General features: G+C 42.5%; 9 protein-coding genes, 1 long non-coding RNA gene and 1 pseudogene across 28 annotated transcripts; 6 read left to right on the top strand and 5 right to left on the bottom strand.

Annotated features, from left to right (window-relative positions):
* The first annotated feature begins 14045 nt into the window (after window positions 1-14045).
* On the top strand, window positions 14046-44780 carry Ptgr2 (prostaglandin reductase 2). 4 transcript variants are annotated; one of them, XM_076921690.1, is made up of 11 exons: window positions 14046-14208; window positions 16799-16983; window positions 22766-22850; window positions 25341-25459; window positions 29217-29408; window positions 33107-33277; window positions 36749-36958; window positions 38541-38662; window positions 39273-39360; window positions 41765-41804; window positions 44603-44780. In XM_076921690.1, the coding sequence occupies exons 3-11, from the start codon at window positions 22814-22816 to the stop codon at window positions 44677-44679; spliced, it is 1056 nt and encodes a 351-aa protein (XP_076777805.1). In that variant the 5' UTR covers window positions 14046-14208; window positions 16799-16983; window positions 22766-22813; the 3' UTR covers window positions 44680-44780. The 4 variants fall into 4 exon arrangements, 1 of the variants encoding a protein (XP_076777805.1); XR_013106705.1 differs by lacking the exon at window positions 44603-44780 and adding an exon at window positions 15275-15317 and having other exon boundaries at window positions 14072-14208; window positions 38541-38766; XR_013106703.1 differs by lacking the exon at window positions 44603-44780 and having other exon boundaries at window positions 38541-38766.
* A 2668-nt stretch (window positions 44781-47448) lies between these two features.
* Znf410 (zinc finger protein 410) lies at window positions 47449-76069 on the top strand. 2 transcript variants are annotated; one of them, XR_013106702.1, is made up of 13 exons: window positions 47642-47779; window positions 53139-53319; window positions 54214-54349; window positions 56907-57125; window positions 58671-58862; window positions 61544-61694; window positions 62996-63177; window positions 64291-64380; window positions 68477-68602; window positions 69771-69911; window positions 70186-70388; window positions 71281-71408; window positions 75303-76069. XR_013106702.1 is itself a non-coding variant. In XM_076921678.1 (12 exons), the coding sequence occupies exons 2-12, from the start codon at window positions 53287-53289 to the stop codon at window positions 75339-75341; spliced, it is 1437 nt and encodes a 478-aa protein (XP_076777793.1). In that variant the 5' UTR covers window positions 47449-47779; window positions 53139-53286; the 3' UTR covers window positions 75342-76069. The 2 variants fall into 2 exon arrangements, 1 of the variants encoding a protein (XP_076777793.1); XM_076921678.1 differs by lacking the exon at window positions 70186-70388 and having other exon boundaries at window positions 47449-47779.
* A 1812-nt stretch (window positions 76070-77881) lies between these two features.
* On the bottom strand, window positions 77882-94213 carry Fam161b (FAM161 centrosomal protein B). 3 transcript variants are annotated; one of them, XM_076921672.1, is made up of 9 exons: window positions 94062-94213; window positions 90528-90850; window positions 88770-89323; window positions 87633-87982; window positions 86717-86844; window positions 81375-81539; window positions 81055-81154; window positions 79542-79672; window positions 77882-79183 (listed from the first exon to the last, which is right to left on the bottom strand). In XM_076921672.1, the coding sequence occupies exons 1-9, from the start codon at window positions 94113-94115 to the stop codon at window positions 79147-79149; spliced, it is 1842 nt and encodes a 613-aa protein (XP_076777787.1). In that variant the 5' UTR covers window positions 94116-94213; the 3' UTR covers window positions 77882-79146. The 3 variants fall into 3 exon arrangements, 2 of the variants coding, with proteins under 2 accessions (XP_076777787.1, XP_076777789.1); XR_013106701.1 differs by lacking the exon at window positions 81055-81154 and having other exon boundaries at window positions 79039-79183; XM_076921674.1 differs by lacking the exons at window positions 77882-79183; window positions 81055-81154 and having other exon boundaries at window positions 79487-79672.
* A 149-nt stretch (window positions 94214-94362) lies between these two features.
* On the top strand, window positions 94363-106288 carry Coq6 (coenzyme Q6, monooxygenase). 3 transcript variants are annotated; one of them, XM_076921679.1, is made up of 12 exons: window positions 94363-94611; window positions 98003-98137; window positions 99040-99098; window positions 99441-99564; window positions 101970-102100; window positions 102642-102749; window positions 102827-102889; window positions 103174-103281; window positions 103939-104141; window positions 104217-104332; window positions 104448-104614; window positions 106163-106288. In XM_076921679.1, exons 1-12 carry the CDS (start codon window positions 94425-94427, stop codon window positions 106190-106192), a joined length of 1431 nt encoding a protein of 476 aa, XP_076777794.1. In that variant the 5' UTR covers window positions 94363-94424; the 3' UTR covers window positions 106193-106288. The 3 variants fall into 3 exon arrangements, with proteins under 3 accessions (XP_076777794.1, XP_076777796.1, XP_076777795.1); XM_076921681.1 differs by lacking the exon at window positions 99040-99098 and having other exon boundaries at window positions 94376-94611; XM_076921680.1 differs by lacking the exons at window positions 94363-94611; window positions 98003-98137; window positions 101970-102100 and having other exon boundaries at window positions 99037-99098.
* Window positions 105354-106102, bottom strand: LOC143436982 (PAT complex subunit Asterix pseudogene; annotated as a pseudogene).
* A 643-nt stretch (window positions 106289-106931) lies between the features above and the next one.
* Window positions 106932-140492, bottom strand: Entpd5 (ectonucleoside triphosphate diphosphohydrolase 5 (inactive)). 6 transcript variants are annotated; one of them, XM_076921687.1, is made up of 17 exons: window positions 139687-140419; window positions 136726-136795; window positions 127756-127970; window positions 127581-127653; window positions 125277-125553; window positions 123428-123507; window positions 120876-121019; window positions 119346-119421; window positions 119103-119138; window positions 118516-118604; window positions 118233-118312; window positions 117597-117658; window positions 116664-116765; window positions 115092-115232; window positions 112185-112241; window positions 111079-111194; window positions 108926-109391 (listed from the first exon to the last, which is right to left on the bottom strand). In XM_076921687.1, the coding sequence occupies exons 5-17, from the start codon at window positions 125488-125490 to the stop codon at window positions 109305-109307; spliced, it is 1284 nt and encodes a 427-aa protein (XP_076777802.1). In that variant the 5' UTR covers window positions 125491-125553; window positions 127581-127653; window positions 127756-127970; window positions 136726-136795; window positions 139687-140419; the 3' UTR covers window positions 108926-109304. The 6 variants fall into 6 exon arrangements, with proteins under 6 accessions (XP_076777798.1, XP_076777802.1, XP_076777799.1 ...); XM_076921683.1 differs by lacking the exon at window positions 127756-127970 and having other exon boundaries at window positions 106932-109391; window positions 140417-140492; XM_076921684.1 differs by lacking the exon at window positions 127756-127970 and having other exon boundaries at window positions 139687-140425.
* Window positions 140493-140538: 46 nt separating this feature from the next.
* Window positions 140539-164081, top strand: Bbof1 (basal body orientation factor 1). Of its 2 annotated transcripts, XM_076921676.1 has the most exons (12): window positions 140539-140680; window positions 143254-143482; window positions 144907-144972; window positions 146237-146380; window positions 150415-150495; window positions 153653-153723; window positions 155090-155234; window positions 156516-157009; window positions 158000-158101; window positions 159848-159916; window positions 160076-160193; window positions 163350-164081. In XM_076921676.1, the coding sequence occupies exons 1-12, from the start codon at window positions 140631-140633 to the stop codon at window positions 163362-163364; spliced, it is 1584 nt and encodes a 527-aa protein (XP_076777791.1). In that variant the 5' UTR covers window positions 140539-140630; the 3' UTR covers window positions 163365-164081. The 2 variants fall into 2 exon arrangements, with proteins under 2 accessions (XP_076777791.1, XP_076777790.1); XM_076921675.1 differs by lacking the exon at window positions 163350-164081 and having other exon boundaries at window positions 160076-160369.
* On the top strand, window positions 146238-148027 carry LOC143436980 (E3 ubiquitin-protein ligase RNF113A). The gene is made up of 2 exons (XM_076921688.1): window positions 146238-146380; window positions 146617-148027. The coding sequence occupies exon 2, from the start codon at window positions 146639-146641 to the stop codon at window positions 147779-147781; it is 1143 nt and encodes a 380-aa protein (XP_076777803.1). The 5' UTR covers window positions 146238-146380; window positions 146617-146638; the 3' UTR covers window positions 147782-148027.
* LOC143436984 (uncharacterized) lies at window positions 152825-158041 on the bottom strand. The gene is made up of 2 exons (XR_013106706.1): window positions 157975-158041; window positions 152825-153005 (listed from the first exon to the last, which is right to left on the bottom strand). It is a non-coding gene; the product is annotated as an uncharacterized LOC143436984 (long non-coding RNA).
* On the bottom strand, window positions 160602-180379 carry Aldh6a1 (aldehyde dehydrogenase 6 family member A1). Its single transcript, XM_076921677.1, has 12 exons — window positions 180226-180379; window positions 172984-173043; window positions 171295-171369; window positions 170975-171136; window positions 170158-170236; window positions 169206-169508; window positions 167729-167850; window positions 166326-166515; window positions 165960-166141; window positions 163942-164121; window positions 163482-163580; window positions 160602-162419 (listed from the first exon to the last, which is right to left on the bottom strand). The coding sequence occupies exons 1-12, from the start codon at window positions 180274-180276 to the stop codon at window positions 162315-162317; spliced, it is 1608 nt and encodes a 535-aa protein (XP_076777792.1). The 5' UTR covers window positions 180277-180379; the 3' UTR covers window positions 160602-162314.
* A 259-nt stretch (window positions 180380-180638) lies between these two features.
* Window positions 180639-282753, top strand: Lin52 (lin-52 DREAM MuvB core complex component). 5 transcript variants are annotated; one of them, XM_076921692.1, is made up of 7 exons: window positions 180713-180888; window positions 185662-185736; window positions 187540-187577; window positions 189602-189668; window positions 192568-192651; window positions 281082-281192; window positions 282621-282753. In XM_076921692.1, exons 1-6 carry the CDS (start codon window positions 180858-180860, stop codon window positions 281189-281191), a joined length of 405 nt encoding a protein of 134 aa, XP_076777807.1. In that variant the 5' UTR covers window positions 180713-180857; the 3' UTR covers window position 281192; window positions 282621-282753. The 5 variants fall into 5 exon arrangements, with proteins under 5 accessions (XP_076777809.1, XP_076777807.1, XP_076777806.1 ...); XM_076921691.1 differs by having other exon boundaries at window positions 281082-281211; window positions 282621-282703; XM_076921693.1 differs by lacking the exons at window positions 281082-281192; window positions 282621-282753 and adding exons at window positions 192746-192766; window positions 265165-267037.
* Window positions 282754-286234: the final 3481 nt, after the last annotated feature.

Here is a 286234-nt window from a genome sequence, read left to right as displayed (position 1 = left end):
TTCCAGAGGATGACCTTGTTGCACGAAGTATTTTTTAAAAAGTACTAATTCAGTAGGCTTCCCCGTGCTACTGCCGCCAACTCTCTGCCAGGCATGGTCCTGCCACCTTTGTCTCTAGCTAGCCCCGACAGCAGCTGGTCATGACATTCCCAGCTCCCCGTTCCCTTGTCTCCGGATCTGCTACCCTAACCCCCCCCTGTGGTCAGCGGTCCCACATTCCAGTAACCCTCTAGCAGGTTGTTCTCATCTCAGCAGACCCTCTGTCCCTGCCCCTGAGACGTCTCCACCTGATTCACTAATTTCCCGTGGTGTGGTTGCTGTCACGCCAGCCCCATTTAATGACTGCCCACCTCATGGTTTGATATCACAATATCCAGTAACCCGGTAAAATCAAAACTCTTGAAGCTTATAGTTAGTCAGATTTATATATCAACAATTTTTTTTTTTTTTTTTTTTTTTTTTTTGGTTTTTCGAAACAGAGTTTCTCTGTGTAGCCCTGGCTGTCCTGGAACTCACTCTGTAGACCAGGCTGGCCTCGAACTCAGAAATCTGCCTGCCTCTGCTTCCCAAGTGCTGGGATTAAAGGCGTGCGCCACCACTGCCCGGCAATATCAACAATTCTCAATTCACTAGATGCCCACACAATAATTTCTGAGCCAACTGATAATGATTCAAGCTGCCCAACTAGAATAGACAAGTTATCCCAATTATTCTATCCCTATATGATACTCATAACTACCTGAGGCTATTTAAAGCCACATGGAATCTGGACCATCTTCCTCCTGCTCCATCTTGGTTCCTTCTCCTCCCTCACCTCTCGGAGTCGCTCCCTCTCTCTCCAACTCTTAGCTCCGCCTCCCTTTTCCCTGTCCAATCACAGGCCTCCTGCTGCACTTATATTTTAATGTGATTGGACAGGGAAAATCCTGCTACATAATCTAGAGCCTGTGGCTTGTGACCCCTTTGGGGGTCAAATATCAGATATCTTGCATATCAGATATTTGTATTATAATTCATAACAGTAGTAAAGTTACAGTTAAGAAGTAGCAACTAAATTAATTTTATGGTTGGGGCTCACCACAGCATGAGGAACTGTAAAGGGTCGCTGCAGCATTAGGAAGGTTGAGAACCCCTAATCTAGAGGATGATTTACACCAGACATGGTCAAGGGATTATCTACACTAGACAAACTCAGTTTTAAATGAGTGTTTATAAAGCGTATAGCAAGCACACGTTAAAGAGCAAGGGGCTGGGGAGATGGCTCAGTGGGTAAAGGCGCTTGCTGTCCAAGCCTAGTGATTTGCATTCCAGTCCTTGGAACCCACATAAAAGTGGAAGGAGAGACCAGACTCCATAAAGTTGTCCTCTGATCTCTACGAGTGCACCACAGAATACAGACCTGCACACAGTAAATAATAAATGTTTTTGAGTTAAAAATATAACAGAACAAATAACAAGAAGCTGATTAGAAAAGAAGCATCAGATCGATCGCAAAATGTACTCAAACCAGGCACTGACAACCTCCAACAAGCAGAGACAAGTGGAGCAGTCTGAGAGAGCAAACCAAGGTGACGTCATCAAACATGCAGCAGGTATGGACTGGGAAGAAATATCCCCGGGAGCTCCTAACTAAAGCTGCTCTATCTGTAGGGTTTTGTTTCCTCACCCTCTCCACGCAGTTTATATCATGGGATAAGCAATAGTAATCTCTGTCCACAAACATTTCTCCCTTGAGCTGTCCTCAAGGGCACATCATGTTTCACTCTTAGGCTATTCTACTGTTCTCTGTCCTTGTCACAGGGCCGGGGGGGGGTGTCATCCCATCCCTGAACAAGGACTCTGGGAGGACACTCTGAGACAAACATGCTTGGCTCTGAAAAGAAGGGAGGGAGTCTTTCTCACTTCCGAGGTCACTTTGGGATAAGCTGAAACAGCCTGTGACACTTTACCAAAGTAAGGTTTTTGGCAGTCGCCAATAAATTCCTCGTGAGTAACTATGCAGAAGCTGAATTTACAGCTCCTCTTGCCTCTTGGCGGCCTTGGGAATTGTTAACTTTGTTCTCATTTTTTTGTTTGTGGAGCTGTGGTAGACTTCACAGCCTTAGGCAGGCTAAGGGAGCATTCCACTGAACTGTATTCGCAGCCTATGCTCTCCCTGTGAATATGTGTGTGTGAGTGGGATTAAAGGCGTGCACCACCATTGCCTAGTGTCCCCTAAGTTTTGTTGTTACTCAGAACTTCTGTGTGTGGGGTTGAGGAGTGTCTCGTCTTTGACTGTCTCTCCTGAGTGATCTCATTTGTCCACAGATCCCGACTTGCACGTTTGTGTCTCTAGTCCAGTTCTATATACCCATTGTGTAGTCTATCCCAGTGGGCTAGATCCACTTGAAGCTGGATAGTCTGGAGTGCTGGTGGCCTGGACTCCTAAATACTTGTGCTTTTCTTTCCAATCTTTCTACTGGTGGTTTCACTTAGGTCATTGTTAGCTTTTGCTCAGATTTCCTGTTTTCAGTCCAGTGCATTAAAAATCCACTTTATTTATTTCGGCCAAATGACACAATATCTTCCCAGAACCCACAAGGTGATAGGTGATAGGTGAAGGTAGACCCCCTCCCATAAAACAAGTTGTATCTAAGTGGCATGTGTAACGCCCTCTCCCTTCCCTGCCACAGAAGTAAATAAATAAATAAAATGTGACTTTTAAATTAAAAAGAAAAAAAGTCTCTGTTCTGGCTAGTTTTATATCAGCTTAATGCAAGCTATAGTCATCTGAGAGGGACCTCATTTTGAGAAAATGCCGCCAGAAAATATGACTATAGACAAGCCCGTAAGATATTTTCTTAATTAGTGATTAATGTAGGAGGGCCCAGCCCTTTGTGGGTGGTACAGTCCCTGGGCTGCTGGTCCTGAGTTCTATAAGAAAGCAGACTGAGCAAGCTGTGAAGAGCAAGTCGGTGAGCAGCACTGTGGCCTCTGCATCAGCTCCTGCTTCTATGTTCCTGCTGTGTTTGAGTTCCTGTCCTGACTCCCTTCAGTGATGCTGTGATGTGGAGGAGTCAGTCAGACAAATCCTTTCCTTCCCAAGTTGCTTTTGGAGACTGCGTTTTGTTGCAGGTATTTGATCACACTGTGAACTGTTGTGGTGTGGCTCGGCCCCAGCACACACCTTTAATCCAAGAGCTAAATGAAGTCAATTCTAGATCAAGCAAACAGCTGACAGGGCGTGGACATGAGTAAACAGAAAGGAGGGGCATCGAGTTGGAGGGTATTTAAGGTATTGTGAAGATGGAGAAAGGTTTATTCCTACTGGGACGTTGGTGGAGGAGGAAGGTCAGCTGGGTGTTTTCTCTGCCTCTCTGAGCTAGCAGGTTTTCACCCCAGCATTGAGCCTTCATTGGTAAAATAGAAAGACTAAGATTTTTGTTTAAAACAACAACAACAACAACAACAAAAGAACTAGTGCTGGGAATTGGAGAGATGAATCAGTGGTTAAGAGCACTGACTGCTCTTCCAGGGGTCTTGAGTTCAATTCCCAGCAACCACACAGTGGCTCATAACCATTTATAATGCGATCTGATGCCCTCTTCTGGCATGCAGGTGTACATACAGCAGCGCACTCATAAATAAATAAAACAAGCAAGCAAACAAACAAAAAATACATGAATTATAAAAAAAACCTGAGTTTTATCATAGTAGTAGTAACCCTAACTAAGACAGTCTCCAACATAAAGAAAAAAAAAAAAGAGAGAGAAGAGAGAATAAATGAGACTAAATAACTCCTGAGCCCAGTGTCTGTGGTCAGAAGTTAATTCCTTTTGAGCATTTTGTGTGAAACATTACCCTCGTCCTAACACCTCTACAAGCAGAGATGTTTACAAGGAAAAGGCATAACACACTTATCTATCCACAACTTTATACAGCATAGGAGACGTCAAATGACAAGGAGAATGAGGAGGGAAGTAGCTCAACTTGTTGAGTACTTTCCTAACATGCAAAAGCCTACATTCTATCCGCAGCACCACATAAACAGGGCATGGTGTGTAGTAGCATGCACTCGTAATTCCAGGACTTAGGAGGTGGAGGCAGGGGACTCAGATCAAGGTTGTCTTCGGTAACAAGGAAAGTTTGAGGCCAATCTGGAGTACCTGAGACCATATCTCAAAAAACAAAATCAACGATGAACAAACAAAACCCACCAAAGACAAAGACAGAGGGGAAATGCCTGTTTTATGGCTAGGGTAATGAAACAGGCACAGATACACACAAATATGACTGGAAATGAAAAAAGAAGGGCTTAAGATATAGGTCACTGACAAATTTGAGGCCAGCCTGGGCTACAGGATACAGGACAACCTGTCTCAAAAAAAAAAAAAAAAAAAAAAAAAAAAAGCAAAGCCAAACAAAACACGCAAACAAATAAACAACCTCAAAAATACTCAGCATGCCAAGCGTGACCCTGTGGGGTATGATTTTCTGAGCCATCAAAGATAAGATGAAAGAGGACCCATTCCTCTTGTTACTGAATAATTATTTTTAGCACTTGTTTAGCATGTAGTAGGTCACTGGTTTGATTCCCAGGACCTTAGGGAGAAAAAAATAACATGTGCCAAAGATTAACTGGTGTGGGGACCAGTAAAATAATAAAACTGACTGTAAGGTAATTCTCAAAGCAGACCTGAAATTAACCTGTTTAATGGCTGCCACAGTGCCGTCTGGGAGACAGGGAGAGAAGGTAGTATTCTAGGCCTGACCTTCACTTGCATTTCTATAGAGAAGACCGTTTGCACTGTTTTGCAACTGGACCATGGGAAAAACAGGCAAAGATAACGAAAGAGGGAGGGACCCCAATAGTATGTCGTCTGTCTACTGTTGGCTCGCTTCAAATATTTTGCTAATAGCAATCTTTTGTTTACTGAAGGTGATCTTAAATAAAAAATTTAAAGTTTTTTTTTTTTTTTTCCTCTCACAACTTTGCCTGGCACTGATAGACCCTTAACTTGCCACCTAACACAGAACTTCAACATGTGACTGAGACCTTACTGCCTCTTTGAAAAGGCTTAAGAAAATGAAGAACTTTGGAAGAGTACATTAACCACACAGATGGGAGTGAGGCCTGTGGGTGCCTCAGATAACACCACTAAGCAGAATTAAATCTCTCTGCAGACAGCCGCCTACGTGCTCCAAAAGCCAATCTGTTTGTCCTCTTTTAAAATTTTTAGATTTACTTACTTACGTGTATCTGTGTCTTGGTTACGTATATGCATGTACCTACCCCAAGTACATACCTGGTGCTGGTGGAAGCCAGAAGAAAATGCCAGATACCTTGGAACTAGAGTTACAGTAGTTGTGAGCTGCCACGTAGGTACTGGGAATCAAACCTGGGTCTTCTGTAAGAGCAGCCAGTGCTCTTAACCACTGAGCCATTTCTCCAACACCATTAATATGCCTTTTTTTTATTCAACATTATGGGTTCTTTTAGACCTGGTATTATGTTTGTTACAAAACAATGGTGGATGAATAGGAGGTATATCTCAGTGGCAGAGAGCTTGCCTAGCATGTGCAAGGCCCTGGGTTCATCTCTAGCAGGTAGAAACAAAGAAAAAGAAAAGATGACTCAGAAATAAGGGGTAAGCTCTTAGATTCACCTTTCTGTGTCGCTGTAATGGTGCGCAAGACTGTCCTATCTGATGATGTCATGCTTTCAAGAGCATGGACAATGCCAGCTGGAAAGGCAAATGTCAGATGTGTTGGGCTGCACTCCAAAGTCACATTAGATGCTGTGCCGGTGAGGCACAGTCACAGGGTGCATCTGAGATCATCAGTGCACAGAGTTGCTGTGAACCTTACAACAGTGCTAAACAAGAGTGGAGTGATTCACCCCTGCTTTAATGTACAGCTCAGATTCCCGGAAAAATGGCAGAAGAGCCCATGCCCAACCATAAGTTTGGCTGCATTGAATTGACAACCTCGCCGGGCGGTGGTGGCTCACGCCTTTAATCCCAGCACTTGGGAGGCAGAGGCAGGTGGATTTCTGAGTTTGAGGCCAGCCTGGTCTACAGAGTGAGTTCCAGGACAGCCAGGGCTACACAGAGAAACCCTGTCTCAAAAAACCAAAAAAAAAAAAAAAAAAAAAAAAAAAAAAAAAAAAAAAAAAAAAAAAAAAAATTGACAACCTCAGTTGGCATCGTGGACCACGAAAAAGGAAGGAAGAAAAGACTCAGAGGGGATTTGTTGTTTAGGAGTGTAAAACATACATTCAGATAAAACTCATCAATGTACAAGAAGGGAAGAAGGAAGGGGAGGAGATGGAGGGAAGCTGGGGAAGACAGGACAGGAGGGAATAGTGGTCGGTGGGTAACAGGAGTAGGGATGGGTTGTACGAGTGTGATCCTTTACTGATAATTATAAAAGTCCCAGCTATACATCCAGAGAATCCACATGCAAAGCCAAGGTCACAGGAGACCAACACGTGACAGCAAGTTTAATAATTTAGAAAAAGACTCATAGGAAAGGTAATTTTATTTAAATAAACAGAAGGGTCATTTGTGACAATTTAAAAAAAAAATGGGGCTATCATCAGGTACATTGGGAGTTTGAGGACAGCCTGAATACATTGAGAGTTCTGGGCCGGCCAGGGCGACATAGTGAGACCCTGTCCAAATATATATATATATATATATATATATATATATATATATATATATATATATCGCAAACCAAACAACACAGGATCTTATTATGTCATTATATAAGGCTACCCTAAAAGTCATAATCCTCTTGCCTTAGTCCCCACAGGTGCTTAAAATTATAGGTGAGGGAGGAAGGCATAAGTTTAGCAATCTGATACTGCATTTGGATTGTGTTATGTACAACTTCCTCTTTTAATAATGTACTTGGTAACCTAGTTCCTTTACTTTACCCACATATACTACACACACCACACACACTACACACATACACACACACTTCACACAGACACACACACAGACACAGACACACACACACACACACACACACACACACACGCTCACACTCCTCTTTGAACACCAAACCTAGAATCTCACATAGGTGCCCACATCAGACTACACCTTCCTGAACAATAGTATGGTTTTTTTTGCCCCTAATGACAATCAAATATAGGCTATTTCTATTCAAATATATTCCCAGTACATCCTGGTACATGGTATGTGGCAGGGGAGCGATCCAGCCTGATCTGGTTTGGGATGCTGTGCAGTAAGACAAAAACTATGTCTTCGTGTAAATTTTTAGGGAGAATCTACTATTCATTAACTTGTGTCTATGCATAAAATCTGAAGCATTATGGGTAAGGCTATGCATATTAGGAAAATGATTATAAGAACTAACCTATCAAAAGAGAGGACCATCCTCATCACACTCATTAGCAACTAAACTCCTCCTTCTGTTCACTTTTTTAAAAAAAATATTCATTTGTTTTTATTTTCTGTGTATTTATGTTCTGACTGCATGTGTAAGTGTCAGATGCCCTGGGATTGGAGCTACAGGTGTGGGTGAGCTGCCATGTGTGTGCTGGGAACCGAATCCTGGTCCTCTCAATCACTGAGCCATCTCTCCAGCTCTTCTCTTGACTTTTAATAAAAGAATGCCTTTACATATCTTCCACTGCTCCCTGGTAGTATTTCTGATCTTTTTATTGTGTTGTTTTAAATAAAATTTCCATGCAGCTTGGCATTTGGAGTGGGTTTTATTTCAGTTCCCTGAATAAGAGTTCAGAAGCCTGGAAAGCCCTCCTGCCCAGCCCGGTGCCATCACATCCAGCCACTCTCTTTTCTTTTCTGAATTTTTGGGGTTGAATTCAGAGACACTTTCTCAAAAATTTTTTTTTTGTTTTTTAAATTTTCATTTGCAGACAGTATCTCGTGGGATATAAATTTTTGGCTGAAACAGATTCTCATTATGTAGCTTTTGCTGAACTGGAACTCACTATATAGGCCAGGCTGGCTTCAAACTAATAGAGATCCCCCTGCCTTTGCCTAACAAAGAGAGGTGTGCACCACCATATCCCACTTGGGTACACCTCAAAAATCTCAAATATGAACTTAATCTCATGATTATGGCCAACTGAGGAGATTGGCAAATTCAACTCCTTAAAAAAAGGAAAATCGGGCTAAAGAGATGGCTCAGCAGGTAAGAGCACTCACTGCTCTTCCAGAGGACCTGAGTTCAAATCCCAGCAACCACATGGTGGCTCATAACCATCTGTAATGGGATCTGATGCCCTCTTTTGGTGTGTCAGAAGACAGCTACAGTGTACTCATATAAAACAAATAAATAAAGAAACAAATATTTTTTAAAAAAGGAAAAGAAAAGAAAATCAAAACTATACAGATGGACAAGTTTTTCCTGAACAATCGTCTTGTGTTAGACCACAAGGTGTTAACAGTCTGAGAAGACTTCATGTCTGCAAACTGCTGGGCTCCTGCCATGAATCGGAGGAATGTGAGGTGTTCTGCTTGTGCCTACTTCCATCCTACCTGACCCCAAGGCAGTGTGTGAAAGTTCTGCCAGAGTAGGGTGAGCCATTCTGCAGGTGAAGAAAGTATGACATAGAAGTAAGAACAATGTCCGTGCTTGGATACTGTCAACCAAAGTTGCTTCTCAAAGGCAGGCCCTCAAAAAGGAGTCAAAGGGCTGGGTCTAGTCAGAGATTACAGTTGGGGGCGGAGCCTGCAAACTGTGGAGGGTGACACGTGCAGAGAAGGCTCATGCCCTGTCACCCTGAGGCTGCACTTATATGATGATTGAGCCTAAACTGTTTGTTTTGTTTTATTGGTTTGTTTGTTTGTTTTGGTGTCTCTCTGTGTAGCTCTGGCTGTTCTGGAAGCTGTAGATCCTACGGGCCTTGAACTCTGAGAGATCCACCTGCCTCTGCGTCCAGATAGTTGGGATTAAAGGTGTGTGCCACCACTGCTCGGCTCATGACAACTCTACGTAATAAATGTTCATGTTTTAAGACACCAAGTTTGAGGGTGATTTGTATGCAGCAATAGAAATAACACAATGCCCCCACTACTCCTTTAATCCCAGAGGCAGAGGCAGGAAGATCTCTGTGAGTTTGGGGCCAGCCTGGTCTACAGAGTAAACTCTAGGTCAACTAGCTACATAGTGAGAATCTGTCTAGTCTCTTTGGTTGTTTTTTTGGTTTTGACTTTTTTTTTTTGAAACAGTGTTTCTCTGTGTATCCTTTGCTGTCCTGGAACTCTGTAGACCGGACTGACTTTAAACTCACAGAAATCTGACTGCCTGTCTCCAGAGTGAGGATTAAAGTTGTATGCTACCATATCTGGCCTAAACTTTTTTTTTTTTTTTTTTTTTTCTGAGACAGGGTTTCTCTGAGTACCCCTGGCTATTCTATAACTCACTTTGTACACTAGGCTGTCCTGGAACCTAGACATCTGCCTGACTCTGTTTCTGCAGTGCAGGGATTAAAGGTGTGAGCCATCACTGACTTACATTGACTTTGGATTTTTAAGGTCAAGTTTTGTATTCCCTTAGTGTACATTGTAAGCAAAACATGGACTAGTGAAACTAAATTTTACAGGCAAAAGTAGGAGAAGTGAATGAATCTATACATAATAACATGTGAAGAGGGAACTTATTAGAGTCTTGCATTACGAGGTATAGGAGAGAAAACTACAGTATAAAATGATTGGATTATGTATAATGACTGTGACTAGGGCTGGAGAGGTGGCTCAGAGGTTAAGAGCACTGACTGCTTTTCCAGAGGTCCTGAGTTCAATTCCCAGCAACCACATGGTGGCTCACAACCATCTGTAATGGAATCTGATGCTCTCTTCTGGTATGTCTGAAGACAGTAATAGTGTGCTCATATACATTAAATACACAAATAAATATTTTTAAAAATGACTGTGACTGAAAGCAGCCCGGGAGTCTTCAGGCCCAACTCTGCGCACTTCAGTTCTAAGGGACCATGGTGTTGGCTTCCTGTGAATTTCAACTGCTACTTTAACCCAGTCCTTCTTCCTGTCCCTTCCTTTTGTGGGTGTATCTTGAAGGCATCTATGATCCCTAGTAAACAGCCAGTACATTAAACTTCTGCTCAGAATATGCTTTCCCTAGAAGGCACCTTGTGACAGCAGTTATTTTTCCTAATTTCCACACGCCGACTGATTTCTGTGATTTGAGGCCAGCCTAGTCTACATAGTGAGTTCCAGGATAGCCAGAGCTACATAGTGAGACCCTGCCTCCCAAAACAAAATAAAACAAAACACAACAAACAAGCAAATAAAAACACTTATGTTTCTGGGGCTCCAGAGATGGCCGCAGTTAACCCTTGCTGCTGTTTTGGAGGATGGCAGTGTGGTTCCTAACACCCACAGGGTTCATGGCCATCTGTAACCTGAGCTCACGAGGCTCCAAAACATGAAATAAAAAATAAAAAAAAAATATTTAAAATAAAGAATTATTTTTCCTAAATGCTCAATTTGATTACGAATGTACACTTACACAAGAATTTAGAATTATATTACATCATGTTTTCAACTACAGCATTAAGTTCATGCCATAATAAAAGCGACTCTAGGATAATGTATGATCTGATTTGTATAAAATGTTCAGTGAAAGCAAATCCATGAAGACAGAGAGTAGATTAACGGGTGCCAGGAACTGGATAAGAGGCTTGCTAATAGATAGTGATAAAAAAAATTATATTATACGATTAGAAATTGTGCAGAGTAACAAGACCTTTTGAACATTCTAAACATTGCTAGATTGTATAGCATGCTGAATTTGTGCTGGAGAAATGGCTCAGCAGTAAGAGCACTTGTTGCTCTTGCAGAGGACTTGAGTTTGTTTCCCAGCATGCACATGGAGGTTCATAACATCCATAACCCTGGCTCCAGATGCTCTAATACCCTCTTCTAGCCTCTGAGGGCCCCAGGTATGCATGCAGTGCACAGACACTCATGTGGGCAAGACACTCAAACATATAAAATAAATAAATGTTGAATTTTGATATGCATTATATCTTCATTAAAAAAAAAACTAAACATGTTATCTGTAGTATTTTCTATTCTTAGAGACAGAGTCTCACTTATGGCTCACAACTGCCTCAAAGATGCAATCCTCCTCCTTCAATTTCCAGACTGCTGGGATTATAGGTGTGGGCCATCATGTGTTCTCTAGCACACACATGTATTTTGTCCTATTTTTATTTATTTATTTTAGCATGTGTCAGCATATATGTGTGTTGGTGGCCCAAAGTCGTTGTTTGGAATTGTTCTTAACTCAAAGCTCACCAGTACTGTTAGTCTCCACAGCCAGCTTGCTCTGTCTTTGCCTGCTGGACCTACCTAGTATTATGCACATTCTGGGGATCTGAACTCTGGTCTTCACAATTACATAGCAAGTGCTGTAACCACTGAGCCATCTCCTCCCAGCTAGCAGCATATATATATATTTTTTACATAGTTCCTATGAATATTATACAGCTGACACTTATCAGGCACCTTCTAGGACAGATCTAACCAGCGGGCACTGGGAGGAAGAGAAAAGCAAACCCAGTAATACTGCATGGGCCTCCATTGTGTTTCCGACTAATGGAGAGACAGGTGTGGTTTTTACCTCCTATCCGTGTTATTTCTTTAGAACATGTGTTTGGGTTTGCCATTATGAAAAATTATCACTTCCATGAAAGTGTATTTGGTTAGCATCAAATTATCTCTGTGCGTGGAGCGGCTACGTAGTAAGAAGGCGGGACACACTTTACTTCTTCCTCATGGGTAATTTGCAATCTGAAAGAGATGATTACACAGGAATTCAAATGAAGTCATTTTAGTTTAAAAGGTCATTTAGCAAAAGATTATACAAACCTACCGGATTAAATGTTTGTATTTATAGGGACGCTGGAGCGACACGATGTATACCACAGTTAGTTTGCATTAGGCTGAGATGAGAAAGGTTGACACCTCCCTCTAGTTAAGTCCGGAAACATTTCTCTCTGGCACTGGTTAAAGGACGAGGGGCAGCGCAAAACTCGACAGAGAAGAATGAAAAAGGGATTCCAAACTTACAGCAATGGCTGAAATAGAAGGAGGTACTTGGTCTCATTTGGGGACTTGTTCCTTTACTTAGTTCCTTCATCTTGGGGCTTAAGTGATTAACCTCCATTTCTCCACATTAGTAAAATGGGAGGGACAGTAATACAGTAACCTCGAAGATAAAATCACCTTTCATTCCAGCGCTCAGAAGGAAGAGGCAGGTGGATCTCTGTGAGTCTAGGCAGCCCAGCCTACAGAGTGAGTTCCAGGATAGCCAGGTCTATGTAGCAGCACCCTGATACAAACCAAACCAAACCAAACCAAACCAAACCAAACCAAACCAAACCAAACCAAACCAAACCAAACCAAAAAGCATGAAAATAAAAACATGTCAGACCCCCCCCCCCCCATATAATATATGGTACAACTCAAGTTAAGCATCGTACAAATGTTAGTAACCCTTACTGTGAAAAGAAAATTTAGAAGGGAGAACAAATACACCTGAACTCCCCCATTCAGTTTTTGAACATCTGAGATCTGGAACTCATTCTAGGGAGAAAAGAGGACTTCACATCAAAAAACAAACAAACAAACAAACAAAAAACAAACAAAAAAAACCCCAAAAAAACAAAAACAAAAACAAAAAAAAAAACCAAAACTCAAATTAAGTTTCGTATCTTTGAGTTTTAGATGTAATCTATAATCCCCCTTTGTTTTTTTCTATCACTATTATTGTATTGGGGCATTTCCTTTTTTTCTGGTTCACTCAGCTGACCACCAAGAGATCAGATCCTGCTGGAAAGAAAGTATTTGGAAAGTGGTACATTCTCCTACCCCCTTCCTCAAGTTCTCCAAACCAAGTGAAAATGTTCAGATGTTCTGTTATCCGGGGCTCCAGTTCATCCGATGGCGCCCGTTTGCCGGTGGGATTGGTATTTGTCAGCTACTCTTTATACCACCAGTATTACAGCTGAGCGATTAGCTCTTGCTGGAATACAGTGCTAAGGGCGATTCCTACAGCCGCCTGACTCAGTCCGTTAGGATTTGCAGCTCCTGGAGATCGCAAGTTATTCTAGAAACAAACCTTACTCAATCCAGTCCTGTTCGTGAAAAGGAGCTCAGTGATTAAACTGAAAAATTAATACACATTCTGTATAACATTTTTAAGGGATATGGAGCGGGGGTGGTGGAATGGGCCAGCAGTCCAGGGAGAGCTTGTAACTCCAGCACTATCCTTAACTCACTTGAAGGTACATGGTACAACCACACCCTATAGTGACTAGTCCAGTGGTTCTCAACCTGTGGGTTTCTAGCCTCTTGGGGGTCCCCTAAGACCATCGGAATGATGGTCTTTCATTATGATACTTTCATTATGGTTCATAACAATAGCAAAATAAATTACGAAGTAGCAATGAAGATAATTTTATGGTTGGGGGTCACCTCAACATGAGGAACTGTATCAAAGGGTCGCAGCATGCGGAAGGTTGAGAGCCACTGCTCTAATGTAGACCTCAGCTTCCTCACCTACAAAACAAGCGTTAGACTTGATGCTATTTCTCACACTGTCATTTCCCAACCTAAGGCTCAGTGAATCTACGAATGAAGTTTCTTCTAGAGGCTGGGACTGTAGGTTAGTGTCAGAGCGCCTGCCTAGACCGCGCCAGGACGCGGGTTCAACCTCTGGGGCCAGAAGAGGACACAGGGGACTTGACCTGAAGTCACTAAAAAAGTTGCTCTCTGGGTCCTGGTGGCGGGGATGGCCACGGAGCCCCAATGAGGCTAACTTATGGATACTCCTGGCCTTGTGGCATCATATCCTTTGTTTCTTCACTCTCACCAACCTTGGGGACCAAGGATCGCGTCTAAACTACAAAATCCTAGCCCTGGGAGATGATAGGGCGCCGGGCTTAGTCCTGCGCTTGCGCAGTGTGGTCCTAGGGCTAAGGTCCTGCAGCCCGTCGACCCTTCGCTGTTTATCAAATCCCGCGAGATCTCAAGCTGACAGACAGGCAGGGGGTGGGCCCACTATATCCGGGCACCGGAAGCTGGATGAAGCCCTTAGAAAAGGAGGAAGTTCCGAGCTGGGGTGACCTGTGGGCGTCCTCCTCGAGCTCCCGGCGACACCGGCGGTATAGCTTGGGACACTAGACTAGGGACTGCCCAATAACAGGTGCTCTCCGTTTTTAAAGAATTCTTAGGGTAAACAGCACGAAGTTTGGGCGCGATTGTGTTGACGGTGCTTCAGATTTGAACTTCTGTTGAGTACCTGCTGTGTACCACGCATAGGGGTATACTTAAGTCATGCTAAAAAGCCGACACGCATTTTTACCCTCTTGGTGCTGAGCGTCTAGGAAGTCGGTTTGAAATTCTGGGCAGATTACTAGTAACTTCTGTCACAGTGGTTAGTAATAGGAGCCATAGAGGAAGGTTGGGTTTCTGAGGCAGGGAAGAGCCATGTGGAAATTCTCACCCGAGGGCATAGATGTCAGAGGGAAGGTCAGCAGAGTCCTTTGTGGCAGAATGGTTGAACAAAATACGAATAAACACGAGGAGCGTTTTATTAAAAGGTATCGGGGGACAAGTTGTGCGACCTTGGACAAGTCATTCAACCTGTTTATAGCGTCTGTGAAAAGGGGAGGATGTTTGCAACTCCAGAGCCGAGGTGTCTGAGGAGGGAGTTGTATTTAAGCAAGTTAATCAATAACGTCTTTATTTTCTTCTGTCCTGGGAATTGACCCAAGATCATCTTTTCCCTTCCCCCATGCATGCTGGGCAAGTGGTTTTGACTACCGGGCTATATTGCCAGTCTGTTTTTCCTTTTTATTTTGGGACAGCTTCGCACTAATTTGCCCAGGCTGGCTTTGAATTCCCCGTCTGTAATCCATCTGCCCAATAACTGGGATTATAAATGTATGCTACCATGGCAGAGCATGTAAACTCACCCAGCTTTAGGGGCACCTGGAAACAGGAACTAAGCCATGATGACCTCTCCAAGGTCCCTCTTGGGTAGAAACGGAACACGTTCTCTGCCCTTGTGAGTTCTGTGAGCTTCCTTACAGTAGGCTGCCACACAGCTTAAGGTATATGTTTATGACTATCATTGAACCAGATCTTTTGGTAGTATTATTTTGGAATGGTAGCATCAATTAAAAACCCACTTTAACAGCAAACGGGATTTGCCGAGGTTTCCTCAGCTCTGCCTCGATTGTAATGCCTCCTATCCCATGGCCCTTCAGGTCTTGAATGTGACCTGTCTTATTTTAGATGAAAAACCTGTGGGTAAGTCAAGGATTTTGTTTCTGTGGTCCTGGGTTCCAATCTGGGGAGATGCTGAATGATTTGAGTGTTGATTGGTTTGTTGTCGAGAGCTAATGCAGTTGTCATTAATTAATCAGTTGTGTTTGGTACGTGGAGATTTCTGATTTCGAGCAGAAGTGGAGGGCTAGAATAGCATCCTTTTCAGGGTGAGAAGCAATGGTTAAGCAGACCTGGTGTATCCTATTCATTTCTTTCTGTGGTGCAGGGTTAGTAGAGTGCTTTGCCTGTGTTCAGAGATACTTCGCCACTGAGCCACATCCCAAGCCTTAGGTTTTTCTTTGTCCTTTTTGTACACACAGTCTCCCATGTAGTCTAGACTGGCCTTCAGCTGAGATCCTCATGCCTCAATACAGGCATATATCACCATGCTGGCTATATTATACTGTGTTACTTTTTTTGTTTTGTTTTGTTTTTTTTTGTTTTTTGAGACAAGGCCTCTCGTATCCCAGGCTGGCCTTGATTTTTGTTATGTAGCTGAGGCTGGCTTTGAACTCAGTCCTCTTGCCTCTACCTCCCAAGTGCTGGATACAGGTGGGAGGCATCACACACACTTGGCTCTGTTATGCATATTAAGAGAAATAAGGCATAAGGTTGAAAGTAGAGAATAAGAAACTTCACTGTATGTTGCCTAACACTGACTGTCAGCTTGACAGGATCGAAAATCACTCAGTAGACAAGCTTCAAGGCACACCTGTGAGGAATGGGCTTATTTTGAGTTAACTGAGGTGGAAGACTCCCCCAAGGTTGGGAGGTATGATTTCTTAGGTTTGGGTCCTGGACTGAATAAAAGGAAAAAGCCAGTTGAACGCCAGCATTCGTTCTGTTTCTTGACTGTGGGTGTGGTGTGACTGGCTGTCTCAAGCACCTGGTGTGACATCTCCATGACATCTGTACCCTTAAACTATGAACCAACATAACCCTGTGTCCCTTAAGTTGCTCTTGTTGGGGTATTTTATCACAGCAACAGGAAAAGAAACTCAGACGGTTTGGCAACAGTCTTGAAAACAGTATGGTTAATAACCACTCAAGGACAGTCTGACAACTGTAGCTGAATAGCTTTTTAATTTGTATGTGATTTCTATACATGGTGATTCCACAGAAAGTGTCTCTGGCTGGGTGTACTGAGATGTACTGGAGTCTGCACCCTGTAGGAGGGTGTGGCAAGGGGTGTGCTGGAACTCAGGAATTTGAGCACCCAACAGCCACATCTCAAAAAAAAAAAAAAAAAAAAAAAGTTCCCCACTGCACTAAAGGATGTGGGGACATAAGACATAACAGCACTGCCTTTAAAGATTCCCGCCCCCACACTGCCCCCATCCTGCCCCCTCTCCCCAGTTGGAAGCACTTGCCAGGGACTAGGTGCAATCTCTAATAGTTGGGGAAAGAGAAGCTGAATCTCTTTGATCCTATTAAATCTACCTATCATTTCCAAATACGAGAAGAAAATAGAAGAACAAGGCAGGTTACTCTGAGGAACCAGTCAGGACATTCTCCAGACAAGAGTGAAGAAACAAAACAAGGAGAGTCTCCAAATATGGTGTGTGAGCGTTGAGTTCCGGTCCTGGTCACGCGCTGTAAAAGCATCCGAAGGCATTCGGGCAGGTGACTTAGCACTGGATGTTGGAGGGTAAGGACTTACCTGTGCTGTTGATTCTGTTAATATCATTTATTACATAATTACTGTTAACTAGTATTTATGTTGCCAGAGAAACATAACTGAAGGGTTTTGAGGAAAATGGGATGGAAATGGGATTTGCTTTAAAGGAAGGCTGGTAAGTATTTTGCCCTGATGAGTTGTATCCTAAAGGGAAGAGTGAATTTGAGAGCAACTAGCCATTCCTGCCACAGTCCATGAGATTATCAGTATGTGTCCTAGAGAAACTAAAGGAGCAGGTGCTTCTGTATTCTTCATCCTGTCTTTCTAAACGTCTTACTGACCGTTACCTGCATTGGACATTTGGTTCATTTACCTCGTTGGGTTCCAGGTTTCAAGCCTAGGACCTCATACATACCAGACAAGTGCCCTACCTCTAGGCTGGAGCTCCAGTCTGAAACACATCTTATTTTAGACAATTTATTATATGCCTGCATGTTTGCTGGCATGTTTGTGACTCAAATGCATGTGGCCTTTGAAACTGGAGTTTTGAAACTGGTCCTTTGGAACTGGAGTTATAAATAGTGGAACAGCCATGTGGGTGGTAGGAACTGACCCATGTCCTATGCAAGAGCAGAAAGTGCTCTTAATAGCTGAGCCTTCTCTCCAGTCCATTCTTAATAATTGACTAAGAACAGAATTGGGAGCCAGGCAGTGGTGGCGCACGCCGTTAATCTCAGCGCTTGGGAGGCAGAGGCAGACGGATTTCTGAGTTCGAGGCCAGCCTGGTCTACAGAGTGAGTTCCAGGACAGCCAAGGCTATACAGAGAAATCCTGTCTCAAAAAACCAAAACCAAAAAAAAAAAAAAAAAAAAAAGAAAAAAAAAGAACAGAATTGGGGCTGGGTGTGGTGGTACAAGTCTTTAAACCCAGTACTCTTGAGGCAGAGGCAGGCAGGTCTCTGTGAGTTCAAGGCCAGCTTGGTCTACATAGTGAGTTCCAGGCCAGCCAGGCCTACATAATGAGACCCTGACTGAAAACAATAAGTAGTAAAGAGGAAAAGTGGAATCATTCTTCTGTAGCATTGAGTACCTGCCAGAGGGTGGGGTAGCAGGCTGCTTGTGACCTCAAAGCCCTTCTGTCTGAGGGGGTAGTGGTGAATTGGGAAGTGTGGGAGCCGTGCGGTCTGGTGAGAGCTGTGCCTCTCAATCCCACTCCCGTTGTCACCTGTGCTGTGGCCTTGGGCACACATCATACTCAATCCCTATGTAAAATGAAGTTACTTTAATAATGGATATGATTTTTCCACTTCTACTGGCGATTGGTTTCACAATCCTATGAATATCAATGGATATCAAAATCTGCAGATGTCCAAATTCCTTAAAATAAGATGGTCTATTAGTGTATCATCTGTACATCTTCGTGTAAATTTAAAGTCCTCTCTAGATTACTTACAGTATTCAACACAATATAAACAATGTAAATAGTTGTTACACTAAGTTGTTCAAAGAATAATGAAGTCTGTAGGTGTTGAGTACAGAGAATATCTCTTTTAATACTTCTGAAAATATTGACTGACTGAGATAGAGCCTTGCTTTGTAGTCCAGGCTGGCTTGATCACACTGGCCTCGTGGTTCAGACTCCTGAGTGCTGAGATCAGACATTACACTGACTTTTTTTTTTTTTTAAATACTTTCAATCCACTGTTGACTGTTTGGGTGCAGAGCTCAGGGGTATGGTACACTGACTGTGTTCAGGGGTATGGTACACTGATTGTGTTCATGTCTATAACTTTGTTGCAAGCAGTAGTAATGGAATCTTTGCAAAAGTTACTGTACATTAACCATATCTATAAAGACTAACTAAGCAAGTCACAAGTGAGCAGGAAAAATCAGCAAAGAAAAATCAGGAAAGCCTATTTGCCCATTAAAAATTAATTATCAGCTTACACATGCAGTATGGAAAATTTCTGTTTTTTCTTTCTTTTTTTTTTTTTTTTTTTTTTTTTTGGTTTCAGGGACTAGCAAGATGGCTCAGAGGTTAAGAGCACTGACTGCTCTTCCAAAGGTCCTGAGTTCAATTCCCAGCAACTACATGGTGGTTCACAATCACTTATAATAAGATCTGGTGTTCTCTTCTGGCCTGTAGTCATACATGTAGGCAGAATGCTGTATACATAATAAATAAATCAGACAGAGAGAGGGAGACTGTTTCTTTGTGTCACTCTGGCTGTCCTGCTAACCAGGCTGTCCTTGAACTCACAGATATCTGCCTGACTCTGCCTCCCCAGTGCTGGGATTAAAGGTGGCTTTTGGCTGTGCAGAGCCAGACAGCTTGGGTTTGAATTGGCTCCACCACTCGTTTAGTGCTTAAGCCCTCTCAGGTGCAGTTGCTTCATCCTTAAGATGGAGGCTGGTGAGATGGTTCTGCAGGTAGAGGTGGTACTGAAAGATCTGATGGCCTGTGTTCAGTCCCGCATCCCACAAGGTGATAGAAGAGAACCAGTTCCCTAGAGTTGACCTTTGACCTGCCCTGAGCATTGTGATGTATGCACACCAGTGAACATGAATGTGTATGCATGAGCACATAGATAGGGGCTAGGGGCTAGGGGCTAATACTGTTAGGTGATTAACTGAGAGTCCACACTAATGTGGGCACATTAAGGGCTTGATTTTATTTGAACTGACGAAGCAAAAGGATCTTCAGTCAGATAGGGCCAGAACCCCAAATTCAGTTTGCTTCATTTGCTAGCTCAAATTATAGATTCTGAAAAACTAGTCTTTTACTTAACTTTTGGCTATTTATATGAATTTCCTGTAAGTTGGAGATTTAAAAATGCTTTGATGTACATGGATGTGATGGTGTGTGCCTATATGCCTGTCTGCTTTGGATGCTGTGGCAGGAGGACCGCAAGGTGGAGGCCATCCTGGGCAACATAGGCAGACTGTCTCAACATAAACATTGAGTTGTAAGCTGAACCTCGTCAAACTATTGACTGACTTTCCAGCTCTAGATAAGTATTTTTTTTAAAAGGGAGTGTTATGAACAAGGCATTGAGTTTAACTACAGTGCTACAGAAAAGTGGTCACGCTTTGATATATTTTTAAAAAGTATTGTTCTTATTTTATATGTATGGGTGTTCTGTGTTCCTGCACCAGGCTCATGTTTGGTTCACTTGGAAGTCAGAGAAGGGCACTGGATCACTTGACACTGGAGTTGGCTGTGAGCCATCATATGGATATTGGTACTTAAACCCAGGCCCTCTGGGAGAGCAGCACTGAGCCACCTCTCTAGCCCCTTGATGTATTTAGACTCAGCAAAAGCTGTCTCAGTTTCAGTCACTATTGCTGTGATGAAACACGATGACCAAAAGCTAGCCGGGGAGGAAAGGGTTAATTCACTCACCGTTCCATAACAGCTCATCATCAAAAGCAGTGAGGACAGGAGCTCCTGTGGGGCAGGAACTGATGCAGAGGCCATGGAGGGTGCTACTTACTACCTTGCTCACCATGGCTTGCCCAGTCTGCTTTCTTATGGAGCCCAGAGATGGGCCCACCCATCAGTCACTAATTAAAACAGTGTTCCACAGGCTTGCCTATGGTCCAGTCTTACGGAGACGTTTTCTCAGTTGTGGCTCCCTGCTCTCAGATGACTAGCCTTTGTTGAACTGACATAAAATTAGCCAGCACAATATTCATTTTAATAAATGAATAAAATATACCTTTGAAGAGCTAGCTAGGTATGATGGCTTGGCCTGTAATCTCAACACTTGGAGGCTGAGCTGGGAGGATTGCCTGTGAGTTCAGACCACCCTGGGCTACTATTGAATGGAACATTTGTCTCAGACCAGAGACAGAGGCAGAACTTAACTGGAAAAAGCACTTTCCTTGCAATCCTAAGTACCTGAGTTAGGTCCCCAGAACCCACCATGGGCCAGTAAGATGGCTTAGCGGATAAAGATGCTTGCTGCTGAGCCTGTGGACTTGAGTTCAAATCCCCAGAACCTGAGTGTGGAAGAAGAAAACTGTGAATTGTCCTCTGACCTCTATGTATACCATGGTATGTATGCTCCCCCCATAAGAATGTAAAACAAGACCAACCCCATGAGAAAAAGAAAGCTGTTTTGTAGTTCTAGCACCTGAGAAACTTTTGGTTTTTTGAGACAGGGTTTCTCTGTGTAGCCCTGGCTGTCCTGGAACTCACTCTGTAGACCAGGCTGGCCTCAAACTCAGAAATCCGCCTGCCTCTGCCTCCCAAGTGCTGGGACTAAAGGTGTGCGCCCCCACTGCCCGGTGCACCTGAGAAACTTGATCTCTGGGGCTCCCTGGCCAACCAGCAGCCTGATAGGTGAGCTGCATACCAGTGAACAATTAAACAATGAGCCGAACCAGTGAACAGTTAAACAAAGGGATGACACCTATGGAGCAACACCCGAGGTTAACCTCTGTCCTCCACATATGTACACATGTGCACCTGCACACACTCTCAGAACACCCGAGGTTAACCTCTGGCCTCCACATATGTACACATGTGCACCTACACACACTCTCAGAACACACACTTATACAAAAGAACCTTTGAAAAATTGCTGTATTAGAGTTGAAGAGGGTTTTTGTTTTGTTTTTTGGTGGTTTGTTTTGTTTAGACACAGCCTCACTGTGGAGCTCTGATTGGCCTGGAACTCACTTTGTAGATCAGAGTAGCCTTGAATTCACAGATCTCTACTTGGCTCTGCACCCAGGGCTGGTATTAAAGATGTGTACCATCCTGTCTAAGTAAACCGTTGTTTAAAAAGACTTTTAAGTTGTTTGGTGTGTCAGGACTATGTGGATACACTCGGAAATCGGAAATCAATGGACAACTCCTGGAAGTCAGTTCTTTCCTCTGTGTGGACCCTGGAGCTCAAACTCAGGGCAGTAGCTTGCATCAGGAGCCTTTACCCCCTGAGCCATCTTGCTGACCAAGCAGTTAAGGTCTCTGTTTTGTGGAACCTGGGGTCCCTTCCTGGCTGTACATATGTTAGGCAGGTGCTTCACTGTTGAGTTGTGTGTCCGGTTCCTAGGCTAGTGCTTTTTATATTTATAGCTTAACTATGCCCAATGCTGATAGAACATGAACTAGAGTGTTTTGGGTTTTTGTTCGGATTTATTTATTCATTTATTTATTTATTTATTTATTTATTTTCTAGACAAGGTTTCTCTGTGTAGCCTTGGCTGTCCTGGAACTCACTCTGTAGACCAGGCTGGCCTCGAACTCAGAAATCTGCCTGTCTCTGCCTCACAAGTGCTGGGATTTCGTTTTTTAAATCCTGCCTTAGTAAGATACTTAATCCTTATGGTGAAGACGAATGTCCCCAGACTATCCAAGACTAAGTCATTTTGTCTCTTTCAGTCTTCAGTGAACTTGTTCTATTAGCTAAGAATTCTAATTGGGTTTAGTTGCTTTCTCCATATGTTTACTTTAGGAGGCAAACTGACAGAGGAGTAACATAATTTTTTAGATTCTGCTCTTTTTAGTTCATGTGTATGGGTGTTTTGCCTAGTCTGTGTCTGTGTACCACATGCATACAGTGCCTGAGGGGAACAGAAGAGGGGTCAGATGCCCAGTACTGGACTTGTGACCTGTCATGTGCATGCTGGGAACCACCTTGGTTCCTAGGGAAGAGCAGCCAGTGCTTTTGACCACTGAACAATCTCTCTAACCCCCTTTTAGATTCCAAAATCTGATTTTTTTCCACTCCATTCAGAAGCACAAATGGAGTTTTAATTTTTTAATTGAATACTTTATTTCTTTTAATGATTTTTTCTAATTACAGGAATTATTTTATATAGACGTCTTGTGAAACCATTGCACAGATCAAGTGATGATCATACAGAGAGTGGTGTTGAATTCCCGACCTGGTACGTATGATTTTGTGGTAAAAGAACAGTTGTGGTCTCTGGTAATTATAACACACATGGAAGAATAAAAACTGACATGATGTCAGGGTGGCAAACTATGGTAGGAAAGTAAATTAGGACTAGTAAATTTTGGATCTTTGAGTTTGAAGCCAGCCTGGTCTACAAAGCGAGTTCCAGGACATCCAGGGATACACAGAGAAACCCTGTCTCTAAAAACCAAAAGAAAAAAAAAAAAAAAGAAAAAGAAAATAAAGACTAGTAAATATATTAGATGAAATGTCTTAAACAAGATCATATTCAGTTTTCAGATGATAACCTTTCAATACCATTGAAACATATTTGAAAAGTTATATTGAAAGTGTATAATTTTAGAATTTTTCCTTGTGGTAGGTATAACTGATTTTTTTGTTTGTTTGTTTGTTTTTTGTTTTTTTTTTTTTTTTTTTTTTTTTTTTTTTTTTTTTTTTTGAGACAGGGTTTCTCTGTGTAGCCCTGGCTGTCCTGGAACTCACTTTGTAGACCAGGCTGGCCTCAAACTCAGAAATCCGCCTGCCTCTGCCTCCCAAGTGCTGGGACTAAAGGCGTGCGCCACCACCGCCCGGCGGTATAACTGATTCTTAAAATCTGTTTTTCTACTTCATACCACCTTATGTCAATACTGATATACCTTACGGTATACTGATATCCACCTGAATCATAGAAGCATAGGTGGAAGTAATCCAAGAAGCATTAGCCCGTTGTCTTGTGGGCCTGTTTTGTTGCTCAGGTACCATGGTTTCTGCCTGCAGTGTTAGTGTGGTGAACAGTTTGTTTGGATCCCCTTCTTGGAAACCAGATGGTTCTTGAAAGGAAGTTTGCTTATGTTAAACATAACTCAAGACAGACACACTGTGGTGGTGATAACATCTGCTTCCGTGTCTTTCTCAAACCTTGAAGTTTCCAGTTACCTTATTTTCAAGACTTTAGAAACAAAACAATAAATGTTCACCTGAATCTTTGCTTGTTTCTTAAAATGAAGATGGAAAGCTTACCTAACTTTAACTTGCCTTTTCTGTTACTTTGTAAATTTTAATTCCATAATTAAAGGAAAAACTTGAATTCAAATATTTAAGGGTTTATTTTATTTTTTGTGTATGGGCATTTGCCTGCATGAATATATATGCATACTATGTGCATATCTAGTGCCATGGATCCCCTGGAACTGGGGTTACAGACTATCCTAGTTTGGGTTTCCATTGCTGTGAACAGACACCATGACCAAAGCAACTCTTATAAAGGACAACATTTAATTGGGCCTGGCTTACAGGTTCAGAGGTTCAGTCCATTATCATCATGGCAGGAAGCATGGCAGCATCCAGGCAGACATGGTGCTGGAGAAAAAGCAGAGAGTTATGCATCTCATTCCAAAGGCAAAAAGAAGACTGGTAGGCTGGAGAGATGGCTCAGTGGTTAAGAGCACTGGCTGTTTTTCCAGAGGTCCTAAGTTCAATTCCCAGTAACTGCATGGTAGCTCACAACCATCTGTAATGGGATCTCTGATGTCCTCTTCTAGTGTGTGTCTGAAGACTGCTACAGTATACTCGTATAAATAATAATAAATAAATAATATTAAAAAAAAAAAGAAGACAGGCTTCCAGGCAGCTAAGAGAAGGGTCTCAAATCCTACCCCACAGTGACACACTTACTCCAACAAAGCCACACCTCCTAATAGTGCCATTCCTTTGGCCAACCATTCAAACCACCATGCAGACAGTTGTGAGCTGCCATGTGGGCACTGGGAATTGAACCCTAGCCCTCTAGAGGAGCAGCTAGTACTCTTAACCACTGAGCCATTTCTCTAGGCGGAATTTCAATTTCTTTTCTTTCTTTCTTTCTTTTTTTTTTTTTTTTTTGAGAATATATTTAATTTTTTTTTTAGGTGTTTTGCCTACATGTATGTCTGTGCACCATGTGCTTGCAGTGCTCATGGAGGCCAGGAGAGGGTGCTGGATCCCTGGGACTGGAGTTAGAGATGGTTGTTAGTGGCTATGTAGGGGCTGCGAATCAAACCCCATGCCTCTGGAAGATCTACAGATCTCTCCACCACTGAGCCGTCTCTCCAGTCATCCTGTGTCCCACCCCTGACCCCAGAATCCTATCTTCCTTCCCTCCCACTTTTTTTTTTTTTTTTTTTTTTTTTTTTTTTTTTTTTAAAGAGAAGGTCTCTGTATGTAGCCTTGGATGGCCGGAAACTTACCATGTAGACCAGGATGACTTCAAATCCAGAGTCCACTGCCTGTCCCTTGGGAGTACTTTAAATCTGAACAAATGTCTAGGCATGCTGGTGCACACCTTTAATCCCAGCATGGGAGGCAGAGGCAAGTGGATCACCAAGCTGGAGGCCAGCCTGGTCTACATTTGGAGAACTGTGTGGCTAAGGCTAGAGAGAGAGACTGTGTGGGGCAAAAAAAGAGCAACTTTTTAATTTCATGTTTTTGCCTGAAAATTTAGGGAAAAATGGAAACCCAGTGGCAGAGAATTTCAGGGTGGAAGAATTCAGTTTGCCGGATACTATCAACGAAGGACAAGTTCAAGTGAGAACTCTTTATCTCTCCGTGGACCCTTACATGGTAAGAAGCAGGGAGTTGGAAGTTGTTGAAAATAATTCTGTTTTTGTATTTTAATGTTGTTGCACCAGAATTTTATTGTATGACTAATACATTTGTGAATTATAAATTACCTTTATTTTTATTCACCGGTGCTATTAAAGAATACTGTACGTACGCCTTTGGTCCCAGCATTCAGGCCAACCTGGTGTAAATAGTTCCAGGACAGCCAAGGCTATGTAGAGAGACCCTTTTTCAGAAAACAAACAAACAAACAAACAAACAAACAGCAAAGACAACAACAACAAAAAACCTGTAGAAAAATGTGGTTAATTAAATTCTTCCAAATGACCAGGTTACTTCTCAGTAGTAAGTAAAGCTTTAAATTAAGGTAATAAAATAATATGAAAAATTCTCTCATGGGGCAGTGAGATAGCTCAGTGAGTAAAGGCATTTAGGGCAGTGAGATAGCTCAGTGAGTAAAGGCACTTAGGGCAGTGAGATAGCTCAGTGAGTAAAGGCACTTAGGGCAGTGAGATAGCTCAGTGAGTAAAGGCATTTAGGGCAGTGAGATAGCTCAGTGAGTAAAGGCACTTAGGGCAGTGAGATAGCTCAGTGAGTAAAGGCACTTAGGGCAGTGAGATAGCTCAGTGAGTAAAGGCACTTAGGGCAGTGAGATAGCTCAGTGAGTAAAGGCATTTAGGGCAGTGAGATAGCTCAGTGAGTAAAGGCATTTAGGGCAGTGAGATAGCTCAGTGAGTAAAGGCACTTAGGGCAGTGAGATAGCTCAGTGAGTAAAGTCATTTAGGGCAGTGAGATAGCTCAGTGAGTAAAGGCACTTAGGGCAGTGAGATAGCTCAGTGAGTAAAGGCACTTAGGGCAGTGAGATAGCTCAGTGAGTAAAGGCACTTAGGGCAGTGAGATAGCTCAGTGAGTAAAGGCACTTAGGGCAGTGAGATAGCTCGGTGAGTAAAGTCATTTAGGGCAGTGAGATAGCTCGGTGAGTAAAGTCACTTAGGGCAGTGAGATAGCTCGGTGAGTAAAGGCACTTAGGGCAGTGAGATAGCTCGGTGAGTAAAGGCACTTAGGGCAGTGAGATAGCTCGGTGAGTAAAGTCACTTAGGGCAGTGAGATAGCTCAGTGAGTAAAGGCACTTAGGGCAGTGAGATAGCTCAGTGAGTAAAGGCACTTAGGGCAGTGAGATAGCTCAGTGAGTAAAGGCACTTAGGGCAGTGAGATAGCTCAGTGAGTAAAGGCACTTAGGGCAGTGAGATAGCTCAGTGAGTAAAGGCACTTAGGGCAGTGAGATAGCTCTGTGAGTAAAGGCACTTAGGGCAGTGAGATAGCTCAGTGAGTAAAGGCACTTAGGGCAGTGAGATAGCTCAGTGAGTAAAGGCACTTAGGGCAGTGAGATAGCTCAGTGAGTAAAGGCATTTAGGGCAGTGAGATAGCTCAGTGAGTAAAGGCACTTAGGGCAGTGAGATAGCTCAGTGAGTAAAGGCACTTAGGGCAGTGAGATAGCTCAGTGAGTAAAGGCACTTAGGGCAGTGAGATAGCTCAGTGAGTAAAGGCATTTAGGGCAGTGAGATAGCTCAGTGAGTAAAGGCACTTGTGCCAGCCTAGATCCCCAGAACCCACATGTGGAAGGGGAGACTCAGCTCCTGTGAGTTAACCTCTGACCTCCATGCTCATACTGTGACACTATCATAAGCCTTGGTTGGTTCCATAATTTGGCAATCATGGTAAGCTATGAACATTTGTGTACACATTTTTATATCGTCTGCTTTCATTTCTCTTGTTAACGTACTTAGAGATAAGAATGTTTCCTTATGTTGTAAGTAGTCTTGAGAGCCCGTGAGGCTGCTGCACTCGTCCTTCAGAAATGCAAGTCCCCGAGACCAAAGGCCCTGCAGCTGAGGTCTAAGGATAGAAGAAAGGTGTCCACTCGAGAGGAGGGCAGAGCCACCCATATCCTAAGTGATTTTTATTCTTTTTTTTTTTTTCATCTGGCCCCGACCACTTGACTTATGGGCAGATCTAACCCGCAGAGCCCACCTTTTTATATGCAGATTCCCCAGGAAATGCCCTCTTCACAGACATACTCAGAAACAACACTTTATTCATCAAGTAAGCACCTCTCTAATCTAGTCAGATAGACATATAAAATTAAGTCTTTCTCTCCCCGCACCCCGCATCGTCCTGGGGCATCTGATGTTGGGCAAACGCTTTACCATTGAACTATAACCCCACTGACTCCCCAGGTGAATCACACAGGGTTCACCTGCAGTCTTTTGCAGGTGGATATACAATGGTGTCAGTACCACTTGTTGAAATGACTGTACTTTGCTCATAGCACCATTGTTGAAAATCAGCTGCCCATGAGTGGGCATGTGGCTCACACCTGCATTCCAGGCATCCCAGCACTGGGAAAGCTGAGTGAGGCAGGAAGGCCACTCACTGCAAGTCTGAGGCTAGCCTGAGTCTGAGTTACAGTGAGCCCTGACCTCAACAGTAAAAATGTTTTATTATATTATGTATGTGTGTACATGTGCCACAGCACACGTATGGAGGCCAGAGGAAGCCTTGCAGGAAGGAGCCTATTCTCCTCTCTACCATTTGGGTCCTGGTTATCAATCTTTGACTGTCACGGTTGGCAGCAAGCACCTTTACCTGCCAGGCCATCTCACTGGACTTATAAGATAAATTGGAGGGTTTTTTCCTTCTGTCTTTGAATTTGAAAACAATTTGTATCTGTTATAACCACTGAGCCGTCTCTCTAGCCCCACTTTATTTTTTAAATCAGTGTGTGTGTGTGTGTGTGTGTGTGTGTGTGTGGTGTGTGTGGTGTGTGTGCATGTGCTATGACATACATGTGGAGGTCAGAGCTCGATGGAGTCGGTTCTCTCCGTCCACCTTCATGTGGGCTCAGGGATCAAACTCAGGTTGGCAGGCTTTATTGTCTGAGTCACCTCTGCACCCCACCTGATTTTTGAGAAAGGGTCCCTCACTAAGCCTGGAGACTCCGATCCAACCGGAATGGCTGGTGAGTAGCCCCCAGCCCCGCCACTGCTGATGTTACAATCACACATTTTTAAAACTTTCAGAAGGAAAAGCTGGCCTTTAGATGCTTTCCTTAATAAATTTCACTCATTTTTCAATCTTTTAAAATTACAGATGTGAGTATGTGTTTGTGTGGGTACTTGTGTGTGTTCATGCATGACTGCTTTGGCTCACCTGTGGAGGCCAGAGGACAACTTTTGAGAGTTGGTTCTTTTTTCCTTCCATCATGTGAGTTCTGGGGATTGAACTCAGGCTTGATGACAAGTGCTTTTACCTGCTGGACCATTTCAATGACCTTATTATGTGTCTTTTTTATACCAGAAGCATATTGTTTTGATTACCACAATCTAATTTAGATAGATCTAAATTTCTTTTCAGTTGTATTTCTTTACAGGTAAAGGCCAGGTACATGGTTTCCCCAATTTTTGCAGGGGGAAAAAAAAAAAAAAAAAAGGCTGAGAGATGGCTCAGCTGTTAAGAGCCCTTGCTGTTCTTCCAGAAGACCAGGATTCAGTTCCCAGCACCCACATGGTAGTTTACAACTGTCTGTAACTCCAGTTCCAGGGGACCTGACACCCTCACACAGATGCAAGCAAAACAGCAATACATGTGAAATAAAGATAATTATTAATAAAAGGAAAGGGTAGAGCAAGAGAGACAAACTTGTGTGGCTTAGGTTGGTAAATTAACCTTGCCTTAGTGAGAGCTGTCTTCCCTCCAGCGCTGTAAGATGAACGAAGACACTGGCACTGACTATTTGGCACCGTGGCAGCTGGCGCAGGTGGTTGATGGAGGAGGAGTTGGAGTTATAGAGGAGAGCAAGCACCAGAAGTTGGCTAAAGGCGATTTTGTGACTTCCTTTTACTGGCCCTGGCAAACGAAGGCAATTCTAGATGGGAACAGCCTTGAAAAGGTGATGTATGATATAAAGCTGTATGATGTTTTTCTTTATTATTTCTGCAGTTTTATTATTTTGTTAGAAAAGGAATGACATTTTCTTTTAGATGATGTGGAATAATAATACCAAATATAAAAATATAATGTGAATAATAAATATAATAATGCCAAAATGTGGATTTTGTCTTTTTTTACAGTTGGTTGTCAGAAATCATCAAAGAACATTATCATCTCACACTGAATGTATAATATAAAGCTGAGCTATAAGCATAAAAATATTTAATACTGGGGGCTGGAGAGATGGCTCAGCCATCAAGAGCACTGACTGTTCTTCCAGAGGTCCTGAGTTCAGTTCCCAGCAACCACATGGTGGCTCACAACCATCTGTAATGGGATCTGATGCCCTCTTCTGGTGCATTTGAAAATAGTTACAGTGCACTCACATATATACATTAAATAATATTAAAAATATTTAATACTAAGAACTAGAAATCCCCCATATAATTATATATTCTAAAATTTCCTGAGAAATAGCTGAATATATGAGGAATGTGTTTACTTGATGATTGAAATTCATCTCATGTTACAAAGCCAGATTTCAGTCATTGAGCCATGTAAAATGACCAATACTTGTTTTGTCCTATAAAAACTGGCAACTTCATGTAATTTGACCTAAACGATCTATCAATAGAAACGATGCTTTATTTCTTTATACTCAAGGTTTTCTTCTTGTTTTTTTTTTTTTTTTTTTGGGGGGGGGGGTTGTTGTTGTTTTTAATTAGATCCCTCTACATAGCCCTGGCTGTCCTGGAACTCACTAGATAGACCAGGCTGCCCTTGAACTCACAGAGATCTGCCTGTCTCTTCCTTTCCAGTGCTAGGATCAAAGATGCAGGCCACCTCCACTTGTACCTTTGAAATACATTGTATTTATTATTGTATTTTTAATAATTACAATTTTAACTAGTTTGTGAGAGCTGCTAATGCATAAGTATTATCAGTTTTGTTTTTCAAACTTAACAAGAATGGATTGTGTAGCCATGAAGGAAGTGCTCCTGGGAGACTCTGTGATAAGAGCTACTGCAGAGCTGGGTGTGGTAGCACACAACTCTAATCCTAGTACTTGAGAGGTGGAAGCAGATGGATCTTCATAAATCCAGGCCAGTCCAGTCTGCACTAGTGAGTTCTAGGCCAGCCAAGGCTGCATAGTAATGACCTGTCTTAAAGACAAAAAGGAACTATTGTAATGGTTCTAACAACCAAAATCTTACAGGAAGGGCACCTGCAGGAATGTCTACTCATCACCTGTGGAGCTCATAGCATCCTAGGTATTGGTTCCTGCAGTCAAAAGTCATTGTCTTAAAAGGACTTTCCTCATTTGCCTTCAACACTTGCCTCAAGGCTAGAGTTGTAGTTCAGAGGCACGGCATTTTCCTAGTTCAGGGTGAGAGCCTGTGGTTTAGTCACCAGCACTGTAAAAAGCAAAATGAAGTGATAAAACCCTTGCCTTTTGTTAACCTTTGAATGTCATCATGGTCCTCATCTTTATTATATTTGCTTGGTTTTGATTATTTGAGACAGTTTCTCTGTGTAACTGGGATATTCTAAAACTCACTCTGTAGACCAGGCTGGCCTTGATCCACTTGCTTCTGCCTCCCTAGTGCTGAGATTAAAGGTATGTGCCACCATGCCTAGCCTAAAATATTTATTTTTAAAAAACTTTTTGTATATGGATGTTTGGTTGCATGTATGTCTATACCACTTGTATGCTTAATACTGGAGGAGGCCACAAGAGGGTGTCAGATCCCCTGGAACTGGAGTTACAGATGGTTGTGAGTGGATACTGAGAATCAAATCCTAGTCCTCTAGAAAAGCAGACAGCACTTTGAATTGATGAGCCATCTCTCCAGTTCCCCATAGTCCATTACCAATTTGAGACAAGGCTTCATGTAGTCTAGGCTGGCTTTGAACTCACTGTGTAGCAGAGGATGACCCTGAACTTCTGATCTTCCTGTCTTGGCCTCCTGTGTGGGATTATGTATGTATATAACTGTTTCTTTTTTATGTGGTATTAGGGGTTGAGTTTATATACAAGCTTGGCAGGCATTCTACCAACCCAGCCTCATCACCAGCCCTCAGTATCTAAAAATACATGTGACTGACTCTAAATCCCCATGGAGTGGTTCCTGTGAGCCCTGCCTCCCATGAGATGGTGGTGTGAGCTCAATCTCATGTAGGCTTTAAGTAGATAATCATAGCTGCTCTGAGGTGGACTATCATGGCCATGGCATCCATGCCTTGCAGACAGTATGCTATCCTTTTGTATGGCTCTTACATTGCTTCTGCCCCCTCTCCTTTCCTGTTCTCACCTTTAGAGTGGGTGATGCTGATGTCTCAGTTGTGGCTCGACTCTCAACAATCACTTATTCTCAGCACTTTGACCAGCTATGAGGCTATGCAGTTACTGCTGCCTACTGCAAAGACTGACCAAAACTGACAGCAGCATAGTTTATGGGCAGAGACATTATTTAGAAGGCAGTTTGACAGGCACATCTTGTCTACTTAGTAAAGCAAATGCTGTAGCCTTCCCATTAGGACTATGACCTCTCTGGCCACAGGCTTCTGACCAGGGTTATAGTGCAGATGTAAATTCCTTCTTTCAGAACTGGACCTCACATCCAGTCAGAAAGTGGTTGGTTATCTGTGACATACTTGCTACTATTGCACCACCGGGCACATCTTGCCTAGATTGGTATTGTTGCAAACAGTACTGATGACTTTTTTCCCCCAGCATTTCGCTTAGCACTGGGTCCTTATAGGGAGAGAGAGCTTCTAGCTCAGTTAGAGATTGGTATCTCTGTGGCTGCCACTTGAGCAGGCGTTAGGATCTTACGGTCTAGTTCTGGTGAGCAGCCAACACCCATGGCAGTTGCCTTTATTGTTTTGGAGAGCCTCTGTTTCCAACAACTTGAAGGGACGTAGCCCATCCCAGGCTGGGGTTTTGGTTTCATAATGTATGGGTTCTGGGAGCAGCTTAGTTACCTACATAGTATCTCTGCTCACATGGGTTGGAATTTTAGATAGATGTTTATTTTGGAATCGGAGAGATTTCAAAACCTTACGACTTTGCCTTGTATTTCCCTAGTATGCACTTTTTTCTCTGTTGTATATACATGGGAATTCACAAAAAATAGCTTATGTAAGAATTGTTAAAGTTGGTTTTGTTAATGTGAAGAGAATATTTATTGCTTTTTCTTTTTTTCTTTTTATGTGTGTGTATATGTGTATGTATGTATAACACACACACACACACACACACACACACACAAAAACCACCACACAGACTGGGTACCTTAACCAACAGGGACTCACATCCTACTCTAAAGGTTAAAAATGCAAGATTGAGGTTCTGGAACATTCAGTTTCTAGCAAGGCCTCTTTCAGCTTGCAGGGAAATGCCCTCTTGTGTTATCAAGTACCCGTTTCAGGCACTGAGGGATGCTGCATCTGTTCCTTCTTTTAATGGCATGCATATATTAGGTTCCCAACTTTCTGACCTTATTTAACCTCAAATACCACCTAAAGGTCTTGATCCAGTGTACTTAGAGGATATAGAAATTTAACATGAGGTAGTTGGGAAACACTATTCAGTCCATAACTTTCTGACTTCATGGCATAAAACGATAATTTCAGTATCTATGTCTTTTATTTTAGGTAGACCCACAACTTGTGGATGGACACCTTTCATATTTTCTTGGAGCTATAGGTATGCCTGGCCTGACTTCCTTGATCGGGGTACAGGAAAAAGGTCATATAGCTGCTGGATCTAATCAGACGATGGTTGTCAGTGGAGCAGCAGGTGCCTGTGGATCTTTGGCTGGGCAGGTAAAGTTTCAGAAAACTACTTGGCTTTCCTAAAACAGAAGGCATAATGCATGTATATAATTGAAACTATAAAAGTAAGGGCTGGTGAGGTAGCTCAGTTGGGAAAGTGCTTGCCTAGCATGCAGGAAGCTCTGGGTGTGATCCTCAGCACCACACAGAGCGGTGGTGATGCACACCTATAATCTCAGCACGCAGGCAATGGAGGCAGGAAGATCAGAAGTTCAGTGTTATCTGCTGCTACTTACCGAGTTCAAGCCCAGCTTGGACTACAGAAAACTTTTTCATAAAAGGTATTTAATAGATTCTAGGGTTAGCCATTTGTAAGTTGCTCACACTCCAACAAATAACCTCACACCCATACATATGCAACCAACACTAATTCAACTTAATGGGTTATTTAGAAAACAAACAAACAAAACAAAACAAAGGAGCGGGATGTGTTAAGATGAAGAAGGAATTCTAGAGGGAATGGGAGGGCATAAGAAGGGGAATGTGGCTGACTGTAATGTATATACACATTATCTAAGATACTCATATGTAAGACAAAAATGACTTCAGTTATAAAGATTTGTTATTTTTGTGATGAGTGAGTGCCTGCAAATATGTTTGTGTGTCAGATCCCTTGGAACTAGAGTTACAAGTGGTTGTCAGCCTCCTGATATTGGGGTTTGGAACAGAACCCAGTAAGAGCAGTAAGTGCTTTTTACCACTGAGCCATCTCTCCAGCCCTTTTATTTTAAAATTTTAAGATTGTATGTCATTATCTTATACATTGTTGGCAGAAATGGTGTTATTACCTATTTATATTCTGTTGATAACAATATGAAAAATACAGGTTTTTGTGTCTCTTTGTTAAATAAAATGGCTGTGGCAAATGTTAGAGTAGTTCTGTTATCCATATAGGGAGGAAAATCAGCAATCTGTTGTCTGTAATTCCTTGAACTAAAAGACAAACAAGCAGAGTTGGAGAGGTGGCTCAGTGGTTAAGAGCAATTGTTGTTCATTCAGAGAAGCTGGGTTTAGTTCTCAGCACCACAGAGTGGCTTAGAACTCTCTATAACTCCAGGTCAGGGGACCCAGTGCTGCCTTCTGGCTTCTTAGGCACTAGACATGTACATAATACACATACATACATGCAGCCAAAACACACAAATATGTCTTTACAAAAAATGACAAAGAGATGCTCTTAGTTGGACTGTAAAGAGACACCATGACCATGGCAATGCTTATCCAGGCAAACATTTAATTGGGGCTGACTTAGACAGTTTAGAGGTTCAGTTCATTATCATCAAGGCAGGAAACATGGCAGCTGCAGGCAGACATGGTGCTGGAGAAGGAGCTGAGACAGAGTTCTACATCTTGATCCACAGGCAGCAGTGGGAGACTGAGCCAGGAGAGGTGTAGCTTAAGCATATAAAACCTCAAAGCCCACCTCCATGGTGACACACTTCCTCCAACACCTAATAGTACCACTCCCTATAAGCCTAAGGGGGCCAATTACAATCAAACTACCACGGGGGTCTTGGGTTGTAGTTCAGTGGTTAGAGCCCTTGCTAAGCATGTATGAGGCTCTACGTTGCCAGCACCAAACAACATAAAATCAAACTCATATTTTTTAAAAAAAATCTCAATTCTTCCACAAGAAGGCTGTTTGTTTGTTTATATTTTGAAGCACAGTCACTTGTCTGCCTGGCTGGCCCTGAATTCCTGTTCCTTCTCCCTCACCCATTCATCATGTGCTGAGATTATAATACTGTAAGAAGCATGTATTGAATTGTAGGTATGCAGTAAATGTTTGAAAAGAACTGTACAAAGTACAGTGTTTTATAAATAGTAGCTATATTAGTTGTCTTTGCTGTGATAAAGTGCCTGACAGAGGCAACCCAAGTAAGGAGGGTTGTAGTTGGTACACAGGTCCAGGGTATGGTCTCTGATCATAGGTGCCCAAGGCAGCTTGTCCAACTGCATCAGCACTCAAACAACAGAAAGCAAGGGATGCTTGTCTCAGCTTGCTTTCTCTTGTTCAGTGTGGGACTCCAGGCCATGGAATGGTACCACTCACATCTGCGGTGGGTCTTCCCTTTTCAGTTAACCTAATGTAGACAAGTCATCACAGATATGCCCAGAGGTTTGTCAAGTGGACAGTCAAGATGAGCCATCATAGCAGCTGCAGAGGTTTGAATGAGAATGTCCCATAGCCTTGGTTACTGAACACTTGTTGCCCAGTTGGTGGTGCTGCATGGGGAGATGGTGCAGCCTTGCTGGGGGAAGCATGCCACTGGGACAGGCTCTGAGAGTTCATAGCCTCATCCTACAGTTTGCTTTCTTCTTCCTGCTTGTGACTGAAGGTGTGATTTCTATTTCCTGCTCCTGCCACCAGCACACCCCTTCCCCCACCATGATGGACTCTTGTTCATTTGGAACCATAATCTAGCTTCCTTAGGCTGATTTTGGTTTGGTGTTTTATCATAGCAATAGAAAGTAACAGACATGGTAACTTTTATAGTATGGGAAACAGAATACTATATTTTAGCTGTAATTTGTATTCTTCACAGTCCTGAATATTATTGAATTTTAAGAGTGATACTATGAGTCTCACTACTTATGTTAGAATTTTATTTTTATTACATTTTATTGTTTGTTTTGTTTTTTTTAAGGATCACATTATCTGTACTTAGTCCTTATGTTTTTGTTTTATTTTTTGGGACAGGCTCTCTTGGCTGTCCTGGAACTCACTATGTAGAAGAGGCTGGCCTTGAACTCATAGAGATACTCTTGCCTTGAGTACTAGGATCAAAGGTATATACAGTAATGCTTTAAAATTTTGTTAAACCAGGCAGTGGGGGTGCACACCTTTAATCTCAGCACTTGGGAGGCAGAGGCAGGCGGGCAGAGGTAGTAGATTTCTGCATTCAAGGCCAGCCTGGGCTATACAGACAAACCCTGTCTCAAAATAATTTTTTAAAAAAGTTAAGAGCACTGTCATCAAATCTAAATTGTGACAAATACTAAGTGTTAATATTGCTGTGATGAAACATTATGACCAAAATAAAGCTCAGAGTCTATTCTGCGTATACTTCCAGCTAACAGTCCATCACTGAGGGAAGTCCAGGCAGGAACTTAGTGGTGCAAACCCAGAGACCAGACTTGATGCAGAGATGGAGGAATACTAATGTACTGGCTTTTTCATAGAATCCAGGACCATCAGCCCTGGGATGGTACCACTTACAATAGACTGGGCCCTCCCACTTCAAACATTAATTAAGAAAATGCCCTTATAGGCCTCCATACGCTTAAATTGCATGGAGGCATCTTCTCGATTGAAGTTCCCTCCTCTCAGATGTTGTATCAAGCTGACGTAAAAATTAGCCAGGACAGATATTCTTTTCTACTTGTAATATCTTGTATACTTGACATTTTTATGTCTGTGTGAATATAAAGTCATTTAATTTTCAAAAACTTTCTCCCTAGATTGGCCACCTGCTTGGCTGTTCCAGAGTGGTGGGAATTTGTGGAACGCATGAGAAATGTCTCTTTTTGACCTCAGAGCTGGGGTTTGATGCTGCAGTTAATTATAAAACAGGGAGTGTGGCAGAGCAGCTGCGAGAAGCATGCCCGGACGGAGTGGATGTTTACTTTGACAATGTTGGAGGCGACATCAGCAATGCGGTGATAAGTCAGGTCAGCTGCTCATCTGTACAAATCTCTACTATGTTATATATTATGTAATATAAAATAATGTTTATCTATTGTGATCTACTTTTGCTTGGTACTGAAGGGGGAGCTATAAAATTACAAGGCTCATTTTGAAAGATGGCATTATCATTATTGTATTTAACTTATACAAAAAATCTTATTAATGCTTTCATTTGATGGTACTTTTGTATTCTGAATTTCAGTTCCTGCCTAGCAATATAATACTTTTACCTTCAATTTACTTTTGTGAAAAATTAAGATCTGCATTTTTGAAATGGGATCGGTGACCTGTAATTCACCATCTGTCAGTCACCTTGTTGCCATAACCCTGAGTTGAGTAGGGAGATTGTTCTTATAGGTGTTACATATTTTTTTATTGACAATGTAGTAAAATATCAACAGTTGATAATAAGAATTTTCTATATGTAAAATTACTTGCAGTTGAGATTAAATTATTTATCTAAAGAAATATATTACTTGGCCAGAGAAATGGCTCAGTGGTTGAGAGTGTTCACTGCTTTTGCAGAGGACCTGAGTTTGATTCCCAGCACCTATGTCAGTCAGCTCAAACACCTGTCACTCAAAGCTCCAGGCAGAACGAACACTTCTGGCCTCCTCAGGCACCTGCCCTTATATGCATGTGTTTGTTGTCAGGTATCCACCAGAGAAGACGACTGGGACACGGGTGTAAGCCAATATAAAGTCTTTATTAGCTGGCTACCAACTACATTACATGTTCAGGATCCTAGTATAGCCCCGAGCCTTTCTCAGGGTGAGCTTTTAAGCACAAATACCATATCCTAAATTGAAATAGTTCAGTTAACAAGAAGAGTTAGTCTGAAGGAGAGCTATAGAAGCCAAAAGCAAGGTTAGTACATTTAGAGACTCTCAGAACTGTGGACTTTGATGGATTGGGTCATTGGTTTCATTTCACAGACAGGTGGTGCTGTCTGTGTGCTGAGTTTTACAGCCCGAATGGTACTTCCATCATGGAGTCAGTTGTGCTGAGGTCTGGAGCCCTCAGACCCATACATATACATGTAATTAAAAATAATAAAGCTTTTAAAAAAGAAATATTTGACTGCTAATAAAAGCAGCAAGGTCAGTGTCAGTGACAACTAATATAATTCTTTTGGTGACTACCAAATTTTGATTAGTTCTACATTCCTTCAGAGTGGATTTATTAAAACTTGTAGGGGCTAGAGAGATAGCTCAGCAGTTAAGAGTACTTACTGCTCTTGCAGAGGACCTGGTTTGGTTCCTGACATGCACATCAAGCAGCTTAAAACCACATATAACTCCAGTTCCAGGGGGGTCTGAGGCCTCCGTCTGACCTCCACAGGCACCTGCATGCATATGGTGAATATAAAATCCATGCAGGGACACATATATATACAAATAAATTAAAAATTTTAAATACTTTTAAATAGGTAAATCTCCAAAATAAAGGCAATTAATTGGCAATAAAGGTTTAAGTGTGGTGGTTAAACAGGCTTTCATTGATTAGTCATACTCTATCGATTGCAAAGGTGTCCAAGGGTGTAATCATCAGTGTTTCTCTATACAGATGAATCAGAACAGCCACATCGTTCTGTGTGGTCAGATCTCTCAGTACAATAAAGATGTGCCTTACCCTCCTCCACTGCCCCCTGCTGTAGAGGCAATCCAGAAGGAAAGAAACATCACAAGGTGTGTCTGTGTGGTCAAATCTCTCAGTACAATAAAGATGTGCCTTACCCTCCTCCACTGCCCCCTGCTGTAGAGGCAATCCAGAAGGAAAGAAACATCACAAGGTGCCCTTTACCTTTGCCCTACTGCCACTTTCATGGGGGCTGGGCTGGGGCGCTAAATTATATAGATGTGAAATGCATTCAGTTACAGTGTTTTCTTATTAAATACAACTGAAAAGTATGTATTTAAGGTAGCTCAATATTTAAATTTTGGTTCATTTATTCTCAGACAACTGATACTTCTGGTTTTGACTGTATGAAATCCTTTGAGGGTGGGGAAAAATATTACCCACAAAGGAAAAATCACAATGCTGTTACCAAATAGGCTGTAGAGATAAGCAGAGGCAAACAGTCACAGTTCAGTGTACTTACCCTAACTACACCTCACAACTCAGGCAAAGTTTAGTGTACTTCCACTTTAACTACGCCTACACCTGTATCTGACCAGACTCCGCATGGTTATATACTAACTTAAAGACTAACAAAGATATTACCATTTAAATATTTGACTTTGGGGTCTCACTCTTGAAATGTTCTCTAATCATTATTCTTTTATTTTCTATTTACAGAGAGAGATTTATGGTATTAAATTATAAAGATAAATTTGAGCCTGGAATTCTTCAGCTGAGTCAGTGGTTTAAAGAAGGAAAGCTAAAGGTAAAACTTTTTGAACCAGGTCTTATGTAGCCCAGTCTGGCCTTGAACCTGACACGTAGCTGAAATGACCTTCAGCCCTTAGCGCCCTGCCTGTCCCTCACTAGTGTGAGGATTGTAGGCATGCTCTACCCAGGGCCTACCAAGCACTCTACCAGCTGAGCCACACCCCTGCCTAAACTTCTAGTAACTATAAAAGTATATATGTTTTGCCATTTGGCAAACTTTTGTTTTATTATGAAGAATTCCTACAAAAGATGGGCTAGAGCAGTGGCTCAGTGGTTTAGAGCATGGATCACTCTCACAGACGACCCAACTTTTCCTTGTTTTCCAGCAAGTATGTCAGGCTGCTCACAGTGACTGTGACTGCAGCTCCAGGGGCTCGGTGACCCTCTCTGCAACCCCTAAGCAGCTGCACTCACCTGCACAGATTTACAGAGACACACACACAGACATGTAGTTCAAAAAGTTAACCTCTGAATAAAATTTCCTCCCAGGTGACTGTAATCTCCTGATTGTGAAGCCCTTTTAGTACCTTTATGCGATTTTTCATTAAGCTCAGGACCGCAGCTGCTCCGAGGTTAACAGCACTTTCTGCCTTTGCAGAGGACCTGGGTTTGGTTTCCGACACCCACGTGGTACCAGCTGTCTCTAACTCCAGTTCCAGGGAGCCCAGTAGCCTCTCTTGGCCTTGCAGGGACAAAGCGGTGCTCAGATGTACATACATAAATATATGCAGGCAGAACACTCATAAAATAAAAACAAAATCTTTTAAACATTTTTTTGTTTTGTTTTGAGAAAGGATTTCTCAGTGTAACCAGCCCTGGCTGTCCTAGTCCCACTTTGTAGACCAAGCTGGCCTCAAATTAGTCCTGCCTCTGCTGGGACTAAAGGCTCGCACCACCACACTCAGTTCTTTTAAACAATTAAGCTTTATTTTCCATGGGTTATTTACAAAATCAATAGGAATTTCTCCTGAAATCTAAATTTGTAGTGTTCATTAATTTAACAAATATTTATGAATTGTACTTAGAAATTCTGATTTTTTAATTTAATTTTATGTGTTTAGGTGTTTCGTCTACAGGAATGTTTGTGTACCACTTGTTTGCCTGGTTCTCACAGAGGTAGAAGTGGGTGTCAGATCCCTAGGAACTGGAGTTAGACAGTTGGAAGATGTCATCTGGGTGCTGGGAATTGAACCTGGGTCCTCTGGAAGAGCAGCCTGTGTTCTTAACCACTGAGCCGTCTGTCCAGGCCCAGAAATTGTACTTTCTTAAAATCAGTAGTCATAGTGTATTTTAAGTCTCCCTCTCCCTCTCCCTTTTCCCCTACCTCCTCTCCCTCTTCCTCTCCCTCTCCCCTCCCCATCCCCACATTTCTTAAGAAATTACAATTTCTTAAAATTACAATTTCTTAAAAGCACGTATCAGAACTCTCTTTGGATATTCTTTTTTTTTTAATTGAAATGTGTAACATTTTATATAACTAGAATGAGTCATTACTGCATTTAGAAAGTACAGAATGGCAGTAAGCTCTCTAACGTGTTGTTACTTTGGTTTCATATAACCTATTTCCTTATGTCTTCTATTGAGTTCAGTAAATATCCTTTTGATATTTTTTTTCTTTGTGGTTATTCTGATGCCTCTTTTAGTTGTTGGGCAAAATTTGAAATTATTAGTCTGGGATCCAGATAAGGTGTTCTTGAAACTTGAAAATGATTGTATATGTGTATATTTAGATAATTTTTTCCAAGAGGGTCTGTATGGACGGGGTCCAGGGAGGAGAGGGGTGGTGGTGGTAGTGGTGGTGTGTAACTTGGTAGGGTACGTGTTTAGCATGCATGAAGCGGAAAGTAAAACTGGTACAGTGCCACAGGCCTGTCATGCCAGCACTTGGGAGGTGAGGGCAGGAGAGGAGTGTAAATTCAGTCATTCTCTGCTACACAACCTGGGTGTACAATTTGTTTAATGTGGACTGGGGTGGGGGTGGGGGTGGGGTTGGAGCTAGGGGTTTAGAGCTGTAAGATTGCTCCGTAAGTATGGACACTCACTGCCAAGTGGAAGAACTGAGTTGGATCCCCAGAATCCATGTAGTAGAAAGAACTAAGCTGAGCATGTAGCTCACACCTTTAAACCCAGCACTTGGGAGGCAGACTCAGCCCTTTGAGTCCAGCCTGCTCTATGAAGAGAAAGAAAAAGAATCTGGAAGTTGCCCTTTGACCTCCATGTGCATACTAGGAATGACATGTGTGCACTCACCCACAAAACAAATAAATGTAAACAAACAAAAATAAGGGTTTTTTTTTAGAAAGTTTAGACAATGGAAATATAGGATTTTACTGTTCTAAACTGTATTGCCTCCTTTTATGGAGACCATTAACCCTAAATCTAGCTATTGTGATTTGCAGATCAAGGAGACTGTAGCAAATGGCTTGGAAAACATGGGAGGTAAGATGAAAACAGACTGATTTCATACATATGTTCAACACACGGAGTGGTTTTTCTCTTAACACTACCTTTCAGGTGTTTCTCTTCTGTTCTAGAGAACAAGCTTATGGCCTCGTTCACATTAAGCAGACATTTCCCCACTGTGCTAACCCCAAGCCACTATTCACCCCCTTTTTAGAAGCATGGAGGGTCAATGTTAACGGAAAGACTGTGCTTTTGCACTATGTGGTAAGGGAGAATTGAACCTGGGGCCTTGTGGATACCAGGCAAGGCCTCTAAGACCAAGCTGCTGTATCCTCCCTCCCTCCCTCCCTCCCTCCCTCCCTCCCTCTCTCTCTCTCTCTCCCCCTCCCTCCTTCCATCCCTCCCTCCCCCTCTGCTGAGGGAAGAGGGAAGGTGGAGCAGAGCCTTTCGGAACTAGGTCTTGTGTAGCCCTGGTTGGCTTTAAACTTGATTGGCAGCTGTGGCTGGCTGACCTTAAATTCCTGATCCTTCTGCTTTCACCTCAAAAGTGCTGGAATTACAGGCATTTGCCACTACATGCATCTTACTTTCTTGTTAGTAGCCTATTGCTGGGGCTGAGGGTGTAGGCTACTTGGTAGAGTGCTTGTCTCCTATGAATAAAGCACAAACGGATCATCTATAGTAGCAACCACTGTAACCCCAGAACTCAGGTGGTGCAGGCCACATAGCCAAGCAAGGTCATTCTCAGCTATGTGAGACTGTCTAAAAATAAATAAAGCAGAATTCTCTCTTCCCTGTGAACAGTTCTAGATATGTAGGCTTTCTAAACGATAGCAATCCAGCACTGTTAGAGCTGACTTTAGTGGTATTTCATATGTGGATGAGTTACTTTTTCATCTCTGTAACAGAAGACCCTGTTGTGGATAGGAAATAAAACGTTAGGGAATTATTTTGCTCATGGTTTTAGAGGGTTCAGTTGATGGTCACGTGGCCCCATGCACGTGAGTAGGGCGGATCATCATGGGAGTATGTGAGGGCACTCTTCACATCACGGTGGGCAGGAAACTGAGAAGACAGACTGGAAGGGCTCAACTCTAGTGACCTATTTTCTCCAGCTAAGTTCCACTTCCTAAAGTTCCCAGAACCTCCTAAAGAATACTGCTGACAGAAGGTCAAGCACTAAAACAAGCAAGCTTGACATTCTATATTCAACTCCTATCAAGAGGCAGTTTTCATACTTCAAATATAATATGTCATATATATGTATTTCTTTGGCTTCTCAGACAGCTTATAAAAATATAAGGATTATGAAAGCTTTGTAGGGGTTAGGTAACTTTTCAGATTAAATTTCTCAGACATAAGATTAATAGATTTCTAAGTTCCACTTTGTTTTCTTTTTTGCCTAACATAGACTTAGACATTCTCTTGTTCATTTCAAATGAAAAGGCTTAAATCAATCAAACTGGGTTTTTTTTTTTCCTTTTTCAAAATAAATTAATATTATTTCCAAACTGGTAGTTTGTATTTCAATGTAAATTTTACTCTTTTGGCTTAACAAGTATATACTGTATTTACTCAATAAAATTTGTTAAGTTTCTAAAATTTTGAATTATTTAAAATTGTTTTGGCTGACATTTTGGCCCCGTATTTATTTGCCTTTACTCCTCAGATTCTGTACCGTTATATGGATACCAGTTAGACATTTCCATTTTAAATAGCAGTGGGGTTTTTTGTTATTTTTCAGTGTTTTTGAGGCCAGGTTTCTTGCAGTCAAGGCTAGGATGACCATCCTGAACTCTTATCTTTCTGCCCCAGGAACTACAGGTAAAAGTCACAATCCGTTTATGTAGGCTGTGTTTACTCAGAGCCGCTTGCATGCTGGGCCAGCTAGGCCAGTGTTCTCAGCCCAGCAGCAGCCTTTCAGGATGTTGACTGGATTCCCTGTGTCTTACTTGTTGTATCTTTGTCTGTGTTTGTTCAAACAAGATCTCCTTTCCCTCTCCTCTTCCTTTCCTCACATTTCAAAATGTATTAACTTTCTTCAGGGCAGTCTGGGGCAGGTCTCCAACATCCAAGCTCGATGTTCAGATGGAACTTACCCTAGGTTTCTAAGATACAGACTATATCTGAAGGAGTCAGTGTGCTCTCTCTCCTGCCCAAATCTTCTTAGGTGTTTTGGAGTTTTGGCCTGAAACTCATGATCCTCTAGTCTTAACTCCAGAGTGCTGGGATTACAGGCATATACCATGAAAGTTTTCTTTTGTATGTAATAGTAAAACAAAACAAAGAAACACAGAGAAGCTGGTGATGGTAGGACACAGCTTTAATTCCAGCAAGGAAGGCAGAAGCAGGTGGATCTATGAGTTCAAGGCCAGCCTGGTCTACACCACATGTATGCATGGTGCTCATTGAGTTCAGAAGAGAGTGTTGGATCCCCTAGGGCTGCTGCCAGGAATAGGAATGGTTGTGAGCTACCATGTGGGTGCTGAGAACTGAACCCATGTCTTCTGCAGGAGTAACACGCACTCTCAAACACTAAGCTATCTCTCCAGCTCCACATAAAAATAACCCCACATCCCCAACATGCTTTCATTGGAACTCACTCTGTAGACCAGGCTGGTGTCAAACTCACAGAGTGCCAGGATTAAAGGCATGCACCACCACCACCCAGCCACAAAACAAAAACAAAAACAAAAAAGAAACAAAAGAAAACTCCCAAAAAACTTAAAAGAATTACAGAATTTATCCAAACTAATTTTATATGCTAGACCTCCTAACAGACATATAGTAACATTTCTCTTTTCAGACAACCATTTTTTTCTTTTTTGTTTCAGTTGCATTCCAGTCCATGATGACAGGAGGCAATGTAGGGAAGCAGATCGTCTGCATTTCAGAAGATTCTTCTCTGTAGTCTTGGTGTATCTTCATCAAGGAAACCCTCCATTTCTCACTTCCCACAAAGATTCTTAAGATACATTTAAAAAATAATCTTTCAATATAGATAGTTCTTGATTCCAGTGCGATATTTTCTTTGTTGTATAACTATCTTCAATATCATATTCATTATATACTTAACATGTGATTACTTGCCATAATACAGGGGTTCTCAACCTGTGGGTCACGACCCCCCCAGGGGTTATAGATCAGATATCCTGCATAACAGATATTTACATTATTATTCATAATACCAAATTATAGTTATAAGGTAGCAACCAAATAATTCTATGATTGGGGATCACCACAACATGAGAAACTGTATTAAAGGGTTGGTGTATTAGGAAGGTTGAGAACTAATACCACAGTAGATTGAAGTTAGTATTATTTCTTTTTCTGTTTTTTTTTTTTTAACTTTATTTTATTTTTGAGGCAAGATCTCTATATGAAGTCCACACTGGCCTCAAAGTTGTGATCTTGTGGCTCCATCTCCTAAGTCCTGGGACTGCAGGCATGTACCACTATGCCTGATTATTTTTCTTCTAATAATAACTAATAATATTGTTTTGGAGATGGGTCTGTTAGTTTAGCTCAGGCTGGACTGACTCCTGCTGCCGAGACTGCTGGGATACCAGGCAGGTGTCACTAATACTTGGCTAATTTTGTTTGTAAAAACTAATATTACATATATTTGTATCAAATATTTAAAAAAAACCCTGGGTGGTTCTTAAACCCCAGGTTTTTAACCCCAACTGTTAATGGATCATATACATCTTTAAATTACTTGTAGAACTGAGTAAACACTCTGCTAATTCTAAAGTGTGAGGCAGTTCACATTTGTTGAACTTTTTACCGTTCTTAAACTGAGAGTATTAGAATTGAGATAGTCTTTCCATATTTTTAATGAGAGACTTTAAAAATCTTTATTTTATGTACCCGCATGTCTGTCTGTACAACACAAGCATGCCTGGTACCTGCAGTGGAGAGTGGCTGCAGAGGGCATTGGGGCACTGGATCCCCTGGAACTGGAGAGTTCTGAGCTACCATGTGGGTGCTGGGTTCTAGAATTCGGGTCCTCTGGTGGAGCAGGAGATGCTCTTCAGTGCTGAGCCATGTCTCCAGCCTGCCTGTACTTAATGGCCTAAGTGCGTAGGGTTTCGGGCAGCACTGGGAGTATTTGGTGTAGGAGGGCAGAAGTTTTGTGTTGGAAGTGGTATGAGAAGACAAATGAGTTGCTGGGAAGCTCCAGAGACCAGGTTTAATCCAGGAGATGATCTATTTGTGTTCTGCCACACAACTGACTGGAGCAAGCCTAACAACTTACTACACACTGATAAAAGCTTGTGATTATTTTAGGATTTTTTTTTTTTTTTAAGACAGAGTCTGTTAGGTGGCTTGCTATGTAATCCAGGCTGCCCTGGGACTCAAAGCTATCCATTTGCCTGTCTGCCTCTGGAGTGCCAATGTTAAAGGCCTGTGCACCATGCTGCGCTTGTACTTTGGAGAGCTAATAGAAACATCACTAAGAATTTCACTGATTAAAGTGAGTTGAGGGAGTGGCCAGGGCAGAACACTGATCAGTACTCTAGGGGCTTTGAGTTAATCCCCAATTGTACTTTTCCCCAACAAGCCCCAGGTAAACAAGCTTCAGAAAATGATAGGACTAAGTGAACCAACCAATGGTTATAGACATGACTATTCCAGATATACTATTGTATCACATTAGTTTTATTAATTGTAACTCAACCTTTAGAAAAATAAAACTGGAGATGTTTTCTGAGTATGACTTATGGCCACTTTTTTACAGCCAATGTATTTTAGAAGCAAAACAAATTGTATTAGTAATCACTTAATCGAGTTTTGCAGCGTTCTAACCTTGTTTTACATGTTTTCTCTGGACTCTATTATTTTTCTTTCCGGACGGCTCTTCATCTCTTCATATATTGGTAACTGCCAAATCTACTTTGTTCTTTTAATTCTTACTTGAATTTTAGGATTTTAGCTCCTAGTAAACATTTCCTTGCCACCCCAAGGTTTTTTCCAGATACTATGTAGCCCAGCAATCCTCAAATGGGATTACAGTCATGCTTCTCAGTGCCCAGCACAAACTGTATCGAGGAAACGTTTTCTCCCGGAACGTTTTGTACAGAAACTACGACTCCCTAGCTCATCCAGACTCCTGGCTTATCTCTAAACTGGAAAATAAGCGCCTTCAGAGAACATTAATTCCCACAGCGCTATCTTTAGTCCTCTACTCACCACCTCATGTTTTGTTGTTGTGTTTTGGACAAGGTCTCACTATGTAGACCGAGCTCACCGGGAACTCCTGGAGTGCTGGGATTACTGGAGTTACAGGCGTGTGCCACCACGCCAGATCTTAAATTTTATGCAGTCAAACTCGAAAGTTTCAACACTGAACTATTATCCAGCTTGGAACTTAGATATCTGAGCCCTCAGTCAGGGCATCCAAGATCTCTGGAGAACTCTTAAATGTTTCGAAAGCTGTACATGTGCCTAAATTCATACCCAGTCCAGGTCCCTCTGTGGGCCATGAACATTTCAGGTGCTCTTCATGGAGTTTTGGTGTTTCCGGGAGCACAGTTTCTCATCAGCTGTCCTAAGTCCTCAGCTCCGGAGAAAGCTACCCTCCACCCTCCCAACCCCGGCCATCCCACCCTTCCCAGCCGCCGCCCCCACACTCCTCCGCCTCGGCGGGAAGGCAATGACGTCACGGCTAGACTGCACTGACCTGGTTTCAGATTTCGTGGACCCGAGAGCCCTGAAGGGCAGAGAGGAGGGGGCGGGGCGCCGCGGCTCCCCCGTCGGGAGCCCTGTGTGTGTCGGGGTGTGCATCTGTAGTGGGGAGCTGAGGATCGGTCTCAGCAGCTGCCCAAGAGTCAGCACCTCGACCTGAGGACCACCGGCGGGGCGGAGAAGACAGCGAGTGTGTAGGCTGGTGGGGGGCGGCCAAACTTCCTGTCCCGCTCTGGAGCTGCTTCCGGCGGGAGCCGGAAGACGCCGTGTGTGGACGGAATTCGGGACTGACTGACGGACGGCCAGCTGCCCTAGACTGGAAGGTGAGCCCCAGGCTAGTGCTAGCCACACCCGCTCGGCTAGGTGGTCCCGCAGGGAAAGGAAGCCACGGTGGGGTCTGGGGATCTGGAGCCGAGGTCGCCCCCGAAGGACACAAGGAAGCCGCCCCCCTAGGCTCCCCCAGGCGTCTAGCGGGCGGGGAGCGACCGGTCCGAAGCCGGGCGGCATCGGCCCTAACCCCTTTCAGGATCTGGGGCGCGCTGTGTCTTCTCCTTTGCTTGTTTTTGCTGGAGGGTGCATGGGAACCAGACTGCCCCCAGAAAGCCGGAGTTAGCGAGTCCCCCGGGCGGAGGCTCCGGACTGCAACCGCAGCTGGGCCTGCCCGCAGACCTCAGGGCCGTCGGCTGAGGCCTTTGTGCTGGCGGAAAGGGTTGGCAGCGGTGCCCTGCCGGCGTTTCACCCAGGGCTGCCGGCTCCGTTCCTGGGTCCACTCTCCTCCTTGGTCTGGAATAGGGACGTCTACGGACCAAGGCTGGACCTCTGGTGTCTCCTCTGCCTGTCACTTCAGGCCCCTGTGTGGGCAGCGAGTGTTTGCAGCCAGGATGATGTGCTTTGCTCATTCAGGTTGTTCCCTGAAGTTTCTCAAGAGAAGACGATCCAATTAGTTTATTAAACTTTGTCTCACTTGCTCACGAGGCTCTGAAATGTACTTAGTAACCATTCGGGAGTTAAATATTATTGATTTGGGATTAAGAGTTCATACATTTGCATTAGACTTTGACACAAAGGCTAGTGTAACATCTGCAAAGACAATAAAACATAGTTTGAAGTAAAGACGGGCAATTCAGGGTGTTTGGCATTGAGAAATTACGCTTTGTGTTATAGTACTTTGTGGCAGAATACAGGGCAGCCAAGCATCAGGAAATTTGGATTCTAATTTAAGCTTTGTATCCCAGTAGGTGTCAAATTTAGGTAAATCCCACAATTTCCAAGGGTTTTTTTTTTTTGGGGGGGGGGGAGGGGGTATGTCAGTGAAGAGGTTTGCCCTTAGGGGCTGGCCATTATTCTGAGATCCTAAACTGCATACGGGGAGTGACAAACATTTTTGTGTTTTGGAAAAAGAATGCGTGTTTGTTTGTGTAAAACGTAGATTGCAAAGGGTGATTTTAATAGGCAAGGTGACCAAGTGGAAGCTCGTGCTAATCGTGTAGCTGACAAAAAAGAAAAGTGTAGTTGAAAGATCCCGAGAAGCCGGGCGGTGGTGGCGCACGCCTTTAATCCCAGCACTTGGGAGGCAGAGGCAGGCGGATTTCTGAGTTCGAGGCCAGCCTGGTCTACAGAGTGAGTTCCAGGACAGCCAGGGCTACACAGAGAAACCCTGTCTCGAAAAACAAAACAAAACAAAACAAAACAAAACAAAAAAAAATCCCAAGAAATCTAAACAGCACCACAGAAGAAGTGGTTATTAATGACTGAGATGATTAAAACATGTAGGGTGAGAGGCACTGACTGCTAGATAGAATTTGCAGCTGAGTGGGAAGATTGGGTAATAAATAAAAGAGATAATTCAAGAAGAACAGGTTTGGTGGGGGAGATGATACTCTGTGTAGACGAGGTTTGGTTTGAAATGCTGATGATGTATATGCAGAATTACTCCTCAAGCAAATAATAATGAACGTTTGGAATTGAAAAGTCGGAGTAAGGGGGTGGGGAATCGGGTGATCATTTGTCATGTTACTTATTCTCTATCTGAATAATTATCCAGTGCTTTCTGTGTGCTCACCGGGGAAACTTGTATGGAAGTCATTTAAACTCACAATAACTACTATGTTAGAAGTGGGCAGTGACTTCAGGCTTTCTTTTGGGAAAATGTAAAATTAGCCAAGGGTGGTGATACATACCTTTAATCTCAGTACTGTAAGTAATACACTGTGAGGAATGAGTAGGAGTTCAAGGCTAGCCTCAGATACATACAGAGTTCCAGGCCAGCTTGAGCTATTCAAGAGCCTGTCTGAACCCTTCCAGCCCTCTCCCCTCCCAGAAGCTAAACAAACTGATCTTGTGTGTGATTACGGAACTATGAATACATTAAAGACAGTTTAACTGTACTTGTCAAAATGTGTGCGAGGAACTGGGTTTAGTTCCCAGCACCCCCCACCCCCACAGTGATTCATAACCTTTTGTAACTCCAGTTCCAGAGGGTCCATTGCTTTCTGCCTCCATGGGTACTGCATACATGTACTGCATACATGTGATGTACAGATAACATGTAGGCAAAATACCCATGCACAAGAAATAAAAATCTTAAAAATAAGTAAATTTTATGTGAACTATCTCCATGAAACTTCATTTTTTGGGGGCGGGGGGGGGGGGAAAGGTCTCAACTGTATAGCCTTGGTTTGCCTGGGAATTTAATATGTAGACCAGGCTGGCCCCAAACTCCTATCAATAAGCTTACCTCTACTTCCAGAGTGCTGGATTTGAAGTGTGTGCCACCATGTCTGGCCCCAAACTTATTTTTTGAAAAAATTTGCATTGCAAGAAGGAAATTTACATTTTAGCTTTTGAACTTGGAAAACTAGGTAATGGAACTGGAAATAGCAAACCTAGCTTATATACCCCCATTATATTGTTGGATGGTGTACTTAGCAGGTTCTGTGTTACAGATGAAGTCCACAGAGACACTTGATGAGCCGCTGTGCCCTGAATGAACATACTACTTTTTTTTTTATTTCAAGATATGATCTTGCAGTGTAGTTCACGCCAGCTGCAACCCCTGTCCTTCTGCTTCAGTCTCCCCATCACTGAGATGTACATGCCAGCCACCACACCTGCCTCTTCAACAGATTTCTTGAGAGTTCAACATATCCTAGTGTGTTCTACTGTTTGTTCAATACCTATGCAAACCACACATTGGGTACCAGGATTGTATGGCTGTATTCCATTACAAAACGGATGTTGCCGTTGCTGCAGAATAGCTTTATTTGTTTTCAAAGATTATTTAAAAAAAAAAAAAAAACACCACTAAGTAGAAAGATTTTGTGGGTAGGACCTAAGCACCAGTGATTTTAATTGTCTCATCTCTTAGTGATTCTACAATCCAGGAATCATAAAGCTGGATGCACTTTATTTTTTTGTTTGTTTGTTTTTTGTTTTTTGAGACAGGGTTTCTCTGTGTAGTCCTGGCTGTCCTGGAACTCACTCTGTAGACCAGGCTGGCCTCAAACTCAGAAATCTGCCTGCTTCTGCCTCCCAGGTGCTGGGATTAAAGGCGTGTGCCACCACTGCCCGGCAGGATGCACTTTAAAGATTACCAGTTAACCCGAACAAACATCTGGTAATTTCTTGGCTTGTTGTATGAGAGGGAGTTGGGAAGAGAAATCGCTAAAGCCCTTGAAATTTAAGATTAAACTTAGATATAATCCTTGCCTGTTTGTGCCAACTCACCATGCCAGCTTGCTTATGCCGTTTAATAACTTGGTGATTTGTTGAGCCTTGGTTTCTTCCCCTCATGAACATGAGTAGATAAACAATATTAAGCTATTTTAGTGCTTGAGGAAGGAAAATGTATATAGAAAGAAAAGTTGAGCATTTATGATTCTTCATTTTATGTAAGAAATAAAGGAGCATTTCATTTATATTTTATGAGTTGGATTTCAGACTGCTGAAAAGAGAGAGGGAGAGACATCATCAACAACAACAAAAACCCATCAGTTGTTCTAGTATTTCTTTTAAAAATTAGATGTATTTATTTGTGTGTGCATATATGTGGGAGGCAGGGGACAGTTGGTGAGAGTTAGTTCTCCCCTTTTATCCTATGGGTCCTGGGCATGGAATTGAGGTTGTCAGGCATGGTGGCAATCACCTTTACAAATTGAGCCATCTTACAGGCCCTAATTCCAGGATTTCTAAATGTCTGTCTTTCTAGTCTATCCTGGTGTTAATAGAAAAATCTCCATCCTAGGTAAACATTTTACTGTCTTCACTTTATGGATAGCAGTACTCCCAATTTTACTAGCAATTCCACCAAATTAAGTGAATTCATGTGCTAGAGTCTGGGGTGGAGGGGAGTTACGCAGGAATTTTGGGTTAGGGAACTAGCAAGGTCTATGTTTAGCATGGATAGACAGACTTAGGTTCAGTATCCATTGGAGACCAAGGAAGGAGGAAGGGTGAGAGGAAGAAAGAAAAATCTGTTGCTTCTCTATCTGAATAGTCCAATCGCTCTTCCTCTGCAACTCCCCCCCTCCTCCCTTGTTGGCTTGTTTGCTTTCAGTGCTGGCACTTGCACTTGAACATTGTGCTATGCTATGCATGTGCTTTACCTTGACTTGATTACTATTTGTTTTGTTTTTCTGAGATCACAGTAGTAGCCCAGACAGACCTTGAATTTGCTGTAGAGCCCAGGCTCCCTGAGTCCCAAGATTGTAGGTGTGCTCCACCAAACCCCTGCTGGGCTTATTTTTTAAATGATCAGAACAGCATAATTACCTTTTAGAAGCAAGAAAAAAGAGTAAGTCACACTGTCCTGTTAAACAATAAAACTCTTGTTATATCTGTGAATTTCTTTTTACTTTTTGGATGTTGTAATTAGTGTTAAAATGGGAAAAAGATTTGTAATCAATTTTTTGTTGTATGGTCCTTATATTGTGTGTATGTTTTGTTATGAATCAAACTCAAGTATTTGCACATGCTTGGCACATGTTCTACCACTAAACTGCATCTCTAGCCATAACTATTTCAAAGTAACACTGCCATATTTAATAGTCACCCCTATATTGTGTGTATGTGTTTAAGTGTTCTAAAAGATAATTGTGAGTTGCTTCCAGTTCTTTGTCTTATATTTTCAATGAACATCTTTGGGAATATAGCTTTTCCATATTTTAAGACGCTTTGAGAGCCAGGTGTATCTGTAACCCCTCACAGTGCTCAGGAAGAGGCAGGCGAATCACTGACAGTGGGAGGCCAGCTAGGTCTGTTTATGAGTTTCAGGCAGTCAGGGCTTCATTATACGTGGAAACTTGCGGGGACTCATAAAGCTCATGGTTAAGAACACTTGCTGTCCTTGCAGAGAACCAGCGTTTGGTCCCTAGCATCCACTCTGTGGAGCTCCAGGAGAATTTGATACCCTCTGTTGGACTCTGGACACTTGCACACACAGGGAGTTAGTTATACATGCATGAAATAAAAATAAAATTTTAAAAAGAAGTAGAGATATTTTATCAAAGCAGAATGCTTTTTATAGGTTTTGATACTTATTGGGCGTGTTCTACTTTAAAACATGTTGTGGCTGAATGTCTGCTTGTGATTTTTTTAGATATAAAGGGATGCCTTTGTTTATTTAGCTGCATTTTCTTACTGCTCTTAATGCTATATCTTTCTCTTTTTTTGCCCTTATTTTAGGTTAAAGTGATTACCAACCTAGTTCAGCATCTTACAGGAAAAGTGTAATGTTTTTTAAAGGAATATGAATGTAACAGGAAGGTGTCATTGACTGGATTAGATTTGAACCAGTCCCCCGAACAGCTACAGGATTTCAGAAGCTGAATCAATGTTATCAGATGAGTTAGAATCCAAACCAGAGGTGAGCCCACTCAGCTGTTTATTCTCAGACTGTTGGTCAGGAAACAACTTCTCTGGTGGCTTCATAGTAAACAGTTTTGACTTCGTGAGCCAAGTGATTTCTACTACAGCTATTAGTTCATGATTTTCCTGTTACTAAAGGCTTCTCAAAGACTACTATTCAGTTTCCATTTTTTGTGAGTTTTTTACGTTTGCTATTTAGGTATTTAATGAAATACTTAAAGTACTTAAATATAATAAGATATTTTTCTATTTCTAAAGTATATTTATATTATATAGTTGTAATATATATGCGTATATATTTATTTACACAAATCTTGTTAATTTTATATATAATTGAAAAATATCTTCTTTCTAAACATTATTAAGAGATTTAAGCATTTTATAATTTCTATCATTTTTCATACTTTAATTTTAGTAAATTTGTGTTCTATACTAGAAAAGTCACTAAATTTGAAATCATTACTTAATTTTGAAGACTGGAACTTTAACTAATTATGTCATCTTAGACAAGTCAGTGTTTTCAGATTGATGCTCATTTGTAAAATACATGTTCAGTTAGGAATTTAATAGAAGGATTAAATGAACTGATACCCAGGAAAGTACTTTCTAAGATGTAATCAGTACAGTGCAGTTGAGTTTTTTTTTTAATAACAGCTCATCATTTAAAAATACACTTTCATAATTTTCTTTGATAGAAAATGACAGATTAATTTTATAAATCAATTCTGTAGAACAAACACCTTGATAAATGTAGTTAATCTAGTTTTTCTATGTATCTCACTGAGACCAGGAACAAGACTTAATTATATTATCACTTGTTTGATAAATTTAAAGTTGAGATTCATTCCTAGCAACCTCTGATTCTCAGTTTTACCTGTTTTCCCCTCCTCAGCTCCTGGTTCAGTTTGTTCAGAACACCTCCATCCCCCTGGGCCAAGGGCTAGTAGAATCAGAAGCTAAAGACATTACTTGCTTATCCCTCCTTCCAGTGACCGAGGCCTCAGAATGCAGTCGGCTAATGTTACCAGGTAAAATGTGTTCACTACAGATAGGACAAAGAAGACTTAAGAGGTTAGCCTACTCTGTGCCAAGAGTAGAGTGCAATTGATTTTACAGCTGGTTGATAGAAACTAAAATTAGGAGTCATCTCAAAAGGTAGCCATCGGAGTCACGAGGGCCTAGGCCTTTTAGGTGTAGGAACATGTAAGTGAAGGTGGGGCAGAAAGGCACTGTAGCACTGTGGCACTCCCGTTTGGAGGCCTGATCTCGGGCAAGGGAGCCCAGAAGGGAAGACGCTGAATTAGATGACTGTCAGCCTAGCTGGGAGTCATGGGACCCAAGGGGAATAAGAGTGTCATAGGCCCCAAGAGGCCAAGGACACAGAGACGGAAAGGAGGGCATTCTTAACACTGGCAGGGAGGCTGGGGAGCCAGGCCGCAGGGGCGGAGGTAAGGGTATAGAGGCTAGAATAGTTGAGGGAGACAGGGTCTGACTATGATCTGTGACTGGCTTGGAACTCACAGTGATCTACCCACCTTTCTGTCTGCTGGAATTAAAGGCTGTGTGCTACCACTGACCCTATATGATATTTTTAAAGGCTTTTTTCCTTTTTCCTTCCTTCCTTCCTTCCTTCCTTCCTTCCTTCCTTCCTTCCTTTTTCCTTCCTTCCTTCCTTCCTTCCTTCCTTCCTTCCTTCCTTCCTTCCTTCTTTCCTTTCTGTTTTTCTTTCTTAACCTTTTTAGATGTGTACTTGAATACCAGTTTATTAGATTATAAACTATTGTATCTGTACCTAATTTAATCGCTTCTCTTCTAAGTATGATATATAGGATTTCATGAATGACATGCATGTTTTTAATTAAAAAAAAAAAAAAAAAAAAAAAAAAAACCACCTACAATATTTGGGGCTAGAGAGATGGCCTGGCAGTTTAAAGCACTTGTTGTTTTTGTGGAGAACCCAGGTTCAATTTCCAGAATTCACATGATGGACCTCAGTCATGCTAACTCCACATTTGATGTCCTCTTCTGACCTCCACAGGCACCAAGCACACATGTGGTGCACATTTACACACACACACACACACACACACGCACTAAAAACATTAATGCACATACAAAAGTTAAGTAAATTGTAAAAAAATTAAAATATTTTTAACTTTTGAGCAATTTTTAATTCATTTTTTACTCTGAGTTATTTATTTATTTATACACCATAATGTGGCGGTTAGAGGACAACTTGTGAGGATTGGCTCTCCTACCATACTGATTCCAGAGAGCGGACTCGGGTCATCAGGCCTGGTGGCAGGTGGCCACCCACAGGGGTAATGCTGGCCCTCGTGTTTTAGTTGTGATATGGCGAGTACAGGACAATACAGAGGCATATCCGTCTAGCTTGAGGAGTGATATAAGGAACCTTCCCAGACAGGAAGGGCGTCATTAGTCTCCAGGCTCTCCATAGGCTCCGCCTCAGAGAGAGACTTCCATTCTTTTGTGTATCATCACTGTTTGTACTTTTGTGGTGATTACTTTTGCTTTCCAAAATTAACCATCCTTGTATACATCTCTAAGCAAAGTATTTTAATTTTGTCAGGTATGGGGACCTTAAATGAATGGAATCCTGAGATCTCTCTACTATGTGTTTGTATACTTTGTTTTACTGTGTTTGTGAGGTTCATCCTTATTGTAGCTGTGTTTTGTTTGGTCTCAGTCATGGCATCCTCCCATATTTACATACCACAACTTTTTTGTTCAAGTCTCTATTCTCTGATATTAGGCTATGATGGCTAGTGCTATTACAAATTTTATGTTTTAAAAATATTTTTTGGTGTGTGTTTGGTAAAATACACATGGTATAGAATTACCATTTTAAATTAGCATTTAGTATCTAGTTGTGTGATACTAAGAATATTTACATTGTCCATTTTTATTCTTATGATCTTGCTTGCCATCTGTTTAAAAGAGGAAAAAGTATTACCTGCCTTTTATAAAGATGAAAGCCTCTGAAAATACTGTGTATGTCATCATGGTAGTGTAATTCATAATTGTATTGAGATGTACTGCCCAGCTCCTCCCTTCTTTAAACGGTAATTATCATTTAAAATTGTTTATATAACATTTTTGAAAGGTTTTTTTTGTTTGTTTGTTTTTCTTTGAGGAAGAGTCTCACTTAGCACAACCCTTAGAACAAACCTCTTTTTTGGATTTTTGAGACTGCGTCTCTAAGTAGTCCAGGCTGTTCTGGAACTTGCTCTGTAAACCAGGCCAGCCTTGAACTCACAGAGAGCCACCTGTGTATGAACTTCTTTAGAGCAAGCCTTTTAAATGATTTATGTATATTCAGTATAACCCCCAAACTGTAATGAAGCACACTGGTTATTCTACAAAACTTGAGTGGTTTCCCAGGCTGTTTGTACCCCTGTGATTATTCTGAGGCAGGTTTTGTATTTGCAAAAAAAGAGAGCACAGTCTACTCTTGTAAGGGTGTTAGAAACGAACTGAAGTTTAGTTCTTAGGTGCTGTGCGTTGAGAAGGTGATCTCCCTGGACGTGAGTGCTGTATAAAGCTATGGTGTTCTTCCTTCGATAGATGAAACTCCAAATCATGCTAATTCCTCCAAGGAGGTCCCTTCTTCAGCTGTTTTGAGGAGCCTTCAGGTGAATGTGGGCCCAGACGGAGAAGAGACAAGGGCTCAGACTGTACAGAAGTCCCCAGAGTTCCTGTCCACACCAGAGTCACCTAGCTTGTTGCAAGATCTACAGCCAAGTGATAGCACTTCGTTCATTCTTCTGAACCTAACAAGAGCAGGTATGTTTGGTCTTTTCTGAACATCACTCATTTTTTTTTAAGTGAAAAAGTTAGGGGTGGGGCAAATATATATAAGGTGCAAAGTGTGTCTTTTATTGATTACTTTAGAGAGTCTGTGTGATCTGGTGGCCAGTTGATTATATATAAAAAAAGGACAGAGACGACGATAACTGCATTTCCTCTTGTTTAAGTTTGTGAGATGGTTGATTATTAGTTTTGTCAAGTTTAAGAAAAGTCTGCTCTTCACATCTTGGCTTTTATCATCCCTCTTCTCTGTGGCACAATTTGTATGCAAGGTGAGGATGCTGCCTGCTGCTGGGAGACATGTCTGGTGTTAGGCACTGTGCAGCCAGTGGTAAACTCCTTCCTTGGACATGGTGGTTTCTCCGTGTAGCCCTGACTGTCTTGAATATGGGGTCTCTCTGCCTCATACTGCTGAGTGCAGGGATAGGTGTCCCTACACCCTGTGACAGAATCATTTCTTGTTTGGGAAATTCATGTGCTGCCCTTGAGCAGGTTAGTGAGAGCAAGAGGAGGCCTGGTGGTGGGGGTGGGGGGATGCTTAGTTCCAGATGTGTCTGTTAGTGTTTTCATTTTGGAGGCACATTAATGAGGGAGGATCCATTAGAGAGTTAAAAATAAGAATGTGGGGTCTGGAGAGGTCTGGTACAAAGTGGTCAGGTGGGCAGCTCATCATACACAGGGAATATAGAACATGTATTGTACATTCTTTGATACAGGTAAGTGTGAAACAAAAGTAGAAAGAAGGTAGGCCTGCGAGCCTGGGAAGGGGCCACAGCAAGTAGAACTGGAGAGAATGGTGCATAGGAACCAAGGGAGGGAAGTGTCTTAAGAAAAAAGGGTGCTAGGTGATTGCAACTGCTGCAGGATGCACTGGTGAGGTTCAGTGTCTCACCAATAGTAGGTATTGGAAGATGGGGCTGGGAGACAGTGGAGTGTGACTGAATGGAAATACAAGTCAGAAGGTGGAGTTATTTGTACGTATCTGTAATCCCAGTGCCCTTGATGCTGAAGCAGAAGAACAAGTTTGAGGCCAGCATTGGCAACATAGTGAGATCCTGTCTCAACAAAATCAATAATAAAAAACCTTGTTGGGCGTGGCTCACTCACCTGTAATCCCAGTTCCTGGAAAGCAGAGGCAAGCAGATCTCTGTGAGTTCAAGCCAGCCTGGCCTAAATAATGACAGCCACTCTTAACTCTTGAGCCATCTTTCCAGGCCCAGCCATCTATCCTGTGCCCAGCGAAGCATTCAAGAGAGAATGACTGGGCACAGGATTGGAATATTTCAAGTGGGAGGTGGCCTGGTTGCCAGGAAGGAACATTTTGCCTCTGAAGTAAGAGGAGGCAGAGTTAACAGTAATCCGTGGGCTGGATGGAAAAACAATATCTTAATTATTTATAAGAACAGAAACTTGAAGTGAGAAGGGAAGACCTAGACCTATTAGTTCAGGGCACAGAGTCTTAGGGCCAGGGCTAATAAAAGGATGCTGCCTGATCTTCCCGAATGTTCTTCCTTCCTCCAGGCCTGGGCTCTTCAGCCGAGCACTTTGTGTTTGTTCAGGATGAGACAGAGGATTCAGGGACTGACTTCCTCTCTGGTGAGAGCACAGACAGTAGTATCCCATGGTTCCTCCGGGTTCAGGAACTGGCCCATGACAGTTTGATTGCGGCTACTCGTGCACAGCTGGCAAAGAATGCAAAAGCCGGCAGCAATGGTGAGACTCCTGTCATTCTTCCCTCAGGTTTCTCCATCAGAGACTTTGGTAATATGATGGCTGTATTTTGAATTGTGTATAATTGCAATTGTGTTTTGTAAAATGGCAGTATAACGTGGCAGGGACAGCACCTCAGTGGGTCCAGCCAAGGTGTTTCTAAGATGTTGCATTATCACCATGCAACAGGCCTAGGACAAAAGGAAGCTTACTGGGGGAAGGGGAGGGGACCTGGAAAGAGGAAGAGGAAGAGGAAGAGGAAGGAGGGGGTCAGAGATGACAGAAAGAAAGAGGTGGGGGGGGGAGGAGAGAGGGGAGAGAGAGAGAGACAGTTCTTATAAGCCAGGTTGCCTCGAAAGCTAGGTAGCTGTTGGGTGGAGCCTAGCAGAATTGCCAACAATCTTGAATGTTTTTATTGTAATTATCCTTAAGTATGTAAAGATCAAAATTTATAAAAAACATTTTATATTTAGAGCTCAAAAAAGTTAAAGTAGCTTTATCAGTTAATAAAAATACAATTGTAAAACTAATGTTGAGTCTGACTCAATGCTAAAACTATGTTGATATTCATTAACTAATTGCTTTATGCTAGTTACTTTTGTTTAAAAAATGTGAGTGTGTACGTACACATGGAGGCTGAAGGTTTGTCGTCCCGCTGCTAGGATTATCCCACACATGGCTGTTGTATGTTTTATATGGGTTGTGGGCTCAGGGCGTCATGCTTGTGTGACAAGCATATCCCCCGCTAAGCTGTTTTCTCAGTCTGGTATTTCTCTTCAGCTTAGCCTGTACAACTGCTTGTGTGCTGACATCATTTTGGAATAATTTTGGAATACTGTCCCCAGATCAGCAGTATCACCTGGCAGCTTGGAGGAGTGGCTGTCTTGGTGCTGAGAGGTGGCTCAGTTGTTAAGGAACCGAATCTGCTTCCTGACGTCCCCCTCAGGTGGATCGTAACCTGTAGTTCCAGCTCCAGAGGATCCCACACACTCCCTACCCCCACATTAACCTTAAAGTGCACCTCTCATGCCTAACCATAGATCTGTTGTATTACAGATTTGGGTACAATGCATATTACCCTTAAGAATCATGCCGGGTAGATTCAGAGCCTCCCCATACTATGACCTCCCTTTGCATAACATGCCATTACTTTGTAGGTCTCTTTTGATCAGTCCTCTTTCTGTATTTCCTCATTAGTCTGTGATGGTTAGGTTATTACTACATGTGTCAATGTTGTCACTAACCAAGCCAAGATTACACAGAATTGTCAAGGTTACAGAATTGTCAGTTGACAATATATTTATAATTATTTTCTAATTACTGTTCATATAAAAACAAAAAACTAAATAATATCTCATAAACTTGGGGACTCTACAGATATTTCAGAATATTTTATTTTTATAAACAATAACTTCTACACAGAAAATTCCATACTTTTGTTGATCTTTAAATGATTAGTTCATAGTGACTTCACAGTGCCCTGTATTCACCTAACCATTTGGGGAAGATTTCTCCTGAGATGATTTTTCTAGTTCAAAAATCTTTTGTCCTGGTTAAAATTTAACTTTGTTGATTAAATCTGTGTTTTAGAAATGGAGAGCAATATTATGGAACGAAATGTTAACGTTAACCAGCAGGAAACATTGGAAGTGATGTCCTGGCCTAAGACAGTTAGTTCTCTAACTGTAGCAAGGCGAGTGAGTGTAACAGTAGGAAAAGAAAGATTTTGAGGTGGGGCGGAAACTGCCTGTGATGAGCTGTTCACGGGGCTGTGGAAGTGCAGTATGGTAGATCCTGCTCTTGCTTTTCAGAGAGAAATTTGTATGTAATACAAAGAGACTCAATATGCTCGTGGCAGAATCAGGGAGTGTTTTACCCCATTGCTGGTGGACAATATTCTGAAGACATTGAAGGGAAAGGAGCATCCCCTGTTGCTATGGAGCATGCATACATTTTTAATGAACTGATTTTATGTAAATTAATTGAGGCATTGTTTATTTATGGAACAGCATGCCTATGGATGTTCTCTTTTATAAAAGTTTGATTCAAGTTTTAAAATTCATCTGAGGTTTTATGTTTTTTAACATTGTATAACCAAACTGGTGTGAGATAGAAAATTAAAAGGTTGTTTTTATCCTTTAAATGATAGGAAATGAACACGTTGATTTTAAAAAAATGGGAAATCTTAAGAATGGCCATCTGCTATAAATTCACTAAGCCAGAATAACAATTTTTCCTTATTACCTAGAACTTGAAGCTACCTCTGTAGCCTCCACTCTGGGTGTTCCTTCTCTACCAACCTCTGGTACAAAACACTTGGGTTCCTTCTGAGACTGCTCAGTCAAGCATGCCCTTGACTCTTCATACTGCTACTTCTCCCCCTCCAAAAAAAAGCTGAGATCACAGGGGTGAGACCACAGGGGTGAGACCACAGGGGTGTACCACCATGCCAGGCTCCTACAGAATAGTTTTCATTCTGCTTTCTGAAATATGAGAAACGGTAGCCTCATTTGATATCTCTACATTTGTCAGAAACCTAGTGTTGTGAAATAACACTTGCCAACTGTGGGTAATTCTCAATGTAGACTGCTCATATGCCTGTACATAGCAAGCACAGGCAGAGATCTCAGTAACGATCACTAGCAATGAAATGTTTGAGAATTATAAAATGTCACTTGTTACAGGAGAAAATGTCCACCTTGGTTCTGGCGATGGGCAACCCAAAGACTCTGGGCCTCTTCCTCAAGCGGAGAAGAAGCTCAAGTGTACAGTTGAAGGCTGTGACCGGACGTTCGTGTGGCCAGCTCACTTCAAGTACCACCTTAAAACCCATCGGTGAGCAATCAGAAAGAGGACTTGTCCCTGCAGGAAAGCAGGAACTCAGCTGTGCTGGCTAAGATGGCTTATACATGCCTGTAATCTCAGCTCTAGAAGGCTTTGACATCGGCTTGGGCTGCATAAGGAAACCTTGCTTCAGAAGACCAAGATTTCTGGTTCTCGTTTGGTTTTGGATGGAATCTTGTGCTTCCAGTTGCTTTAAATTCTTTGAGCTTAAATGGTCTTTCTGCCTCAGCCTCCCGGGTTTACAGCATGCCAGCTAATATGAAACCTCTTGTTTGAGCCTGATTTTTGTTGTTCCAGGATCTAAACCAGGGCTTTTTAATCTGCTAAAAATACACTGTTTTTTGGGCTGTATCCCTAGTTCTTGTTTTCTGTTTTGTTTAGACAAGTTCTCATTGTTTGCTCACACTGGCTCTGAACTCAGGGTCTTCCTTCCTAAGCCTCCTATGCACTAAGGAAACTGCATCTCATACCTGGTTCAGGACTCTTGAATATTAATAGAAAGAATTGTGTTGTCTTACGTATTTTATTTTATTTTGGGCATGTGGCTCCATGTAGGCCTCAAATTTTCTGTACAGGAAAAGATGGCTTTGAATTCCTGATTCTCTTGCCTCTACCTCTCGTTACCTTATGCCTGATAAATATTTAAATAAGACATTTTACACCTAAATATCTTAAAGAGTAAAAATTTCCAAGTCTCATTACAAAGTAATTTGAGGACTTAATCATAAGGAGATGGATTAGCTGTTAAGAGCATTGGATGCTCTTTTAGAGAACACAAGTTTGATCCGCAGCACCCAGAAAGCAGTTCACAGCTGCTATCATTCCAGTTCCGGGGTCTGATGTCCCCTCTGGCCACCTTAGGCACCAGGTTTGTAGGTGGTGCACACAGACAATGCAGGAAAAACACCCATACACATGAAAATAAATAAAAAATAACAATAGCCAGGCACACTTTTAATCCAGCATTAGGGAGGCAGAAGCAGGTGGATCTCAGAGTTTGAAGCCAGCTTGATCTACAAAGCAAGTTCCAGGATAGCCAGGGCTACAGGGAGAAACTCTGTCTCAGAAAACTTAAAAAAGTTTACTAACAATAATGACGCATCTTCCTAGGGCATCACCTCAAATCTGTGTGCTTTGCAGCTGGGACCAGGCTTGTACAGTTTGAACAAACCAGGTTATTTTGACATATCTCAGTTTGGAATGTATTGCCTGTCCCGAGAGTCAGACATGTTGACTTGTCCCCACCAGCACAAAGCGTTCTCAGGTCTTGGTGCTTGTGATTGTTTTTACAGAAATGAGCGCTCCTTCATCTGCCCCGCAGAAGGTTGTGGGAAAAGCTTTTATGTGCTGCAGAGGCTGAAGGTGCACATGAGGACACACAATGGGGAGAAACCCTTTATGTGCCATGAGTCTGGGTGTGGTAAGCAGTTCACTACAGCTGGAAACCTGAAGAACCATCGACGCATCCACACAGGTGTGCAGCTCTGCTTCCCTCCGCAGTTCCCTCCTCTGCTCCCTGCTCCCTGCTCGCCTATGCTTAGGAAAGGCACAGTGAGAGTAGAAGTGAAGGCGTGCAGTGCTGTGTTACTAGACCCCGAGGAAAGGTTTCTTAGTTTCGATGTCTTGTGCATTCTGTTGATTCATTGTCAGTAACATTTATCCGACTTCATCTGGGTGAGGAGCAGACAGTATTGACTTCTGTCTCCAGAAGCCTACCTTGTAGGAAGAAACGTAAGGCTGTCCAAGGTAACCTTAGCGATGCCAGGAGGTAATGGACAAGTCAGCCTGTCTCCAGTCTCTCTGAAGATTGCATAGCTGTATTTATTGAGTCCTGTCAATGTTACAGAGCAATAAGTAGGAGATAAAATACAACCTGAACGCAAGGTGCTGCTTTCTTGTTAGAGCTCACAACACGAGAAACAGAGTAAGAAGTGTCCGAATGAAAGAAGCAAAAGAAAGATTCCTTGCTTCTTAGTCCAAGATCCTACAGGTGCTTCTGGAGCCATTGTTAGAAATGTGTTTCTGTACAATATAATCACTGACCTCAGGTCACCAGTGAGCATGTGCACCTCTTCCCTGCTTCATGAAGCACACTGTGTCGGAAATTAGGAAGGGAAGTCCATGCACGAATCACAAAGGTTCTAGACAGAACTTCCTCCAGTTGGCATAACTTTCAGTATGTTAGGATGGAATAATTTTCCTTTCAGTTTTCTTAAAACAGTAAATGTGCCCAGAGGTGGCACATGCCTTTAATCCAGCACTTAGAAGCCAGAGGCAGGGGATCTCAGTTTGAGAGCAGCCTGGTCTACAGAGCTAGATCTAGAACAGCCAGTTTTAGACAGCTCTAAAACCAAACCAAACAAACAAGAAGGAAATAGTAAATGGTACTTATTCCAAGAAAGAAATTAGAATAAAAATGGCCTGTATTCCACAACATGGAGAGGCAACATTTGCTGGGTACCTAGTTGAAATGAAATAGCATAGGTTGAAGAAACCAGAATGAGTCAGTCATTGAAAGTAGGACACAACGATGAAGAAAGCATTTTCAGAAAGAAGGTTGAGCCTGTGTCTCACTCTCTGTCCCCAGGAGAGAAGCCTTTCCTTTGTGAAGCCCAGGGATGTGGCCGTTCCTTTGCTGAGTATTCAAGCCTCCGAAAACATCTGGTGGTTCACTCAGGTACGAGAACCTGTACCATTTGTAGAGCTCAATAAGAGACAAGGGTGGGACAGCAGTGTGCAGTATTCTAACAAGAAACACTCCATCTCCTGTTGATCAGGTAATAAAGCTCAAGACTGCAGGATGAAGGCCCTTAATAATTGCATTCAAAAGGGCTTCTGATCCATTAGAATCCACTGTTCTCTTTGGATCTGTGAGTGCTAGATCTTTGTATGTTATTTGAGATGTATCCTGTATTGACATTTTCATTCTTCTGGTGGAAGATTTAAAAATCCAGGGCAAAGTGGGAAGGCTGGTATCAGTGGCAGCAAGACCTGTGGTGGTCCAGGTATTCTGAGAAGCCATGGGCAGGCCTCCTTTACTCTCCGCTCTGCAGAAACTGCCTTTGCCCGATAGGATTTCACAGTAGCCAGCACAAAGGAGAGACCGAGAGGCCTGCTCAGTTCCCCGCAGTCCTGTCAATCTGCTCGTTTGATGTGGATGACTTCCAAAAACACTCTACAGCAGCCAGATTTTGTAAGCCTAACAGAAAAATCTAAGTGACATTTATCTCCTTCCCTCCTTTCCCATCTTCCCAAACAGAAATTAGCACTGAGGAGGTAGAGGCAAGATTGCTGGTTTTGATGAACACAGCAGAGCACTTCAGTGAGTTAGTGTGGAGACGTGCAGTCAGTTATGGGTGGGCATTTCACAGTTGAGATCTCAGTGCTGGGCTAGTTTGTTTCTTGTCATGTAGCACACAGGATGATCTTGAATCTAATCATCTTGCCTCCACCTCTCAGATGTTAGGACTGCAAGTGGGGAATTTTTGCATGCTAGGTAAGTATTCTGCCAATTGAACCAGGTCTCTCTGGCTTGTAGGCCGCTTTTATATGATGACAGGTTCCAAGTTGATGTGGCAGACTTGTGGGCCAGGTTTAGACTCCACGTGTATATTGCTTGACTCTAGAGTGCTTTGTTCTACGTGCTATGGAAAACCATCAAACATTTAGTCAGATATATGCAAGAATAGAAAAATAAGACATTTTTATGCCTATTAATTTTAAAAATATGTCTTGTTTTTATCTTGTATTCAGTACATGGTCTGTTCTATCTAGTTGTCTCCAAAATGACTTTAGTTTATTTTTTTTTTAAATGAGTTAATGTATTTTTAAATTTTGTTCATGTATTTTGTGGAATTGAACCCAAAGCTTTGCATGATGGGTAAACATTTAACTGTAGAGCTACAGCCTCAACCCAGATGTTGGTTCCTTTAAATGAGGATCCCACCGGTCTAATGGTGCTTGTTCTTGGTATTAGGTCTTCTTTGAACGTCGTAAGTCTGTTTATACTGTTGTTTGGTTGACTTGTTACAGAATTGAGTTCCAATGGTCCTGTAGAAGTACCATCCTCTGGATTTGTCAGCTTCCTCTTGTCTCCCCCCCCCCCCCGCCCCACCCGAGTTGGAGATTAAAGCCAGGGCCTCACGTGTGTGTGTGTGTGTGTGTGTGCGTGCGTGCGTGCGTGCGTGCGTGCGTGCGTGCGTGCGTGCGTGCGTGCGTGCGTGTGTGTGTGTGTGTGTGTGTGTGTGCGGGGCAAGAGCTCCACCACTGAATTGTTTCCCAACAGCTGCTTTTGTGCTATAGCTTGCTTTCCTGTATTGCGAAAGAGCCAAGCTCTCAAGCTTCCTGTCTTACTGCATACTTCTTCTGCCCATCAAGACCCACACAAGGTTTGGTTGTCAGACCTGATCAGTGGGTTCAGGTGGTGTCAACCAAATCCTTAGGTTTTCTCTTAACCTTTCACCCTTGGTTTTTAACCTGATAGTCATTGGTAGTTTCTCTTAGTTCTCTTCTTTCTCATTAGTTAGAATTCTTTTATATGTTTGACCTTCCTCCATGAAGTAGGGCAATTTATCATTTACAAAAGTAAATGGCAAATTAAATAAAATGCTTTTCATTATGGACTTGCTGGGGTTTTGTTTGGTTGGTTTTTTTTGTTTGTTTGTTTTTATTTTTGTTTTGTTTTGGTTTGGTTTTTTGTTTTGGTTTGGTTTGGTTTTTTCTCAAGAACGCCTGGACTGGAACAAGCCACGTAGACCAGGCTGTCATTGAATTTAGAGTGATCTTCCTGCCTCAGCTTCCCAAGTTCTGGAACTATTGGCATGCACTCTCATGCCCGGTCTTCAGTATGAGCTTTCAGAATAAGGAACTGGTACTTGGTTACTTGTGCAGATTAAATTGGTTTCTTGACTTATTTGGGATTGTTTGTAGCTAGAACATAGACATAGTTAAGAGAGCACTACTGTCCTTGCAGAGGACCCACGTCATGTAACTCCAGGCCTCAGAGACTCATTTCCTCTGGATTGCTGCCACCTGCATGTACACACATTTCCATATAAATAAATCTGAAAAGAAAAAAAAGAAGCTCAAAAGAATTGTTTGTTTCTTGTTGGGGTTGTTTTGTTTGTTTCTTTTCTAAGATGAATTCACTAAAATCTACCTCTCATTCTGGAATTAAAGGCATGTACCTCCACCCCAGCTATGATTGACTTTTTTAAAATAAAGATTTGGCAGGGTCAGAGTTTATTGCCTAGCACTCAAGAGGGTAATATAGGATTGCCATGAAGTTGTATATAGCCTGGGCTATATAGTGAGTTCCAGGATAGCTAGGTCTAAAGAGTGAGGTGTCTGTAAATAAAAGAATAGAAATGGGGGTTTCAGTCTGTAGTTCAGAGTGCCTAGAAGTCACTGTTGTAGCCCAGGCTGGCTACATTTTTTTAAATCTTCTGTCCTTAGTCTTCTAAGGAATATAGGCACATAACTCTCTTCCATCATTCTATGTGACACTTACTTGGGTTTTTCTAGTCATTAGCCATTTAAACTAGTCCTACAATAAATAATCTATATATAGGTTATTTCCTGTTGTAACTGAGGGGCAGACTTTGAGAGGTGGGATTCCCAGATGGACAGAAGTATCTGTATTTCTAGGTAATGTTAGATTCCCCACCACAGATACGGTTTTGGCATTCTTCTCAGTGATGAAAATGAAAATTGTGGGGACTGGAGCGATGGCGCAGAGGTTTAGAGCACTGACTGCTCTTCCAGGGGTCCTGAGTTCAATTCCCAGCAACCACATGGTGGCTCACAACCATCTATAATGTGATCTGATGCCTTCTTCTGGTGTGTCTGAAGACAGCTACAGTGTACTCATATAAATAAATAAACCTTAAAAAAATCAAATATTTAAAAAAGAAAAAAAGAAAAGAAAATGAAAGTTGCTGTGTAATGCTTTTACCACTGGTAAATTGGTTCTCAGTATTTACAAGTTGGGGGATTTTATCTAAAATTCCTGTTCTAGCTCCTCTTTAAGAAAAAAAAAGTTCTTAGCTGGGTAGTGGCCATGGTGGTGAGTGCCTTTAACCCAGCACTTGAGGCAGAAGCAGGCAGATCTCTTGAGTTCCAGGCTAGCCTACTCTACAGGGTGAGTTCCAGGACAGCCAGCACTATGCAGAGAAACCTTGTCTCAAACACTCTGACAGAACAAGGCTTCATCAACACATGGCAGCAGTAGCAGATCTGAGTAACAGCTACCCTTCTCCTGGGGAAGTGCTCCATTACACTTTATGCTGCCTGCCCTGTGGACAGGAGCCTTTGCCTACGGAAAGTCGTTTGGGACCTCTGTTCTGAGTGTGCGTGTCTTGGTAGGTGAATGAAGACTGTCGGGGACTTTTAGACAGACCGTTTAAAAGAATCATTTGTGAGTGTTGAAGACATTGAGTCTTGACAGGAACTAGGATGTGGGATATTATGAACCTAAGTTTGTGATGAATCCTTGAGGTAGATATGAATTCTGTTGGTTGATGGAAGACTGTTGGAAAAGGAAGTAATGTGATACCACATTGAAGAGGCTGTTTTGGAAGGACTGTGGTCTAGAAAAAGGAAGTGCTATGAGACAGTGAATGTGCTAAACCATCCTGGGGTACCTTTCTTTCCTGCCCCATGTATGTAAGTCTGTGTCCAAAGAGGAGCCTTCTTTAAGTCTACTTGATTGCCAGGTTGTCAGAACTGCCAGCTGCCTTTTGGGCTGCCCAGTCTTAATGTCGTTCCCTTTGCAGGAGAGAAACCTCATCAGTGCCAAGTCTGTGGGAAGACCTTCTCTCAGAGTGGGAGCAGAAACGTGCATATGAGAAAGCATCACTTGCAGCTGGGGACAACTGGGAGTCAAGATCAGGATCAAACCGGTGAGGAGGATGGTCAGAGTGGGCATCTGTGTTCTATAGCCAAGTCATTGGCGTGCCTTGGCTTGTTTTAGGTAGAAAGACTTGGTTTCATTTGATGGCTTTTTTTTTTTTTTTTTTTTTTTTTTGTTTTTCGAGACAGGGTTTCTCTGTGTAGTCCTGACTGTCCTGGAACTCACTCTGTAGACCAGGCTGGCCTCGAACTCAGAAATCTGCCTGTCTCTGCCTCCCAAGTGCTGGGATTAAAGGCATGCGCCACCACCGCCCAGCTCATTTGATGGCTTTATAGTTGATAACAGCTGCACAGTACAATCATGTGCAAACTTTCAGAACATAGCTTCTCATTACTCATGTTCCTCCCTTTAAATAAAGGTACTTGATAAATGAGCTGAATTGTAAATCCCAGAACACTTAGTATCAAAAGTTCAACTAAGGCTTTACATGCAGCTCAGTAGTAGAATGCTTGCTTAGCATGCATAAGACCCTGGGTTTAAACACTACAAAAATATGTACATGCACATAAATAAAATAAATAAATGAACAATTTCTCTGATGGTATGTGCCTTTAAATCTACCTGGAAGGCTGAAGTGAGCAACATAGTAAGACCGACATCTTAGGAAAGCCAGGTATATTGGCACATGCCTTCAATCCCAGCACGTAAGAAGTGGGGACCAGAGGTCAAGGCCAGCCTCAGCTACAGAGCAGTGCATGAGACCCTGTCTCAGAAAACAAAACTAGTAAGTGAGTCAATGTTCCCCTAATGAGCTTGAGGTCAACTTATGCTGGTCAGAGATTCAGCTTTAGGGAATATGGACTTAGCAGATTTCTATATAACTAAAGATTTAAAATCTTTTATTTAAGAGTTTTGACAGCCCTTTTCCTACTTTAAAATTGATGAAACTTCTTTTCCTTTGCCATGTTTTAAATGTCATTTCATCTCTATTGTATGCCAGTCTCCAGATGGTGGTCACATGCACAGATAGTTATCCCTGAGGACCAGCTCTGTTCCTCTAGGTTTAGTCTTGTTATCTGAAAGTGAGTGAAATAGGAGGTGGCATCCAAGACAAAACACTTATGGTTCTGAAGGAGGTGGCCAGCTTGCTGGTGAAGGGAGCTGAGGACCAGGCACAGCGGCTGCTGTATGTCTCTCACATCCTGTTCTCTGTGCAGCTGAGCCACTAATGGGCAGTAGTTTGCTTGAAGAAGCTTCAGTTCCCAATAAAAACCTGGTGTCTATGAATTCCCAGTCCAGCCTTGGTGGAGAGTCCTTGAATCTACCAAATACCAATTCTATCCTTGGAGTTGATGATGGTAAGACATTTAATTCTCCTTTATTTGGGGGAAACAAGTTGTAACTAGGGACTAAGGAATAGAGCATCTCCAAAACGGAGGTTTTTAATATTATCTCTTGTCTGATGCTGTGATTGAATAGTATTTATACGTATTCTCTGGGGTGGATAAATGAATCCTTTTTTTTTTTAATGATTAAATATGTTAACACAAAAATAAAGAAAAAAATTAAAAGATAAAATGATCTGTAATCCTTAGCATCCTAGCCCAACTGTGTCTGTCTTTCCTGTTGCAGTTATGGAAGAGCTTAACTTTTAAAACATTTAAACAGAGCATAACCAGGTTTTACAGAGGAGATACAAAGCAATTTCTCCATACCTTCAAAAGCCATATCTTCTGGAGAAAAGAAAGGGCTCTCTAGGAAACAGTTGCTCCTCTGGTATAGAAATTTCACCCAGCTTACACAGGCCAGGCCCTCTTCTCTGAAAAACTTACCAGGTGAGGTCAGCATGCATTTATTCAGTGCCTACTGTGTGCCTGGCACCATGGGAAAGACAAAAGTAGGAGACAGGGACCATAAGCTCTAGTTGAGAAGTGAAAGCGTAGTATAAATGTATGAAACACCATTGAGTAGATAGATGAGCAAACATCCATTGTCCAGTGCAGTCTAGAAGAGCAGACTGAGCTACAAATCTTTTAGGAAAAACCTCTAATTTATTTGAAAGCTAAGTGGTTTATCTGTAAAACTATTTCCAAAAGATTTTCATGGTGAGCTCACTGATGAATGTCTACTAGGCAAAGATCATGTTCTAGTCATTCTTGTCCTTTACAGTTTGAGGTAAAAGTAGCCATGTTTTTGTAACTTCTGTGAAGGCCTAACCTGTGCTACCCACATGCCTGCGTCCTGAGCAGTACTAGTACAAACCACATGAGAAGACAAACTGCATGGAGAGCGTTGCTGGCCTTGAAGAAGCAAATTCCAGGGAGGAAGGGACACTGAGTATGAATTTTGAAGCCAGGATTAGGTCAGGTCCTTGATGCAGACATAGTACTCAGAACAGCAGTGTTGTCAACCTCAAGGGCTGGCTCATATTCTCTGGTCTGTCTGCCTGTGCAGTGTTTGCTGTATTTCATACTGTTTTAATCCAGGTAACAGTCTGAAAATTAGATTATTTTAAATTGTTATATTGAAATTGGTCATTCTTATATTAAAGCTTTTACTTCCCACCCTCCTTTTGAAATATTTTCTAAATCTACTGACAATGAAAAACATACAAGAGTGAGGCTGAGTTTTTCAGGGAACAGACTTTAGCATTTTAATGATGGGCTTGATGAAGCAGTGGGTGTACATGTGGATTCATTGAAGGTAATTTTTCCTATTGTTTCACAGAGGTGCTTACTGAAAGATCCTCACGGCCCCTGTCTTCTGTGCCTGATGTGACACATCACTTGGTGACCATGCACTCTGGGAGGCAGTCCTATGAAGTTTCTGTCTTAACTTCGGTCAATCCGCAGGAGGTAAAGCTGTTTCCTGCCCTTCCTTTGTTTCTTTGCATCAGTCCAGTGTCTGCTGGAGTCTGAAGGTCTTCCTGTGAGCTGGAAGACTGACCTGACTCTGTGAGGACTCTGAGGACTCTTACACATAATTTTTAAAGGGTTATTGTCATTTTTAATTATGTGTACTGTGTGTGAAGGTGTGTGCAGATGAGTGCAGGTATCTGTGAAAGGCCCCTGGAGAGGGTGTCAGATCCCCTGGAGCTGGAGTTACAGGCACTTGTGAGCCACCTAACATGGGTCTGGGAACCATGATGCAACCATGAGGACTTGAGTTCAGATCCCTAGCACCTGTGTGAAAACAGATGTGGTAGATGACATATACCTGCAACCCTAGTGCTGGGGAGGACGAAGCAGGTTGATCCCCAGAGCTCACTGACTCCAGCTTCAAGAAATATAGAGAGGTTCTGGCAAGATAACATAGCCGGTAACTTAACCTGGTGATCTGAGTGGGATTCCTGGGACCCATGGAGTAGAGAGAGCTAACTGCCATGATGTTTTATTTATGTGCTTTCACATATGCCATGCACACAAAGTAATTTAGGAAAAGTGTTTTTTTAGAAGTTTGAAACAAAGCAAAATGTTAGAAAAGTAATAGAAAAGGACACCCAACATTAACCTCTGGTCTCTACACATTCACACACACAGAACAAAATACTCACATACACTACACACACCAATACACAAAAATACATTAAATATTATGGATAAATGGAGTGGTGGCTCAGTGGATCAAGCTCTTGCCAGGCAAACCTGAAGGCCATTATTCAGATCCTACGCACCAATGGAAATACTGGGTAGTTGTGTCAGGCATTTGTCTTTCCCAGCGTTCACTGGTGCAAACTGGCCTCCACACAGATATGTATATACATGTTCCTGTACACACACACACACACACACTCACACACACACACACACACCCCTATTTTCTTAAATGTGATGGATGGTAAAAGATGCTCTAAAAATGGGGAAATTAAGTGGGTGACATGCCTTAAGCCTGCAGTCCCAGTATTCCCCATTGAAGGGCATTACAAGTACAAGGCCAGCCTAGGTTACAGATACACAGATAAATTATAAAATAAAAACAAATATCCATGGACATAGAAGGGGGACAGTATATTAGAAAAGAAGAGGGGGTTGGGTTCATAGGACAAGAAAAGTCAGTCGGGGTTAGAGTATGACTAGACTATATGACTTACATGCTAATAATTTATGCAAATAAAAACAGTTCTTGCCAGGCATTGGCAATGTACTCTTTAATTCCAGCACTTGAGAGGCAGAGGCGGGCAGATCTTTGTGAGTTCAAGGCCAGCTTGGTCTTCAAGAGAGTTCCAGGAAGGCCAAGGATCCACAGAAAAACTGTCACAAACACACAAACAAAAACAGTTCTTTAAAGCGTGTTGACATGGGCCTATAATCTCACCACTGAGACATGAAGAGTTGAGTGCTAGGCCAGCCAAGGATACATAACAAGACTGGGTCTCAAACAACAATAAAAACACCTAAGCAAAAAGAAAAGAAAAGAAAATTTTTTATTTGAAACTTTCCCTGTTCAAAAAAGATGTCATGTCTTCTGTTGTGGCCATGAGTCTGGAGATCACAGGCTGAATCACCTGAGCTAAAGGACCTGTTCAATTGCTTGTTGGCTGAGAGCTACCACTCCAATCAAGGAGGAGATTCTGAGCGCTTCCAACTGTATGGTCTTGGCTCTGACCGTGAAAACAACCAAGCCTTGGTCTTGTGTCAACGGAACACATGACTATCATGAGTTCATTGTACAAAGATAGACTTTCTGCAAAGATCCCTCATGTATTTGGTTTTTTGAGACAGGGTTTCCCTGGGACTCACTCTGTAGACCAAGCTGGTCTTGAACTCAGAGATCTGCCTGCCCCTGTCTCCTGAGTCCTGGGATTAAAGGTGTGCACCACCACTGCCAGCTGGTTTTGTCTGCTTTACAACCTCTCCTTTTCCCCGTTCTTTTCAATATAATCTTTATGTCCCAGTAGGCTATTTATGTCATCCAAATGACTCAACATTCCATGTTAAATATTTGTTTGTCATTGTGCCTTATTTTATATTGAACACCCTACTATTCTACTGTTGGTATCATTGGTTCTCAGTAGGTTGCTGCTTTGGAACCAGTCATTTCTGTTGCACTTAGGCAATTTTCCCCTCTATTTTTGCCTCTTTATTTTCCTTTGAAATGTATCTTACGGAAATAGCTTTTAGAGGGTCTGTTGAGAGAGACGTTTAGTATAAAATGCATGTACCTTTCACCCAACCTGAACAATTATTTGTATTTTACATCTGTTTGACTGCATGTCTGCCTGTGGTCCTCAGCATGCCTGGTTCCCTAGGAGGCCAGAGAGGGCATCAGATCCCTTGGAACAGGAGTTACAGGTAGTTGTGAGGCACCATGTGCTTGCTGGGAACCAAGTTCAGGTTCTCTGCAAGAGCAGCAAGTGATCCTCACTGCTGAGCTGTTTTTCCAGCCCCCCAGTACTTAACGTTTCACTGTTTCTTATTTTTTTTTCACTTACTGTTTGTGCCAGAATACTTTAAAGCATTCTAGACCTATCTGTAATTTTTTAGAGTATACTTCTAAAAAGATAAGAATGTAAGAAATAACCATATTTCCATAACCAGCAAATTTAGTAGTAAATTTTTATACTTCAATATTTAGTTTCTGTCTTTTATCTCCTCAAAAATATCTTTGGTTGTCTAACTTGAACCAGAATTGAAACAAGGCCCATTTATTGCATTCAGTTAACACGTTAATTTGTTTCTCTGCTGCTGTGATTTAAACACCATGACCAAAAGCAACTTGGGGAGGGAAAAGGTTTTTTACAACCTGTAGGTCCACATGGAGGAAGCCAGGGCAAGAACCTAGGATCAGGAACTTTAGCAGAGAGAAACCACAGAGGAATGTGGCTTACTGGTGTGCCCCGCCTGTCTCCTGGTGGGGCTGGAGAGATAGATAGCTCATTCAGTCGAGTGCTTCCCATATAACCATGGGGACCTCAGTTGGCTCACCAGAACCCTTGTGAAATAGCCAGTCCTGGTCTCACACATCTATACTCCCAACACTGGGAGTTTTAAAAGAGTTCTGGGTTTGACAGCATGTGCACTGTGGTCCTGCACAAGGGAAGAAGAGATAAGCAGTATGTGATATACACTGGCCAACTAACTTCAGCAAAATCTGAGTGCAGGCCGCCAAGAGCCCTGGTTTCAAAAACATCTGGACCTCCTCCATGCACATATATACATATACAAGATGGAAACAGATTTCATCAGTTATTTTTCAGACTCTCTGAACAGTAACAGAGTAGAATACCAGTGTTTGCTGGTGCCCCAGGAGCCCTTCAGACTTGACCCTGGAGCACTCACAAATAGGTTCCCGAGTCAGGACTTGTAACAGAAATAGCTCCTTTTCCTGCTGTCTGTACTTTGGATTGTCACTGACTATAAGTTTTAATTTCTACACTACTGGTTGCTTCGTGTTTGTTCTTCTGTCACTGACTGGTGGGTATGATCTCAATCATTGAGCCTATAGATTCAGGTTATTTTATTGCTATATTAATGTTGTGGTGCACACTGTTAATCTCGGCACTCAGAAAGTAGAGGCAGATGGATCACTTGAGTTCGAGACCAGCCTGGTCTTCATAGCAAGTTCCAGGACACAGAGACCCTGTCTCACAAAACAACAACAATAAAAGCAAGCTTTAGGGGGCTGGGAAGATGGCTCAATGGTTAAGAGCACTGGCTGCTCTTCCAGGGGACACAAGTTTAATTCCCAGCACCCACGTTGCTTCTGTAATTCATCCATAACCTAGTCTCTATTTATTTTCAATTTTATAGTTACTAAACCAAGGAGATTTAACTGAAAGACAGACATGAGTGAGCTGACTCCTGGAGATGCTGTTGTCTGATCCCAGAGTGCATGATGGGAACAGATCTAGAAGGCTCATAATGTGCCAGAACTGACATGAGTCTGAGGGACAAAGGCCTCGCCTCGCTTCTGTTCATCTTCCCTGGCAAAGGAGGATGATGTCTGAGGGCTTCTCTTCAACCTCCACCAGATGCAGTCCACGAGTGAAGCAGTGGTCGTGGGCTGGATACCTGTGCTGCCGCTCTCCTCAGTGCAACATTCGGGGGTCGATGTCCCAAGAGCAAGTTTAATTATGTGTTGGCTGAAGGTTTTCATTGTGACTGTCGAGGCTGTCCTTTGAAGAGTTTTCATCCTAGACCCAGCTATCTTTTCATATGGTTGAATTCTGTCCTGCTTCCGACCACAGAACTTCACCAGAATACTGAGTTTTCAAGATGCCTTGTTGCTTTGAAGAAGGGAGGGATGCCAAGTACATTGTGGCATTGCACTCTCCCTTCAGCAGCCTGAGTAAATGACTCAGCCTTTGGGCTGTACCAATTAAATTACTTGAATGTCCACTTGGCCCAGGTTGAGGTACCAACTTATCCTGGACACTCTGACTTCATCAGTTTTTGTTTTCTTTATGGGACTTAAAAATAGCATGTTATCAGGGGGGTTATTTGTTTTTGTTTTTTTAAGTTAAAAACCACATGATCTAGTTTGTTTTCCTTTTAAATAAACAAAACCTAGTCACCTCTTTGGCTCTTGTTTTAGATCAGTGGTTCTCAACCTTCCGAATGATGTGACCCTTTAACACAGTTCCTCGTGTGATGGTGACGACCCCCCCAACCTTAAAATGATTTTCATTGCTACTGTATAAGTGTAATTTTGCGACTGTTATGAATTGTAAATATCTGATATATAGGATATCTGATGTGCAGTCCCAAGGTTAAGAACGGCTGTTTTAGACAGATGTGGGGTATTTTTGTTATTGTTGGGTTGGTTTCGGGTTTTTTCCAAGACAAAGTTTCTCTGTATAGCTCTGGCTATCCTGGAACTCATTCTGTAGACCAGGCTGGCCTTGAACTCTGTCTCCTGAGTGCTGGGACTAAAGGCGTACACCACCACTGCCTAGTAACAGATGTGTTCTTACAAGTCAAGAAAATTACCTAGTCTTTCTCTTTTAAGATAGAGTATCTTAAATACTAGATATCTTAAATACTAGATACTCTATCTTAGTAATAGAGAAAGGGGGCTAAGGATGGGATAGTAGCTCACGCCTCTAGTTCCAGGACTCAGAGGCGGATGCAGGCAGATCTCTTAGGAGTTTGAGACACATTAACAAATTCTAGGGCAGCAAGGGCTACAGGCTTATGCAGGGAGACAGCTGTCTTAAAAGAATAAGAAGGCCTGGCGGTGGTGGCACACCCCTTTAATCCCAGCACTTGGGAGGCAGAGGCAGGTGGATTTCTGAGTTCGAGGCCAGCCTGGTCTACAGAGTGAGTTCCAGGACAGCCAGGGCTACACAGAGAAACCCTGTCTCGAAAAACCAAAAAAAAAAAATAAGAAGGACCCTGATTGGGCTGGAGAGATGGCTCAGTGGTTAACAGCACTGACTGTTCTTCCAAAGGTCCTGAGTTCAGTTCTCAGCAACCACATGGTGGCTCACAACCGTCTGTAATGGGGGGTCCAACGCCCTCTTCTGGTGTGTCTGAAAACAATGGCAGTGTATTCACATACATAAAATAAATAGATAAATCAAAAAAACAAAAGGACCCTGATGAGCCAGGTCCCCCAATAAACAGGGAACAAACAAATTTCTGAAGGAGAAACATACTCTCTGGGCTGAAGAGATGGCTTAGTGAAGAGCACCTGCTGCTGTTTCAGGGTATCCCACTTCAGCCCATATCAGGCAGCACACAAAATACCCTGTAAGCCAGCTCCAAGGACACAATGCCCTCTTCTGGGCTCTGGGTACTTACACTCGTGAGCATGCATGCACTCCAGGATACGCGCGCGCGCGCACACACACACACACACACACACAGCATGTACATAATTTTAAAAATAAGGAAAGCCACTAGAACCATAAATAGGGCGCTGCTTTACCTGAGCATGCTGCATAGGCGGAATTCAATTGAGGAGCCTTAGAAGACGAAACACCAGTGCTTTTTGTTTAGAACTGGCAAACCTACGCTGGTAGTGGTGACACACGCCTTTAATCTTAGCACTTGGGAGGCAGAGGCAGTGGATCTCTTGAGTTTGAGGCCAGCCTGGTGTATGTATAAAGTTGTACAGGACAGTAAGGGCTATACAGAGAGACCCTGTCTCAAAGAGGGAAAAGCAAGCAAAGAAAAGAACTGGCAAGCCCAGGTGGCTGTTAGCAGACTATCAGACCCAGTGCTAAAATAATTTGTAAGTCTTATAGAATAGCAGTCGTAAAAGATAGTTTGGATTTTTCCCAGAAATGGTTAAGCATGAGAAATGCACTTCTTTTAGCCCATTATCATCTGCCTACAACACATTACTGACCAGAAAAATATCCCAAACACCACGTATGAGTACAAAGTCAGTGGCCAAAGAAGTTTTATTTAGAATGAACTCTGCTGACACACATATGCAAATAGTGTTCTCAAAGAACGGTAGAGAAGGACTGCTGCATTTGTTACCAGCGTGTGGAATTATCCTCGAGTGTGGAGACAAGTTCCTAGCAATTGTTTTCCAGATTCCAGCCTGTGCTTTCTACAGGAGTGATTCTCAATCTGGGACACTTTTGCTCTCTAGAGGCCATTTGGCAATATCTGTTAACATTTTTGGTTGTCAACAACCTGAAGAGGAGTGAGGAAAAAATCCTACAGGGGTCTTGAGAGATGGCTCAGAGGTTAAGAGCACTGACTCCTCTTCCAGAGGTCCTGAGTTCAATTCTCAGCAACCACATGGTGGCTCACAACCATCTGTAATGGGATCTGATGATCTCTTCTGGATTTGTCTGGAGACAGTGACAGTGTATTCATAGAAAATAAATAAATCTTTGAGAAAATCCTACAAATAATAAAAAATGACTTGTCCCAGTATGTCAGATGCTAATGATAAGGCCTATATTTAGGATGCAGATATAGACTGAGAAACATGGTTTATTTCACAGACAGTATTCCTACATGTTTAGTTACCAAGATTCCAGGTTACTGGAAGCTGCTGAGAATGTATTTAGTCTGGCTGTCCTAGATTTCTGTTTCCTTATTGCTACCTATTTTTCTACCTCTGTTCCTCTTATACCTACCTGATAGGTGTGGGCTATACCTTATTTTCTTTTGTTTTTGTTTGTTTATTTGTTTTGTTTTTGGGGTTTTTTTGTTGTTTTTTTGTTTTGTTTGTTTTGTTTTGGTTTTGGTTTTGGTTTTTCGAGACAGGGTTTCTCTGTGTAGCCCTGGCTGTCCTGGAACTCACTCTGTAGACCAGGCTGGCCTCGAACTCAGAAATCCACCTGCCTCTGCCTCCCAAATGCTGGGATCAAAGGCGTGCGCCACCACCGCCCAGCTGTACCTTATTTTATACCTACTCCTAAGTGTCTGTCAAATGCAAAGCAAAGAACCTTTAAGGCTGGGCTAGGGTGCCTCCACCCTTGGCTCCACTTTGATCTCTGAATTTCTATTCTGTTCTCCTGTTCCCTGACGGAGGCCATGACTCTAAACTCAAGCTCCTCCCCTAGTTGGTTGCTTGATGCTCTGATGTGATGAGTGAACTATTTCAACAAGCAGATTGGTTAGCTGTTCAAGCCACTGCTGTTCCAGCCTGGGGTCAGCAGGCAGTTGCAGAGTCTTCCAAAACCTGCTGTCAACCTCGGATGCTGAGTTTTGTAGTTTCATGGATGCTGAAAAAACAATATTTTAAATTGAAAGGATCTCCGAGGTTTAAGAATGGTCTCAACATTTTCATTATTTTATATGGTAGAATGGAATTTTAAAGAGAAAACAGGAATTACTTGAGCTTAATAAAACTGGAAATAACTGCAGCCTTTGCCTTATGATACGTCAGTTATGAAAGAGGTGATGCTGGGGCCTTATCTATAAGGTGAAGGAATGGCAGACGAGCAGTCTCATCATCTCACACAGTGTAGCTCAGGGGCGTGTGGATGAGCTGTTACCAAGTGCAGGGCTGGTACTCAAAGGAGTAACTTCTCTAAGATACCTCCTGGTGGCATCATTGAGGATGACACCAGTACCTCTTACCAGTAAGACTCCTTGACTTTGGCTTTCTCTGCCTCTGTGCCTTGACTCTTAGTTCTCACAAACTCTTCCTCCAGGCCAGCCTGCCTCAGGGTATCACGATAACGCTGTTCTGCTTCTTTCCTGGCGAGGGCCTGTGGCGTGGACATGACTCTGAGTTACTTGGGTAATCAGTCTTTATAATACTGCCCTTTCCACCACCCCACACCCCACCTTTAGGGCTAGACAAAAGTTGGCACAGAAATTACTTAAAGAGCCTTATTTTTAGCCACAGTTTGTAAAATGAGTCCATGGGGATCTTGTTCAAATGCAGGTACAAATACAACTCTATATCTCTCACACTTTGAGGAGGTGTCAGCTCTTTGAGAGCCACACCTTTCAAGAGCATCCTTAGAAAAACTAACATTACGAACACTTAACAGGAGGAATATGGTCTGCAAATAACTAGAAGGCTATCTTGTTTTACAAAACCACAGGCTACTTTGTGGTTTTTTGAATGTTAAAAGATCTGTGGGGGAAGGAGTAAGCTTTCTCAACAAAAGTGGATCTGAAAGAGCTCAGCCTAAGTAAATTCTAGACAGTCCAGCATGGGGGAGAGGCATCTGGAGAAGGAGGAGAGCCACTATTACCTAGGAATGTCACATGCTTTACAATGGAGCACATGCCCACAATGAACCACAGAGCCAGATACGGCACTTAACTGCCGGAGACAGGTCTTTCTGGAGGTTCCAGGGCTCTACAGCTTCCTTAGGGAGATCTCAACTGAATTCCCCTTCTTAAAGTCCAGAGAAAAGTTTTCAAATGATTCAGCCTAAAAGCCACTTAATCTGGAAAGAGCCTCGAGGAATGTTTATAAGCACGCTGACCTTTAAGGACCTATGTTTGGATTAAAATGGTATTAAAAAAAGCAGGTTCGCCTTTCATCATTATAAGCAGTGTAAAAGCTGGGTGTGGCAGTGCATGGCTACAGTCCCAGCACCGGGGAGATTGAGGCATGAGGATGGTAGGTTCAAGTCCAGCCTGGACTCAATGGATTAGAGGTCAGCTTGAGCTCTATAAAAAGAAACCTTGGCTCAACTATCAGAAATTTAAGTCCATGGTCCCTTGGCCCTGTCACTTTGGACTTCTGGCCAGGCACCATTATAGAGAAGGAAGGACCATGCTGTCCATGTCATGGTGGCCAGGAAGCCAAGAGAATGTCCATGTGTCTGTGCCTTTTATTATCCTCACCCCCAGCACGCCCAGACCATGAGACCGGGACCACACAGTCCATATCAGCATAGTTCTTCCTTCCTCAGCTAACTCTTTTTTGGAAACACCCTCAGACACACCCAGAAGTGTAGTGTGTTAATTTTCTGGGTCATTCAGCACAATCAAATTGGAAAGATTAACCACCATGGAGTTCAATTTAGAGTATCTGAGTTTTAAGAAAATAATCACAGAGTAAAAATCTTTTTTTACAATTTGTAAGAAAACTGTTGACCCAAGGCAGGAAAGAGTTGAGAGTCTGGATTACCTTGGTAACCTGTTCAAAGAGATAGGGCCTTGTTTGTATTCTTTTCTTCATTTCCTCCAGTTCTTTCTTATATTCCTTTGCTCTTTTACGGTCATTGTTCCTGGAATTAACAAGGTTTCCAGAAGCAACCAATCTCTTTCAAAATCAGAAACCCTTCATGCAAGTTAAGCAGTCACTCCCGTGTACACTGCATTCCTATTGCCTGCCAAAGTCCATGACCGCCTCTGATGCCGTAGTTTACCCTACTGACTGCATGTGCCATTTCAAAGCCAGGAATGTGCTTTAATGCAGGCACCCCTCTGAGTGTGGCAGACACTGACCTGTTCTCTTTCAGCTTCGCTTCCAACACTTCTTCCAGGCTTCTGTGGGGATCCATGGCTTTGGCCCTCAAAGTCACTGATTTAGACATGGCCTGACAGTTCTTTTTGTGCATCTCCAACCACTGAATGCTCATGTCTGATTTGTCCTTCTTTTCAAGTGACATTCTAAAGGAGAGAGCAAAAATAGCAGATGGCCTGGGCACATGCATAAGCAACCTTAGGAACTCCTCTGCAAAGTCAGTTAAGTCTTGTCTTCTCTTTCTTAAGGTGTTTGTTTGTTTGTTTTATGTGTCTATTTGGGGGGTAGGTGTATGTATAGGTGTGAATGCAGGTGCCCCCAGGGTCCAGAAGAGGGCGTCAGGCCTGCTGGAGTTAGAGTTACAATTGTGAGCAGCCCAGTGTGGATACCAGGAACCATATTTAAGTCCTCTGCTCTTAACCACTGAGCCATCTCTCCGGCCGCTAGCTGGTGTTTCTATGAATAAGATTTCCTATACACTTGTCACAACTATGTTTACAGGGAAAAAAAAATGATTCTGGGGATGGCCATGGTGGCACAGACCTGTAATCCCAGTGCAGGAGGAAGAGATGTTCAGGATGTCCCAGCTACACAGTGACTTTCATGTCAGCCTGGCCCACAGGGAACCCCACCTCAACAGCTATTCTGGGTGAGAAGCAATGTCATACGATGCCGCTCCTGCTTTCTAGGCCCTGTGATTTCCCACGTAAGAGAAGTCCACTGATTGACCAGAACACACTGGGTAAAATGGCCGTACCCAGCTAGGATTCAATAGATTTATGAGGTGTTTCCCTCGTCTGGAGCCGTACTCACAGCTACCATTTACAGAGCTGCCAACCGGGAACCAAAAACTGTAATTCTCACCAAGCTCTGAGGAGGTAGACAGGCTAGGCCCTGTTCTTACGTGGGAGACTGAAAGTCAGAAAGACTTGTTCACCACTACTCACCGTGCAAAGGAAAAGCCAGTACAACCAGCATGGTGGATTTCTGAGTCTGCCCCAATCGCTGTGCTTATAAGCAGCGGTCAGGCAATGACTTAGGTTCACAGTTCTTTGAGAATACAAATCTCCATTTCCATAAAGATCTGGAAACAGCCCTCTTTTAATGTAGACAATTTGGGTTCAACTTATAGCACTCAGTTTGTGTAAACTATTCTAGAGCTCTGTGGTGGGTTCCACCAACAGACAAAATAATCAAGATTCTGCACTTAGAAATACATTCAAACAGATCAGGAACAAGGGCACAAAAGCTTAATCTGCTAAAATACTCAACTCCCTGATGTTGGAAAGCAGATGTGATATCTTCTGTAGGTGGCTGCCTCGCATTTGCGGGACCTTTTCCTGGGCCCTGGGATACCGATACACTTGGCCTAGGGTTAGTATCGACAAATCTGAGAAGGAAGCATCTCTGCATCCTAAATTTATTCTTATGAGGTCTTAGTGTAGCCACGCTACTGTTGTGAGTTTTGCTTCTCCATCTGTTTAATGTCTTTTTCAGGGTTTCCAGGTGTCTGATGTGATCTGTTTCTCTGAGCACATCCAGAACTGAGATAAGAACCTAACTGCATTGCCTCTCTTTCCTGTAACTTGGGTACCCATACTTCCTGAACCTTTTATCCTCCTGGACTATCTTATCTTCTAGCACCTTATGTTCTGGAGTTCCTCCCTCACATGTCTTAACTCCACTCTCAGCATTGTGAACCGTTGGCTCGCAGCTTGTACTTTTTGCTGCAAGGCCTGGAGCTAGTTTCCCCATTTGGTTTCCCGATGGCAGGAAATTGCCTTGGCTGTCTTTCTTGAACCTACACTCTTTTTAGCCATATCACCTACACACCCCTGGAAGCCTAGGCCTTCTTTTTGGTTTATATTTAGAAAAAGCACTGCCCTTAGAGATATCTTGTTCACATTTTCTTTCCAATGACCATATTTCCCACAATTAAAGCAGCAAACATTTTGAGATCTGAGACCTCTAGTGGATTTTCACAGTCTTTTTGCAAATGACCATACCGTCCACATTAAAGCACCATGCATTTAGAGATCTAAAACCTTTAGCTATGGCTTTTCATTACTGTGACATTATACATGCTAGAACCAATATCAGTCATCTCCCTGATCCACTTTTCTATAGGTGCTGCCCTTGCCTTTAGTGGCCTGATAATCTTTTTGCATTCTGTTTACATTTTCAAATGTCAGAGTCTTAATTAACATTTGTCTTGCATCAGAATTTGATGTGGCTTTGTTCACAGCCGAAGCTAACCTTTGTAAAAGAAAAAAATCAGTGAAGGCTTCTCCTGGGCCTTCTATAATTTTTGTAAATGATAGACAATTCTTTCCTGGCTCCTCAGCTGTTAAATGACATTGTTCTGTGATTGTGTCTTCAAGTTGACCTGATCTTGTATATTAGCATATTGACCTTTACTTATCAACTGGTCCCTCACTGTATTAAGTTCTCTTACTCTATTGTGCTGTTCCAAATTCCTGGATTCTTGTCTCCACCATGACAACCAATGCAACTGAGGACCAGTCTCCAGTACAGCTGTTACCAATCCCCTCCAGTTTGGGGGAATATGTCTGAATAGCCCAGTTACTTAGAGTTTGTTTCACATAGGCCATCCCATGAGACATCATTGTCTTTGTAACCACCTTAGGTCCACTCTACAGGATGTAATGCTATTCGTCAGAACCTTGTGGGTGACCCCATCAGCAGGCACAGGCTGTATAGCTATCGGGAATGCTGTGGTGATTTTGTGAACCAGAACTGCCTGTCCTCAAAAGGTGTTGTGGGCTTAACCCTGCCTCCCGTCCTGTCCCCTCTGAGCACCCTCCTGCTTTTCACTTCTCTGACTTGGCTGCCCTTTGACATGGGTCCTTCCCCTCTCTGTACCTGGGGAAAACTCCCTCCCTGCTTCAGTCACTGGGAATGATCCTGTTCGTTCTCCCTTTTCTTGTCCTTGACTTTTTCCAAGCCTCTACTCTGTTTCTCTAGCTGCACAGCCGACTCTGTTACTTTTTCAGAAAGGAGAAAGAGGAAACCCTTTGTTTTCCCTTTTCCTCCATTCCTGATTCCCAAGATTCTCCACTCCCACCCATGTTTTCCCAGTTGCTCAGCTAGTCTTTTAACCCTTTTATAAACAAAATAGCCCAAAATGAGAAAAAGGAGAGGGAAAAAAACCCGCTACTGAAAACTACAGGGTGAGGGTGCCCCAACAACAGCCTCAACAAAGTACCCACCCCTCCTTTTCCTGCCTTCTGCTCTGTGGTACTTGAAATCAAACCTTCCATTCTGCCTAGACTCATATTGGGTGCCACTTATAAAATGTGTGGGGGTTTTTTCTTTTATGTTGTTTCCTTTTCTTACAAACAGGAACCAGTTCTCTTAACTCCATGCCAGCCCTCCTCCCAGTCTGCAGCCCAGCCCCTTCAAAGGTTTTGCTCCTAACCATTCCTCCCTCAGTTCCCCCACAGCGAGCATAAACAATTTCCTCTCCAGTTTTCCCAACCAGCCACTTCTAACTATAACAACTGTTCTAGCCTCTCTGTTGAGCTCAGCTTCTGACTCCTCTGTAACTGTCTGCTCACTCTGCTAGCTGAGTCCACTTTCCACTGTCTCCTAACAGTATCCTCTCTGGCTCAGATCAGCTTCTGGCTCACTGGTCTCCTATTCACTCTGCTCAGTCTCTTTTCTGTGCCAACTGTCTCTTTAGCCCTACTCAGCCCTTCTTCTAACCCTAGTCTTCTCTAAGCCTAGTCTCTGACCCTACTCTTCTGCCACCTGGACCCTCCTCCTCCTCTCAGATTCTCCTGTTCACAGAAGTCCAAGAGGTAACTGACAGTGAAGGTCACAGGGTCAAACATTTCTCTTAAAGGGCCAGGCACACAAAATAAATCACACTACAAAGTAGTGTCCTACTATACCCTGGGAGCCTCCCAGGAGGCACTGAGGTATTAGTCCTTTCCCAGGCCCCAGCTCTATGCTGGATCACAGCTCCTTCTGCTCACTTCAGAGCCCTGTCAGAAGTCTTCCTGCTGACTAAATGAGAGCAGTGCCACTGAGCCAGGTCAGCAGAATTGTTAAAAAAAATACACAGACTTGGATGGAGTGTGACTCAGTTGCAGAAGACCCTGAGTTCGATCTCCAGTACTGAAGCAAATGAGAGAAAAGAAAGGAAGGGGAAAGGAAGGAAAGAAAAAGAAAAGCATAGAAAAGGGAAATAGGCTCCCGGTGTCCAGTAGACTCAGAGTATGAACCTCACTCACAGCTTGACAATCTGGGCAATGGGCATTGCATCTTGTCCATGTTGCATTCCGCTCCCACCACTAGGCTTGAGCCTGGCTTTGTCTTCCCTGTGGCTGCCTTTTGCTTTCATACACAGTATAAGAAACAGTACTACCAGTACTACTCATGGGCTCATATACACATTCTTTTTCTAGAATCTTCTTTTCTCTTTAGCCTTTTGTCTGACTCGTTCCTCTTTATCCTTTGGAGGGGCAAGCCAGGCAGAGGTGGCGCACGCCTTTAATCCCAGCACTTGGGAGGCAGAGGCAGGCGGATTTCTGAGTTTGAGGCCAGCCTGGTCTACAGAGTGAGTTCCAGGACAGCCAGGGCTACACAGAGAAACCCTGTCTCAGGAAAAAAAAAAAAATGGAGGGGCAGTTCTCACAGTATGTGTGTAGAAGTCAGGGGTAACTTGCAAGGGTCAGTTCTCACATTCTGCTATATGGGTCCTGGGATTGAACTGAGGCTGCCAGGCTTGCCAGCAAGGACATTTATCCACTCAGCCATCTGGCTGGCCCCAGCTGCACATCCTTATTGTCTAGACTAGCCGTCCAACAAGTTAGAGGCTGCACTTCTCTCTGTCCACTGCTCACCTGGAGGTGCAACACTTGCTGGCACACTGGCACACTTTTACTTGGGTGCTGGGATCTGAACTCAGGTCTCTATGTTTGCCATCAGAGCCGTCTCCCAGTCCCTTCTTCCTTGTTCCTCATGTTCTACCTTAAACCTGTGTTCCAAAAGATGTGAGACCACACCCCTCGGCTTCCCTGTGCTGTCATAGTCCCCTGTGCTTGCACTGTTCATAAGGGATAATCACCCTGAAAAATCCCATGTTTCAGACTGCATGTTACATTGTAAATGTTCCAGGGCATCTCTAACTCTGTGTCTTGCACAGACTGAAAGGATGGTAGCACATATTCCTGCCCCATCAGAGAATGCCTTCACCTCTTAAGGCGTTTCTGATAATGGAGAAGAGGCCCAGCAGCAGGGCCAGTTCTAGTATTTGGAGCTAAAACCTGTCATGAGTCTGCTCAGGCTTCTTACTCACCGGACCGCGGATTCCCGCTTCCTGGTGGCATCTGTGATGTTGACAGGGAGGGTGTTGGCAGAAAAAGAAGCAAGACCACTCAGAGAATGACTCCTTGGTAGGGGTGCAGCTGTTGGCTGAGGGGACTTCTGCAGGAAATGAGGTGACACTGGTGATAACACATGATTAGTTTCTATCCTAATGAGGACTCAGTTTCAGGGAAGGACTAGAACTGAGGTCCTTTAATTCCCCCACCCTGGGAATAAAGTGAAGAAGATCTTGTTTAGTTCCAAAGCCCACGCTTGCATGTCAGGCCTAATGTTTTTAATCAACTGAGAAGAGTTCTTTGGAATTGTATGATTAGTTTTGCCAATTGAATACACTCTAGAATTACTTGGGAAGAGAATCTCAATGTGGATGCCTCTGGATCAGGCAGATCTGGGGGCACGTCAGTGGGGGACTGTCTGGACTATGCTAAGGTGAGAAGACTCGCCTTCTGTGATATGTGGAAACAGAGCATAGCACAAGTGTGTGTTTACGAGCTCTTCGCTCTTGACTGCAAACATCGCGAGCCACTTCACTCTCCTGCCGCTTTGTCTTCCCAGTCATAACATACTGCAACCTGGGAAGACAAGCGAGAGTAAGCCATTGCTCCCTTCAGCTGCTGTGGACAAGGTATTTATCACAGCAACAGGAAACAAAGCTAAGACAGATTGGGCTCTGAGACTTGCTTGGACTCACGTTTGCAAAAATCCTTCTAGGGAGGTGTGAAAAGGAATGTTCCTGTTTACAGAATGTGGATCTGCATGCAACTGAGCAGGTGTTCAAAAAAGTAAAAAATAGGACAGAAAAGCGTCAAGACATATGCCTCTCTTTGAGATCTGGGCCTACTCTGTTATACTTTAGGATGCAGACCCTGACCGTCCCTGCTACCTGCCTGGGTTCTTCTCTTCTCTCCACCAGCAGTAGCGGCATCACAGGATCGTGGAGTGTGACACCGACTGGCAGTCCTCAGGAAGAAGGGCTTATTTCGAGTTGTCTCTTTGGTCTCCCTCCTCTCGGCAGCTCTTCTCTGGAAAGCCTTGTAAAGGCCTTCATAGTCAGGGACCCCAGGGTTCACCCGAGGCTGGAACCCGAACTCGGTCTGTAGGAAGCTCAGCTTCTCCTCCTGGGTGCGGGCAGCCGTCCGGGGAGCCCTGTTGCTACTCGTGCTGACAGGAGAGGAGGCCATCTGGAGCATGTCCATGGCCCTCATCTGGATTCGGATTTTCCTGAGGATCTCCGATTCTATGAAGAGGCAATAGAAGGAGAGGATCTGGAGAACACCTCCCCCACCCCCTTTAGAGACAGGCTCACTCTGTAGCCCAGATTGGTCTCAGGTTTATCTAAACCCTCCATCCTTGACCTCCTGAGTCTGGGGATTACATGCAAAGGCAACCCCAGGTCCATCCTTTTCCTTCCTTCAGTAGTGTACTAAAGCCAGTGGTAAATGCAACAAACAAACAAACAGTTAACAATCATCCCCCAAGGAATTCACTCCTCTCAAAGATGAGGGCTAGGGAGGTGACCTCCCCAGAGGCAGCAGGCTGGCGATGGCACTGGCTGATGGAGGTCCTTTATGTCTTTATGGTGTTTGCTTCCATGCCTAGGCTACTACAGAAGCTGTAGTGCACACTTACTGAGAGAGGTCTCCAGGCTGAGCCTGAGGCCAGGTTTTTTGATTTCCCTACAGACCAGAAGTTCTTGGCCAGTGGGTCTTGACCCCTTTTAGGGGGTCACGTATCAGATATCGTACACATCAGATATTATATTATGATTCATAATAGTAGCAAAATTATAGTTATGAAGTAGCAAGGAAATCATTTTATGGTTGGGGGTCACCATAACATGAAGAACTGTATTAAAGGGTCCCAGCATTATGGAGCTTGAGAACCACTGTGGGACAGACCGAACTCACAGAGCATGGGTTACCTCCCCTGTCCCACTGTAATCCCTGAATCTTGATCCTGAATTCCTGCAGCACCTCTGGGAACACCAGACCACAGGTAGCCAGAGATGCCAAGAGTATCCTTACCCTGGAGTTTGTCACCAAGGGCTGGTTCCAGAATGGACTTGGGGATCTTTTTAGAAGTGGCCTTCTTTGGGGGGACCTTGGTCTGAGCCACAGCAGCCGAGTCACTCTGTGGAGTGACTTTCTTTTGCTGTTCTTTCTTTTCAAGGAAGCTGAAGGGCTTCAAGGAGGAGAGAAGCACCTCCTTCCTCTTCTGAATACCTGCACGCCTCCTTGCCTCTCTGCGCTCCATGATCTCCTGATAGAGAGGCAGATAGACATGTGCTGGCACAGGCTGGGCCCGGAACTGCCGATGGCACTCTGCCTCTTCCTGGCCCTGCTTCTGGGCCTGTAGCCTTTCCTGCTCAAAAGAGGCAGGTGAGGCCAGCCACTGGGCTTTCTTCCGGGCCTCACGCAGTGTCATGCGGAATGGCTGAGGGACAGTGATGGAGGATGCCCAAGAGCAAACACTTCTGTGCTGGGAGGGAGGCCCAGAGTCTGAGGTTGGCAGGATTTGAGCCTTGGGAATGTCAGAGAGAAGGCTGGTCAGGGAGCTGCAACGCCTCATGGAGCCACACCTGGAGGAGAAAGCAGTTCTGTGGATGGACCCAGCAGACAGGAGGTGAGGCTCCTTACCAAGAGACTTCTTAGTCTCGATCCCCAAGTCCCAAAGCCCCAAAGGCCTCTAGGTTCTTAACCTCAGCTAGGCTTTCCTTCTTTCCACAAAACAGACAATCCCAGCAGCCCAATGGGAACTACCTTCTAAGAATTCATGAAGAAATTGCCACTTTGCATTCTGATAACTGCATACAGTGTAGTCGGGTAGCACAGGAACACAGAGTCATAAGGATCCAATTCAAGCCTTAGGTTTTTGGATTTCCCATGTAGAGTGGCAGAAATATTATCCATTTATAAAGTTATTGGGAAGAGAATACATACTACATTTGATAAAGACCAGTGTGGCATGACATGCCCGAAGCCTTTGAGAGGAGTAACTGGGAAGTTCAGGAGTTTTGGGCCAGCCTGGTCTACATGAGACCCTGTCTCAAAAAAAAGGGGATAAAGCATATATGCTTTGAGAAACTTGGACACAGACAATGAACCTTGTCATTCTTGGAGGAAAAGATGTTTGGGGAATGCATCCCTTTGGTCAGTCCCACTGATTCATGAGCTAAGTAAGTGTTGCCCAAAGTTATTAAGGACCACTGGGTAAGAACCAGGACATGAGCTACAGAGATGGCTCAGCAGTTAAGAGCATTTGCTGCTCTTCTAGGGGGCCTGGGCTTGATTCCCAGGACCCACATGGCAGGTCAGAGCTGTCTGTAACTCCAGTTCCAGGGAATCCAATGTTCTTCTGCTCTCCGTGGTCACTAGGCATGAACGTGGTATAGATACAAACAGGCAAAACACCCACAGACATGAATATTTTTTTTAGAGTTATCTATTTTATGTATGTGTGTACACTGTCGCTGTCTTCAGACACACCAGAAGAGGGCATCAGATCCCATTACAGATGGTTGTGAGCCACCATGTGGTTGCTGGGAATTGAACTCAGGACCTCTGGAAGAGAGCAGTCAGTGCTCTTAACCACTGAGCCATCTCTCCAGCCGGACATGAATATTTTTAAAAAGAATCACAACATGCAGCGGATCCAAGAACTAACTGGGCTGCGTCTTAGACAAGTGACAATATGCAGAGGTGGTTTCACGGGGGGGGGGGGGGGAGACAAGGCCCTGAGACCTTGTGTGCTGGAGCATGGCAGCCACTGAGTGCAATGCTTACCTAAGAGATGGAGGGCCCTGGACCTGTGGCTTCCCGATGCTCTTTTGTTGGAAGAAACTCTCCAAGTCTTCCTCATCCTCAGAGCCGTTCAGATCAGTGTCTGGATCAGACTGAAAGAGAGGCTCCAATAGATCCCACCTGTCTTTCTGCTTTGGAACCTGTGGGGTTCTGTAAAAGCTCCCAGTGGAGTCAGAAGTAGAATCTGTGTCCTCCTCTGGGCTGAGGAACTCATGGAGTTTGCCAGCTCTGGGCAAAACCAGCCCTTCTCCAAACAGCTCATCTTCTGGCTCAGTGTCCGAGGAGGATGATTTGGGAGGAAATATCTAAAACAAAAGAGAAATCAGTGAGAGTTAAACTCTGATTTCAAAGGTTCTCAAAACATGGCTTTAGCTCCACTTTGAACACTTCTGTATGTCAGGGACCAGGAAGATGCATTCTTCATTCAAAAGGCATTGCACAACACAGTGTATGAATCTGCTTGGCTGTGCGGAGCAAAGGCTGCAGAGGAGCTAATGGCAGTTCCCTGCTCCATTCAGCACTGAAAGAGCACTCTGGGTACCAGCCTGAACCACACAGTATGTTTCCAGTGCTCCAGGAATCCTGCCCATGACCTGGCTACGCTCTGCTCCCAGTTCCCTTGGGATTTACATAATTCTTGCCCATCTTCCTTCTCTTATTTTCCTATTGATACCCTTACTTTCCTCAGACTCTAACCAGTTTCAATGCTATCACCAGCAATGGATGATTAGTGGTGAGAACTGTATCTAGGAGAAAAAGCAGCATGGAAAGTGGAACTCCCGACCAGAGCGTAAATACTTTAAGGGCTACAAGTGAAGCACAGTGGCTGAGTTCTTGCCTAGCATGCTCAAGGGGATCAAGCGCTGGCCTCATTCGCCAACACTGTAAAGCATCAGCATCGAATTACATCCATCCAATTGTGCATACAAGACAATACAGGTTGGGTGCCTAGTATGTCATTGTCTCAGTTAGGGTTTCTGTTGCTGTGATGAAACACCATGACCAAAAGGCAAGCTGGGGAGAAAAGGTTTATTTGGCTTACACTTCCACATTGCTGTTCATCACAGAAGGAAGTCAGGACTGGAACTCAAGCAGGGCAGGAACCTGGAGGCAGCAGCTGATACAGAGCCCACAGAGGAGTGCTGCTTACTGGTTTTCTCCCCTGGCTTGTTCAGCCTGCCTTCTTATAGAAACCAGGACTACCAGCCCAAGGATGGCCCCACCAACCATGGGCTGGGTCCTCTCCTATTGATCACTAATTGAGAAATGCCTTACAGTCAGCTCTCATGGAGGTATTTCCTTAACTGATGCTCTTTCCTCTCTGATGATCCCAGCCTGTGTCAGGCTGACCCCAAACCAGCCAGCACAGTCATGAAGTTTGTGTTCTAGTGAGAGCAGATGGAGAACATAAGAGGATCGCATAAATAAGGATCGCATAAATAAGCGTTCCCTTGGACGGCTTGTCTGTTGCTACCCACCAGAGGGCGCCAGCAATGCACCAGTGCTCAGGATGAAGTGTATCCGTTTGCTGCACAGCATCACGGAAAAACGACAGCAAATGGGCAGGGATAGGTCAGGCTCAGCATGTTCAGATTATTTTGAGAGGAGGGATAGGGAAGAGGGCTCAACTCTAGACAGGTACAGTGATGAACGACAACGGTCTAGAAAGGTAGATACTTGTGCAATTAGGGCAAAGGTAAACAATTGGTAAGTAAGTGTAATCACTTAGAATAAAGGAGTACTAGTAATTCTTCAATTATGTTACGGACCCAAGAAAAACACTGCTTTTTGGTGACCTCGCTTCTGCCCTTGGTTGTATCTGTTAGGCAGAGTGCAGATGCTCTTTCACACATCATGCGGTTATATCCAGATAAACCCATTCGAAGTTACAGTGGTTTAAGTAAAAATGTAGGAATACATTAACCTAACGAGCAAGGACACTTAGAGAATAGCGACTGTTCACTCTCCTGATCGTGTGACTCACTAGAAACGGCGAGTCCCTGACACCGTGTCACCCAAACCGAGCATCCTACTGCTGTTTAAAGAAAGACTGAAATCGGGAGCTGAGAATTTATCTCCGTGGAGAACACTTGCCTGGAATGCACAAGATCCTGGGCTCAGTCCCTCCAGTACCACAAAAATAGAAAAGTAAAAGTATGGAGTTGTTTCTACTGAATGCAGGCTTGTCCTTCGTTACAGTGTGGAAAGAGAACTGAACCTCTGAGGTTGGGGAGGGCCTGACTTGGAGTTTTAGGCTGATTTTTATTGTCTCAACTGGATCTTGTGATAGAGGGATAGCGGGTGTGGCTGGAGGACAGCGACCTGAAATGTCCTTACAGCGACAGATGCAAGGCTGAAAGATAATTAGTTGCAAGTGGAGCAGTCCACCTGGGCTAAAGAGAAGTCTGTACTGTAACCGTGGCTCTGTTGCTGAAGAACGTGTGATCTGGAGCAAGACTCCTTCCTTCCCCTGCCCCCTCTCTGTCTTGACAGGGTCAGGGGTGACCCTGAACTCTACCCTTCTGCTTTAGTATTTTGAGTTGCTGGGATTACAAGTTTGAGCCGTACTACAATGCTGGCTCTTTCATTTTAAAAAACAACTCTATTGAAACACAACGTCCAGAGTGTACAACCCAGACATTCAAGGTGTATTCTCCTCTGGTTTCTAATATAGACAGAGTCATCTAACTCTCACAGTGTAATTCAGAACGTTTTCCTCATTCCCCTAAAGCAGCGGTCCTCAACCTTCCTAATGCTGGGACCCTTTAATACAGTTCCTCATGTTGTGCTGACCACAACCATAGAGTTACTTTCGTTGTTAATTCATAACTGTAATTTTGCTACTGTTACGAATTGTACGGTAAATATCTGATATGCGGGATGATCTTAGGTGACACAGATTGAGAACCGCTACCCTGAGGTACCACTGCTTTTAATTGTCTTTTATTTCCCTTCACCCTCCCACATCCTGTCACCTTGTCAGCCCTAAGCAACCACCAGCCTACTTTCTGTTTTTTAGAGATTAGGGGGCAAATTGCTTAACCCATCTGTTTTCTAGAAAATGGGTTTGAGAGGATACACACATCCAATTTAATGGATTTTAGATATTTAAAGAGCTGCGAATTCATAATTTCAGTAAGGTTCAGTGCATTTTCCTTACTCTAAAACAACAACAAAAACCTTGGAATCTGTTTCTCTGTTTCTCCTCACCTCCTCAGCCCCAGGCAATGACTCACCACCTAGATTCGCCTTTTTCTGAAGGTAGAGATTGCCTTTAAGATTTCCAAGGTTAATTTGTGGTTTGTTATTAATACGGCCTCTAATATCAGAGCCTGGTGCAAGACACAAACGACCCATGTCCCCAAGACTGATTCTCTAAGTGCCTAAGGGCTGCCAATGGTAATTCCACGCCCTTTGGAGACACGCCCCTGACTCTGTCTCCACGGCAACGCTAAACAGTTTCCACTCTTGAGGATTCCTTGTTGAGGCATCCTGCTTCTTCCTTTCTCCACTCACCTCACGGCTCCACTCGGCGCGCTCGGGGCCTCCCGCAGTCCTCCCCACAGTCATCTTCCTGACTAGAGAGGGAGAAGCAGAGGTGACAGCGGCGGTGACAGCGGCGCGAGCCGGCGAGGTACCGCTAGCCACGCCCCTCACGCTATTAGCCTCGGATTGGCTTCCAGTGTCTAGTCTGTTCCGCCCAATGAGGCAAGAGCGCTTTCTGATTGGCTGATTTTCTTCAACCTTTTTTTTTTTTTTTTAAATTTCCGGTTCTGAAGAAAGGGCTGGAACAGCACGGGGTTGAAGGCTCTGTCCCGGAAGCACTTTCCAGGACCTATCAGCAAGAAGCCCCGGGCGCGGACACAGGCAGGAGTCATTATGGCGGCCTGCATTGGCTCCATGGCAGGCTTGTTCGGTGTTCGCTGGTGGGGTTCCGCGCAACTCGCAGCCAGAGGAGGCCCGCTAGTTGCCTGTCGGCGGTGGGCGGGCTCCTCGGCAGACACTGTGTACGATGTGGTGGTGTCAGGAGGAGGCCTGGTGGGCTCTGCCATGGCTTGTGCCTTGGGTAGGTGCATCTCGACCGCGGCGTGGGGGAATTGGGCTGTGGAGGGCGATGCTCACAGTGGGAGTCGGGATGCTGTCCAAAGACCTAGCGTGCCTGACCTGGTGGGACCTGGTGGTTTGCTCACTATCCTTCCAGGGGAGTCGTCGGGAATGGCTTGAAGCTTCAGTCCTGAGGGATCACGAGTGGGCGGGCCTTTATAAACCAGCCCGACCCTTGAGAACTGCCCAGGATTTGTTTATGAGCACCTTGGGAGGCATCGGGCTTTGTAGTATCCCGACGGTAGAGCTGATAGGCCACAGAGATTATCTTCCTCTGTCTCCTGATTGCTGGGCCTTTCATCCCAGCAATCAGGAGACCCCACACCTGACCCTAAAGCTGCTTTATTAAGATAACGTTCATATAGTTATAAGTCTTTCCACTTAAAGCATACAGTCCAATGAGGTTTTAGTATATTCGCAGAGCTATGCAGTCACTACAATAAGTTTTAGAACATTTTCCTTACTCTAAAAAAAAAAAGAAAACAAAAAGCAAAAAAGCCTTGGAACTCATTAGATGTCACTCTTAATTTCTCTCGCTCAGCCCTATAGACTCTCCTACTTTCTGTCTGTAGATTTTCCTTTTCTATCCAGAAAAGACATACTCGGTGTTTTAAAGGTTAATCCATGTTGTAGCATGAATCAGAACAGCGTTTTCTTTGAGGACTGGAAGCAATCCTCAATTGTGTGTATGTGCCACATTTAGCTGGCTCATTTAGCAACTGTTGAACGAGTGCTTGGTTTTCACCAGGGCTTCTCACTTGATTTCTAGGCAGTTTTTTTTTTTTTTTTTTCAATTTCAAAAAAGTTACGTTATTGGGTTTTTTTTTTTTTTTTTTTTCCAATTTCAAAAAAGTTACATTAAATAGCTAAGAAACAAAATACATCACTTGGGTGTGTTTTATAATGTGCTTGGAAATCTAATTCTTGTCCTTTCAGTTTTCTGGTGTGTCTTATCCAGCAGACAGACAGCACCTGCTTTATGTGTTTGCAGCCGGAAATAACAATGTAAGGGAAGAATGAAGGGCGTGTGGTACCTAGCGAAAGCTCCCTTGTAGAGGAACAAGCAGCTGGCTTGTCTAGGGGACAAAGTATCTGCTGTGGAGAACACACCTAGGAAGCAAGGCTAGGGCCACATAGATCTTAGAGCACTGCAGCCCTCAGAGTGAGGGGCAGGGTGATGGGGGACTAGAAGACCATGGTTTTGAGCCTGTCTGGGTCCCTCCTTCCTGTGGAGCCCCCCAAGAGGGATCAGCCCTGCTGGGTTGACTGCTACTCACTGCCTACTCCACTGCGGCCACTTTGATTTTTACACGCTCCGTGCTTGTCACAATGTGCCTAGTCACCACCAGTGTGCAGGGACAGTGCCTGCAGGCACATGTGGGATTTATGAATGACACCGGTTGCTCTATGATAATCTGGAATGCAAAGGCCCATTCAAGAGGGTGATGTGCTCACCCTCTTGGAATCAGAAAGAGAGGCTGGGAGGTTGCAGTAACCTTGCTTCTGGGTGCTGGATACCCACTGCTTGGCCCACGGGATGACCTGCAACTGTTAACAAAGCATTTGGATTCTTTTGAAGGCATGCACCATATGGCTTAATTTTCTTTGTGTCTGTGTACATTATGTGCATATGAGAGCAGTGTTTAAGGAAGTCAGAAAAGGGCGTTGGGTCCATGGGCTGGCTTAGAGTTGGAGCCTCTGGATGTGGTGCTGGCCTCTCTGGCCTCTGCAGGAAAAGTCTGTCCTCTTTACTAGTGAGCTTCTCGTCCCCCTATTGCAAAGTAACCCCTGTTTCCTGATGACGCCACATTACTTCAACTTTACTGGCCAGCAACAAATTACATTCTAGTTCTTACACAGTCTCTGGAGCTCTCTCAGGCACTGGGAGACTGTGCTGCAGGCAGGCCTTTCCCAGTAATGTTTCCAAGTTCCACATTTTCACTACAGATGCTTTAGGATCAGATTTGTAGTGTATTTTTTTTTTAATTCTTTATTTTATTTTGAGACTGTAGTGATTTTTGCTTTTTTAAAATACTCCAGCCGGGCAGTGGTGGCGCACGCCTTTAATCCCAGCACTTGGGAGGCAGAGGCAGGCGGATTTCTGAGTTCAAGGCCAGCCTGGTCTACAGAGTGAGTTCCAGGACAGCCAGGGATACACAGAGAAATCCTGTCTCGAAAAACAAACAAACAAACAAATACTCCATTGTTATGTTTCTCTCCAGCCCTCCCCCTCTCCTCGATTTCTCCTGTGTGTTCTTGTGACTATGCATTTACAGCCTGGAGATGAAACCCAAGGCTGTGCACGTGTGAGGCTTGTGCTACATCATTGGGATGCAGGTGTGAGGCTTGTGTTACACTGTTGAGCTGTGTGCATCTCAGATAATTAGTTTTAGTGAGTTCACTATAAGGTTTTAGTGAGTTCACTATAAGGCTAAGAATTGGATGGATAGAGTTTTATTTTTTATTCTTCCTTCCTAGTGAATTCTACTTGTCGGTAATACATGTTTTCATTATTAGCATCTTCGTATGTGGCATGTAGTGCGTTCTGTCTGGAGAAGCCTTACAGCTGTGCAGGGCGGCTGTCTCAGGAGAAATGGCAGGATGGCGTTAGTGCTCAGGATAGTGTGTGTCTCCTTCCTAGGGACTTGGAATGATTATTTTTGCAGTACTGAGGATTGAACTAGGAGCTCGCACTTGGCAGGCACACCGCGGCGGAGGTGTGTACCCAGCCTAGAAACTTCACTTCCCAGGCTAAGGGACTAGTTGATTTTCTTTTTCACTTTTTGTGGGTGTCTTGTCTTTTGTTTGCTTTTGATACATGTTCTCATTCTGTAGCCTTGGTTGACTGAAGTCATGGCTGTCCTCCTGCCTTAGGCTGCAGGTGTGAGACCTCAGAGCTGGTTTATATTTGTTTCTGATTGAAGACTTAAGAAATAAAAATGACACATCTTAATGAAGTACCTTATAATATTTTGATTCATGCATACGTTGTATAATTTTAAATCTGCCTAAGCATTTATACTCTTTTTTTTTTTTTTTTTTTTTTTTTGGTTTTTCGAGACAGGGTTTCTCTGTGTAGCCCGGGCTGTCCTGGAACTCACTCTGTAGACCAGGCTGGCCTCGAACTCAGAAATCCGCCTGCCTCTGCCTCCCAAGTGCTGGGATTAAAGGCGTGCGCCTCCACTGCCCGGCCGCATATTTATACTCTTAAATTTATTATTTATAAAGACTTTAAAAATTCTTCTAGCTTTTAAGTGTATAGCATATCATTGTTAGATGTAGTCACCTTACTGTGTAGTTAAGTCCTTGCCTTCTGTAAAATGATTTTAAATGTTACTTGTTTTCTTCACTAGGACATGACATTCACTTTCATGACAAGAAAATCCTGTTGCTGGAAGCGGGTCCAAAGAAAGCCCTGGAGAAATTGTCAGAAACCTACAGCAACAGAGTCAGCTCCATATCCCCTGGTTCCACAACCCTTCTCAGTAGTGAGTAGAAGAGCCTGTCTCCTGGGTCCTTTCCTCAGCTTTCCAGTGCATTCTGTAGGGCAGCAGTCACCAGAGCTCAGAGAGAAAGCCTCAGCAAGGAGGGAGCAGGTAGGCGTGGTCATAGTTGAAGATGCTGAAGTTGATCATGTGTCAAGTCTGGGGAGGACATCCCCGGGACTTGTGCATCCATCATGTGACCTTCATGTAAATAGTAGGCCATTACTGTTTTGTCTCCTGCATCTCTATGACCTAATGGTGAACATTCACCCTGTTCCAAGTCTGTCCTCACCTGGGCTGGTTGGGGGTCAGTAGATGAGTTGTCGTATGTTCGTGCTAGGTGGTACGCCCTCAGGCCATCCTGAGATTAAACTCTTCAGTCACTTTATATAGTTATATATGTCCCACCTGTTGGGATTACACGAGGAGGCATCGTCACTAGCTGCTACCTGACAGTGTGTGCATGCTGTCTGTCTCTCCAGCTAGAATATTAGCTGCAAGTGAGTTTGGTCTGCTCTGGACCTAAAATTATATAGCTGGCCCTTGGTAGATATTTCTTCAAAGTAAGTATTTCTTCAAAGAATGAATTTTACTCGGTGCCATGAAGAGTTGACAAAAACAATCTTTAGAATGTTTGTAACTAATAAGCTAGTAAGAAAAAAGAATGATATCAGTTTAGTTTTCCTTTTTGAAATTCTTGCTGCTGTACTGTGATCTAGCCTGTTAGGATTTTTTTTTGTGCTTTATAATCTGGACCTGAGAGAGGAAGGGCTTTGCCCCTCACAGCATGTAGTTTTTACCTTCTGTTTTTGGAGAGCACTGAAAACAACCTCCTACTTAACAGGATGGAGAGACCAAAGGGGACTGGGGCCAGGTCACGTGAGGTCACTGTGTTTCTTTCGTAGGTTTTGGTGCATGGGACCACATCTGCAGTATGCGTTGCAAAGCCTTTCGGCGGATGCAGGTGCCTCCTTGCCCTTAACTTTGTCGGGGTGTCTTGTCTGTCTCATGTTACCTTGTTAGAGTCCGCTTGCTCTAGAGTTTTGAGTCAAAATGTAAATTTAGTGTGGGGGCATTCTTGAGATTCTTGAGAATCTGCCTACTTTTTAATTAATTAATTTGGTCTTTTTGAGATAAGGGATGTAGCTGAGGCTTGCCGCCCACCTGTGTCCACTTCAGAGTTGGGGTCTCAGGTGTGCCTATGCTCCTGCCGGAGGCTGACAGTTTGTGTTTTTCCGCTCCTCACCCTGGGCTGGACCGTGTCTGCTTTCCTTTGGTGTGGATGCACTTTACTTTGTGTTTGCAGGTGTGGGACTCCTGCTCAGAGGCCTTGATCATGTTCGACAGGGACAACCTGGATGACATGGGCTATATAGTGGAGAATGACGTCATCATGCATGCCCTCACCAGACAGCTGGAGGCCGTGGCGGGTGAGCTGCCATCTCCATTTCCTCTCTGGCAAGTGATTGCCAGAGAAAAAGACCCTTCCTCAGATACTGTAGCCAGGCATGGTGGCACACTTTAATGCCAGCACTCGGGAGGCAGAGGCAGAGAGAGGCAGAGAGGCAGGAGAGGCAGAGAGAGGCAGAGAGAGGCAGAGAGGCAGAGGCAGAGGCAGAGGCAGGTAAGTAAGAAGTGGGAAAATTGCTGAGGCTGGAATGATTGCCTAGCTTTCTAAAGACCCTGCATCAATCCTGAATACCAGAAAAAAAGCAGAACAGTAAACCATCCATCCGTACAAAAGCTGTACACAAAAATTTCACAACTCTATTTACCAACTGCTGAAAAGTGGAAACAACCCAAATTCTGATGAATAAAGAAATACAATTTGATATATCTATATAATGAAATGTTATTTGGCAGTAAAAGGGAGTGTATTACTAGTCCGTATTACAGTGTGACTGAATCTCAGAAATGTGCTGAGGGAGAGGAATCCAACACATTAACACAGTGGTTTCATCCACCCATCTCAGTTGTTGAGAACAGACAATTGCAGAAAGATAAAAGCAGTTGCCAGAGGTGGTAGTGCACACCTTTAGTCCTGTCAGCGGCTGAGGGCTGAGGGCTGGGGGCTGGGGGCTGGGGGGCTGGGGGCTGGGGGCTGGGGGCAGAGGCAGAGGCAGGTGAATCTCTGAGTTTGAGGCCATCCTGGTCTACAGATCAAGTTTCAGGGTAGCTAGTGCTACACAGAGAAACTCTTGTCTTGAAAAAAAATTAGGAGTGGTGTACTAGTGGTAGGTCAGTTGTCTAGTGTATAACCTTGGGCTCCATCAACAGAATCACTCTGTGTGTGTGTGTGTGTGTGTGTGTGTGTGTGTGTGTGTGTGTTACTTGGGATTGAACCTAGGATTTATAGCTTGTTAGATACATACCTTTCCACTGACCTGCCTACATCCTTACTTATCCCTCTTTAAGCTGTTTTGAAATCTGTAATATGTTCTTGTCGTCTGCAGCCATTGTTCCCTAAGATTGCACACCAACATTAATTTCACTCATCTAATTACATCTTAGCACCTAAAAAGATAATATGATGGCTAGGTGGTGGTGCACGCCATTAATCCTCTGCCTCTGGAGGCAGAGGCAGATCTCTGAGTTCAAGGTCAGCCTGGTCTACAGAGTGAATTTCAGGACAGCCAAAGCTACACAGAAAAACATTTTAAAAACAAACAAAAAACCTTTTGAAGGCTAGAATGCATTTCAGCCTGTGGTGTCCCCTCCTGCTTGCTCAGATGCAGAATTGTTGGGACCTAAGATGCCCCACGTTGGGCACCAAAAAAAAGTTGGGGTCCACACTAGCCCCACGTTGGGGCGGCCAAAAAATGTCGTGGCCCAAGCAAAATGTTGAGGCCCGGGCCGACCCACGTTTGGGCGGCCACTGTATCCCGGCCCAAGCCGCTGCTCCGGTCTGGGGGTTGGGGTTCAGCAAGAGTGAGAGTGAGGACACTCGAAGAATGCAGACCAGACAGAGTATAATTCAATCCCGTTTATTCTTCAGTCTAAGTCCTAAGTCTTGAGTTCCTAGTCCCTCCAAGTTCTCTTCCAAGTGCCTGCTACCTGTCTTCTCTCTGCTGTGTCTGGTTCTCTCCTCTGTGTCTCCCTAATGTCTGATGTGTCTGATTCTGATCTGTTCTGTCTCTGCCTTTTATATGTCTTACTTCTAAGCCACACCTCTAAGTTACACCTTTAATCATGCCCTTAGGTCTTGTCTCTAAATCTTATCTCTAAATTACACTCTTAAGTCACACACCTTTAATCTCACGCACCTTTAATTCCAAGGTATCTAAACCAAGATTATCAGAGTGTGCTCAGCTGTTGTAGGCTATTGTAATCCAAGTCTCATGTCAGGGTATATGGCTCAAGATGGCTGCAAAGCTGATAGCCGCTTTCTGCTAAAAGTCGGCCCCCAACACAGAATGAAACTGGAAAAAGAACTAGACTAGAATTCTCTCCCTCACCCCCCATGTGTATATTGAGGGCATTGTTGAGATAGGATTTCTTTGTGCAGCCCTGGCTGGTCTAGAACTCCCTATGCAGACCAGGCTGGCCTCAAACTCATAGAGATGTCCCATCATCTGCTAGGACTAAAGACACGCTCCACTATGCCAGGCTGCGCTTTCTCTTTTAACTTTCTGACATGAAGCTCTTCCCTGGCTTCTGGTCTTTACCAGCAGTTTCTGGGCTAGCGCACTAACCATTTGAGTTACTTTTATATCTTCTTTTCTTGCTCATCAGTAAATGAGAGGACAGGGCTAGCCTTGCTTTTAGATCACTTACGAGTTTGCCCTCTCTCTGACCCACCTTTCTGATGTTTGCTTCGTTCTCTTGTCTCCTGCAGATCGAGTGAAGGTTCTCTATGAGAGCAGAGCTGTTGGCTATTCCTGGCCTGGTCCATTTTCTATGGCAGACTCCAGCCCTTGGGTCCATATTACCCTAGGTGATGGCAGTACCCTCCAGACCAAACTGTTGGTAGTTGAAGATTCTTACTTTGTCAGGGGTCTTGCATGTCTACACCTTACATTCCAGGGTCTGTAGTTTTAGATGGAAATCATAGGTTGACTTAGGTCATTGTTTCTAGAACAACTAGTCCCTATTCAAGGTAGCTGGAGCTAAGACGGTCTTAACCCTTCTGTACTGGAAGCTACCTCATGGGCCAGCTTAGGATAGGATAGCCAGACTCCCAGGACAGGATGGAACAAGAGTGCTGGGGACGCAGGCTGTTCCTTTCCTGTCACAGAGGTCCCAGTGGCGTTCATCTCCTCGCAGCTCTCGTTTCTAACTCCAGTGCCTGCTGTGCGCCTAACTTCTCTCTAGTTCATGCATCCAGAGACTCTGCTTGAATATGGCTGTCGCTGGCACCTTTTGGTTCAGACAGCTACTTTGGTCTTGTTAGCGCAGGCTGGGGTCCCATTTCGTGTGGCTTCCCTATAGGGGCTGTGAGTGGGACAGGCCAAGCAAGTTTGATGAATGAACTGGTCCTAAGACTTAGCAGCATCTTGTCTCCATGCAGATTGGTGCTGATGGGCACAACTCAGGAGTGAGGCAAGCTGCTGGGATCCAGAATGTCAGCTGGAACTATGACCAGTCGGCTGTAGTGGCCACTCTGCACTTATCAGAGGTAATCTCTTGAGCTGTCCATCGGGGACCTGGTCCTGAGCACTCAGTACTCATTACAAGAATTGTCTTTTATTCTAGGCCACAGAAAACAACGTAGCCTGGCAGAGATTTCTTCCCTCTGGGCCTATTGCTCTGCTCCCGGTAAGAGGGCCTCTGGCCAGTTAGCTAAAGGGAGCCGGCCTGAGTCTTAAGAGCTTTACTTTCTTTCAGCCTGGTTTAACGGGCTCTGTTCCAGGAATGCATTGCTTCCCTTGCTTAGTTTCCATTGCTTGAAAACACCCAAGTTCAGAAGAGCAGGTTCTCGTTGCTCTTGTTTGTTTTTAAGAACTGTCCCCCAGGCTGGCCTGACACTCACTTCTACTGCGGTATACTGTGATTGCAGGCATGTGCCACCACACCAGGCTGATGCTCTTCTTTTGATACAGCTCTCAGATACCTTGAGCTCCTTGGTTTGGTCCACGTCACACGAGCATGCAGCAGAGCTGGTCAGCATGGATGAGGAAGAATTCGTGGATGCTATCAACTCTGCCTTTGTAAGTATCCCCTTGGCCAGCTGCCGGTGTGATGAGAAAGAGGAGGTAACCGTGCAGCTTCCTCTGCAAGTGCAGAGTCCTGGGTTTAGACAGTGAGGGCACAGAGGAAAATGCAGAACAGTGGAAGCTATGGGCTGCCGTGCTGATAGAAAGGCCTGCCGAGGGCCGTGGGTCATTTAGGGTGCATTCCTGGGCAGCGTAGCACCGTTGGTGTAGTGCCTTCTGTGTAACAGGCTCTGGAGAGCCTCTGCCTTGGGAAGCCCACAGTCAAGTGAGAGAGAATGACAATATAAGTTTTATAACAGATGTATGTGTAAGATGATGTGGGAACAGAGAGGAGGGTTTATAGGTGTTCTGTGCCTCACTTAAGCTTAGAGGCCAAAGGACAGCACGGCGTGAGCAGCACTCTAGTTCCTTTGTGACTATTACTAAGAACTAGTGAACAGTAAAGTTCAGTGTTAGTCAGGGGCCAACCAGAAATACTTAGGCATGATCCTAGATAAAACCTGCCAGAGGGGTTTGTCACTCGTGGACAAGTCAGTTAGGCATGTTACATAGCATTAACCCATAGCTTTGCTTATAAAAATGGGTTCTTTGGTGAGTGCTTGTTTACTGGTCACTAATCAAATTCCACTGTTGGGGGCTAACGGCATGCAGTGGAGTGATGTTCACCACACAGACTTTGTCGACTCAGCTAGCGCCATGGTGCACCATGCTGTCGCCTTTCTGAAGCCCACTAAGGTCTCAGCCCGTCAGCTACCTCCAAGTATAGCCAAGGTGGATGCTAAGAGCAGAGCCCTCTTTCCTCTGGGTCTGGGACACGCTGCCGAGTACGTCCGGCCTCGGGTGGCCCTCATTGGGTAAGACTGTCATGGAGTAGGCCACTGCTTTGTGCGTTTGCTCGAGGCCACACCTGAATGTTGCTCTATTCTTAGTGATGCAGCCCACAGAGTCCATCCACTGGCAGGACAAGGTGTCAACATGGGTTTCGGGGATATTTCCAGCTTGGTTCGTCATCTCAGTACAGCAGCCTTCAATGGGAAGGACTTAGGTAAGGATTCAGGTACCCTGACATCAGGTAGAGGTGCAGTAGGGTCTGCTGGAAGCTACAGGAAATCTTTACTACTGGAGTAAGGGTTATCTTTGCTCTTGCTTTTGAACCCCAGGCTCCATGAGCCACCTCACAGGTTATGAAACAGAAAGACAGCGTCATAATACTGCTCTGCTGGCTGCCACTGACCTGCTGAAAAGGCTCTACTCTACCCGCGCCACTCCGCTCGTGCTGCTCCGGACATGGGGCTTGCAGGCAACTAATGCAGTGTCTCCTCTCAAAGTAAGTGGCCACTTAAGGCACTCCTAAATTTGTTTGTTTGTTTGTTTTTCTTTTAACAGAGAAAGGACTACAAAAATTCTAAATTTCTTAGGATTAAAAGCATGTGCTACTATCTGCAGTGACCATACCACCTTCCCAGATGGTTATGAAAAAGAAAATCTGCTGGGTTTGTTGGTGTCCACTTCTAGGCAATAATTTGGAATAGTTAGCAAGACTGGAGAGATGACTCAGAGGTTAAGAGCACTGGATGTTCTTTCAGAGGGACCTGGTTCAATCCCCAGAACCACATAGTGGCTCACAACCATCTGTAATTCCAGTTCTAGGAGATCCGATGCCTTCTTCTGGCCTGAGTATACTGGGCATGCATGTGGTATGCTGACATGCGTGTAACATGTAGGCACACCAGATATAAATAAAGGATAAAAACAAAACAGGACCAAAGAGGTGGCTCAGCAAAGAGTGCTGGCTGTTTTCACAGAGCTCAGTCCCCGGCACCCATGCTGGACCCTCACAGCAGGTACCTGAGACCCTCCTCTGGCCTCCTCAGGTTCCTGTATTCATGTGTGCACATGCCACAGCAAACATGTGGAGGTCAGAAGACAATTTCCAAGAGTTAACCTCTCCTTGCACAAGGATTACAGTGATTGACCGCAGGCTCTCAGGCTGTGTGGCAAGTGCTTTTACTTGCTGAACCATCTTGTTAGTTCTGTTCTTTTTTCTTTCTTTTTTTTTTTCAGAGTAGAAATTTTTATATCAACTGGTTTCAATAAGAAAACAAGTGAATACTTAGAAACATGAACAGTGTTTCTCCTAACAGTAGCCAGGGGAGGGATGGGAAAAGGGAAGTCTGCAGGTTTATCTCTTTGTCAAAGCAGGACCCTAGGGAAAGGGCCAACTTCCCTCCATCCAGCTGGGAGCCCAGAGACCACACTCAGGCAAGTTCAGGACAGCGGCTGAGGGAGGGTGGAGGCAGCCAAAAGCTAGGCCGGAGAGAAGGTGGGCCCGAGTCCAGGATCCAAGCCTCCTAGGTGGTATCACCAGAGGTGTCCTAGGCTGAGGAGTCTGCAGATAGGACATCACCACAGCGGAGATTGAGAGCACGAAGCTACTCATCGTCTGCTTGGTGTCCTCTGAGCTCCCGGAGTTGGCAACACTGATAAAGGAGCTTTGGTGGCAACCCAGGCACAGCACCTCAGCTTAAGCGTGCAACCGAATGTGCTGAAGATCATGCCGAGAAGATTCATGTCGTCTGGAGTCGGGCATCCAAAGCCGGGCTGCAGTCTCTCCGTGGAGGCTTGCACCTCAGCACTCTGTTGGGCTTCCGGGGGTGGGACATACTCTTGGTGGACATAGCAACCTTAAGACCACGCTGTCCTTCTTTTGCTGTCAGCCCTGTCCTTACAGCTGAAGTAGGCAGGGATCCTGGGAGCGTCTCTGTGGGACTTCTGCCCTGTCTCCCTCAGTCACCTTAGATGTTTCTTTATGAAGTCACCTGTCCTCTCTCTCGCAGTGACCAAGCAGCACTCACTCCCTTTCCTTCTTCTCTAGGATCAGATTATGGCCTTTGCGAGCAAATGAGAGATCCTCTTCTGGAGACCATGATGATGACAAAGAACACCTAGCCCTGGGACATCACATGCCTTCCCAATATGGCTTAATAAATTTACACTAGAACTCGTGTCTCTTTTCCTCTTCTGATTAATGAGCCGTGGAGCCAAAATAGTGACAGCTAAGGAAAAACCCAAAGGAAAACTACTTAATTGAAAGGAGCTTTTTTTTATTACTACACAAAGGAATCACCGAGATGCCCTCCCGCATTTCACTTGGGAACAATCCTTTCTAAATAAATGCTGGTCATAAATTTATATTATTATCTTGACAGAGTAAGAATTAGAGATACCTGATATATTTTTGTTAGATTGTTGTTTTAAAATTAACACTGGCATGCCAATTAAATATAAACTGCACAAAGTACACTGGGTTTAGGGGTTGAGAAGATAAATGACAGCCAGATCTTACTAATACTGTTGTTTCTCCTTATCATAGCCCCCACAACTCAGTGTTATTTACGGCTCCTCTCTGGGATGCCAACCCTGTCCAATAACAGAACAATACGTAATCTCACTGCACACGCAGCCGCAGAGGCTGCAGGAACCAATCAGAAGGGAGCTGAGCATCTGCACAAGTCCTCCATGTGTGGTTGCGGGTGGCTAACACAGAGTGGTTCATTACCTGGGGTTTTGAAATGTGTACTGCAAAGTACCAGAGGCCTCCAGAAGAGACCTTGAGCTGTGTTAGATAAGAACGATACAGAATGTTATGCCCAGAAGTTTATTTGAAAAGGTGCAGATCCTTTGAAAGTTTGAAACTGTTTTGGATTAGCTTTGAAGGGAGGAGACAACTGTCACTACAGAGCAGCTCTGTGGGAAACTTAGTACAAAGTAATGATGTCAGTAAGCCTAGAAAACGTTCCCAGAATGAAAGATGGCAGCCGCTGGAAAAATGATGGCCAGAGCCTCTCGGGACAAGGGGACTTTTCAAAAAGGGAGCCTTCATAAGAATACTGACTTCAATGTATAAAAAAAAAAGTTAAAAAGGTGAGAATTTTAAGGCATACTTTGCAGGACTTCCGTGGCTCAGATGTTCTTCATATAGTAGTGATAACACACACAGCATTCACCATGTACCAGACCACATCCCAAGTATTTAAAATATATTAATGTTTTCACAGAGATGGAACTTCAGAACACATAGAAGCCCCTTAGTAAAAGAGGCCCATTCACCGGGTGGGTGGTGCACACCTTTCATCCTAATACTAGAGGCAGCAGATCTACAGTGTGAGTTCTAAGACAGCCAGAGCTACACAGAGAGAAACCCTGTCTCCAGAAACCAAAAATAAAAAAAACTCGAAGATCAACAGGATATATGCAGATAACTTTCTGAGGTAAAAGTCCATGTATTTAAGAGCTCTACGTACTTTATAGCGCCCCTGTGTTGGAGGCACAAAGACCAGTTGTGTCCATAGAGAGCTGGAGTTGTCTGCTTTGTCTTTAGTGCTGGGGATTGAATCTAGGGCCTGACATGCCAACTAGCTTTGCCACTGAACTCTGTCTTCTGACTTCTCCTGTAGAACTTGTTGAGTGTTACATTAAGTTGCCCAGAGTAGACTCAGACTGCTTACATAGCAAGCCTATAACTTGTACTCCTCCTAGGTAGCCAGGGTCACAGGCCTGTGCCATAAGGCCTGTTGTAAAGGCATTTTTGATGAGCAGAGCTTACTCTTGGGGAAACAGCTTGTGTCTCTCTCAACTGTGGTTTAGTGGACTATGAAAACGAAAACTTCCCGGAAGGAGAAGAGGAAGGGTCAAGTGCTGCAACAGGAGACCAGGCCAGTGATGTCATACCACAGACAACATGATGACGAAGTTTAAAATCTTTAAGATATTGACTTTAAAGGGCTAAATAATGCAGCAGGGTGAGCACCCGTGCCTAGCATGCAGGACGACCTGTGTTCAATTGCAACACAGAAAACATCCTGGGAGAGAAAACATGGTTCTCTAATGCTACTCTTTGTTCTGACCTGAACCAACATGGATCAAAATAGCCAATCAAATCAAATTTGGGTATCATTGGAAAGGGGATCTGAAATTCTGAGCTAGACAATAAACTCAGAAAATAGCTAAATAAGGGCCTAGGCAGGAAAACACTACTATAAAAGCATAGTGCTAGCACATTGTGCTTAACATTCAAGGAGTCCTGGGTTCAATCCCCAGCACTTTTCACACCTCAGCCCCAAAAAGGACATCTGAAAGCATTGGTAATCTTAAGACACAAATAGCTCACGCACTAACTTCTAACCGCAGAGCAAAAACAAGGGCACAAATGTATGACACAGAAATACAAGGGTACACAGTTCAGAGCCGTGTCTAATTCTATAAACACACTAGCTTGGGAGGCAGTGCTGGAACTGGATAGGCACACATCTCTAGGGCTGAATGTGCAAGCCCAGAATGGGAACAGCTATCCCTTAAGACCAGACGGTCTCCTGGCTTATAGCTCTAATTTAGGCAGTTAAGAACTACTCTCTCCATCTTGATAAGATTAACCAAAATAGCTCACACCTGTAATTCCAAGGTTCAGGAGGCTGAGGCAGGAGAATTGATAATTCAGGGCAACCTGGTTTTTAGGGTAGGGAATACAATAAGGATAGGAAGAAAAAAATTACCAGTATTGATGGGTTATGGGATCTCAGTAAATCAGCTTAATTTAGCTTATAAGCAAAAATGAAACCATTCAAAGCAACGAGGCATCCAAGGGTTGAAATGAGATTGTTCTTTGGTTCCCAGGGACCTGTCTCTGAACTCACAATCTCACATGGAGTTCCAAACCTTTTTTTTTTTTTTTTCTTTGCAGGATTCTGTAACATACAAAGAATCTCAAAAGATTTACACTCTGGTGCCAGCTATGCACCCACCAAGTGGTTAGGAGCCATTCACATTAGATGTGCAAAATTATTTAAGCCCAAATCACTAGGCTCAAGGGCAAGACTCATCTATAAAACCCCTCCTTATAAAGCCAGTTAACAGGTTTCGGTCCAGGCTTTTCCCAGAGAAGGTCAGACAATGTCTGAGTCCACTCCTTCCTGTTAAAATATTGTTCAGAAATGCAGGCTTCAGAGGAGTGCTTGGCCTCAGCTGGTGATGCCCAGAGTCTGGAGCAGGTGAAAGGTGGCCCCCAAGGCCCAACCAGTCTCTATGTTGTTCACTTTCTTTGTGAGCTGTTGAAGAAGAAGAAGAAAAAAAATGTCTTCACATTTTCATGCAGTTTTCAGCATATGCAAGTATGGTCTTTGGACAGCTGCTAACTATAAAGAGCATCACTCGAGCAGGCCTAACTGCCGCCCAGCCAGCAAGCTCAGGCTGTGGTACTCTCCAGACATCTGTAGAGAGCATTCTTCAGATGGGCTTAGGGATGCTCCTGAACCCAACAGAAAGTATAGCACCTTGTGCTTTGTCGTTTGAATCACCAACTTCTGATAAGGCAGATCATAACATAATGTTCATGGATGTGGTAGGGACGGAACTGGCAAGAGCTGGGGGTGTATTTAGGGTAGGGAAGCACGCCCAGCTTTCTGAGTCTATGTCGGCAACTGTCCCTTGAGCAGTAACAACCAACTGGGCATTCTGCACCCGATTGTCTGGATACTTCAGGACCTCTGTTGCTTTGGACCAAACTTTAGAGCTGATCCCTCAATTACAGAAAATGGGGTTAGATTATTGTTTATAAAATCGTTTTCTTTAGATGCCTTCCTGTCCCTCCCCATAGATTTCAGTACATGCAGGCTCTGTTTCCTCTGTGAGAAGCTATTTATTGTAAAATAGATCTTTTAAAAAGATTTTCAGTTTGATTATTTTTTAAAATTATGTGTGGATATAAGTGTTTGCCTGTGAGTATGTATGTGCCCATTGAGTGCAGGTGAGTGCAGGCCAGAGGTGTTGGATCTCTTGGAGCTGGAGTTATAGGTAGTTGTGAGCCACCTGACATAGGTGCTAGGAATTGAACACAGTCCTCTGGAAGAGTGGCAAGTATAGCTATGGAGCCATCTCTCCAGCCCCCTAAAACATATAATTAAAGATAGATATTTATATTTTTTAAGTAAAATATATAAATAAAAAAATTCCATGTGTATGCTGGGAACCAAACAGGGACCCTCTGCAAAAGCAACAACTCTAAAATATCTTATGAATTTTATACCATTTGTTTTCTTACTTTCTATACCACTATTGAATGATTACAAATTATTTTCACAAAGATGGTTAAAATCTGATCCTTGTCCTCAAGCAGCATACAGTCTATTAGAAGAGATTAAACTAACTACCCATCAGACTTAGAATATACAGGGTACACTAAATATGTCTGAGACACTAATGCAGTCAGCACTCAGGGTTAATACTATTGTGCAAAATGGGACAACGGGTATGCCAATGTCACCAGTCAGGTGTACCTGCTTCAGGGGCTCTCTGAATATAAACTTGTTATCTTGTGCTCTCTTGATCAAAGTGAAATTCTTATACCACATGATCAGTGGCAGATGAGGGTGAGAAACCTGGGATTCGGGAAGCATGGCTCTCCCACTCTCCCTCTCTCCCACTCTCCTGCTCTCCTGCTCTCCCACTTGCCTGAACTGTACTCTGGATGTTTATTTCTCCCGTCTCTTTCTCAGTGCTTCCCACTGGGTTCTAAACTGACTTCATGAAGTATGGGACTTGAACATCTTCACTGGGCTCCGAGTCTTTCTGTCCTGTGTCCTGCAGGATAGCATGCCTGGCGCTGTGCTCAGAGACTAAACTGCATGCCAGTGTCTGTTGTGCCCAGCAGAGTGCCTAGGCCACAGCTCAAACAAGAACATCTGCTGCTCTGATCACCGGACAAGTGTTTCCCAACTGCAGTGCTCTGCCTCTTACCTGTAAGAGGGTGCTGTCAGCAAAACCAAAGCCATCTTTCAGTAAGGCCGTGATGTAACTGAGGTCCATGCAGAGGAAAGGACTGCCTGAGGAGAAGCTCTCCAAGTTGTCACACACTAAAAGTGAGAGAGCAGACGGCAGCTAAGAGATGGGGGGCTTCTCTAGAGACAGGACTTGAGTAAGCAAAGCTGTCTGTAGGCGTGGCCAGGTTTCCTGGAGACCAGCCGGTGTGCTACCTTCTTTAGAATCTGCACATTTCCGGTGTGAATCCTCTATTCGTACTCACATCACATGCATCTTAGCTTGTTTGCTACGTAGGGGTCGTAGGGGGCAGGGAAAGGCACTGCTGGAGCCCAGGCCAGGCCTGGCACACACCACCAAGCTGCACTCTCAGTACCCTGCTTTCCAAATGTCTACAACTTACTGTGGCTGCTTAGTACCAAGTCCCCAGGTGAACCCAGAGAACAGAGAAACGTCCGTTGGCCCTCTCTTGTGACTACTGGAAGAGATCCTTTGATTACTCTCTCAAGGATGTCCATGTGGCACTCTCCCATGCATCCCTCTGCTCAGTTCTTTATTACTGCTCATAACCCTATTTCAATTTAAAGGAAACCGTGAGAGATGTGCCAGGCCGAGTGTGCAGCTAGTCCGGGTGTTACAATGACTGCCTAGCATCCACGAGACTGGACTCCATCCCTACCACCACATAAACCAATCACCGTAACTCATGCCTGTAATCCTAGTACTTGAGAGGTGGATCAGAACTCAAGGTTATCCTCAGCTACACTGCAAATATGAGGCTATCCTGGGCTACATAAGACCTTATCTCAAAAAACCAAAATAAGACCCCCTAAAACCCAAGCAACAACAACAAAAATCCCCACAAGCAAATAATAGTAATGAGGTAATAATTGGGAAAATATAGAAATATAGAACACTTGTTTATTTGAACCATTTCCCTGAAGTGTCTTATATCCCCGTATTCTTATCTGACAGCACCAATGCACCTTCCAGCAGACTGGAAGGCTCAGAGGCGAGCCGTCCTGAGAGGCTCTATACTCGCAGCCACACCTCATGCCCAACTTTAAGAATTCCCTGACACTTACCTTCCCTGGCTTTTCTTTCAAAATCTTCAACTTTTAGAACACCCCCCTTTTCATAATCTAAAATGAAACAGAACCATAGATAGTATCAAAAGCTTCAAGGAAACAAAGACCTTTATCCCAGTGATACATAGTAAATACAAACTAGAAATCTGCAGTATTTCTACAGTACAAACCCATGCTGCCTATTTTATTTATGTACAATTAATGCATGTTGCCCATATTGTATTACATATTTAACCGCAGCAAAAACTTAAGTTCCTCCAAAAGTATAGCAAATGTGCTGGAGAGATTGCTCGGTGGTGAAGAGCGCTCACTGTAGGCGGGCAGTCAGAAGGCACGGCAGGGAGCTCTCGGTGAGTTCCAGACCAGTCTGTCTACAAAGTGAGTTCTAGGCAAGCCAGGGCTACACAGAGAAACAAAACAAAACAAAACAAAAAAAAAAACAAAAAAAAAAAAAAAACCAAACAAACAAAAAAAAAAACCAACCAAAAAAAAAAAAAAAAAAAAAGAAAGAAAGAAAGAAAGAAAGAAAGAAAGAAAAGACAAGCACTTTCTGCTCCTGCAGAGGGCTCAGGTTTGGATGCAGAACCTACACTAGGTAGCTTACACCCACCTGTAATGTAACTCTACTGGCCTCTGCAGACACCTACACATACGTGGTACTTATAAACTCATGCAGGCACATACACATACATTTAAAAATACAGTAAACAGGACAGCAAATCATCTCTCAGGTCTTGTGTGCACTCTCACATACAAACAAAAACACAGCTTCTGTCTTAAAAAAAAAAAAAAAAGAGTCCTAAAGAACAGGAAGTTGGGGTAATGGGTATGGTATCTTGAATGTGGTTTCATAGATCCATACATGGCAAGGTTTGGCAAACTGTATGAAAGCAATGCATAAATTTACTGTGTGTCAACTTGCTATAGTTTGGATAGGAAATGTCTCCTACAGGCATGATCTCCAGACAGTGGTGTCCTCAGTCACTGAGAGGTGACTGGACCATGAGAGATCTGCCTCCAGTGAATTAAGCTGCAGATAATGTGATAGTGTAACAGGAGGTATGGGAACCTCTGGACCTGGGGCGTAGAGAAAGCAGGCCAATAGGAATTTATTGTTGACATCAACATGTTGGCAGCCAAGTACATGGCTTGAACCTGAAAATGGACCCCCAGATAGAGTTATTAAATTAACAGGCTGGCAAGCCAAGGACAGGTAAGATTCTGCACAGAGCCTTACCAAGCTAAGACAGAAGTGCATTGCTTTTGATAATGCATACTCCATGACGGGTAATGAAGGCATTCTTGGCAGAACAACCTAGGACAGGCTCAGTTTGTTTATGAATAAAAAAGGGGGAGAGGCAGAGAGCTTTTGGGGCTGCTTGGCAAGAATATGACATTGGCCAAGGACAAGGAAGTAGGCTTCAGGCAGGAGTGTGACATTAGGTTAGAACAAAGAAGTAATCTCAGGCAGGAACCTAAATATTAGGCTAGGACAAAGAAGTAATTTCAGATAGGAATCTAAATTTTAGGCTAGAACAAGGAAGTAGGCTTCAGACATGAAAATGACCTTGGGCCAGGACAGGAAAGTAGGCTCAGATACTTTGGTCATCCTGATAAGCCCTTAGAAACAGTGATCATGAGTTTGTTCACAGAATTGGGTTTAATGCCTTGCTTGTTCTTTGACTATTTGTGTTTATTGTATTGCTTGTTCCTTGACTATTTGCATCTATTGTATTGCTAGTTCCGCAACCTAGAACTGACCTTAATACAAGCATGTAATCAAAATGGTATAAAAGCATAAAGGAAGAGGGGGACTGGGATGGGGATCCTTGGGAGGGGAAATGGGAAAAGGGGATGACATAGATCTGTATTGTAAATAAATAAAATATCCAATAAAAATGATGATAATGAAAAATAAACAAACAAAAAACAAAACAACAAAAAAGGAATGTGTTGTTGAGGGCTCCATCTTGTTCTAGGGGCCATCCTCTGCCTCTCCTTGCATCCTGTTTGCCAGGAGGTCAGCAACTTTGCTTCAAGCCCTTCCACTGTTATTTTTTGTCTTACCATGGTAGAAACAAGGAAGATGCTGACCCTGACTGAACCCTCTGAAAACTGTGATCCAGAAGAAATCTTTACACCTCTAATACTCCTCTCAATACTTAATCAATGGTGGTGGCACACGCCTTTAATCCTAGCACTTGGGAGGCAGAGGCAGGCGGATTTCTGAGTTCGAGGCCAGCCCGGGCTACAGAGTGAGTTCCAGGACAGCCAGGGCTATACAGAGAAACCCTGTCTCGAAAAAACAAAAACAAACAAACAAAAAAATACTTAATCAAATTTACAAAAGAGCTAACACAGTTACAACTCAATGAAGATGGAAAGAAGCCTGCGTCTGGTACTACAGCCTGAGATCCTAGCTACCCCAGAAGCAGGGGGATCACAAGTACAAGGCATACACAGGCTACAAAGTCTCAAAGCCATCTTGGGCAACTTTGAACTGTCTCATGTACAGAGGTTCTGGATTCAACCTAAGTACTAGAAAAATGCAAAAAGACTTCATATACAAAGTCAGGCATAGGGGCACATTTGTGTACCCTTGTAACACAGAAGTCTGGGACAGAAGGATGGCTACAAATTTGGAGCCAACCTGGGCTACATTGTGAGTTCAGTATCAGTGGAGATACATAGTAAAAACCTCCCTCCCACAGACTTTACATAGAGTTAGGTCATTTTCCACCACCCAAAGACCCCAGTATACTTGTTCTCCTTCCCATTCTAGAGGCAGGTAGGATGCTCCTGGAAAAGAACTGGGAGGTCACTGCAACCAGCACGACTTTAGTGCTCTTTCCCAGTTTAGTCCCATTCTCTTCCTTCATGGCCTGACCGTAGGCATGAACTCACCAATCAAGTGTGTATCAGCGGCTCGATCATAATAGTAGGAAAAAGCATAGAAGGAGCTTCCTCGGACCTCTTCCGGCTGGTGGAGCTTTCCTTGAACTACCCTCAGCACCTCTGCATAGCAGGGCTCGAAGCCCATCTCCCCTGTCAGGGCAAAAGTATACATCACTTGAGAATAATGATGTGGCAGCATCACTCTCTGTGGCAAGCTGCTAGAGCCAATAAGAGAAGAGCAAGAAAGCAAGCAGGCGGACTCCTAGCCTGAGCAGCAGTTATGGGAGCAGCTTAGCTATGGCTGAGGGTAGGCTCCATACCCTCATAGAGAGGGGGCGGGGCTCTGAAATAGCAGGACAATCTGAGGTGAAGCTGATGCAATACAAAGTGACAGGGGGAGCGTGGTCCAAGCTGTTCAACATACAAGTTGTTCACAAATGCATGACTGTGTTCTCTCAATCGTTATACTGAGAGAGAAGGTCTCAGGAGGGTCCGCAAGGGTGAGGAGTAAAAGGCCTGGACCTGCACTCCAAAAAGACCAGAGCCAGGTACTACCAGTTTACCACATCTGGGAAACTGAAGACCAGCAGCAGTAGCAGAAACAGCTGTGCCTTCTATGCAAGGATGCAGCTGGGGCGTGGAGTTGCCTCAACAGCAAAGCACAAACCGTGGGGGTTGGAGACACGCCTCAATCAAGGGCACTGGCTACTCGTTTAAAAAGTGTGTTTGCCTACATGCATGTGTGTGCACCACATATGTGTCTGGTGCCTTCTGAGTCCAGCCTCCCTGGAACTGCTGTTTCAGACAGATGTGAGCTGCCATGTGGGTGCTAAACCCTGGGCCTCTGAAGGAGGAGCAAGAGGTCTTAACCCTGAGCAACTTCTTCAGCCCCCACTTCCTGCTCTTGTAGAGGACCTGGGTTCAGTTCCCAGCAACCACGTGAAGGTTCACAACTGTTTGTAACTCCAGTCCCAAGGGATCTGACTCCTTCTGACCTCCATGGGTATTAGACACATACAAATATATAGGTAAAATGTATAAAATATATACATTCACACACACACACACACACACAACAGCTGTGTAACTTTCTTTAACCTCACTGCTTGTCCATGGAAGCTCCTCCCCTTAACCAATGTTCACCCAAACCAGCTCTAGCCACAGCCACAGCCACCGTGCTCCTGTCTGTCATTATGGTTTATGGTCCTTGTGAGCAATTATTCAGAAAACTTACTTGTTTCCTTCTCTGGGATAACAAACTTTCCCCTGACTTTAATATCTAAGATGAATGATTCTTACCTCAATTTAGAGTTTTACTATAAATGAAATTGTTCAACATTCAACATTCACTGGACCTGAAACAGGGATCCTCACTGACACATTAGACAGGTTACAACAGGTTTACTGCACTACCATGGAACTACCATGGTATGTGGAGTAGGTGCTCTGGATATACCAAAACCTCTAGAATAAGTGCTTTCGACAGGGCAAGTCTCCTTTGGGCTCTGGAACCTTCCTATTGGGCTTTCTAAGAACATGCACTAGGAAGGTAATTTTAACCAGTGAAGAAACACCATTCACCTTCTTGGTTACCACCATACTGGTATTTTACACCCCCAAAGATCCACTCTGCTTCCAACCATCTTGGTAAACAGGCACTTCGAAAAGTATGTCCATCAGTCCCTGAAAGAACGCAACATAAGAAGGCAAGTCTGTGAGAGGGAGAAGCAGCAAGAAGCATGTGCAGCTGGAAGGGGTCAAGGGGACTGGGCCTTATAATCTTGTCAGAGTAGCTCCCTGGCTGCATCCTGTTACATGGAGTCTTCACAGGCTTTGTGGTACTGGTGAGCTCTCTAAAGCCAGAGGCAAACTTTCATGTACATGCACATTTGCCAGGGAGTTTATAACTTTTATCACATCCCCCAAAATAAAAATCCTATAGTAAGTTATTTTCTTTAATGGAAGGAAATTCCTCCACTGGTAGTTGAGAGGTTAAAAGAAACAACACTTGAAGATAACTTGGCAAACTGAAGTGCTCTGTGCCTCAGCCCAGTACCTGCTTACTGTGAGAAAGCACTGTCTGGAGTGCATTAGACACAAACTCCTGTGGAAGGTGAAGAACAGGGCACAGAAGGGTCACTGATTTGTCCCCAATCACAAAACTGGGACTGCAGCCAATTCTGCCTGTGCCCAACTGTGAGATACCAAAGGAATTGCTCAGTCATTCCACTTGGCAAACAGAAGCCCTTGCTTCCTGACAGAGGCTTGTGCAAATTCCTCCCAGATACTGTGGAGGTTCCAGCCTCGCAGCTACAGGCCCTGTGTAGCAACCTTCGCTCTGAAGGTGATGAATACACACCACAGCACCGGCGGCTTTTATGTCTGTTATGCAACACACACTTCCCAGGCCAGCACAGCCCTTTGCTCTATAGAAAGAATGCCAAGCAAGGGAAGAGGGCAAGCTGTGTTTTGGCATCTCTCTCAGTCCCCCACCACAGACTGGGACTGACAAACCTTCTGCTTCCAGAGCTCCCAGAGTTGCTAGTCTTGCAGCTTTCAGTCCAAATCCCAAGTAACTGAAAAATACAAGATTGACCAGTCTCAGGCTGGCCTAGATCTTTTCAGCCCACTGCTGCCTTCTTCAAGTGTGACATGGTTTCTCTGACTCCCTGTGGAAGGCAGATGCTTTGCCCCGTCTCTGTGCTGTCTTTGTTCTCACGGGCAGTAAGGGAAGACTTCTGTAGTCTGGGTAAAGGATGAGCAGTAAGAACTGCTCACGGGTGTGATACTGAGGAATGTGATTGCTCCTGGCAGCCCAGCCTGAGAGCCATCCCCAGAAAAGCTCTTCATCAGTTCTAGACTGGTCTCTGAAGCCTTGAAGCCCTGACTGAGTGAGCTGGGACCAAGCTCTGGCTGAGGTCTGGGCCTTCTCCACATGCAATCAACTAAAGAGAAACTGACTCTTAGATCACATACTTTTGAGGCCAAAACTGGAGATGCCTCCCAGGTTTCTCAGGTTTAGTATGGCTTAGGTTTCAGTAGACAGGGCTTAGGGGACTGGCAGAGGCTTTCTGAGGCTGGTAAGATACGGTAAGAAGAAGTAAGGAGAAGTAACACAACATGAGCTATTCCTCCCCGGCCCCTCCTCACCTATGTGTATAGAGTTTAAAGGTGCTGTTAAACATCTCAAAGGAAGCGAGGTAGCCCCTAGGTGTTTGTTCCAGGGTTTTCTGCAAATCAGAAAAAGCAAAAAGACTACTCAGCACCTGCAATCATAGGAAGATTTTAACACTGCCATCCACAACCCTCCCCTAAATCAGACATGGGGAAGATTAAACTTCGTGTCTCAAAGCAGTGTGATACTACTTTCTTAGTACCACGATGCTATCTATCTAAGTGTGTTGCCAGAAAGGCCTTAGGAAAAATGACTTACCTCAAACTGGGGTAGAAACGTGATTTGGGTGGAAGCACCCCCCAGGTCAAGGGTCCCCACGGTCTCCTGGCCATGGCCATGCAGCTGACCTGATGATGAAAGCGAGGGATGAGTACCCAGGCCATCCACCCATGCATTCTCTGCAGGTTCCTTCCTGCTTACTGCACTCCAAAGCTATCTCGCGACAACTCACTGCTCCCTGAGCCCAAAGGCTGCAGGCTAATGCAAACTCAGAGAGCCTCTTGTTCCTGCTGAGGCCTTGTGTGCAGGTTGTAGAATTAGCTTGTCTCCCTACCCTCTTCTTTTTTAAAAAAAAAAGAAATTTTGTTCAGTTTTAGTTCTGGGTATGTATATGGGTGTGTACAGATGAGTGTGGTTGCCCAGAAGCTAGAGGCCTGGAGCCACCCAGTATGGGTGCTGGGAACTGACAATGAGTAGATTTAACTGCTGAGCCATTTTTCTAGCACCACCCCCTTCTTTTAATGAAAGAACGGTACAGGAAAAGAGAAGTGGATTTTTACCCTTCTGGTCTACCTGTAAAAGCCAGTTAAGGTTGTAAGATAAACTCCGAGATCTATTTATTTTACCTGTTAGGAAGTTCACAGTAACCCAAGCTAGTATGCCTACAGGAGAGAAAAAGAAAGTTTACATTCCAGATCATTTCCTTCTGCTCTGCTTCTCTCTGGATCCCATGTCTCCAGCAGCACTGTCCTCCCTGAAGCTTCCTCCCCTCGCTTTCATGCCGCACCTTTATCCCCAGGTCCTTTAACTGGATCTTGCACTGACTCCATCCCTTTCCCCAAAAGTGTGTATGTCATCATCTGCCCCACCTTCATAGGACCCGTCCATGATGCTAACACTGTCATCTGGGACCAGGAAAGGTGAGTTCTTGAAGATCTCCTCTACCTAGAGAAAAAGACACAAACATCTGGATTCTGTGAGGCAGTAGAACAAATGATCATGCTTGCCTGTAAGTTGTTCTAGCCCACTTCCCCTGCGTTCTGTAAGTCGTTCTAGCCCACTTCTCCTACATTCTGTAAGTCGCTCTAGCCCACTTCCCCAGGTAAAACAGTAGCAGCACCCATTCCTTTCCCCTGTGAAATCAGAGAAGGAACTAGACATGGAGTTGCCATTTTCTTGCAAAAACACAAGCACAAGGATTCCCTAAGAAACTCATCTAAACTTCTTATCAACTAGACCAAGGGAAGAACAGGTATTTGTGCCTTCCAACTGAAACCGAGAATCTAATTGTGTTAGCACCCTGATTCATTTTGCCTGAACATGTAACGAACACTGTGAAGACCTGTTGGATAAGTAACCGGCCTGCCACAGTAGAGGAGCTGGGGCCCTCTACCTCTGCTGGATTTCAGTGCATGGCTGGGGCCTACAGAGACTTAGGGAGACCTCAGACCAGCCACGGACTCCTATTTTAGGAGGCGTGAATGACGACCTTACACCAATGCTTCTGATTCTCGACAAATGCAGGCCACTGACACACACGTTATGGCCTTAAGTGTTTTTACATTTATGTCTTCTATATGTGAGTGTGCACATATGTGTGCATTCACGTGGGCCTGTGCATGCCACAGCATGGATGGAGGTTAGAGGACAACTTTCCATTCGATCTTTCTACCATGTGGGTCCTGGGGATAAGACTCAGGTTACCAAGCATGGTGGCATGCACCCCTAAGGCTGAGTCAGCTAACTGACCTATGCTATAGCTTAGTTTTACATTACTATTATAGGTGGGGATTCTCCAAATATAAATAAAAGGACTCTCTTCAGTCTGGTGTTCTCATGTGTGCGCTAGGGATCAAATCCAGGTGCTCAGGCGTTTATGACAAGCACCTTACACCCTGAGTCATCCCCTGAGCCCTGTGAATGGACATCCTTCATTGTACAAACATTTTCTCTGGTAGAGTTTAATTAAAACAATTTCTATATTATACCTTTAGAGAATTCAAATGAAGACTATGCTGGGGCAGTGGGTAAAGGCACTTGCTGCCAAGCCTGATGGTCCGAGTTTGAGCCCTAGGATCCACTTGGTAAGAAGAGTGAATGAACTCTAAGTTGTCCTCAACCTCCATGCTGTGCTGTGGTACATGTGAGTGCACACACACAAACATATACAAATAAATAAACAAACAAATGTAATAAAAACATCATGGAAGGGAGTACTTTGAACTTTTGGGGGAAAAACTCTTTAAATCCAAGGGTGTTAATTTAAAATGGAAATGACTAGTTACTATCCGGGTCACTACAATGACTGAGCAATGAAGGGTCGCTGAAAGCAGTTGTCGCTCCAAAGGACTCCTTAAAAGAAAAGACAACATTATCCAAGATCTAGATTCAAAATTCACCTCAGAGAGCAGAGCCTGGGCTTTCTGTTCTGGCAGCAAACGCAGTCCAGCTGTTGCCTTCAGAACCACTGGGGTCCTGTTCCAGTGACTTCTGGGGATCGAGCCTTTGGCCACCTCTAAGAGTTCCTGAACAGTCTCAGCACCCTTTAAAAAAGAGAGCACAGTCAACCAATGGCATCCCACTTGGCAGCACTGGTCTATTCCTTCAAGAAAGAGGCAGGGAGCAACACAAATTATCTGGTAGAATGAGTGCTCCAACCCTCTGCTCGTCAGAAGCAAAATCTAGAGAAATGGGGCATTTTAAAAGAGGAGACCCCATTTCTTCTACAGAGCTGCCATGCTGAATGATTGTTATTTTATGTTTCTGCAAATTAGATTTAAGCCAGAAAGTTAGACAGACAACTCAAGTCACAGAACTTGCTTGCTAGCCATGACCTAATGTGGGTTGCACCACTTTCCTGGGTCTTGGGTTTCTAAGTAAGGTAGGGGTTGGCAGGTGCGTCTTATATTGCCACTAAACTGCTGTGTATGCTGGGTACAGTGCTCACAAAATGCCAGCCATGGCTGTTATACAATCTCTTGGACATAATGTAACAGGTTCTTTTTTCTTCTTCTTTCTTCCTCCTCCTCCTCTTTCTCTCCTTTTTTCTTCTACTTCCTCTTCTTCCTCTTCTTCCTCACCTTCCTCCTCCTCTCCCTCCTCCTCCTCCTTTTTGTTAAGAATACACTGTAGCTGTCTTCAGACATTCCAGAAGAGGATCCCATTACAGATGGCTGTGAGCCATCATGTGGTTTCTGGGAATTGAACTCAGGACCTCAGGAAGTCTTCTTAACTGCTGAGCCATCTCTCGAGCCTGGTTCTTTCTCTTTTTTCTTTTCTTTTCTCTTCTTTTCCTTTCTTCTTCTTCTTCTTCTTCTTCTTCTTCTTCTTCTTCTTCTTCTTCTTCTTCTTCTTCTTCTTCTTCTTCTTCTTCTTCTATCACTAATACCAACATGCATGGCACATGGCATATCATTAACCTATGGCTATTTAAAACTTTTATTTTAGATTGTTTTTGGAGCAGGAGAGATAGCTCAGTGTTTAAGAGCATTGATTGCTCTTGTAAGGACCCAGGTTTGATTCCAAGCACCCACATGGCAGCTCACAACTGTCTATAACTCCAGTCCTAGAGGTATCTGATCCTCTCTTCTGCCTACCACAGACACTGAATGCATGTGATGCACAGACAGATATACAGAAAAAAATCCATACACATAAAAACATGAAAAATATGTAAACCCAGTGTTTTCTTTTTTTTTTCTTTTTTTTTTTTTCTTTTTTTGGTTTTTTGAGACAGGGTTTCTCTGTATAGCCGGGGCTGTCCTGGAACTCACTCTAGACCAGGCTGGCCTCGAACTCAGAAATCCGCCTGCCTCTGCCTCCCAAGTGCTGGGATTAAAAGCGTGTGCCACCACCGCCCAGCCAGTGTTTTCTTAAGTGAAAACTTATTCTGTTAACAAGCTGCCCCTACCTTTTAAGACAAAGTCATTATGTAGCCAGAGCTAACCTTCAACTCTTGATCCCCCTGCTTCAGCCTCCAACATGCTGAGATGACAGGTGTGAGCCACCACACTCTTCCCCTTAGCAAGCACAATATAATCATCCTTCCTAAGTGTCAGATCATCTTCTGCTAATGTAACTGCTTTTCAACAGCTCAGTCCTTAGCACCTTGACCATTTCACCTGCTAAACTAGAAACTGTCTCAGTTCTTTAAGCTCACACTCTTCTGTTTGTTCATTTGTTTGTTTGAGACAAAGTCTCTCAGATGTCAAACCAAAACAAAGGCAAAACTATTTTACAGATTATCAGTCTGTAGCCAAAGCTGGGCTCTGACTCTTGGTAATAATCTTCTTGCCTCAGCCTCCCAAGTGCTGGGATGACAGGTATGAATCACCATCCCTGCCTATACTGGAAGCTAACAAGGCCCAGCAATTCTCTTGGCTCTGGTTCCCACTGAGCTGTGGTTATAAACATTCACGAAATGCCATGGCCAGGTTTTAACTAGGGTGCTGGGACCAGAGCTCAGGTCCTCAGACTTGCAGAGTAAGTCCTCTTTCTTACTCAGGGAGGCATCTGTGCAGCTCCAAAGATCTACTTTCTAGCCTTCTACCTACTCCTTGTGAGTCTGGGGTCTACAGTTATGGTTATTCAGAAGACTCACTGAGGGAAACATGATCTCATGTCCCATCAATGCTATTACTGAACACCCGGAGGTGTTTAACAACCGGGGTGTTGTAGACTTATCAAGATTCAAAACCCTAAACATCAAATTAAGCCAGGCCTGGTTCTGTTGGCTTAATTACAGCTATTCAAGAGGCCGAGGCAGAAGGTCACAATTATAAGACCTTATGCCACTGAGTGAGTTCAAAGCCAGCCATGCCTACTTAGTGAGATGCTATCTCAAATAAAAATGCAAAGGCTTCTTGGACAGAGCTCAGCCACAGAGCATTCCCCTGGTCTGCTCCCTCAGATGCATAAAATGGAAACAAACCCATCAAATTGTAAAACTCACCTGTTTGGGTTGATCCACAAAAGCAGAAAGTCCTGGCTTCACATAATCAAAAATTTCACCTTCCAGAAAGGGGAGCTGTCCTATTTTGTCCATGGAACAAAGATAGATAGACAGACAGACAAGAAGAGAAGAAGGAATGATGGAAGAAGAAGAGGGAGAAGAAGGAAGAAGAGGAGAAGGAAAAGGAGGAAGAAGAGGAAGATGAGGAGATGATTAGCAGACGGTATGCTGCTTCAGATGCTAATCTCGACATCTGTATATGATTTAATAGACTAAAACAGTCTCCATCCAGAGCTGTTCTATCCCTACGGTGGCCCCGTGCTCTGCGGAGGGCTCTGCAGCAGCATTAGGAAGGAGAACATGGGCTGTCACACAGCTCTAGAGGCCTTGTCACTGTCTCTGTTGGGACTCTAGCTCTTAAGTGTTCCCCCCACACACACACACACACATACACACTGTATTTTTTAAACTTTTAGTAAAAAATTTTGAGAAAGGGTTTCAATATATGGCCCAAACTGGCTTGAACTCCCTATACAACCTGAATTGCAGTCCTCCAGCCTGAGCTTCTTGGGCTCCCTAGATAATCTAGAAAAAGTTAGTCTTCAAAGACCCCTCAGTCCCCTTTCCAAGGATGGCAGTGCAAACTCATAAGGATGCCTCTCCCCAGAATCCCTGCCAGCATCCTCACTACTCTGGACCTTTGGGGTATTAACCTTTGGAGAAGATGAAGGACAAATTACAGCTACACTAGGACCCAAAACTCCCCGTTTCCTTTTCCAGACAATGCCTGCTGTCGTAGGGCAAGTGGGACCTTGTTACCAGACAGGCATAAGAATGGCAAGGCTGAATGAGTTAAAACCCAGGAATCTCAGAATTGAAAATGGCAGGAGTGGAGCCATTCCCTACCTGTCTCTGTCTGCTCGGGAACACGTAACCATAACACCCCACTGAGGACCAGGGGTACTGGGTCACATAGCATAAACACCCAGAGTTCTCCATGAGGTATCCAGATACCATTCGGTCAGTGAGCTTCCCTTCCTGGGCATTCTTTCCCGCAAGAGGTATTTAATCCCTGGTTCACCCCAAAGAAAGTGTATACATTCACATCCACCATCAAATAAGCCAGTATGAACAAGCCAGGATCATCTCTTCATTAAGGAAGCCCTTTGTCTTAAAGATCTGGGTCGGAACCTCCCAAGGAAGACCTTCTCTCTTCCAGCCCCTCCACACTCTGCACTTACTCCAAACCAGACCGGGTTCCACTGTCCCGGGATCTGCCTTTCCCCTCTCTGCTTTGCACACAGCCTTCTGGAGGGAAAGTCAGACCGGTGGACCCCTGGTTCTCAAGTCCCCCTCTCTGCACTATATGACAGCACTCGGGTACCCAGAGAGGAGACCTGAGAATACTGTGGACTCCACACTTCTGACTTTGCCTTCTCACCATGGTGTAGTGGCAGCACTCTTGAGCCACCTCAGGGGAGAAACAGGGCTTGGTATGACATCTTGTATTGTATACTCGTCTCAAATATCCTGTGTAACTGAGGATGACCTTTAACTCTTGATTCTTCTGCTTTCACCTCCCAAGTGCTTCCATGCCCGGTTTATGTGGTGTTATGGATCAAATCCAGGGCTTTGTGAATGTTAAGCAAATGTTCTACCAACTGAGCTAAGCCTCAGTCTGTCCAAAGAAGTCTCTCTTAATTCCACACTAAACTATGTGTTACATCTCTAACTACACCCAACAGCTGGAAGGGTCTCTAACCCACACGACACACGCAGCGTCTGTTTCTGGGAGAAGACACTAAGGTACAGACTCACGCAGACTGCAAAGGCTTCCATATGTACTTACCTGCTGTTTTCTGCACAAAAGTGTAAACATGAATCCGAGTTCCAGTGCTGCCTGCGTCAAACATAATTCCATAAAAGGTGCTGTCACTGACATTAATGGGGCACATGGAAGACAAGAAGATACCCTCAAACCAAGTCTGCTGTTCTCTGTAGAAGACAGTGCTGCCAACGCAGGCTATGATCAGCATGAAGATGGCCCCCCAGGAAGTGGCCATATTCTTCCCAAGATGTGGCCCTGAGGCTCTGTTGCTGAAGCAGTGCTTACACTCCTGTGGAGCCTTCAGGGACAAAGACACGCAGGTGTGTCAGCTGGCTTTTATGGTTAACCTATGTTAAACAAACAACCGCCAACAAAAACACTCCTTATGGAAACCCTACCCATCTCCAAGGTGTTCCTTCTGTATTTCTGATAACCAGTACAACAAGCCAAACCAGGGCTACACAAGCTCGGAGGCCCCTCTACTGAAGAGTATCTGATTCCAAGAGGAAACTGGGACTTAAAGTGCTTTTTCCCACACCTTGTTTTGAATTGTAGGGTCTCAAAGGTGTGTGCTGAGACAGGATCTATGTAGCCATAGCTGTCCTAGAACTCACTTTGTAGACCAAGCTGACCACAAACCTACAGAGACCCACCTTCTTCTGCCTCATAAGGACTGGGATTAATGGTGTGCACCACCACACCTGGCCCAAGCAACTATATTTTGAAATGTGCCCTCAGAAAAGATGAAACCAGTGATGTGTTAGGTAACCATCTGCTTTGAATTTGTGTATGGTGGAGGTTAGATTACACATGCTGCTGGGAACCTAGCATAAAGACATCAGACACAGTGGAGTGAGCACAGCTGTTCAGTCAGTCCTGAATTCCAGATTGGCACTGGTCCTTAGCTCTGAGCCTCCACAGCCTCCTCTGTAAAGTGAGAGCACAAGTATGTGTTCCGTTTTCTTTCCTATATGGTTTTCTGTTCTAAAATTATAGGGTATTGTTTAAAGATTTTATACAATATCTTCTAATCTTTTTCTAGAGTGACATGGGAAATGGGAGGAGACAATGAATTTGTTATTATCATTGTTATATTGTAATCAGTTATTATTATCATCATTTTAAAATGTACAAGAAGCTTTTTTTTTCAACATAATGCATCAAAGCCATTAAAGGAAGTTATGAATGTTCTTGAAATCTCTGATGAAAATCTCATTAGCTGGGCTAGAGAGATGGCTCAGAAGTTAAGAGTATGTCTTGCTTTTACAGAGAACCTGAGTTCAGTTCCCAGTACACACAGAGGGTAGTCTGTCACTGCCTACATTTCCAAACCCAGAGGCTCTGACACCCTTATACAAGTACTTACCCAACACACACAATTAAAATACAATAAATCTCGCTTTGAAAAAACACAAACATAAAGTAGTAGCGTTCAGTAGAATAGTGGAACCAAGTCTACCTGGTCACTTTAAACATGTTTTTTTTTTCCCTCTAGATAGACAGTGAATGGAAAACAAAGGACAGGGGTGTTTTGGTGGTTTGTAGCTGACCTAACCAGTAAAGAGAACTTGAGTTTAGCCTGAGCACTTCTGTCTGTGGCTGGTGGCCCCCAGTCATCAGCTGTCCTGTGTAGAGCAGGTCATTGAGCAGCGTCTGGTCTACACTGACTAGACACCCATAGAAAGCTTCACTCCACCTCTGCCCAGTATACCAACTGTGACACCCAGAAAAGGACTGGACATTTCCAGCTATCTCCAGCTTTAGGTCGTATGTTTTCCTGACAGCTATCCTCCAATGGTTAAGTCTTGCTCAGTCGGCTGTTATATGTTTATTCCAAAGAGTCTTCTGATCCCACTTTCATTTCTGCATTTTTTGTGTTAAGTCACAACTGCTGGTTAATTCACAAGACGAGACCAAAGCTATTTCCTAGGCCCTCTATGTTAGTAGATAACTTTACTAGAATACTTGGTATATTTGGAGTATACAGGTCCATGATTACTCTCCTTTCTTAACCATCTAGAATTTGTTTAATCAAAACACTCCTCTCCCCAGAAATGATACATTACATAAAGTAAAGCAAATGGAAGTTAATTGCACTTGTAACTTAAAAATATTGAAAAGAACTACAGTTCTACTAACATGCGACATTTGAGTATCTATTTGAACACCAAGGTTCAACTTCTATCCTATGGCCAAGAATGAATGCTATTATGTAGGGAAAGAAACAATGATTATTGTTAATCCTTCAGAATCCCAAACAAAGAAAGCTCCATCCCAAGCAACCAGCCACAGAAAGGGCAGCTTCCCGGCCAGATCTGTACTCACTCCTTAAAGCCCTCTCTTTGGCCGATTCTTCTTTTACAGCAAGTGAGCTGGTCACGTAGGTCAATTTAAAAAGCTGAAAACAGAAATGCTGTTTTAGATTTTCTTGCTTATTTTTTGAGATAAGGTTTTTCTTATGTAGTCTTAGTTGGGTTTGAACTCTAAAAGATCAACCTGCCTCTAAGTCCCAGTGCTGTAATGAACAGCAGGCACCAGCACACCAGGCTGTTTCAGAGTTTGTTTAACACTTGGTCCCTCTTCTCTTTGAATGGCCCAGGCGCCAGCTTTCTCAATCCGCTGCTCAACTCCTTCAGGGATTATTCAGATTTTCTATATTACTGTAGGTTCCATAAACCAGTCCAGCAAACATCTCATTATGTAAGCATCTGTTTTCTTCCAGAAGAGATTAAAAGGGGGTAACACATGCAGTATCTGCTTCCATGAAATGAGAAACTGCAGAGTCATATTTGTGCAAGTAGAAGGTCAAGTAAAGGGTTTACAAGAAAGCAAGCGGACACACAAGATTTTGCCCTCAGAACCTGCCTTCTAACAGCATTTGCAATCTCCTGCTGCTTTGGGTCTGGTTATGTTGAAAACAGCATTAGCAGGACTTACGATGTGAGCTTACAGGAGGCACTGCACTTCCTGTGACCTGCTTGCACAGTTTGCTCAGTCACTTTTAACAGTCGTAACTCACATGCCACTTTCTTAGTTAAATGCTCCCTGTCCTTCTCAGAAGATGTAACTCAGCTGGCCACATGCCTGTCCTTCACTGTTCCCCACAGTGCCTTTTCCCTTCCAACACTGGTCTACTTCTTTTTTTTTTTTTTTTTTTTTTTTGGTTTTTCGAGACAGGGTTTCTCTGTATAGCCCTGGCTGTCCTGGAACTCACTCTGTAGACCAGGCTGGCCTCAAACTCAGAAATCTGCCTGCCTCTGCCTCCCAAGTGCTGGGATTAAAGGCGTGCGCCACCACCGACCGGCAGGTCTACTTCTATCTCCATGTTCCTCCTTTCTCTACTTCCATCCCCATGTGAGCTACCCATTCACAGGGATTTTTGAGTTTTGCCCCTGATATATTCATTGCTAGAAGACTGATAATACACAGTAGGTACTGGATAAATACTCTGAAGAGACAAAATCAGACCTAACAGCTCAGGCTCTAGGTCGATTTAACACAGTATAGGAGCTTGACTTTTTTTTCCCCAAGGGATTAATCACCCCACACTGGAGAAAATGACTCCCTCCACGAGCCAAGGACAGACTGTCTTCCCAAATGTGTAGGTTACACAAAGGTTTCATTTTGTCCAAATGCGTCAAGTTTTATATGCTACTCAAAATAATGTAGACAGTTGTTTCCTTTTACAGACTGGAGAGAATAAAATAATATATTTAAATCCATTCTTTTCAAACTTTTCTCTTCAATAATCTCTTGTTCATTCTCTTCTTCCCCGACACAGCCCTTCAATTGCTTTAAATATTTGGTACCCGGGTCTTGCATTCCCACCTCCTGCTCCAGTCTTTTCAAAGTTGGTTTGGGTTTGTTTGTATTCTGCTAAGGTCTCTAACTCAGATCCTTCGGCCTTGACCTCGAGAGTGTGTCACATTTGTTTATAACCAAACACTAGTCGCTGTGCCTAGTCTTCTAGAGCCTCGGGTTTTGCTTATTCCCCAGTGCTCCGTGCCCTCTAGAATACGAGAGACTATAACGCAGGGGGCCCTGGGCTCCCTCAGGTACTCACCAGCGCCCGTCTGCCTGTTTGCTCCGAGTGCTTGCGCTCACTGTGGATTGCCTTTGCTCTTTGCTCCTTGTCGAGCCCTTCTGAATCAAGCCTGGCTTCACGAGTGAGTCACCCTGTGCTACTTTGTAACTGAGTAGATTTTTGCTAACTCATTCTCTTTATCTTTCACTCTTAACTTCACCTTTTTTTCTGCATACATGATTGGTTCATTTACTTTTATAATTGTTAAATTCTACCCAACAGAATTACTGTTCACTGGGCAGAGGTTTCTCTTTTTCCTCCCATAAGACAGGGTTTCTTTGTGTAATTCTGTCTGTCCTGGAACTTTGTAGACCAAGCTGGTCTTGAATTTTGAGATCCTCCTGGTTTTGCATCCCCAGTTCTGAGATTAAAGGTGTGCAGCACCAAAGCCCCACTGGGCAGAAGTCTCCTAAGAATTAAATTCTAGAGGGGCTTGGTAAGGCCTGTGATCTGAGTATATAGAGGCCTTCAATACAAGGACTACAAGTCTCAAATCACCCAGGGGTAACAGTCAGTTCAAGGCCAGCATGAGCAAGTAATGAGATTTTGTCTCAAAAAATTAAACAAACAAAAATATGTAAATAAAAAAAATTCCTTGAATTTTGTCTTTTTGAATATTTTGTTTTTTACTTATGTGTAAGTGCCCACCTTGTTGTGTCTGCCATGTGTTTGTGGGGACCCAAGAAGGCCAAAAGAGGGCACTGTATGTGATGGAACTAAAGTTCCAGATAGTCATGAGCCACCATCTGGGTGCTGGGATCCAAAGCAGGCTCTCTACAGAAGCAAAAAATACTCTTAAGCACTGAGCCGTCTCTCCAGTCCTTGGGGTTGTTTTAATATAACATAAGTGGTGTAAACGTTAACGACAGTTTCCATTCCCTCTAGAAATGGGTGGACTCTAGAAAGATGGGCATTGGTTTTCCGACTGTCTAATATGTCAGGCATCAGGCTAGTGCACAGATCTATAGAGGTCATCAGTTTTAGTGGGGAGACTTACTGGGAAAAATGGGTACACTATTGGCTACCATGTGTTGGGATAAGTTCTCTGGAGAAATGTGTGCAAGGAGCCAGGAGGGGTAAGAGCTGGTGGGTGTTAGAAGGGGAAGGATGGGATAGGAGATCAGGGGAGCTTTTCAAGGGAAGAGGGGCCAAGGTAGATCCTGAAGAGGTGACTCATGGGAAATGTATGCCTAGAAAGTATGGGTGTTTCAGAATAAAGAGGGCAAATGTGAGGACGTCGTTCTGGATACACTACCTCAGACTGTTAAAGGGACAGGCATGCTTTTCCTGTATGGTTCCATGGTGACACCCTAAAGTAATTATTAAAGTCTCTCTATTCTCCCTCTAAGCAAACAGCAATGTTGATTAACTTGGATAAAAGGACAATATTTGCAAACAATTGAAAACAACAGAGTAGGTAGGAGACCAGGCAAGTCCACCTAAAGTTCTGAAAACAGTAACAAGGAAACCAGCCTACGGCCAATTTATCTGAGGCCACAGCAAAGCTGTCTTTCACAAGGTTAAACATTAAGCAAGGGCAAGTTTAAAAATGCAACTAGGATAACAGTTTTGAATAATAGACTTAACAAGGCCACACTAGGCAAAAGGGAGATGGAGTTAAGGTACATGTGGGAGAGCTCAGCAGTAAACAAAGCTGGGGTGGGACATAACGAATGCCAAGGTTAGACCTCGGAATACTTGTCAGCCAAAGCATGTGGGCACTGATAACACGCACAGACACCCTCGACACGGGTGAATGTGTCTCAAATGGGCTAAGGGAGCATGCAATGGAGACAGGGCAAAGCCCCAAGGTCTCACTGAGATTCCATCTCTGTGAGCTCCTGGTCAGCCTGGTCTATTTAGGAAGTTCCAGAGTTACACAAACAGAAACAAAAAGCCAGTAAAAAAAAAATGAAGAAAATTAGTAAAAAATGTAATACTGGCTTTTAAAATCCGTCAAAGTTTTCTGCTTTATGTTAATAGTCTCATCATATTACTTAAGGAAAAAAATCCAATTTTAAAAACTACATGTCATACAAAATTCTGCTCACTTCTATTAGCAAAATTAAATTAAAAATTTCAAACAAAAGTCAGGTACATTTCTGAAAGAATAAAATATATGTTAGTTGTTATTTCTACTAGTAAATAACTGAACAATCTACTGAAACTGGATACTCAGAAGAAAAATATAAACAGAAAAGGAACTTACTTTACAGTACATACACAAACATGTTTCTAACCATACAGTGGCAGATTAATAGTGTATTGAAGACGTATTTGGTAAAAAGGGTTAAGACTGACAACCAACACAGCTTTGAAAAAAAGCACAAAAACACCTAATCACATGTCATTTGAAGTATCAATAAAAAGGCTTAATGAAAATCAATTTTTATCAAAGTATCAGCAAGGAGTTATTTTTAAATCTGTGTAAATGGAAACAGAGCGAGAGCAAACAGTCAGACTTTACCAGTGCGGTGATTCGTCTCACACTGGGGGTCAGGGAATGCCTTCTGCCTCAAGGGCTCAGCCCAAACCGTACCACACTAGTCAGAGCCCGCCACCATCAGAGGGGTAGTGAGCCATAGGTTCTTTATGATCTCTCCTTCTTTATAAATTCCTCCAATCCTCAAATCAAATCCTCTAACTCCCAGTAAAGGCTTAGAATTGATGTGCTGGTAGGTACGACAAACGTAAGGCTCTCTCTTAGGCTCAGATTCCTTCCTTCTGTATTTTATTCCCATCAGAACAGCGTCAGACACAGACTACCAGTGCCCATAAGGCTTATTCTGTACAATGGAACTGTGTGGGCTTTATATCAAAATGAATCTGGCAGTACAAGCCTTCATTCTCCATTGTTTAAGCTTGACTGCGTAAGCTACAATAATCCCTTCCAAAGACAGCTGTTGCTACTGCTCCCCTCCCTCAGAATCACAAGGTCTTAGGCGCGCATGAAGAATCAGTCTTTTAGATAAGAATACGTCATTAATTGGAGAGGGGTTTATACTGCCCCAATAAACAAACAGTGAAATACTAGGTGATAAGCTATCTCTACCTCATAAACTCATATTTACTGTGGGAAGCATTTACAGCAGTCCATTTATCCATGGTTTTGCCTAACAAAATTTTCAATTATTCCCAGATAATTGCCGTTGAAAAATACTTAACTGGAAAATTCTAAAGATGAACAATTCATAAATTTCAAATATCTTCTTATCAAAGCCTAGTTTTCTTTACCCTATTTTATCATTTATTATTGTGAATATCTCACTGTCCCTCACATATAAATTAAACTTTCTCACAAGTAAGAGCACAGAGGAAGACATCATATACAGGGCTCAGTACCTTTCTTTGGAGACAGGGTCCACTATGTAACCCTACACAACCCTAAACAGATCAGTCTCCGAGTCTGACATATACTAAAATTTGGCTGTGGGGACATCTGCCCCTCAGTGCACATGTCCATGTGTATGCACACACCTAAGTGTGCATGCAGGTGGAAGTCAGAGGGGAAGGAAGTCTTTTCACTCTATAGAGACAGGGTCTTTTGCTGACTGCAAAGCTCACTGTTTGAGCTAGAATGACTGGCAGCAAGGCCCTGTGATCTGCCTGTCTCTACTCCACAGCGCCTGAGGTCAGAGGCATGTACTTCCATGTCTGGCTTCTTGTGTGGATGCTGGGAATCCAAACTCAGATTCTCATGCTTGAACAACAAGTACCAAGTCGATACCCTATGTACCAGAGTCATATCTCTCCAGCACCTCAACGGAGGCTTTCTTACACTTTGTTAACTATAAACACTTCTGATATCCCTTAGAACCTAGGATGTAGTAGGATTTCTCATATGTTTTCCTTTAAACACACACACACGGGGGGGGGGGAGAATGAGGGAAAAGGAGAGGGAGAGGGAGAGGGAGAGGGAGAGGGAGAGGGAGAGGGAGAGGGAGAGGGAGAGGGAGAGGGAGAGGGAGAGGGAGAGGGAGAGGGAGAGGGAGAGGGAGAAGCTGGAGATATATAACTCAGCATTTAAAAACCTTTGCAGTTCTTGCAGGGGAACCAAGTTTGAGTTGGCTTCTCAGAGGCTCACAATTGCCTATAACTCCAATTCTAAAGAATCTGACATCCCTAGCCTCCTCAGGCACCTGTACTCATGTGTACACACCCACAGAGAGACAGACAGACAGACACACACACACACAAACATAATCAAAAATTAAATTGCATATACCCCAAGACAGTAATCGAAACCAGAGCTGCTGTGATGTGGCTCTTTGTGAGCACCCCTCAGCTTCCTCCACATCTTTACAAAGACAGTGGACAGATCCTCTGACTAATCTCCCATTTTTCAGTGGTACCACAACTTTCCTCATAAGGAACTCCAACTGTTTAAGTTTTTAACTTTATTCTCTCTTGCTGTCTATATTCAGCAGTCTTACCAAATCTTCATTTATGACATCCTTCCCCTCTTCCTCCTTCCTCCTAGGTCTGAGGATAACTAAATTCTGGTCCTTACTACTTCCGACTTGAGCTGTTGTGGTCCCTAAACTGGTCTGTCAGCCACCACTGAGGCTGTTCTGAAACCCAGGCCTACCATCTTCCTAAGACACTCCTCCCACCACTCTTCTGCTCAGAGAACTTGCACAGCAGGGGCTCACACTTCTCTAACCCTAACACAACACTGACACTGACACTGACGCTAACCTAACACTGACACTAACCTAACACTGACACTGACACTGACACTGACACTAACCTAACACTGACACTGACACTGACACTAACCCTAACACTGATACTGACACTAATACTGACACTGACACTAATACTGACACTAACACTAATACTGACACTGACACTAACCTAACACTGACACTGACACTAACCCTAACACTGACACTAATACTGACACTAACACTGACACTGACACTAACACTAAGACTGACACTGAGCGACCTCACACACACTTAATGAGCTTCTTATTGAAGAAATACCTAAAAATGGTCATCACTTCCTCCCTGTCTACAACAGAAGTCACAAACTCACACACACCTACAGAGAACATAAAGGAGATGGAAGGAGTAAAAGTCTATGTAGAACAAAAGGGCGTGACAGGACTGTGGCAAGCTGGAGAGTACACATGCTCACAAAAGGGCTAGGCTGGGGTTCTGTGTGTTTCTGTTTGTTTGTTTACTATTCCCACTGTTTGGAGCAGTACTGGACCACAAGTCCATGCTTGTAGCCCGTGTGATTCTCAAGACAAGTTCTTCCATGACCTGGCTCACTTTAGAGCAAGGCTGCCAAGTCTGGCCACCAGAGTTCAATCCCCACATATGGTAGAATGAGAACAGACTCCTAAGCAATCCTTTAATTCCACAGCCACATCACGGCACACAGATTCCCACACTCACCCCTACTAAATAAACGCATGTAATCTCTTAAAGGATAAGTTGAAAGCACAGATTTATAAAACTTGCTGGCTTTTTTAATGGTGACAACTTATTCCCATTAAAATCTAAAAATATCGCTATTCCCCTTACAAACCAACTCAATAATAAAAGCTTAAGCAAACACACCTATGGACCAACATTAGCCCTCAAGTCATAAACTGTTAACTCTAATATGCAGGGTAAGAGAGAAACTTCTGACATTCTAAGTCCTTTTTATTTCCTTTTTTGTTAATTTTTAATTTTATTTAATTATTTGAGAAAGGATCCCTTTACATAGACCAGGCTGGGCTTGAACTCATATTTACCCCCCACCTCTACCTCCTAAGCACGTAGATCATAGGTATGTGCCACTGTGGGCATCTCAAGACCTTGTCTCAAACACACATCCTTTAGTTATGACTTTAAAATTAGCTTTATTTATTTATTTGTGGAGTGTGTGTGCATGTGTGTGTGTGCGTGCGTGCGTGTGTGTGTGTGTGTGTGTGTATGTACACCTTTATGGTAGGGACTCTTTTATTCCCAAGTACCCCTTAGTCTAATAGGGAGCTTGGAATGTACTTTGTATTCAGTCAACACTTGAGGGTTTTTTGTGGTTTTTGACACAATGCTCATGGATCCTTCCTGTTCAGCCCCCACAGTGCAAGCATTGCGCGTAGGAGCCATGTGTCAGGCAACAGTTCTCAAACAGATGAGTACTTGAAGGATCTGTGACATCAGAGTACAAAAAAAATTTGGGTTTCTCTCTCCTCCCTCAGCCCCCTCTCTCTGTATGTCTCTCTGTCTCTCCTTCTCTCTCCACCCCTCTCTTTTTTTGAATACATGGTCTCACTATGTGGCTCTGGCTAACCTGAACTCTCTATGTAGACCAGGCTGGACTTGAACTCACAAAGATCCACCTTCCTCTTCCTCTCTAAAGTTGAGATTAAAGATATACACTATCATACCTATCCAGGATCACTTTTCTTAAAGAAATGGCTTTTAGTTTATGCTAATGGCTATGTTGGAATAAATAATTACTAAAAATATGGTATTTTGCAAAGAACTAACAGTCCATTAGTAATAACTATCTATGAGAATAAAATAGTTTTGAGAGAAGTTCTTATATAGCTTAGGCTAACATTTATCCCTATAGCTAAGGATGGCCCCAAACTTCTGATATTCCTGCTTCTACTTTCTAGTCTGGGAATTACAGGCATGCATCAGTCACTACATCCAGTACATGTAGGGCTGGAGATCAAGCCCAGGGATTAAAGCATGATAGGCAAGTAATTACCTACTAAGCTTCATCTCCAGCCCTAATACATTTTATATACAAATAAAACAGTGAATTCCAATGGATCAGTAAGATTAAGTCCCTACCTCTAGAATTCTGGATAGTGCTCCTGCAGAGGTGTGAACTAATCACATCACAAAATAATTTTCATTTAATAGAATTCTGTATGTACACAGACCCAAGCTGCATTCCCAGAGCCCACAATAGAAGGAAAGAACCAATTCCATGTGACTAAAAGGTAGGACAAAGTATCTCATTTCTATAACATTTAGAAACACTGTTCAGCCCCTCAGATATAGTTTGTATTGTAATAATCTAATCGCAGGATTCTAAAGGCTGCATGAAAACAAAACTAACAACTTCTCAGTATAAAACTTTCTAAGTATAACCCAGTAAAATCACAGATAACTAATGATTAAAGAGTTATGAAAACACCTGGAGAAAGGATTACAAATGCTATTAATTTTGATGCAAAATAATCCTGAACTGACACCTGACAGTAATACAATCATTTAAAGAAATAAAATATGTATCTTTTGGCAAAAAGGTGGACAAATTGAGGAATGACATAAAACAAATAATTTGTACCAGAAGCAGAAGCATCTGAAGTACAAATTCAGCTTTAAACTAGCTGAGGTGGTACCTGTGTCTGGATAATACTCTACTTACCAGGGTCATAATGATCACCTCTGCTTAAAGATTCAGCCAAAGTACTCTTCATTTCTGTGTCAACCAAGAACTGTGAGAATTGAACATAGAAAGTTAACAAGTCCCAGTCGACAAAACACTAAATAGCTTATATCTTAAAAGCATTTAACATTCCCGACAATGAGACAAAGCAAATTCATAAAACAAAGTACTTTTCTGAAACTTAATAGTAAAGCTACCCACCAGCAATTCCAGAGGGAAAAGATAACAGATAAGCTCCTGAACAGGAACTTCCTACCGTATACTGTGTACTATCAGTTGCTTGTCCATAGCTGACTGAATAACAACATCCAGTTCTTTGGTAGAGAACGTGGAGGTTCAAAACGTGTAGTTTCTAGAACTACTTCTACCAAAATGAAGTATCTTGGCCTTTCTCCAATGATTACTGTCATGGTGCTGGCAAGATGGCCCCATGAATAAGAGTACTTGCTATGCAAACCTGACAACCTGAGTTTAATTCCCAGAACCCAGAAAGGAGAAAACCGACTTCATACACACAACATATTCATACACACACTTACCTGCCCACACACACATCATATTTATACATACCTACACACATACACACACACTCATGTAGAGAGCAAATTTACAAGATATATATATTCATGGCTGACCATCTGGTACTGAATAAACCAATGGGGAAGACTATTTCTCTCACCCTGAGGATTCCTTAGTTGCCTATAGTTCTTTGTCTAGTGTTGGGTTGGGGCCCTGTGAGATTTCTCTCTGCCATGTTAGCAAGTCTACTGGTGTCATTTTGATCAAGTCTTGTCTAGATAGCCCTGAAATCATATACATATATATATATATATAACATAATATGGACTGAGCAGGTTATATTTATTTATTTGGTACTATATATTTTTTAAGTTATATATAATAAAAAAAATATATGTACCAACATTTAAAGAAAAAGAAGCCATGAATCAGAAAGAGAGGGAGGGACAAAGGAAGAGAGGGAGACAGAGAGAAAAGGCAAGCAAGTGCTATGGAGATACAGAGACTGGTTGCAGCTGAATGGAACAAAGAGAAAAGGGGACTGGATGTTATTATATTTTAATTTTTTAAAAAAGTAGTTTTTGAGTAGGGTTGTGAAATATCAATAAATTTAGGTAGACCTTGAAAAATTGATATATGTTTACATCCTAAGTTTTAATCCTGGTCTACAGAGAGAGTTCCAGGATAGCCAGGGCTACACACAGAGAAACACTACCTCAAAGAAACCCAAACCAACAAACAAACAAAAATAACAACAATAAAAAATAGTTGAAATGATATAATTTTATTGTTTGTTATTTTTATTTTATTTATTTTATTTTTTTATTTTTCGAGACAGGGTTTCTCCGTATAGCCCTGGCTGTCCTGGAACTCACTCTGTAGACCAGGCTGGCCTCGAACTCAGAAATCCACCTACCTCTGCCTCCCAAGTGCTGGGATTAAAGGTGTGCGCAACCACTGCCCGGCTAATTTTATTGTAATATCAAAAACCAGATTATTTATGTTTGATAAAAATACAATAAATTATAAAGTACTTTAAAGCACTGTGCATAGCTAATGTGGTGGTGCACACCTTTAACCCCAGCACTTGGGAGGCAGAGGCAGGCAGATGAGTTCAAGGTTAGCCTGGACTACACCTTCAGTACTAGACACTGACTCAAAAATAAACAATTAAAAAATAAATCAATAAATAACAACAACAGCAATAACAAAACCCTCCACCTGGCTATGGTGGTTCATGCCTTTAATTCCAGCACTTGGGAGGCAGAGGCAGGCTGATTTCCAGGACAGCCTGGTCTACAGAGCAAGTTTCAAGAACAGCCAAGGCTACATGGAGGAACCTCGTTTTGAAATAAAATAAAATAAAATAAAATAAATCTCTATGCATATATTAAGAAGCAACCTTGCCAGGCTCCATGTCTTTAATTTCAGCACTCAGAGCAAAGGAAAGCAGATCTTTGAGAGTTCTAGCCCAGGCAAATACATATAGTGAGGCTCTATCTCAAAGACGGGGTGAGGGTCTGGAGAGATGGATCCCAGGTTAAGAGCACTGGATGCTCATCCAGAGGACCCGGGTTTGATTCTCAGCATCCACATGTTGGCTCACAACCATCTCTAATTCAAGTTCCAATGACCTCTTCTGGTCTCCAGAGGCACTGCATGCACTTAGCACATGAGTTAATGTATGCAGGCAGAAAACACACACACACACACACACACACACACACACGTATATGTGTGTGTGTGAAAAAATAAAATAACAACAAAGAAACTCTTGTTAAAAGTTAAATTTTTATGTTTATCTGTAGGACTATGTTCAAATGGTAAATTTGGGACTGGCTTTTATTTACAACCAATTTTTGTAAAAAAGAAAAAAGTCTAACTATATACCTATGACAGAAAATGCCCTACTCTCTTTCTGCTTGTTAGTAATAGGTGCTTTATAGATTGCTTCTCAGAGGTAATGTACATTTCCTCAGATAATGTACATTATCTGAGAAGGCACATTATATAGAGGTGATTCTACTCATGAGTCCATAGCATGTCACACATAGAGGGGAAAACGCATCAGAAATATAGTCAAAATAAGCCATAGCCGTGCTAGCAGAAAGTTTAGTTTCCAAGGTCTCTTATCAAATCTACTTGCTTACTCTAGCCGCAAAATTTACAAACCACATAAACCACGCCCCCTGGGGGGAATGAGGTGGGGAGAGAATTAGAGGTCAAAGACTTCACCTTATAGTTAAGGGCTTAGTAATTAAGGGCTTCCTAGAGAGCGGGAAGGGGGAGTTCTAACAATGATGTTTCAAATAAATGTTAAATGTAATTTGAAACGGAGGATAAAGCCGAACAGAGCTTCACTCCCAAACCTCCTATTGACATGGCAGCCACAATACCTGTCTTCCGTAATGACTCACTCACTCAGTGAATGAAGGCATAATCACAGGGTTCCTCCTCTGAACAAACTAGAATACTGGAGTACTCCTCGGGAACCTGGGTGCGAGGCAAGCGCTTGCAACTTTATGCAACTTGCAGCAATGGGACTTTAGTCACTAGAGGATGTGGGCGATGGTAACTAACAGGTACCGGGCAGGCGATCGGCTGGAGCCAAGCACCTGCCACCGCAGACACAGGGACAGTATCCCCGCCACACCGCTCCAGGCAGGGGAGTCGGAGTCTGAGCACCCCAGCCCTGACCCGCGGAGGCTGACAGCCTCACCCAAGCCACCGCCCTCGGAAAGTCAACTGCCTCCCTGAAAGCGTTTGGCCTGGGATGTCCCCGGGTGCGCCGTCCTCCAGGGAGCACGCGAGACAGAAGCGAGGATGGAGGGGAGGTAAGCATGAGGCGGGCAGCGCGGGCGCCGCCGAGACAGAAGCGGGGACGCGGGCAGGACCGCCACGGTGGCCGCGCCAGAGGCTTGGAGGATCCGCCGGCCCGACTGGAAGCGCTTCAAGCCCCACAGGCGCCACTCGGATGCGCGCGGGGCTGTCGGAGAGCCGCCGGCAATGGAGCCTCAAGCAGCGCGAGGCAAGTCTCTGGAGGCTTAAGACGCCGCAGCCCCGCGCCCGACAGCCTCCCGCCCCTCCCGAGCTCCCGGCCGCCCGCCCGGCTCCAACCCGGGGAGCGCCGCCGAGGCTCGTGCACACTCACCGCGCGCGCGCCGCCCTGGCGCGGACGCCCGCCGCCTCGGAGCGCTCTCCGCCCCGCCCCTCGCCGCGGTCACGTCACGCGCGTGCGCCCTCCGCGTGCCCTCAACGGCGCGGAGGACGTTAGCCCTTCGGCGTGGTGGTTTCCTTAGAGACGGAGTCGGCCCAGGTGGCGGCCACCAAGAGACCAGCACGGTGAGACTCCTGGAGAAGTCAAAATGCCTGCAAAGGACAAGAGGAAAGGCAAGAACAAAGACAAAGAACCAAAGTAAGAGCGGCGGCGGCGCAGGGGCTCCCATTCCCCCTGCCTACCCTTGGCAGCGCTAACTGGCTGCCTCTGTCGGGCTTTTGTGGACATCTCCTGTTGTTCATTCTTTGTGGCCCTAAGATCTGAGAGATCTCCATTGTAAGACTAGTATGAACTGGTGTAGTTCTATTCTAGATCTTGTCTGAGTGGTTAAAGTTGTTCCCTGGGTCTTTCAGGAATCCTTTTGGGATCAAAGGGAGCACGCGAAATGATTTGACCAGACGGATCAGAACACGCACAAGCACACGCGCGGACACGCGCGCGCACGCACCCTCTGTACAGCTCTAGCGCTAACCCCATGGTGCCTTGGAGTTGCTGCTAGAATGCCAACAGAATTACTGGGCTACAGGATGGTTCCTCAAGACTTTGGAGTCACACAAGGAGTTCAACACCATAGATGAGGAGTGCAAAGGAATCCCTTAAACTTGTGATTGTAAATGTGAATTCTCCGGAGACAAGTTTAGTAGCACACGCCTACAGTCGCATTGCTCTGGAGGCTGAGGCAGGGAGATCACAGCCAGGGCTACATAGGGAGACCTTGTCTTTCAAAAACAAGTCTCTGAGTGTAGTTTAGTGATAAGAGTGCTTGTTATGCAGGGTCCCAGGTAACCTCTCCAGCAAAGTAACTTTGTACAGAAAGATATGGAAAGCACTAGAGAAGAAAGAAAACCATCTGATGTCCGGCCATCCATAGTTAACCACTATCATTTTTTCTATATATTTTTCCTGTGTAAAATGATACATTTGTAGGCCCCTCTCCCACCCCCCAAATTAAATTCAGAGCCTCCTGATACACAAGTGTTCTACCACTGGCCTCCCTTATTAACATATATTCTACAAGATGATTAAGAAAACAAAATACAGGCTGGAGAGATGGCTCAGAGGTTAAGAGCACTGACTGCTTTTCCGGAGGTCCTGAGTTCAATACCCAGCAAGCACAAGGTGCCTCACAACCATCTGTAATGGGATCTGATGCCCTCTTCTGGTGTGTCTGAAGACATCGACAGTGTACTCAAAATAAATAAATAAATAAATCTTTAAAACAACAAAATATAACTTCTTAAGTGCATTCTACAAATTGCCAAGGGCTTTGCACATCCCTGCAACTCACAGCCATGTTTTATATATTTTTTTCTCCATCGTCAGTGCATATGTGAACATTTCTTGAATGTTCCATGGGTCATTGTTTGAGAAACCCTACTGTTTTTCCAGTGGTCTTTTTCTTAGAGACATCTAATTGCATCTGGCATTCTTGATACTTTCAGGTAGCAATTGGAGATTGTAGGAAGGCATTCCATTACTAGTGTCTAATTCACAATGGAAAGGGACAGCAGCTGCTAGGTCAGGCTGGAAAACTGGGAATGGAGCTGGCCTGAATGTGAAGGGAACACAAGGTAGGTGCGCAAAGGGACTAAGACTCGGGAGTTGAGAGATCAGGGAAGATCTGCAAGTGCGGGAGATTGTTTAGAATCCAAAGACAGGTGAAATGACTAATGCTTTATTTATACAGCAGGTACCTACTGTACAACAGTGTTTTGTTAATGCTGGTGCAATCTTTATCTCAAAGGGCCTTACTTTTGAATCCATCCTTTTATTATGTTCTGGGGATCAAACCTAGAGCCTGATGTATGCTTACCATGCATCCTACTTCCACCTGATGTATGCATACTATACAGTCTACTTCTACCTGATATAGGAGTACCATACAGTCATTTTCTACCTGATGTATGCGTACCATATAGTCTACTTCTACCTGATGTATGCATACTGTACATTCTGCTTCCACCTGTTTATACCCCCAAAGTCTTACTTTTTTTCCCCTCACAAAGTTTTTTTTTTTCTATCTCTGCATCAATGATTATGGGGTGTGTGTGTGTGTGTGTGTGTGTGTGTGTGTGTGCGTGTCAGGCATCCTTAAAGCCTGGTATACTGTAGTACCAACAAGTGAAGTACTTACGCCCAAGTAACTTGATCCTTTGTCTAATTAAATAAAACAAAACAATAACAAAAGCTGTGGAGAGGACAGATATTACAACAAATGTGTCTTCGTGTAGAACATGGAAGCCAGGCTCACAACTGAGGGAACAAGGAGAAAGGATTAGATCTGGAACCGTGCTCATTTGCAGAGCACTTGCCTAGCATGCTTGAGACTGGGTCTGATACTCAGGACAGCAAAAGGAAGTAAACAAAAGAATAGGGAGGAGTGGAGTAAATGAGAAGCTATAGAGCTTTAGGACATACATTTGGCCTCTTATTTCCTCTTGGTTTTTCTCATCATTTAAGGTTGTACTTTAAAAATAATAAATAAACAAATAAAGTCATACTCCAAAGTTCTCCTCTTGAGGAAGAAGCACCAATTTAAGTCTCTTATATGAATACACACACACACATATATGTATGCATATATCTACATATATATGTAGATACTATTAATGCATTAGTCCAACAATATAAGCTTTTTTTTTATGTGCCAGGCAAGCAAAACAAAATAGAAATGATATTAATAAATTACATGTTATCAATATCTTTTGCAGGAAAGTAGTCAAAGTAGAAGACCATGTAGTTGACCGAGCCAAAGCCAATGCCTCTCTTTGGGAGGCCAGACTAGAAGTCACAGAACTCTCTAGAATTGAGTATCGTGATACTTCCCGAAGACTGGCAAAAAATAATGAAGACTTAAAGAAGCAGCAGTATAAACTGGAAAAAGACACTATGTCTGTATTAAGCTACCTGAAGAAGCAGGATCAGGAGAAAGATAATATGGTAGGTAGGTAGAAAACTGTGAACCTCACAACTTCCTTCTGTGTTTATGTGACATGGTTGTATTTTCACAAGGTTTTTGTTTTGTTTTGTTTGCTCTGGGAAGAGTTTAACACTTAGCCCTATTTGAAGCATACTGTTATTTCAGAATGACTTTTCTCTCATTGCCTTTTCTTTCTTGTAGTGTTATTCATATTAACTGATATGAAAGCAACACAAAAACGCAGAGTGACGATGGCTTAGCAGTTAAAAAGTGTGCACTGCTCTTCCAGAGGACCTGAGCTTGGTTCCCAGCACCCACACAGGGCAACCTATAACTCCAGCTCCAGGGAGATCTGATGCTTCTTGGCCACCAAAGGCACCCACATACATATATGGCCATACTCACACACAGTACATAACTTTTTTAAAAATCTGAAAAAACAACTGACAACTTAAAAACCTATTTAAAAAGAATTGGATAGAGAACATCAAGTGAGGCTGGGTGTGGCTGCACATATTTTAAGCCCAGCTCTCCCAGGACACATGTGGATCTCTGAGTTTGGGGCGAGCCTGGTCTACATATGCAGTTCCAGGACAGCAGGGCTAAATGGAGAAACTGTGTCTTTACCCTTCCCCCCAATAATCCTCCCCTAAAGAGACAAATATAATCAGGTACACATATTTCTAGACAATTGTACTGCCTTAAGAAAACATGTAACATGCTTCAGTATAACTTCAGTATAACAATAAACTTAAGAAAACATGTAACATGCTTCAGTATAGTAAACTTGTATTATGTTAAATGATATAAGCCAGTCACAGTAGATCAAATGTAGGATTCAAGTCAAACTCACAGAAACAAAGTAGAAAGTGATTGCTAGAAGCAGAGAGGAGGGAAGAGAGAATTGCAGAGCAAATGTTCTAGAGCTCTTTTATGTAACAGCTTGAATGTACTTAGCACCACTAACCTGTAAATGGTTGACAGAGTAAATGTAACATTGTGGGATGAGAGTGTGTGTGTGTGTGTGTGCGTGCACGCACCACATGCATGCAGGAAACTGCAGAGATCAGAAGATGTCCATTCCCTCAGAACTGGAGTTATACGCAATTGTGAGCTACCATGTAGGTGTTAGGGATTGTGCCTGGGTCCTTTGCAAGTGCAGTAAAACACTCTAAACCACTGAGCCATCTCCTCAGCCCCACATTGTACTTTTTACAACAATGACAAAGTGTTATCCACATAAATCTGATGACAGATAGATTTTAGAAACTTTCAATAGCAGATTAAGTGTATAAGAAAATCCCTGTCCCCTCCTTCTCCTCCTAATGCACTGTATTTCCTGCCTTACTGGCTTTAATGTTATATAAAATAATGAAGCATATGAATAGAAACAGGACACAGCAATTTCTGCATCTTCCATACTCTCGCATTTTACCTCCTACAGATAGAAAAACTGAAGCAGCAGTTGGCTGAAACAAAGGAAAAAGCCAAGGAAGAGAAGGAAAAATTGGTGAGCCACTACATCTACCAATTATTTACTTATTAGGGAATCGTATTTCTAGCGTGTCTGGATATTTTAGACCAAACAGGAACAAGTGAAAAGAAGGCCCAGAAGATGACTCAGTGGTAGAATGTTTTTAAGACAGGGTCCCCAAACCAAAAGGGTCCCCGTAACCAAAAGACCCTGGGATTGACCCCCGGATCCTTAACAAAAAACAAAACAAATTAAAAATGCATACACTCATTTGATATCAGTATGGTTACCTCATTACAAGGCTTCCTACAGTAACAATCTCAGAATACTAATACAACCACCAGTAGAGTACTAGAAAGATTTCAAAATTGTTTGAAATTTTTGGAAAAGGGGTATTTTTCCTTCTAAAGATCAACAAAAATCTTTGATCAAAACTGGAAAAAAAAAAAAAAAAATGCCAGGCAGTGGTGGCACATGCCTTTAACCCCAGCACTTGGGATGCAGAGGCAGGCAGATTTCTGAGTTTGAGGCCAGCCTGGTCTACAGAGTGAATTCCAGGACAGCCAGGACTACACAGAGAAACCCTGTCTTGGAAAAAAAAACCAAAACAAACAAACAAAAAAACTGAAAAATTTCCTCCCTGTGGTATTGAGGATTGAACCCAGGACTTCAAGCATACTACTTCCCTAATTGAACAATTCAGTTTAAAAACTAACCATGTGTGGTGGCTCATTCCTGCAGTTCTAGCATTCAGGAGGTTCAGGCAGTAGGACTGCCTGCGGAGAGTTCAAAGCCAACCTAGGCTACACAGTGAGTTCAAGGGCATGGTAGTGGGGAGTGAAGGAAGGTCAAGGGAAGCTAAGTGGGAAGACCCTGTCTTAAAAATACAAAACGCCTTTCTGTAAGATTGTGCTACCAAACACAAAAGCTGTGGGCTTTAGAGGGGTCTTAATTGGTTTGGGTTTTGTTTCCTTAAAGGGGTCTTAATTTGGTTTAGGTTTTATTTGTTTGTTGCTAGGGACTGAACCCAGGATTTTACCTGCTAACCACACATTCAACTCACTGAGCCACACAGACAAAAAAATTTCCGAATTTGTTTCTTATTTAAGGCTGTTGGTATCATTTTACAGAAATTCAAATTTCATGCAAAAATTATAGCCTTATGCAAAATAAAAATGGCAGTTATTTTAAGAAGTTATACAAATAGCTCAGGCCTTAAATAAAGCATGGCTGTATGGAACATTTTTTTTCTAACTCATTAATTTCTTCTTCTTCTTTTTTTTTTTTCCCTTAAATACAGGAACAAAAGTATTCTATGCAAGTTAGTGAGCTGGAGGGACAGTTTCATCAAAAAGCCAAGGAAATTGGCATGATTCAGACAGAGCTAAAGACAATAAAACAATTCCAGAAGAGAAAAATACAAGTGGAAAAAGAATTAGAAGATGTAAGTTTCTGTTTCTTCATTTCTTATCTTAAAAAAAAAAAAAAAGACTTTTATTTTATGTGTGTGCATGTTTTCCCTCCTTGTATCTTTCCATGGGATTTGGTACAGAACAAATCCTGATTTACCTTTTCCCTAATAGATTGTAAATTCTTTGAGGCGGGAGTTTTGTAGCCGTTGCAATTCAAGAATCACTGGTATACTTTAGTAAAGACCTAAGTTCATCTTTTTTTAAAAAGCCGCTACCCGGCTGGCTGGCGCATGCGCTGTGACGTTCCCGGGCCCTCGCAGCTCAGCAGTGACGTGGCCGTGCTTAGCAGTGACGCAGCAGCCCGCGCCATCCTTCAAGCCGCAGCTACCACCAGCCGTTTCGGCGCTTCAGAGTCGAAGATGGCAGAACAAGTTACTCAGGAAAAGTCGGAGGACCAGGTGTGCACCTTCCTCTTCAAAAAGCCTGGGCGGAAAGGAAGTGCTGGCCGCCGGAAGCGGCCGGCTTGCGACCCGGACTCTGGGGAAAGCGGAAGCAGCAGCGACGAAGGCTGCACGGTTGTGCGACCGGAGAAGAAGCGGGCGGCCCACAATCCAATGATCCAGAAGACGAGTGGCAGCGGTAAACAGAAGGGGGCCTACTGTGATCTGAGCAGCGAAGAGGAGGAGAAGGCGGCGAATGAGAGTCTGGGCGTCGTCTACAAGTCCACGCGCTCGGCGAAACCGGTGGGGCCCGAGGATATGGGGGCCACAGCCGTGTATGAGCTGGACACAGAGAAGGAGCGAGACGCACAGGCCATTTTTGAACGCAGTCAGAAAATCCAGGAGGAGCTGAGAGGCAAGGAGGATGACAAAATCTATCGTGGAATTAATAATTACCAGAAATACATGAAGCCCAAGGACACGTCCATGGGCAATGCCTCCTCCGGGATGGTGAGAAAGGGCCCCATCCGAGCCCCTGAACATCTACGTGCCACCGTGCGCTGGGATTACCAGCCTGACATCTGTAAGGACTACAAGGAAACTGGCTTCTGTGGCTTTGGCGACAGCTGCAAATTCCTCCATGACCGTTCAGATTACAAGCACGGATGGCAGATAGAACGTGAGCTCGATGAGGGCCGTTACGGTGTGTATGAAGACGAAAACTATGAAATAGAAAGTGATGATGAGGAAATACCATTCAAATGTTTCATCTGTCGCCAAACCTTCCAGAATCCGGTTGTCACCAAGTGTAAACATTATTTCTGTGAGACCTGTGCATTGCAGCATTTCCGAACCACTCCACGATGCTATGTTTGTGAGCAACAGACCCACGGGGTTTTCAATCCTGCAAAAGAACTTATTGCTAAACTGGAGAAGTATCGAAAAGCAGAGGGTGGTGCTTCTAACACCTCAGAAGACCCCGATGGAATCTAATTGCCGTTACTTAGATTTTCCATAATTGTCAAATCTCAAAGTACTCTTTGTTTTTGTCATCTCAAGCCAAAGAACTATAATTGAAAAAATACTAAGTTTTCTAGGAAGAATAGCCAAGTTTTGTTTTATATGACAGTGCTGGAGATGGAATCAATAACAGTTAACTTACAGAACTCTTAGGCTTCTTGCCCATCCTGTTTATAGTTATACATTCTGAATCTAAATAAAGAACTAGTTCATACTCTAGTACCCTGATACGGTTTTTCTTTGTAAAAGAACAATGTCGACACCTATTAGAGAGGTAGATTTCAGACTGTTTAAAGAGGGCTGTTGAGGAACACTTAAAATTCAAGGGCAAAGTTAGTGCCTTGCTGGAAAAAAAAATAGGGCAGGTCTGTGGAATCTGAAATACAGAAAAACAAACAAACAAACAATGAGTCAGATATGAGGAACCCATGTACTTAAAATTGTGATGTATATATTTAGGTAAGATTATTTGTATAGAATTCACTGCATGTTGAGTCTAATACATTTAGTTTTTGAAAAGGGATCCAAGTTATCTATTTCAAAGGAAAAAAATGGTAGCCAGATTATTGTATTTGTTGTATGTGTATGTGTGAGCACTCAACCTTCGTGCAATTAGGGAGGTCAGAGGACAACTTTGTAGAGTCATCTCCATCCGCATTTACTTAGAACTCAAACGTAAGTTGCCAGGTTGTGTGACAAACACCTTTATCCTTTTACCTTCTGAGCCATCTCTCTTGCCCCTAGTTTGGGTTTTTGAGACAATCTTTCTGTGTCTCAGATTGACCTTCAAGGCATTATATATTCCAGGCAGGTCTTAAATTTGGGATTATTTTTGACTCAGGCTTCTAACTTCTGGGATTACAGTTGTGAGTCACCATACTCAGCACTAATTTTTACCAACTTTTATTTGTGTGTGTGTCAAAATATAACCTGGAGTCAGGTTTTTCCTCCAACTGTGTGGGTCCTGGGTACCTATTGAATTTTGTTGGCCCCACTAATTATCTTTTGAAAGATTTATTGATATACAGATTTTGAGTCTAATAATATATCAAAGATTCATTTCCAAATGCTATGATGGGGTTTATTTGACCCATATATGAACTGGTACATGACATTAATTTTGAAAATGTGACAAAATAAGCCATATGAAAAATTAAATGCAAACAGTAAAAAGAACATCTGAAAGAAAAATAAAACATATTTAGTGTATTAGAACATTATAATACAGAAAATTGTTAATAGATGATTGTGTTATGGCATTAAATGTTTACTATGCTAAGCATTTTACCTGTATTATTTAACTCTTACCTGTATTTTCTCAGTGTTGTGACAAAATGCCTGAGACAAAAGCAACTTAAGAGAAATTTGGCTCACAGTGTGAGTCCAGGCCATCATGGTTTGGGACTATCGTGGCCTCAAGAGTATGAAGCCGCTGATCACACAATTAGCAAAGAGTGATAAATGCTGTCATTCTGTTTGCTTTACCTCATACTCAGTCCTGGACCCCAAACTACTGAATGGTGCTACCCACATTCAAGGTGGCTCTTCCCTCTTCAGCGGAACCTTTCCATTTTTTAATATGTAAAGTATATCTATGTTTGTATGCCCTTGGAGGCCAGAAGAGAATGTGAGATCACTTGAGCTGGAATTATAGGCAGTTGTAAACCACCAAACACGGGTGTTAGAAACCAAACCACTGGAAGAACATTAAATGTTCTTAACCACTCAAGTCATCTTGCCAGTCCCTGAGTCTAAAAACACCTTCATATCTTTAAACCTTTCTAAAAACACACATCCAGAAGAATGTTTCCATGGTGATTTCTAATTAAGTTGACAATGAGGATTAACTGACATCGCACCCTCTGAGATCATTTCATGTGGAAGCCTAAGATTAGTGATGGGAATCTTCCTTAATTATTGTTTCACCTTATTCTTTGAAGCAGAGTCTTCTAGTCAAACCCTGAGTTCCCTAATAAGGCTAGTCTCCCTAACTAGTTTGCTCTGGGGGTTCCTTGCCTTATAGCTTCAAAAGCTGGAATTACAGGTGGGTGCTATATCTACCTGTTATTTACATGAATTCTAGGGATCTGAGCTATTTTCTTGCCAATCCACTATCCTCTTTTTTATATTTGGCAGACTGTGTAGTCTGGTCCCTAAAGTTTCTTCCAATTTAAGAACTTTATTGTTTTGTGATTCCATATTTTATAAATCTTTTTTTTTTTTTTTTTTTTTTTTTTTCCGAGACAGGGTTTCTCTGTGTAGCCCCGGCTGTCCTGGAACTAACTCTGTAGACCAGGCTAGCCTCGAACTCAGAAATCCGCCTGCCTCTGCCTCCCAAGTGCTGGGATTAAAGGCGTGCACCACCACCGGCCGGCCATATTTTATAAATCTTAAGAGAGTATATCTGAATGCCCTAGGAACTATTATGAAAGTCTTTAAGAAACTCAACATCAGTCTAGTAATTGTGGAGACAGTAAAGGAAGATGTGCCAAGAGGTGATGACACTGATTCTGTGTGTTCCAGATTATATGATAGACAGTGTATCTTCAGAATTCTCTATGAATATGTCCCACTCAATCTTTAAACTTTTTTTTTTTTTTTTTTAGCTGAAGGAAAATTTAAGGAACTCAGAGAAGAATTATCAGGAGACTCTTAGAAGACTAGAAAGCAGATTTTTTGAAGAAAAGGTATTAGTATTAAGAAATGCCTTGTGGGCTGGACCTAGGCCTCCTGCACATATGTTACAGATGTGCAGCTTGGTCTTCATGTGGATCCCAAACAGCTGGAGCAGGGGCTATTCCAAAAGCTGTTGCCTGTCTGTGGAATTTGTTCTAGCTGGTCTGTCTTGTCTGGCCTCAGTGGGAGAGGATGAACCTAGCCCCACAGATACTTAGTGAGCCACGGTGGGGGGATACCCAGAGGGAGCCTCTACCTTCTCAGATGGGAAAGGGAGGGGGAGGGGAGTGAAGGATTCTGGGAGGTGGTGACTGGGAGGGTGAGCAGTCAGGGGGATGTAAAGTGAATAAATAAAAATAAAATGAAAAGAAGTCTTGTATAAAAAAAAAAGAAAAAAGGAATTGCTTTGTTTACTAGAACAAAGGTATGTTCATGTGCATTCTGAGCAGTCCAGCATGTCATTTGGTAGCTTGCTAGAAAATGTTATCAAGTAGCAGAAAATAGATGTCGGGGTACACACTGGTGTGCACTGGTGTGCACTGGTGTGCACTGGTGTAGGATTCAAGAGGCTGAGTTATAAAGATCGTAGTGGTTCAAAGCCACCTCTGAGCCTCATGATAAGTTTTGCCAGCCTGGGCTATACTAAGACTTGTCTCCAAAAAAAAAAAAAAAGCCAGGCAGTGGTGGCACACGCCTTTAATCCCAGCACTTGGGAGGCAGAAGCAGGTGGATTTCTGAGTTCGAGGCCAGCCTAGTCTACAGAGTGAATTCCAGGACAGCCAGGACCACACAGAGAAACCCTGTCTCGAAGGGAAATAAAAAAAGTTGGACTACAAATGATGGAAAACAAACCTTTATATTCTATGAATCTCAGTGTCTTTTTTCTTCTTCACTTAAGAGATTTCTTAATTTTTAACTGATAAATAAAAAATAAAAATTTGTACATTCTAATGGTGTACCATCCAGTTTCTCAATATCTTTATACAATGCTTAAGTTAAACATATCTTTTCAGTTTGTTTCTTACCTTTTTGAGATAAGGTCTTGTGTAGCCCAGCTGGCCTTGGGCTTACTATTTAGTGGGACTCTACCTTGAACTCTTGATTCTCCCATAGAAGTGTATATCATGACCTATTATAATTGATATCTCTCTGCTCATAGAAGTACCATTTGTGATGGACCTTTCAAAATATTTTCTTCTGTCTTTTAAAAACATATTGCACAGTGTTATCAATAGTCAAGCTGCTTGTGCAATAGCTTGTATGTAACTATAACTTAGCACACAAGTCCACATTTCTCCATCCTATCCACTCTGTGCTGGGTAGCTTTACATCAACTTGGTACATGCTAGACTCCTCTGAGAGGATGGAGCTTCAACTGAGAAAATGCCTCCACAGGACTGGGCTGTAGTGAAGTCTGAGGGACATTACTTCAATAGTAGTGGATGTGGGAAGGCCTAACCCATTGTGAATAGTGCCATCCCTGGGCTGGTGCTCCTGAGTGCTATTAGAAAGGCAGATTGAGCCAATACCCAGCATTCCTCAGTGACATCTGCACTAGCTCTTGGCTCCAGGTTCCTGCTCTGACTTTCCTCAGATCGTGATGTGGAAATGTAATCAAAACTCTTTCCAATTTGTTTTTGGTCATGTTGCTTCATCACAATAGAAACCCTAAGATACCTTCTTCACTTTCCCTGGCCTTCATAACTACCATTCTGGTCTCAGCTTCCCTGAGATCATCATCCATTTACCCATTCTGTGGTGATATGGATTGAACACAGGATATTACACATAGTAGCCAAGTACCCCGCCACCGAGTCTCACTTCCAGCCATAGGTAAACCTTTCTATATTGTATTTCTGAGGGAAATCATGTAGTTCTTGTCTTTCTGAGCCTTGCTTGCTTCACTAAGCACAATAATCTCTAGTTCTATTCAAGTTGTGACAAATGACAGGATTTTGCTCCTTTTTATAGCAATAGCATTTCATTATGTATATCCACCAAATCCATTCATCAGTTAGTGATAGGCACTTAGGTTGTGCCTATTCAAGAGTGTTGAACTATCCTCAACATCTTGTCTTCAGAGACTTAAGGCCTCAGCTTATTATCTCCCCCTCCTTTTTTTTTTTTTTTTTTTTTAAATTTCAAGTTTTTTGAGATGGAATCTCACTATGCAGGCTTGACTCACCTGGACAGAAAATGTAGATCAGGCTGGCCTTGAACTCACAGAGATTCCTCTTGCCTCCGCCTCCTGAGTGCTGGTTATTACAGGTGTGTGCCAGCTTGCCATATACATTCTTCAATTTTAAAGTTAGTGACTTTTATCGTGTTTTGTTCAGCAAAAACTGTCCTCTAGCTCTGCTTCGAAGATGAACGTCTCTTTTCCTGTTTTATGCACATGCCATTGTTCCAGCTTGCTTTTCTGTTCCTGTGTTAATTACCATCATCCAAAGGACTTGGAGAGGAAAATGTTTATTTCACCTTACAACTTCCAGAAGCGAGGGCAGGACCATGGAGGCAGAAACTGAAACAGAGACCATGGAAGACTACTGCTTACTGGCTTGTTCCTAGGCTACCTTGTTCTGCTATCTTATTCAGCCCAGGCCTATAGGGGGCCTCAGCCTTCCTTTAGGAAGTGGCCATCAAGAAAATACCCCACAGACATGACCATGGGTCAGTCTGATGGGAGCAGTTCGTCAGTTGATCCCCTGAAATTGGAGTTAGAGATAATTGTGACCTGCCATGTTGGGTGCTTGGAATTGAACCACAGTCCTCTGGAAGAGCTGCCAGTATTTTTAACCATCTATCCTTGTGTCTAGCCCCGTACTATCCTTTTTTGCTGACTCTTTCCTCCACCAAAGCTTGAGAGTTCTTTATATCAGAACAGGAATTTTTTTTAAGTCTGTTGATTTAATTTTATGTGTGTGTGTCTGAGTATATTGTGCATGCAGGGGCCTGTGGATGTCAGAAGGTGGCAGATTTCCCTGGAACCGAAGTTCTAGATGGTTGTGAGTCACCATGTGGGTGCTAGAAACCCAATCCAGTCCAAGGAGGCATCTCTCCAGCCCCTAAACCAAGTATCCTGTTTGATGCTAAAGTAAATACCTTGTGATATGAAATGTTTGTTGTTAGAAATGTAGTTTTGTATTTAAACATATATTCTATTTTTAGCACCGTCTGGAACAAGAGGCCGAGAAGAGGATCATAATGCTGGCAGAGAGAGCCCACCATGAAGCTGTGGTGTAAGAGACTGTTGTCTTAGTCAGACAGTCTTTCTTCTTTGCTTATTTTATTCTTAGCTTAGCTTCCTCTGTCTCTTGGCAAGCCTTCTTTAATTCTTGTCTACCCTTATTCCTTTGTGTTCCCTACTCTTTCCCTGTCCACCTTTTCTGTAACAACATGGTAGCAATAACCTTCTCTTTGAAGTTAGACCCTGGCTATATACATGCATGCTGATTTATTTGAAAATTATTATATATTTAGGTAGGTGTGTATATGTGAGGGAACACCGATGCCACATGTGAGTGTGGAGGTCAGATAACTTGTAGGAAGGAAGTCGGTTCTCTCTTTCACCATGTGGGTTCCAGAGATAGAACTCAGGTCATTAGGCTTGGTGGCAAGTGCCTTTACCCACTGAGCCATCTCACTGGTCCCACTGGAAGAATTCTTAATATCCTTGAAATTTTCATTTAAAAAATAGGCCATCCAGGCATGGTAGCAGACACTTATTATAATAATCTCAATGGTTAGGAGGCTGAGGGAGGCAGTTCACCAGTTCTGAGACATCCTAGGCTACATAGTGAGACCCTGTTACAAAGAGATCTACAAGAGATCCATAATAACAACTTTGCAGGACTTTTGAAAGATATTTGTGTAAGTAACATTACAGTGTTTTTATGTTAGTGAACCCCCAGGTCTCATGGTTTGTTTGTTTGTTTATTGTGGTTTTTCGAGACAGAGACAACAGGGTTTCTCTGTGTAGCCCTGGCTGTCCTGGAACTCACTCTGTAGACCAGGCTGGCCTCGAACTCAGAAATCCGCCTGCCTCTGCCTCCCAAGTGCTGGGATTAAAGGCGTGCGCCACCACTGCCCAGCTCATGGTTTATTTCTTACTAATGTAACTATATAAAATGAATCGAAGCTTTTTTTAGATGCTGACTCAGTAACTTGGGCTGCTGCTGTTTTCTACCTCTGTCACCTTAGAGTTCTTTAGGTCTAGTCATATGATAAGGATGGAGAAGACATGAAAAACTGGTACCACATTACTATGTTTTAGGTGCTAGAGACTGAAAACCCAGACATGCACATCCATTCTACCGCTGAGCTGCAGCCCCGGTCCTTTTTTTTTACCTTTTGAAACTGAGTCTCACTAACTTGCCAAGGCCAGCCTTGTACATGCTATGCAGCCCAAGCAGGCCATGGACTTGTGACCCTGCTGCCTCAGTTTCCTGAATAGCTAGAATTGAAGGGGTGCTACTATTCCTAGCCTCCCCACCCTGATGTAGTAAGCTTAGGCCTACATTTGGGGCTCTTAAATATGTGTCTGTGTGTCTGTCTGTGTGTATCTGTGTGTGTGTGTGTGTGTGTGTGTGTATCTCTGTATTTCAGGCAGTTGAACACTGCTGGAAGAAATGTTTTTAAAGAGAACGTTTATCTTCACAAGGCGCTTGCATACCACTTGAAGGAAGCAGAAATTCGACAGAAAACCTCCAAGAAGATGGAAGAAAGTCATTCTTGCCTTTTACAGCAAAAGGTTCCCTCTCATTTAGATTCAGTTTCTTTTCTTTCTTTCTTTTTTTGTTTTTAGGATTGTGTTGGTAAATACCAAACACTGAGCATAATAATGGTGGATACGATACAGAGAGTATTTTCCTTCTATCTTGATAATTGTTTTATCTGAAAAGATTATTTACTAAATGACATTAAAAACACATTAATCATGACTTTACAAATATATCAGAAATATAAATGTGACTCTTACCCTCATATCTTAGAATACTCATTTTGCTTTGTTCAGTGTTGAACCCTAAGTCATTTACGAATTGGTTTGGCTGTAACAGACCTGACGTTAGCATTATCGTCACATAAAGGTTTAGGTTTTTACCTAAATTAGGTGCTTGAAAGAAAGATCAGAGTTGTCTTCATTAACCCTCTGTAACATATAGCTTATATCCTTAACATTTGAAAAAAGGTTTGTTTTGTGTATGTGGGTGTTTTGCCTGCATGCACATATGTGTAGCATGTGCATGCAGTACCTGTGGAGGCCAAAAGAGGATTTCAGATCCTCTGGAACTAGAATTGCAGACAGTTGTGAGCCATCATGTGGGTGCTGGGATTCAGACCTAGTTCCTGTGCAAGAATAGCAAAGGCGCTCCACTGCTGAGCCATCCCTCAATTTCTTTTCTTACTTTAGTGTTTGTGTCAGGCACTTTATGGCAGGGTGGCTGATAGAGAGCTACGGGTTACTCTAAGGATCAGGAAGGAAAGATAAGGAAAAACAAACAAAAAACCCTTAGCTCCTTTACCAATCCTCCCAGGTATCCTATTTCCACTCACATCTCATCGAGGCGTGGTGGTGCACACCTTCAATCTCAACACAGATGGATCTCTGAGTGTGAGGCCAGCCTGGTCTGAGAGCTTGTTCTAGAACTGCCAGTGCTATACTACACAGAGAAACACACAAACAAATCCACTTACACTGCAACCTGCCTGACCTTGTTCAACTTCAAGAGACCCTTATAGATTTGCTAAAGTTGTTTGTATAGATTGATTGATTTCTATAATATAAAATATGTAACCTTGTAAGAATCATAGAGGAAGGTTGAGAGTTTCCTAATTAATAAAATCAGTGGATCGCCTTCACAGGCCTAGTCAAGGACCCAAGGGTATTGGTTACTTTTTCTATTCACAGAGATTTCAAAATAATTGCTTCCACCTGACATGAAGCTCAGATCCCCTTAGGTAACAGAAATTGTTGAGAAACTTTAAATGCTAGGATATTTAAAGAAAAAAATCTCCGTTTCCTGTTTTTAAGGAAATCAATGATTTGTTGGTTAAGGAAAAGATTATGCAACTCACCCAGCAGAAATCACAAATCCAAACTCTTCAGAAGAAGGTGCTAAGCTTGGAGAACGCTCTGACTTACATGACCACAGAGTTTGAGGCTGAAGTGTTGAAACTGCAGCAAAAGGCAGACATAGAGAACCAAGCAGGTTTGGTAGAGATTGACAAGCTGCAGCAACTTCTTCAGATGAAGGACAGGGAGATGAATCGAGTGAAGAGGCTGGCTAAGAACATACTGGATGAGAGGACAGAAGTGGAGCAGTTCTTTCTAGACGCTCTCTACGAAGTGAAGCAGCAGATTCTGAGCAGCAGGAAACATTATAAGCAGATAGCACAAGCTGCTTTTAATTTAAAGATGAGAACGGCATGCGCGGGAAGAACAGAATACCCCAGAATCAGGACCTTTGATGGCAAAGAACATAGTACCAATAGTGTGAATCAGGATCTCATGGAGGCTGAAAAATGGTACTAATAATGTGGAAATGCATTGTCTTTTTGTGCCCTTGTTTTCATAGCCTTTAAAAACATAAGAGCTCAGCAGGTTGTGGTAGCTTACGCCTAGCACAGACCAGACATCAGTCCCTGCACTGAGCTACAGAGAGCCTGTCTTAACATGTCTTCCTTCCTCTAAAACAGAACAAACTCAGGTTGTTGCATAGATGTATTAATAAGCTACTTGAGGACAGGAACTGACTTGACTTTGTAGTCACAATGCTGGGCATAGTGTGGAAGACTTAGTATGTATTCTTGGTAGCTGTGGCAGGAATCCGTTGAGGTAACTATTATTTTGTCCTATAAGATATCATTGTAATGGTTCTTACTTTATTTATCTTAGTTCTTATAAATTGGAAATATATTGAAAAACTTGACTTAAGTCCAGGTTAAACATTTTTAATCATACCTTTTCAGATATTTTATAGTGTTCCTTTACTATTCTGACATAAAATTAATAGGTAACAATAATTTTAAAAACTCAATATAATAATTCTTAATGACTGTCATGCAGAAATCTTCTGTGGATTGGAGGGCATTCTCTAGTGACTTCTATATTACTCAGATCAAAATTCTCAAAATTTCCAAAATATCTAGACATTTACTTGTACTATGGAAGCGTGCAATGTCTGTGGCAGTTCAATCTATGGGGGTGCATTTGGTTTCTCCATGGCACTTTTTTTTTTTTAGTGATCTGCCCATTGGAAACTGCCCATGCAGGTCACAGTACATTTGGTTGCATTTTTCATTTCATTTCAGAACCACAGAACATTTTGGATTGACTAGCATGCTGACAATCTTTTTCAGATTTTATGGTTTTGTAATGTGCAGTTTGCTTTGAAATCATTACATATCTGATTATGGGATAGAAAATTTCTATTATTTACATACTTTACATTTTTAAAAGAAGATAAGTTTACTTTGATCATATTTTTTACCTTTTTTTTCTTTGAAATTCTTCAGGCCAACTACTCAAAAAAATGTGGATATTAGAGATTTGACCTGGGAACAAAAGGAAAAAGTCTTAAGATTGCTCTTTGCAAAAATGAATGGTCTTGCTGCTAGGTAATTTCCCATTTTTGTAATGAAATATCAGGTTGTCAAACCTAGAAGCTACATAGCAACAATGACTGTATCGTTATTGAGAATTAAAGGAAATACATTAAAGTCCTTAGCTACTTGCTCAGCTGTTGCAACTTTTAGAGACTGGGAGATGAACGAATGAACATGGAAGCAAAAGGATCACTGATCAATCAGTTGGCTGAACATGTGGCACCTTCAGGGACACTTAACAACTCTTGAGCTTGTGTTGGTTTGCAAAGATGAACAAATTATTTTAGGCTGATATTTGATTTGTTTATTTTGTAGCAGAGGCTCATGTAGAAGTCAACAGGTTGGCTTCTAGCTCACTGTGTCATTGAGGCTATCCTTGAAGTCCTGGTCTTCCTCCACCTCCCAAGTCAGAATAATACTTAGGAACTTGGTAAACGTTCATAGTTAGCTATGTACAAGTGTAAATTCAACAGCAGAGTATTTTTAACTGACCTAAGTCAATCAGAGGCGTTTAATCAGGAAACAGCTAAAATAAATGACTTATGCCACCGCTTAGGCACTATTAGTGTTTTACTAAGGGTGTTTTCATGTCTAACTATTAGAGTATTTAATGTTTCCATCATTTGACTAGGTTTATGCTGTTTTCATCAGCATTCGCTTGAAGTCAAGTTCAGGATTGACATATGTGACTTCTTGAGAAGTCAACATGTGCCAAGCAGTGGTGGCGCACGCCTTTAATCCCAGCACTTGGGAGGCAGAGGCAGGTGGATTTTTGAGGTCAGCCTGTTCTACAGAGTGAGTTCCAGGACACCCAGGTTTTACACAGAGAAACAGTCTTGGGGAAAAAAAAAAAAGGAGACGTCAACATGTCTAGTCAACATGATAGTCTTTACCTCTATAAATTCATTCAGAATAGTGAAATCAGTTGTCTTCTATTTCCTGGTTATCAACCCTACACTTTATACTGGGCCTGTCTTTGTTGGTTAACTTTCCAATGTCCTGAGAGTCCTGTGTTCTATGTGCACAAGTGTATGTGGGTGTGGGTGCCCGTGAGGATGACAGAGCACCAGGAGTCTTCCTCTATCACTCTCTACCCTCTCTGCTAACCTTAGAAATGAGCTCAAGCTTTTTCTTTGTCAGGAACTTTCTTGACCTTCACAGTGAAGACAGATTCCTCCGATCCAGGCCCTTCATACTTTTATGTAACTCCTCTTATCTGCAGAGGGGGAAGGAGGAGGTTCAGGATCATCCTAGGCTACACATTGAACTGGAGGTGGCTCTCCGTATCTCAGAACAACCAAAAAGCAATTTCACTTGACATAATTCTGTCTTTGTTCTTGCTTTTAGTTCTTGGGATCTGCCTGTGTCCTCCTCCTAGTGCTAGGTTGGAACTTGTGTCTTCTTGCTTGTACGGCAAGCACTCTTCCCCACTGACCCATCCTCCTTGTTCCATGAAGTTCTTTGTGGGGTGGGAACTTCTCTAGGTGTTTTGGTCAGTTCTCTCATTCAGCCCTGCCTTTCACTAGCAATCACAGTTCATGAACACCTTCATTAAGGTTGTCTCCAGGAATACTCGTTTCTTGAATTCAACATGGTTGAACTTTAAACAGTTATATTCGATTCCTTATCACATTTATGTTTATACAATGCATTCTGAAAATAGAAATCCTATCCAACTGAAATGCAACTCAGTTCTTTAGGGTAGGAAGGCACAAGGACTCCTTGCCTCATTTGTTTATTGCTGTTTATCCACCACAGGAAATACAGTCCTAAGCCTCCTGTTCCAGACCATATTATTTATGGCAGTGGAGAAATGAAAGAAACTGGGTAAGATTTCTCCTGACAGAGTTATGAGTAAGAGCCTGGTCACAATGCCCTTTGCGAATATTGTATAGCTTAGTTAAGTGAGAATGATATAGCAAGTCTGTTGTTCTGAACCAAAGTCTACACACGACTGTTGAAACACTATTTTTGCCTTTATTTTAGGGATGAAATTAACCTTCCAGATCAAACCTTCATCACCCAGCAAGCATCAGTATCAGACTCTAATATAGTGGTGTCACCTCGTGTTACAATTCCTCAAGGATTACAGGACTCGCACATAGTAAGGAATCTGCTCTCTAGTCAAACAATACATGACTCTTAGCTTTCACTATGTGATGTCTTACTAATTCATAGTTCTGTACTACCCAAACAGCTCTCAGAGATGATCATAGAAAATTTTATAACTATGTCCATACTAATAAGGCATATTATATATTACTGGAGAACCTGTAGATTACTTTCTGAAATAAGCAGCTCAGTCAAATGTGTATTGTGTTAGTACTGTCTTCAGTGCTGCTGATTGAACCTTTGTGCATACTAGGGCAGAATACCCATTCTCTGGCGTCCCTTCATCCTATCTTTTACATAGGCACAAACATAATGTCCTCATAAGTCTTGGCCCGAGCACAAGCACAAATCACTGTACCTAGAGAACAAAGGAAGGAAAAGACCACTGTTTTCAAAACTGTAGTTTTTTTCCTAAGGCATTTTTATTTGTAGTGTGTTATTCATGATCAGTATAGAAGCTCACAAAATTCAAGGAGGCCATATAAGAACAAAAAGGAAAAGTGCTGGTTTTCTGTTTTAGTGATAGTAACCCAAATATAACCAAATATACATTTCATCTAAGAATCAAGAAACTCTTTTGAGCCCAAGTAGCTGGTCAAATTTGTTTATTATAATTAGAATAATGCAATTCTGATTAGCTGTAATTTTTAAAAAGTAACTTCCTTTATATCTAAGGAAAATATTAGGAGTCCAATTAAATTCTATTTGGAATTTAGATAATAACCACTTTTTAACCCAGCCTAAAATTGTTGGATTAAATTAAGTATGAACTATGTTTTCTAAGAAAACAAAGGGCATTGCAGTCACAAAGTATAAATGTCTTAGCTTTAGTATGGAAAACAAAAGAAAATCAGAGTTGTGTTTTGTTAAAGTGACTGAAACTCTGAATTCCACCAGAGCTGGTTACTCTGATAGTCTTATATTCAAAGAGTAGGAAATGTCAAGGTTTTTCACCACCTTTATTTTACCTCACCAAACCTACAATGGGCTGGAGCAGCACTGTACACACATGGCTGTGCAGAAGAGAGGACAGTAATGGCCAGCGCCACACCTCACTGAGCACTCAAGACGAAGCAGAGCCCATAGCCATCTAGGTCAGAAAGCCAGGCTTCAGAAGGTCAGACAGACACACTGTTCTGTTAGCACATCAGCCTCTTTTGATTTAAGGTTTAGATTATCAGAGAAACAAGCTGAAAGGCAGCTGAATGGTTAAGTTGAATAAGGTGACTGAATATTGTCAAAGCATGAAACTTTGAAGTTCCTAGTAGTGTAATCAATTACTCTATATGAAGAATTCTTTCATTAAAAAGTATCAACTAATGAGCAATGCTGTCAAAAGAAAGAATAACAAAATTTGGCAAATAATAGGTTAAGCTTACTTAAGGCAAGAGTCTATCCACTTTCATGATTGGAGATCCTTTGATTTCTGAGTCAAAAATCATTTGTGAAATATTCTGTCTAAGGATTTATTTGCATCTGAATTAATGGTTGGAGTATTGATTTAATGATTGTTGAGGCAAGCCATGAAGAATGGCACATATAACAAAAAGCTAACTTAACACTTCATCCTGAGGTATCCTTGAGAAGTATTTTAAGAAGCAAGAACATGGACAATGATAGAATTAAATAGTGGCCATGAATCACACAGAAGAAAGTGGTATTGAGCAGAGAGCAGTCGTCACAACGCTGGGATATGTAAAACTAGGTTACATGTTAGATAGTGTGGGGACCAATGGAGGGCTATATTTGAGGCTCAACCAGAAGGTGAATTGTTTCAGTGATTACAAGATCTGTTCCTACATTGACATTCCCTTCCAAGTCATCAGAAAAGAATTGTTAGGAGACAGTTCTAAGCTCACATTCTAGGCAAACACTTCACACAAACAACAGTTACCTCAAAAACTGGGGAGAAGTATGGAGAACAAGTGAAGGCCTGGTATTAGTGTTATCCTGCACTCCCTACAACTTTGAAGGAATGAAGAGTTCTGAGAAAGAATTTAGTTGCAATATATTCCATTCTCATGGATCTGTTTTTGAGCAAAGATGGCACATGAAGGTTGCCAAGAAAGATGAAAAATTACTCAGGCTGGATTGAGTCTTAAAGAACTTGTTTCTAACGCCCCATGGTAGGCATGACTACAGCAGGTGAAGAAAGAGTAGCATCTTCTTCTTTCCACTGAGATGTGATAGTCTTTAACTGTGTGTAAAACTGGATGCCCTTAAAAAAGAAAATCAGAGAGAAAAAGAATCAGTGTACACTTCTTTTCAAATTAGCTGTTGAAGGTGGTGCTGTGAGCAGTACTCATGTTCCTATTTGAGTAACTGGTGCAACAAAATTCACTGGTTGTTCATGAGATAGTATACCCAAAACATTTACGGGGTGTAGAAAGGTGGTTCAGCTATCAAAAGCTCATGTTCCTCTTGCAGAGGACTAAGGTTTTATTCCCAGTAACCACATGGCAGCTCACAACCATGTGTAACTCCAGTTCCAGAGGATCTAGCACATTCTTCTGGCCTTTTAGGACATCAGTCACTACATGGTGTACAGACATACATATAGGCCAAAATGTGTGTGTGTGTGTATAAATAATATTTAATTACATATAATTGAATATATAATGTATATTTTATATATTATATATTTAATTATATATAATTAAGTATAAGTTATAAATATATAAAATTTATATCATTTATATATAATTATACGCACATATATTTACATACACATACATACACAAAGAACTACCCACATTTATGGGGCTTGGATATATTGCAATTGGTAGAATGCTTCTCTAACATGCATGAAACCCTGGATTCAAAGTCCAACATGGCATAAAACAGGCATGTGTCAGGCATGGTAAAACATGCCTGTAATTCCAGCACTGAAGAGGTAGATGCAGGCGCATCGAGAGGTAAAGGTCATTCTTGGCTCACAGTAAGTTGGATAATAATAAATAATCAATAAATCTGCAGAGATGTGTTTGTGGGTGAAGCAGTTACCACATGAACAGTAGGACCTGGTTCAGACTCCCAGTACCCATGTAAAGGTTTGGACTGCCTGGTGCTTTTTCCTCTAAACTGTTGCCTTGAAGTACTCATGAAGAGACACTGGGCAAAATTTTGGTAACTTTTACATTTTTTTTAGGGGCCTGAGAAATAGAGCAGCACAAAGATGACTCCACAGCAGATGCCAGCAGACCCTTCCTTATGTAATCTTGCTCTGAATATGTTCAAGACAGTTTCTCAAAGAAAAAGAGAATTCCTACTCAAAAGTTACCTGTTTGCCATAGAAATTGGTGTCTCCCCTGAAGGAAGATCGAGAGCCGGTGAAGGAGAACATCGGCAAAGGCACTGGGATGGGGACATTCACGCCCACCTAAAGAAAACAAACGTAATCAAAGTCCTAGAGTACTCCCCAAAGGGCTCGAATGCAGTGCCCTGTAGAAGCACAAAGGCAACAGAGACTAATTTTATTTTTGCTTTGTTTTTTAGATTTTGTTTGGTTTGGGGTTTTGGGTTTTTTTTTTTTTTTTTTTTTTTGAGATATCAATTTTATGTAGTCATCTTGCACCCTGTACTCCACCTTAAGAACTTTTATTCCTGAGGAAGAGACGGGCAATTGTGGGCAATTAAAGGGACAGTGTTCAAACAAGCTGTAGTTGACTGACTGCGCATTGTTTATCACTTCCTCTTCGGAAACAGCTGTCCAAGAATCTCCAAAAATCGTGTTCACAAACCTGTCCCACATCCACCATGTGAGTGTACTTCCGCGCTGTGGCTCCATTGGTGGTAAAGATGGCAGTTCCATTTCCATATGGGTTGTCATTGACGATCTTGATGGCTTCATCCAGAGTTTCTGTCTCCAAAACCACAAGAACTGGACCAAAAATCTCCTCTTTGTAACAAGTCATACTTGGCTGTCAGGAGAGATGGATGGATCCAGAAAGGAAGTCAGCTTTTTTAATAGCATATTTTACGCTTTTGGCGTTCTGAGCCACACGATCACAATGGTAATGATCTTTTGTCATCTCTTATTTCTGTCCAAAAGGTAGAAACCTTTTTGAGTTACCAGCATATAGATAACTTGGAATTTTTGCATTCTTTGCTTTTCAGTACTCAATTTCAAGGTCAAGGTCCGGCAACAGCACCTGTACAACTTGTTTCAATACAATATTACTGAAAGTTACATGAAAAGTCATTTTTATGAATCAAACGTATTAAGTATACCAGAACTTTTCTAGAAACTTCTTGATAAATGCTCTGTAACAAAACAACCCATTTTCATTCATTCCTTTGTTTCCAAATCTCCAATTTTGATATTGGTCCTTCTTAAACATTCAAAACATCCTTTACCTCAGCACTAAGCCACCTGTGTTTGTTGACAAGTTTTTTCTCTGCTGTTCTATAGCAAGAACCTTCAACCCATGATCCTTCAGGCTTAGTAAGGACATACGACAAAAGGCCTACCTCAATTAGCCATGACTATTAGCTGAGAGACTGTCACACTTTGATAAATAAAAATTAATACATGATTTTTTGCTTTTGTTTCAGTCTGGTAAAGTGGGCGCAGGGCAAAGTAGCCAGTAAATACTGGGTGGTTACTATATTGATTGGGATACTACAAGTGAACAAGTGGGAAACTTAGAAGACAAGGAGGGGTTTATTTCATTATCATTTTTTAAATGATTTATTTTTATTTTATGTACATTGGTTTATTTGCATGTATGTCTGTATGAGGCTGTCAGATCCTCTGGAACTGGAGCTACACAGTTGTGAGTCTCCATGTGGGTGCTGCGAATTGAACCCTGGTCTTCTAGAACAGCAGCCAGTGCTCTTAACTGCTGAGCCATCTCTCTAGCTCCCCAAAACAAGGGTTTTAATTGTTGTTTATGGGCCAAATATGCCAGCTGCTTGTTCTTACACAGCCCACAAGCTAAGAATAGCCTCTACCTTTTTTTTAATGGTTAAGAAAAAATTTCATGACATAAAATTACAAAATTCAAATGTGTGTCCATAAATAAGATTTTTACTGGAATATAGCCGTGTATTTGTGATTGATTTTATACTATACACCAGAATGGTTATGACAGAGATTGTATTTCTTCAAAGCTGAGAATATTTAGCCTTCCATGGAAAGTCTATTGTACTGTTTAGTTTGTGCCATCTTGATATATCCCAGTTACCTGGGAAGAAGGAACCTTAACTGGCCTCCTTCAGACTGGCATGTAGTCAGATTTACATGGTATTTTAAAAATTCATGATTGGTGAGAGACGGTCCAGCCCACTGTGGGTGGTGCCATCCCTGGGTAAGTGGTCCAGAGTTGTATTAAAAAAAAAAAAAAAAAGCAATGTGAAGCAGCCATAGGGAGAAAGTCAGTAAATAGCCTCCCTCCATGGTCTCGGCTTCAGTTTCTGTCTCCACGTTCCTGCCTTGAGCTCCTGCCCTGCCTTCTTCCCTCAGTGATTAACTGTAATCAAAACAAAACAAAATAAACCATATAGACTCCTTTACTCCTTAAGCTGCTTTGGGTCATTTTTATCGCAGTGATAGAAAGCAAGCCAGGACATGTGGCACATAGTGGAAGGAGATGTGGTTGGAAGCCAGAGAGAGATTTATTTAGTTTCCACAGAGAGTAACTGAACAATCCTGACAAGAGTTATGATCTTAAATATCTTCACTTATAGCAGGCTGAGATTTCACAGCCCTAAGGTGTTTTTAGCTCTTAAATTTGTGAAGTAATTCAGAGTTGTTTACCTTAACATTGGAGATGATGGTTGGTCCAACAAAGTTACCATTTTCATAGCCCTTGACTTTAATTTTTCGCCCATCCAGAAGGATGGAAGCTCCCTCTTTTGTTCCGCTATCGATCAGATTGCAGACTCTCTCTTTGGCCTGGGGGGTGATCAGGGGGCCAAGATCAGCTCCAGGCTGGTCCCCTATAAACCAAGTAGAAATGTCTAAGGATTTTATTATCATAGAATTTTACTGCTGAGTCAAATTTGAATGTTGAGTAGAATTAGGAGAAGTAAGAGTAGGAACATAGCTTCCCCTCCAGCAAGGCCTATGCTAAATCTAAGAATTCAGTGCTGCAAAAGCCAAGTCTGATTACCAACTGATTACCTGCATTGACTCTCAGATTTTTGGCACGCTCTACCAGTTCTGGCAGCCACTTCTTAGCTTCCCCTACCAGGATGGCTGTTGAAAGAGCCATGCAGCGCTGCCCGGCAGCTCCAAATGCTGCCCCGACGAGCTGGTTGAGGGTATTTTCCTTATTGGCATCTGGCATGACTACTCCATGGTTTTTAGCTCCCTAAAGAAATGCAGAAAGTACACATGTCTTCCTTAGCTAAATTCACTTAAACCAAAAAAATTAAGCAAAGAATCTGATATATGAGAATTTATAGAAGGAAAATCCAATTTGTTATTTAAGTTTTAACTTTTGCAGTCTTGGGAATTAAACCTCAGCCTCGTGCATGCCAAGCAAATATCAGCCTTTTATTTTGAGACAAGCTCAGTGAGTTGCCAAAGGTAGTATTGAACTCATTCTATAGCACAGGCCAGAGATTGTTTTTAATACTGCTGAAATTTAAGCAATACTAAATGGCTCCATGTTTCTTTAATCTCCTCGAGAAGCTGATATGTATTTATTTAAACCAAAACTATTAACGTGGTGGTGGGCAGGCGAAGACCCAGTTACTCTCAAATTGACAGGTTAAAAAACTAGTAGAAGCCGGGCGGTGGTGGCGCACGCCTTTAATCCCAGCACTCGGGAGGCAGAGGCAGGTGGATTTCTGAGTTCGAGGCTAGCCTGGTCTACAGAGTGAGTTCCAGGACAGCCAGGGCTACACAGAGAAATCCTGTCTCGAAAAACAAAAAACAAAACAAAAAAAATAGAACACAAAAGTAAACTAGGTATTGTATGAGGACATACATGAACTAGCCCTTTCCAATTCCTTAACAAACAAACTGGTCATTGTAAAGACGAAATAACCTCAGGGATAACCAGTTCTTTATCTTTTTCTCTTTTTTAATTTTTTTTGTTTTTCAAGACAAGGTTTCCCTGTGTAGCTTTTGCTATCCTAGAACTCACTCTTTAAATTAGGCTGGCTTTGAACTCAGGGATCCACCTACCTCTGCCTCACTGGGACTTTAAGTGTGTGCCACCTGGCTCTCTACCATATTTTAAAGCCATATCACTAATAGAGTACACTCTTTAAAGAAGCAATAAATAAGGTCAAGAAAGAAGAAATGTGGCTGTTACTACGTAAAGACTAAAGGATTTAGTGACAGTTTTGAGGAGGAATGTGCCCTTGGTCACCGAGATCAACTGTATATAATGAAAGAGAATTCTAACAGTAAAACTTCACAAGGTTCAGAGACTAAGGGAAAAGACATTCAGGATGAAATGACAACCACTGGCCTTCATGAGACATGGGATGAGTGGCCTGTCTACTGCAGGACAGTTTCTAGGTCTCACATATACATATAGCCAAGTTGGAGGAGCTAAAGGAATGAGAAGTCACCATATTGGCTTGAACCCGCTTGCCATTTCTGGACCCTCTTTCGAAGATGTACTCTCCTGCCTGGTTGGATCCCACAAAGCTGATTGCCTTGATGTCTGGATGGTCACAAATAAAGTTTACAGCTTTGAAAAGAAAAAAAAAAATGATTACCACGAGGAATAAATAGCCTATAGGCTTAGCAGCTCAGCACACCTCCTGTCCCCACACTGAACCTACACACACACACTTCTACATGGAAATCTCACTGTGGTGTGCTCTTTTTCTCTTAAATTATAATTTGTTTTGTTCTTGAAACAGGGTCTCACTATGTAGCCCTGGGTGGCCGTAAGCTCACTAGACCAGGCTGGTCCCAAACTCACAAGAGACCCACCTGTTTCTGTCTCACAAATATTGGGATTATAGTCATGGGCCACCACACCTGTCTTTAAATTTACAAATTGTATCTAACTTGTTTATTCCCATTATTATTCCCGAATTTCCACTTGTAATCTCTGAAGGCCATAATTTCTTTAAACTTTATTTTCATTATTTGTGTGTGTGTGTGTGTGTGTGTGTGTATGTTTGTACACAACAGAGGACAGCTTTGTGGTGGAATTGGTTCTTTTTTCCCACCTTTACGTGAGTCCCAGGGATCAGGCTTGTGTGTCAAGTGCCTTTACATGCTGATCCCTTTAGACAACCCATAAAGGCTACAACTTTTATTTTCCTCAAAGACAATAACATTCTTTCAAAACTTGACCTTTTTATCTTTAAGAATATGTTATATCTAAGATTCTCAGATACTTACGCCCTCATACAAGAGGCAATAGGGAAGACTGTAAGTAAGAACCAGAGCCAGCCTTCCTGAAGAGATGTAGCCTAACTTCCCTACTTTCTGTTACAACGAGGGAAATTATAACATGTCATGTTACTTAGAGCAAATGACTTAATTGCACTTTGCCTTTATCTTCTTATTTGGAAGATGAAAAACAGCACCTCCCTTAAAGGGTTGCTAAGATATTAACAAGAACATAAACTTTCTTTTTAATCTCATTTCTGGTCTTCCACTGTGTAGACTAGAGTAAGAAACATGGATACTCCTAGTAAGTTATGCTAGCTTATCCAGATGGCAAGATGGCTAAGACACATGACCTTCAAACATGAAGGTCACTATTAGTAAATCCTTCCTCAATAATTTCCTTACACTGAAATACCCAATCACAGAGCTGGAGAAATGGCTCAGTGGGTTAAGACTGCTTCCCACTCTCCCAGAGGATACGAATTCAGTTCCCAGCACCCACACCGTGCACCTCACAACCACCTGTAGCTTCAATTTCAGGAGTTCCAATACCCTTTTGGCCTCCGTGGGTACCCACACATACGTGGCAGATACACAGAGTCACACGCACCTTAAATAAACATTAAAAATCCCAATCATTTTTTTTTAACACCTTAGTTTCTTTGAGAGTCAGATTAAGTAGCCATATAAAAGAGTTACCTTCATGTTGTCCATGGATGATGTTCAGTGTTCCGTCAGGGGCACCAGAATCCTGAAACAACTTAGCAAGAAGCATAGTTGCTCCAGGTACTCGCTCTGATGGTTTCATTAGGAAAGTATTTCCACAAACCATAGCCATGGGAAACATCCAAAGGGGGATCATGGCAGGAAAATTAAATGGTGCAATGCCTGCACATACCCCCAGAGGCAGGCGGTAGGAATAAAGGTCCATGTCTTTGGTGATAGATGGCATGGTCTCTCCCAGCATGAGGGATGTCACACTACAGGCATGCTCAACCACCTCTGGAAGAGAGAAGACACCAATGAGGTCACCTTTCCACGCTAAGAACTACTTAGCTTCGTTGAACTCTATTCAATCCTGAGAATAAGGAGTGGGTCAGGCCAATGACAGGGGTTTATCCTTCCATGTTCCTCGGATTATTTGAGTGAGTAAAAAAGACAGTAAGATGCATATATGTTCTGAAACATCATTTGTGCTTAAAAAACAAAACAAATCAGTAAATTAGTCTCAAAAGTATCTTGAAAAATATTGCCTTAAAACTATTTTAAAAGGTATTGCTGGGCATGGTAGTATGTAACTTATAATCCTGGCACATGGGAAGCTGAGGTAGAGGGACTGTGGGTCAGAGCTAGCTTTGGCTGTATAGTTCCAAAGCAGCCAGAGACACACAGTGAGCCTTCACCCCAAAAGACAAAACAAAAAAACAAAACAAAACAAAAAACAACAACAAAAACCCACCAAAAAACCAAAACAAAAACAACAAAAACCAAAGCAAAATAAAGCAAAACAGCAAAAAAGAAAAAAGAGAAAAGAGAAAAATGCCATAGGACAGCAAAAATCTATATAAAGAATCAACCTTCCCAGTGTGGGGTCTGCCTCCCATACTCTTTTGATCTCTCCCACAAGTCTAATGAGGGGTTCCCAGCTTACGAAGGCCTCGGAATACATCTCCTTCAGCATCAGCGAGGGTCTTCCCTTGTTCCAATGTGATTAACCTGGCAATTTCTTTCTAGAGAGAAAACATATAAATAGAAACTAATCCAAGGATGTTCCTTTATTTACTTACTTGCCTGACATTGGGGATATACGTCATGATTTTGTTGTTGTTTTGAGACAAGATCTCATGTATCCCTGACTAGCCTCAAACCCACTTTGTATTTGAGGCTGGCCTTGACTCCTGATATTTCTGCCTCCACCTCCAAAGTGCTGGGATTACAGGCAGGAACCACTATGTCTGCCTGAATATGTCTGCCACTGTGGTGGTTTGAATATGCTTGGCCCCTGGGAAGTGGCACTATTAGGAGATGTGGCCTTGTAGGGGGAAATAAGTGACTGTAGAAGTGGGCTTTGAGGTCCTATTCTTAAGCTCTGCCCATGATGGAAGGGACCTTCCTCCTGGCTGCCTTTGAATCAAGATGTAGAACTCTCAGCTCCTTCACCAGCACCATGCCTGCAGACATGATGATAATGGACTGAAACTCTGAACCTGTAAGCCAGCCCCAATTAAATATTGTCCCTTAAGAGCTGCCTTGGTCATGGTGTCTTTTTACAGCAATGAAACCCTAACATTGACTAAAGCACAAAGTCTACCGCTGAGCTCTATGACAGCTCCTGTTTTACTCCAAGGAAAAACTCGGATGAGGAGAAGGGTCCTGACTAAGAGTTAGTGAGGACAGCTGAACAAGTCTCCGAAGAGGTGACCAACAAACCCTAGGAAACAGGCTAGGAGACTACTCAAATTTCTCACCAGGTTTTCTTTAATGAGTTGCTGATAACGAAGCAGGACCTGCTGCCGGCTTAAAATAGATGTATCTGCCCATGCAGGGAAAGCGCGTTTGCAGGCAGCAACAGCTGCATCCATTTCAGCTTTGGTGGACTGAGGAACCCGACCAACAACCTCATTGGTGGCCTGAAAAGAAGCCAATACACTTTGCCAATGCCTTACTTCCCCAGGTTGACCTACCCACGGCAGCAACATTGTGCTTTGTGGGAGAGCTCCGAGCGCCCACCTTGCTCCCAAAAGTCTAGACTAGTAGGTTTAAGTCCCACCAAGAAAATTTTGCTTACTGGGTTGTGGATGTCAATCCATTTGTCACTTTTGGATTCAACAAATTTCCCATCAATGAAGAGCTTTACAGTTGGCTAGAGAAAAACATACATACATACATACATACATACATACATACATACATACACACAGGCAAAAAAAGAAAAGAAAAGAACTTTAAGTTAATTATTTTGCTTCTCTTTCTCTTGTAAAGAAAGAATTCTGGTGGATACTTGGATCTAATTGCTGAACTTTCTCTCCAGCCCCTTCCCCACCAAAAATGTAAACTTTAATAGCAATGAAGATGCTTATACCTTATGACCTGGCTGGTAAAGTTCAAGACAGAAATAATCCAAAAGAATTTAAAAACTACATAAAAATACTTATTTCACAATACTGAAAAACTGTAGCACACTAAATGTTATGTGAAAAATTCAAATTACCTACATTTGATGCAAAACTATGCAGCCATTAAAATTGTAATTATAAAGAACATTTTACAAGACTGAAACTGTTTAAAGCACAATAGATATAGTTTCTGATAAAAAAAAAAAAAAAAACCAAAAAACCCTAGACAGGATGTTTTTCTGGGCATGGTGGCCCATAAAGGACTAAGAAGAACTTGGGCACATAGACAAGCACTGTTGGAGCCAGGAATGCTAAACACACAGATTACCTCTTCAAAGGAATGAGCTGCTCATTCTCAGAAAGCCGGGAATGATGGAGGTTTACAACCCGATGATCCCTTGTTGTCTGATAAGACAGGCTCTGCCTGTATCTCCCAGAATTCACACTTTTACTTAGCCCAGACCCTTTCCTCCTAATTTTCCTCTTGACCATGGCTTTTAAACCACAAAACCCATTCTTATGAGTAATCTCATTTGTATTTTATAACAGCCAAAGTGACTTCTATGTTATCTTAGATCCAGGCCAATCCTGACACCCACAGGAGTTATGTTTATCTCAGTCAAGCTTGTTATACTGAAAATCTTGGGCACTGTCTCTGAGTCAACAGTACCCATTCTCGTGAGAGAAGCCAGATGTACTTTGTAAAGAACCCCAATGTAAACATATCTTAAATTATTGTACACTTAAGACTGAGTAAATTGTTATTTGAATCCCTTTTTTTTTTTTTGTCAAAAATGTGCTGTGTTTAAATATGACTAAAATAAAATGATCTGGGCCAGACTCTATAAGTCTTGGTATAGCACTGAGGCAATAAAGTCAGGCTGAGGCAAGTTTCATTATTACCTCACTCTGATGGGTTTTTGTTGTTGTTTTGTTTTGTTTTTCCCTGCCTGCTGTAAAGCCTGCAGGGGAACAGCCACAGCAGCACATATCTGTTTATCCCAGCATCTGCACAGGGAGGAGCTGACCTACATAACCAGACGTACTTTTAAAAACACAAAACAAGGGGCTGGAGAGATGGCTCAGTAGTTAAGAGTACTGGGAGCTCTTCCAGAGAACCCAGGGTCCATTCCCAGCACCCACTCACAACCGCCTGCAATCAGATCCAGGGCGTATGGACGCCCTCTCCTGGCCTCTGCAGGACATGCAGGTAAAATACCAATAAACACATAAAAATAAAAATTTAAATAAAAAGTGTAAACCCCACAAAACTAAAAGTTAAAAACATTTTGATCACAATCAGCTTGAAAATTACACCGACTCTTTCTCAGAAGTCCACCTTTAGCTCCTAAGTTACTTACCACTGGTGTTGAAGAGAAGGAGGATGCTGGATACCATGTGGAATTTACTTTAGAAGAAACCTGTAGGATTAAAAAGTATCTGATAAATGTCTGGTGCAATGGCACACACGTTTAATCCCAGCATTCAGGATGCAGACAGACAGTCTCTGTGAGTTGGAGATAAGCTTGGTCTACATTGTGAGTTTCAAGCCAGCTGTGGCTATATACTAAGGCCCTATTTCTTTCTTTTTAAAGATTTATTTATTTATTTATCTATTTAATGTATATGAGTACATTGTAGCTGTCTTCAGATATGCCAGAAGAGGGCACTGGATCCCATTACAGATGGTTATAAGCCACCATGTGGCTGTTGGGAATTGAACTCAGGATCTCTGGAAGAGCAGTCAGTGCTCTTAACTGCTGAGCCATCTCTTTGGCTCCAAGACCATATTTCAACAAAACACAATTTGATAAATAAGCACAGAAAACTATACAAAGCTTGACAAATGGCTGTTATAATGCTCAGCATCATATAGCTACTGGACTTAAGTAAAGTATTTAGTGTTTGGTCTCAAGGACCATATAGTCTTGTTTTGAGATAGTTTCCCTCTGTAACCCAGGATTTCCTGGAACTCATTATGTAGCTGAAGCTGGCCTTGAACCCAGTGATTCCCTACTAGCCTCCTAAGTATAGGAGTGTAAGCATAAGCCACCACATAGTGCTTAGGGCCATATGCCTTCTTATTTGTTTTTTTTTTTTTTTTTTTTTTTTTCCTCAATGAAGTTCTGGATATTCTGGAACTTAATATATAGACCATGCTGATTTTGAACTCACAAAGACCCTCCTGCCTCTGTCTTCCAAGAGCTGGGAATAAAAGAGTGTGCCACCATTCCTGGAACCTTTCTTTCTTTCTCTCTCTCCTTTCTTTCTTTCTTTCTTTCTTTCTTTCTTTCTTTCTTTCTTTCTCTTTCTTTCTTTCTTTCTTTCTTTCTTTCTTTCTTTCTTTCTTTCTTTCTTTCGAAGTATAGTTGTAGGCAGAAATACTGAGACTGAATCTGTTTTTTCCTGTTATCCCCCAGGTATTAAGGGTCAAGCCAAGGGTCATATGGATGCTAGCAGGAATTCACAATTGAGCTACATCCCCAGCTTTGGCTGTCTAGTCTTTATTTAAATAATAATAATAAAAAAAAAGACAAAGCCAGGTGCCATGGCACAAGGCCTTTAATTCTACCCCATTGGTAGGCAGAGGCAGGCAGACCTCTGTGAATTAAAGACCACTCTGATCTAAACAGTGAGTTTCAGGTTAGTCAGGGCTATTTAGTGAGACCCTATGTCATAAAAAGGGGGGAGGAGAATAGGTCACCACAAACTCAAGGCTAGTCTGGTAGTCTACACAGTAAAGGCTAGAAAAAAATTCCAACAACTAAAATGAAAACCCTGGCAAGAAACTAGGAGACACAGAAAGCTATAGAAACAATAAATCATAAAGATCATGCCCTGGATTTCCAGGGAAGTCTTAATTTAAGGAATCTTTTTAGCCATTGTATCGTATTTTGCAAAACACAGTCACCACAAATCTAACAAAAGTACTTAATATGATATCTAAAATAAGTGTTGAAGACAATAGTTATATGGGTATTACCTGAAATAATATAAAGTCAATATAAATATAATAAACCATAAATAATATTGTCTATGATCAATATAACTACAGATTAAATAGTAATAAAATACAAATATATGCTCACACATTCTGAATACAAATGTTCATAATGTCTTTATTTTCATTAGTCCAAAACTTGGTAGTGACTCAACCATCCACTTATTAGACAATACAACCAAAGTGTAGATGTATGAAAATATCACAATGGAACCCATTTTCTATAGAATATATATTAGTGGTAACATTTTAAAGATGCAGTAGCTGAGTATAAGTATGGAGATCCTTCGCTCATTTCTTTCAGGCCAGTCTGGGGTACCAAGTGAGACTCTGTTCCAAGGGGGGAGGACGACAAGCTGAAACACTAGATGGTTTCATCAATATTAAGCCAGGCAACGCAAGCTCACCTATAAAACCATCAGATGTGTCGGCACCCTCAGATGAAAGGGACAGCAGTAAGGAGAGCTAAGAGGGTAATAGGTATTTTTATTATCTTTCACAGGCAGTAAGTCTTACCAAATGGTATATGGACATCTTATTTTGTATCAATTCACTTTAATGAGGCTATTTTTAGAATGGTACAGGTACCTCATGGCAGGGGAACATGTTGGTATTTTATAGGGTAAAAAAGTCAGGGAGTTGAGGGAGGCTCAATTATAATAATGTTAAATCTCGCTGGGCTGTGGTGGAGCGCACCTTTAATCCCAGCACTTGGGAGGCAGAGGCAGGCGGATGTCTGAGTTTGAGGCCAGCCTGGTCTACAGAGTGAGTTCCAGGACAGCCAGGGCAGAGAAAACCTGTCTCGAAAAAAACAAACAAACAAAACCAAAAAAACCTCATATTATATTCCTAAAAAAAAATGTTCAATACGTTACAAAAGTTGACTTGAGAAATATTCCAGTAAAAGGTGTAAAGGAAAGCTGGGGTGATGGTTCCCATGGCCACTGGTCACTCCCACCCCTCAAGAAGGCGACTTATGACTGCTCCCCTTGGCCATTGTCCACTCTCAGCAACAGAGTGCTTCACTTCGATACTATACTATGAGTGTCTCCCTTGAGTTCTTTCGATGTCGATCAGCAGGGACCAGGGAGCTGAGGAGAGCAACACAAAGTCCCAGTGAGCTCTGGGCTCTCACCCTCACCCTGAGAGCTTCGATGCTGCCGACTGAGTTTCTTCTCTTAACTCTGTTTACCTCCTTAACTCCCAGCAGCTCTTTGATCTACTCCAACCTTCATGCGTGTCAGTGACCCCTCCTAAGTCCTCCTTAGACTGGACCTCACAGCAGAGGGACTGGCTAATTACTCTTCCTTCCCGAAGCCCTTCCACTTGTCTCCCATGATGGCCTGCTGTCTTCTCCACCCCTCCCTCCACACTTTTCTCTTTGTATTCCCTCCTTATCTCTTTTGCTGCATCATTCTCCTCTTCTGGCTGTCAACTCCACTCCCCAAGGCTTAGTTCCAGGCTTCTCATTCTGTATATTCTCTTTAAGTGATCCCAGCAACTCCAGTGGACTAATCAGATCCTTCAGTCATCAGCCAGTCTTTCTCTTCAGATAATACCCATATAACTATTTTCACACATCTACTTGGGATCATGCTGAAAAGCTAAACTCCTCCCTCCCCTCCATTCTGTAGGCTTTACTTCCTAGAGCCTACCCACCTGTGCAATGGTCCTTAGTTAACTGACCAAGGAGAATTCTGAATGTCACCTCTTCATCTCCCCTTTGCTTCTCAGTGAACCAAACAAGACCTGGCACAAGACCCATCTATCTTCCTACAAGTCTCTGAACACACTGTCCTCTCCTCTTGTCATCCTGTCCTTTTCCAAGCCTGATTAGTATCTCTGTCTCTTCTTTAGATTCCAATCATGGCTTTCCAACAACACTCATAGTTTCCAACCTAACGTGTTCTGAATCGTTTCTATTCTAGAAATAGAAACAAATAGGCTCTTTCTAAGTAAGAGGAATTAGGTAAAACATTAACAAATCCTCAGTTTATTCGAGGATACAAATTACTCCCATATGGAGGACCCTTCCATGCTGCTGGGAGCGTACCTCAACTTTAAAGTAGACAGTAACTACAAGGTCCTGGATTCCATTTTGAGCAACACAACATAAAACAGTGACAAACCCTCTAATGGCTTTCTAGTGCCCTTGCAGCTAAGATTAACGTCCCTGGTGCTCAGAGGACACCATAGTACTTTCGATTCCCAAACTTCATCGTTTGCTTGCTACTTCCTCCTTGCTCTCTCTTCCAACCATCCTGGCGCTGGACATCATACAGTTTTGTCCCTAGGTTGGCTCAAGACTTCTGGACATGTTCTATCTTCTTTGTTGTACATATGTTGATCCATTCTGTTGCTTTCATTCCACTTACCAGGCTCATTCTTCACTCCCTCAGGAAGTCTCAACCCCAGATATGAGATAAACACCTAACATGGAGTTCATTGAGCACCCAAAGGCCTCCATTTTTCATTCCATATTATGGGATAATAGCTTGTTTAATCATTAAGTGTCTCTTCAGATCACTAGACCGTTGTGTTCTCTGCCCCTAGTGCAACTGCTTGAATAGACTGAAGACTTGCTAATATTTTGCAGAATCAAAGGATGAATAGTCACCAAGCAATCGTTTGTTCTTAATATTGTTTTCATGTGTTCTCCCTTAAGGATAGAAAGTGTACAGATCAGCTAATTTCGCACTCCGAATCAGTTAAGCTTTGTGTTTTCATGTGTACATGGACAGACAGTGTACCCAATATAATGAAATAGTACCATGTAGTTTTTGCAGGGTTAGACCTCAACTGTTTTGCATTCCCGAAGAAATACTCATGAGCACAATTCTTGAATAAACTAGTCTGTAACTTTCACTGTCTAGACCAGGGACTCTCAACCTTCCTAAAGCTGCGACCCTTTAATACAGTTCCTCATGTTGTGTTGACCCCAACCACCATAAAACTATTTTTGTTGCTACTTCATAACTATGGTTTTGCTACTGTTATGAATTGTAATGCAAACATATGATATGCAGGATATCGGATATGAAGCCAATTCACTCCACCACATTTTAAAATTCAAATCTTCACAAATAATCTTAAAACTAGAAAGTAGTAGAGTTAGGGTTAAATTCACAGATTTGCTCTGCATCATTGATGTAGGTCACTGGGTTTCTTTAAAACTGGTTTTCTTATCTCTGAATGGGAAAGACAATATCACACAAAGAAGAGAGAGGTGGGGGTGGGGGGGATGGAAAGCGCTGGGGGTAGGGCTAGGTTAAATTCTTCTAATTCCAAAATAGAAAAGATAAGCCGAATACTTAAAATAACTGAGAACTCACCCATTCTTTTGTATGATGCCCTAAAAAATAAATTTAAAAAACTCTGAAAATATAAATTTGATCTTTCTTAGGTTCTTCTGTTAGTCCTCCACAATTCGTGGCTGTCAGAATATAGAACATGTTCTCTTTTCTGCCTCTCTCTCACTTTCTCTCTCTCCCTGTGTGTGTGTGTGTGTGTGTGTGTGTGTGAGAGAGAGAGAGAGAGAGAGAGAGAGAGAGAGAGAGAGAGAGAGGCTTAGTAAGTTATCCAGGTGTTTTGTTGTTGTTGATTTTGTTAAAGTGTTTGCTGTTGTTTTTTTGGTGTTGTTTTTATGTATGTGTGGTTGTATGCAATATGTGTACAGGTGCCCTTGGGGGACTAGAAGGCATACAATCTCCTAAAACTGGAGTTAGAGACAGTTGTGAGCTACCTGGAGTGGGTGCTGGGAACTGAACACGGTCCCTCTGAAGAGGAGCAGGCACTCCTGGCCTTTGAGCTACCTCTCCAGCTCCACATCTTATTTTAGAAAGCATTTTTGTTGATTTTTTTTTTTTTTCAGTAACCATTTACTAAGTACTAGGTTTCATTGGCAGTGTCTTCAGGCATGTCAGTATACAATGTTGCCTTTCATTCTTTCCTTTAACTGCCCTCCTTATCTCCGCTCCTGCTCTCTGGTGGGTTCCCTTCTCAGGTGGGTTTTAAAGTGGTCTCAAGAGATTTTCCTGCCTCTGTTTCTCCAAGAACTAGGCCTGTATATATGTACCATATGCCCACATGGATTGGCCTTTATCAAAGTGTCAGATTACAGTAACTAATTGTCTAAGAATTATTTCTGACTTTTCCCAAGTCAGTTCAGAGGTTTCTACAATTTGGTTTTTAAAAAGGAAAAAAAAAAAGAGTATTTCTTCCAAAAATAACATACATGGGTTGAGAGATTCTGTTCCTTTATGCAAAGGACAAAATACCTTAGGATTTTCAGTGACTCATGGAGATGGGGTAATGACGAGAGGGGAGCAATTTTTATAAAGGATTTTAAGAGGTTGGCAATGGAAAACGTAGAGAGGAAATGCTGTATCTTTTACTAGAACATGATACCAGAATAGAACTAGAGGAGTGACATCATGCCAACCCTCGAAGACCTCCAGCTCGTTCTCTACACTGTCCCATTAAATAGCATTCAAACCTGAACTTTTGGTGACTCCACCAAGAATCAAAGACAAACACACATTTCAGCAGTAGAACTCCTAAAAACCTGATGAACAGAAATAAAATTTTATATAAGAGTGCAACAGGACACATTCCTAGGCTGGATGAGTAAGAGACAATGTTGCTTAATGCTGGATTATGAATCTTGCCAGGAACAGAGCAAGTCTTGTCTCACATTCTAAGTCCATGCTAAGATGCAAACACACGGGAAAGGCTATAATCAAAGCTGGGGACCACAGGCGTGCAGCTTCTGGAGCTCCACAACTCCCCTTTGGCTGGCTTCTGTGGGGTTCCAATCCAAGCCTAGAAGAGTAGAGGGTGTGTTGGCACTTGAGAACTGACTTTGGGAACGTGTCTTTCTAGGCTTTTATTTTCTAACACCTGTTTGGGGAACGTTTAGTCTTTTGAATGAAGAAGTAGTAGCAGCAAAACAACATGCCTGTATTTACCACCAAAAGTTTTAACTTTGCTGAGAAAGTTTAACTTGGCCCAGAGCTTCGGGAAAACACTAAGAGCCGGAACAGTTTGTGAAAATTAGCAAATGGCTGACTTTGATGTGAAAACCTAGGGCACATGTCTAGAAGATTCAAAGTTCCTTCTCTGACCCTCGTTCCATGTCCCTAATGAGCTCCTACCCCCTCTTACTTCACATAGAGGCTGGATGGGGGAAGGGACGCTCCTGGCAAAGGAAAGTACTCAATGAACAGTGACCAAAAGGTGGAGTTTCTGGGGTACAGAGGTGGCTGGTACAGAGGTGAAAGAGAGAACGTGGGAGGAACCAAAGAGAGAAAGCAAGCCAGCGGGTGACAGCAAGGACTGAACTGGACTGGAGGTGGGTGGGTCAGAGCTAGAAAAGGAAAGGCTCAGGAGTAAAAGTGGGGAGGACCAGGCATGACCGTCAGGGGCTGGATCCCGGGGCCAGGCAGTACGGAGTGACAGCCGGAACGCACAGGGCTGGTGGAACACAAGGGTCTGCAAAGAAGGGGCTGGGCCAAGAAGTCTGTTCGGCAGAAGCATGGTTTAGAGACGGGGCGGAAAGGACCCATTTCTAGCATCATGGTCCTTCGTCGCCTCCCTCACTCGCCTGCAGGATCCGGGACCGCATTGCTGCCGCTGCCGCCACTGCCGCCGCCATGGCTCCCCACCGACTCGGCCCAGCTCCCCTGCGCCTCGGCTGCCAGTGCCTCCCCTGAAGCTGCACCGCTAGGCCACGCCCAGAACACGACCGAGCCTTTCCATTGGAGGGAAGGCGCACTTCTCATAACCAATCACTTGTCAGAACTCTTGACTCCACCCATCAATCACAGCCCTGGGAATAGATGATTGGTCAAAGGCGGAAGCGTTCCCGTCTTCTCTCACTTCAGCCTATTTTTGTTGGCGGAGATAGGGAGACGCCCCCTCGACTTGGTACTGCATATTAAGCACACAGGGAAGACGCCCCCTAACCGGGAACTCCGATTGGCTACGGGTAGCCCCCCTCCAAGGTCCCGCCCCTTTGCTAAGGAAAGTAAATAAGGTCCTTGAAGAATTTTGCCTACGTTCTACCTTAACTTCCACTCTGCGGGCGGGGCTGCTGCCTGGGGTGGGACTAGGCAAATGTGACCCTATGAGGTAGGGAAACGAGACCAGACTGTGAATTAAGGATAGGTTATCCCTGCTAGGGGCGTGGCTTGCGGATCCTCGCTTTCCCGCCGACGGTTGGCCACGTCACGTGACATGGGCTGGAAGATGGCGTCTCCCACAGACGGTAAGAGCCGGCTAGGAGATTGTTGGCCTGTAGTCTCATTATTTGTTTCTCTGGGAACTTCCGCCGTCTTCACGCTTACACTTTTTTTCTTGGGCCCCACTTCTTTCTCTCCCACCCTCTTCTTTGGGGTATGTCGGCTTTTCAGCTAGCAGGTGCCTGGTACCAGGTCTCTTTGCTGTGTACTAGGTAGGTGAAGGAGGCCACCAACCGGAGACCCTATGGGGGGCGGGGGGGGGGGAAGGACAGAGGCCGCTCCGGCCCATCGGTGATGCTGAGGGTCCAAAAGGGGCTGCTGCGGGGAAAGGGAGCTTTCTTTTTTAACAGACCCATTGGAGTGTTGGTTCTGTCCTCATCTCAGTAGAGCTGGAACGAATCTCTCACGCTCTATAGCTGTGAGTGGTGGCTGACATGAGGTCTAGGGTTCATCCTAGTACCGAGCCGAAAGAGAAAGATGCTTGTCTCCTTCTCAGTTCAGGACCAGTGCCTTGGCAGCAGGAGAAGCAGGGACCTGGTTTTCTTGCCCCGAGTCCCGAGGGAATGATAATTAGGCTTGTTAATGTAGTTTCGCACGCTTCTCAACCCTTCCTCAACCCATCACCCCTCTACTTTATGTGTTGTTTCCGTAAGCTGAGGGCAGAAGCAATTCTGCTTATATATCGTCTAAGATGGAAGTCATCTTAGGTGGCAAATAGGTGTTCTTGTTATGCCCGTATGCTTTTGCTCGCCGTTCTGCTTTGGTATTTCGAATTGCTCTTCTGTCATTATTATTCAGTATCTCAGTATACTCTTTGTCAACATAGTTATTCTGTTAACTTTGCCCGGGCCACATCCAATTATAAATTTCAAGTCTGTCTTATTTCATAAATTTAATCCTAGGCTTTAGAATAATGCCTGTTGGCCGGGCGGTGGTGGCGCACGCCTTTAATCCCAGCACTTGGGAGGCAGAGGCAGGTGGATTTCTGAGTTCGAGGCCAGCCTGGTCTACAAAGTGAGTTCCAGGACAGCCAGGGCTACGCAGAGAAACCCTGTCTCGAAAAACAAAAAAAACAAAAACAAAAACAAACAAAAAAAAAGAATAATGCCTGTAAAGCATTTTGCTTTAAGTTAACGTCTATCCAGAAGTGAAACTGGCCTTGGTGTGCGTAATTCTAGCTACTTGGGAGATTGAGGCAGGAAGATTGTTGCTTGAGACTTGCCTAAGCTTCGGAGAGAATTGTAGGCAAAGCGTGTCTCAAATAAAAAGTTGCGGTTTAGTTGGTTGTTAGGTTTTGTTTTGTTTTCCTTTTTCTGAGACAAGTTTCTCTTTGTAGTCCTGGCTGCCCTGGAATTTGCTCTATAGATAAGGCTGGCCTCGAACTCAGAGCTCCTCTCACCTCTGCTTCCCGAGTGCTAGAGTTAAAGGCATGTGCCACCACCACCCAGCTTCAAATAAAAAGTTTTCTTTTAAAAAGTAAGGGAGGAGTGGCTGGCGAGATGGCTCAGAGGTTAAGAACACTGGTGTTCTTCCAGAGGTCTTGGGTTCAATTCCCAGCAACCACATGGTGGCTTCTAACCGTTTATAATGAAATCTGGTGTCCTCTTCTGTTGTGCAGGTGTACATGCAGGCAGAACACTATATACATAATAAATAAATAAATAAATAAATAAATAAATCTTTTTAAAAATGTGGGCAGGATGGGGGGGGGGGGGCTAGAGAGATGGCTCAGTGGTTAAGAGCACCTGGTGCTTTTGCAAAAGATCTGGATTCTATTCCCAGCATCCACATGGCAACCCATGACTCAGTTCCAGTGGATCTGACCCCCATGGGCATCAGGTGCACATGTGCTCCACCTATGTTCCGTGCAGACAAAACAAGCATACACATAAATAAAGAGTGAGAATGTAGTTCAGTGGTAAAGACCTTGCTTATCATGAACAAGACCCTAGGTTCAGTCTTTAGTACTAAAAAGAATGATTAGATGATATTAAAACATAATGTTACCAGATTTCCCTCCTTTCTTTCCTTTTTTGAGATAGGGTCTCACGGTGTAGCCTACGTTGGCTTCAGATGCATTCTCCTCTTGCTTCCCTACTTGTGCCTCCAGTATGCCAGGATTTAAAGTCTGGACCACTGTGCCTGGCCTCTGACTTGATTTTGAAGTTTTAGGTTTGACTGAGTTTTAAGTTTTGAGCACATTCACATATCTTAAGAAATTGTGTTCATAACATAAGAGATTTTCTAGCTTGGGTGATTTTTTTTTGCTAAAACATCTTTTTCTTACTAGGAAAAAAAGTATAGGTAGGATTTTTGTTGCTGTTTTTTAAAAATTGGAGTTCATCTTTGTGTCTGTGGAGGTCTCCTGGGAACAGGACTTCTAAAAGGCAGGATCTGTAAGGCTGTGGTGGAAGGCTAGTTTTTGCTAGATATGTGAGGTCTCTAGAATCAAAAAGAGCATACAGCTCTTCTTCAAATCGAAGGTGTTTGTATCTGAGATGAAACTAATTCTACCCATGCAGGAGATGTGCTTATGTGTATAAAAAGGTAGCACAGCGACTCCTGGAGGCAAACCAAGCAAAAGCAGAGTAACCTGGGGAGAGGTAAGTCGGGCCTGTAGAAATGGTGGCAGCCACCATGCAAAGGCCAGTGGATGCAGAATACATGCAATGCTGGACCCTATACAAATGAAAACTAAGGAAAAGTAAACCATTCAAAGACCTGGGGTCTATAACATTGCAGTTTCTTGAGATGGAGAGGGTTGGGAAAGTAGGATTTTGAACATTGCAGTATTAAGGGGTTTTCTCTATGTGCAAATGAAGAGAGGCTTCAAGTAGCCTCTTGGACAGGAGAATGGTTGAGCCTTGAAATATGAATTGTTATTGGTATATAATAGTGAAAGTTGTAGTAGAGAGTAAAGCCAGCATAGTCTGAGATCTGAGTGGAGCAGACTGGGGAGGACATCTCTGTGGTGGACAGTGGGGAGGGCATCCCTGTGGTAGACAGTGGGGAGAACATCTATGATATAGACAGTTGGCAGGATGTCTCTATTGTGCAAAGGAGGACATCCCTTTGAGTCACTAAGAGTATAGTAGTTTCATAGAAGCAGGGAGGAGGCGTATCATGTGCTGGAGAGGCTGCAGAAGGGAAATCAGGGGGAGGAGTTAGCATAGGTAATCTCGATAATAGTAGTTTCAATGCATGTAGGGACAGAATTCAGATTTGTTTTTGTTTTGTTTTTTGAGACAGGGTTTCTCTGGCTGTCCTGGAACTCTGTAGATCAAGCTGGCCTCGAACTCAGAAATCCGCCTGCCTCTGCCTCCCAAGTGCTGGGATTAAAGGCGTGTGCCACCATTGCCTGGCTCAGAATTCAGATTTTTATAGGTTAGGAGAGAGTGTAGGGCCTGGGGAGATGACACACAGTAGGAAAGCATGCTTGCTTTGCAAATAAGAGGACCTGAGTTTGAAGCCAGGCCTGGTTATACTGTCAGCATTGTGGGGGCGGGGAGGGCATGCACAGAAACAACTGGATCCTGAGAGTTTGCTGACTAGTTAGCTTCTGGTTTAGTGAGCGACTCTGTCTCAAGACAATAAACCTGAGAGCAAAACAAAGACACCCAGCATCCTTTCTGGTCCTTTATAGTCATCCACCTACTTGTGCACTTATTACATACACACACACACACACACACACCCACACCCACACACACACACACACACACACACACACACACACACACCCACAGTGTGCAGTAAGAGAGTAAGGACAACAGGATACCCAGGAGGGAGGTTATACCTTTAAAGGGAGAATTTGCATGTTTCTGTCTGTGTGTGTCTGCACTCAGACATGCATGTGGGTACTGGTGCATGTATGTGCATACATGTGGAGACTTGGTTAACATTAAGTGGTTTCTCTCTCTGTCTCTCTCATTTGTTTACTTATTTTTATGAGACAGGGTTTCACTATGTAGCCCCGGCTCTCCTGGATCTTACTATGTATACAGTCTGGCTTCAGACTCAAAGATCTACCTGCCTCTGCCTCCCGAGTGCTGGGGATTCACCACCACCCCCCAGTGAAGTGTTCTTTTAATAAGTCAAAAAGGAGATAAATTCTAGATCAGGCTTGCTTGTTGACTGTGAGCCTAAGATAGAAACTGATGGTACAAGACTGAGGTGCTTGTCAAAGCTGAAGACAGTGGTCTACAGTAGAGATTATCTTTCCTGAGAGCAGTGACACTTAGCTGACTGTAACTGGAGACAAGTTGAAGAGTATAATGAAGACAGGTGGATTTGTTGACACTCTACTTTACAAGGGGTTTTGCTGTAGAATTTGGGCTAGCCTTTCAGTGCTCCTGCCTTAGTCTCCCAAATGCTGGGATTACAGGTGTCAATCACCATGTCCAGCTGATAAACTCATCTTTAAAAAAATTTTACGTGTATAGGTATTTTGCTTGCCTGTATGTCTCTGTACTACATGTGTGCTAATTGGGATTATAGACAGTTGTTAGCTGCCATGCAGTGTCGCGGGGTGAACATGGGTCCTCTGGAAGAGCAGTCAGTGCTCTTAACCACTGAGCTCTGACTTTCTTAAACACTCTTATTTAATAGAGTGGAAGTCTGAGTTTTGATGAGGGAGAATCAAGTTTACTTGTATTACATCATACCCCAATAGAATTTCAGGGAATCAATAGTTCAGACCTCTAAACTTCTAATTGAGTGTTTCAGCTTATGTTCTTTAAGATTGAAAAATAATAAAAAGTAGATGACTGTGTTTCTCATCTCATCTTGTTTGGTTCTAGGGACAGATTTGGAAGCATCTTTGCTAAGTTTCGAGAAACTTGACCGTGCCTCACCAGATCTTTGGCCAGAACAGTGTAAGTTTTGACTTTTCTCATATATTAGAATTGATGCAGAAGAGTCGGTGCTCCCTTGGGAGAATTTTGCAGTGTTAACATGTATCTGATGACTAAAGGTTTTATTTCGCTTCAAAGAGAAGAGATTGATGTACAGTAAAAATAGGTACTTAGTGGTTTAATTTTTCAGAACATTGCAAGACAAGAAGTGGTAAGGACAGCGGCTAAGGTAGCCGCCTGCAGAGGGCGAGCCTGTGCCCTTTGCTCTCTTTCTCTCTCCCGGTTCGAATCCCGCTTTCCCCGTGTGACTCTGCCCTAGTTTCATGGGGGTGGGGTGGGGGGGGGAAGTGGTAAGGAGCTTTAAAAAAAACTATATATCTAAAATTATAATTTTAGATAATACTAAGATGCACAAAGCATTTCTTCATCTCCTTTAGTGAAATAGTTAGATATTGTTTGTAATTTTATACAGACTGGTTTGGAGTTTTTGTATGCTTGTACAGATAAGCATATACATATATATGTTATATATGTGTCTGTATATTTGTCACACACACAGGAGTTTTTATTTCTCGTAATGATGATGTAATGTGTGTAGAGCTTTCAGCTGGATTCATCTAAACAAGCAATTTGATGGACCTTTCCTTGTTGATCTGTGTAGGTCCGCGTCATTGCTTTACATACATTACAGTGGACAGGCACATTCTAGCTTCTATATTTACATTCTATTTGGAAACCTAAGTTATCCCATTTGTATTTCACAGGCAGTGTGTCAGTGAGTATCCTTGTATATCTGTCCTGTATGTAGAAGAGGATGATTGCCCATTTTCACACTAGCCAGTGTTACTCCTTGTTGTTATGTTTAGCTTGCATTTTAAAAAAATTAAGTTATATTCGTTATTGGGCTGAGGGAAGCACCCATGTGCCATGACGCCCGTATGGAGATCAGAGGACAGCTCATCCGAGTCAGCTCTGTCTTTTTACCACAAACCTGGGAGTCTACAGTTGGTGACAGGTGCCTTTCCCCACTGAGCCCTAGCTTGTATTTCTTAATCAATAGAATTGAACATTATTACACTTTACATATGTAATTTTAGCTTTTTTTTTTTTTTTTTTTTTTTGCTTTTTTAATGTGATACTATCCATGAGGTATTCGTGTAAATAAATGAAACAGAACAACTGAAAAGAATGTTTAGTTTATTTATATTATGTATGTATTTATTTGCAGTCCTGGGGAATCAAACCCAGGGTCATGTGCTTGCTAGAAAAGCACTCTACCCTTGGTCTAAATCTCTAGCCCTGGAAAGGGAATTAAAACTTTCTGGTGAGAGATAGCTTACTGTTCTCCAGGCCAAATCCTGGTCCTTTAAAGCAGGAGGCATTAGTTTGTCAGAGAAGCTTCTCCTGCCCGGCTATTCTCATTGAGCTGAGCGTTTGTCTGTTTGTGTATTTGTTTGTGTCTTCCGGTACTGCCTGGTGGTTTTCTGAGATACTTAAGTAATGTTAATGACCTAGACTCTGCCCTTTTCTAGATTTTAAGTTACTTGAAGGCAAGACTTTGGTTTTTAGGTTTTAGGTTTGTTTTGTTGGTTTTGTTCTTTTCAGATAAAGTTTCTTTGTGTAGCCATGGCTGTCCTGGAACTTGCTCTGTAGCCCAGAGTGGTCTCGAACTCACAGAGATCCCCCTGTGTCAGCCTCCTGAGTGCTGGGATTAAAGACTTGAGCCACCGCCACCATCACCGCCCAGCATTTCTTTATTGTTTAAATCCTCAGTGCCCGAACACAATGCTTCATGGATGAATAACTTGTTTTTTTCTTTTCTAGTACCAGGTGTTGCTGAATTTGCAGCTTCTTTCAAAAGTGTAAGTAAATAGCTTCTGTCTATAGAGGTTTATCCAAAGATTGCTCTTGGGCAAAAAGCTCAAATCTTTATTTTTAAGACTATTGTCATAGTTTTCTAATCATTTTTGACTGTAGACTTTTAAATATGTTTATATTATCATACTGTTAACTACTGATAATCCCTTTCTCTGTTTAAATGCTTTATTTAGACATTCTGCCCCTTGTCCGTTAGCCTCTTTGCTCAGCTCATAGGCTTTAAGGTTAAACATTTGAAATACTTGATATAACATTGGTGTTCTTTTTTTTTTTTTTTTTTTTTTTTACTATTTTTTTTTTCCCGAGACAGGGTTTCTCTGTGTAGCCCAGGCTATCCTGGAACTCACTCTGTATACCAGGCTATTTACCCCAAGTATAACTTTGAAGCCTCCACCCTTCTTTATATAGGAGTTGGTTCTCTCTTTTTAGTATGAAGTTCCTGGGGTTTGAATTCAGGTCATCAGGTTTGGCAGCAAGCTCACTACCTGCTGTACCATCACTCTGGTCTGTGGCGGTGGTGGTTTCTTAATTCATTAGCTCTGTTCTTTCTAGTAGTCCCTCTTAGTGACCTAGGTTTGGTTTTTGCACAGGGATGAGAAAGGAGATGATATCACTGTAGCTGTCTCAGTCATTGTCATATTGCTGTGAAGAGACACCATAACCAAGGCAACTTATTTAAAAAGAAGCATTTTATTGGGGGTTTGGTTACAGTGTCAGAGCTCATCGTGGTAGGGGTGAGGAACATGGCAACAGGCGGGTAGGTGTGGCACTGGAGTAGTAGCTGAGAGCTTTCTTATCCACAGACAGCAGGCAGATGTAGCGCAAGAAACCTCAGCTCATCCTGAGTGACACATCGCCTCCAACAAGGCCACACCCCCTAATTCTTCCCAATCAGTTCCACTAACTAGGGACTAAGTGTTCAAGTATATGTGCTTATAGGGGCTGTTCTCCTCAAACCAACACCAAAACTGAGGCTGACCTTGAACTTGTTACCCTTTTTGTCTCAGTCTTTGCTCAGATTGTTTATCCCACTATGTCCGTTAACATTCATTATTTTTTGTAGTTATCTAGGTGATTCTTATATGCAACTAGATTTGAAAGCTACTTATCTTACAAATGGGTTCTTAAAATTTTAAATTTACTTATAGAAATGAGAAGATATTTAAAATGCTGAAAATTTCTAAAAATTTCTACAATACAGTCATGAACTCTGTGCTGGTGAGGTGGCTCAACAGTTAACATTTATTGTCAAGCCTGATGACCTGAGTTTAATCCCTGGGACCTATGTGAAGGAGAGAACTAACTTCTATAAGTTGACCTCTGACCTCCACATACCTGTGTATGGCACATGCATGCTCCACTCTCCCTCTCCCCCCACATCACAAATAAATAAATGAAGAAAAAGCTAATAATGAAATCTCAAGTGATAACCATTTTATTCTTTTACCACTTGAGTTGAGATTTTTTTATTTTTTATTCTTTCTGTCAGAAACTTTCATAAGAACAGAATTTAAAGTAATTTTATTGCTGAACTAACTGATGCATGAAATAGTAATAATAACCGCACTGAAGTTCATCCACAGCTACCTTCCTGAGCCCAGCCTTATAACTGAGCAGAAGCATGTTGTGCAGTGACCTTTTGAAGTAAAATTTCAACCTAGAAACTTGGTTTTAAAAGTTTGTTTGTTTTTGTTTTGGTGTATGTGGGTATTTGGCATGTATGTATGTGCTTGTACCATATTTGTGTCTGGTGCTCAAGAAGGCCAGAAGAAGGCATTAGATCCCAAGTGACTGAGGTCACAGATGGTTGTGGGTGCTGAGAATCAAACCTAGATCCTCTGGAAGAACAGTCAGTGCTTTTGCCCAATGAGCCATCTCTCTACCCACAAACCCTGGATATTTAAGATTGCAGTTTGCCAGGATTTTTAAACAATCTGAAGGCTATGTAACAAACAACATTCTTATAAGAAAGATGTGTCTGAATGAATATATTCTTATTTTCTGACAGCCCATCACAAGCTCTCCACCGAAATGGATGGCTGAAATAGAACGTGATGATATCGATATGTTGAAAGGTACATGATACTGGTGTCTACTATCTTCTTTCTTTCTTGGCTTGGTTTGGTTTGGTTTGGTTTGGGTTTTCAAGACAAGATTTCTCTAACCCTAGCTGTCGTGGACCAGGCAGCCCTCGAACTTGGAGTTCTGCCTGCCTCTGCCTCCTGTGTACTAGGGTTAAAGACCTGCACCGCACCATCTGGCTTGGTTTTGTTGTTGTTTTAATTGTGTCTCTTTCCAGTGCTCAGTTTCGTCTCTGAGCTCATGAGTGGTCTCTCTCTCTCAGCCCTTGGGTACTTGGGACTGTGGACAGCCACGAAGCCTGGCTTGTCCTCTAACATTTACTCTTGTGTTTATGTCCTTCCACAAATCTGTGGGCAGCTTCTGTCAGTGCTCCCTGCAGTGTTCTTGGCTTCACTCTGCCTCCTTTTCTGTCTTCATAGTTCTTCATATCTGACTGGAATGTTGTTGGTTTTTTTTAAAGATTTATTTCATTTATATGAGTACACTGTCACTGTCTTCAGACACACCAGAAGAGGGCAGCAGATCTCATTTCAGATGGTTGGGAGTCACCATGTGGTTGCTAGGAATTGAACTCAGGACCTCTGGAAGAGCAGTTAGTGCTCTTAACCGCTGAGCCATCCCTCCAGCCCCTGGAATGCTTTTCTCTACTTTTTGCATGTGTAGAAATGCAGCCAGTTCAAGAATCCATCATGGACTTTTTCACTTTTTTTCTTCTTAATATTAACTTAATTTTGTATAATGCTTATATTAGACCAAAACAAAACAAACAAACAAAACAAAACAAAAAAACCCAAAACCCTTACATAAATTTCTCTCAGAATTATGAAGGCCCTGTTAGGTATGATAAAAACCAAGGTTTGGAAATAAAATAACCAGTATTTACAAGCCTATAAAGTTTAAATTCTGATCTTTTAAAGTCTGCTCTTCACTGTAATAGAAGTCCCTTTTATTGCCAATAGTACTATTAAATGACAACCCCTTAGTGCTGTGGTTTCCACCTGGGTGTCGAGACCCCTTTGGGAGTCAAATGACTCTTTCATGGAGTTGCGTATCAGATATATGCATTACAATTCAGTAGCAAAATTACAGCTATGAAGTAGCAATGAAAATAATTCTATGGTTGGGGGTCACCACAACATGAGGAGCTGTATTAAAGGGTCCTAGCATCAGGAAGGTTGCAAACCACTGCTGTAGTGCTTTTCTCTCTCTCTCTCTCTCTCTCTCTCTCTCTCTCTCTCTCTCTCTCTTTCTTTCTCTCTCTCTCTCTTTCTCTCTGTCTTTCTGTCCTTTCAGTTTCTTTTATGAAGAATACTGTTTTTTGATAAATGATTTAGTTCATTTCAGAATGAAATTAAAAGTTAATTATATGACTTTGGGTTGTGTTTTTTTTTTTTTTTTTTTTTTTTTTTTTTTTGGTTTTTCTGAGACAGGGTTTCTCTGTGTAGCCCTGGCTGTCCTGGAACTCACTCTGTAGACCAGGCTGGCCTTGAACTTAGAAATCCGCCTGCCTCTGCCTCCCAAGAGCTGGGATTAAAGGTGTGTGCCACCACTGCCTGGCTGACTTTGTTCTTTTTTTAAAAAAATCATTCTTACAGTGTTGAGATTCATGAGGTAGTAAAGTAATAGGGCTGAAATTAAGGCAAAAATTTGGGATTCTTGAGCTATTTAAGCAGCTGAACCAGTCAAGAAAGTCACATATGCTAGATGCAGGTGAGACTGCAGGATGATACAGGAGTCCCAGAGCTCCTTTCTGCACTTTCAGAAGTGTGGTTATTATCACACCTAACCGGGCCTTCCTTCATAATTTTATGAAGGAAGTTTAGTAAGGGTGTTGTTGTTGTTGTTATTCACTGTCTGCATGTCTAAATGCTGATTCCTTTTAACTCGTGGAAAAATTACGTCCTAAAGGCATGTCAGGCTCAAGTATCTATGTAATAAATGATGCACATGTGTTTCTTAAGAAAACGTTAACTGTTTAGTGAGACATCGCGTATGTAAACTGACTTCTAGTTTAAACAAGGAATTAGGTGCTGTCTAAATGAAAATCTGGGGAGTAATCTTTATTTTAAGTAAGTAAAATCTGGGAGGAGAGTGTAATTAATTGAAAACAAAATAAGGAAAATAGGATTTGAAGGGGAAATTTGGATTTATATTTAGTTTTTGTTTTCTGCAGTTGGGAACGTGATGAACAGTGTTCTGTTGCTCCTACTAGTGATTATGTGTAATCGCATAGGAAACATGGGGTTTAGAAATGGAGACATCTATTTTACGTGACCAAGATGTGTCTGCAAGGTTTTCTCAGTGACATGTCACACTGTAAGGCTTCATGTTTTATTGGTATGTTCATTTTGTATGACAGGCAAAAGTGGATGTTCTGATGGGTCCTTGGGCAGGTGAGATGACTCAGCTATAAAGGAACTTTTTCCCAGCCCTGACGACCCGAGTTTGCTTTCTAGAACCCACATGATAGGAGAGAATCAACTCCTTCAGCTTGCTCTCTGACACACAGGCAGTAGCGTGCACATACACATTACATACATTTAAAACTGTTGGAAAAACCCACTTAAACTGTTAAGTATTAATACCAAGGTGTTTTGCAGAGGTAGAAATCTGTACTCTTTTTGCTGAACAGTTTATGAAATTGGAGGAGAAGAAAGAAGAAAGGTTCTGTCTTGTACTTATTCAGGAAGGGATTTAAGCTTGAAATCCTCCTCTCACTGTGCTAGTGATCAAGTCCAGGGCTTCCTGCATGCCAGGCCACTGTTCTGACCTTCAGTGTATGGACTCCCAGTGCAGCTTGAAGCAGTTTATTACAAGAACTGTCAACCCAAACCAACTGTTACTTGAGAGGAGTAGAGAGAGGTGGTATTGAAATAAAGTCTTTTATTTCAGAACTGGGGAGTCTCACTACAGCTAATCTGATGGAGAAGGTCCGAGGCCTACAGAACCTGGCCTACCAGCTGGGCCTGGATGAGTGTGAGTACATGATTAATGATATAGGGATATATGTGTATATTCCATAATGAATTCTAGTTATAGCTCATGAAGATATAATTTTCCTTTTACTAAGGCAAAGACAAGCCATCTGAAGGTAAGAACTCAGTGTAACTTTGCACCTTTTTTTTTTTTTCATTTTTCGAGACAGGGTTTCTCTGTGTAGCCCTGGCTGTCCTGGAACTCACTCTGTAGACCAGGCTGACCTTGAACTCAGAAATCCACCTGCCTCTTCCTCCCAAGTGCTGGGATTAAAGGCGTGCGCCACCACTGCCCGGCCAAATTTGTACCTTTTGTGTCAGAATATGCTAGAATATTCTGGTAGAAATTCTTTGTGAAGTACACAACTCTTGGTTATAAGTGATATGACACGACTGAAGCGAGCTCAATCTGAAGAGAGACTTTGTCAGTTCACGTTAGTGTGTTAAAAGTCCAGGGGTGCAGATAGCCGGGAGATTGTCTAGATTTGTGGCTCTTAGTGATGTCAGTGGTGTGTGTTCTTATTCTCGATTCTGTGTATCTAGGCTTCATTTTCCTCATGCAGTTAGGCCTTGAGCCTTGCTGCTGCTGCTGCTGCTGCTGCTCCTGCTGCTGCTGCTGCTAGTTTTTTTCTCAGCCCTAAGCAAGGGGAGCAAAAAGAGATCCAATTGTGGCTCTGAGTCTCATGATTCCTAAAGGAAGGAAGTGTTTTCACTAGATGTTCCAGAAGATAGTTGCTGGGAGAGATGTTAGCTGCTCTGCACCAGCTCACATAATTGTGTTTGAGCCAGTTGTTTGACAATAGCATGAGTGCCCGGAGGCACCAGGCCTGCGTCCTGGGTCCAGATAGAGTTTAGAGGGATTGGTCTGACACAGACTGCATGGAATGAGAGGGAAGGGATATATGAAAGACCAAGAACACAGTTGCAGCTATGAATAATGCTTTGTTTCGCAAGATGGCTCAGTGGGTAAAGATGGTAGGTGCCAAGCCTGATGACTCAAGTTCAACAGTGCATGCATACACACACACACACACACACACACACACACACACACACACACACCAACCACACACAATTAAATGTAAAACATTTTTTCAAAAAATTTCTCATTTGTGTCCATATGCCCTTTGTTTTAAAATTATTCCTTTGAATACTGACATCATGGCTCACATCTTTAATCCCAAAACACAGAAAGCAGAGACTGGAGAACCTGTGAATTTAAGGGTAATTAGAGCTATTTTGTGAGGCTTTATCTCAAAAATCAAAACAACAACGGAGTTTATTTCTTCGGGCTAGTAGTAGTCCTCAGTACTAGAGTGCTTGCCTAGTATAGAGGAGGCTCTGGGTTTAGTCCATGCTTTTATTAAAAAAAAGTTTGAAGTGAGTATGGTGGTGCATTCCTAGAAATATGACCGCAGTGCTAGCACTCAGAGTGCTGACATACTAGCATGAGTTTAAGGCCCGCAGAGCAAGAAACCAAAGAAATCTTAAAGATGACTTCTTTATATACTCTCTCTTCTCATATGACATTCATTAGAATAGGTTTTAGAGAAAATTCTTACTTTGTAAGTGAAAGAAGAGATAGTTATTATCAGTACAGTGGTCGGAACCTTGTTCTCAAGCTGTACCTCTTTAGGCTCCTAATCTAATCTGTAATTTCCTTTAAAAATTCCAGTTTTGTAACTGTTTGGAGAATTGCATAGCTTTGTAACTGGTTTTTTAGAGCATGCACCGCCTGTGGTGACTGTTGACGTCTTTGGTTTGTCACTCTCAAGTTCAACATTTAACCTCAACATTGTCATTTCTAAGCTTCCCTTTCCATTATTGTCATCTGCTGTTGGCTTTTCCCATGCTCCTGCTGGAGATCAGACCTAGGGCCTACAGCAAGTGCTCCACCACCACAGAGGCACAACTCCAGTTGAGTTGGGTTTCTTTAACCAAAAACATTTTCAATCCCTTCAGGAATCAAGGAATGTACAATAATAAACTACTTAAGTTAGAACTCTTAAGTGATCCTCTCCTCCCTCTCCGCTGTGCTGTGGTGACTTATTTCTTGCATTAAAGTTTATGCCTTGGCAGAATTAATTATACTAAGTGTGGTATGGCTGGCGAAGGTTTATAAAGAGAAGGCTGATCTGTGGTTCTTACGTTCATGACTGGGTGGCTTGCATGGGCTAGGACTCCTTTCGTTTTTCACATTAGATTATAAGTGCTGTAATCATCTTAATCAATGCCTTATCTATGTGTTTTTTTATCTATGTGATTTTTAATGCAGTAAACATTACGCTTGTCATATCAAGAAGATGCTGTTACCAAACTTATTTTTTAGCTGTGCCATCTCTAGTTAGTTGTAGCTGAAATTTCTGTATTCTGTGTAATCATTGTCTGCTGAGAAAAATATTTTTTCTATTTTTTATTACAGAAAAAACCCTGAACAGACTAAAGTAGAGAACAGAATAGTAAGCTCATGCCTCTGACCCAGTTTTTGTAATCAGCATATGTCCAATTTGGTTTCACTTAGAATAAGTAGCCTCTCATAATGTCACAGCATTCTAAAGCAAGTCCAATGCCCTGTATTACCACTAGTGCCAAGTAGCTTCACTTATGTTTCTAAAAGCTAAGGCTTTAAAAACATTATAACCACATTTCCATTGTTATTCTTTTAAAGGAGTCCTACGGGCCAGGCATAGTGGTACACACCTGTAATACAACACTTCGAAGTCTGAGGCAGAAGGAGTATGAGTTTGAGGCCAGTCCTCTGAGCCATAGAGTGAGTTCCAGACCAGCCTGGGCTATTTTGGCAGGAGTAGGGAGGAGGTAATGTTGCTTAGGATGCTCTCAAATGCATGACTCTTCTGTCTCAACATCCCAAGGAGTTGCACTGCAGACCTGTACCACTATGCCTAAAAAGTTTTAACAAGCTACTTAGTATCTTAAACTGCCCAGTCATGGTTCAGATTTTCCTGGTTAAATTACAAATAACTATACATAATACAGTTTCCTTTACTCATTATCTACATAAATGTTACAAGCTATATTTAATTGATATTCTCTTTTAGTCTGTTACCTAGTTAGACCTTTTTTTTTCCTTGCTATTTGCTAAATTTAGTGAATTGTTTTAGAATCTGCCACATTCTGTATTTTGTTGATTATATCCTAGAAGACATACTTATGAATGTATCCATGACTATCCAATCTTTTTATTTCATGGAGGTTAGATTTGGAAGCTTGCATCGATACAGGTTTCATTTTTTATTTTAATTTTGGCAAGAATATTTTATAGGTGCTGTGTCTATCTAAGGTTATTGTCTGCTTATCTCTTTTCAGTTAACACTAGGATCCATAGTTGATCCAGGTATTGCCAGCCTGTCTATTCTTCATTGACCTTTACCCACAGTAGCAGCCTTTGGTTACTGTCCAGATACATGATTTCAATAAAAGTTGTAAGATTGTGATAATCTTATTCTGTCATCCCTTCTTATTATCTTGAATTTTCTTTTTTTTTAAAGATTTATTTTTTTTTATTTATATGAGTGCACTGCAGCTGTCTTCAGACACACACTAGAAGATTGCATTGAATCACATTACAAATGGCTGTGAGCCACCATGTGGGTGCTGGGAATTGAACTTAGGACCTCTGGCAGAGTAGTCAGTGCTGTTAACCACTGAGCCATCTCTCCAGCTTGAATTTTCTTATAAAGAAGAAGTGATTTGATGGCCTCAAAAGTTGTTCCCATTAGAATGGAAAAGATAAATGTCTTGTTTTTCTTACTAGTTTTCAGAATAATGAATTTGTTCACTAAGAATCAATGAAGTCTATTTTATTGGATTTTCATAGTATAAAAATCCACAATTAAAGCATTATTACTATTAACTGTTCTTAATATAATTTTAACTTTTTATAAATTTTATTATTTAAAAAAAATCTTGCAAATACTGGTGCAAGCATTTAGTCCCAGAATTTGAAAGGCAGAGGCAGGTAGATTGCTGTTGAGTTCAAGACCTGCCTGATCTACATAGAGAATTCCAGGACATCTAGTGCTGCTAGAAAAACCCTGTCTCATAAAACAAAACAACAAAACAAAACAAAAACCTTGCAGGGAAAGAAAAATATTATACACTAAAATTAAGCAGACCCAGTCTGTACACTTGGATGACTTTCTGGACAGTTAGAGTAGGCATTTCGGATGAAAGCTGCGGAGCGTCACATTGAATTGTACCTTTTTAATATTGGTAGTTTATGTAATGTCATCTTTGGTGGTGGATAAATGCAAGTGTTTGTAATTCTCCAATTGATTAATTAATTTCATTATGCACACATTTGTACAGCAGTCAGAGAACAACTTGGGAGAGCTGATTCTTTTTCTGTTAGTTTGGGTTCCAGAGAATTAAACTAAAGTCATTAGGTTTGATAGTGTGTTTGCTTACTCACTGAGTCATCCTTACTGCTAAGTATTTGTGTTTCTAAGAACTGAAGACACTGGGACTGGGGTTATAGTCAACTAAGTCATCTTAATCACTGAACTTTTTTTTTTTTTTTTTTTTTTTTTTTTGAGACAGGGTTTGTCTGTGTAGCCCTGCCTATCCTGGAACTCAATTTGTAGACCAGGCTGGCCTCAAACTTACAGATATCAGCCCACCTCTGCCTCTCAAACGCTGGGATCAAAGGTGTGAGCCACTATACGTGGCTTTAATCACTGAATTTAAACTGAATAGCAAAGACTGTTTTCCTGCCAGTGTGGGTAGGGTAAACACAGCAGAGATTCTTAAAAATTATGTTTTAGTTTATAACTGAGCCTGTTTCAGCTTCTGTAACTGTACTTTGTAACTCATTCCTATTTTCCTTGACCATAGTGAATTTAGTTGAGGTAAGAAAATGCTTTACGTTAGAAATGAAAAAGATTACATTGATACTGTATTGGACTTCTTGGATACAGTCTCTTTAGTTTAATGTATAGAGTGTATTTGCATAAAAACATCTTTTTTTGTCCTCTCCTTCACTTGACATCTTTTTTTTTTTTTTTGGCTTTTTTTTTTTTTTGGCTTTTTTTTTTTTTTCCGAGACAGGGTTTCTCTGTGTAGCTCTGGCTGTCCTGGAACTCACTCTGTAGACCAGGCTGGCCTCGAACTCAGAAATCCACCTGCCTCTGCCTCCCAAGTGCTGGGATTAAAGGCATGCGCCACCACCGGCCGGCTTCACTTGACATCTTAATCTAGCATTTTGATGTCTGAGTGTTCTCTCCTACATTAATTGAAAGGGTGACAAGGGTAAAAAATAAGCAGTAGGAACTGATGGGTCCTGGGGACCAGTGATACTGTTTCCATGCAAATATCTGCCCTGGTGAAGATGATGAGATGAAAAATGCAAAAAAAAAACCATTTAGCCTCAAAACATCATTGTTAGTTCGCAGTATATTTAAGTGTTAGTATAGAAATAACAAGAACCTTGTAGTGCTGACAGTGACTAGATTGTATCTTTTGGAAGGTGAATCTTACTCTATCCTTTGATTTGATACATGGTTATCTGTTTGATAACTCTTTTGGAGTACAGGTTTTAGAATACAATAACTTTTTATAGATTCCTTTCATTTTTAAGGTACTTTTGTAGTTCTTGGGACTTGTTATGTTTGTTTTAGCTCTTGGACTAAATGTAATTTAGTAATGTAATTTTTTTAAAACAGAGTCATTTTTGAGGCTGGCTTTGTAGTGTATGGGTCAACTGACATAAAGCTCAGGGTGTAATGTTTGCTGGTGGAATGATGGAATGGCCAATTATTGGCACCCTTAGAGGAATGACACACTGTATCTAATGAAGCTCATTGCTTCAGACTCAAAAGATGACAGTTTCTGAAATTGCTCTAGTTTTAGGTAATTGGTGTTTTAGTTATGAGAAGTAGTGTTTGAAGATCTTGTGATTTGTGTGTGTGTGTGTATTACATATAACATGAAGTGTGTTAGTTGTTTGACTGTGTCCACTTGAACCCTGCCTCATCACCATTTTGATGTGGGTGTGGTACTGATTCTGCCCTGTAAATTTCAACAGTAGGATGTTGCCTTTATGCCTAAGACCCATTTAATTGCTGAGAATCTTACTGCTGATTCTCTGCAATTTTTACCCTTTCCTGATTTGTTTCTTGTTTCTGAAGGTATTTTTGTTTCTGAGGGTGGCAAGTTTTTCGATATTCATGCAAATGATCTACTTATTGGTTAATTTGGAAATAATTAAAAATAGGTTGTATAAATTTGGAAATTTGAGAGTCTTCTCTTTGCAGCTAAAGCTAAACCTTGGTATTCTGATGCATTTGAGGTTTTGTTGTTGTAGCAGCTTTATTGAGCTGCAGTTCATATTGCCTGTAATTCACCTAGTTAAACTGAACACTTATGTCTGCAGCAGTCAATTCTAGGGTATTTTCATCACTACTCCCAGGCTCTGGACTTCATTTCTTCTCAAGCTCCTAGGGGCTCAGCCACCACTAATCTTTTTATGTCAGTATGGATTTGCCTACTTTGCAATCATGTAGTGTGTCGTGTCTGTGACTTCAGTCTTGTTTTAATCTTTCTTTCTTATCTCTATCATCTCCTATTTGAAGTCCTGGGTATCAGACTCAGAGTCTGTACACTTGTCAGGCAAGTGTTCCACTGCTAGATTACACAGGCCCCTCCAGCCCTGAATTCTTTTACCAAAATAGTATTTCCAGTGTTCATATGTGTCATAGCATGTATCAATCCCTTTTGCATGGCCAAGTAGTATTCCTTTGGGTAGGTCTGTCACATTGTATCACCAGTCAAGGGGCACTTGTTGTGACTACTGTTTGACTAGATAGACAGACAATGGTGCTATGACAAATCATCTGTAAGTTTTTGTGTAGACATGCATTCTCATTTCTTGTGTTTATAACTAGGGTCCTATGATGGCACTGTATCTCACTTTTTGAGGAATTGTTTCCAAGCAGGATGAACCATTTTATACTTCCACCAGCAGTGGAGGGGTTTATGCTAATATTCATTATTGTCCTTTAAAAAATCATTACTTCTATCCTAGGGGTTTGTGTTTCATTTGCCCAGTGATGATGAATGCTTACACGTTTTCATGTGCTTCGTATTCAAGTATACATGCCTAGCCATAAGACTGTCTATGTGCAGATTCCTTATTTGCAAATGGGGATGATTTTGTTTTACTTTCTTACCTTAGTTAGAAATTTCACCACAGTGGTGAACAGGAGTAGTAAGAGTAGATGTCCTTTTTGTCTTTCTGATCTTCGGCAGAAAGCATTTAGGATGGTGTTAAAGACTGTGGTGTGTTCGTAGATAATTTTTAATCATGCTTGTTCCTATAGCAGTTTGAGTAAGATTGTTATTTGGCTACATTCTTAGAGTTTTAAAAAGCAACATTTTATGTAAAAAAAACAATAATTGAGACTTCATTTTGAACTTGCAAAAGATTTATTTCAGTTTTAATTGCATATGTGTATGCATGCATGCTTCTGAGTGCCCAAAGAGTCTAGAATTATTGATCCCCCAGAACTGCTGTCACAGGTCATTGTGAGCCACTTGCTATAGGTACTGGGAACCAAACCAGATCATAATAGTGTATAATCAAGTAATATATTATGAGTTCATTACTACCAAGGTATCTGGACAGCCCCCCATTTGAACTTGTTAATTCACTCAGTTAATTACATTGTTGAAGTTTGTACCAGTGTATGATATAAAGTGGTTGTACCAGAGAAAAAAATGAATGAATGCTTCTGAACTCTTGTATTAGTGTTCTGTAGGTGTGAGTGTTTGCAAAGTAGCTAACTGTATGGAGAGCTTATTGTTTTTTTGTTTGTTTGTTTGTTTTTTTTTTTTTTTTTTTTTTTTTTTTTTTTTTTTTTTGCTTATGGGACAGGATGTTGCTGTATAAGCAGCTTGTCTTTGAACTCAAGACAGTTTTCCTACTTCCACTTGCCAGGTATTAGGCTTTAGAGGCATGGACCTCAATTTCCAGCTCTAAGGATAGCTAGCTCTGTTGAATTCTAATTTTAATCTGTGATTGAAGGAAAGAATAACTGTGACTCTACACTCTAGGAATTCTTTGGTGTCAAGGTTTCTTTTCTGGCTTTTATAATAAGACCTATTCAGTACTACTACTGTGTCCTTGGAGAACAGGAAAAAAAATCGTCTCATATGTAACCTCTAGATGGCAGCATAGGTCTTACAGTACTTCTAATTCTGGCCATACTGCTTGAACTGGGTTTTTAATTTGGGTAAAGCAGTTTTTGTGGGCTTTACCAGACAGTTTGCCTAACATTCCCCCTTTTCTTTTCATTCTTTCTTTTTTTTCCCCCATTGTTCTGTCTTATTTTTTAAAGTTCATTTCCTTTTTGGAGCAATGTATATTTTTGATGCTCAGAGTCTTTTAGTTTATTATCCAAAGTAATATTTTGCACTGCATTATGGAGGTTGGATCTTTAACATTCCAAAGGTGTGATTGTTCAGTTCACACACCCCACCCCACCCCACCCAGACCCCCATGGATAAAGGCTCTGAGAACGGTCTTAGTGCCCTCAGCTGTGTGCCTCCCTTACTGTAGTCTTTCTTGAAGTCTTGGACTCTGCTGTGCTAGCCTGCACTATTAGGCAATGCCATGTTAAATGAGAACAAGAATTTTATCTAAAATTGGTAGAATAAACTTGGGCTGATAGTCCTAAGAAAAATTAAAGTATTTTAAAATAAGATTTTCAAACATTAAGCCATTTTGAACAATCAGATAAGAAGAGAAAGAAAGAAAAAAATGTGTCCCATCCAGCAGCTATTGATGTCACACAGGCTCTAGCTGGGACTTGAGGCTGAGTAAAATACCATTCCTTCACTGTGCACATCCAATGAGGAGGGACAGGGATGCTAAAGAATGACTCGTAATAGCCTTAGAAACATGGGCTCTAAGGCTACAGAGCAGTAATTGTTCTGAGAGATAGGGCAGTTGTGTGAGTTGCTACAGGAAGAACAGATAGGCTTCCTTTTATATGTCAATATGAATTGATCAGTTGGGCCTGTCTAGAACCACTGAACCGAGGATTCTGTTTTCAGAGAAGTCAGGTGCTCAGTACTGATGTTTGCCCTAGACAAGGAAAAGGAACATAGTAGCAGTGTTTGAAGCATTGGGTGGTGATGGCCCATACTTTTATGATTCTCTGAATTTTAGGCCAGCTTGGACTATAGAGGGAATTCCAGGACAGCCAGGGCTAACCAGGGAAGCTCTGGGTTTGGGGGTTGTTTTTGTTGTTGTTGTTGTTGTTGTTGTTTTTGGTGGGGGGCGGCTAAGACTTGAGATGGCTCAGTGGATAAGAGCACTTGTTGACTAAGTATCCCCAGCTCCCACATAAACAGCCAGGCTCAGCCACAGCCACATGTGTTTGTAACCCAGTATTAAATGGGAGAAACCGGAGATACTGAGAATTCTCCGTACCATCAGTGGCCAGCTTCATGTTCATGCACGCTGTGTGAAGAGACTAGTAAGGCAGAGCATTGCAGCTGGTCTTTGCCACTCTGTGGGTTCTTCTCCCCCCTCCTGTCCTTTATGTACCCTCCCCATTTCTTCCCTAGCACTAGATAGAAGAGAAAGGGTAGAGGGAAGAGAGAGAGATCCCTGAATCTAATTTTTTTCTTCTTTTGTTTCTTCTTTGAGTATGATTACTAACAAACTACATCCAACCTCGTACCCATGGCCAACAACCCCTCCTCTAGCATTTTTATGTACCCTCTGAAAAGTTCCCAGAATTCCAAATGTCACACAATTGCAGAAACTGTCTGGAGCTAGCAAAACCATGCCTCTGGTAGAGCGTTGTCAGCTGCAGCAGACGGCCCAAAGCAGCCCTATATCCCTACACCTGGAATTAAAATGAAAGCACATTCTTACATTTCTGTGGTTTTTTTTTTTAAAGAAAGCAAAATTCCAGAATTTTTACTACAGAGAATGACAGAAGAGAACACCTAAAGTTATCTTGACTCTGCATGTGGGCCTGTGGGTGTACACACACACGCACGCACACACACACACACACACACACACACACACACACACCCCACCACCACCAATGGAAATGAATTTTAAAGAACATGTAGAATCTTCGTGGGTAGAAATGGAAGGGAGCACATTCCAGGAGTTTGAAAGTTAGGAAGCGATGGCTGTGTTCAGAAGAATGGTGTGAGTGATAGAAGCGAGTTTCCAAGGACTCCAGATGATAGAACTAAGGCTAGGACAGAATGAAGTGACAACCATAACTTATCACCAAGAGGTGACTGCTATAACCGTTTCATGTCTCTTGGCTCCTTTTATTTCTTTAGTACATGGTTTTATACTTGCCCATATAGATGCACAGAGATACCTGCCTAGGTTTTTGTTTGTATCATTGTTTTTGTTTGTTTGTTTGTTTGTTTGTTTGAGACAGGGCTTCTTTGTGTACCTCTAGTTGTCCTGGAACTCACTCTGTAGAGCAGGCAGGCCTCAAACTCACAGAGATTCACTGCTGGGATTAAAGACAGGAGCCACCACCTCCTGGCCTGAGATGTTTTCCTAACATAACTGGCACTATATTTATATTCCTCTTCCAAAAATTTGTCACTGAAGATCTTTTAATAGGACAGACACACACCACCTGTAGGAGGTACCGGTTAATGTAGGATGGGATGGATTTTGAGAGACCAAAGGCAGGAAGTTAAGGATGAGGCTCTAAGGGACATGAGAACAGAGGACATAGCACAGAGAGTGTGTCTTCAAGCTTTGTATTAGTCCAGAATGGGCAGGTGTCTGGGTTCATGTTAGGAGGTAAGGTGAGATTAGAATACATCACGATAGGGTTTGTTTGCTTTGTTTTGTGTGAAGCAGTTTGTAGCTGAGGCTGACCTCAAACTCTGGGTGTGCCAAGAAGGATCTTGAACTTAATCCTGATGAATACTAGATTACCTGTGAGTGCCACCGTACCCGGTCATTTATGTGACATGGAGACTGAACTCAAGACCTCGTGCATGCTAGACAAACGATGTGCTAGACGAGGCCCATCCAGACTCTCACGCTGTTAGTCTGTTAATATGAGGAAGTCAGAAAGGGAGACAAGATGCTTGATTAACAACAGCAAAAGTCATCTCATTCTTTTCTGTGTCTTTTTGTAGACAAAATACCTTTTGTCTTTACTTTTTAGAAATGAATAAGAGTCATTTTCAGACTGAATTCTACTGATTGATTATGAAAACAGCACTCTTGTTTACGTGTCATAACACATGAGTTATATACATGGTAGATAAGTTTTTACTAGCTAGAAAAGGTTTAGAAATTTAAATTTGAAGTGACAATAACTGGCACCAAAATATTGCTGCATAGCTATCTTTGTATTTTATCTGCACCAGTTTAGTTCATCTTAAGAGTGAAGACTGTATTTTCTGTGTACTTAGAGAAAATACACGGGCATCTCATCTCCCAGAAAGGCACTTTCCACCTCTCCCTTCCTTCTAACATCAAGAATTAGAATTTTTTTTTCATTGTCAGTGATAGACAAAAACAACTGTGAAAGTAAACTTCATTTTCATATGTATTGATCATATCTGTTGTTAAGGCTGGAGAATAAAGAAAGCATAAGTTCTGATCTGGACATGCAGTGTACATGTCTAATGACTCAAGGTGGAAGGAGAGGCATCAGGAATTCAAGAGCAGGCAGGCTTTACTGTCTGTTGGATTTCAGGTCACCTGTGACTATGTCTTGCAGGGGGGAAAAAAGGGATACATTTAAATTAGTATAACCTAAAAAATAAATCCAGGGAACCTGATTCAAAGGAACTATAAAAATGGCTGATAAATTGTTTGTTTGTTTTTTTTCAAATACCATTCAAAACTTAACCTTATTTCTTTTGTTTCATGCATTACCAGAACATCTCACCATATTCATTATCGTGGCATTCCTGTTTAGATAATAATACAGTATAAAGTCTAGAATCCCCACTTTGAAAGGATCAAGGTTATTTCTCATAATTAGAAATTGTCAATTTAGCTTTCAAGTATTTTGTTTAAAAATGTATTATGATAATGGGAAAGAAAACATTCCGGTTTTTTTTTCCCTTGGTTAACAAATTAGGATTCACAAATCCTTAAATTACCTTTAAGGCTTATAAGCATTCATATCTTTTATCCATTAGTCAAGTTATTTTATAAACCCAACATTGCCTCAGAAATGGTTTTACTCACAAAGAGGATTTTGCCATAAAATGCTTCTGGTCTTTTGCTCCCTTCTGATTTGGGGTGGAGGGGCAGGATAGAGAGCAGGCCGGGCATAAATCAATTAGGATAGATTGCTTTCAAAGTATCATTTTGTATAATTCTACAATATATGCTAGCTAAGAAGATGTATATGTAGAAGAACTAGTGTGTGTGATGAATCTCAGTGATAAGAGTTTTAGTCCCTGGGTTCAGTCCCCACTGCTGTAATCACAGAAAGACAAAACAGGTCCATGGAAATTAGAGGAATAACCAAGTAAACTGTTCTGTATCCTTAAAGGTTAATGCAGCCATTAAAAACAATGCTAAAGCATCAAAGAACATCCACTGACAGGAAATCCTTGCACGTAAGGAAAATTCCAAGCATAAAAAGCAGAACGTTGGTCAGTGAGGTGGCTAAGTGAGTGACTGTGCTTGTTGTCTGGCAACCTAGGTTTGGTCCCTGGAACCCTCCACAGTAGAAGAGAGCCAACTCCTGCAGGTATATATTCCTCTGACCTCCGTACATGCAGGATGTCATACATGTACACATATACAAAACATATGTGATATCACACCTTGCCCAATAAATAAATATATTTTTAAAAAAGAAAACATAAAATAAGTTTTATTTTTAGTTTTGAGAGTAGGAACACAGACAAATGTCAGGAAGGAAATACAAATATATTTCATTTCTTTTGTAAGTGATTTTATATTATTTAGGGGAAATACTGTTAAAATGAAGGAAATTGAGATACCATTTTAAAAATAATTGAAGTTATTTAAAAGACTCATTCCCTGTTTTTCTGAGAATTTTTAAATTCTTTGATAGACTTTCTAAATAAGAGTCATTTTGCCGATTAAAAGCCGTTGGTCAGCTTTCACAATGACTGCTGAGGTTAAAAAATGATAGGTTTGTTTTCCAACTTTAGCATGATCTTGCAGAAGTAGAAGTCTGGGAGAGAAAGGAGTGTAAAACTGTTAGGTCAGGGGCAAGAGATGATTTGGTTGGTGTCTTTTGTGGCATACACTCTTGTCATACCAGCACTGTTGAGATTAATGGAGGAAGATTGCAAGACAACTGTCTCAGTAATAACCCAAAACAGGGTAGAGAAATGCCTCAGCTGCTGAGAGCACTTGCTGCTCTTATGGAGGACCTGAGCTCAGTTTCTAGCACCCACATGGCAGCTCACCTGTAACTTGAATTCCAGAGGATCTGATGATCTCTTCTGGTACTAGTTTCAGACATGCACATACATACATGCATTCATGCATGCATGCACGCACGAACGCACGCATGCAAACATTTTAGACTATAAATACATTTTTAAAAACATAAAGAAGCATCTTTGTTTTGGGAGGTTTTTTGTTTGTTTTTCTAGAGGATTTCTCTGTGTAGCCCTGGCTGTCCTGGAGCTCACTCTGTAGAGCAGGCTGGTCTTAACTCAGAGATCTGCCTGCCTCTGCCTCCCAAATGCTGGGATAAAAGCCATGTGCATCTTTGCAAATGTTGGTCAATTTTGTCAAGCTTTATGTTTTGAGCTGTCTTGCTTGTAGTTGGAAAATTAAATGCTTAGTATTAACTATACAGTAAAAGCCACCAGCCACTGAGAATGCCTGTCAGCTTGGAGCAGAACTGCAACCATTTGTTGGAAAGATAAAACAGGAAAGATTTATCAGATTTCTTTTAAACAATAATTCCAATAGGGTTTAGGGAAGTTGATTCCTTCCTAGGCTTTAAATTTAGGATTGTGTTCATGTGGAAATAAATAGGCATATTCTGTTTTTGCTGGTTTCTTATGTTTAGTTATTGATAAGCTAGAGATTTCAACCTGACAATATTTCTTGTTTTAGGTAAAATTTTAATCCCTTTGTTTTATCTGCTGGTTTGTGTTGAAAACATAATCTGGGAAGAAATGACATTGCATGAGATTTTATAAAAGAATACAAGGTATTTTGCTGTGGGTACTAGAAAAATAATGCCATTGACAGGTATAAATGAAAAGTGTCTCCAACCATTACATCTACATTAATAGTTTGTTAAAGGTATGTTTTTATATAGCTAGAGAAATCTCTTGATTAGGAAAATAAAACATGCCGGGCAGTGGTGGTGCGCTCCTTTAATCCCAGCACTTGGGAGGCAGAGGCAGGCGGATTTCTGAGTTCGAGGCCAGCCTGGTCTACAGAGTGAGTTCCAGGACAGCCAGGGCTACACAGAGAAACCCTGTCTCGAAAAACCAAAAAAAAAAAAAAAAAAAAAAAAAAAAAAAAGGGAAAATAAAACATTTGTTGACTGTTTTAAGAGTAAGAGGTTAAATTTAAGACCATATGTTGGGGTAAGATGCCCTTTAAGAGGGCAGTTGACTCTGACAAGTCTGTTTTGGATATGGAATGAGAAAACAGAGGTAAAGTGATTTCTGACCCAAAAATATTCTATTATTCCTAGGATTGGGTTGTTTTGTTGTTGTGGGTTTTTTTTTTTTTTGTTGTTTTTTTTTTTGTTTTTTTTTTTTTTTTTTTTTTTTTTGTTTTTTTGTTTGTTTGTTTGTCAAGTATGGCTTCTGGATTTCTCTCTTGAGCATCTTAGCCAGTGGCGTGCACAAACAAAGGAAAGGCCAACTGGCATATTTGACTAGATTCACCTTCTTATCAGAGAAAGTTTTTAGTGACAAAATATACAGAAAAACCATAATGCTGGGGATAAGGCAACACATGGCACTGTCCCTTTGATTGTTGGAACTTACTGCTTTGAGAGTTTCCAGTCAGTGGTGTCAGGACCAGGCAGACACCAGCTGTCTCCCCGTCTTGAAGAAACAGCTGACTTTGGAGCAGCTGAGGAGCCAGAGTTGCACAGACAGAACAGCAGACAGATGAGAGTTGTAAACTAGAGTCCTTGTGGGGGCAACTGAGGACTGCTGTCTGTTCTGAAGACAGCCGTGTGGCAGGGCTAGAGGGAATAGTACCTGACTCCACAGGACCAGGAACCGTGAATACTTGAGACTGCAACAATGACGGGATTCGGAGGATAATGTAGAGGACTCAAAGGTCCTGCCTTACTTCAGCGGTGATAACACGTTTGTCAAGGCTTAGCAAATGTAATTTGAACATGCATTCAGTTTGTGTCTTAGCAGAGATTTTTCTTCTTGGGTGAAGAGTGTATTTGGGGTTTTCTGAGGCAAAGTTATGTAGTCCACAGCCTCAATTTTTGGTCACCTTGCCTTCTCCCAAATGCTGGGATTATTGGAAGGATCTTCAGGACTGTCTTCAGCAAAGCTTTTTAAGAAAAACAATAGAAAAAGCAAAACAATGGGGTAATGGAGAAGGAACAGATTTGTGAGGAAAAGTTACAAGTTCAGTTTATTTGTGTGCATGTGTTTGTAAATCCGTGTAATACATGGCTAGGCCAGAACTCAGTGACCTCTTCAGTCATTTCACCCCAGTATTTTTTGAGACTGAATCTCTCCCAGGAGCTGGAGTCCCCATTTGGTCTAGACTAGCTGGTCGTCAGGCCAGGGCTCCACAGCGCTGACTTCAGGGCTGTGCCATGGCGCTTGCCTGCATACATAGGTGCTGGGAATTGGAACGCAGGTCTTCAATAGCAGCACCTTACTGACTGAGCCATCCCTGCAGCTTCTTTTTTGATGTGCAGTTTGGCATCGAGTGTAATTGGAGCTATTTCCCAGGCCTTTGAGTGATGGATGAGTGAAGTCCTTTGAGTGGGGCTAGTGGAGGGGAATTGAGATGGAGTGAGGGATGTGTGGAAAATGTCGACAGCTCCTGTCAGGAAGAGAAGGTATAGCCAGGGAAAGAGGTGGAGTCAGAATTTACTGTTTGCTTTAGGACGACTGGCTTAAAATGCTTAAATTCTTTTAAAGATTTTTAAATCTTAATTTTATTTTGTGTTTGTCTCCATGTATGTGGTGCACCAACTGTGTGCCTGGTGCCTAGTGAGGCCAGAGGAAGGCGTTGAATCCTCTTGAACTAGAGTTTCATTTGGATGTGAGCCATCTTGTAGGTGCTAGGAATCAAACCCAGATCCTCTGGAAGAGCAGCCAGTGCTCGTCACTGTTGAGCCATGTCTCCAGCCACCAAAATGTTTCAATTCTTATGACAAAGGTATCCTACATGGGGTGAAGGGAAAGAATACAGGTTTCTTGAGAGGCTTGAAGGGGAGGGTGTGGAGCACAGGCGCATTGGCCTCAGAGTACGACTCCATTACCCTGTCATAAGAAGAGAAATTGGAATCGATGACCATTGAGGTTTGTGAACTGGTGAGAAGATGAGAGAGCAGCTGTCTGAATCACACACTTTCCCTTCCTGTGTCTGATTTTAGCTGCAGGAAATGAGGCTCATTAGCATATACTGAATGTAGAGTGGCAACCAAACTTTCAGTGTCATATAGAAATTACACTTTTAAAAAATATTCTTACATACCCCAGTTTTGCATTTGCCCATCTAGGCTGTCTTACAAGGGTCATCTTACCCATCAGCCACCATCTATATTGCTCTGTGAAATCCCATACTTGTACTTCTCCTGGGTTTTAGTAGTCTTGAATGAATCCCTGCTGTCAGCTTAGAATTCCAAATGCTATGGTGGCCAATCAAGATGTCAAAAATAACTGAGGATAAAATTGACTTGTATACTAAGTGGTTTTTAAAAATTAGTTTTCTGAACTTAAAGTTCTCACTTTTTTGTCAAAGATTGTAAAAAAAAAAAGAGATTACTTATCTAATTGAAAATTATTAATGTCAGAATCTTTTTATAGTACATATTTATTAAAGTTAAGATTTTGTTCTTATCAAAATATATACATCTTTATGTATAATAGAAAATATAAAGAAATCAAAAATTGCATAAAATTAAACCATACTAAAATAGTCGTTGTTAACATTTTGGTAAGCATCTTCCCAGCTCTCTAAACATGCTTTCCAAGTGCTATCATACTGAAAGACATATGGGAGCTGGAGAGGTGGCTGCTCCTCCAGAGGTCCTGAGTTCAGTTCCCAGCAACCACGTGGTGGCTCATAGCCATCTGTAATGGGATCTGATGCCCTCTTCTGGTGTGTCTGAAGACAGTGACAGTGTACTCACATACATACAATAAATAAATAAATCTTAAAAAAAAAAAAAAAAAAAAAAAAAAAAAAGACATAAGCCAGGTGCCAGGTGGTGAGGCAGAGGCAGGTGAATCTCTGAGTTTGAGGCCAACCTGGTCTACAGAGTGACAGCCTAGGACAACCAGTTCTACACAGAGGAAACCCTGACTTGGGGGGGGGGGGGAAGAGAAGAGAAAGAAAGAATGACAGATGTGTGTGCACACATACTCATACATGTTATTATGCACATATGTAATTTTTACATGTCCACTACTATACTATTCCTAGTCTCTCACATTTATCTAATTTTAGCATCTCGATAATGTAAATCATGTTGCAACAATCATCTTTTCTTAAGTCAAATTAAATGTACTTTAAAATTTGTCGGTGTAGAGGCTGGAGATGTAGCTCTGGTAGAATGTTGCCTAGGTTACGCATAGCCCTGGGTTTGACCCCTTGTACCACATAGCAGTGGTGGTGCAGCATGTTTGTAGTCCCAACATTTGGGAGGTAGAAGCAGGAGGATCAGAAGTTCTAGGTCTTCCCGTGCTATACAGTGAATTTGAAGTCAATCTGAGGTATGTGAAACCCTATTTCTAAACAGACAAACAAACAAACAAATAAGAAAGTTTAGCTGGTTTGCCCAGAGTCACATAGTTATTTGTAAATCTAGGATTAGACTCCAGGTCTTTGGATTGTGATTCAGGGTAGCCTTGCCTGTCTGCAAAGGAGCAGAGCTTATGTTTCTTGGCTTCATTCTAATACTCATTTGATAAAATGTGATTTGCTTCTTGGAGCTTGTAAATAAAACTACTTCTATGTAACAGTTGCTGTTGATACTAGAGACTGATGTGATGCTTATGACACTTTCCAGCTTAAGGTGCTTTTCATTAAAAGCAAGAACAGTTCAGAGACCATGCCTTGTACCTACTGGATAAATAGAATTGACATCCATCTACTAGATAGGACCTAAGGTTTTCTGGAAATGAATGTGTGGATTGAAACTAGTAAAGTTTCTTAGAACCATTTTTACTCTAGAGAATAAAATCTTAATATATAAAATGAAAATGACTTTTGGGTTCTCTGAAGTGTAAAATGGACTTGAAATCATCAAGGGGTCATATTGGAGCAAAATCGAAACTATGTCAGTTGCATCCTCCAAACCTTTTTTTTTTAAAGCCTCTATTTCTTGATAAGCCTGATAATTCAAATCATATTAGCACTAATCTGGCTGGCACTTATTCTATATAGATGTATAGTCTTAGCATTGACTTGCATGCTGCTGCCCCATTTTCAGTCTTGGTTTTGTTCGCTATAAAGAAGTCAGTTAGGAAAGCCTGTGTTCTTACTTCATTTTCTGAGGGAGATCCTAATGTTTTTAATGGCCATTAGTTAAATTGAGAGGTGAGGAGAGAGCGCCTGTGATAGAATCCTCCTTTTCCCTTCATTCAGCATTTTACAAAAGGCTTAGAGGATAAAGGGACCCAAAATCAACTCTTCACGTCTTCAGTGGAGGGCCTCTTAAGCCTGTTGTTTAAGGAATAGGCATTACTTCTTTGGGATTTTTTTCTGATTTACTTTATTGAAACCAGACTTGCACATCAATTATCACATCAGACAGCACATGCAGAGACGGTCACATAACTGTGAACCATTAACTGCTGCAAAACAAGTATCACCAGAAGCAATTCTTATTCTGGTATCAAACATAACAGTCTTTTAAATTCCCCTTTGGAATGTTGAAAAGAGATCAAATGAAAACTTCAGAATGGTTATTTATTGGGGAACAAGAAAACTCCAATTTTATTCACTCATTGTAGCTCCACTTTCTCATTTTAATGCTCAGTCCTTGCTCATGGCGGTAAAAGATGTCCTGCCCCTTCAGAGACAGTGCAGAAGCGGGGACATCACCTTTCTCTTTATTGCCTGTTGCAGTTTGAACTGTTTACAGACAGAATTGCACTGTGGATGCTTCTAGTGGAGAGAAGAGGAGATCAAGAGAGCGGCAAGAAATGAGCGTTTGCACATGATGTGCGAATTAGCTGATTGTTAATGTGCAGTTAGTTAAGAGATGATTGCAGCCTAAGGAGTCATGACCTCAACTTTTCATCAGCTCCATTGGCTTGTGCCTCAGTTTGGAAATGAAGAGGTATATAGGAAGTTTTAATTGTACCTGTGTGATTTATCCCTAGTCAGCTCTTTAATTTCTTCTGGCTGTCTGAGGTTTCCGACATGCTGTAAATTTCCCCAACTTTTTCATTATCTGCAATTTCTTTATGACTCGTGAATCGGAGTGGAGAGAGAGTGTGGATTTACAGCGGAGATAAACATGTCCATAAAGTCTGTATCTGTGTCAGTAATTGTACTGCTGTCAGTGACTGTCCTGTTTTACAGGCCTCTCTTGGGAAAGGTACAGGCTTCACTATCAGCCGCACTGAAGTGTTTGCTTTGATTTGCATTAGCTTGCTAGATTAGGTAGGGACGCTTGCTAGGAATTGATGCTAGACCTTGGCCTCTCTTGCCATTTCTTGGTCACTTGCTTGTGTGTGCTCAGATGACTCACTAGGATAAGGCTGTGCTGAATGGAACATGCACAAGTAATGTTCATTCCCTAAATGAAGACACAACTTAGATCAGTATTAATTGCACATTAAATATGAAGAATACTTTCTTTCTACCTTCATTGTATACAACAATGCCTTTGAGATGCCTTCCCTTTCCTATCACTGCTGCTACTAAACTTCCCTGTCATCCCCTATCCCCCACCACCCCCCGCCATCTTCCTTTTCTTAGCATTCTAAGATGCAGGTTCTCTTTCAGAACACTCATTTCTAGCTAAGGTTAATATGAAGACTGTCTCTGCCTTGTCTTCTCAGCTGTTTTCCAGTTGCCTAAGTGGTTTGCTGGCAGCCATTCACATGAGAAAGGAAGGCACTCTTAGAGAAAGTGTCTCAATGTTACCTGCCTTTGAGAAGGCTTTAAGAGGCTGGTATGGTGTGTTGATGCACGCCTTCAATCTCAGCATGCTCTTGGGGGGCAGAGGTCGGCCCATTGCTATGAGTTAGAGCTAGCCTGGCCTAAATACCAAATTCCAGACAGGCTGAGGCTATATAATGAGATACTGTCTCAAAAAAAGGTGTGTGATGGGGGTTGCTTTTTAGAATGTCTTTGCTGGTGTTTGTTTGTTTGTTTGTTTAATAGCAGTTTGGGAAGAAACCTGAAAGGAGAACTTCCTTTTAAATAGGTGGAACTGCAGACCAAATGCTTTCCTTCTAGTAGACCTGATATTTAAGTAGATCTTTCAGGGTCAGAACTTACGTTGAGCCTTCTGTGACGTACTTTAAAAAAACAATGTGTGGAAATACGAACAGAAGGTGTGTGATAAACTCAAGTTCTAGTCAGCCACAGTCCGAGTGGTATGGAGGTCATTTGGCAATTTCCCCATGCTTTCCAGGTCTTTATGCTGATTGTCTTCTTTTTTGGCCACAGCTGATCACAGCCATCTACCATAGCTGAGAGTGAGAGGATTAATGGAGATAACAGAATTGGGTTCTTCTCAGAAACCATGATGAAAATACACTTTTTAAAAAAACGGTTCAAATGAAATTTGAAATTATCTGGGTGCTGCTGGGTGTGGTAGCTCATCATAATCTCAGTACTCAGGAGGATCAGGAGTTCAAGGCCAGCCTAGGCTACAGAGTAGATTCCAGGTTAGCCTGAACTATATATACATAGTAAGACTGTTTCAAAAAAATTATCAAAAAGTTTTAATTTTTACCTTTTCTTTCATCTTAGTGTAGAGTTGCTTCTTTATTTATTTACTTATTGGATGTTTTATTTACATTTCAGATATTATTCCCTTACCCCATTCCCCCCACACACACCCAGGAACCCCCTATCCTAGCCCCCCACTCCTGCTTCTATGAGGATGTGTCTCCCCACACATTCCCAATCCCACCTCCCCACCCTAGAATTCCCCCACACTGGGCGTCTAGCCTTCATGGGACCAAGGATCTCCTCTCCCACCTATGCCCGACAAGGCCATCCTCCCCTACATATACAGCTGGAGCCATGGGTCCCTCCCTATGTGCTCCCAGGCTGGTGGTTTAGACCCTGGGAGCTCTGGTTGGTTGGTATTATTGCTCTCCCATGGGGCCGCAAACCCTTTCAGCTCCTTCTCTCTAACTCCTCCATTGGGAACTCCATGATCAGTTCAATGGTTAGCTGTGAGCATCTGCCTCTGAATATGTCAGACAGACTCTGGCAGACCTCTAAGGAGACAGCTATATCAGGCTTCTGTCAGCATACACTTCCTGACATTCACATCAGTGTCTACCTTTGGTGACTGCACATGGGATGGATAACCAGGTGGAATGGTCTCCAAAGGGCCCCTCCTTCAGTTTCTGTCCCACATTGTCTCCATATTTGTTCCGGTGAGTATTTTGTTACTCCTTCTAAGAAGGACCGAAGCACCCACACTTGGTCTTCCTTCTTCATAAGCTTCATGTGGTCTGTGAGTTGCATCTTGGGTATTGTGAGCTTCTGGGCTAATATCCAAGTGTCAGTGAGTGAATACCATGTGTATTCTTTTGTGATTGGGTTACCTCACTCAGGATATTTTCTAGTTCCACCATTTGCCTAAGAATTTCTCAAATTCATTGTTTTTAATAGCTGAGTAATACTCCATTGTGTAAATGTACCACATTTTCTGTATCCATTCCTCTGTTGAAGGATATCTGGGTTCTTTCCAGCTTCTGGCTATTATAAATAAGGCTGGTATGAATATAGTGGAGCATATGTCCTTGACCACTGGAAAGTTTTAGCTCTTTTGTCAAAGATCAAGTGACCATAGGTGTGTGGGTTCATTTCTGGGTCTTCAACTCTATTCCATTGATCTTCCTGCCTGTCTAGAGTTTCTTCTTAATCAGCAATGGTTAGCTGTTGTGTTTGGGTGTGGTGTCTGACTCCAGTCATTCTGACCTCCTTTAGAGCAGGAGGGTCCCCCTTTAGTTTTAACACCTTTCCTATCACACCAACATTATTCTTCATGGTATAATTTTGTGAAACTACAATGTTGCCTAATTCTTTGGGAAAGTTGTACTGTAGGGCTACTATATCCTCTGTAGCACAGAAATCTAAAAATAACTAACAGAATCTCAAGTTATCACTTGTTACTACCCACATCTTGTTTATGAACTTAAAGCTGTTTTCCTTAGTGAGTACCTGTAGTTGACATCCATTTTGGTACAAACCTTTTTTCTTTGTCAGTTGATGCAATCTAATTATAAGTACAGAAAACTTAACCTCTATGTCTGCTCGAGTCAGAAGAAGGTGCAAGTTCTAGATATATCTGATGGAAATGGGTTTTGTAATTGCTTAGGTTAAGAAGCTTGTTATTACTAAGAAAATTTCCTACCAGAATACTGTTTGAGTTGGGGGTGGGGAGTACATAGCTACACAAGAAAGCAGAGAAAATTGTCTGTTTCTGTTGATGTCTGTGTCAAAAGTCAGTGTTAGACACAGAGGAAAATGTCTTTTAAAAGAGCAGCACATTAAAAATATATATATTTTATTGTTAGTGAGTGCTACTGTTCCTTTTTTTTTTTTTTTTTTTTTTTTCTTCTTCTTTTTCGAGACAGGGTTTCTCTGTGTAGTCCTGGCTGTCCTGGAACTCACTCTGTAGACCAGGCTGGCCTCGAACTCAGAAATCCGCCTGCCTCTGCCTCTGCCTCCCAAGTGCTGGGATTAAAGGTGTGCACCACCACTGCCCGGGCGAGTGCTACTGTTCTTTAGTGGGCTTTCTTCATAGCCTTGGGTTAAGTTTAACAAATACAGAGATTGAGGGAGGTCAGTCACGTCTCTCCAGCTTTAAAGTGGACAGGGAGCCTCCTCCATGACACCTGAGAGTAGCCAGGCTAGACCCTGGAGCTCAGCTGCAGTGTTGATCTGCAGACACTGATAGAAGGGATGGGTTTGAGTTCTTCATATGGTGTTTTCTTTTTATTATTATTGGTATGTGTGTGCGTGTTTGGAAACATACAACCTGCTGGTTATGTTCAGTATTGCGTGTCTGTATGCTTTTAGGAGTGATCACTTGGTATTGAATAACCATTCAGGGTCTCATCCCTTGGGGAGACTGATCTTGCCTCTCTCAGTAGTCATTAATTTTCTGTAGCTCTTCATCCAGGTGTGGTGGTCTCATGGGTCTGTGTAGCATTTTTTTGTTGTTGCTGTTAAATCCAATATTCTTTGTAAATGCCATTGCAGTCTTGGACTAGATTCTGAACTTCAGCTGTCTTGACTGTTGCAATTTTTGCTGTAACAAACAAACTCACCCAAGTAGCTGTCATTTTCCTCCAGAATACTGAGTTTATTAACTTGTTTCTTGACAGCAAGCTTTATCACGGACTCTTTATTTTGGATCTTCTTCTCTTCTAGCTAAACTAGCTGTAGAATTGATTCTTTTCTCCAATATCCACCACACTGTACGAATAGAATAGTTCTGTAACAAATCAACAGGCGACTCCATTCTCTTCTGGAGCCCTCCGTGGCTGTCCCTAGGGTAAAGCAACATCTTTAACTGGCCTTCTGCTCTGCTTCCTCTTGCCCTTCTCACACCCTGCTCACCTCACAGCATGCGTGTTCTCTGAGCATGTGTTCTGCATGTTTCACAACAGGAGGGCTGAGGTAAAGAACTCAGGAACTCTTGGGAGAGATGAAACTCGAAATGGTACTTGGTAGCATTTACATGTCAGTGGAATGAGTATATTTCAGACTGGGAATAAATAAATAAAGTGGGTTGAGACACTTTTTAGTATTTAAAGTGGTGGCACACGCCTGTAGTCCTGTAGTTAAAGGAGGCAGGTGAATTTCTTGAATTCGAGGCCAGCCTGGTCTACAGAGTGAGTTCCAGGATAGCTGGGGCTACAGAGAAACCTTGCCCCCCTCCTCTCTCTCTTACACACACACACACACACACACACACACACACCCCAAAACCAGGGAAGAGGGTGGAATTTGGCAAGAAAGATTCAAATTGTCAAGAACCATGTGGAAAATTGTTTCCTAAAACCTGATGGCAGTCCCTAGAAAACACTGAAGGGGTGGTGATAGGCCTCAGGCCTTTTAAGGGAGTTTTCAGCATTTCTTGTGTTTGGTTTAGCTACTTTTAAAATGAAAATAAATGGGAAAAAAAATCTAAATTTTTTTTTAATTTTTAGGGAATAAGCTGATATTCCAGAAATACTCAACTTTTTAAATTGCTGGGGAAAAGCCTGTGGTAGATATTTCTAGCATGGAAAGGAGAAGTATTTGTTTTCTGATTTCTGTATATTTAACAACGCAGATTCTAAGGTATAAGAGGAGAGGGAATTGGTAATGTTTTGTTTTACACAATAGCAGGGATTAGTGAACCAGGGACTAGATTTTATTGTGTTTGACATAACATAGCCTTGCCTACAAGAGGCTTTTAGTATTATGATTGATTGAATGACTACAGAAGATCTATGTGAAATTTAGAAGTTAGGCAGTTTTCACCATTTAACAAAAGAAAATGTGATTTGTAGATGATACATTTTAAAAAACTATCATTTTAAAACAATATTTATAATATTTACTATAATATTTTATATTATAAAGCTCTTTTTAATAGACTTTTTAATTGGCAATAAAACTAGCAAGAACAGTTTTCAGCAAAACACATGGAAGTAGGTTCACTGAGAAACATTTAAAAGAAACAAAAAAACTTAGCTTTAAATGCAAAATGAGTTTATGTTGCTTACTTATAGGGGTTGGGGGAAGCATCTTCCTCCTGGTTTTTAAAGGCAATTCTTTACCTTCTTTGTAGCGTTCTGCCTGCTGCACACTGTGCATGATTTTTGTCCTGCTTATGGTGAGGATTCTCATCCTCCCAATAGGATCAATATTAAACCAGCAGTCTTTACCTCCTCGATCCATATTAAACCTGTCTAGGAGAGAGTCTGCTTATTGGATAATATAGCTACACCGGGGCTCTATGACAGTATCTTTTGCTGCCTCATTAACTCTTGAGCTTTAGAACAAGATAAAACTGCCTTAAAGCCTCTTATCTGATGTCTGGTGTAACCTGCTGAGAGCTGGAGAGCCATTAGTTTATGTTAGAAATCAAATGCCCCTCTGCAGTGCACGAAGTACTGATTAAACCTGAAGGATCCCTGGAGAATGCTACAGCTGTCAGAGGGGTGGTAGCTGTCCCTCATGAAAAGGGAAATCTGGGCCAGAGGTCCCAGTGGGGCGGTGCTTTGAGAGCATGGCACGTGGCTGCCCCAGCTGTTCTGCTTTGCCTAATGAATTGTTTTACAAGCAGAGGCTCGGTATTATCATCACAAGCTGCCTTCCTGCGGGACTGGAGCAGGCCACATAATAAGTAATGTTAGTGATGGTAATTGAAATGTGATGGCTCTCCTGAGATCTCTCCAGCCTTGGAACTGGCTGGCACTTGTGGATTGTCTTGTCCTACTCAAGTCCTAGTTGAAGTGTGTCCTCCCTCCCCCCAGTGTCATGATACTGTTGTGGGATTTTTTTTTTATCTCTCGTTCCTGCCCGATATGGAAATTCATGAACAAAGGCAGTGTTTGGAATGCTATAATGGCTTCAAGTACAAAAAGAATCACTTTGACTTTTTATTTAAATTATGGACATTGCAACAGCAAAGAAAAGCCACATACCCTTTTTAAAGGAACCAGTTTAGAGCTCTCTGTGGGGTCTGAAGGGAATATTATTACAAACTTGTGAGTAATACAAGCCCTCCATGTGAAGAAATTAGATAGCATGGGAGAATATAACATCAAAAGAAAAGCACATTATGTGCTGAGTTTATCAGAGGCGACCATTACCACCGAAGTTTCTCTATAAACACAGACACATTCTGTACTTGGGTTTATGGAGTTTTTTGTTTTTGTTTGGGGGGGGGTTGTTTTGTTTTTTTTGAGACAGGGTTTCTCTATGTAGTCCTGGCTGTCCTGGAACTCACTCTGAAGACCAGGCTGGCCTCGAACTCAGAAATCCACCTGCCTCTGCCTCCCAAGTGCTGGGACTAAAGGCGTGTGCCACCACTGCCCGGCGGGTTTATGTTTGTTATTACATAGCTATAGGATAATTTACATATATGTTGTGACTTTCGCCCTACAATCTCAGACATATTTTGTATATATTAATATGTATTATAAATATATTTTGTATAGCGGTCCACTTCACTGTTCTTAATTGCTACATAGAATTTCATTGTGTTGATATACCAATATTAGACTCTCATTAGGTAATTTGACTTAATACATTTGGTCGCATTCATGATTTCTGCTCTATGTATGGCTTAAACTTTGATTTCTCATGTGATTTTCCTTTCTTCAGGATTATTTAACCCAGGATTGTTTTAAAATAGGAAATGCTGAAGGCAAAACTTTTAGGGGGTTAGAATGAATCTTGTCATGTGTCATCAGCAAGATATTTATATATTGATATGTTCCCTGCAGTTTATTTTCCATTCTTTCCTTTGGTAAGTAAAAAGTATTTGTTACCAAATAACTAGGAGGAAGGATTTTGAATGTAATCCAAGGCATCTATAGAGACATTCTTTAAAATTGAGTTAATGTTTTTTCCCTTCATTTTTTGCTTCAGAAGTCCCATGAATCAGGCTTTTAGGTGTGTTAAGAATTGTTAGGAATTGTTAATGCATGGGAATGAGGAGCTAGACTTCCTGCGAGCTATAAGGGCCTGGCAGGGAGTGACAGTGTAGTGAAAAGATCAAACTCTGGGAGATTCGGGGCAGTGATAGAAGAAATGAGTTGTCTTCTTGGGGGAGCAAACCTAATTTTAGTGGCATATGACATCAGTGAGAGAATCTGTTTACAAGTTGAAGAGTAGAAAAGTTCATGTCTGTTAAAATTGGGGACAATGAGTGGTCTTTTAAACCTCTCAATACCTCAGAGTCTCCTTTTATCTAAACTGATTGTTTTGTCTATGACTGATTGTTTTTTCTGTCCTTGATGTTAAACATCAGGAGAGTGTATAGCTCTTAATTTAGTAATAATAATTACTGTTTATTTTTGTCTACGCCTTCATGAGCAATAGGTATAGCGTTTTTCTTACGCTTCTCTAGTTGTTGGAGGGCCTCCAAGCCTCTGCTGTTTAAAATAGTCACCACTGGCCACGTATGTCTGTTCAAAGTAACTAATTAAATCAACTTTAGGCTCCCCGGCCACACTCGTAGAAGCTCAGTAGCCACATGCAACTAACTAGTCAACTATTGTATTGGGCAGCACCACTTTGAACTGAAGGTTAGCAAACTACAAGGATTTTTGTTTTCTCTATGAGCTAAGAATGGCTTTTCCATTTTCGTAAGGGGCTGGGGGACATGTGGGACAGAGAAGATTTCAAAACACAAAGTGAATATGACCTCAAAGCTGAATGTATTTAATGTTTTATAGGAAAATTTACTAAACCTTGGGCCTCCCTGACCTTTTCTGTCCCCTGGCCCCAAATTCAGCTTTCTGATTAAGTTAGGTTAAGAGCTTCCTTCCCTGTGCCATTAGAATATTGTGAGTCAATTAAGCAGGTCTGTGGACAGAATCCAGAGCAGAGTTCTTAAGATGAGGGGTGGAGGAGCGCAATAGAATAAGACAACACAGACAAGTGTCTGTTTCTTGGAGCTAGCAACTTGGAGGAGCATTTAAAATAGGTAAGATGTGGGCTGGAGAGGTGGCTCAGGGGTTAAGAGCACTGACTGTTCTTCCAGAGGTCCTGAGTTTAGTTCCCAGCACCTACATGGTGGCTCACAACCATCTGTAATGGGATCTGATACCCTCTTCTGGTGTGTCTGAAGACAGCTATAATTGTATTCATATACATAAAATAAAGAAATCTTTAAAAAAAAAAAAAAGGTAAGATGTAATTACCAGCTGCTTAAGATTTGTGAATATATAGCTCTAGTTTAACAGAGCCCCATTCTGATTCTGTTTCCTACTACTAAATTCCTCTGTCTTACTCTGAAAAGAAACTAATGGCTGTACTTCTGCAGGTATATTTGGCTTACTTTAGGAAATCATTTGCTATGAATATTTATTTTATTTTTAGTGCTGGGGCTCAGTGCTATACTTCTGCTCTTAACTTATTTGGTCTTTTAGGAAGAAAAATAGCAAAAAGTTGTCAGTAGTATTCCCAACATCTGAGAAATATGTATGGCTAATAAATCTTCATTTAATGGAAGACTCACAAATCTCGATTTAAAATGAGCATTTGGAACTTTGGGGACAAATTAGAGAATTAACTTGATGCTTTTCACATAGGACTTTGAGATGCCTTTATGAATTCCAAAGTTTGTAATAACCCTGAACACATAATTTTTCCTCTAAAAAGAAGGCAAAGTTGATGAAAGTTAGGTTACTCATTTGAGCTTTTAAGTAAATCATTCTATAACTAGAGGTAACTAAAGTGGTTTTCCCACAAAAATGTTTTGATAAAACACATTGAATTATTAGTAAAATTTTAACTTGACTTTGCCTAAATCTTTAAACTCAAGAGAGCTAAGTGCCAGATTAGGAAGGGCTGCTGTAGATCGTCAAGAAAACGAAACAGAAAGGGGCACGTTTCCATAGATCCCTGGAGAAAGAGGCCAGTGGGGGAGGAAAGGAGGACTAAGGCTATGAAAGTGTTTCCTGAGACGTCTTTATGAAGTAAAAGCTTCCTTCAAATGAATCGGTGGTTTTATCACCAAAAGCTCTATGGTGCCAAAAGTTTCGGTGTCAGCGGCTCCTGTGTTAGAGCTTAAATCCCAAGGTTCTAGTCCTTCAGTACCATGCCGCTGCCACTCCTTCCAACCTGTCTCTCAGCCCTTTCGTTTGTTCTTCCTTTGCTTTTATGTGTGACCTCTAAACGTTTGCCTCACCCTCTTGCCTTGTCAGGATTGAGTGCTCCTGTTCAGTGTCTGGGAAAACAATTTGATTGAAATTCTCCTTCCATAAGGCATGACAAGTGACTTCATTTAGATCTGCTGATCTCCAGTAAGAGATCTCATTTTCGTGGGAGCACAGATGGACCTTTCCCAGGGCTGTTTACCAAGCTTTGTGCTGAGCGTTTTGTGATGCCGGTGAATCTATGGCAAAGGCACATGATCTCAGTACTTGGGCTCTGGCTGACGGTCTACAAGTATTAAGGAGAAGGGGTGTTGTGTACGATTTGGAGTTAAAAACTATAAAAACAGACAGAAAACCTTACCCTGGCTTGGTGACATATACCAGTAATCCTAGCACTTGCATTTGAGAGACTGAAAGTCAAGAGCTGAGTCTAAGCCAGCCTGCAATATTTAGTGAAGTCAAACCAAGTCTGGGCCCAGCTATGTAACATCCCTTTCAAGATAAGAGAAAACCTAAAGGGTGTGTGTGAGGAGGTGACTTGCCCTGTATCTGGGACTTCTTTTTCCCGAACTGGTTACTACCTTTTGAAAGGCATTTTCTTTAGTGTCCTAAGGCTCTCAGACTAGCAGGGAATACTGTTGTTTTCTCCTTCAGACTTTTCATTGCTACAGGGTAGCATCCCAGAGAACGTACCTAAAGGAAGAAAGTGTTATGGAAAGTCATGGCAAAGGAAAGCAGAGAGACTGAGACAGGCAGGAAGAATCCAGAAACAATGTGAATCCTTCAAAGCCATGCCCTTACAGACGTGCTTCCTAAGAGCGCTTTCAGCTATGATTTATCCGTGTGTTAAATCACTGCTGAACTTACATGCCCTGTACTGTGATCCTCTAGCATTATTAGTGCCAGCTAGCTGGAGGTCAAGCTTCTTGCGTATTGGGGAAACACCTAGTATCTAAGCCATAATGTTACCACGGTGTGGAAGAGGATATCTCAAAGGATATCTGGTTATCTGGGATTTTCACCAGTAAATTGCCAACACAGCGTAATTGGAGCATAATAGTTATCCATTGTCTGGTACATGCTTTTTCTCTTTCATGATTAGTGTAAACAAAGGCATTTTCATTTATTATAAGTCATTTTGGGGCCAAGGAATATGGCTTATTGGTAGAGCACTTGAATAGCAAAGCCCTGGATTTGATCCCCTGCACTATTCCTCCCAACCCTAAAAAAGGAAGAAGAGTCGAAGGAAGGTCAGTTTTATGTTGTTGGGAAAAGAATGATTTTTTTTTTTCCATAAGCGAGATCTACTATTTTTTCTCTACTTCTGGTCTTAGAAATTACATTGTTTCTGCTCTTGTTTCCTGATCGTATGTAACTGAGTGTGTGCACAATGGGCTGTTACCATCTATATGTGCTTTGATTTTTGTTTGATAGGTATAAACGAGGGAGATCTTACTAGAACTGAAAACTATAGACTCTTCTATGAGGAAACTACCCTTGTCCTTTTTGTTTTGTTTTTGCTTTTTTGCATTTACTTATGCGTGTGTGTAAAAGGCATGCTTGTGGAGGTCAGAGACAACTTAGAGCTTGTTCTCTCTGCATCATATGGGTTCCAGGGATTGAACTCAAGTCATCAGGCTTGACACAGCAAGTGCTTTTACCCACTGAGCCACTTAATTAGCCTTTTATTCTTATTTTTTGTCTGGCCTCCCATTTTATCAAGAATGAAGCTGGTTTTGAAGAAATTGGTAAGGTAATCCACAGGGTCACATTGTATCTCAGCACATCCAAATGGTTAAACAGTCTTACAAAAGAACCAAATTGGAGGACTCCTAATTCCTAGTTTCACAACTTACTCAAAGCTGTTGTCAGCAAAGGCAAGGACAGGGAGACACAGTGGCACAGCACTGTGCTGTCACCTGCAGCAGCCTGAAGAATTCCCTTAGTCTTTTAGGGGATCTCAACTCAGGTAAATGGAACCCTTGGCTTGTAGACAGAAAAGGATTTCAGGACAAGTCAGACAACTCAAGCAGAGTTGAAGTTTATAAAACATACAAGGATACTCAAGGAAGAATAAGGCACATTAACGAGCACGTGGGTTTCTCAAAGAAAAGTTGCCATTAAGTGCCTTGGGTATACATGTCTACCATTTTTGATAGCTTTCAAGTTACATCTCAAAGGATTGCGTCTCACATACATGCTTTTAATAAATAAGATTACAGGATATCTCTGGGGTATCTTCAGTAGGGTTACAATTTTGTTTTGTTTTTTGTTTTTCCCAAGACAGGGTTTCTCTGTGTAGACCTAAATGTCCTGGAACTCACTCTGTAAACCAGGCTGGCCTTGAACTCAGAGATCCACCTACCTCTGCCTCCTGAGTGCTGGGATTAAAGGTGTGAGCCACCACCTGGCAGTGAGGTTACAATCTGATATGACCAAGGAGCTTTTAAAGTTACACAAGGGGTCATGGTGTGTCCTTTTAGTAAATGGTTTTTGTGAGACTCCTAGAAAATTATAAGTTTACAGCTTAGTGGGGAGGAAGATTATACACACTTAGGCCATAAGCATGGTTCATTCCTGTTAAAACATTCTTGTAGGAACTCTTTCTATGTAAAAGGAATATTGTCTATAATTTAACACTCTTTATAGCAAATATGTTAGCTGTGTTGTATTTCTCTACCGTTGGCTGACAAGAGGCTCCAGGATAAAGTCTTCATTTCTCTTCCCATGTCTCTATCATCTATCCTGTCTTTCTTCCTGCCTCAGCATAGCAGTTGGCCTGAAGACACCGTACAGATCAATTGAATGGAGATGAAAACCTAGGCATCAGTCTTTACATTTACAATCATTGGGCTTTTGACAAAAGTTCAAAACTACTTGAAAGGGGGAACTATAGTCTCTTTAACAGATGACATAAGGACACCTGAATATCCACTAGCCAAACTTAAGACCATATCTCACTCCTCCCTCACAATATACAAAACTAACTGGAAGTAGACCATTATCTTAAATATAAGAGTTGGAACTTAAAACTCTTAAAAAGAAATAGGCATTAATATTCATGACCTTCAAATTAGCAGTGGCTTCTTAGATGCACTACAAAAAGCATACTGTTTAGAAATGGGGAAACAGTTGAGGTCCAGCAACGTTCAGAACTTTGAACTATAAAAGTGCCATTGAGGAGGTGGTAGGAAAAAACAGGGAAGTAACCTGCGTGTGCATCGACAGACGGATGGCCAACCACCAGTGCAGTGACCACACCTGGACTGTTGTTAATTAGCTTTACAAGAAGGAAGATCTGACCTATAACTTTGAGGATATTACACTAAGTGGAAAAAAAAAAAAAAGGCACAGTAAAACAAATACCACAGGATTCCATTCAGGAGTCAACTAAAGTAATCAAACCCATAGAAACAAAAGCAGACTAGTGGGTGCCAGCTGGGAGGAGAGAGAATGAGATGTTTTTATTTTGTTTTAATGGTTTCGATTGCAGAGGGTGAAAAAGCTTTGTTTGATATTAATTGATCCTAATGATAATAGGTGAATTGTGCATTTTAAAATATACAGTGGTAAGTTTTATGTGTAGTTCACTATAACTTTAAAAAGAGAGGTCCTATTTTTACAATATGTGAATAATGTCTCAATTTTTAAGATATATGAGGAAGAAAGAAAATAACTTTGTCCAAGAATCCTAAAGAGCTGTGACAGAGCCTTTCTTATAAGCCTGCTTCCTGTCATGTATACTGAGTTTATTATTCTTCAAATCATGAAGTCTTTTTCACTTCATTTTTTCCTTATATTTTTCAAGATGGGTTTGAATTATCTTCTGGTCTTCCCTAGTATTTTAGAATCTGGGATCCTACCAAGGGTTAACATCTATTAAGATCTGTAAATTATAGCCGGGCGGTGGTGGCACACGCCTTTAATCCCAGCACTTGGGAGGCAGAGGCAGGCAGATTTCTGAGTCTGAGGCCAGCCTGGTCTACAGAGTGAATTCCAGGATAGCCAGGACTACACAGAGAAACCCTGTCACGGGAAAAAAATCAAACAAACAAACAAAAAAAAACAAAAAAAGATCTGTATATTATAATATGGATAATAAGTAGAATATTTATTATGGGCTGTTTTGAAAAGCAGTGTGCTAGAACTTGGGTGTCAAATTAAAAGCATCTCTCAAAACATTAATGGCCTTGTTAGAGAAACAAGACAATTTATAAGACGGTTGTTCACAGTGAAGACAGTGTACTACATGAGATCCACTTACTAGCATAGTTTACAGACATGTGAGATAGAGCAGGCCATGGGGAAAGTGAAATAAAAGAAACAAATCCTTATGTTATCAGTGGTAATTGGTTCCCTCCTAACTGTCAAGAGTCCCTGTAAAATGTATCATTCCGTATAGCAGTTGCTATTATATTGGCCAACTCAAATTCTTTTCCTCATACCCATTTCCCTTGTTGGCAATCCAGTAAAAACCACTGCTGGTTTGTCTGTTTTTACACATATAGACCAGTAATTAAACAGAGAAGCAGATCGTATGGCATAATTTGGCCACTGAAGCATGTAGTGCCTCTCTCTATTTGTCCTATTAAGCCTGTGAGTGGTAACAGAGAAAAATGGGAAAGTCACCGCTGCCGTGCATCTCTGGCCTAGTGAATTTGACCTGTACGTTGACAAGGATTTTGATTATGTTCGATTTCTATGTTGAATGGATTTACTATCCATTGGAATCTCAAAAACCCTTCTTTTAAAATAAATACTCTTTTTTAAAATGCCTTTTCCAAGTCAAACGTTTACTTCTTTATGATATGCAGTGATGGTTTTAAATATTCATTAGGCAGGGCCTGTTGTTAAAGCTCTGAGGCAGTTAGCGACTGTTGCAGCTAATCTTTAAAAAAAAAAAAAAAAAAAAAAAAAAAAAAACCAAACTATTCAAGAATCCTTTAAAAAGAATTAGCAAGAACAGTGTTAAGAATTCGTAGCAGCCCTGATATATATCAGTTCTGGCTTGGCAGGATTTGACCCAAGACTGTGCAATGTTTTATTACCCTAAGCTATATAAGGACACATACTTATAGCACCACTTTTGTAGCAGATATGTTTATAACTCTACAAAATGATTAGACTGACATAAAGCAATTTTCTAAATTCATGGGTGTTAAAATATTCTGGCAGCTGTCTCCTTTTTGCCCTTAAGTTGAGACATCATGATGAGATAAGACTGTTCGGGTCTGCTCAGCACGTGAACGAGGGTAGGCACAGTATTCTTACTTTATTGACCAGGATCTTTGTCACTAAAAATAGAAGAAATCCTGGGATAGAGGCTCCAATTATAGTAATCCCATTAAATTCCAGTAATATCTTGATTTTAAGAAAGTATTTTAAACATATTCCATATGATCATATAAAAAGGAAGAGTATAAAAATGTCTTTGAATTCTAACTAAAATAACTTACTGAATATTGAAAAACATATCATCTAAACTAGATGAGATATTTCACACATAAACCACACTGAGGTGGAAACAGAAAGATTGTTAGGTTGAGGCCAGCCTGGGCTATATAATGCTTTGGTAGCCAGCCTAAGCTATATACTATATGATTCTGTTTCAAAAAGCCAAAGGTAGGATAGCATGGTGGCTGTTGCCTGTAATCCCAGCATGTGGGAGCCTCCCGTAGGAGACTGGTGCCAGGAACTTAAGGCCAGCCTGGACTACAGGGTGAGACATTGTCTGAATAAAACAAAGAAATGTAGCTTAGTTGGTTTAGCATGTACAAAGTTCTGAATTCCACCCTAGAACCGTAAAACAAAACAATAAAGAAGCATTATCTCTTGAGGAGCCAGAGGTCCTGGTTAGGGTTCAGAGCGCTTGACTGGAACTTCAGGTATATTGACACAGCTTTTCCAGAGTCCAACTGGACTTCTTTCTAGTAATCCCTGGACTCCAGATCCAGGTGGGAACCCAAGAGTCTTCGGAAAACATGGTTATCCCAGCAGCCTTCTGACCTCTCTTCCCTAAGCACTTTTCTGCCTGCATCATAATGCCTCAGATTCCTTTAACTTCAGACAATTTGTACTTTGAAATATTGTCCCTGAATTAGTAAATGCTCACTCCGTTTCTGTCATAGAACACCTGAGGCTCCATGTTTTATAAAGGGTTCTTTAGCTCACAGTTCTGAAGGGTTGAAGTTAGAGTTGGATGTGTGCATTTGATAAGACCCTCATGCTGCATGATAATACAACAGAGAAGCTGAAAAGCAAGTGAGAGTCTGCAGAGGAGATGCAACCATTTTGGAAAACCAGTAGGCAAAATGTGCTATGCTGTTTAGACGTGTGCCCTATGACACAGTGATTCTCGTGCTAGATGTGTGTCCTAAAGACAGAAAAGAATACATTTGTCTATCAAAAGATTTCTGCAGTGTTAGTGAGATGGCTGGAGAGGATCTTAAGTGCATTGACAGTAGCCCGAATAATGTAGTCATTTGTGTTCAAGACCATAATAGAGGATCGAGAGGTGGCTAAGCACTTGTAGGAAACCCAGAATTGTTTCCCAATACCCAGGTGACAGCTCACAACCACTTATAACTGAGTTACCAGGATATGGAGTTCTCTTCTGACCTTTCTGGGCTCCTGAATACACAGCGCACATACATACATATACACACACATATACACATATACATCTCACACATACACACATTAAATAAGAAACATTTAAAAAGAATATAATAGAATATAGTTATAAAATACACAAACCATTAACTGATTCAGTAGCACAAGTCATCACAGGAACATTAAGTGATACAAAAATACAGAAGAGCACAGGTTATACAGTTCACTCATATAAAGTTCAGAAACTGTCCATTGAAAATAAGGGTTGCCTTGGGATTACGATGATGGCTGGGAGGACCCGTAAGGAGAGTGGTCACATCTGGTGACTATAGTCATTCTCTATATTTTGTTGTTTCATGTGCTTTTGTAAGGTTTCTTATATATACTTACACAGTTTGCTATATATACTTTAAAGGTTTAGAGTATACATATATATGTGTATACTCTAGAATTAAAAGTTTTTAAAGACAAGAAGTGCAAATTGAAATAAATTGACTGGAGTCCAATAACTGCTTTCTCTTTACATTGAAATGTAGCTCTTATAGCTGGGTTTGGTTTTTGAAGCTCAGGAGAGGGATATTGAACAACGGTGGTTTTCTAGCCAGAGAGAAAAATGTTTTCTAGGGTTGTTCTTCTCACTGGCAGCTATTAATATGCACAGTGATTTTTTTGCCTTAAAGTTTGTTTTATTTTTGTTTTGTCCTTTGAGATGTGGTCTTACTGTATAGCCTTGGCTGGCCTTGAACTCATAGAGACCTGCCTATCTCTGCTTCCTAAGTGCTGGGATTAAAGGTATGTCAACATGTCTGCCTCATTTTGTTTTTTGTTGTTTTTTCTTTTTAGCACAAACATCCTCAATATTAAAACTTTGCTCTGGGTGCATCATTAAATGAGGTGCCACTGGATTACAGAGAGGTTGATAATGCCATTCAGTAGATGGCAGCATTTCCTTTGAAGTTTTTAGTTAGGTGGGCATATGGGGTGAATCGTAGCAACTTTTCAATGGAATGAAGCATCTCCTAAGAGGGACAGGTAGACAAGAATTTTTTTCATTTGCTATATTATTATCTTGAGTGAACCAACAAGATTTAAGGTTCAGAAACATATAGAATACATAGGTTTCTACATAAAATCACAGAAGAGCCTTAAAAAGTTTTATACTATGTTATTATTTTTAGGGAGTGTTAATTTAGGAATGTCTTTGTGTCCCAAGATTGAGATCATTACTGCCTGTGGTGGGCAAAGATGTGGGTGAAATTTACTGATAAGGAGATTACAGTGTCATTGAATGAAAATTAAGAGAAAAAATAAAGTTGATCTGTTTTGATGTTTATTTAAAAACAATTTTCTATGTATAGGTATTTTGCCTACATGTACATAGGTGCATCAATTGCATGCCTGGTGCCTACAAAGGCATCTCTTCAGTCTTTGCAGTTTATTTTAGTACAAATAAAATGTTATTTGCATAGTCTCCTTTTGATGTTAATTTTTCCTTAAATGGTGGTGCTGGAGGAAAGCATTAGATTAAGAATTCTGGTATTTTCATTGTAAGGACTTTGTCTCAGATTAAAATAAGATGAGATAGGTGTCAAGAATTATCAGCTAGAGGGTTAAAGAAATGGCTCAGTGGTTAAGGGCTCTGGCTGCTCTTGCAGAGGACCCAAGGTCTGTTCCCAGCACCACATGGTGGCTCACAACCATCTGTAGCTACAGTTCAGGAGTTCTAATGGCCTCTTCTAGCAAGATGGCTCAGCCAGTAGTTAATTCCCACCAAGCCTGAAAATCTGCATTTAGTCCTCTGGACCCACATAGTAGAAAAGTAGAAAGAGAACTGAATCCTTTAAGTTGTTCTCTGACCTCTCTGTCTCTGATCATTCTCTCTTCCTCTCTCTCTCCCTCCCCCCACTCCTTACACACACACACACACACACACACACAGACACACACACACACACAGGCAAAACATGTATACACATAAAAATAGAATATATTTGAAACAATTATTTCTTTTATTTTTGTGTATGAGTGTTTGCATGCATGTATATATATGCACCTGGTGACCCTCTTGACACTTTGGCCTTGACTTTCCCATATGCAGTATTTTTGTTTGTTTGTTTGTTTGTTTTGTTTTGTTTTGTTTTTCGAGACAGGGTTTCTCTGTGTAGCCCTGGCTGTCCTGGAACTCACTCTGTAGACCAGGCTGGCCCCGAACTCAGAAATCCGCCTGCCTCTGCCTCCCAAGTGCTGGGATTAAAGGCGTGCGCCACCACTGCCCGGCCCATATGCAGTATTTTAAAATGCAGACATTGAGTCTTAAAGGAAAAATATGTTTCACATGGGGATTATTAATAGAATCCTAATGCACACATTGACTAATTTGACAATTTAGGAAGTTTATGCTTCTGAAGGTTTTAAGGAGTAAAGAGGGATATGCAGTCTAGAGTGTTAAGGTGTTGAGATTAAGCATCTGCAGACACCTTCTAATTATATGTTAATATTAGATTGACTTTGCTTTTCCTTTCTTCCTATACATTGTGCACATGCCTTTTTAAAAGAGGTTTTTCTGCTTACTGTAATTCATATGGTGATAATGTCTTTTGGGGAAATATATTTACACAACTGATAACTAATTATGTTAACAACTTAATGTATTTTTGCTACTTGTATTAGGCAAAAATATGTGTATATATATATATATATATATATTTTTTTTTTTTTTTTTTTTTTTTTTGAGAGAGAGGGTTTCTCTGTGTAGCCCTGGCTGTCCTGGAACTCACTCTGTAGACCAGGCTGGCCTCGAACTCAGAAATCCGCCTGCCTCTGCCTGCCTCCCAAGTGCTGGGATTAAAGGCGTGCGCCACCACCGCCCGGCATAATTTTTTTAATTTATAAAATTCTTGTTAATATTTTGAAGATAATTTAGTGGAAAGTTATTTTCTTTTCAGAAGCATACCTTATTCTGTAAATAGACAAAATTATACATGTTTTGGCTGCTTTTTGATCTAGTTTATAAATTGTTACTATTTTTTAACAAACATAGTTTTATATGTAAAAGGGAGTTCTCATATCAGTTTTTCTTATCATTATTGCTGTGGTACATTTGTTGGTGAAAGGGCTCGGTAACTAAAGCTTTGCTATGTACACATGATGACCTTGGTTCAGTCTCTGGAACTCATATCAAAATGGAAGGTGACAACCATCTCAACATAAGGTGTCCTCTATGGCACATGTGTATCTATGCACACACAGTAATAAATAAGCCATTCTTAATTTAAAAATTAATGTGTCAGCCGGGTGTTAGTCATGCACACATGCATTTAACTCCAGCTCTTAGGAGGCAGATTCAGGAGAATCTCTGAGTTCAAGGCCATCCTGGTCTACAGAGTAAGTTCCAGGATAGCCAGGGCTACACAGAGAAACCTTCAGTAGGGAAGATAGTGAATCAATAAAGTCCATAAAATTTAGGTTTTTGGTTTTCTTCATTTCTTCTTTTAAAAAAAGGAACACACACACACACTGTAGCTTTAGACACACCAGAAGAGGGCATCAGATCCCATTTCAGATGGTTGTGAACCACCATATGGTTGCTGGGAATTGAACTCATGACCTCTGGCAGAGCAGTCAGTGCTCCTAACCACTGAGCCATCTCTCCAGCTCCTTAGTTTATTCTTAATGTCACTTTTCCAAGATATCATAGACTCCCATCCCAGGTCTCTGTCATGTACTACAGATTGCTGCCCTCCCCAGCCCCACACGGATTTTTATTCACTCTCCTGGCTCTCCTCTTACCTGATCTCCTCACCACCTTCCCCTCTCCATCCCCTCTCCCACCCAGTTCCCTTCCTCCATCCACCTCTGATAACTATTTTGTTTCACATTCTGAGTGAGATTCAAGTATCCTCCCTTGGGCCCTTCTTGTTATTTAGCTTTATTGATTTTATTGATTGGGTTTATTGGTTATAGCATGGGTATCCTGTACTTTATAGCTAATATCTACTTAAAAGTAGTACATACATACCATGCATGTCCTTTTGGGTCTGGGTTACCTCACTGTCCTTGTCAGGATTTCTATTCCTGCACAAAACATCATGACCAAGAAGCAAGTTGGAGAGGAAAGGATTTATTCAGTTTACATTTCCACACTGCTGTTCATCACCAAAGGAAGTCAGGACTGGAACTCAAGCAGTTTAGGAAGCAGGAGCTGATGCAGAGGCCATGGTGGGATGTTACTTACTGGCTTGCTTCTCCTGGCTTGCTCAGCTTGCTTTCTTATAGAATCCAAGACTACCAGCCCAAGGATGGTACCACCCATAAGGGTCCCTTCCCCCTTGATTTGAGAAAATGCCTTACAGCTGGATCTCATGGAGGCATTTTCTCAACTGAAGCTCCTTTCTCTGTGATAACTCCAGCTTGTGTCAAGTTGACACAAAACCAGCCAGTACACTCACCAAGGATATTTTCTAGTTCCAAACTCGATGGATTTTTTTAAGAGGTGCTGGTGAGGGATACTGTGGAATGCCCCCCAACTAGGTTTGTCTTTCACTTGTAACACATTTGTCTATTGGAGGAAGGCAGATGAGAATTTGAAAATATTGATGGTGGATAAGTAAAAATAAGCGTCAACTGTGTTCTTTGTTGGCATTGAAATACTGACATTTAATCCTTCCGTTGTTTTTAATATTTGATTCATTTTTCATAAGAAATCAGTTATAATTCTCCTGGGAGCAGGAGTTTTGGTAATAGAGTCTACCCGTTCTCTAGAACACTTTTTCCTAATCTCACCTATTGGGGGACATTTTGGACTCATTTTAATGTTACTCCTAAGAGCTTTATTTAATCTGTATTGGCCTTTAATCAGAAATGGGCAATTTTGGGTGAATTGTTAATTGATTAGAATTGTGGAAATTATATGCAAAGCTATTTTGTCAGTGTATCTTAGAACAGTGTAAGATTGAACAGGCTCTGGTTTAGTTACTATTCTAAGATGAATGCTTGAAAAGTATTGTGTTAGTGGTTTTGGTTTGTTTTCCAGCCTGGTTTAAACTCTGCTAAGAATTATTGTCCTTTAAATCACTGAGGTCCTCAATTCTACTCCATTAAGGGCCACTTTTCTGCCAATCAAAAAGCAGCATCCCAGAGATTGATTTTTTGTTGTTGTTACACTGGATAGTCATGGCTGCCTAGTGACAGCATTTCCAACTCTTTTATGTAAACAAGAAGCAATCAGATAAGCACTAATCCAAGGATTATGGGGACCCAAATCCGGGGCCAGAAGAATCTGTGCAGTGTACGTCCCTGGCTCTTTGCCGTCTAGTGTCAAGCAATGTGTCTTTCCTGGAAAGCCTGCTTACTGCTTGTGCTGCCTGTTAGATGTCTGTGTGCTAAACCAAAACACCTCCACAAGTCCTGAATGGAATTCAAAAAGACACTTACATTTCCATAAATAAATTAGGAATTCAGCGGTTTCTTCGGGCTAATCAGGGCAGGCTGATAAACCTTGCTAGCTGTTTAATAAATGAATTGTGACTGATTACCTATTAATATGGACGCCTCAGGAATTCACCCTGGGGGAAGCAGAGCAGTGAAATAGAGAGGGGCATGGCCCCTTGGGAAATCAGGGCTTCATGTTTGCAGCTTAAATATCTCTGTGAAGTATCAATAAGGAGGTAATTGAATTTTGAACACAAACATGAGTGCTAGATGGATGAAAGGGGGAGGGGGCCAGATCGGATCTCCCTGCCCCTGCATTCTCCCCTCCCCTTTTCCTTAGAGACCACTCTAGTAAAGATAGATGCTAAATCCATTAAATAAAGATTAGACTCTGTCGTCGTAGAAAATGGCAGCTTAGCTGGATCCCTGGGCAAATTGGGGCCTTTTGCAATACAGAAAATTAAAATATACATTTTTAACAAGTATGCTCTCCTGTTAGTGATAATGCCAGGCTAACCTGTGCTCTTCCTTTGGACTGGCTTTTGTTCGGCGGCACCGCTTTCTCTTGTATTAATGCCAGTCTTTTCTGTATTCTGGGAGCAGAAGGGGCTAGGTTTATTTATTTATTTTTAAAGCTGTTGAGGCCTTTCTCTACCACCCTGCTTGTTCCTAATCAGAGAAGTGGGAAGGAGATTACTGTCCCGTGAATTGACGGTAGATGAATGTTCCCTCCCCTAACTGTGGGCCCAGAAGAGCCCAATCACTTGTATTTCAGGGATGATTGGAGACTGTACAGCTGAGCAAGAAAGGGCTAAAGACTGACATAAACATTGATGTTTGGGGTGCAATTTTACTTGGCTTTATTTCCTCTAGATAAGGTTATTGATTTGCTTTGTCCTGCTAGTTTAAGCCAGATAAAGTCATATTAACAAGGAAAGAATTGGCATCATTTGGTTACAAATCATACTCATTCCTTTGCTAGCAATAACAAAACCAAGCTATACATTTGTGTGTGTGTGTGTGTGTAATTAGGCTTTAGATTTATCTATCTATCTATCTATCTATTTATTTAATATGAGGGCTTCGTACCTGAGTTTATGTATGCACCACGTGCTTGCAGAAGCCCATGGATGTCAGAAGAGGGTGTCAGATCCCTTGGAACTGGAGATTCAGACAATTGTAAGCTATGGATGCTGGGAATGGAACCCGAGTCTGCTGCAAAAGCAGTGATTGCCTTGAACCCCATTGCCATCTCTCCACCCCTTGAATATTTTTTCTTTTAAAAAAGTTATTATATCTTTCTGTGTGTGTCTGTGTCTGTGTCTGTGTCTGTGTCTGTGTTGTTAGAAGTCAGAAAAACCATTTGGAAGTTGATCTCTCCTTCCATTTTGAGAGTCCAGGGCTCTGTGGCACCTTTCCTCTCTCTCCATCACTTCAGCCCTAAGTACTTTTCCTTATGTGAGTACACAATATTGGTATTTTGAACTAAGGTTTTAGTTGGCCAGCGTTATTACCAGATATTAATTAGCACAAGCAAGGGTGGAAAATGTCCGACTTCTTCAGTCCCTGGTGTTTCTTGAAAACAAGTCATTTCGTATTATTGCCTATAAATTTTCTTTTTCTCTTTGGATTCTACAAGATGAAATTTAAGTTCCTTAGGACATTGTAAGAGCAAAGAAGTTATAAATTTTATAAATTTTGTCCTTTATTGTAGCTTTTACACTTGAGGGTTTGGGGCCACAGAAGAGGAAATGTACAGCTTCTTAGTTCTGGTAATTGAGGACATCATTGGCCAGATACTATTTGTTGGGGTTTTTTTTTGGGGGGGGGGGGCGGTGTTGTTTGGGTGTTTGTTTATAAGAGAGTCCCTGGAACTCACTAGGTAGACAAAGCTAGACTCAAGTCACAGAAGTCCCCTTGCTTCTGCCTCTGCCTCCAGAAAGCTGGGATTGGTGGTGTGCTCCACCATGCTCTGCCAGGACTTTGCTAATTGTCTTTTTCTTGAGCTTTCTGGGGATTTTAACATAGCTCTCATTCAGTAAGATGTTCCTTGGTTTTGCGTATTCATAACCAGAAAATGATCTGCGCTATAACACTGCTTCTGGTTTTCCTTGTATTGAAAACAGCTTTGTTTCTCACATATTATATCCTGATTACAGCTCAACCTCCCTCAGCTCCTCCCAGTTCCTCCCCACACCCTCCTATCCAAATCTGCCTCCTTCCTGTCTCATTAGAAAACAAACAGGCTTTGAAGAGATAATAAGTAAAGTATAAGATAAAACAAAATCAATACATCAGAATAGAACAAACTAGAATGAAAAAAAAAATTTTTAAAATAGGAATCGCACATTTAATCCACTTACTTTGTTGTTTGTTGTGGTAGCCATGGCTATAATCTCTTAGCTGTTGAGGTGTTTATATCTGTACATTACAGTACCTTGTCTCTTATGGACTGCAGGCTGAAATGTTTCACCTATCAGAGGTACTTCATTTTCATGATTCTTGTCAGCAACTCAGCGTTGGTGTTAGTCTCACCCTCAGAGTGCTCAGTTTCTTCTTAGATTGGCTTCTCTCATATTTTCAAGATGGCCGATACAGGTTTTACATCATATGCTGACAACAGTACCCTAAGAAGAAAGATTTCTCCTCCCTCTGAATTCTTTTTATCAGTGAGAAAACATCAGAACCTTTAAGGCAAGTTTCCCCTCATATGCTGTTGTGGCCTTTACTCTGCCTCAACACTTCTGCCTCAACGCTTTTGGGGCTAAGTGCTCTGGTCAAGAGAGTGAGTGGGGCTCTTGGGGCAGGTGACACGAAGAATGGAGACAAGACAGGGTGTGATTCAGTCTCAAGTCTCTTATCAAGTCTCTCTTCTATTTTCTCAAGTCTCTCTTTTTTGAGTCTCCCTTTATTGAGTCTCTCCTCTTGAAGAGAATTCTGAGGTATTTATATACACAAGCAGAACACAGGTGAAAACACTTTACCACGTGCACCATACAGCTGAGGTCACTAAACAGCAAAACAAGCTATGTGGGATAAACAATATATTTATCAGAGTGTGCTTCAGCTGTTATAGGCTTTTGACAACCAAGTCTTTCATCAGGGTATATGGTTCCAGATGGCTGCAAAGTTGATCTAGCCGCTTTCTACTAAAGTCGGCTCCCAACAATATGCCATTGAACAATGTTGATCACATTCCCATGCCCAGATCTTTCCCTGTTAAAGAAACGAGATAGCCACAGTTGACTTAGATGGACCAGTAAAAGGGTTTGCCTTTGGGGTAGGAAGGACCCCAGGCTCCCCTAAGCATCCCCCATAAGCACTCTGTATTTGAATAAAACCACAGTTTGGGGCTGGGGATGTAGCGCAGATGGTGTAGTGCTTGTCTCGCATAGCAAAGCTTGAGTTCTGTTCCCCAGGCAAAGGATCAGAGAAGTTCAGAGTCACCTTCACTGTAATAACAAGGCCGAGCCAGACTTAGATACAAGAGACCCTGACTCAAAAAAGAAAAGGGGAAGAAATGCTGGCTGGCAGGACGTGTAGTGGCAGGTTTCTGAAATCATAGCACTCAGGAGTCAGAGATGGAAAGATCATGAATTAAAAGACCAACCTGGGCTACAAAGCACAATTTTGTCAGTAAAAACAAAACAAAAAATAGGAAATGTTGGTAGAGAGATGACTCAGCAGTTAAGAGCATTCCTGCTCTTCCCCAGGACCAGGGTCTGATTCCTAGGACCTACATGCAAGCTTACAGCTGTCTGTAACTCCAGTCTCAAGGGATCTGATGCCCTCTTCTGGAGTCCCTGGGCACCAGGCAGGCATGTGATGCACAGACAGACATGTAAACAACACAGCCATGAACATAAAATAAATATGTATTTTTTAAAAGGAAATGTTGGCATTAAATTGCTGTATGATGTAGCTGTACATAGGATTATTATTGGTTTGTGGGATTTTTGTTTGTTTTTGGTTTTTTATGGTTTTCGTAACAGGGTTTCTCTGTATGTCCTGGAACTCACCCTATAAACCAGGCTGGGCTTGAACTCAGATCCACGTGCCTCTGCCTCCTGAGTGCTAGGATGTGTGCCACCCCCACCCAGCTCAATTATTGTTTTTGTTTATTTTGAAGAGCTACTTACTTTATATGTATGAGTGTTTGGTCCAAGTATATATATGTATACCACTTGTGTGCCTCATGCCTGTGGAGGCCAGAAAAGAGTGTTTGAATCCCTGTAATTGGAGTTACAGATGGTTGTGAGCCAAGCGGCGCTGGGAACTAAACCATCTGGCTCCTCTGCAAGAGCAGTAAGCACTCATAATCACTGAGCTATCTCCAGCCCTGCATGGGATTATTTATAAACCCAAACACTCATCTTTCTATGAGTTTATACGTTTTTATCATTTATAATTATAAATTAGGAGTCATTAGGTCTCCTGGGGCGGCTGCTCTGCTTCCCACCAGCTTTACATATGTAGTCCTGTATATACGGGACTTGGTAAAAATTCATTTGTATTCATTATTTGCAACGAAAGAAAACAATTCAGCTTTTGAAAAGTTTTTGCATATCTTTTCCACTTTAAAAATCCTTTATGCTGTAGGTAATGCTGATTTTCACTGGTAGCTTGTACGTAATGTGTGTACTCAACATTAATTAACGTACTCTTTACTTTCCTAAGCACTAATGGAAATACTAGATTATAACCTCTCTAATACTCTGTGGACATTCTACCAGACACTTTGCTTAATGTGATTTAAGGCAGTGTGTAATCACTCCTTGCAGTCTTTGGGCCAGTCTTCAATTCATGAGACTCATATATCCTGTCTAGTTTTAATTAATTTTGCAAGGAAGATGCCAGGAGAGACAGTGTTAAATACTTCCATAGAATCAGGTTATTTCATCCACTGGGTTCTTGTCAGCCACTAATCTTGTAACTTTATCATAACAAGATATAAAAGTGTTTCGGCTGTAGTTGATAGTCTTGCTCGACAGCTTAGGTGCATTAGAGTAGCTTACACTTAAGAATGTGATACTCACACTGGGTATTTGAAAATTTCTTGGAGTAATTTCTAGTTTTGTTTGTTTGTTTGTTTGGGCTTGGGTGTTTGGTTTTACATTAGGACTGGGAGCAGCTGTAATTGGTATCAAGTGCCCCATATTGTACTTGGTAGGACGAGCGTAGTACATAATGTGTGTTGTGCCTGTGCTTGTGTGCATGCCCAGTAATGCAAATAGAGTGGGTGAGCAGCCAGCTTGCCAGCTCCTAAGTGCCAGCTCCTCTGCAGGTCTGAGGGCCTGAGTTCAGTCTCTGAGACCCAGACAAGATAGATGGAAGGAGGGAACCGACTCCTCCATACTTGTGGCATGACACACATGCACCCACACATACATTATACACATGCACACCACCACAATAATAATAACAGCAGCGATTAATATTAAATATATGTAGCAGGTATGATTAAGTATGGAACATAGTACTTAATAACTGCAATAAATGGTTGTATTATGTATATATTTACTAACCTAAATTGTTGATGGTTTAAGAGTATACTCATATATAAGAAATGTCTTAGAAGGTATGTCATGTATGCCAGCAGTGCCTTCATATATCCTGTGTTTACTTTGTCTCTGATTATACTGTACTATGCTGAATTGTATTATTTCATCCACCATAGCACTAGAGCAATAAGATGCACTTTTAGCCCTAGTATATAGTAGACTGGACTGTATTTGTATAACTATACTCTAATATTTACATAAAAATAAAAATCACCAAGTGAAGCATTTCTTTGAGTATGTCACTAGCCCTAAGTGACACAAGGCTGTAGAACTCTGAGAAGGTACAGTGCTTGCATATATAGTCTTAGAATTAGAAGTGGGGAATGTGTGGAAAACAGCAAAATCACCACTGTCTTTACTGGGGCAAGTCAATATTGAAAGGGAAAAAAAACCTCCAAGAAATTATATAGCGTATTATTTAGTTATTAAGAGACATTGAGGTGATATAAAATAATATCTTGAACAGGGTGAAAGTGGTTGCCACTAGGAAGTAGTTAACAAGAACTGTGGTTTTTCTTTTAAAATCATTTAGAATTATTTGACTTTTGAAATATATACACATATAACTTTGGGTTAAAAATGGGTAGAATTGCCAGGTGTGGTGGTCCCAGCACTGAGGAGACAGAAGCAGGCAGACCTCAGTGATTTGAAAGCCCACCTGGACTACATAACAAGTTCCAGGTCAGCCAACGCTACAGAGTAATAAGACCCTGTCTCAAAAACAGATGAATAAATAGGTGGGATTGGTAATAGGGAGTACAGAGGCTGGATGGCAGAACACGTAGATGTATGTAGATAGTATATCACTTAGATATATGGGCTAGGTAACATTTAATAGCAAAATAAGTGGAAACTAAAATAAGCAACGAGCATGTGAGTGAGCCCAAAGTAAAGCAGGCTGCCTCTGTTCATGAAAAAGAAAGCTAATTATTTTGAATTAAAATGTGGCTGTTTATGGAGTTTGGTTTCTGGGTTATAAAATCTATGACCAAAAATCACTATAATCCAAAATAAATAATTCACATTCTTTGGATGAGAAACAACAATTTCCATCCAGTGGTGTGGAAATGAAGCTCAAAATTTAAGCCATGGACAAGGTGTTGGTAACAGATTTGAGTAAGAAATTTTATTCCTTTCAATCTTTCCTGCCTTGATATAAGTATACTGCTCCCATATGTAGTGTTGTAACTCATTTGGAAAAAATTAAATGATATAATTCCCATTAATATAGTATTTTAAATAATTTGACCTCTGGTAGCTGATGGATGTTAATAGCATTTTTTAGCATGACATTGACTTAAGCATTGGGTCTGGGTGATCTCTCAGGGGAAGGAGAAATTGATGGCTCCCTTCTCAGCCCCAGGTGGTTGGTCGTGAGAGCAGGTGTTGCCGGGATGCTGCATGTATTCAGCAGTCATAGTGCAAGTCTGATCAAGGCGTGTACTCCCAAAACCACTCGGCCTCATGTCTCTCCTGGGGAAGAGGCCAGCATTGGCCTCCTATGCTTTTTTTTTGTTTTAAAAAAGAAAGAAAAACTAATTATCAACCTATAGCATATATTATTCACTCAAATCCCTGAAGGATAAAGACATAGGTGACAAATGTTCCTGGAGAGATGGTTGAGCTGTCACTTGTCTTTCTAAGGATCATTCCTGTTTGGATATCGCATCGCTCCCATTTCTCTTTGATCATGTGTTTTATCTAAAGACGTACTTAGTGTCTCTAATCAAAAAAGACTTGGATAATTTCTAGAAACCTTTTTGGATTTAAGCAGCATCCTAGCATTGAGAATGATGAAGGGTTGTTTCCTTGCTCTTAAAGTGGTCAGGGTTTGACGATTGGCTTATTGTTGCTAAGATTTCACCTGTATTCCTTTGCTATATTCCTTACATCCCATATATTTTCCTCCCTTGACTAATTGAGCTTTGATCCTTGCTCTGTCCCAGAGGACAGAATTAGGCACAGTGAGAAGTTAAAGAGCAGTTGGGTATTTTCTTATTTGCCAAACCATTAAAGAACTTTCAAGCCATGAGTAGTGAATATCTTAAATCCCAGTACTTGGGAGGCTGAGGCAAATGGCTTGCTATAAGTTTGAGGCTAGCCTAGATTGCATAACAGGTGGCAGGCCAGCTAGGGTTATGAAGCAAAATGTATCCAAAAAGAAAACAAATTAGCTTAGTAGGTAGATACACAGAAGGGCAAAGCAAGCCATTCTAAATGACCTGGAACTAAATGGGCTTCAGAAAGTGTTCAGTCCCCTCTTCAATAAATTTGCTCAGGCATTTACTGGGACCAGTTGTTCGGATCAGATTGGAGCACAGATGAGCTGATCTCAAACACTCTTTTTATTTATAAGAATCCAAGAGTCCATGTTCTTTGCTTTGGTAGATCTTCACAATAGCCATCTCTAGTGCATTGCTGTGTTTCTACAATGTTTCGGTTTCTGTCTAATCGTGCAGACCTCTGTGACACAACAGTTATTGTAAATAGGGGCAACAATGTTACTAGCTCTTGGCTTGACTTAGCAAAGTGTTCTGATCAAAACAAAAATTAATGAGTTTTTAAAACATCATTTAGAGTAAAAGGAAACATATTTAGTCTGAAGCCTAAGTGGTTTAGACCATATAAAAATTTTCTGAATACAAAGGGTTGTAGTGATTTGAATAGAACTGTGAAATTGCTGTTAAGCCTTTGAAAGCTTTTGGTGGTGGTTTTTGTTTTGTTTTTTTGTTCTTTTGTTTCTGTTGTTGTTGTTGCTTTGATTGGGTTTTGGTGGTGGTGGTAGTGATTTTGATTTTGGCTTTCTGTGTATGTGGGCATTTTGTGTATGTGTGCGTGCGCATACCATGATCATGTGTAGTGCCCTCAGAGGCCAGCTGAGGGTGTCAGATACCTGGAACTGGAGTTATGTAGTAGAGTCATGAGCCACAAAGTTGTTGCTAGGAATTGAACTTAGGTTTTCTAGAAGAGCACCCAGTGCTCTTAATCACTGACCCATCTCTCAAGCCTAGCTTTTTTTTTTTTTTCTTTTTTTTTCTTTTTCTTTTTCGAGACAGGGTTTCTCTGTGTAGTCCTGGCTGTCCTGGAACTCACTCTGTAGACCAGGCTGGCCTCAAACTCAGAAATCCACCTGCCTCTGCCTCCCAAGTGCTAGGATTATAGGCGTGCGCCACCACTGCCCGGCCTAGCTTTTGGTTTTTTTTTTTTTTTTTTTTTTGGTTTTGGTTTTGTTGTTGTTGTTGTTGTTGTTTGTTTGTTTGTTTTGTTTTGTTTTGTTTTGTTTTTTTGGTTTTGGTTTTGGTTTGGTTTTTTTGTTTGTTTGGTTTTTTGGTTTTTTGTTTTTTATTTTTTTGTTTGTTTGTTTTTTTTGGTTTTTCGAGACAGGGTTTCTCTGTATAGCCCTGGCTGTCCTGGAACTCACTTTGTAGACAAGGCTGGCCTCGAACTCAGAAATCCACCTGCCTCTGCCTCCCAAGTGTTGGGATTAAAGGCGTACACCACCACCGCCCGGCTGTAGCTTTTGTTTTTAAGAGAGGAAAATTTGCTATGCTTCCCAGGCCAGCCTTGAACTCTTCGGCTCAGTCAACCCCTCTTGCCACCACAGCACCCAGCTAGAATTTGTGAAATCTTTATTAGCTGTGCATTCTTAAGGTTTTTGTAGATGGTCTCAATAATTGTATAATAACTTGAAATCCCAACATATTTTTCAAATAGCACTTTCAAGAAACTAGAAAGCATCTTGCTGCCCTCTTGTGAAAAGTGAAGTCATACTGCCAATTCACAAGGAACAATTAGATGATTTCATTTAAATTCCATTAGGATTGCTTCTTTTCACACTGTTAGTACTTGCATCTTCTAAAGCTTTTCAACCCTTTTTACAGATGAGCACTTCTTAAAGGATTGTGGAACTAAATATATCAGTTTACTTGATTGCCTCCTAGAACTTGTTCTGCTACTTTACCAAATAACCTTAAAGCAAAACAATATAAAAGTACACTTGGTGAGGAGTGTTTTATAGTCTTACTTTTTAAAGTTGGCTTGGAGTTTAAGTGTTCCATTTTATCTCTTATTAAAAATAAAAGAGATTGAAAATTACATTTTCCTTCTCAATTTGATGCTTGATCGTAAAAACAAATGATGCATGCCATAGACTCCCTTTTCTCCTCCTCCCCCTCCTCTTCCCCTCTCTTCTTCCTCCTCCCCCTACTCACATTGGGACCTGTTATTGTGTTATTCTTCGCACTCTTTCTTTTTCTGAAAATGTACTCTTCCTACTACAAACTATAGGAAAGAGAATTAGCCCCTGACTAGTTGGTCCAACTTGAATCAATGAAATGAATTGCAATGAAAACCATAAAAACTATCCAAAATGAAGCACAAGAGAATAATAGTAAAGATGGAATTAATAGAGCCAAATTAAGCAATTCAGTGCTCTGGAAAAAAGGAGTCCTCCCCACAAGGCCTGTCTTTCCAGAGGGCGTACTTTTACCCAGAGCCAACACCACCCTCAGGTGGAGTAGGTCTCTGCCTGCCACTGCCCCATGTTCCCTGCCAGCCTGTGGAATCCGAGGCCAGCCGTGATGAAACCTCTGCTGTTAGCACTGGCCAGCCACTCTGGCAGGTGCCGCAGTAGCACAATGGCTGTAGTCCCACAAAGGCCTCAAAGTCCAGTGCCAGCTAAAGCAGTGGAGGAGACTTTTTGGAGGAAATGGGCAAACTGCTGGTGAAGAGGGAAGAACCTGCCTCCTAGACAAGCCCTCAGCAGACAGAAGCCTGAGAGCTAGACATGGCTGCTGGTACTTTCCAACCCCAGCTACTAAGGTTCTGAAAGTAAAACACATCTGTGAACCTTTAAGCCCAGGGTGAAGTTCTCTTCCTCACACCCTGTCTTTTCATCGTGTGTGTGTGTGTGTGTGTGTGTGTGTGTGTGTGTGTGTGTGTGTGTGTGTGTGTCTGTGTGTGTCTGTGTGTGTCTGTGTGTGTCTGTGTGTGTGTGTGTGTGCTCGCGCACGTGTGTGTGTGTGTGTGTGTGCTCTGCCTTTTTTATCTTTTGAGGAAGGAGTCTTGCTATGCCCTGCATTGGAGCCTAAAGTTCCCCTACCTGTGCCTGCATATGCCACCGCACTCAGGCTTTCTCTTCCTTTTTAATAGACCCTGGTCACTGCTGCTACTTTCCAACTGGACCCTCTCTCTCTGAGACAAGCCTCTAAACAAAGGGTGCAGAAGCTCCACATAGGTGCAGTGGACCCCATGCTGATGGCCACTGTTATTTGTCAATGCTTTCCAGATTATCTAAGGGAGTACTTAATGAGGAATGTTTCAAAGAACAACAACCCCAAAATTGGAGTCAGGTGACTTGGATGGGTGTTCTGCCACTTGTTAGATGTGAAACCAAGTCCATCCACTGTAGACTCTGAGCCACACCTTTCCTGGCTTTCAATCTCAGGGCACATGAGTGGCAGGAGGTGTGTGAGGATGCTCTGTCCCAGCCAAGTGGCATAGGTGTACTGTCACTTTCATACAAGGAGTTTTTTTTTTTTTTTTAAATAATTTAACAACATGAAAGAAACTATTCTTTGTAATGAATCACAATAGACTCATAACAGCTTTTTTTAGTTTCTGTGAGCCCTGATGTACAGATCTATGTGTGCATTTATATGATCTGTTTTTCAACTCCTCTAAAAATGAAGAAAGCTGAAGACACTCATCCCAAGACCCACAAATTAGCACATTTCTTTCCCTCATATTAGAGAGTCTCCATCACAAGTAGCATGGGTTCTTGACAAATGCCAGACCTAGTCTTAGTGCAGGGCACAGAAATGAGCAAGTGTGGCCCTCCTGGAGCTCCTGTTAGGACAGGAATATAATTACAGACACTTCTCTAGCTAGTGTTTTGTTTGTTTGTTTGTCAAAGGAAGGAAGAAATTGGTGATGGATGTGGGAGGGCCCAGATCACTCTGGGTGGGGTCGTCCTAGGGAGGTGGTCCTAGATGTTGTAAGGTAGTAGGCTGAAGGGGCTGGAGAGAAGCTCAGTGGTTAAAAACATTTGCTGTTCTTTCAGAGGAGACCTGGGTTTAATACCCACATGGTAGCTCACAACCATTTATAACTCCAATCTTAGGAGATCCAATAGCCTCTTCTTGCCTCTGTGGGTACCAGGTACACATGCACATAAAAAGATAAAATAAATGAAAACTTTAAAAAGGAAAAAACAAAGTAGGCTAAACAAACCAGAAAGCACCGTTCCTCCATGTCCCCTACGTTGGTTTCTGCCTTGAGTTCCTGCCCAGACCTCCCTTGGTGACAGAGTATGACCTAAGAGATGTAAGCTGGAGTAAGTCCTTTCCTCCCCAAGTTGCTTTGGTCATGGTGTTTTATCGCTTGTCTTAGTTAGGATTTTATTGCTGTGAAGAGACACCACAACTAAGTCAACTCTTATAAAAGAAAACATTTAATTTGGGGCTGGTTTACAAGTTCAGAGATTTAGTCTATTATGGCAGGAAGCATGGCAGCATCCAGGCAGACATGGTGCTGAGAAGGAGCTGAGAGTTCTCTATCTTGATCCACATGCAGCAGAAAGGGACTCTGTCCCACCCTGGGTGGAGTTTGAGCATAGGAGTTCTCAGAGCCCACCCTGCAGTGACACAAAGGCTTACTGGTTTGCTCCCCAGGACTTGTTCTTACAGAACCCAGGACCACCTGCCAGGGGGCAGCCACCCACAGTAAGCTAAGCCCTCTACATCAGTCAAGAAAATGTGCCACAGGGTTGCCCACAGGCCACCCTGGTAGAGACATTTTCTCAGTTAACTGTCCTTTCAAAATGACTCCAGTTGGAGTCGAGCACACACAGTGTACTGAAATAAGATCATTTCCTGATCTCTCCACCCAACCCCTCAAGTTGTTGGGGGCAAGGCTATTCCATAGTCACTAAGCTTTCTCTAGATTTCATGTTTGCACAGAGCACCAACTCCTGAGTAAGCGTCAGTGCCCAAAGGAGTAAAGGCACTTTCTGAGGAGCTTGTCAGCTAATTACTTTCCAGCTACTTTCTGTTTTGAGGGCAGTGGTCTACCATCTATAAAATTGCTTTCTTTACTCCCACTTGTATACTAGTTTGAATATACATAAAATTAGTAAAGTGGAAGCTTAAATTTAATTAAAAGTTAAAAATTAAAAATTTAATGCTGCTTGTATAATATCTGATTAACATTTCCCATTTATTCTGTTTTGCCATATTGATTACCCACAAGCAGCATTTAATATCCTAAATTATTTTTTAAAAAATCCTAAATGATGATCTGTCCTCTCATCAAAGAGTATTTTTTCTCCTCACTACACAGCACATATTATTAGCTAGGTGCAGACTAAGCCATGGAGTTGAGTGGTGCACACTGTTATACATGCTTTAATTGTTTTTTAGCTAAGACTATTTTTGTGTTCTAATTATTTCAAACTCATAATTTATGAGTATTATAAATAAGGTTATTCAGAAACATCAGAGTAGAATATTATGGGGAAAACACAGGTTTAAGTGGCTGTTATTTTTAATCACAGGGAAAATAACCTCTTATCTGATTGTAATTCACCTTTAAATGAAATTCATAAATACTGAAGATGGAAAGTGTTATGCCTTTATACTGTGACATAATTCTTCTATGCTACTTAATTTTATAAAGAAAAGTTTTAAAATTAAAGCTTGCTAGGTAGCTACTGTATATCTTATATCTTTTCAAGTTCACTTAACTCTAAAAATCTCTTTCATCAGTGAATTATTTTTCTGGTCAATTTGGACAAATGGAGAATATACATGTGAGTAACAAGTAATCTGTTTTAAATTGGATAAACTGGGAGCTAGAGCACTTGTTGCTCTTGCAGAGAACCTGGGTTTGTTCCTCCCCAGCACCTACATGGAGCACCTCCCAACCATCTATAACTCCAGTTCCAGGAAAGCTGATGCCCTCTTTTGGCCTTTGTGGGCAGTGTAACCATGAAGTACACATTTCTGGGTTAGTTTTTTGTGCGTTAGACACAAGCTAAAGTCACTTAAAAAGAGAGAACCACAATTGAGAAAGTGCCTTTTCCAAATTGGCCTGTGGCCAAACCTGTGTTTATTATTGTTGTTGTTGTTATTGTTGTTGTTATTATTATTATGAAAGGGCCCAGCCTACAGGGGCAATGCTACTCCTGGGCAGGTGGTCCTGGGTAGTATTAAAAAAAAAATAGGCTGAGTAAGCCATGAGGAGGAAGCCAGTAAGCAGTACTCCTTCATGGCTTCTGCTTCAGTGCCTGCCTCCAGGTTCTCTGCTTCAGTTCCTACCTTAACTTCCCCTCAGTGATGGGCTGTGTTGTAGAACTACAAGCTGAAATAAACCCTTTCCTCCCCGGTTGCTTTTAGTCATGATATTTTATCACAGCAATAGAAACCCTAAGATAACATGTATACACACTGACACAAATACAGAAATAAAATAAATCTTGTTTTAATTAGACAAATTTATAAAGTAAAAGTATGGTCAAAGTCAAATTAGTGAGGTCATCATTTATATATGTAGTTGTTGGCAATGTGAGGATATGTTGTTGAAATACAGTTTGGCCTGTGAAGTTAGTGGTGGCACACACCTTTAATCTCAGCATGCTAGAGGTAGAGGCAGGTGGATCCCTGTGAGTTGGAGTTTGAGGCCAGCCTGGTCTACACAGTGAGTTCCAGGATAGCCAAGGGTACACAGAAAAAAGGCAACAGCAACAAAAAGTTGGCTAGTGAAAGTTTTAAGTTAAGCTAGTCCTTTCTGTATCTTGTAGTATTGTCTTCTGAGAAGACTTAATAAATAAACATCCAAGGACTCACTCTGTCCACCTCCACCTCTTGTAGACACATGCTGACCCAGTGGTCTTCTCTCGTAGCCGGGAAGGGACAGAGTGAAATATCATGCTCTTTATCTGTGTGATTTCTTAAGTTATTAAGAGAGAGAGAGAGCTGGGCTGGAAAGAAGCAGTTCTTTATTACTAGACCTAACCTGTGTCCACTGTGTATTTAAAAAATAAGTAGTCTGCTTTTGAGCATTGATCATTTGTAATTTGTTCCACATCCAAAGACTTTAATGATGAAAATAAATATTCATGACATGAAACGTTATTCCCATTCTAACCCTTTTCCTATCTAGCCATTTCCATGCCCTCTGGAGAACTAATTACCTCATCTCTTTTTCCTGGTCTTCTCTTCCCTGAGTGTTCATCATGGAGCTTCTAAAATTATCCGGTGACATGTAGTGTTTAAGTGTGAGGCTTTCTTTCTTTCTTTTTTTTTTTCTTCTTTTTCTTTTTCTTTTTTTATTAGATAATTTACACTTCAGATGCCATCCACTTTCCCCATTCCCCCCCCCTTAGAAAACCCCTATCCCATGCCCCCTTTTCCTTTTTGCATTTATACATTTTTTTTAAATAATGTTAATCATAAGCGTTATAAGTTTGGAATTGTTCAATCAGAGGTATAACCCACTGACCGACCTAGATATAACAACTATCTTTGACTGGTGGAGATACATGAATATCTGCCTCCCTGTCTCCCCCCTCTTTCTCTCTTTCATCACCTAGCTTCTCCTATCCTTCTTCTCCTCCTCTTCTTACTCCTTTTCTTCCTCTCAGTACTCCTCCTACCTTAGCTCCTCCTGCACATCACCCTTCCTGTTAAAATGAAACTTTTCTCTCAAAATACAATTAGAGCATAATTATGCCAATTTGTACCAGTGAGGTACAAGATAGTCCTAATACCCAGTCCATCATTTTGTGGACTAACCAGCACCTCTGTCATCTATCCTAACTAAAACATTTACTTCTGAACCTGGCTTTAGGATGAATGTCAGCTGACAACCATCCACTCAAATCTTTTCTCTTACGGTAAATAGCTATAAGTTTTCAACCCCATCAGAAATCCCGAATGACTGAGTTAACTATAATTGTGGGAAGCACAAAGCATAGCTTCTAAAACTTAGCCAATTTATAGAGACCTCTGAACACCTGAAAAGCCCCTATACTACCGAACGTTGGAGCATCAAATCTTCAGCCTTCTGGCCCAGAATCATCTGACAGACCTTGGTGATGCAGGATTATTAAGGACTGATTACTCTGTCTAGGCAGATATAATCAGTCGACTATTCTGCATGTGTGTCCTTTTCTGGACAGTAATTTGTCTGTAGATGGAGAGAGGCAATTCTTGCCTAGTGGCTGTTACCACACAACTGGAGTAACTCCAAGGATGCTCAATTTCTTCTTAGAATCCACGACAGGAAGCTGTCAGGAGCAGACAGGTCTCTAATCAATATGAACATTAATATATAAATATTTGTAGCATCAGTTCTATGGACTTCTGATGTTTTGAAAACCAACTATCCATGTAAGGTAACCTGGACTGTTTTCTGTTAACTCCTCTCAGCTATTTCTAAGTAAAATATGGAAAGCACCCTAACAATAAACTCAAAAATATGAATTTGCTATAGTCCCTTAACTCATAGGTTAACCGTCCCAAATCAGTTAAAAAAGTTAAAAAAGGGCTGGGTCTAGGCATTGTATTCCTAAATGTGTTATACAGGCACAATGCCCATGAGTGTATCAATATTCATCTCATTTTTATATTAATAAGAGGCTCGTACCAATGAAAACCTTAAATTTGAGATCAAAGTAAATTTTGTACCATTTAAGAATTTATAACTTCATCTTGATAATAATTATACAGATTTCTACCAGTAGGTTATGGCTATGCAGTAAGTCCTAGCTAATCCCCCCTGTTCCAACAAAACCACTACTTGTCCCTAGAAAGACAGACCATTATTAACCACATTAGTCCCCAAGCTCAGGGAATAGGGGCGCTGACTCTTCTTTAACTTCTTCAAGCTGATTAAGGGCGTTGAGATTTTAGAAGAGGGGTGGGGGGGGGGGGAGAGTAAGTTGATAAGCCTCTGATGCTGTGTCTTCACTGAATCCAGATGGAATTCCAGGACATCAGAGGTTTGGGCAGGTCTGCTCAGTATGCTTGATGAGTAGATACACCAAGGCTGTGTATTCTGCAATATACAATTCTCAGAACAAGTTTTAGTATCAAGAAAAAAAAAAAATTCCCACCTCCAGGGGGCTGACATTTTTTTTTAAAGATGTTGGTTCTGAAGACTTTTTTTTCCCCCGCTTCTTAAAATTGGTTGTAGTATTTACGTTTCAGATTTTATCCCCTTAGCCTACTTCCTCCCACCACCCAGAAACCTATCCCATCCCCCTCCTCATACTTCTATGAGGCAGTGACCACACCTACCCCCCTCACTATCCCCTCCCCGCCCTCACATCCCCCCCCCCACTGTGTGTTCATTCATTCATTTTTCATTCATTTTTTTTTTTTTATGGGACCAAGAAACTCCTCTCCCACCTATGTCTGACAGGGCCATCCTCCCCTACATATACCTCTGGAGTCTTGGGTCCCTCCCTATGTGTTCCCAGGCTGGTGGTTTAGACCCTGGGGGGCTCTGGTTGTTTGGTATTGTTGCTTTCCACCTGGGGTCAGTAACCCTTTCTGCTCCTTCAGTCCTCTCACTAAGTTCTCCATTGGGAAACCCCTGATCATATCAGTGGTTAATTGTGAACATTGTCCTCTGAGTGTTTTAGTCTTTGGCTGACCTCTAAGGAGACAGCTATACCATGTTCCTCACATTATGCACTTCCAGCCATCCACAACAGTGTTTAGATTAGGTGGCTGTACATGGGGTGAATACCCAGGTGGAAAGGTCTCCTGATGGCCCCTCCTTCAGTTTCTGTTCCATGTTTTGTTTCCCTATTTGCTCCCTTGAGCATTTTTATTTCTCGTTCTAAGTAGAACTGAGGCATCCCCTCTTGGTCTTCCTTCTTCATGAGCTTCATGTGGTCTGTGGGTTGAGTCTTCGCTAATCCAAGCTTTTGGGCTAACATCCGTGGAGATATGTTTGTGTAACTATCTTCTTTTGGGGTTTTTGGAAGATTACTTTCTTGCTTTTTCTAGGTTGTAGTTTCCCTCCTTGTGTTGGAGTTTTCCACCAATTATTCTTTGAAGTGCTGGATTTGTGTTGAGATACTGTGTAAATTTGGATTTGTCATGGAATATCTTGGTTTCTCCATCAATAATGATTGACAGTTTTGCTGGGTATAGTAGTCTGGGCTGGCATTTGTGTTCTCTTAGGGTCTGTATGATATCGGTCCAAGATCTTCTGGCTTTTATGGTCTCTGGTGAGAAGTCTGGTGTAATTCTTATAGGTCTGCCTTTATATGTTACTTTGCCTTTTTCCCTTACTGCTTTTAGTATTTTTTCTTTGTTTTGTACATTTGATGTTTTGACTATTATATAGTGGGAAGTATTTCTTTTCTGGTCTAAACTATTTGGAGTTCTGTAAGCTTCTTGTATATTTATGGACATCTCTTTCTTTAGGTTAGGGAAGTTTTCCTCTATAATTTTGTTGAGGATATTTACTGGTCCTTTTAGTTGGGAGTCTTCCCCCTCATCTATACCTATTATCCTTAGGTTTGGCCTTCTCATTGTGTCTTGGATTTCTTGTATATTTTGGGTTAGTAGCTTTTTGTATTTTGCATTTTCTTTGACAGTTGTGTCAATGTTTTCCATGGTATCTTCTGCACATGAGATTCTCTCTTCCATCTCTTGTATTCTGTTGGTGATACTTGTGTCTATGACTCCTGATCTTTTTTTTAGGTTTTCTATCTCCAGGGTATTGTCCCTTTGTGATTTCTTTATTGTTTCTACTTCCATTTTTAGATCCTGCATGGTTCTGTTTAATTCCTTTTCCCGTTTGGTTGCATTTTCTTGAAATTCCTTAAGGGATTTTTGTGTTTCCTCTTTAAGGGTTTCTATCTGTCTACCAGTACTCTCCTTAAGTTCTTTGAGAGTGTTATTTATGTCTTTTTTAAAGCCCTCTATCATCATCATGAGAAGTGATTTTAATTCTGATTCCTGCTTTTCTGGTGTGATGGGGTGTTCAGGGCTTGCTCTGATGGGGGAGCTGGGTTCTGATGATGCCATGTAACTTTGGTTTCTGTTGCTCAAGTTCTTGCTCTTGCCTTTTGCCATCTGGTTAACTCTAGTGCTGCCTGTACTTGCTGTCTCTGACTGAAGCCTGTCTTTCTAGTTATCTAGCTTGTGTCTGATCTCCTAGGGGTCCAGATGTCTCTGTGATCTTTTCCAGCTGCACTGATTACAGTGGTACCTCTAGGATGCCTCAGGATATGGTGCCTCCAAGGTAGTAGTCCAGCTAGGTGTCTGCTGTTCTGGGTGCAGTGTCTCCTCTAGAATATCTCAGGATATGTTGTCTGAAGCTCTGAGTTCATTTGTTCCTCTGTGGATCTGGATTGAGTGGACCTTCCAGTATGTCTCAGGTGGAATCCGGGGTCCACACAACAGCAGACCTGGCAGAGGTCTGATCTAGGCCTCAGATCTGAGAACTAGTTTCTAAGACACTGTCCAAGTTAGAGCGCCTGGGATCCCTGCTTCCTCTGGGTTCTTGGAGGTTGGGGACAGAGCTGCCACCCAAGATCTGCTCAGTGCTCTGGCCCAGACCGGAAGGAACCAGTGTCAGTGTGAGGCTTTCTTAAAGTGTATGCTAACTATACAACAATGAACCCCACACCTATCCCATGGCCCATAAAGGTCACCCTCCTGCTGCTGTTAGATCTGCACACTAATATCACACTCTGCTTTGTTTATGTTCACTGAAACCTCTAGATATCACACCATTGCCTCCATTTTGCTTTTGTGTGGATTCTAACATTTTAAGTGACTTAAACAGTGTCCTTAACAGTGTCCTCTGTAGTCCATGTCCAATTTAGCTCAAAAGTATGTTGTTGTTTTTTTACAATTGCTTTATTTGAATCATTATCCAGATAGTATGTTTTATTGACACAAGTCTAGTGATCTTAGTCTTCCCTATAACTATGCATGCATACACACACACACACACACGTCTGTCTCTTCAGGTTTTCTCTTGTTTCACATCAAGGAAACATGATGTTTACTGTGAATTTTTTAAAGATTTATTTATTTTATGTGAGTACACTGTCACTGTCTTCAGACACACCAGAAGAGGACATCAGATCCCATTACAGATGGTTGTGAGCCACCATGTGGTTGCTGGGAATTGAACTCGGGACCTCTGGAAGAGCAGTCAGTGCTCTGAACCACTGAGCCACCTCTCCAGCCCCCATATTGTGAATTTGTTCAAGTAAAGATTAATGTGTTTGTGTGCTATCAGCCTTATCGTTTTCAAAATATAGAAATAACTGCTTTTCTTTTTATCCTACTAACTGTGCACTTATTGAACTTCCCTGAAATTCACTTTTTAAAAGACTGCAGAAAAATACTTAGGTTGTTTTTTTTTCTTCTTTCATTTTTTGTCAGTTTTCAGAAAAATGACCAATAGATTATTTTTAATATCATAGATGCTTGTATTCTATTAACTGGCAGAGGTATTTGTTTTTATTTTTTTATTAAAGTGCTGTTTAAATTTGTTACTGATTATAAACTCAAATCCATGTGCTTGGTTTATTTAATACTATAGAGATGGCTCAGAAGTTAGGATCTTGTAGAGGACCAGGGTTCAGTCCTAGCACCCACATGGTGCCTCACAACCATCTGTAACTCCAGTTCTAAGGAATCCAATGTCATCTAACCTCTGAGGGCACCAGGGATAGCCATACACGACGGACATACATACATGCAGGAAAAAGACACCTACATATAAAATATTTTAAAATCTTTGAAAAGAAGAAAAAGAAACATACCTATTGCCCAAGCTAACTAAAGCAATTTTAGTATCCATTTTCATTTTTTGTTTACTGGGAGCTCCACCTTTAAAATTGCCTAGCATAAATATTCTCTAGCTTTTTATTTTTTATTTATTTTTATTTTTTTATTTTATTTTTTTTGTTTTGTTTTGTTTTTGTTTTTTTCGAGACAGGGTTTCTCTGTGTAGCCCTGGCTGTCCTGGCACTCACTCTGTAGATCAGGCTGGCCCCGAACTCAGAAATCTGCCTGCCTCTGCCTCCCAAGTGATTCCCTAGCTTTTTAAAATTATATACCAAATATTTATTTATTTCACAAATATTTATTTATTTATTTATTTATTTATTTTTGGTTTTTCGAGACAGGGTTTCTCTGTGTAGTCCTGGCTGTCCTGGAACTCACTCTATAGACCAGGCTGGCCTCAAACTCAGAAATCCACCTGCCTCTGCCTCCCAAGTGCTGGGATTAAAGGCATGCACCACCACTGCCCGGCACAAATATATTTTTAAATTTTGTATACAAGGCACTTTACTAATGTCTACTTAATTAACTTAAGTAAGTAGAGTGACTAAAACATGGTTCAGGGCTCTGTAGATAACATAATGTTAGCCTTAGGGGAGACACATAGTCTTTATGTGTGTGATTTGTTATTTATCTATTTTCTTGGGCCAGCAATTGCCAAACACATAAGGTGTATGTGGGTGGGTCCATCTGTCTGTCTGTCTCTATTTGAGCTTGTCTTTAACTGTCAAAAGTAATATAGTAAGGAACAGAGCAGCCTGAGTTTACAGATGGAATAGCTGATGCACAGAGAAGCTTTATGACTTTTCTGTAAACGCTTCTATTTAGTAAGTTCTAGATCTAGAACCATGTTTTAAATCCTGTGCAATTAAAGGAGTTCTGTTGTGTTTAAAAAAACAAAAAAACTTATCAGGGGGCTGGAGAGATGGCTCAGAGGTTAAGAGCACTGACTGCTCTTCCAGAAGTCCTGAGTTCAATTCCCAGCAACCACATGGTGGCTCACAACCATCTATAGTGAAAACCTATTCCCTCTTCTGGTGTGTCTGAAGACAGTGACAGTGTACTCACATATATAAATAAATAAATAAATCTTTTTAACTATCAGGCAACAGAAAATGTATAGGAAATAGTGTTATATTCTTTCTTGCTAATGTTTTAAGTAAATGTCATAGTATTGTTCAGTGAATATATCTAAAATTCATAGACATCTATTTTCACTGACACCTTAAACTAGAACTACTTTCAGTTAAAACTTCAGTTATAAATTTATAAACAAGGCCACTTTAACAACATTAAAACAAAATTTTATTTTCTGTGTAAAGAAGAATTCTCGCTGGGCAGTGGTGGCGCATGCCTTTAATCCCAGCATTTGAGAGGCAGAGGCAGGCGGATTTCCAGCCTGGTCTACAGAGTGAGTTCCTGGACAGCAAGGGCTATACAGAGAAACCCTGTCTCGGGGAAGAGAAAAAAAAAAAGAATTTCTTCAGTAGCCATGGCATGAAAGAGGACAGCATCTCATGTCTCTGCAAGTCATGTACATAGTGTTACTGCAGAGGAAAGCAGTGGTGTGAATATCTGCTCACAATCCTGCACACTTGTTGTATCTGTGTTTGCTTGATTTTGCAGTTTCATGAGCAAGATTTTTATTTTTTTAAGTTACATACTTGTGTGCTTTGCACTGGATATCAAATCTGTATTCTTAGGTTGTAGGGTTCCATTTAAATAAATAAATAATTTCAGTACCCCCCCCCATGCTCATTTTGTATAATATGGTAATGATATCACCGTAGCAATAATTACGGGTCATCTTCATTTCTTTCATCTCTGCCTGTTCTGATGGCTTCATTCCTTTGACGGAAAAGATTTGGCTCTGGGTGCTATGATTATTTTGTTAAGCGTTATTCGAATAGACAGGAGTGAGAGAAATTAATCAATCCAAATGCAATTAGCATCATGTTTAACCCAGTGATGGACGTCTCAAGGTGAAACAGCCAGGGGAGTTTCAGACATTATTATTCAATCTAGTGGTTCTTATCTAAATTATAATCAAGAGAGGTTTTATTAGCTTCTCAGTGTGAAGATGTAACTCTTTCCCTGCCCTGGGGGGTCAAGAAGGCTGGTCCTTCTTTCTCCTTAGACTTAAGCTGCACTTAGAAGTGGCATGGACCAAGAAGGAAAGTTGTCTGAATATCCAAGTTGTGTGGGATGATCTGTCCCGTGATCTTGGCCTGTTTTTCCTGAAAACAGAGTGCAGCATATGAGTAACTTATTCTGAATGTTTTGTGTACAGATGAGGCATTTTGACTAGTGTTCTATCTTAACCTTGAACAATCATTGTAACTGTTCTTACTTTATGAGTGAAAATAGTAACTGTTTGAAGCTCCTAGACTTTGGTCGTCATGTTTTACCAGGATATAATAATATATATATAATATAATATAAATATATATAATATTTAATATATATAATAAATTCCTGAAGCATGAGTAGTCTGCACAAATATAAGAGTTTTAACTCCCTAATGAATTACTAGTTCCTTGTGTTGATCTCACTGTTTTTCACACAGTTGAGCTTGAAAGGAACTTTGAGCAGTGTGTGGTGGCTCTCCTGTAATCCCACAGGCACAAGCAGAGTGTGGTGGCATTCCTATAATCCCACGGGCACACAGGAGGCAGAGGCAGGAGAAAGAAGAGTTGGTCATCTTTGGCTCTGGGCTGCTACATGGGAAGTTGGAGATCAGCCCAGCCTACATGAGACTCTATGTGGGGAAAAAGTTAGTGTTGGGAATATAGCTTAGCATGTACTTACAATCCTAGCACTCTGGAGGTGGAGACATGAAGATCAGGAATTCCTACACAACGAATCTGATGCCAGCCTGGGCTACATGAGACTTGGTCTCAAATACATTCTAAGGTAGTTGGCTCTCATTTCTGGAATACAAATGTTTAGGTTTTTTGTTGTCTGGGTAAAGGATGATGAGAATGCATGTTTGAAATCTAGTCTCAATTTGCTCTTAAAAGAGTTCTGAGCAAGGAGACTTGATGGAGAAACACCGGCTCACTTCACCTGAAGACAGCATTTTTCAAGTGCCTGACAATTAAGATTCTTCTGCATCTGCCTTCAATCTCCGGGCATCATGGCTGACACTTCTCATATTTTATGTTCCTGCTTGATGTTTTATATTCTGAAAGTAAATCTGTTGGCTGGATATTTCTGTTCTTTTATCCCTCCTTCTGCTATGAAACACTATTAAAATTATGTTCCATATTGGAACTGTCTAAATTTGTTTACCTGTTCATCAAGTCCTGACTTTGCTTTCTGCTATACTTCTTGGATTAAACTTGGGCTGTTGATCACTTGGTGTTTGTCTCTGTCCAGAGGAGTTCCGACAACACTGGGCTAGCACTTAGTGGAGACTCTCAGGCTGGCAAACTACCTTAGACATGCTCTGCTGAATACCATTACAGCAGGAAAACGTTCCAATTCCCAAAAAGTAAAATCAGCATTATAAGTCACCTTAGCATCTGTTTGTTTTCTTCCTGCACCAGAATATGTTAACACCTGGCTTCACCTCCAAGGCAACAGGCTTTTCAAAGACAGTGGCATCAGAAAGCATATGAAACACAGTAGGCACACTGTGACTGACTTTGCTGATGAGCCACGCCCTTCCTGCTTCCTGTGTAGCGCACACTGACCATCAATGAGTAGACTCACTCAGTCATAGCTGTCAGAGATCATTCAAGGTTTCAAACACAAAACAGTAATTAGTAAGAATAGTACTACATGTCTACAAAATATCTTGGCAAAGCCAGCTAAATAAACAGCCTTTTGGTACATTGAGTTAAGCCAAATTAGCCAGTCTTTTCTGTGTTCCTCTCTGTTCTTAGTAGATCTTAGTATATTTAAAGAAGGTAGCTGCCTCTAATACCCGGCATGGTTCCAGTAGGGACTGTAGAAGTTTGGTTTTGTGTTTGTTTTTTTCTGTTCCTATCATGTTTGCTTATTATGATAGAAGAGATGAAATCAAAATATGACAGCTATGAATATGAAGCTTTTCCAAGGAAGAGTGTTCAGCACCCTGATTTTACAGGAATATTCTAGCCCTTCTTTGATTTTCGGGAAGTTGTGAAGTGAGCCCTAGAGTGTAACTGGACCATTCTCTGGGATTATTGGGGTGGTCCATAAGGCCATCAGAGGTCACCAGCAGCTTCACTTGACAGACTTGCTCCAGCAGGGTTCAGCCTTCCAGACTTGATATGCTGTCTCACACAAGGTGTCCCTGTTACTATTTTACAGTGGAAAATCTTTTAAGGATAACACATAAGAGGCCAGGGAGATGGCTCAGCAATTAAGAAAACTTGTTGCTTTTGCAGAAGACCAGGGTTTGATTCCCAACACCCACTTGGTGATTCATAACCATCCATAAATCCAGTCCCAGGAGATCTGATGCCCTCTTCTGACCTCCACCGGCATCAGGCATGGTGAACAGACAGATATGCAAAAAAACAAAAGCAAAGGAAGATTTATTTTAAAAAGAAGAATAAGTGATGAGCTTTCTTTTTACCAGGCCTCATGCTGTGTGTTTGTTTATCAGTACAGACATGGTCCCCCTTGTTAGTGGACTGCTAAGGAAACTCCAGTATTAGCCAGGGCTGACCAGAAACCTAGGGAAGGAGTTCCACAGTAGCCACATGAGTTTGAAGGTTAGAACAGTAGGGTTCTGTGGTGCAGCTGAAGACTGAAGCACAAGAAAGATATGATGACAGCAGGTATCACTTATGAATGCCAGTGTGACCTTGACAGTATCAGTCCCACCTTGAACAGATGAGGAATCTAAAGCTCCAAGAGATGGGGGGGGGGGGGGGCTTGCCCGAGGGGGCCCAGGTTCAAGGTAGAAATGAGTTTGAAGTCTAGGGCTGCTGAGTACAGAAGAGACCTGCCCTGTCACAGTTTATGATGTCGCCTTTGTTTTCTTGGCTGCTCATAGAAGAACCTCCTAAAAGCTGCCGGCTGTTACTCTTCTGTGAGGAAAAAACCAAGAGGAATAGGAAATAACTCTTCTCTACCTTGCAAATGTTTTTAATTACAGTGCAGCACCAAAATATTTAAAGTAGATTGAAATTGAAACCCCAACATTTTATGAGTTTCTTCTATTTCATTAAAAAGTTACTTAGTCTTTACTACATTGTTCCCTACATAAAAGTCAAGCAGAATTTTATCAGGCAATTGACTCAAAGTTATAATCTGAAAATTTTTTCTGTAATGAAACCCATATGTCATGGACAAAAGGCACAAAGCTCTGGCAGAGAGGGCTGGTCTCGAGAGATTCTGCACCCAATCTTGTTAACCAGGGTCCTCTGGTAATCCCTCATCCCCTCACTGGTAAGAAATCAATCTGTACTACTGAATCCTTTCGCCCAGCCACCAGAAAATTTACTGCAGAAAAGGCAGTTTGGGGCTGGGTGTTGTGGAATGGGAACTAGTGGAAAGGCTAAACGAAAGATGGAGGAATTGAAGGATCTAAGGAAGAGATTATATTAACCCCACACCTCTTTCAGAGTGAGCAGAATAGCAGCTCCCTTCAGCCATGACCTCTCTAAGTATACCCAGGTATTTACAGCTGCTGGGAACCTGAGAGCCTGAGAGAGACTACAAAGGGGATGGAAGCAACATAAAGCTGGCAGTTAGTTGTGGTCTATCCCATGGCTGGCTTTCTGTCTGCATTTCTAAATGGCCTCCGCCACACCCTCTGCAGCAGCGCACGCTGACCCTGCAGTGAGGGTGTCTGTTGTGCTTTCCCACTCTGTGACTCCTGCCCTATCTAGAAGGGCCTGTCAGTCATGGTGTGACATGGTGCCATGCTTCTCATCTGCACATCACATATTCTGGTGGCTGTGGTGCCAAATACCAAACCTGCTAGACAAGAATCTCTCACTTAGCTATATCCCTAACTCTTAGAATTGCTTCTGTTTGTGTGTGGAGTTTATATGTGTGGATGCACATTTGTGCATGTGGAAGCCAGAGGACAACCTTAGGCGTCCTTTCTCAGTGTCCACTTTATTTCTTGAGACAAGTCTCACTGGCCTGAAACTCAGATAAAGCTAGACTGGTTGGCCAGCCAGCCCTAGGCCTCCACCTGTCTTCATGCCTTGCACTGGGATTATAAGTATGCACCACCACACCCAGCTTTTCCAAGTAGGTTCTGAGAACCAAACTCAGGTCCCCATGCTTATGCAGAAAGCACTGTGGACTCTTTCATCTATTGCAACACTAAAGGAGTTGGAAAGAACCAGGAGAAAGGGGAGGAACTAGAAGTGCCAAGATCAAGAGTGTATAATCTTACCTTGGCTGTTCTCTGCAGAGAAAAACAAACTAACTACTGGGAGGGAGGAGGGATGGAGCTAAGCAAGAGACAGACAACAGCTAGCTTCCTTTCCCCTGAGACAAAGCTCTGAAGGCTCTTCCCAAGAGAGAGTTGAAATCGTTTGGTAAGAATACATTAGCAAAATATATTTACATATATAACCCTTCTTAGGGGTGTGTGTGTGTGTGTGTGTAAGGAATATGGAACAGTAGCAGAAGGCTGTCTCCTTACTCCTAATGGAATTTTGTAACAGCATGTGTGAGTTTGTTTCAGAAGTCAAAAATGAACAGATGTTGGTATAAATTACCTCTGTGTCTGATGTCTTGCAAATTAAAAGCGCGGTTGGCATCACTAAACAATTTCACTGGGTTTAGGGGGGTGCAGTGTGCGGGCGGTGATTATTGCGGAAGGTTGGATAAGAATCTTCACACTGCAACAGATCAAGAGAGCAAGGATAAAAAACAAGGGATAAAATAAGGGCTATATGAATTAATCAGAAATGTTAACGTTCCTGACGGCAAGTGAACAGGAGGATACTTGCTCTGGAGCAGGCCCTGACCCAGAGCAATCTCCCTGTGCACAAAAAGGGGTTGGTGCTTAGGATCTGATTTATAGGACATGGCCCTCTTTTAGGGAGCGGCTATGTCATGCATTCGTATATCTCCTATATGGGACTGGCGAGAAGGGAAACTTTCTCCCCTCCCGTGCAGAAGAAGATGATGACTTTTGAATTACTTGTACTTTTATGGCGGTTTTCTGCGTCTCTGTAGTTGGATTAGGTGGAAGGGGAGGAATGATTGAGTGGAGACAGAGCTGTTACAGAGCATTGGCTAAACTCAGGGAAGACTTACCACCGAGAGACTGCAGGGTCTCCGCGCATGTTCCCTTTAAATAACTCTTGAGTCCTCAAGTATTTGAGTCTTTTTAAAAGTCTAAGTCTAAACATACTCAGGTCGTGCTTTCCCCTTAGGGGTAGGGGCCGGTACTAAGAGGCTGAAGAGATGGCTCAGTGTGTAAGAACACTCTCTGTTCTCACACTGGATCAGATTTGGCTCCCAGCACACACATGGCAGCTTATAACCATCTGTAACACCAGCTCCAGGAAATCTGACGGCCTCTTCTGTCCTCTGCAGGCACTTAACCATGTGCGCACACAGGCAATCCACTCATATGCATAGTAAAAATAGACCCCTCTTTAAATAGCACTGAGGAACTGGGAGGTTGGAAGGACAACAGGCAGAAATCACCAATGAAATCAGGACATGTCCAGGGTTCAGCCAAGGGAGTTGTTACCCATGTCTCGGTTCCACACTTGCTCCAGGCCATGCTGCAGGCTGGTTTGATGCTGTTTGGGCTTAAAGTTCCTATACTTTACACTCGAGAACAGGCAGTTGACCCGTGTAGCTACTCTACCTGAAAGTGTAAATAAATTTGTAAAGGATTAGTTAAGGGTAAAGATGCCAATCAATGGAGCTTTTGAGGTTTCTGACCATTCATTCATTCATTCATTCATCTATTCATTCACTCAGAAAATGTGGGAGTGACAACACATTTGTTCACCACTATAGTGATCACCACTATACTGATAACATCCAAGAGAAGGTAGAGCAGATGGGCTCTGCCCGCTGCCTGTCTACAGATGCAGAAGGTGAGGCTTGGAGACCGTCTAGCCTGAGTCTCTTGGCCTTGAAGTTCTGTCCCTCCTGTCTGTGTCCTGAGTGCCGGAGTTTTAGACAGGCACCATCATGTCTGGTTTATGTAGTGCCAGCAAGCAGTCCACCATCCGACCTGCACCCTCAGCCCCGATCCTGACTGTATTCTCTATCTTTAAAGTCCCTGCTGTCTCCCCAAGGATAAGTTAGGTGATTTCCAGTCAACTGGACTAGTTCTTGACCCTGAATCTCCATTAACTTGGCATTACTTCCTTCAAATGGCTCGGCTAGTAAGGGGACTTGCTGCCAAGCCTGTGATCTGAATTCAGTCCCTTAAGCCCATGATGAAAGAGAGAACTGTCCCCACAAGCTGTCATCCAACTTCTACATGGGTACCATAGCTACCTTCTCTCTCTCTCTCTCTCTCTCTCTCTCTCTCTCTCTCTCTCTCTCTCTCCTCTCATACACTCTCTCTCTCTCTCTCTCTCTCTCTCTCTCTCTCTCTCTCACTCAGTCTATTAAATTTATTATTGTTTACTGGGTATGGTAGGTAGTACGCATCTTTAATCTCAGCATTTGGGAGGCAGAGACAAGTGGATCTCTGTTCTGAGTCTGAGGTCAGCCTGGTCTACAGAGTGACTTCTAGGCCAGACAAGTCTAGCATGTACAGTGTATTCATTTCAAGAAAAAAAAGAAAAGAAATTATTTTCTTGGGGAAATAAACAAACAAAACCCCATTTTTTTGAAACCCTACCATATGTAGAGTTTATTAAAAGCCACTGGCCAGTATAATTGACTGTAAAGGAGACACTTGCTGTGTCCCTGCCTATTATCCTGTATAGTATTGTTTATGCAATCAGCATTTATTCAGTAGGCCTACCCTCAATCCTGACATTTTAATGGAGAAATATGTATAAAACTCATGTGCATCTACCAAGGAAAGGTCAGATTTTTGCCCTTGCAGGGTTAGGCCACTGAGGGACCTAACCCTGAACTTACATACCCAGCTGACAGATGCCCTCCTCCTCTTGTTAGAGCTCAGGAGCACTGGGAAGTATAGACTGATGATACAGAAAGCCTCCCTGTTATGACAGATTGCACATATACAGAACAGGCGGGAGGCTAGAGAAGCTGTTTGTGCATCGCTGGTGATTGAACCTATGACTCTGCTACACTCTACCAACTGAACTACATCTCCATGCCTTATTTTATTTTAAGACTGGGTCTTATTAAATCATGTAGCCTCCAACCAGAATTACATGCCTTTACCACCAAGCTTGGCAAAGAAGCACTTGTTAAGTTTAGACTGACGGAGGTGGAGGGTGTGCCCTGAGTCATTTGCTCTGCCCTAGGTAAAGGCACAAGGTCGGAGCAGACATGCTGTTTTTACTGCAGGTTCCTTCCCTAGCCACTTCCTTTCTTTGGCCAAGATGGACATGTTCTCTTTTGAGACCATGGAATGCCACCTGCCCTGTGTCCACTGCATAGTTCTGAAAGACTTCTTGCTTCCCAGTCTAGCCATCAGAAATCTTCAGAACTGAAACTACATTTAAGATCTAAAGTGATGATTTGTAAAATGAAGATGGGGGAGTGAGGGGGCAGGGAATACACTGTACATGCTTATTGATATTTGTTTGGCAGAACTATAGTAGGGGCTTCTAGAGTATCCCTCTTGTAAGTGAGAAAGGTTTTACTTTTACTTTGGAACCTTCCATATAGGAAAGTAGCTGAATAAACCTAGCGTAACTAGTTTTTAAAGATTGATGGTGCTGAAAGCCAGAGAAAAACACATAAACCTTGCCTGGCTATATTAAATACCTACGGACTGACAATGCCAAGAGAGAGAAGACCAAAGCCCTATAAACTCTGCTTTATTACACCATCCCTGGATGAACTGCATGGAGGGAATATAAACCCTGTTATATTACAGCACACAGGACCTCCCACTGCTCCGAGGTGAGGTGTATGATCACTGATTTTGATTTGAGTTTTTAAATGTGCAGAGACCAACAGTCCAGAGAAGATTGTAATCTTGGTTAGATTTGAGCCTTCCAGAACAAACCTCATAAGAGAGTGGGCATGGGTATTAGATTTGAGAGACAGAGAATAGAGGGACTCACACCTGTCTTAGTCAGCAGAAAACATCATGATCAAGAAGCAAGTTGGGGAGAAAGGGGTTTATTCACACCACAGGAAGTCAGGACTGGAGTCAAGCAGGTCAGGAAGCAGGAGCTGATGCAGAGACCATGGAGGGATGTTACTTACTGGCTTGCTTCCCCTGCCTTGTTCAGCTTGCTTTCTTATAGAACCCAGGACCACCAGCCCAGGGATGGCACCACCCATCATGAGCTGGGCCCTTCTACCTTGATCACTAATTGAGAAATGCCATGGATCTCATGGATCTCCTCAAGGGAGGCTCCTTTCTGTGATAACTCCAGCTTGTGTCAAGTTGACACACAAAACCAGCTAGTACACACACCCTTACTGGGAATCCCTGGTGATTTTTTTTTTTCAAGGATAAGCAGATCGCCTTCCACAGTTCACCTGTACCTTATACAGTGGCCAGGTTCATACTCTCTGTCCAGTTTTAATTGACAGTAGAAGATTGAATATGTTGGGGTAGCAGTTTAGTGTACAGTTGATTTAAGTGTATACCAATTGGTCTAATTACTGATATGCTTTTTTATGTTAGCATATATTTATTTATAAGTGTAGGCACACATGACAAAGGTGAGAAAGTCAGGCTATAACTTTGGAGAAGTGGAACACTTGTTCCAATCTGTATTTTTCCCTTAAATCTTCCTGTGGTCCTTTTTTCTATTTTAGATATTCATTGATATTTTGTTTACTTTGTGATTGCAGCCAGAGAGATGACAAGAGGAAAATTCTTGAACATTCTAGAAAAGCCCAAGAAGTAGCAACTGCTCATGGACTGGTATTCGAAGACTGTAACCAAGTTTCCTTCCAAATGCAACTCTGATGCCCACCACGTGCTTCCTTGGGAAAGCCTGAAGACTGAACTTCAGGACTGCCCTTCTCCCCTGCCCCTGGCACCCTGCACCTCTGAGGACATTTGGTAGCAAGAGGAGAGTTTGTTCTACCCAAGGGTCATTGCTGTTTACTAAGTTGGCTTCGCCGCTCTGGATATTGTTAACACAGAGGGCCTGCCATTCTGAAAGGTGGTTTCCAGGAGCCCAAGGATCATATAGTTCCTTTGATTCTGTAATGGCAAAGTCATTAGTGACTTGTTGGTTGAAAGGGTTCTGTTGAGTTGTACTTGATCTCTTAAGCGTTCATGATGAGTATATCAGAGACCAACAATGTTCTGGACCAGACTGTGCATCCTGACATGTGAACTCTCCAAGATGGATTCTTTGGCTCCATTCTGGAGGAAACGGAATCTTGCTGAAATGCACATCTGCTTTTTAAGTCTGCACCTCCAGTGACAATCCTGCCCTCAACACTCTCCGGTTCCCACCTCCCAGTCCCACTCACAGATCTGACTCCAGACAAGAGGAATTCTTGAGTGACTTTCCTGGGATTAGCTGTAGAGTGAACGGCTCATACTGTCTCACTTTGAGTCCTAAACCTCCAGACCAGTAAGAAGGTAACAGAAGGAACTCTGGGTAGTCTGTTATTTATAAGTAAAAAAGTGGGAGGGCGTGGCTCTGAGAGTCCCCACGTGACTGAAAACAGGAAGGCTGACTGACTGACTGGTGTGCTATCAAATGGTAGTGACGTTTTGTCCCTCCTTCCTCCTCTCAGCCACCTATAAGAGGCTTTGCTTATATGATAAGAACACACCCCATGAAAGTGTCCTGGCTTAACTACAACTCTCACAGACATTTTTTGCTAGTTGTATATGTCTGCTAAAATCTGAAAATCTTGCCTGGGGGTAAAATCAATTAGACCTAGTCTCTCACATTTCAAAAAGTACAGCGAGTTCCTTGAACATTGTAGAAAGAAAAGCTCTGTGGCCATCATCCACCAGGAGTGTGGACACAGGAAAAGTTGTGGTCAGGTTTTTGGTCTTGTATCTTTTAGGGCACAGTACATTGGGCTCCACAACGGGGTCCCTTGACTGTTTTTGACATTTGTGTTTAACGCTAGAATTGATGTTGGATTTTCCCCTCATTAATGGTTTTGATCAACACAGTTTTACTTTTTGAAAGGAAAAGGCAATGAAATATATACCACAAATATGAATATGAGAAGAGATGGATTCTGCTAGGGTATTCCCTACAAGGACCAGTTGATTTTAAGCTTAATTCTATAATTGACATTTTTTAATCTCACTGAATGCAATTAAAGTGAGTGTGTATAAGTGGTTGGAAAATAATGCCATAATGTCAATTTTTTTTCTTCTCTCTGTTTTTGAGAGTTGATGACATCAGGCACTCTTCAGAGTTTGGGGAAATTGAAAAGTCTGTGGAGAATACTGGGCTAGCTCCCCCAAACTAATGCAAGTCTGTAATAGGAAGCCAGGAGTTGGTGTTTTGATCTGCTATGGCCTCCTTCTTTATCTGTCCTACTCACCAGCACTTAATTAATGTAAGTAGGTGTTTTAGACTGTGGTATTTATTGTTTTTGTATTGTCATCCTTAGAAATGTTAATGGTGTATTTTTATATTGATAATATAAACTTATGTATAGTATGTATATGTATTTTAGAATGTTAGAGAATACTTTGTGTATAATGTTGTGTCTCCATAATAAATATGTCCCTCGTATAGGAGACCAGGTTTTTCCTTAAAGGGCCAAGCTGCATGGTTAAAACATAGACTTATCAGAAGCACAACTGCAGTGACAAGCCCACTGTCCCACCAGCCATGTTGATCAATGTTCTTCCTAGAAGCCCTGATGACCCTGCTGGAGTCTCCCCATGGTTCCTCAGCATTCAAATGTGCCATTCCTGTGACTCTGATCACATACCACCTCACACCTCAGTTAATCTGTGGGTTCACTCAAATCAGAGCAGCAAAACACAACTGATAAAAACCATCTCACTGTCTCTGCAATCTCAGAACAGCATTTGAGGTACCCATGAGTGCTTTGAGTCCATACCCCCAGCATTGCAGAAAGATGGACTGTGGGCTGGAATGGGGGCAGGTAGGCCAAAGTAAATGGCTCCCAGGAGTCAAATCAGTGGTTTCTTGGCAGCTTAAACTTGGCCTTCCTCTCCAAGCATGAAGTCATGTTCTCCATTTCACATCTTCTCTATCTTTCAAGAGATCCAAGATCGCCATATTCCAGCAGCTCACTGAATGAGCAAACAGAGGCCTCCAAGTTCAGTTCTAACTTCTGACTAGCCTATAACTGGCTCTTCATATCTGTTTAGACCTTTGCCACTTTGGAAGTGTGCCCCTGTGTCTGAAAAGGCCGTTGGCCTTCCCACCCTTTGTCTGGCACTTTTTCTTTTAGACCAGGGACAGTTGGAGGCTTCAGGTGATACCAGGTGCAACTGTGGGGCCCCTGGTTGGCTGCAGTGTTGGCAGAGCCTGTTAATTAGCACAAGAACACCCCAGTGCTCCATTAGCCAGGCCAAGCATTGGGAACTTCCCCCTCCTGGGGACTTGTCCTCCTAATGAGAGCAGGAGAAGGGCTCTTACAAAACATTGCCTCAGAATAATATTCTGCTTTGTCCCCACCAGTAACCAGGGCTGACAGGATCACTCTGTCCATTTCTTCTCTAATTAGCACAATTCCAGCATGGCCTGAGCCAGCAAATGGAGAAGAGCGATCAAAAGCGATCGGACAACCGTACTGAATCACAAACACAGAGAGCCATTCCCTGTAATTAGGTGAGACAATCCCTCAGTCCTTTCTCGGCTGGAGTTTGCTGCTAAGACTCTTGCTGTTTGGGTCCCAGCAGCACAAGTTACATGTCTCCCTGGGACACTAATAAGCCCCAAATTGTCTTCCGCTTCATACAACTCTAACCAGAGGGCAGATGCAGGGAGGAGGAGGGGGAGGAGGAGGAAGAGGAGGCAGCACACTGAGGGATGGGGAACAGAGTTTCCAAACAAAGCAACTTGTGAGAGGTTTCCCAAAGCCCAAGGCAGAGCAGAGCTGCGCTGGGCACAGCCTGGCCTCCGTTCCTGGAGCCAGAGTCTGAAGCACTGGAGCCCTGACCTTCCAGGAAGCCCTCTCTGCTTACCCACCCTGGGCCCTCACTCCTTGACATGGCTTACAGTGTGACTGTGGTACCACACGTGGACCTTCAGAGAGGCTCTTACCACCATGCCAAAGAGAATTTACACAGCGCCTGTGTGGGACGCTACCCTTGAAGAGCACTGGCCTGCCAGAGGCACTCGTCAGCCCACTTACACTTTAACCCTTTTCGCCTTCATGTCTGCCTCTTCTCCTGGGTACTGTCCCCAGTCTCTCTTGGATGATCCCTTTTTAAAAAACAGGAAAGTAGCCTGTTTGCCAACGCAAGCCATCATGACTGGATACATTCTGTGTGAATCAGAAGTTGGTTGGTAGATGAAAGTCTGATTCCCCCAGGATTGCAACCCCTTTCCAACAGAAACACTTGGGGTGATGCGATGATAGACTTAATCACAGCCGGGGACAGAGGATGGAAGGAGACTTTCCTTGGGAATCTGAAACTCAAGTTCTACACAGAATTGGCTAACTTTTTTTTTTTCATATTTATTTTGATCTGTATCTGAGATCTTTGGAAGTGACCTCCGATAACCAGAAAGTGCTCAATTATGTAGAATCAAAGAAGCCAAAAATCTCAGTGACTCTCTCTCCAAACGTGCTAAGTGCCCCACTGTGCCAAATAACACTTCACTGGAATTTCCTGGAGTTGTGAGGTGTGTCATTACAGGATGTGCGAATCAGTGCGGGACATATCTTACCATTGCATGAGCACTTGACGGGGGGGGGGGGGGGGGGGGGGCGTTAAAGACGGACTTGGTGTCTTTTTCTTTCTGCCCACATTTGTTAAAATTATTGACACTAGAAAACTATGGTGACCCTGGAGTAATTAGTGCAGAGTAGCATTCCTTCCCCCACGGCCTTCCACTTTCTGAAGTAACCTCTGGCTAGCAAGCGCACTTGGGAAATCCAGTCGTTGACTCTGCAGAGTGGCACGAAAGTCCATTTGTGTCTGAGAAGCACTTGGAGGGAAGTATTTTTCATGACATTGGCGGGGCTCTGAGCTGACACTAGCTTCCCATGATGTCAAAACACCATGGCACAGCTTTTCCTCCTGATACTTCTGAGCATCTGACGGTATTCGGGTCACTGCCCAGGAATGCATTTCCTGCTTTCCTCTATGCCCCTGGTCCTTGCTCCACACCCCTCCAATTGTTGCAGGTGCTTTTCCAGGTATGGGCTTGGTCAGGTTCTCATTCCCTTCCCAGGGCTGAATAGGCCCCACTCGGGCCTCAGCCTCCTCCACCCCTAGAGAGCAGCCTGGCCTGGCCAGCCTGAGGTCTTGGGTCAAATGAGGCCGAAGGTCACATCCTGGTGCCTTCCTGGATACAGCCAAGCTCCAGGGACAGCGGCCTGAGCCCTTAACTCCACACAAAGGAACCGCAGGGAAGGATCAAGTTAGAAGAGTCTGTGCAGTTGAGGTTGAATGGGAATGAGAAGCACCGGCTGCACAGCCAGGGGAACCTTGGTCAGGGCCACAGGCATCAGAGTCAGCTCAGAGCCAGAAATAGTCTACAGAACATGGGGTGGCTCAGAGGGAAGCAAACTCCAAAACTCTTCATTCAGCATAGCCTTCTGGCCCCATCTGTCACTGCAGCTTTGCCTCTGCCTCTGTGTGTGTGTGTGTGTGTGTGTGTGTGTGTGTGTGTGTACATGATCATACGTGATCATGTATGTCTGTGCATGTCAGAGAGCAATGGTAGGTGTCTTTCTCCATTGTTTCTCTATGTTATTTTTTGAGAGTTGTCATTGGCCCTAGAACTGACCAATTCAACTAGGTTGGCTGGCTTGCAAACCTAAGGAATCCTCCTGTCTCCACCTTCCAGTGCTGAGATTGCAGGCATGCCCTGCTAGGCTTGGATTTTACATGGGTCCTGGGAGTCAAACTCCGGTCCTTGCAAGATAAGGTGTTTAGTGGAGAAGACAGACAAGCACAAGGGCTAGAGACAGGAGAAAGGAACAGGAAGAATAGGCCTTGTCCTGAGACGTAACTCAGCTATCCGATCAATCTGGGGCATCAAGCCCTGACGCCTGACTAGGTAGGCTCTGGAGGACCCTAAGGAGGCCTGACCCATTTATCGGTAGAAACGAATGACATCATGAGACTGGTAAATTCTAAGGTGACCATTATCTGCTCCCCTCCTTTGCCAGGAGTTTACCAAAAAGGTTCAGTTCAAGTCAGAAAGAAGATGACATGGCAGGCTTGTACAACCCTGAGTCCTGCCTAGCCGTTACCATAGCTCTGAGGCTTTCAGCCAGATGAGAGGAGTCACTGGATCTGAGAAGGGAGCAGTCCAGGAGGATAGCTGAGGCAGTTGTGACTATGGGAGGACTGTAGTGCGGGCGACACCCCCCAATATCACCAAAGATTGATGCAAATTGGTTTGGCTCTGACCCTGTCACACCAGGAAGGATAATGATTCCAGCACGGGGGCGGGGGGTGGGGGCACATGACGGGGGCTGTGAGGATTGGTGGCTCGCTTCACATCTTCATTAATGATCTGAAAGACTGGGGTAAACAGCATGCTAATGAAACCTGCGGATGATTGGTGTTACAAACCCCAGAGAGGACAGGAAAATCGCACAGCAAGACCCAGCGAGCTTAGAAATATGGGCTAGCGATTGTCAGATGATTCGTCCTAGGAAAATGAAAGTAGACACGTCAAGGAGAAATGATGGAGGTGCCTCTGGGTGCTGGGAGGGCTGCAAGCCTGTAAAGCGGGGATGGGCAGCGGGTTGGAAGGTTAAGTACGTGGACAGTGCAGGAAGCGTGGAAGAGCTGGCCTTGAGGACCCAGGGACAAACACAGTGGGCACTCCTGGCCGGGGGCTGTGTGAACCCAACTGTGTACCTGAATGCCACATGGGTTCCACTTGTCCACTAGAGACACAAGGTATCAGCTCCTGACCAAGCCATTAGTTGACCTTATTTACAAGTAAACCATCAAGGAGTCTGGGGAACTTAGGAGCCGTTCTGATCCATTTGAAGAAACCATTCCATATATGTATGTGTGTGTGTGTATGTGTGTGTGTGTGTGTGTGTGTGTGTGTGTGTGTGTGTATGCTTCCTGAGCATATATAGTAAACACTTGGGGTGGGCCTTGGTATGACTGTCCTCTAGTTTTATTTCCTGAGCTGTAAAAGTCACTTTTTAAGTAAATTATGTCCCCTTCCCTCTTGAGACAGCACTGTAGACCTGGCTGTCCTAGAATTCACAGAGATTGGGGAGGTTGGCTCAACAGTTAAGAGCACCTGTTGCTCATGCAGAGGACCTGAGTTCCGTTCCCAGCACCCATATCAGGAGGTTCACAGCTGCCTGTATATAACTGCAGCTTCAACTGATCTGGCACCTTCTCCTAGGCTCTGTGAGCACCCACATCCACTGGTGTTCTCTTACATAGACATGCATATATGCATAGACATAAAATAAATCTTGAAAGGTGTATACCACCATACATACCCAGGTGACTTTCAGAGTAACAGAAACAAAATCCTGATGTCAGAGATTTGGAACAGTAAATCAGTCTGCATGGAACTGTGATAACAATGAATTAACTGTGCGTTTGATGAAAACTCAGTCCAAACGAATCCCCAGCCTGAGGTCTAAGAAGCTAACTTTTCATTGCAATCTGTTTGTAGGGAAAAATGGCTTCTTTCCTTCCTTCCTTCCTTCCTTTCTTCCTTTCTTCCTTTCTTCCTTTCTTCCTTTCTTCTTCCTCCTCTTCCCTTCTGTTTTCTCCTCCTTTTTGAAGATCAATCAGGTCTTCTGTACTGTAACAAAGGCTAACTTGGGACTCCTGGTCCCCGGGCGCTCACCTCCTGAGTGCTGCAGTTCAGGTGTACAGCACCCTGCTCAGGCTTCATGTATGTTAGGTGATCACTGTACATTGGATCCTGAATCACAGTAACTAACTGTCCAGTTTGCTATCAACCCAGCAGTTTCCTAAGATGGAGGACGATCCAGAAAAGGAACAATTGAACCCACATCTATTCTACTTTGAACCCACATCTCCATTTTTCCTTCCCCCCTTTGAGACAGGGTCGTACTATGTAGCCCTGGCTGTCCTGGAAAAAAACTATGTATATAGACCAGGCTGGCCTTGAACTCACAGAGATGTGCTGCCTCTGTCTCTTACATGCTTGGATTAAAGGCGTGCACCACCGTGTCAGGCTCACATTCTGCTTTTTGATGAGTTTGGGAGCCAGGCATGGTAATGGCAAGCCTGTTCTAACCCTAAGAAGGCTGAGGCAGGAGGATGGTGAGATTGAGGCCAGCTTGGACTACAGAATGAGAACCTATCTCAAAAGGAAAATTTTAGTGCAACCTTTGTTAATTTGACTTCTAGGTGTATGGCCAATGGAATTAAGTGTCCACCAGCAGACACTACAAGAATATTGGTAGTGCTGGCTTTAGTCCCAGCACTAGGAGGCAGAACAAGGCAGATCTCTGAGTTCAGGGCCAGGCCAGTCTACAGAGAAAGTTCCAGAACAGCCAGGACTACATGAGCCTTGTCTCAAAACAGAACAGAACAAAACAGAAAAAGAAAGAAAGAAAGAGAGAGAGAGAGAGAGAGAGAGAGAGAGAGAGAGAGAGAAAGAAAGAGAGAATATTGGTAGCTACCTCATTCATGCAAATAAAAAAATAACCAAAACATTTCAAGCAAAAGGACAAATTTTAAAATCTGTTATTACATTTTGTGTGTTGTGTGTGCCTGTGGTGTGGAGGAGGGCACACATTAGAACTGTACCTGATTGAAATTCTGTGACAATCTGCAGTGCCGGCAGTCAGGGCAGCTGTGACTTGGGGGTATTGCCTAGAGAGGACGCCGAGTGGGGCTTCAGTCTGAGGCTGTACACCTTCACTGAGCTGGGTGTGAAGCCCTGTGCTCCTCCCCACCAGTGAGCTGTACTTCTAATTCTAACCAAAAGGATCTTTGAGGCTCCAAAGGGAACCATCAGTGAAAACTGATAACTTTTCCTTTTCAAACTACAGCCCCGTGGGAACTCTTTGGGGCAATGCACAGAGGATCTAGAAGCTCTCGGGCCCATCCCGAGCTTTGAAATGCACAAGGGTGATGTCCTTTTGCCGTTGCCTGTCATTCGTCCACAGCAGCTGAGCCAGGGCAGCGAGCCTGTCTTGTGACCGTGACACAACAAAGCTGTTGGATAAACACCAGAAGCACGAGCACAGTTTATGCTTCTTATGAGGGAGAAACAATTGTGCCCAGCCCTTACTGAGAAGCCAGAGCAAAAATTGAATCTGTGGGACTGTTTTCCAGAACCTGACATACTGAGGGTACTTGGAGCACAGTCACTGAGTGAGCAGATGCCTGAAACCAGCCACCTAAAGAAGTACCTAATTCTTCCCAGATAGAGCTAACTACTGTGTCAAAGCCAAAATGCATGTGTGTGCACACACGTGTATTCATGGGCGAGGACATCTCTAGTGTTAGCCTTTGCCTTCCACCTTGTGTGGACAGGGTTCCTTGCTGTTCTCTGCAGTCTATGCTCAGCTAGCTGGCCCAAGAGCATCTTGGGATTCTCCCATCTCCAGCTCCCAGGAGTGCTGGCAATATAGACGCACACTGCTGTGTCCAGCTTTACATGGGTTCTGGTGCTGTAACTCAGATTCTCAGATCCTTGTGACCCAATCATTTTGCCCACTGAGCCATATCGTCTCAGTCTAAATCTGCTTTTTAATTCCTAAGACAGTGGTTCTCAACCTGTGGATCACGACTTCCTAGGGTCACGGATCAGATATTTCTGTTACAATTTATAACAGGAACAAACTTACAGTTACAAAGTAGCAACGGAATGACTTTATGGTTGGAGGTCACCACACAGGAAGAACTGTTCTAAAGGGTCAGAGCGTTAGGAAGGTTGAGAACTGCTGATCTAAGCCATCAAGATGTTCCTTTCTAAGAAAACCAGACATTCCAGCGGAGCCAACAGACTCTCTGATGCGCCTCCATCCAGTACAGTCCTGACTGCTGGACAGGAGCTCCAGGTCTTCTCGGAACCCAGACTTCTGAGACTTGTATCCCGGGTTGGGAATTCCCTCAGATGAAAGTGGCTTGTTTATCACTTAAAGCACATTTCTATGCTATATGCACACTTTTGGCCATTACCCTCCTGTAGCTATTTAATCTAAACTGAAAGTAAGTGAATATTTAAAATTCAGCCCCAGCAGAAATGCATGCGTCTGCCTACCATGATGTGAGGTAGCCAGAAGGCAATGCTGTAAGATCCGACACCATGCTGTTTGGACTTACAGCTTCCAAACTGTGATCTAATAAAATCTCTCTCCTTCTTCTTTTCCGTCTCGTCTCCCTCTCTCTCCTTTCCTTTTTTTTTTTTTTTTTTTTTTTTTAGATCGAAAGATGTCTATTTGTCTGTATCTGGGCGAGGATGCATGTGGGTGTAATAACCAGTAGCAGCCAGCAGAGGGCATTAGATCTGCAGGAACTGGAGTTCTCGGTAGTTGTGAGCTGCTTTATGTGAGTTCTAAGAACCAAATTCCCAAGAGCAGTACCTGCTCTTAACCACCGAACCACGTCTCCATCCTCTTAAAAAAAATTAATTAATTAATTAATTTAAAAAAAGGGCCACATTTCAAGGGTTCAATAGCCACACCTGGCTGTTGGCCACCATGTTTGTCTGTGTAGAAGAAGAAACTAAGTGGACAGGACTGGGCTCCTGGCCCTCATTTCTGGCCACTCTGCCTTTATAGTGGGTGGTGTTAGAGATTATGGAGAGAGGGGAATTTTAATTGTAAACTTATTTTTGAAAAGGCAATAAATACAAAGCATATTTCAAATGAACAAATTATAGAAAATAAACCTCCCATTTCCTTTTTTTTTTTTCCCCACGAGACGTGGGAGGAGGCGGGCGGGAGCGAGCGGGATTCGAACACAGAGAGAAAGAGAGAGCGCGCGAGAGCGAAGAGGGACCCACGCCCTCTGCAGGTGGACGCCTTACGGGCTGCGCCACCGCCAGTTGGCTACACCTCCCATTTCCTATACCTCCAACCACTGGGCTACTTGTGAGAACCACACACGGTTACATACTTGGCTTCTTTTCCCTATTTAATGCATTTTGCTCATATCGGTACATATAGATCAATAGTAATGTACTATACTATGGGAATGTGTCACAGTTTATCTAGTCAGTGATGGGCTTTTCGGCAATTTCCTGACCTTTCCAACTGGGCTACACAGGAGGTTTGAGCAGGCTGTGTTGTGTTGAAGTTCTTGTGTGTACATGTAAATCCTCAGAGCGTGTCAATAGTGGGGAACTCTTGGGGCAAAAGCCACATGTACATCTTAATATATATCAATAAATTGCCCCCTAAAGAGGTTGCAACCAGAGGGCCTTTTTCAAATGCAGATTTCCACAGGGTAACAATGATTCTCCAAGGGAGGGGCTTTCCGTTGCCTCTGACGAACCCAAGGCGCTCGCGCGCATGCGCGTGTGTGTGTGATATATAAGTGAGCACAGGAAGGTGTTTGTCACAGTTCAAGTGTGGAGGTGGGAGGCACCTTCCAGAATCAGTTTTCTCCTCCCACCAGGGTCTCAGGGATCAAACCCAGGTCATGGGGTTTGCACCCACTGAGCCAGCCCGCCAGCCCAATGGGTATCATTTAACTGAGTGCTTACTAGGCCTTGCTTCCATGTCCATGAACTGTTCGCCATAACCGGATGAGGTAAGTTAGACCGTGTTATTCCTGTTTTACAAACGAGGAGCCTGAGGCTTAGAGAGTAGATAGCTCAATTGCAGTAGTTGCAGAGCTGGGATTTAACCACAAGTAGGCCTCTCTTCAAACCCTGTACCCATTACCAACAGGCCCCAGGCTCACCTGCTCCCCCCAGCCCCTTCTCACTGTGTGAACCCCGTGTGCTTTCCCATTCTCCCGCTGGGGTCCATGTCTCCCTTGGGTCCATTTGGCCAGGACAATATGCCCTTCATTCTTGTTCTCGCTCCTTCCTAGAGTCAGAGCAGACGTGTCCGCTATGAACTCTCTATCCCTCACAGCCGGTTTCCTTCACTCTTGACCTTGAAACTGCCCTACCTGAACCCTGGGGTCTGCCCAGCCCTCCCCTAGGTGATGCCTCGGGCTTTGGGGTTGGAAGAGCCGGGGAGGGGAGCAACGGCTAGCATCACCTGACCATACCCAGCCAATTCACAAAGACAAGATGTCAAGTTAATGAGCCTGTAGGCTTCTAATTAGCTGTCAATTACCTCAAATTAATCAACTCCTCGCCTAATTAAGCATTATCGGCAGGTGGGCACAAAGCAGACCATTGTGTGGAAGCCATGAGAAAAGCTGGGCTGGCAAACTTGGTTAGGATCAGCACTGTGCACCGCGACAGCCTTCCTACAGCTCTGAGCTAGCAGCCACCTCAGAGGCACCAGGGTCCTCTCTCCCCATCACTGGGGTCTCCAGAACCTCCTGGGAAGCTGGGTGAATGGACAGGGAGACTGGAGCTCCGAGATGGTTGGGACTTTAGGGACATGGGTTGGTAGGAACGAAGACTCGGGGAATGTTCATGAGTAGCCCCTGACACTTGGGATCCTGGGCAGGAGTGGAGCCAAGAAGAGATTGGGAGTTGAGGGTCCCAGCGATGTGAGCTCTGTGACACTGGAAATGACTTAAATTTCATTGAGCTGCTTTTCCATTCTAAAAATTGAGAATACTTTTTAAGGCCTTCCTGGGTGTCCGAGGCTCTCTGTGGGAAGTGCCTGGTGCACGCTGGTCAGTATGTGTGACAGTGGGGACAAGCGACTCAAAACTCAGAGGCTTCCCCTAAGAACTGCTCAGGGTATAGAGAGTCTGTACCTCCAGGCTCCTGACTGTCCCCAGCCTTCAGTGCATCCCTGAAGAATATGAATTGGTGGTCTAGAACATGCCAGGTGCTGGAGGCTGGGGTGTTCTGGCGACATCTGTGTCTCCATCTCCCTACATCTTTGGGTACCCAGGGCTCAGGTGGCCCTCTCCACTCACAAAGAGCCCTGGACAAAATACATGGCTCGTCATATGAGTTAAACACTGATCTCCAACTAAAGAACTGGAAGAAGGGGGGGGGTGCAGATAAGGGCCCTTTCCAATTTAGGTGCAAGGCCTAAGAAGCCAGGGCCTCAGGACAGACCTTGGGTACTGAGGTCACATTTCTGATATGGTCCTGGCAGCTGAATACTTCCAGCCCTCCTGTAAGGGACAGAGTGAGCTTGGCAGCTGTGACTCCACACCGGAGTATGCTCTTCCCTTGCCTTGGAATTATATTCACCATCTCCACCCTGGAACGGGACATCTTCCCTTGTGGGGCAATGAAGGCCACTTGTCCTTCACTTCTGTAAAAGCTTGGAAACATTCCCTCACCCTGGTAGGGATCAATCACTTAACAAACATTTGTTGTGCCTGATGATCAAAGCTCACAGTGGAAAGGGAGGTGGCTGGGCAAAACACAATTGTTAATGTGTGCCCCGGGGATGCAAGGGACATTAGGGATTTACGAAGTGCCTACTGTGTGCTGGCAGGAATAGCGTATAAAAAAAAATGATGAATATATTATGTGTATATAGTTAGGTTTCATGCATTGTTTATCAAGATAGGTACTATGTTTACGATGTTTGTTTAGACAGAGACTCAGTGTATATAGTCTGGGCTGGCTTCGAACTCACAGTCTTCCTACTTCAGCCTCCCAAGGGCAAGGTTTACATACATGCACCATCAAGTCTGCACATATATACAGTTTTGGTTTCCTTTATGTCTTTGGGTTTGTTTAATTTTTTTTTATTTATTCACTTTACATCCCAATCACTGCCCCCCTCCTGGTCACCTCCTCCCACAATCCTTCCCAGTCCCCCATCCCTTCTCCTCTGAGCAGGTGAGACCCCCTCTGGGTATCCCCCAACCCTGGCACAAGACTCTGCAAGGCTAGGAGCTTCCTCTCCCAGTCCAGACAAGGCAGCCCAGCTAGAAGAACATGTCCTACCTACAGGCAACAGCTTTCGGGACAGCCTCTGCTCCAGTTGTTCAGGACCCACAGGATGGTCAAGCTGCACATCTGCTACATATGTGCAGGAGGCCTGGGTTCAGCCTCTGTATGCTCTTTGGTTGGAGGCTCAGACTCTGACAGCCCCAAGGGTCCAGGTTAGTTGACGATGTTGGTCTTTCTATGGAGTTCCTATCCTCATCGGGGCCCACATCTTTGATTTTTTTTTTTTGGGGGGGGGGGGGAGGGGCCTGTAGCCCAGAGTTGCCTGGAATTCAGTGTATAACCCAGGTTGGCTTCAAATGCTCCACAGACCCTCTGCCTTAGCCTCTGGAATGTTGTCATTTCAGGTGTGAGAAACCAATGCTCAGCTACATGGAGTTGGTTTCTTTTAGATTTATTTATCTTACTCTGTGTACATGGATGCTTTGCCGGCACGGTGTATGTGTACCACATATGTGTTTGTTTGGGCCCCTAGAGCTGGGGTTATGCATAGTTGTGAGTCTCCACCTGGGTACCGGGAATCAAACCCTGGTGGTTTGCAAGAGCAACAAGTGCTGTTAGCTACTGAGCCATCTCTCGGCCCTACAATCAGTTTTTGTCTGTTTGTTTTGCTTTGTTTGAGACAGAGCCTCACTGTGTATCTGTGGCTGGCCTATTACTTCCTTGTAGGTTAGGCTGGCCTAGAACTCATAGATCAGCCTGCCTCTGCCTTCTGAGTGCTGGGATTAAAGAAGTACTATCATGCCTGGCTCTACAGACAGTTTTTGAAACTCCATAATACAAAAAGTATAGAATAACCTCTGTGTTTCTCCCGTTCCATTCCCTAGACATCTATGCCTTTCTCCACAACCAACCAGTAACCAGTTCTTACACACTCCATCAGAGATTTAAACAAACAGACAAACAGACAAAACAAAACATTGACATAGGGCAGGCATGATGATGTCACATGCCTAGCGCTCAGAGCCTGAAGCAGGGAGATCTCTGTGAGTCTATATCGTGAGTTCCAGGCCAGCCAGGGCTCCATAATGCGACCTTGAAAAAAGAAAGAAGAACTAAAAAGAGAAGTTGGAAAGATGGGTTAGTGGAGAAGAGCTTTTGCAGTGGACACCCAATTCTGTTCTCAGTTCCTATAGTAGGCAACACACACCCACCTGTAACGTCAGCTCTAGGGAATTTAACAGCCTCCTCTGGCCTCTGCGGGCACCTTATACATGTGCACACTTGCATCCTAATCCACACCACACACATGTAACTTTAAATATATATATTTATATATAATAAATATATATTCTATAATAATTATATATTATTATGTATAATAATATTTATTTATTTATTTATTTTTCATGAGTAAAGGAAACAAGATATAGGGTTTCTGTCTTCCTTTTTAAAACTTGAAATTGTTCCAGACCAGAGTGTAAAGTCACAACAGCCCAGATTCCCATTCTTTGAAGTATATTTTTTCCCCGTCTATAAAATTGGGCTGAACATGTAGTTCTCTCGGTAGAGCGTGCACAAAGCACTGGGTCCCATCCCCAGTGCTACAGAACCCCGGGAGGTAGTGAAGGTAGAGGCAGAGGGGTCAAAGGTCAATATCATCTTCAGTTAAATGAGGAATTTGAGGCCAGCCTGAGCTTCTTGAGATCCTGCCTCAAGAAAATATTTTTGTTGTTGCTGTTTTAAAATTTGTTTTATTTTGAGACAGACTCTCTAGTGGAGCCCTGGCTGCCTAGAACTCAATATTAGACCAGGCTAACCTCACAAAGATCTACCTGCTTAGGCCTCCAGAGAGCTGGAATTAAAAGTTTGGGCCACCTCACTTGGCTTCAAAACATAATTCTTTTGGGGGGGGGGAGGGGGTGTTTTTGTTTTTGTTTTGTTTTTGAGACAGGGTTTCTCTGTGTAGTCCTGGCTGTCCTGGAACTCACTCTGTAGACCAGGCTGGCCTTGATCTCAGAAATCTGCCTGCTTCTGTCTCCCAAGTGCTGGGATTAAAGGCGTGCGACACCACTGCCCGGCCAAAAAATAATTCTTAATGAAAGGAAATAAAATCACAGCCCAGGTGATGATGCTGAAATATAACTATGGAAGAAACAAACAAAATGAGCATTAAATAAAACTAGAGAAATTTAAATAAAGCATGAACTTTATTTAGGACTAATGTATTTTATTTGTGTGTGTGTGTGTGTGTGTGTGTGTGAAATTTGTTCTATTTTTCCTATTAGTCATAACAAAGACACCACGATATTAAGTAATAACAGGAAATTGGTGCGTGCTGTATGCTCTTCACCATATTTAAATTTCTTTGAAAATATCATTCTTGAATAATTTAAAATAAGACACTTAGATTAATAAACCCTCAATTCGTGTAAAAACACTAGTAATTTGGGGGCCAGTACACAGTCCCTGAGTCAAATGTGAGAGGTGAACATGAGAAGATGTGTGTGTGTGTGTGTGTGTGTGTGTGTGTGTGTGTGTGTGTGTTTATTGAAAATGGACTTAAAAGTTGGAACTGCAACCCTGGTCCCGCCTGTCATCGGACCACGGGGAAAATGCGTTGGTTTCAGAGAACTGATTTACCTCTGGTCCCTGACTGACCACACTGGGTTCTTCCAGATGCTTCCAGCTCTCAGCAGATTGTCATCAGCTGTCCACACGAGCAGACGCTGGCTCCCTCCTCCCCCTGCCGGACTCTGAGCTGTGCACCAAGAGAAAGATGCTCCTGAGGTGTGGCCCCTGCTTGGAGGTGCTTTCTTTTAACATTTAACCGACATACAGTTGAAGGAAAGACGGTCTCCTGATGGATGTCAGCAATGGTTAAGGGAAAAAGCCTTTCTGGTACCCCTTCCAGATGCCGTAAGGGCTCACTGGCCAGTGTCCCCCAGTCCGGGCTCTAAGTGACCCAAGCCGAGGTGCTTGCGCCCTGCTATGCGCTCCATCACCACTAGAGGGAGTGATGAGCGGGCTGTTCCCTTGTGCTCTGTCCTACACATGCCTTGCCTAGGTAAGAAAGATCCCTCAGCATCAAAGTGAGAGGAGGAGGTCTAATTGGGAAGATGAGCAATGGTGTGGTGGGTAGGGAACAAGTGAGGTAATGGAAGGGTGGATATGATAAAATTGTATATGTCATATAATTATATATGTCATAATAAAATTATATAATATATATAATTACATATGTCATAATAAAATCCATTATTTTGTATATTTAGTATATACTAATAAAGAACATTTTAAAAATAATGTGAGACACAGGCCTGTGACCTGGACTTTGGAGAGTACCTGGCACTAAAGGTCCCACACTGCCCTCTCCTGTGAAAACCATTTTGTCAGTTGGAACCAAGGGGGCTAACAAACCTATCCAGGGTCACATAGCTGTCAAACCCAGGGACCTGGCTCCAGACCTCCCTGCCTCCACAGTTGTCCCTCAGAGAGTCTGAAGTATTATCACTGTAACCTTCTATCCTGGGAAACCAAGGCACAGGGCAATGACAAAGCATAGTGTGTGGGTGGCCCCATCTGTCAGGGGTGGGCAGAAGGCTAAGCTTCAGAGGCCAGACCCTTGGCAGATGACCATAGCAGGAATGCCAAGGGGCTATAGGGAGGCAGAGGGTGCCAGCCTGCCCCGGTGAGGGAAGGGACTGCTGGTAACTCTCCCAGGCATGGGTGACAGCTGCAGTCTAGGGTAGGACAGAGGCCCCACATGGTAAGAACTTTCACTCACTCTGCTGGGGCCTAATCTCATTACTCTACATGGACCCTCTGGGACCACCCTCCCTAGTCCCTTTAATCCCCTCCCTCCCTCTGGGAATGCTCCAAGGTCCTCCCCTTGCCAGGTTCCGCCAGCCCAGGCACATGCAGGCCCCATCCTTCAGTCTTTGTCAGACTACCTGTGCCCCATTTCTACGGTCCTCAAAGAAGAGCCAGGAAGGCTGAAGGTTCAATTTCTCTCACCTGCCTGTAGCAGCCCCACCCACCTTTCTGAAATGGTCTTCTTCTGGGAGCCCTGTTTCGTGAATCTCTTGTCCCCCACCCCACCCTCCACCTCTCTCCCCCAGCTGGAAATGCCCAGAGCTACCCTGTGCTGGACAAGTGTTCTACCTCCCTTTCCTTTCAAAGCAACTCCTAAGGCTTTTGTTTGGGTTTCTGTTTCAGGACTGACTGATGGAAAGAGACCCCTGTGTCCACGGTAAAACCAAGATAGCAGCTCCCCGCTTCAAACAGCTGTTCTGAAGCCAGAAGACACTGCATATTGGGTTCTTAGCCAGTGTCTGGCAGAGGGACCCTCAAGGTGTTGGTAACAACATGGCTTTTATCAGAGATATAAGTTGTCAGTATCACATGTGCCAAAGATGTCTCCTGGATGAGGTCAAGTGTTGGAGGAAGGTTGGGAGTCAGTGTCTGTAATCCTCCTAAGAGTGTTGGGTGCTCCTGGCTTTGAACTGAGTTCCTTACTACCAGCAAGCACTCTTACAGGACAGGTCCCGTATTACTCCCATTTTGCAGATGTAAAAACTGAGGTTAACAGACAGCTTGTGGGGAGATGCAGCTGCAAACTACTCCACTCTAGAATTCTCCAAGGCAATCTATTGCCTCTCAGGACACACTGAAAAACAGAACAGATGCCCAAAATAACTATTCCCCATGGTAATATGCCCCCCATTCTCTCTAGAAGTATTCAGTATAATACCACCCAGTAGTGGGCCCAACCCCCATCACAGCCAGCCAGAGTCCAGTGCTGTCCCTCCTCACCCTGAGCATTCGAGGGGTCCTTGTGGCTCTGGGTCTCCCTCTCTCCCACCTTCTGCTGCTGTTCCTCATTTACATAAATTATCTCTTCCCCAATTATCCATCCAGCTGTCCCCACAGTGATCCGTGAATGAATTAAAAACGGAATATAATTTAATAATGGCTGATTAGAAGAAGATTAGTTGTTATATAAAAAGGAAAAGCCAAGAGCCAGCTAGTTGCCCTTAATCTGAGCCAATACCATCGTTATTCAGGAAAGCTGCCCTGGCCACCACCAGGCAAGGCAGACATGGAGGCCAGGGTAAGAAGAGCTCAGAGGTGGGTGGCAGACCACCCCAGAGACAAGAGCCTGAGGGTTGATTCCCACTACAGCACAGAGACCGGGTGGCTGCTGTAACTCCCTTCTAAGCAGTTTGAGCGATGTTCATGCCCTGAATTCTAGGCAGCCTGGAAGAAAACCGCTGGGTTCTCCCAAGGCAACCAGCATGCCCATACAAGCCCCTAACCGATTTCTGCCCAGTCTGGAATACAGGGTTCCAGAGCACACAGTCGAATGGGTAACAGATTTCACTACCAAGGATCTGCCTCTCTGGGGTAGGTGGTGAGAGAAAGAATTGCATGGGTTAGCCTAGGAGGTTTCTGTAGAGGGACTGTCCCAGACCAGGAACTTGGCCCAGTGAAGGGGACTGGGGTTGCCTTTTAGCATTTCAACCTCAGCTTAAGTGAACCTTCTCCGGGAAGCCTGGGCGGACGCAGCCCATCTCCCAGGCAATTCACTTCCTCCATCAATACCTGTCTGTGCGGCTTTCAGCCCCCTACATTTTGAGAGTTACTTAAGGGGAGGGGCCACAGCTTCTTTCTCCTGGGTATCAGCAGCTCTCTGTGCATCAAAAGATATCAAAACCCCTTTTGTGACTGCCTTTATACCGGTTGAATCCTCCTTGCTGCTCTCCCAAAACAACGCCCTCAAAAACATACATGATCGGGCTGGTGAGATGGCTCAGCTACCAAACCTGATCCCCTGAGTTCCGTCCCAAGGACCCCACTAGCTGGAAGGAGAGAGCTGACCCTCTAAACTCCACAGACTTCTGAACTCCACACTTCACACAGATGATCCATAAAAGTTTTTTTTTTTTTTTAAATTTTCTAATTCACAAGTCATTGTTGTTCAGGATGTCTGTCTATCACTCTGTCCGTCTGTCTGACTAAACAGTTTTTGGATAAAGATGGGTGGGTGGTACCATGGAAAGCGGGTAAGAGGACAGATGACTAAATGGGGATAAGTCCTCAGCTTCCTGTATGACCTGGGCCATGTTACTATTCTCTGTGTGCCTCAGTTTACCCTTTTGTAAAGTGAGTGTTTGTCATAGCAATCCCCACTTCCAAGAATGGAAGAAAAAGCATTTAGTTATAGCGTGGGCACTAAGTCAGCACCTGGAACTTGTTCTACTTGCTGCTTAGTTTCTGCTTGCCTGTCTGCTTCCAGACAACAAGACTTCCTGGAATTCAGGGAATGGTTTTGGGTTTGTTTGTTTGTTTGGTGTTTGTTTGTTTAAGACAGAGTCTCATTGTGTACCTCTGGCTAGCCTAGAACTTAATATGTAGACCAGGCTGGACTTGAACTCACAGAAACCCTCCTGTCTCTGCCTCCCTTGTGCTGGGATTAAAGGGTATGTACCCCACACACATGGCTGGCTTCTCCTGTTGCTATTGGGTGGACAGACTGACTTACAAAGGACTCTTTCACATTCCACAGGTCGTGATAGGCCCATGAGATGGGTACAACTTTGGCTCTCGGGTCTGGGCAGTGCATCCCCTGTGGTGAGCTTGTGTCGACATTTTCTAGGCCCAAGGACACACCAGGAATCAAGAGGTACGTTGCCAGAGGAAACAGGACTGACAAGAAGGGCCAAAGAGGTGTAGCGGCTAGCCTGGGCAAACAGCCACCCTGGATCAGTCTACAAAGAAAATGGCCTGCAGCACTGAGAGTCTGATTTTCCTCGGACACCGGGCAAGAAAAAGAGTGTGCACAGTGTTTGTTGATTGGCCAGCTGAAATTTCTCCAGACTTTCCTAGTCATCAAAATATTCTTTTGAGCTGGGCAGTGGTGGCACAGGAATTTAATCTCAGCACTCAGGAGACAGAGGCAGGCAGGTCTGTAAGTTCTGAGGCCAGCCTGGTCTACAGAGTGAGCTCCAGCATAGCCAGGGCTACACAGAGAAGCCCCATCTTGGAAACGAACAAACAAACAGATGGCAGAATATTTGCATGTAATTCATGAATGTCCCTCAGGACACCCCAGCTTCTCTTGTGATTACTTAACTTCTACAATGTGAGCGTGGTGTAAACTGTATGGTTGTGTTATTACTTTATACTGTATTATTAAATGACAAGAAAAATCTGTCCATATTCCCTGAAGCTGCAGTTTTTTTCTGCAGTGTTCATCCATGGTTGCTAGAATTCATAAATTCAGAATTCATGGATATAGAGGCCAATATATTTGACAAGGGTATCAGTCTCCTAAACAGGAAGTTTCAGTCCTCATTCTGTCCTCCTACTCAGGCCTGGGAGGGGCAGTGGTTTACAAGGATGGACTGACCAGTGACCCTCATTTGCCCCAGCACACGGATACCCATCAGCATCCTCTGGCCGGTCCAGCCTCTTCAGTGTCCTCCATAGATCTCAGAACACATCCATCCATATTGCAGTGGGGGGATGGGGGTAGGAGAAGCTCCCAGGCCTGCCTAGGCTACGGGATAATTTGATATTCAAATCCTGGCAAAGACCTGCTTCAAATTGCTACAAATTAAGCTGATTTTGGCCCTCTGGATGAGGGATTTGCTCCCGTGGATCAGCCTCCCAGGACTTGATGAGGTCAGATTATAGAAGGAGGGACAAGAGAAAGAAAGGGCTGGGGTTGGGGGTGGGGGTGGGGCTGGGAAATAAGGAGAGGGGGCAGCCAAGATCTTGTAGTTAGGGAAGATTCCCAAGGCTTCAAAAATCAGCTCTATCCTGGGGTG

Source organism: Arvicanthis niloticus, chromosome 23 (assembly GCF_011762505.2).
Source record: "Arvicanthis niloticus isolate mArvNil1 chromosome 23, mArvNil1.pat.X, whole genome shotgun sequence".
Lineage (NCBI taxonomy): Eukaryota > Metazoa > Chordata > Mammalia > Rodentia > Muridae > Arvicanthis > Arvicanthis niloticus.
Note: the sequence above shows the minus strand (reverse complement) of the source record. Positions and strands in the feature narration are given on the sequence as shown.

Coding starts and splice junctions, on each gene's coding strand:
- Coq6 (XM_076921679.1), top strand. CDS start 94,425: ATGGCGGCCTGCATTGGCTCCATGGCAGGCTTGTTCGGTGTTCGCTGG. Junction 104,142..104,216: donor CCTCGGGTGGCCCTCATTGG/GTAAGACTGTCA, acceptor CTCTATTCTTAG/TGATGCAGCCCACAGAGTCC. Junction 104,615..106,162: donor ATGCAGTGTCTCCTCTCAAA/GTAAGTGGCCAC, acceptor CTTCTTCTCTAG/GATCAGATTATGGCCTTTGC.
- Entpd5 (XM_076921683.1), bottom strand. CDS start 125,490: ATGGCCACTTCCTGGGGGGCCATCTTCATGCTGATCATAGCCTGCGTT. Junction 119,422..120,875: donor CCCAGGCTCTGCTCTCTGAG/GTGAATTTTGAA, acceptor CTTTTTCTCTAG/GTAGAGGAGATCTTCAAGAA. Junction 118,605..119,102: donor TACTGTGAACTTCCTAACAG/GTAAAATAAATA, acceptor TTTCATCATCAG/GTCAGCTGCATGGCCATGGC.
- Bbof1 (XM_076921675.1), top strand. CDS start 140,631: ATGCCTGCAAAGGACAAGAGGAAAGGCAAGAACAAAGACAAAGAACCA. Junction 140,681..143,253: donor AACAAAGACAAAGAACCAAA/GTAAGAGCGGCG, acceptor TATCTTTTGCAG/GAAAGTAGTCAAAGTAGAAG. Junction 143,483..144,906: donor ATCAGGAGAAAGATAATATG/GTAGGTAGGTAG, acceptor TACCTCCTACAG/ATAGAAAAACTGAAGCAGCA.
- Aldh6a1 (XM_076921677.1), bottom strand. CDS start 180,276: ATGGCGGCGGCAGTGGCGGCAGCGGCAGCAATGCGGTCCCGGATCCTG. Junction 173,044..180,225: donor TGCGGTCCCGGATCCTGCAG/GCGAGTGAGGGA, acceptor TTAATCCTACAG/GTTTCTTCTAAAGTAAATTC. Junction 171,370..172,983: donor CCTTCTCTTCAACACCAGTG/GTAAGTAACTTA, acceptor GTTTTTCTCTAG/CCAACTGTAAAGCTCTTCAT.
- Lin52 (XM_076921692.1), top strand. CDS start 180,858: ATGGGCTGGAAGATGGCGTCTCCCACAGACG. Junction 189,669..192,567: donor TGATATCGATATGTTGAAAG/GTACATGATACT, acceptor CTTTTATTTCAG/AACTGGGGAGTCTCACTACA. Junction 192,652..281,081: donor CCAGCTGGGCCTGGATGAGT/GTGAGTACATGA, acceptor GGGTTCTTCCAG/ATGCTTCCAGCTCTCAGCAG.
- Ptgr2 (XM_076921690.1), top strand. CDS start 22,814: ATGATCATACAGAGAGTGGTGTTGAATTCCCGACCTG. Junction 29,409..33,106: donor ATGGGAACAGCCTTGAAAAG/GTGATGTATGAT, acceptor CTTTTATTTTAG/GTAGACCCACAACTTGTGGA. Junction 33,278..36,748: donor GTGGATCTTTGGCTGGGCAG/GTAAAGTTTCAG, acceptor CTTTCTCCCTAG/ATTGGCCACCTGCTTGGCTG.
- Znf410 (XM_076921678.1), top strand. CDS start 53,287: ATGTTATCAGATGAGTTAGAATCCAAACCAGAG. Junction 53,320..54,213: donor AGTTAGAATCCAAACCAGAG/GTGAGCCCACTC, acceptor TCCCCTCCTCAG/CTCCTGGTTCAGTTTGTTCA. Junction 58,863..61,543: donor TGCAAAAGCCGGCAGCAATG/GTGAGACTCCTG, acceptor CACTTGTTACAG/GAGAAAATGTCCACCTTGGT.
- LOC143436980 (XM_076921688.1), top strand. CDS start 146,639: ATGCGCTGTGACGTTCCCGGGCCCTCGCAGCTCAGCAGTGACGTGGCC.
- Fam161b (XM_076921672.1), bottom strand. CDS start 94,115: ATGACTGTGGGGAGGACTGCGGGAGGCCCCGAGCGCGCCGAGTGGAGC. Junction 81,540..86,716: donor AAGCGGGAATCCGCGGTCCG/GTGAGTAAGAAG, acceptor TCTCTCCTTTAG/AATGTCACTTGAAAAGAAGG. Junction 79,184..79,541: donor AAAGTCAAGGAGTCTTACTG/GTAAGAGGTACT, acceptor TTGTTTTTTCAG/CATCCATGAAACTACAAAAC.